The sequence below is a fragment of the Natator depressus genome, chromosome 7 (genome assembly GCF_965152275.1).
Source record: "Natator depressus isolate rNatDep1 chromosome 7, rNatDep2.hap1, whole genome shotgun sequence".
NCBI lineage: Eukaryota > Metazoa > Chordata > Testudines > Cheloniidae > Natator > Natator depressus.
The window spans coordinates 92389362-92658571 of NC_134240.1; the positions used below are offsets into that span (position 1 = coordinate 92389362).

The 269210-nt window shown below is 40.6% G+C and overlaps 2 protein-coding genes across 4 annotated transcripts; one reads left to right on the forward strand and one right to left on the reverse strand.

The window, feature by feature from the left end:
- Positions 1 to 6622: 6622 nt before the first annotated feature.
- On the reverse strand, positions 6623 to 41706 carry CEP55 (centrosomal protein 55). 3 transcript variants are annotated; one of them, XM_074959995.1, is made up of 9 exons: positions 41593 to 41706; positions 39072 to 39266; positions 37023 to 37307; positions 23529 to 23594; positions 20688 to 20829; positions 14382 to 14698; positions 12505 to 12576; positions 9089 to 9214; positions 6623 to 7597 (listed from the first exon to the last, which is right to left on the reverse strand). In XM_074959995.1, the coding sequence occupies exons 2-9, from the start codon at positions 39252 to 39254 to the stop codon at positions 7391 to 7393; spliced, it is 1398 nt and encodes a 465-aa protein (XP_074816096.1). In that variant the 5' UTR covers positions 39255 to 39266; positions 41593 to 41706; the 3' UTR covers positions 6623 to 7390. The 3 variants fall into 3 exon arrangements, with proteins under 3 accessions (XP_074816096.1, XP_074816097.1, XP_074816098.1); XM_074959996.1 differs by lacking the exon at positions 41593 to 41706 and adding an exon at positions 40988 to 41449; XM_074959997.1 differs by lacking the exon at positions 41593 to 41706 and adding an exon at positions 40939 to 40956.
- Positions 41707 to 44428: 2722 nt separating this feature from the next.
- MYOF (myoferlin) lies at positions 44429 to 163572 on the forward strand. Its single transcript, XM_074959078.1, has 54 exons — positions 44429 to 44555; positions 58415 to 58470; positions 60695 to 60786; positions 87020 to 87128; positions 88403 to 88493; positions 93820 to 93980; positions 94572 to 94700; positions 96381 to 96443; positions 96555 to 96605; positions 98624 to 98654; positions 99185 to 99300; positions 100364 to 100490; positions 101980 to 102083; positions 103564 to 103632; positions 103754 to 103797; positions 104737 to 104819; positions 108475 to 108513; positions 113127 to 113251; positions 115083 to 115199; positions 115632 to 115809; positions 117028 to 117152; positions 117699 to 117805; positions 120711 to 120903; positions 122086 to 122241; positions 123639 to 123770; positions 125614 to 125777; positions 128117 to 128231; positions 128588 to 128693; positions 131795 to 131937; positions 132267 to 132440; positions 133886 to 133997; positions 135775 to 135852; positions 138806 to 138987; positions 139085 to 139243; positions 139381 to 139479; positions 139770 to 139931; positions 140464 to 140629; positions 141732 to 141808; positions 147183 to 147194; positions 148453 to 148551; positions 149621 to 149746; positions 152646 to 152801; positions 152934 to 153025; positions 154026 to 154196; positions 154755 to 154903; positions 155174 to 155313; positions 157031 to 157119; positions 157212 to 157307; positions 158472 to 158613; positions 159017 to 159116; positions 160362 to 160555; positions 161755 to 161864; positions 162237 to 162384; positions 162947 to 163572. The coding sequence occupies exons 1-54, from the start codon at positions 44468 to 44470 to the stop codon at positions 162980 to 162982; spliced, it is 6183 nt and encodes a 2060-aa protein (XP_074815179.1). The 5' UTR covers positions 44429 to 44467; the 3' UTR covers positions 162983 to 163572.
- The last annotated feature ends 105638 nt before the right edge of the window (positions 163573 to 269210 follow it).

Genomic DNA, 269210 nt, shown 5'->3' on the forward strand with positions numbered 1-269210 from the left:
AAGATGTATTTGGCATCTTCCAGATGGTGATTCCACAGAGGGCCTCTCAATTGGTGCTCTGGTACTGCAGCTCTGTGCCAGGAAAATGGCCTTATTCTTCCTGAAGTACTGAAGTCACTGCAAGTGACACCAGGTCTGCAACACTACCCTGTCCCACCAATCAGTCCTGGCTGGCTCGGCCCAGAAGCGATGTTCCCCTGAGTGAAAGTGGTCCAGGAAAATGTCAGGCAGCCATAACCACTGGGATTCATCATTCTGCTCCTCTAGCAATGTTTATGCAGTGTCATGGTGGTGATCTTCCATCTCCTCCAAAGCCATTGCCGATGCATCTGGAGCACCCTGTTTGAATTCATGATGGTTAGGATGTCAGGGTTCAGCATGGATCCCAATCTGCTGTCTGACGTCAGTCTGACAATTTATTTGAAACTGAAACAGTTTGAAAATTGTGCTGGCTTGTGAAAACCAGACTAATTATGGGATCCAGTGGCAGGACTCATGGAAGTTTGATACCCTCCCCCAGCCCAAGTCCTAGACATCCACTAGGTAGCCCACAATAAACAACCATACCGCACTGAATCTAGAGGCTGATGAATGCTGTGCACTTATTTTAAAAAAGTGCAGTGCTGTGCATTTGCTATGATTTGTAAGGGAAGTAGCTTAAGCGTCTTTAGACAAAGCAGTGTGGATATTTTTTTCAGTTGAGTTATACCTCTGTACTTATAGCAGGAAAAAATTATGTACCAGGAAAAGACCCACCTTTCCTGTAGGTAAGGCCTCAGACAGCAATGGAGGCTCACAATTTGCTCCCAGTAATTCATTCGTATTGCAGGTGTAAACATTTCCTTTATATCAACTTCTTTTTCTTAGTCTTTATTGTTGGTCAGCCTTGCCTCATCCTCTGCTCGCTTGTATAACACCCAGCCAATTTAGATTGCAAACTATTCAGCACAAGGACGTAACTAAATCATATATTCTATAAAGTTCTGTGCACATATGATGTTCTAAAACTAATAGTAATTAAATATTTATCACCAGCTGGATTTCCTGTCTAGCTAACAGAGCTAAATTTATGTATGTTTAAAGTACTTTGGCTGGAGGTTGTTAGCATTATTGTGCCTCAGTGACTTTACCAGTGGCACAGAAAACACTTTAAAGAATAATGAAATTTTAGTATAGAGTGATGGAAGTGGCTCCATAGCTAAAACTGAAACTACTGTTGTATTATCAATCTGATTTTTTCAAGCTCTCCCATCTCTAAAGTCTCCCAAAAACCTGATCTCACACAGAGCATGATATGTCAGCACAGATCATTACTTGGAAGCTGAGTAAAAAAAAAAACAAAAAAGTTTAAAGTAATAGGTCTCAATCCTGTAACATGGGGGTCAAAGAACAGGAGACACCTGAGGTGAGAACAAGGGCTGGATGTGCAGGTGATAAGTAGAGGTTTAACAGTGTGCATGCTCACATGCTCTCTGTTGCACACACTAGCCTAATGGATCAACTTATGATCTAGGACAGAGGCTCTCAACCTTTCCAGACTACTGTACCCTTGAAGAGTTTGATTTGTCTTGTGTACCTCCAAATTTCATTTCACTTAAAACTTACAAAATCAGACATAAAAATACAAAAGTGTCACAGCACTCTATTACTGAAAAATGGATTACTTTCTCATATTTACCATATCATTATAAAATAAATCAATTAGAATATAAATCTTGTATTTACATTTCAGTGTATAGTATACAAAGCAGTATAAACAAATCATTGTCTAGGAAATTTTAGTTTGTACTGACTTCGTTTGTGCTTTTTATGTAGCCTGTTGTAAAACTAGGCAAATATCTAGATGAGTTGATGTACCCCCCAGGGGTACATGTACCCCTGGTTGAGAACGATTGATCGAGGATACAGCTGCTGTGATTAGGAATGGACCAAAAAAAGGACAGTTTTGCTGCTGGTGTGGTGCATGCTGGCACAGCTGCTTCTTTGCACAGGACTCCATGAGGCAACCCACTGGCCCTGCTCCCTGCCTAAAGCCCCAGCTCCTGGAGTCATGAGAGTACATCAGATTCTAAGCTTTTAGTCCTGATCGTTTATGGGGTCTGGAAGAGCCCCTAGCTCCTGGGAATATGGATTCATGTGCCCTGGAGAGCTGCCATTCAGTTCAGCTGTGTGTACCTGTGCCATTTACTCCATTTTCAAGCAGGGCTAAGCTACACTAGTGGAAATTACTGCTCAAAGTGGCTTTGCCTGTCCAGACTAGGAGTTTGGCATCAGGGTAGCTATGTGAGTTCAGGTCATCACTGGCTGACATCAGCCAGTTTGCAGCTGTAGAGCAAGACAAAATAAACTGTTGTACTGCCTCCAGGTGCTATCACTGCTAATTTTGCATATGGTGAAATGATCACATTCATATATGATTCAAAATAGCCAGGAGGGATGGGATAAATAGTGTAGAATGAGGGGTTTGTTACCTATGGCTAACCCTGGTTTTTGTTGGTAATATTATTTTAGTGAAATATATATGCTGTGTACGGTACACATTTTATATACATATTATTACTCCTGAGGGCATTCTGTGCCAAAAAATGAAAAATTCTGCACACAATAGTTTAAAATTCTGCAAATTTTGTCAAATAAATGTGGAGGCTCCAGCACGGCATTGGGGAGCACAGGCCTCTGGCTGCACAGAGGTAGGCGATCACTGAGCAGCTCCTCCTCCCCCTGGGACACGGATTCAGCAGTGAGGCTGCACCCAACCCTGACACCGCGTAAGGACCGGGCCTGCCCTAGAAACACCCCTGAGCTCTGCCCTTCCGTGCCAGGTGCACTAGGTGTGGGCAAGCAGGCTCAGCAAGGCAGGATTCAAGTGTCGAGGGGCTTAGCATGGGGGGAATCCAGGTGGGGGTTGAGAGGTGAGGGGCAATCTGGGTGCAGGCGAGCAGTGGGGGATCTGGATGCACAGGGGTGTGTTGGGAGGTTCTGGGTGCAACGATAATGGGATTCTGCAGGGGGATCCAGGTGAATATGGTTAGGGCTCAGCAGTGGGGGTCTGAGTGGGGCAGGAACAGAGCTCAGCCAGGGGGAGTCTGGGTGTGGGGGGGCCCAGTGGAGGTGTCCAGATGCTGGAGGACTGGGGCTCAGTGGGGTTGGGATCCAGGTGCAGCTGGTTGGGGCTGGGTAGGGTGGGGATCTGGGTGTAGGTGGCTCATCGGGGTGGTCCAGGTGCACAGGCAATGGAGTTCGTTGGGGGAGGAGATGTTCTCGGTGCAGGGGGTGGGTGAGGCTTGTTGGGAGGGTCTGGACAGATGGGGGAGCAGCTCCCTGTATAGTGACCCCTCCCCCTGCAGCTGAGGAGCGATGGGTGCAGGAAGCGCAGGGGGAGAGGGGTTTGCAAAGCTGGGGGAGAAATCTGGGGGTGGGTCTGACCCGGCCCTGGATGCCATGCAGGGGAAGAGGAATGCCATCCTACCCAGCCCAGCCGGGACTAGCAGCTGAGCCTGGCGCAGGGTAGGAGCCACCAGCCATGTCTTCCCCTGTCCTGCCCCCTCCCCACAGTGATTTTCCTCTCTGCCAGCTGCCCTGGGTACCCAAAACATACTGCTGGGGAGGGTCGCATGACTGCTTTTGTGGCTTCCCTTTGCTTCTACATCAAAGTCATTTTTCTGCAGGGAAACAAAGAAATCTGTGGGGGACATTAGCCTCATTAAAAACTGAGACAAAGTGTTTGTTTAGGTGAATTTTTGAATTCCCTATGAATTTTTTCCCCTTGCTTGGGATACAAGCTTCAGATAGTTTCTGTAACTCTGACAAAGTAATTCTAAGCCTCCTCCACATTCAGATCCTTGAATTCTTCAGTCCAATCCACTTTCCTAACTAATTCCCTTAATTATTTAAAGTTAGCCCTTTTGAAATCAAGGACTCTAGTTAGTGGGTGTGGAACCATAACTCTGAATAAGGTAAAAATCTCAAGTGTAAGAATCTGATCACATAGTAGCTTGTTACCACAGTCTTTAATTTTGTTCAATCCAAACTGGCTGCATAGATTTGAAAGCTCTTTGAGTTGTATCAAAACAGGATGTGACAGTGCAAGCCAGTTTACAGCATGTGACAGGTCAATATTTAAATGCTTTTTATATCAGCTCTGTTGGCATATTTTCATTGTGTAAGCCTCTGTCCCTTCTCTGCTACACTTTAGAGGGAGAATCTGTTCTCCATAGATTCCTTGAAGACATTGTGTTCTTTGTTTCCATGATTCTTTTCAGGTGAACGGTGATGCATGACCAACTCTAAATGTGTGTGTGCTTCAACTTGATAGTCTTCCTCACACGTATAGTTAAACAATGTGCCTTCTTACTGGATTTTAATTGAATAGTTGTGAACAGATTATTTATTGCATTCCTAGCATGAAGACATTTATAAAGGTCTTATTTGCACATGGCAAATAAAACAGGTAGGCAATACACTAAACGAGGTTTTAGCAAAGAAACAGATAAGAACACGGAATTCAAAGATGGACTTGCACAAGCAAACAGATGGTTATGAGTTGAAATGGTGGTTTTTATAGGATGATGATCTTGGTATTTGAAAATAGCTGCAACTGAAGGGTTGCTACGCAACTATTTTATTAAAGAAAAAATATCTGTTCTCACCTATTATGAATGACAATGTAGTCATAGGGACAGGGAACAAGCGCGAGAATGACCCTATAGCCTGGTAGGTACACCACTTACCCAGGATATAACAGATCCAAGTTCAAGTTCCTGCTCCAATGACTAATCAGTTATAAAAAGCGTAACAGCTTCAAGAGGAGAGTGAGGCAAACCCCATGCCAGAATATCCGATAGGCACTCTCCTGCAGTGGGGGAAGACAGTCCCAAATGCAAATTCCTGATACATGGTGGGGAGGGGGAAATGACCAGGATCTTCCACATCCCAGGTGAGTGCTCTAACCATTAGGTTAAAGCTTATAAAGGAAGCACTACCTCCCTCCCCACACCTTCATTTTGTGAATCGTGTTTCCTTTGTTTTTGTGAAAATGCAAAACAAAAATGTTTCATTTCAACACTGTTGAAACAGCTGGATTAGTTTTCACTCAAATTCTGAGCTGATTCACTGAAAAATGTCATTTTCAGTTTGACCCAAAACACTTTTTTTAAAAAATTTTTCAAAATAGCCAGTGAATTGAACACCCCATTATTCACCTACCTCTGCTTCAGAGGGACTTAACCAAAGTAGGTGAATGGGCAGCATGACGACAGATGAAGCTCAATATTGATAGATGAAATATTGACAGAATCGGGGGTGGAGGGAGAAATGAACTGCTCATATGCTTACAGGTTTCTAAATGAACTATCCATTCAGGAAAGGTACCTGGGCCTCAGAACAACTCGATGAAGGCTTCTGCTCAATGATCAGCTGTAGTCAAAAAAGCAAGCTGGATGTTAGGATGCATAAGGAATGGAGTGGAGAATAATATGAAAAATACTATTTATGCTATTATATAAATTGATTGTAAGCACTCACCTGGAATACTGAGTGCAGTTCTGGTCACCCCATTTCAAAAAGGATATTGCAGAAATAAAAGGGGTTCAGAGAAGGGCAATCATTCAATTAGGGGCATGGAAAAACTCATGAAGGAGACTGATTGGGATTGTTTGCCTTAGAAAGGAGACACGATACAAGTATGTAAAATAACAAATGATGGAGAAGGGAGACTGGGAGCTTCTGTTCTCCCTGTCTCATCACACAAACAAGGTGACAATTCAGAGACATTGAAAGTTAACAAATTCAGTACCGATGAGAAAATACTTTTTCACTCAATGTGTAATTGGACTGTAGAACTAAGCCACAGAACATCAAAAAGATCAAGAACTTGGTAAGATTCAAAGGACTGGATAAAGGTATCATCCATCATTATAACAGTAAATGCAAACCAAGTTTTGGAAAGAACAAAACCCGTGAATTGTCAAGATTTAAGACATATCTCTAACCATTAGGATGAGACCATCATTGGGGTAGATTACCCCACATCTTCCTACTATGGGATTCTTGCACCAGCTCCAAAGCATCTGATACTGGCCACTGTCAGAGACAGGCTATTGGACAAGATGGACCATGGCATCTCCTATGTTCCTCGGCACTCATAGGTATGTGGTAAGAAGTTAACCTTTTTATAAAAAACACCCCACTGTTCAAGATAAAAACAATCCTAAGAAAGTTCAAGATGAATCTAGTATTTAAGCACTGTTAGACAGACATTTCTAATTACATATCTAGAAGAATCCATCGCAGGTTCAAATAGAGCAAAACTCTAAAATAGACACAGTTTGGCAAAGGGCAAAATTTGCCACTGTACTGCCTTACCAGCATGCAAGCCTTTATTAGTTCCCCTTATTATTTAAAAAAAAATAAAATAAAGTACAGTGACTTCAGAATGAGAAACCCAACTGCATTTTATTAATATTCCACTTGCAAAATAGGGACTCTTAAAACCCCCCATGGAAGTAAATCAGGTTTCCAGAGAAGTCACATTTCCCAGCTTTAAGCAGTAGGGTATAGCAGTGCAAACAGGAGTGTGCTTCAACATCATAAACTGACATTTCAGCTTCTAAAAAGGTGCCTGGTTGCTCTCTGAAACTGGGGCTTCCTATTTTTCAGTAGACTAATAGTTGCTGGGAAGAAATTTGTTTTCCACATTTAAGATTGGTTTGAGTAGAGTTTGCTCACTGACCACCATTTCCATAACAGCCCTAGCTCAAGCCAGATTGTTTGATACAATGCTGAGTAAGTTGAAAACACCACCCACCAGTAGGAAAAAACATCTTAACGCCTCTTGCAAAACAATTTACAGTATCAAGATGTTGAACCTATTCTCTAGTGGAATGCAATTATTGTATTAGGGCCAAAACTAAATTTATATAGCCAGTCTCAATTATGGTGGTTCTAGCTATGAGGCCCTAGAAGTATGGCACTCTTCATTTTGAGACCTGTTTATTTGGAGCAAGGTAGTTGCGTATGGGAAAACAGAGGAAGACAGTTTATGGGAGTTCGCTGTTATTTCTACTGGCCCCAATACATAGCTTTAATAGTGCAAAAACAAAGTCAGTAGTTTACAATTTTAAAATATTCCTATTTCTGATAAATTCTCGTTCACTGAACTTGTGGTTCCAGATAACTCTTCATAAAAATGCTGAGTGAAATATTTATACAAAGCCAGATAAATTACAATAATTTTCCATTCTTGTTAAATTGGAATATAAAACTGATGTGCTAGTCTTTTATACAACCTTAAAAAAAGGAAAAGGAGTTAAAAAGCCATTATTCCCTTTTGTAGGATAGAATCCTGGCTGCATTTAAAATGCAGTTTACATATGGCAATTCCATTTGGAGCTTAATCTGCACAGAAATCAATATGAGCTAGTAACTCTCTATGCTGGCTTGTTGGATACTGTACTTTACATTTGGGACACTCAAGGAAGCTTTCATCAAGTAGATTTGAACGTTTCAGTGAGGGATTTTTGTCTTTTATTGTCAACATATCTTCGAATGCTGCTTGCAAACCATTTGATGGTTCTGTATGTCCAAATTCTTGGAGTTTCTGAAAAAAAAGTTTTCAATTGAAGCCATTATTGTCACATAAAATTGGCAGCCTAAATTGTACTATACAGGGTGCATTTGACAGCACAGTTGTATCCAATAGGTGAAGTCCTGCACACTCACAGCATTTGGGGAGAGAACATTTAAAAATAGCAATGCAATTAGCTGTACAACCACAAATATTGCTAATGGGCTCTCGGTGCAGTCCTAACATTTCTTTTAACTCTTTTTCAACCTGACTAGGTTTAAAGGTTGTCCCTTTAAATTATTGTGTATATCAATTTTGAAGGGAAACAAGAAAAGTTGAGCACAATCCAAGAGTATACACCAAAGATGGCTGAACTATTAGTAACTTGTTCTGAAGAGCTTCCAGCACATGAATAGCCGCTGGCTTTCAAACTACATTTACATTGAAGTACAAGGCTGCAGGAATATGGCAGCCCAATATTCTGTAATGAGCAAGTTTCAGGCTGGCTAGTAGTCTGCTGCCCTGCATCTAGCAGTACTACTGCTCTAGGTACACAGAACACTAGCTTCCCTGGCAGCAATTCCATTCCCCACAATGTGTATCAGAAGTGACCGCTGCTCCCGTTAAAGCTGAGGGGCACAGGGGTACCAAAGACATGAATAGTGCTTCCCCACCCACCAACCAGTATACAGCTAACTGCTGTTCTTAGGGCACGGCCTATTGCTTTAACTGAGACAACAAGAGGGTGGCCTGTAGGAGCATGGAAGACATACAGCGTTCAGGATAAGATACCGCAGAGTGTAAATATCGTGTTTTTTTACCCTTTCTTGTGAAGTGTTCTGTTCTACCATTTTACAGTGGGGTTGGGAATGAAGGAATGAGCACCTCTGAGGAAAACAAACATTTTTATTCTAGTGCCATTTGCCTGCAGCACCAGTCTTTTGCATGACTGCAGAGGCCATGGTATTAGTCTCTTAAACTGGCTTAAGATAAAACTACTGCAGTGCTAGTGCCATCCTTCCATTCCTCTTACTCAAGTGGCTTTTGGAGCTGGGGTGGCAAAATGAAGAACAGATCAGTCTCTGACAAATGACACAACACGCATTGCTATTTACCTTAGGGTTACACAGCCACCCACCACTGTACTAACTGCATTAGAGGGAGCAGCAGCCAGCTAAGGGAGACAATGTATGTGTAAGTGATCTAAACTAACTGAACAAACCTAATGAAGAGAAGTGTGCACTAAACCATGACCAATAAGCAGCTTCAAAAAAATTCTAGTCTCGGACACACTATCAGGGGAAGGAGCACTTCAGGAGAATCATCTAGCCAGTGGTTTACTAAGTTACTCTCACCTACTCCTCAGTTTTTCTATTGAGCGATCTACAAGCTTTGGGGTTTATTCTCTCACTGATGAGTGCATGCAGCTCCATCACTTATAGGAGTTCCATGCATATGTACACAAATCAGACCCCTGGTAAAGGCAGACTGCTTGAATTCAGTTGTAAGTTATTCAGCACTCACCAAGGGCTCCAGTCGTGTTATTTGCTCCCTTGCCTTGCGTAGCTCCTTAAGAACTTTATTCAACTGATGCTGCAAGTTCTGGCGATCAAGCTTTTCATTCTCAAAATCTGTAGTACACATTTGGATCTGGTGAATCCAATGAGAAAAAATGAGAAGTTACAGAGCTAGAACTACAGAATAAGAATTACTATTGGAGATAAGTTTCAATTTTTGACTGTGGTTGCACATTAATCTATTAAATTTTAAGCTGCAACACTTTGCTCTAAAGAGGCTGAAAATGGCATTAGTCACCTTGTGGCTGCAGACTACAGTGTGACAACATGGCAATGTGGGTGGGAAAGGTATCCCACGTCTCAGGGGCAGCGTCCGGCCATTGGCTTTATGTATTGCACATGTATAACTCCTATTAATACGAATGTCATCTGCGCTTGCATATTGTGAACATGCTTTCCATTAAAATATATAGAATTTTAAGGAGACACAAGACTAAGGAGTTTCACAAGATACTATCTGGTAACAGATGACTTGCTACAAGGCCATTGAAGATTTATAGATGTCAAAAAAATCAAAACACAATATAAATATAGAAAATACAAGAACAATAGGCCATTAGCTGACAAAAAGCATCTTCTACAAACATTAAGGAATGTGGACAGAATTTAATCCAACCACTAGTAAATGGTGTCAATATGCTAAATGATGTTAGAAAGCAGCTGAGTACTAAGATAACAATATTATTCTAACATTCCATCAAAAGGACAGCTGTATCCAGAACGGGCATCCTGACCTTTGATTCTAGTTTCCCATGTTCCACAAACATCAATCATCCTCTTAGTATACCAGTTACTCCCTCAGGCATAACATTCTCAGCAAGCAGCCATGTTTACTCTGCCCCCAATTACTAATTTTTGTGTGGTCATTAGATAGTAAATAGCTGAAAGCTGCTGTTACCCTTTGGGAACGAAACAGTTTTCCATCAGGACATACGACAAGTATGTAAAATAAGTCTTTTAGCATTTTTAAGACTGTAGCGGGGTGATCACCTGCTCTTGCCCTGAAGGGCTTGAAATCAGCCCTGGGAGAGGGCTGTGGCAGGGAAGGAAAAGCAGGGCTGATTGGGAGAAATAGCCTCAGTTGGGGGCCACACCCCAATCAGGCCATGATTGGTTTAATCAGGGCCCAGCTGGCCCTTATAAGAGGGCAGTGGGCCAGGAGCACACAGAGTCTCCTCTAGCTATAGAGGGAGATGGGCCTGGCTGCTGGGGAGTGCACCAGGGTACTTGAGGTGAAGCAGGGCTGGGGAAGGCCAGAGGAGCTGGGAGGCTCCAGACTGGAAAAGCTGCAGGCCTGGCAGATGGCCTAAGACAGGGTACTGGGGTTGCAACAGGGCAGCCCAAGGGTAGGCGGAGGCAGCAGGTCCAAACCCCCCTTGCCTATGATGACTGGCTTATACAGAATGCAGTTGGCTCCAGTGAAAGGGGGCTAGATGGTGACTAGCAGTAACCCATAGGCTGAGGCAAGGTGGGGATAGAGGGTTGGAGGTTCCCCGGGGAGGGGAGACCCAGATCTGTGGGGTATTGCCTGGAGGGGCAGCACCCCAGGTAAAAGGGCACCGGGATCCGGGAGGGACACTGGCAGAGGGCGCTCCGGAGCTGGTAAAAAGAGTTAATTCCCAGACAACCAGCAGGCGGTGCCGCTGGGTGAGTCTGCGCCCCATTGCAAAAAGACATTGTCTCCTTTCAATACCATCATCTAAAACAGGGGTTCTCAAACTGGGGGTTGGGACCCCTCAGGGGGTCACGAGGCTATTACATGGGGGGGTCACGAGCTGTCAGCCTCCACCCCAAACCATGCTTTGCCTCCAGCATTTATAATGGTGTGAAATATATAAAAACGTGTTTTTTAATTTATAAGGGGGGGGTCACACTCAGAGACTTGCTATGTGAAAGGGGTCACCAGTACAAAAGTTTGAGAACCACTGATCTAAAACCTAGGGAGCAAGCCTGTTTCCACTAAATTCAGTGGTAGAAGCACAGACTCCAATGGACCAGGAGTTCACTCCAGGGTTTTTTCCCCACACACATCTGTTTTGATTGGTTGGATGGTTTTCATTTTGTTAAATGTTAGGGGTTGAATACAATTTCATCTATATTTTAGGACTAATGTTTGAGTTGCTGCACAAAATTACAACAGTATAAATGGTGCAGTTTCTCTTTACACAGTGCTATAAATTAATGTGTCTGTAGGAGAGATTTTGAAGTCTTAAGTGTTTGACTATGAACATACTACGGAAAACCATATGGCCCAACCTTTGGTTAGAAAATAGAAACAACTGCCACCTCAACATTTTTCTCTAAGTGAAACAAAGACAATGTTAAAAGACATCCATACTGCAAACTTGACTTTGCTGATCTGTTCAGCTTGGGTCCCAACACTACACTGACCATTTTCTAAACAGTACATGGGTGCACATATTAATTTTATACACACACACACTAGTATCTTTAAAAAGATATGAATTAAAAAAATAAGTTGGTAAGTTTAGACAGCACGAAGACTGCAGGGAAATACAAGGAACAGAACTATTGAGATCAGTGTTTTATTGGGAAAACACATTTTAGTTTGTCTGTTCTTAGAGAGTGTTGAAGTTAATTGAGGTTTTAAAGATAGAATATTAGATTTTCATTTTCATTGGCATATTATAGTTCACATGTTTATATTTGACTATTAATTACATAGGCGTGGTAGCATCTGCTTAAATTACTGTATTAAATTTCTATAGTTCCTTTCCTTGTTACAAATTTGCTCCGACAAAATAATTCAGTGATGCAAACAGTCAGAACAAGAGCTTATTTCTTTAAAGCAGTTGGAAGGAGAGGTTGTCTATAGAAATAGAGTTTATTTATAACACAGCATAGATTTAAGATTGTAAGGAAGTGTCCATATGATTTCAGAATAGCTTTAAAGCAAGTGATTTTATCCAAAGCCTGCATGTAATCAGTAAGCCTGTAATTAGAATGAAATTACCACCAATAATGTACTACAGAGTACAGCAATAATATGAAAGGCAAAGATTACTTTGCTACATGTGGGGAAATCTACCACATCAATACTTTGACAAGGGTTAACTGGGCAACTAAAAATTCATATAGAATTTTTGCAGCCTCCTGTCAGGCAAGTCTCACATTTATATCTGAACTTTGTTCTCACATGCATTATATTGAGAAAGCTCCAACGATTGAATATGAATGAATTGCTGCTTTTATCAGCCATCAACTACCAGTTCTTAACCTACACTTAGAGGATGTCATATTTTAAAAAACCTTATGTGCATAATCAAATTTAAGGATTTTAAGAGTCACATGCATTAATATGACTTATTAAATCAACTAGAACTTTAGAATGTAATTTGGTACCTGTTGTTCCAACAAAGCTATCCTGGTGTGTTGTTCTTGTTGTTTTAACAAAGATTTATGAAGAAATTGGACCTACAATGTGGAAAGAAGGCACTTGTAACCAATAACTTCTACATATAGTAATTATTATATCTCAAAGAATGACTGACTTTTTAAAAAAACAGGATTAGCTAGAAGTTTACATATTCCAGTGCTAAAGGAAATCTCTCATACATAGTATCCAAGCCAACTGAACTTCCCTCCACTCTTCTTCAGTGAAATGAAGTCCCACGGAGGGGAAACATGTTTCCTGAAAGCTTTTCTAGGTGATCAGAATCCAAATCAATATCTACTGAAGTCAATGGAAAGCTTATTGACATCAACAGGCTCTACATCAGGTCCTTGGAATCCAGGAAATTAATTCCATGTTACCACATGCAAATATTCCTTTCCTCCAAGTACCTGAGTCCAGTACCTGGGTAATAGCCACAAGCAGTTTAGCTCCAGTAACTCTTACAGCCTTAGAGAATTAGCTAAGGCTCTACAGATTTCTCTTGGCCCCACAGCATCCAGATGCCACTAGGGCTGCAGTTGCCTACTTCAATACCTCCCCTGCTTGTCCAGGCTCACACCCAGGTTCCTGGTCAATATACAGATTTGCCTCCCTTTGAACCTTATATACAGTTTGCATCAAGTCCATAGTTCCAGCTGACCTAAAGTCCAAAGGGAGTCCAGCTGTGAGCAGTCAGGCAGTACAGACAGTGCTGTGTCCTGTACAAGGAAACCAATGTACAATACCGAAAATCTGATCCTGATGAAAACATTTCAACAGGGCTACCCAAAGGGTAAACTAGTCACAATAAATTGCTTGAATTTAAATTGTGCTTTGCATAATGACTATTACAAAAAGTTTAGTCTTACTTAATTGTTGTTTTATCCATTGTACCCATGAGCTGTTTGGTGTAGGCATATAGCTTTCCATAAAATATATCAGTGGAATCCATAGCAATCACGTTAACTAGTACTTCTGGCAAACGACTGTCCTTTCACAAGCAATGCTCCCACAGAGGGGAAAAAGTGCTAGAACAAAGTAGTGAAGTGCTGTGCCAAAAGGCACTCAGAAACTACAGTGATAGGCACAGTGTAAGAAACGAGATAGGTGCTTTAAGCATTCAATATGCAACAATGGATTTTAGTAAAGTAAACACTGGAGGATATTGAATAACTGAGCTTAGGTAGTGGAACCAGGTTAGCTGCTGTGAAGTATTCTCTCCAAGGGACAGAAATAGCTGGTCTGGCATTTGCTTCCTAAAAGTTTACATTTGTATGTAAATTGTATCTGGTGGATTTTTAAAGATTCTAATAATTGGTGGTGGTAAAGAAAGTGCTAGTTTGAGAAGATTTCATGAGGCCTTTGATGCAAATCCAAAGCAACAAACTGCAGAGCATGGCATCACCTTTAATCATTTTAAAAAAGAGAGCTGTAAGGGCCTGTCTACACTTAAAACACTGCAGTGGCACAGCTGCAGCACTTCAGTGTAGACACTACCAATAAGAGTGCTTCTCCTGTCAGTGTAGGTACTCCACTTTCCTGAGAAGTGGTAGCTAATTTGATGGGAGAATTCTTCTGTCAACCTAGCACTGTCTACACTAGGCGTTAAGCTGGTTTAATGCTTTGCTTAACGGGTGTGGATTTTTCACACCCCTGAGTTATGTAGTTATATTGACCTAAATTCCTAGTGTAGACCAGGCCTAAATGTCTGCAGAAAGCAGATAATGTTTAACAGAGTAAAATAGTTTCGGACCATTATGACCCTCTTTTGTGCTTAAGGAGTTAAAAATATATTTAATTTAACCCTCTGCTAATGTATTTAAACTCACATACTGGATCCACTTACCTGAGATAAGAGATCTTCAGTCTTCTTCTTTTCTTCTTTGAGCTTTTCTCTGGTAATTTCATTCTCTTCCTTTAACCTCTGTATTTTATCTCCTTTGATTTTCTTTTCATCTTCTAGAGTCTGCGTAGCAACATTGTATTGTGACTGCAATACGCTATTTAAACTCATTACTTCTTGTTTTGTTTCTTCATATTTCTTTTTGAATTCATTAAGTTCAGATCTCAGCTGGGTTATAGTTTGTCTTTCAGTGTTAAGATCATTCTTGGCAGTCAGTAAAAGCTGGTCATAATATTTTTGTTTTTCTTCTTGAAGGTAACCTTCACAAGACAGAAATAAAACAGTGGTTTTCTAAAGTATTCTTTTTTTAATGGCACTGGGCTAGATTCTGTGCCATACCTTAGGGTAGCTATATACAACCTATCTGATCTCCAGATTCTAGCATGCTGCAAGGCCCAGATTAACCCCCATGAAAAATCAGAATAGCTTCTGATGATGCTCTAATTTATGATAGCCTCCCCAGATCTGCTTATAGAGCATAGCAACCCAGACTCCCTATAGTGCTCAGTGCTACAGACACATTCCCCATCAACCCTTACATGGCAGGGCTTGTGAGGGAGGACTGCTTTGGATTGCTTATGTTGGCCCCATGCAAGTCCTGTGCTGGAGGAATTCTCCCCCAGCCTCTCGTGGCTCTGGTATAGCTTCTATACACTAACACATCGGTATACGGGGGGTGGAATGGCCCCACCATCAACACAGGATTCTCAGTCCTGGGATTTAGGCTTCCTAATACAGAGGCTGCAAAACTCCCACAGTTCAAGTTTTTGTTAACTACTAGGTTAGCATTAACAGGGCAGTGTGAGACCCATGCCACCTACTGGTTATCACATACCGCCCTCTTCAGATTATACACCCTCAGTTCCTTGACACTAGCTGAAGGATCTTGTGCCTTTGTGTTTCCACTGCTGCGGCACAGAATACATTCTTTGATTGTAAGTACCAGCTTCCTAGCCAATGACTATTGCTTAAATCAGGGCTTGAGAAGCGCACCAGCCACGAGTAGCCCAAGAACAAGGCTTATTAACCAGGGGTGAAAACACCAGTGTGGCCACACTCTTGCCCCTGAAAGCCATATCCCCTGTAACTGAAAAGAAATAAAGAGAGTTGTGTAGTGTCTTGTACATTGTATTAAGCTATATCAGCTTTCTGTTTAATAACTGTTTTAAAATGTAACCTACTATTCAGGCTGATCATACTGTAGAAACAATATGTGTTGATATTTAACAAATCCCACAGCACTAATCTAATCTGTTTACTGAAATGTATTTGACCTTGTGGTTTTTAAAAATGCAAATGCTGCTGTGATGGAGGGGCAGGGGAAAAGGGAGGGGGATTTTTCTGTAGTACCCTAAGCTTCCCTCAGCTTTTTGGCTGCTTCAAGGGAGGAGTTTCTGCAACTGTACCTCTCCCGTTCACAGGCTCCATTTGGAGGCCCCTCCCCAGAGTACTCCCAATGCCATCCTCTGCTGTAGTTTATTGTTGCTGTCAGCAGCCTCTGCAGAATGAAGCTGATCCGACTGTCAATTTCAGTGCTGCCCTCAGGGACCTATAAAACCAGCAATGGAAACTTACACGTATGGAAGCTCAATAACAGCACTAAAGTGGTCTGTCTGCAGCCTGAAGAGTAAAGCATTGAATTGGTTCCAGCTTGGTTTGGCTTTGGAATGCTCTCATCATGCATAGAGACTAGAAAACTCTCTTATTTAAAATTTACTTTCTGCAGCAGATGACTCACCCTGAAAAGTTTCCTATTTGTGTGGAATGAGGATTTTTCAGTTCCTAGCTTAAGTTTGCTTTGGGCAGGACACCTGCTTCAGCAGTACAGAAAGAGGGAGGAATTTTATTTATTTATTTATTTATTTTTTTATAAGGATGATGTTTCTGGATTCTGGTTGGGAGTTCTATCTTATCCACCTCTCACTGGTATAGTAGGAATCTTATAAAAGCAAAACTCCACTCTGTACTAGCTGTTTTTCTCCCCTCATCTAGGGTCTTGTTGTTACTAAAGAGTTGGAGGGTTTGCTACCCTGACTTCTTCAGACTGATTCTCTTCTCCAGTGAATAGCTCCTGTATGCCTCTGTCTAATGCCACTCTTAAGCTTTCTAAGCAGCAGCAGCATGAAATTAACATGACCGATCATTTTACTGCTTCCCACAGGGATCTGAATAGCACCAATGAAATCAATACGTGGCTGATTTCACTACGATCCAATTTAGCAAAGTTATGAAAAGAGTAGCAATGAAGTTGACTGAAGAGTATGTTACATAAATTTACTGTTGGTTCACATCTGTAAGGTTATAGGCACAACCACGTAGGTCCCTCATTCGCCACTGAAGAATGGATTTTTCAATACTTGCCAATCTAGTCCAATATTTTGCTAGTTCTACTCAGTCAAAATTTAGTAGCATGCTTTGTAAATACACCATTCAAATGAAAGGTAGAATTATAGGAAATTATCCATGTAATCTATTATATTGAACAGAAAAACCTGAAACCTGAGAAGTGCCATGTCTGGCTCAGGACAGTGGATACTACAGAAAACCAGTGTAGTATTCATAATACTCAAGTCAGGTTTTCCCAGTAGCAGGTAGTGCTGATAGAATGCTCAACCACTTTTAAGGAGCCAAGTATATTCAGGTAGTCTAACCAAAGTACTTTTCATAAATACTGCAGTCAGCCCTGCATTTAGGGACTCTGCTTGGTCCCTCATATAAAAACCATTTCTTTTTGACAGGCACCATTTGTTCAATCTATAAGCAATCTAAAACCAAATTAAATCTGGATATAACTATGTTGTGAGAAAAATCTGTGTGCAATGTAACTACTTTATACAATGCCAAGAATTCAAGTACAGGTGTACTGTTTTTTAAAACAGATTGTCCCTGTTTACTGGTATCTGAACTATTGATTAATATTTAAGAGACCTGAATCAATATACAAGTTTTTTAAAAAAGCAAAACTGTCTTTGGATTGACCAGGTTATGTAGCAGTACAGGTTAGCGACAGACGCTAATAATATTCCACTGATGACTTGAAGAAGCCATTATGCTTTCATTATAAGAGTTAAAGTTCACATTTCAGTTCTGCTAGGAGAACAGAGTACATGCAAACACACAGGAGGGCCATAACCTCTCTCTAATAGTGGCTTTACTTTTAGAGACCTTGCTTTGTAGCATTAAAGGTCAATGAGAACATCTGTTTGAAGCAATGGTAATGTGGAGCTCTCCTGTGGTGCTGCCTTTAGTCTGGACTCTGTACCACAACACACATGCCACAGGGAGCCTAAACAGTAGTAAAGGAGCAATACTAAACTCACCCATGCAGGTTAACATCCAAGAGGAGGTGGTGGTGTTTTTTAAACCAAGAAAAAGACATCCCTGAATTGCATAGTTAAAGCGAATCATGGTGAAGCAATGTCTTAGTTTTGCTTGGTTATTGGATAAATGGCAAGGGATGGCACATGCAGCTGGTGGAAAGTAGGCAGAGAACATTCTAGTGACCTTTGGTTCCAAATATTTTGACAGTCCCAGTTCCACGTCAAATTGGAGGTAAACTGTAAGCTGCACAACTCCTGACTCTGGGCCATTCTCTTGCATCAGCACCCATTTACCTCTCTAACTGATCAGCCACACAGCAACGGATATCAGTTAACTATTGTTTGAAACAGTGCTGTGCTCTTAACCTCCCTCCTGCCCTTTAGTTTATCAAGTATCTGGTCACTTCCCGCAAGATAGCTAATTTTACAGCTTCCCAACAAAGCAGATCCTAGGGACAATAGGTAAACCAATAAGAAAAGCTATTCATGTGATAGGTTGGATATGGGCATCCTAACAAAATAAAGTTTTTATAGTTATGTCACTTGTAGAATATAATTCCTTAACTTTTATTTCTCCTTGTATTTCCCTCTCCAATATGTTTGTCAGCTGATCTCTTCAGATAATTCTACACCCAAATCTTGACCACATATTTCATCCCATTCATTACTCCTTTTTCATTCAGGTAGAGTACTAGCTCCCTTAGAAACAAGGGCCTTCTCCTCTTGGTGATGGATAGGTTCTTTATCAAGTGCATGTTCACTGATGCCCACACTATTGGTTTCTGTGGCCAACCTGGTTGGAAGCATCCCATGCAGCTTCTCAAAAACAAAGTCAGTTTATCTGTTTACTTGCTGCACCTTCATACATGTTTTCCTGCCACAGAGCAGTAACCCTCTATAGCCTGCTTTATGCAAGGCAGACATGTGGATAATATAAGTCAGACTGAATGAGATCTAGCATGGAAGCCCTGTTCACTTACTTCTCTTTTCCTTTTCCCTCAAAACAGGTGTACTGCTTTGGCTTCTCTAAAAGCTGTAGTAGTTCAATTCTGCAACTCCCAATGTTCAGGTATAGATACTAAGGCAAGTGCTGCTTCCAGCAAAGGATTACAAAATTTATACCAGTCCATGTCCTTTAGCTCATTAGCCAAGACAGCAGCCTGAGATAGCAGTTCTCAAAACACAAGTGTACAGAGTGGAGGTCTCATCAAGTGGCAGTGTGTATCCTGGGATATCTAATTGCAGTAACAGGAAGGAGTATCTTAACCATTACAGGAGTATTGTTAGGGAAAAATGACACGGATTATCAGACTTGTGTGTGGAAGACTAGACTTTGTTTTATGAGATGGTGTGCGGTGGGGGAGGAGGGAGTTGTTTATGACTACACAATCACAGTACATTTCCAAGTGATGTCAGTGGGATGTTTGTTTGCACAAAGATCAATAGGTGAAGTGTGGCATCCTTGATTCAGTACTTTAGCATCATTTACTGGGAAGATTGCTCTCCTTGAGGAACACCATTATTTTTCTTTCTTTCCCTACCCCATGTTTGAGTCTTCACTCCTTTCTTCCCCCCCAGCACTTCCCAATTCCCGGCCCCATGGGTTTTACCCAAACGCTTCCTCATTCCGTCCACAAAAACAATGAAATAACTTTTTAAATGTCAAAAGGCTAATACTTTAGAGTCAACATCTTAGGGAGCTTAATTGGAGAGAAAATAAAGGAAAGTTGACATACCTCCCTTGTTTCAAGGTGCCTGCAAAGTTGGAGAAAGCAGTACAACAGTTCAACTGGGTTCATAGTTTTAGTGTTTTCTTTGCAACAAGCTCTAGGAACTTGCTGCACCCCTGCAGATTCTAAATACACCACACAGGCAAAAAAAAAATCCATTCAGTGGGCTATGTGTTTGGCACAGTTTCATTCCTGTGACAGATTAGGTCAAAAGTGTCTGACTTGGTTGCTAGCAGAAGTGGCATATGATTCGGTGTCACCAATCATCAAGCATCTGGTACATGGGCGCAAACCAAGATTTTAGCCAATGTTTGAGGCATAGTCTGCCCTAGATTTTTTATGGGTCCAGATCGTGCAACTGCCAGTGAATGGGGGATGGTCAACACCATTTTACAGAATTTTTTGTGCTGTAAAAATTGTTAATTCTTAGATCTGCAAACACTTCCTATGAGTCATCTTTTACAATGTGTATTTTGGAAAAATAAATCCATACCTAAGCAATGACTCTTTAATGAATTCTCAACACTGGTTAGGAGTGTAATGTGCAGGATGGGTGGCATAATGATGTTTGCTTAAAAGAGTACTATTTGTGCAAACAAAAAGGATATCAAGTTAACGTCAAGAAAAAGTCCACCTAGAAGTCTGACTGCTGACTTTTTATGGCAAGTTTACCCTTGAACAATAAAAGTGTTTTCTTGGCACACATTGTAGCAGATATGAATAGCAAGAAATTTGGAGGATTCAGTTTTGAGTGTAGCTAGATAGCAATGAACTCTTGTAAGTCTGGCAAGTACAATCTTTTTCCTCATCTTTCCGCATGAAGGAACTGATCTGATTAGGAAATGCTTAAATTCTATCATTAAATTAGGGATTTTCTTTTGTTTTATTTCTCAGACTTATTCCATCAAATGTCATAATATAACTCAAGAGACAAGGCGGGGGAGGTAAAATCTTTTATTGGACCCAGTTCTGTTGGTGAAAGACAAGATTTCAAGCGCAATAGGGCTCTTCTTCAGGTCTGGTAAGAAGAAGAGCTCTGTGGCGCTTGAATCTTGTCTCTTTCACCAACAGAAGTTGGTCCAATAAAAGATATTCCTTCACCCACGTTGTTTCTCTAATATTCTAGGACCAACACTGCTATAGCAACACCACAAACTCAAAATTTGTGTCTACTTCTGAAGGAAAGTTTAAATTAATACCTTCTGCAGTGGCCTCTCTTGCCTGCTGTTGGTTAACTGTTTCTGACTGCTGCTCAAGTTCAAAGATCCTTGCCAACAGTCCCATGACATATGCCTCTCGCTGCTGGTCATATATCAGCCACTGCTCGTTTTTCTCCAGAGCCTTCATGCATGGGGAAAAAACGGTATTAGTCACATTTTTAGAACATCACCATCCCATTTTCTTTCCAATACTCAAAAATACAGCCAAGGAAAGCTAGTTAATTTCTAGTCTGCAAGATCTAGTAACTTTTTTACATTGAGTAATTTCAATTTTATATTTACATCTCTGCTGTCTGTCATATGGAAAAGGTTCAGAGTTTGTTGAAGATCTTAACGTTACAGTTTTCCACTGTTTGAATTTATCTACATCTGTACTGCTAGTACAGATTAGTTTGTCTCTTGGAGTAGAAAAGGCTCCTTAAAACCAGGGACTAAGGAGTTAATTTAAAATGAAAGAATGATTAACTAATACTTTTTGGAAAGACTGATTTAAATAATGGTCTCTGAGGACAGAATAAACCAAAGCTGAAGTTTATCAAGTCATTTTTGAAACAATGTTCCACTTAAAGAAAAAAAAGAAGTTTGCAAAAATGAGAACTCTGGATTTTTCAAGCCGTAATATATAAAATGCACCTTGTCTAATCAGTCCCCAAACATTCAGGAAGTATTTTCCTTGTGGAGGAGGATACAAATGAAAAATTAGTAGTAAATTAAAAGCTGAGCATATTTCAAAACTCTTGCTAACAGCAGAAGGCTACTCACAGATTTAACTATGGAAAGAGTAGTTTTATTTCCATAATGTAAATTGAGATCCCCAAACATTTCATGTTATCAGATCACATCAAATGATCCATATATATCAACATCTCCAATCTTCAAGGTGCCACCTCTCTCCCATAGATTTAACAATACGGATTTAATGAAAATTGTATTTGCTTTTTGATGCACTAAATATTGATATGCAACATCTCCCATTTACTAATTTCTTTAAGTGAAAAGTCTGTACTGTAAATATTGCAATATAGGATGAAGAACAAGAGTACTGAAACTACAGGATGCAAGTTTCCCTATTTGTACATCTCCCCTGCCATAAAGAACATTTTCTCCACTTGCATAAGTATCTCCCATAGAAGCTGGTTTGCCAATACTTAGACCAAAGTTTTCTATGGAATACTCCTGAGGGACTTCTGTGCCAAAAAATTAAAAATTGTGCTAAAAAAATGCACACAATATTTTAAAATTCTGCATATTTTATTTGTTAGATAAATGTGGAGGCTCCAGCACGGCAGTGGGGAGCACAAGCAACTGGCTGCATGAAGGTGGGAGATCACAGAATTTAACTAATATAATATTTAGAAGGGTGTGTTAACACAACTCAGTTGTCTAGGTCCTAAGCTTGTATCGATCACCTGCTTGTTGGCAATATTGTAAAGATACCTATATACAAAATTCTCCAAACGAATTTAAATAGATGATGTAATCTTCCAAGATTAAGCTAGCTAAGGTAAACTGCTATAGCCAGTACAGACGAGTTTCCCTGTCAAGATCAGCCAAGTGTTGCTTATTTTATAGTGCAGTTCACATCAATGCATATTAAATGTTAAAAGGTGAAGTTTAATGTGTGCATGACTTTATTTCAATATGTAAAGATCGTAAAAATAGTTAAAAGGGTGTGCGCACCACTACTGACTCTAAGATCTCAGATAAGACATCCTGGGAAAGGCCAAATGTTTTAACTCCAGTATAGTTTGGAAGTGCCAAATGAAGTCATAACAGACATGGTACTACACCTATTTTACTGTTTTAGAAAGTAGCAATAGCACAGTGCTTTTGGGGGGGTGAGAAGGGTACAAACTTACCTCCATTTTATTCATGGGGAGGGAGTGAAAAAAACCCAACAGATTAAATAATTTGCCTAAGACCATATGAGCCAGTAGCAGAGCCAATTTCTTGCTTCTAACCCAGTACTCAAACTTAGGGACAACATAAGCAATGTGGTCTTGGTTAATGGGTTTTTGCTGCCCTAACCATCTCTGAACAAAAGAACACTTTCAAATACTAGGTTTTGACTCTTATTTAAAGTGCTTCCACTCCTCACCACCCTTCATAACGTGCAACATTCCAGACTGGAATGTTTCCAAGGACCCATCAGAAGGACCCGTCCTATGAATTTCTAGCAAGTTTGTCTTTGCATTGTGAGAAGGCAATGATTTTCTTAGCTCCTTCGTAAAGGATCACTTATAACTTGATTTTTTTTTTTTAAATGCACTCAGAGCTATTTTCTGATGGGTGCTCTTATATGCCTGGATTTCTTTAAATAAAGAGAAATTTTGTAACGGTTTGTTCTGCTCTCCTATTGATGTATTTTGGGCAGGCCTGAAATCAACGCTAAATGTGCTCAGGCTCCCTGTTTTTTCCTTTGTGCTCCTGGTGGCCTACTGCCTCTTTGTTTTCAGGTTTGGTGCAGCTCTTATAGGCAAGTACCCACTGATGAGGCCTGGAAAGAACACATGTGAGCAGTGGCATCCTAACACTACAGGAAACCTGAAATATAATTGCACCACAAAACTAGTGAAACTGACTATACACATAATGTTGTCAAAGGCACAAAGTAAAACTGGAAAAATAGCACACTGTTCTTATGCCTTGCAGTTATAATAGCCTTAAGGGTTACTTTTAACAACTGTGGGTTTGATATTTTCAGATAGAAATAGGTCTCTCAATTTCCCTTTCAAGTATGCTATGTATTGTTTACATTGTCATGCATGGAGACACTTACAATAGTGAATATACATTTAGAATGTTAATAAGGAAACTTACATCTTTCAATTGTTTTTCAACTTCATTAAGGTTACTTGGTGACGCAATGCAGTTCATTACAGCTTTCTGCAGACAAAGAAGAATGCGTTCATCTGTATTTCCTCTAGAAAAGTGTATTCTCAACTAATCTTATAGTCTTGTAAGAAAGAAGCACTTACCGTCAGAGTTAAAAACCAAACACATGTAATTCTGATATCAAGAGTATTTCTTTGGGCATCCTCATATCACCACAAGTTCTTCCAAGTATCAAACATTTTGATTCACCTTCTTGTATTTGGCTGCAAATGGATCTAATTTCTGTGGTGGAACACTAGTTTCAGAGATTTTAAGACCAGAACAGACCATTATCTAGTCTGGTCTCCTACAAAATGCAGGCCATAGAATTTTGCTTCAGTTCCTTCCTCAAGCCCATAACTTCTGGTTGAGCTAGTACATATTTTAGAAAGACATCCAATCTTTGTTTCTGTGGCACTGCTGTATTGTGCTGTAGCTTCTGGTAAGTTAAGAAAATTGAGGGTTTAAGTTTAATATGGAAGTCAATAAGTCAGTAAAGTGTTTCTTGTTATTAAGTTGAATTTTGCTCTGCTGTAAAGTTGTCACTATCTTGCAGACTTTTACTTATAATACCGATCTGTTGGGGGAAGGTGGAGGTTTCAATAGCTATGTAGTGGCTTTTAAAACACATTGGAAGGCACAGGAGCCAGTATGGGATTGTGGGAATGAGAGGGAAGAAAGGCAAGGGAGGATGGACATAATTAGCTAGGTGTTTCTGTAAAAATGTTCAGTTGTCAAATAGCATTGACATTTAAAGTGTCTGAGAGTTTCAGGGCTAAGACCCAACTATAATAACCAGCAGAAGTTTCAGAGTTTATAGGCATCACTGCATTAGTTTACACTGTTCATATTTTGAAGAACCTTCCAATTCATGTGTGCTAGAAGCTATTTTTTTAAAAAAAGGTACAGGGGAGATTGTCAGAGCAAAATATGCAAGGACACCTAAATCCCATTTGTGTCTTTGAAAAGTCTACCTCTAGATTCTGCAGCACATTTCTGCAACAAAGAATACATTTTGGGACAAATTCTGCAGCCATGGAATGTGAGAGTTTGAATGAAAGTATTAGAACTTTTATAAGCTATTCTGTATACATGAAGCATAAACTTTAAATCCTGAATACTTGTTACAGATGTATTTTGATTAAAAACTTCTCATTTCCATAAATATTAGAACTCAGTATCTATGATGTCTAGGAAAAAATTAGGAAACGCTTGTGTCCAATGTTATACATGCTACTCTTACACCACCTAGCATTTGTAAGAGGCATTACAATATACATTTTCAAGCTTGTGAAGACATCCAATCAAAAAGTCTAAGTTTACCTTTTTTGCACTTCATTTATTAATGACAATTTGAAAGAAGACGACTTCTATTAATACAAAGTTATTTTGGTAATCAGCCTGCTCCACAGATAAAACAATCCCGTGTTTTGGCAACAATTGCTTCTGAGATAGTCTGTTTCCATTCAGAATAACCAGCCAAGAACATGTAGGATACTGTTTTACGATTACTGACAGGACACGTCATCTAATGGGTGGGGTATTATTCCACTCTTATCTGCCCCCTCATACTTTATGTTTAAGATTATGTAAGTAGGAATCCTTCTGATAACTGACAGCTAAATCTCTCTCTCAGCTGTGGCTATGCAGGAAAGCTAGCACAGATTAGCAACAGAATAATTCTTGGGGCTCTGGTACACCTTTAAAGACACTAAAGACTGGTTGTTGTGGACCAAAGATTCTTTGCCCTAGCTCTCCAACTGATGTTTACTTTGGATTTACCATCCTCAGCAGGTCAGGTTTGTTATTAAATAGGATAGCTCTTTACAGAGACAAAGTCTATAGCTAGTTATTTCCATTGAAGATTTATGCTGCACTTATTTGTAGCATGAATTCTTTAAACAAGACCAATTGAAAAATAGTATCTTCCCTGCAGGCAGCCAGAAAACTTCACCTTCTTCTTTCTATCCTTCCTATTTTGTTGCTGAAACGCTAACTAGAATTTAACACTGAAACCAGAGATATTTGGATCCATTGTCACATTCTCCAGAAGAAAGGAAGCAGGCTGCTGCATCTAACCAAAAGCATTCAGGCTGTGTACTTACCACTAAGAGTATCAAATTGCAGCAGCCCAGACTAGAGGGCATGAAGATATAGGTCTGTAGCCAGGTTATGTACAAGCTACTGGCCAGCTGTGGATTGAAAGCTGCATTTATGGAAGCAGTGGCCAAGTGTTCAGTGAGGAGTCCATAAAGATCCCAAAACTATGAACTGTGCTAGGGAAGGGCAGGTTTCCTCAATAGACTGTCACACTAAGATAATGATTAGTATTCAAAATACTATTTTCCTTCCCACCTATCTTGCTCTGATTCAGATTAAGCTAGTTACTTTTCATCCAGGAGCTGATCTCAATTAGGCCCAGGGATAGCTGCCAGTGGTATTTTTACTCTGGAAGCAAATGAGACCTGGGCACAGTCAGTGTCTTGCTGGCCCCTTAGAACATGGTGGGTATGTCTGCACTGCAATGTGAGCCCAGGGTTAGTGAGACTCAAGTCAGCAGATGCTGGGTTAGAGAATCCAAGGTTTAAGCATCTACACTGATTGTTAACCCTATGTTAAGAATTTTCTCTCCTGGGCTCGAACCTGGGGCTCTGGTGTCCACACTGCAGCAAGCAAACCCAAGCCAAACCAATCATATCTGACTCCCAAGCACCCTCCCAAAACGAGGCCACTCTAGGCCTTTGACCATGGTTTAATGCAGGAAAACTTGACTCTGCACATTACAGAAAGCTTGAACAGCCTGCCAACACATCCTGCCCAGCAGTCATTTTGGTCTGTGCACTCCCAGCTACCAGAGCCAGCAATGTGGAGGGGAGACCTTTTGAAAACTCCTCTTGTTTGGCTTTCACTCCAGTGTCAGGAAACAAGCAGAGCTTCTGAGAGACACTGATGGACATTTTGGTGGTGTTTTCTGATCCACAAAAGGCATCTGACAGAACTTATCATGGAGGACGACAACACCGCAGACATGGTAGACTTGAACTGGCTGATGCTTCTCATGACAGTCAATACAGCCGCTGACACCTCCGATGTAGGCTGGTGCTTCTGGAGTAGGGCCACAAGCACAGACTGATAGGATCACAGTCATGAATACCTGGGATGACCAGCAATGGGTCCAGAACTTTTGCATGAAGAAAGCTACATTTCTGGAGCTTTGGGAGCAGCTCGCCCCAAACCTCCAGTGTAAAGATATGAATGACGGCAGTGATTAGTCCAGAAGCGACTTACCACAACTGCCTGGAAGCTGGCTACCCCAGACTGCTACAGGTTGTAAAGCAACAGCAGAGGTTTCTAAGGCAATCAAGCATATGGTTTAAGCCAAGGTGGCAGGCATAAAATATATTCCTGGCTTTGAGAGAATGGGGTTTCCGCACTGCATTGGGGCCACTGATGGGACTCACATGCCCATGGTTTGAGGTTTATGTATTTGTGCTCCTTGAGGAGGGCAAAGGCCCAGTGGAAGGAGGAGAATAGTACCTTTATGAATGTGCTTGGGTGTGGATGGGGCTCATTGATTGTGTGTGGGCAGGGGGTGATTGCCTTGCAATGTACTTATGAATAACAGGGACACTTGTCAAATGACGGTGGGAGGATCAATTCACAGTATGGATTGATGTAGACAATTGTATTGAGGAATAGTGTTTGCATACAAATGCTTAATTATCCCATATCACATGTTTACCTGTATTATTTTAAATACACACTGTATAAAGTGATTCAGTGATAATAAAAACTTTGATAAAATAAAAAGCTTATTTATGAATATGTGTTAGAAAAGTACAATGTTAACCCACTGCCAAGCAGGCCAGCTGCCATTATCACACTAAGACACCAGTCTCTCTCACACAAAAAAAGTGCATGAACAAGTTCAAAGAGAAAAGCTATGTATAAGACAGAAACCCCCTACCATAGCATGTCCCCTGCCCCCCGGTTGTCCTTTCCCTTCTATTCCTGTTTGCTGCATGCTTGGTGCCAAGGAGTGGAGGTATCCAGTATAGGGGATCAATCTGGAGGGCTGCATGGGGCAAAGTTGCCCAGTCCAGCTACTCATGAGGCCCAACTGTATGGACCACCCAGCCATGGAGTTTTTCAAGCTGTTTCTGGACTGCATCACAAGATAGCACGCAAGGGACTGAGGCTGTGATGTGGGTGATTCAGCAGGAGTCTGTTCTCTTGCAGCCATTAGCGATATCTGCAGCTCAAACAGTTTTCTGCTGAGCTCTGTCCTCCTCTCTTAGCTGCTGTTCCTGGAACTGTGAAGCAAGTGCCAGCTCCTTCACTGAAGCCCTGTTCTCAAACTGTGCAGCAAGTGTGAGCCTTTCCTCTTGCCTCAAGACTCTCTGCCTTTAGTACTGGACCTGCTTCGCGGCTCTGTCCGGAACTTCAACCATCAGTTCATCACAGAAATGCTTCCTCTTGGAATGATCTGTGTAGTTACACTGGCCCAGACTTCTGCTGCAGTGTTGGTGAGCTGTAGAAGTACTGAAGCCAGTAGACGTCAGGGGGCCTGGAAAAGCACAAGACACAGAGGGTTACTGTCTCAAATAGTTCAGTGCAGGAGCTCAGAAAAAATCCTTGTAGAATTTCAAGGACATAAAATGCTACTTTTTCAAACTGAAACTTCAGTATATTGATAGAGGGATATGCCAGACCACAGAGCTCCCATGGACACAGCCTGGTTAATCTCAGTGAAAAGCAGAGAGACAATGGTAAATTAAAAATCCAAAGCTGTTTTTTGTTTTCTAAAAAAATTGCAGAACTCCTGGGGTGTGGAGAGGGGAGAGAGACAAAAGGTGCCATCAGTGGCCATGCTACAAAAGCTTTTGCTATCATTTCCGACCCTCCACATTTTGGAGGACATAACAGGTTTTGCGGTGCCCAACTGGCAAAGGGAGATGTTATTCCAAGCTGCTGATGGGAAACCTGTATGCAAGCAAAGCATTCCACCATTGATGTGCTGTTCAGTCACTATATGAGTGGAATGGGCAGGTCAGCTACTGAGATGGCCCTGTAAAATATGTCCTTCCCCGCAATACGACTACCTATCTGGAGTTCCTGCATCAGGAAACCTGTGCAGCTATCAGCACCCAGGATTGCGTCAGAATCCATGAGGGAATCAATAGGATGATTCATTAACTTCCACATGGCTGTATGCAAAAACATGCAGAACTCCACAGCCATCGTCCTTGACCATCCTCGCCACATTTCTGGACAAAATTTCAAACACTAGTTGAATTTGGCACAAATGGTTGTGTCACTTGCGGACTGCATGACATGTCCACATACCTACCTTTAACTGAAATGGACTAGACTTGTAAATGGAACACATTTCCACTCACCCACCAGTTCACTGTTTCCCTTGAGTGATTACAGGTGTGGCAATTAAGGCTATTATTTTTAAGAAACAGGAATGCCTTAGGAAAACTGCTTTCAGATAGAGGTTCACTTTGAAGGCATTTTTATTGTTTGCATTTCCCTGTTGCTATTTTGAACTCCACATGGTGGGAGGTGGGGAAGCCCAGCTGCTGGTGGCATACTACCTGCCCTTAGCAGTCGGATTTTATTAACTGGGCCTTCTAATAGCTTTTGCATTGGTTCATAGAACAGAAAACTCTCCCATTACTGTATTAAACATTAAAATGGAACCAGAAACTTACCAGGCTCAGGAGCATCTTCTGTCCCTTCTGTGTCTGATACAGGCTTCCATAGCAGGCTGTCTCTCCGGGGGGGGGAGAAGAAGAAGGAATCAAACAGCTTCTGAGTATGATCCCAGGATGCGCTGTTGCAGCTCAAAGCCTCCTCTGGGATCGGTTTCAGCAACAGAGTCACTTCACTGTCCTCACTTGACACCTGCTGCTGCCCCCCCTCTGTCCCCATGCTGGACTCTGGGGCCAGCAGGGCACCATCCTGGTTGACCAGGTCATCATGCACCACCATTGGCTCGGTGGTCAGCACAGTGCCCACTCAAACTCATCATGAATTGGGCATGATGTTGGCGAGTTGCTCAAGGTGTGGTTCTGGTTCCTGGTTTTCCAATACTCCATTGTGAGCTGCTTAGTCCACTCCCTGCACTGGTCTCCAGTCTGGTAAATTTGCAACTCTGCCAGCTTCTTCGCTATTTGTTGGTATGTGTGGTCACCACCGGTATTTTAAAGTCCACTGTTTTGCTGGTTTCACACCAGAGATTTACCAAAATCTGACTGTGCTCCTGTGATCATGAAGCAGCATGCTTTGCAAAGGACTTGTGTTCAGTCTCCACTGCAAACACAGAAGGCTCTCTGATGGTGACTTTGCAGCTTGGTGTTCAGAAGACAACGGGAAGGTTAAACACTGACTCACTGAGCTGCTGCACCAAACCAAGGGGAGCGGCTTCTGTTTCCCTGGAGTCGACTGGAGATTCTTAGTCAAGAGAGGACAAAGGAAGTTGGCCCCTGGGATTGTGGGATACTTTTGGTGGACTCCAAGAACCCAAGGTGGGGGGCTGCGTCTAAATTGCAAAGCAACAGGGCTCTAACCCTGGGTCCCGGCTTGACTGGGGCTCAAACCCTCCAGCCCTGCAGTGTCCTAGGACCTTAGGCCCAAGCCAGAGAGGTGTGTGTCTAGAACTGAAGGGTGGTTTAGTCTCAAGCCTGGGCTCAGGCTTACACTGCAGTGTAGACATACATTTCCCTCCACCAATAACTTCATGTGGAGGTTAAATAGGATGGGGGTAAAGAGTAGGGCTTTGTGGACCACAAGTGAGTGACCCAGAGGCAGGGAAACTGCACTGTTCTCTTGGGAAACAGTGGAAAGATTCCAAACATTTATCGGTTAACCTGTGCTCTATAGCATGCTCTGACAGACTTATCAAATGAGATCTAGTAACAGCATGACTAGCTTCTGAGAATATTTTTGACTGACCTAACTCAAGGTATTAATTACGGACCTCAGACTGTTCCGAAACATGATTTTGATACCATCACTAAATTTAGAAGACAAGAGATTACTAGAATGGTTATTGAATTTTTAGGCTATTCTGAACTGACTTTTTGTTCAGTTAACTTGGATTTTTCTTGCCTTGGTATAACGCTTTTCCTCCAGCCTACTTAAGAAATGTTGCTTTATAATATTAGGGAGCCCACACTAAGTTCAGGGGCAAAGTCAGAGTGGTACTGTATCAAAAAGACAGGATATTTATGATAGTGTATTATTCAGAACAAAGCTTCCTTCTTTGAAGTAAAGAGTTGGGATTCATATTTGTCTTTTCTTACTTAAGGATCTGGCACAAGCCAAGTTACTGGAAGTTATTCAGCTAAAACCATGCAAATTTAGGGTGATCAGTGCCATCTATTGAACAAGAGTGGGGGCAGGGGGAACTTTCTATCCCCATTCCTACCAAGACTCAGAAAGAGCATGCTAACAATGTTTATAGCTAAGTTTTGCCAACTGAGTGTACATGCACCCCTCTTACTTTGTGTCCATGCTTTTCAGAAAGTGCAGAACTAACAGAAATGGAAACAAATGCCTTTATAAAAGCAGGCAGTCTCCTTGTATCTGGACACACTATAGTTATTAACCATTCTAAAAGTAATAAGCAACTCACCCTTGCATCCTGCTATCTACAACTCTAAAGGGAAGGAGAAAGAACTGGCCCTTAGCATTGTAGCCTATAGGAGTAACCTGTTTGCTTGTACGTATGTGTATAATAGGTTTATAGATTTATATTAAAGTAAGTTTGGCTGTAATGCAAGGGACCTACAGGCCATATCCTGTATGTTGAGCTAAGGCAAAGTTAGCATATCTACACCTGGGACCTTTCACCCAGATAGCAAGTTAACACCCACACACGTCTGAGACCTTTCACCTAGACAGACAGAGAATGGTAAAATGGCATAGGGGATTTCCAAGTCTGTACCCACAAACTTAACAGGTACACCACAAGGAGAACCGGAGAACAAAAACAACATATGTATGTACATGTCATCAATACGTACATACTAGCCTATGGAGTAAGCGTACCCTAACATTTTTATGGGTGAGGAATGAAGTTTGGGCCTAGGAGGAAGAATTTCAGCCACTTGTGCCCTATAAAAGAGGTGACCCACCTTGCTAAAGAAATCTACCTACGACAAGGACTACTATTAGTGGGCTGTACTTGTTTTTCTTAAACCTTCTAAATTCCAAGGGACTAGGCTAAACTTGGTTTCCCTAAGCTTTTGTTCTTAGTTGTGTTTATTAGGTTTTAATTTTAAGTTTAAGTTAATTAAGTAAAGTCTAAGTTAGAAAAAGCTAGAGCTAAGAGCTATCGAAGCTAAGTGCTGCACCTCTCACTCAAAAATTGAGAAACCTGAACTGTTAGAGGCGAGGCTGGTCCTGTGTCTCTCTCCACAAGGTTATCAAGGAAGGGTGTGAGTATATTAACCAAAGCTTTGTAGCATATATTACCATAATACCATATGTATCTTTTAAATAGCAGTAATACAATTGTAACTGACTATTTTACCATTTAATTACTACTTCATTTATTTTAATAAGAAGTCTTTAAGGCTATATCTGTCTCAGTGTGAGCTTCCTGTCATACACCCGAAGGTCCTTTGTAAATTCTGTGGAACCTGATTTGGGACAAGAACTTTTATCTTCTGATCAAACAAATTGGCAAGCCTACAACCCATATTATCCAAATTAATATTAACACCCTAAATCAGGCAACAGCATAAGATTTTCAAAGGTAATTACCAGGCCTAATACAGAGCATTAATCACAACCTGGACCCCGTTTTCAAACTGAATGTGGATATATTAACACAAAAATTCCACTCTTCAAGGTGGAGACAAGAGTTAAATCTCCCAAATCCACGAGAGAGACGACTGCCATGTCACCATAACTCTGACCTGGGGAAGGGGGTACCTTTAAGAAGTCCCCCAGGGACCCAGAAGCACACTGTTTTACTGGAATTGAGGGATCAGTTTTGTTGGTTTGTGAAGGGAATATGGCTAAAGTTGGGAAGAAAAGAAATAATGTTAAGTATTAATACATGAAGTAAGGCTTGAAAACAAGAATTCAGAGCTTGGCTACACTTGCAAGTTAGAGCGCATTAAAGTGGCCCTGGACGCCCAGCTCACTACCTGTCCACGCTGGCAAGGCATGTAGAGCGCTCTGACTCCACGGCTAGAGTGCTCCTGGTACTCCACCTCGGCAAGAAGATTAATGCTTGCTGCGTCTTGGCTGAAACACCCAAGTGTCAGCGTGAATGAGGGGTTGCATTACTGCGCTCTGATCAGCCTCCGGAAATGTCCCATAATCCCCTTAAGTCAAGTGGCCACTCTTGTCATTGTTTTTGAATCGCTGCAGGAATGCGGATATGCCCTTTGAAAGCTCCATTTCTGACAGTCAGCTGCTTATCTGCTCTGAGACAAAGCAACCATTAGTGTGGAATGCTTGGGGGGCGGGGGTGTCTGCTGCTGTCTGAACTTACAAGACAGCATGCTGACATGCTCTCAGCCCCCCCAAAACCCACTTTCTCCCCCCCACATACACACAATACACTCCCTGTCATACTCCACCCCACCGCCCCATTTGAAAAGCACGTTGCAGTCACTTGCATGCTGGGATAACTGCCCATAATGCACCGCTCCCAGTGCCACTGCAAGTGCCACAAATGTGGCTACACCAGTGTGCTTAAAGCTATCAGTGTGGACAGACTGCAGCGCTTTCCCTACTGCACTCTACGAAGGCTAGTTTAACTCAAAGCGCTCTACGTTTGCAAGTGTTGCCATGCCCTAAGTGTTGCTGGGGAGGAGAGAAGGGGAGTTACTTTAGGAGGCTTCATCAGAAGTGCGGATTGCATGCCCCGCATCGGAATGAACACTGCAGGATGGGAGGAAGAGTTAGACATTATCTCCCTTGTGCCAAGGTTAGATTTTCAGCAGAGTGGAGCTTTGCTTGGAGGAGGGGGAAAATGGACCACTTATCCCCACAAGTTACATAGGAAGGAGTGAATAATTTGAAAAACAGAGTGAACCTCAGAGAGTTGACTGGAAGAGGGTAGACTGAGATAGAAGGTGGCACCTTGTGTATGTGAAGCCCATAAAGTCAATGTTTAATTGTGGAAGGTCTAGATTTCTTTCACAACCCTAGTGGAGTGACAGTGGTACAAGAGAGAAGGAGCAATAGCTAGTTTTATGAACAATTGGTTAAGGAGAGGACTTATGTCTCCTGGGAAGGGCGAACAGAATTTTGAATTGAGAGAGGGCCTTGGATTCAGAGAGGGATTGTTATTGAATTTGCTTAAGCATTTCTTGTCTTGGCAAGTCAAAGGATGCAGGACCTTAAGACATAGTTACCACATTTTCCTCCTCTCCCCACCACCTTCATCTCAAATATATTTTTACCAATGGATTGAACTGTTAGAGTGTATAAAGCATGGATGTTTAAGCCCTAGTAGTTCTTACAGTACTGTAGTGACTTGTAAAGCACAGGGGAGGTGATGGCAGACAGAAAGCAAGCAGATAAAACATTTTCAGATCCTATATCAGGCTACCTGAGCGATAAGTGATTTACACTTAGAAAAGGTGGGATTCATTTTCCCCTCCCTAATAATAGGAAGTCAAAGCTCTTAGAGCACTTCATCTCTGAAAAAAATAAACAAACCGATTTCTAGTTTGGTCGTTTGGGAATTGTTCTTTAGATTAAATAGATGCAGCTGTTTAGCTAACCTCATTTAATCATTCAGCTATGTTCACTATAAGTAGTAGTTTTGTTCTTCAGAAATGCATTGCTGTAGCATCCAGATGTAGTACATTTGCTATGCTACCCCACCATGCAGATTGAAGAGGACTGGCCTGTTGTCTTCTGTTAGCACAGAACATTCATGTATGTTTGTGAGGTTTACATCAGATGTCACAGGTGGCCAGTTCTCAGAATTGCATGAGCAGTAAATAAGAATTTGTAAGACCAAAGAGACAGGGGAGCTCAAAGATGCTTTATTTGTGACCACAGCGAGGTCAGGTGGGGAGTTAAATTAGCATTTCTTTAAAAGGTAGTGTGAGGTTGTGCTGCCCCTCTAACAGCTTGGGAGCATGTATAATTCCGTGAGCAAATTAATAATAGAAAGATAAAGAAGGTATCATTTGATTTTTAAAAATCTACAGTATCATTTTACCCTCAGTGGCATGGGGTGGGGGTGTGCGACTTGCCAGACCACCTGCCCCTTTCCCCAGCACCCAGCTCCTCCAGTTTGTGGAAATTTTGATAATACAATGTCATTGGAAATGGGTCAAGTTGGGCATCATTCAAAAGCCCTTTCCCCCACAAATACAATGGTACCAAACATGACAAACCTAGAATAATTATGTAGGTACAGATTCAAGGAAGTGTCTTAAAAAAAGTTTAATTATACTTTAACAGAGGCATGTCAACATGCAGCCCTCACAAACTTAAATCATAGCCCTCGACTGACAGTACTGTTTTATCTGTTAATGCTCAGAACATACCTGATTTTTTTTTTTTTAATGTTACAGATTACTGTAAATGGAAGGGGAGCTTCAGGCTGATTTGCCATCAGCAGCAAAAAAAAGAAGCAGTTCAGTGGTATTGATTATCAACTTTGTTATAAAGAGTTATGAGGCACTGGTTAAGATGTCACGATCCAGCCAGAATTACTGAAATCCATCTGCAAACGGTATGCACATAGTTACAGTACATAACATAATTGATGTATTTTTTGAAAAGTGTATTAAACTGTTTGAAGTCATTTCCCAAAGGGTAGAGAACTTGCAATACCAATTACACACATCCAGTGTGCATTCTACTCTGTGACCTTTTGTGCACAATAGAGAGCTGCAGTATCACAGAATGGATGAAGCAATTTGATGAGGCTGACTCAGCAACAAAGCCAACTTTGGGGATCTCATGTCAATATATGAAGTTGGTTGATTGTTTGAAACTTTTTAAAGTGATCTGTCAGGACTGTTGATTGGAATTTGCACCATGCAGCAATTTGAGCTGGGGTTGCTCAGTCCGGCTGGCCGGCAGGGCTGGGGCCCAGGTCAGTCTCTGCTGCAGGAGAACCAGTTCGAGACCCGCGGGCAGGTGCTTGAAAAGATGAGACAGATACTGGTGAAGTCATAAATGTACTGGAGGCAGTCATATGCTGAGCTTACCATCTGAAAACATTACAACATTTGCAGACCTACGTGAGTGGACATTTCCAAGAAGCAGATAAACAGAAAAATTGCCACCGACAAAGGTTGCATTTATACCGTTTAGCAAGAGGCCAAATCATCAAGCAATGGAAAGGCTCAGAGATGATCAAGCACAACCAAAACTACTGTCCCTTATTGGGCATGGCTAGGTCTTGAAGGATGGCCTTATCACACCAGTTGTGTGTGAAATACCATGCACTTCAAAATCATCTAATGAATGAATGTTTTCAGGCCTACATGTCAAGGACAGCTTCCCAAGGATTACCAAAAAAAGTTGATTTTTAAACATCTCTCTCAAATAAATAAATTGTATATATTGGCAAATGATAGCTATATAATTATTCTAGGGTTGTCACATTTGGTACCATTGTGTTCATGGGAGAAGGATATCATTCAAAAACCCTAACTCGACCCATTTCCGACAGTACTGTGTTATCAACATTTCCACCAACCAGAGGAGCTGGGGAGGATGACAGCAAGTCCTCCTGGCCAGTGTTGCAGAGGGTGACCTCACTGAATGTATGATTCTGTAGATTTTTACAAATCTAAGTACACCTCCCCTACCTTTCTAGCACTAACTTGCCCACTGAATGAAATTTTACTATGTTACTCTCCCAAATTACAGAAGCTCAGTGAGAGGGGAGCCAAGGTGACTGTCACCTTTGTGGCACTGGGATTCCAGCATGTTCAAACACACCCTGATCCATGTCTCAATTATGACAGTCCCCCCCGACTGCCCTATGAATTTCAGCTCCGGCAGTTGCAGCATCCGCGACAGCCACAGCCCCTCACTCTCTCTGATACCTTCAGCCACACACTCTGCACCAGAGCTTGTGGCAAGGATCTTGCAGGTCAGCGTAGGCTGTCTTGCTCAAAGCCAGTGCTGGGGAACAATCCATCTAGATATGGGGTTTATAGGGACCTTTCTAAGCTGCTATGGCAGCACGAAGAACTGCTTGAAAGGGGAGAATCCCTCAGACAGTAACTAGCTGGATTACTCCATTTACTGCTATATACAGTATTCATACTGGCCACTGTCTCTCTTTACATCTTTTGCTGTAGTACTGTCATAAGACCTTTCAGAAAAAGGGAAGTAGTATATCAGTGCATCTTGCTGTAGAATGGATTTCAGTGCTTAACAAAAAAAAGAATTCTAAAGTAAGCTTATAAATGATTAGAGTATTTATTCAACACATACCTGGGATAATTGGAAAGTGCTGGCACGGTTTTCGAGTTCAGAGCATCTTGCAGTAACTGTAGATAAATTATGCTTCAAACGGTCCATCTCCTCTGACAGGGAATTAAGTAGTTGTTCTCTCCTCTCTGCTTCCTTTGTTTTCTCTTCAAGTTGACCAAGTAGCGAGGTGACATCACTACTTTTATTTCTGGTTTTAAGCTTGTCTTTTAGGCTTTGGATTTCTTTTTCCTTCTCCCCAAGTCGACAGATATATTTTTCCTTTTCAGTTTCAAGGGCAAGTATTTTCTACATGGAGCAAAACAAGAGCATAGATAAGCCAATAAAAATCACCGCACAGAAATGTGATGGAAAGTCCACAAGAATCCAAACTGATACTCACTTCTGAATGTTGAAAGACCCACTTTTAGTCAGTTGAGAATATTCGTTTTACTCTAACTAGAGAATGCTACAGAGGTTACCTGAAACATTTATCACATATGCAATAATTTGAGTCTCAAAAATATTAGTGTTACCACTCACGACAAGCTAGAATACAATTACAGAATGTGAACACACACATACTAATTGAGTCTACGGTGGATGTAACCATGGAAATGACATAAGCAACAAAAATCTCATTGGCTTGGTAGGTACCTATACTGCCATTCAAGTTGAAAAAAGTATTCGTCCAGATTTATATAAATTTGGAAACATGTATACCATGAGAACTGCAGGAGTCTTTGGGGATGAAGCATTTTTCTTTGGCACATTTCTTATCACTGCTACTGTATCCAGTATCTTGAGAGACTGAGAAGCTCCTTTTATGTTTAAATTCCACTAGAGCACAGTAAGTAGAGCCTTTTCATGTGGCAATTTAGCTTGCCAAAACCCCAACACAAAAACAAGTAGTACCACGACCACCCCCCCCCCCAAAAAAATGTAAGTGATGTAAGTGAAGAACAGCTGACAGTGTGACCATTAAATCCTGTCTCTATACAATCTGGTCTTTCAGCTTTAAACTGTTCTTCACTCGACTGTATCTTCCATTACTGATTACTGACATTAAATATTAGAACAGCACTGTAATGGGTTCTACCCTGTCCTCTAATATGTACGTGTGCATCATTTCACTTTTGTACAGGTTTCTGTCCACTAGAGGCAGAGATTCAAGCCCAGATACTTGAAACTATGAAGCCACTGGAGGACTGAAGCAGAAGTGGAGAGCGCGTCCAGGAGATGGAATTTAATGTGGCTCACTCAAAGAGTGAAACTAGTGAAGATCACACACAGAGCACCTATTGGGATTGTGTTCTTTCACAACAAAAAGGACACCCATTATATTTCAGTCAGAGACATAGTGCCATTGCAGGAGGGACACAGCTTGCAGCTGGTGGACTGTTTTTCCAGTTCAAGTTAGCAAAGAAGTCTTGAGTGGAGCAGGGAAAGGCTCAATGGAGCCACAAGACTAAAAGGCAAGAAAGAAAAACTTAGCTTAAGTGCTATTTTTGCTACGCACAGCTATTTAAGCTAGTTAATAAAACTGAAATAGAACATCAGGGCAGCAACTGACATCCCCAAATTCCTGCTCTCTGCCTATGGTGGCATAAAGACATTTTATGGTGGTTGAGGCTGCAACCCCTTAGGTGAGTGTGAATGGGAGCACAAGAATACAGACCAGGTGCATGGACATGCTATCCAGTGAGTTCTCATCTCATTCACCAAGGGTGCTTATATAATCCAAAATAAGGATCTCTGCAGGCAATACTCCAATTACTGACATTTTTAGAATACTGAAACAGCATTAAGACATTACAGGACATGTCTTACTGGCTACTAATTGAGGCCCTTGGCCCCAGGCCTCTGTATTTAACCACTTTGTAAAATAACCTGGAATTTATTAGTGCAGGCACAACTGACAAATACCTAAGAATGGGTGCACCATATTAGGACACTACATTTTAAAAATCTGATTTTAAAGTTACAAGGAGAATAGTCGTTTGTTGAGAAATGCTATCTTATGCAATTATGGCACCACAGAAAAAAGCCTGAAAGTCAAAGTGTGCACATTACCTCTAAAAGTCTACTCCTTTCTGTATCTGTCATTTTGCTTTTCCCTTTAATAATTTCCTCCATTGACTTTTTGAGGGCTGCATTCTCGCTTTTATACTTCTCCAACTCAGTCTCAGATTTGGAGTTACTAGACTTGAATCCCCACTTGCCAGAAATTATATCTTTGGTGGCCTTTGATGTCATCCTCCAAGCGTTCTGTGAAAACAAACAAAAGAATCATGTATACAACAGTCCCTTCCTATGTTAAATATTAAAGATTCCAGAGACCTAGCAAAAATATGTCTTTATTCAAGTTTGATAAAGCATGATCTAATGGGTAAAATCCACAACTAAGTCAGATTGTGTTCTATTCCTGCACAGCACAGACTGAATTAATCAGTTTCCCTATTTGCAAAATTGGTTTCCCTATTACCTCCCTTACAAACGTTTGTGCAGTGTCTCAGCATTGGTCTCAAGAGAGGTTCCCAGATACAAGGTACTATAGAATTGCAAAGCATTTTTAATATAAGCTATTTTTAATATGGGTTATCATTGATGGCAGGGCTTGAACACACACACGTTCCTAGTGAGAGAGGAACCAAAACACCAGCTTCTGCAAATTAAGCTTTCATTTAATTATTAAGTTTTTAGTCCTTATGGTTGTAGAGGTAACCTTGCAAATGTGAAATGAATGAGAAGTGAAGTAAAGCTATGGCAGAGACTATCCTTTTGTTCTGTGTTTGTACAGCACCTAGCACAATAGGGTCTTGGTCTCCTAGGTGCTACAGGAATACAAAAATAATACTGCTAATGAGAATAGCTCCAGTACTCTGCACGATTGCTTTGGAAAACTAACCTCAGGAGCAGAGGCTATTTATTCCTTACCCAATCTGATGGGTTTTGGAGTAGCAGAGATCCTCCCTACTCAAAGGAGCCAAGAGTGGGGTGGACAGATAAAAAGTTCCTTCCAGGGATTAGACAGAGGTGGTGCTTCAAGTTTAAGAATAAGTCAGAGACAAATCCCAAAAGAGAAGTATCAGGGAAAAGCATTCTGAAATACCAGCAGGCCCATTATCATTAGGTAAGAGCGGCAGGGGCTTCTTCTCATCAGGAAGGTGTCCCTGGAGCTAACTGATGGAACCAGACCTTTATCTTTCATAGCTACAAGAGCTGGGCACAAAAAGGTAATTCCATTTAACAGACTGGGTTTTTCTATTTTGAAAGCTGATTTTGTTCTGATACTGATGGAAAACGAAGCATTCCAAAGTTCTCTGTGAAAGGGAACAGAGTGCCACTTCCAACAGAACTCATGGAACATTTCACTTTTTGACTAAGCAGCAAATTCCACTGAAAAGGTGTTTTGTCCAGAATGTTTCTGATACATCCGATACATTTTTCGAACCCCGCACCTGAAGACCAAAACGGTAGGCACATTCATCTTCAGTTACTTCTGCCTCTGGACTTGAACATTTACCAAAGATCTAACTGGAAGACAATCTATTAACCAGAAATTACAAAAGAATGAGGGACATGCCAGCAATCTCCTGGTGAAAAGGTCAATCTGCAACCCTAGCCACTAGAAAGGAGCTATAATTCCTATCAGCGTCTTGTCTCTAGACTGGTCAGAAGCTTCATAGTTTCTCTTTGTTTTCAGCTTGTAGTGCCTTGTCTACAAGATGATTTGTCTGTTTTACAAGAATACACTTGGATCAGTAGTTTCAATAAGGTAAGCCCTGGCATCTAGGACACAGGTATTTTTACTACCTTAGACATACAAGGCGGGTGAGATAATAGCTTTTATTGAACCAACTTCTGTTGGCGAGACAAGCTTTTGAGCTTCGCTCTTTGAAAAAACAGAAGTTGGTCTAATATCTTTTATTGAACCAACCTTTTCTCTCCAATACCCTGGGACCAGCACAGCTACAATGCTTTACTACCTTGTCAATTAACCCATGATCAGCAGAGCTGCCTACACCACTTCACCGGTATCAGCTTCAAGACGCACTGCTGAATAAAGGCTAAGATCTTCATGTGGGCGCATCTGGCGTCTAGATACACTCGCAATTTCCCCCTCCGCAGCAGGCTTCCCCAGCTCATCAAGAGGTCCCGCCGCGCCAGTCTGTCTGGGCTGCGCTGGGCACAGCTCCAGCGCTTGCCTCCTCCGATGCGCAGTTTTCGCCACAGGAGAGCGAGTCCGGAGCCGCTGCGCGTGACGCCTAGTGCGGCCGCGGCGAGCCTGACCGGGGGGCGTTAGGTTTGCTCCAGGAGCAGTGGGCAAGGCCGTCACTAGCCACAGGTCCGTACCCAGGAGGTTGGGGGGTTTTACCTCCACGGAAGCTCGGGGCCGGCGGAACACGGGGAAGCCGCCCGCCAGCCCCTCCGGCAGGAGCAGGGCGGTTCGCTGCGAGTCGACCGGCAGCAGTGCTGGGCCGCGCCGGGAGAGCTCCGAGCTCAAACCACTACGAGCAGGCCCGCAGGGTCGCCAATACCACCCCCACCCCGCCGGCTCATCCGACAGTAGCATCAGGACACCCCCACTTACCTGAGCGGCGGCAACGACACCCCTATAACTCCCCTTCCACTCAACCACACCTCCGCTTCCGGGAGTTTGAATCCCGCGGCTCCGTCAACGTCACTTCCGCTCAGGAACCTCACCACCGGAAGCGAGCTACGGGGTCCTGAAGGGGTCAGGCAGTACGGAGGACTGGGGAGGGGCAGTGTTGAGGGGAGGGGGCTTGGGGTGGGCGAGGCTGAGGAGAGGAGGCGGGAGGGAAGCAAGGGACTGAGGCGGAAGGAGAACTGGGGAGGGGCAGGAGCAGCCACGGAAGGGCTGGAAGGAAGAATGGGATGAAGCGATGGGGGAATAAAGGGGAGCAGTGCAGAGAGGGGAGGAAGGGGCTGGGGAACGGAGGGGGGATGCAGGGGAGGGAAGGGAGCGGGGGAGGCAGGGGAGGGAGTAATCTCCCTTTAGCAGCTCCAGAGTGCCCCGTGTGAATAAAAAACCCATATTATCATAGGTTTCCGAGTAACAGCCCTGTTAGTCTGTATTCGCAAAAAGAAAAGGAGTACTTGTGGCACCTTAGAGACTTAGAGACATATTATCATATTTGCTCCTTGGAGGTTTAACAACTGCCTATCACCTGGCATCTGGGCACTATGTCAGTCTGAAAAATGAATAACTGCGATATAGGAAAGTGATCACCCCTAGTCTGGACCTGACACCTGTGTTTATACACCACCAAGCTGTGGGGAGAAATTTCCAAGTCACCTTCAACATTACAATACAAATAGCAGAAACGGGGTGACAAACTAGGTATCCAACATGCTATTTTATGTAAAGGATTTTTAATGCCGTCTTAAATGTCTAGAGTCTGGCTTTGGAGATTTCTCTTTCTAACCCTTAAAACTAGTTTTAAAAATTGCATGTTCCTTTGTACACGGACATTTCAAATTAAATTTTACTCTGGAGTGAATTTCTGTTGTGGAATTAAATAGATTTTGGTTTATAAAAGAAGAGTGTTTGGGCAGCAGCCAAAGTTGGTGCTGTTATGCATAAATATGGCTGGTTTGGGAGAGCCCAATCAAACTTCCGTTGACTTCAGTAGGAATTGAATCAGGCCTGTGATATATAAATTCTGCAATGTGTAAGTGTAATGGGGTGAGGTATAACTCAGAGTTTAATTACTTTTCTAGGAAACTTGGACCATCACAGTTATTTTAAAACTCATGTTTTCTGTAACATTTTTTGTGCTTAGGTATGCTACACACGCCACTCTTACTGCATGCTTTTAAAAATTGTCGCTATAGTTAGTGCTATGATTTTGTCATGGGAAGTTTTAGCTTCAGTCTTTTTTTTTTTTTGAAGCAGAGGTATTTCATCCTGTCAGAGATTTTCTATCTATCCTGTAAATTAAGACCATTTGGGAGAAAGGGTCACTTTCATTGGTTCTTGGAGCTCTGCTACTGGTCTACTCTGGATTAGAATGCTCCACCTTAAATCCCCTTGATCTTGCATTCCAGACAGCTACAGTAAGAAATCTGTATTTGTATCAGTATGTTTCCACATGGATAATATTAAATTTGTCTATGCCCTTGATTATTTTTTTCAGCTTCCACCAGATAGTAACCAAGTGGGCCAACAGACTAAGGAAATGAACAGCCACTCTCCTTGTTAGCCTGTCCCATATTGCAATTACAAGAGGTAACATGATGAATGGCCAGTTCATGTAGACCAAATGAAATAAAATACTACTTCATGCAACATATAGTTAATATACAGAATGAACTACATCTAAAGGTCAGCAAGTACAATATGATGGCTTGGAGAATTTAATGACTATCAATAATATTTGCAGTTAATACAAGCTAAAAATAATAAGATCTGAGGTTCCAGGGCATAATGTGATATTTGCAGAGGTCAGGATAAAATTTATCTCCATGTATGTTTATTGTACAAATAGATATATTGTGTGGTTTTGCTTTGGTTTGTTTTCTTCTGAAACATCAGACAGGAAACAGGACTAAACAGACTAATGGTTTGAACTGGTATAGCCAATTCTTTGTTCTTCTGATTCACCTGGTTTCCTTTCAGTGGATTCCACTCCCTAGTTTTCTCTGGTTAAGAGCAGTCATTTATAGGTCACTGAGCAATAGACAAGGTCTTCTCTCCTTTTAGGGTTAAAAACTTTCAGATTTTTCTTCAGACACCATATTATTACATATTTCTTTTTTATTATTGCTCCTAGAGGGGCTTGTGTTTATATAACAGTGCAATTCTTAAATGCAGAATGTATAGTAGCTACACAGTATAGGAGAGGTTTATTAAAAACGTTGTTCCTGAGCCCTACAGAGTGAGGAGTACTTAAACTGTTTTGAAGAGTAGATATTTTGTGGATTTACAAAATAGGAAAGAAACATGGAAAATATATTAAAACATGATTCATTGAAAGCAAAGATGAGAAACGTGTAGACTGTTATAAAGTTCAATGACATGGTATATTCAGAAGTATAGTTAAAAGAGGGAGCTGTGGTGTGTCTGACTACTAGGGTTGTGTTTAATTTTTGCCAGCTATGTAGTCCTCTTTCCCTAATCACTTATATGAGGTTCATATGCTCAGGCTTTTTTTTATATACTGTTTACATTGTACATTTTTCACATGACCAGACTTCACAGGATGGTGCTTGCTTTGCACAGGAATTATGGTGTCAGTTTACAGGTAGTTTTTTTTCTACAGCCTTTAGTAACTAGCCCGTCATAGTTCCACCCATCAGCCCTTTTTCTCTGTAAGCAAACTTACAGAGTTAACTTGCTGCCTCCTCGTAGCTTTGCAGTCTGGAGGAGGACACAGGGCGTCTGAAGCACAGACTTTCTTAAGTTCCTTTTCTGACAGCAGTGGTTTAACACAAGTTTTGAAACAATGCTTCGGGTGATTGTGGAATCTGCTACCAATATCCCTAAAACTAAATTTGGAAAACCGGATCCTATTGTTTCTGTTATTTTTAAAGGTAAGGAAAACTAACAAATGTACTCAATCAGATTTCTGTTTGCATATTTTTTGTAGCTTTGAGGACAAAGTGTTCTATATTGATATTTTAAAATTATGAAATACTGAAGTTACACAAAATTGAATCTCACCATAATGTTAGCAAAGACGCTTTTTACCAGAAAGACTGAAGTTATCTGCACAGGGCGTGATATGGGTGGAGTATGTTTGTGGGTGTGATTTTCTTTTTCTTGGCCTTTGGGACTGCTTTCCCAAGACTCAGTTTCCAAGCTCCTGTAAGGGTTTAGTCCTCTGCTTTTTACTTATAAATCTATTTTTAGTGGTAGTATTAATTAAAGTCTAAATTGTGCGACTTTGAGTTACAATCCAGCACCTTAACCTGTGATGTTCATGCTAAAAATCTTGCATCTTTAGTTTCTTTTTGATTTGGCACAGCAGCTGCTGCTCACTACCAATTTTGCTTCTGCAGCAGTTCCCTTTTATTGTAATTATTTTACTAAAGTATTTTTAGCATTTCTTTTAATATTATTATTAAACCTCCTAACTTTCCATATCATACCACTTTCAGAGTTACCTACTTGTTGCTTAAGGGAGAAAGAGAAAACACTTATTAACTAACATTTATACGTAAGATTGACTGTTAATTTCATTTTGATATAAGTTTTGTAAAGTTTCTACGGCTTCTTCTTCCTCCAGTACCAAAAGGGGTTTAGCTACAAGTTTAGTGTTGTCACCTTCAAGGTGGAGGACCGAGACAATCTTGTATCAGGCAATCCGTCAAACAATTGTGACCAACAGTTAAATTTACTCTTGAGAGTATTATTGCTTGAATATAAGCTAAACTGGAAACGAAATTTTCAACGGATAAAAACAATTGCTGAGATTTGGTATCTCAGCAGGGTGAGCCCCAAAGGGTGGCTACAGTGTGATGGGGAAGGGTGGTCTATCTGGTGAGAATATCTGAAAAAATTGTTGCAATCTGGAAGCATTTTATTGTCAAAAAGATGTGCACCCTTTCCTCCCCTTTCCCCCTTTGTCTTAGCTTTTCAGGTTTGTTAAAGTGATTAAGCTTTTCCCCCAAAGCCTCTTTACTTCCTAATACCTGAATCAAGTCTTTCTGTGTGGAACTCACAAGCGCTGTTCTAGCAAGGTAGATTTTCTCACTGTTTTCGCTTTGCCTCTTCTCTTTTTATTCCTTTTTCTCTCCTCTCTTTGCTTTCCTCCTTAGTTGTTGTTTCTTCCTATATTGTCTCTGTTCCCTCAGTCCCCATTTTTCATCTCTCAGTAGTTTTGTGTCCCTTCTCCCCTTTTTGCCCCTTGCTGATTGGTTCTGGTATCCTTTGGTCTCTGTGCTTCCCTGATTTGGTGCTACTTTTCATGACCAAGTCTATTCCTCCTTCCTGAGCACACACTATTACCAATGCAAGTTTCAGAGTAGCAGCCATGTTAGTCTGTATCCGCAAAAAGAAAAGGAGGACTTGTGGCACCTTAGAGACTAACCAATTTATTTGAGCATAAGCTTTCGTGAGCTACAGCTCACTTCATCGGATGCATGCAGTGGAAAATACAGTGGGGAGATTTGATATACACAGAGAACATGAAACAATGGGTGTTACCATACACACTAGCTGTAGCTCACGAAAGCTTATGCTCAAATAAATTTGTTAGTCTCTAAGGTGCCACAAGTACTCCTTTTCTTTTTGCGAATACAGACTAACACGGCTGCTACTCTGAAACCATGCTTAACTCTGTGCACCTGAGTACTCCTATTGACACAATTGAGGCCAACATTGTATTGTAAAATGTAATTTTATGATAGACTCATTATGGTATTTCACATTCAATCAACAATATTTTCTAAATTAAATTAGTCATTTAAAACTCATGGACTGGTCCTAAGAAGCATCAAGCACAGGTAACTTCTATTGATTTCAGTATATGGTTTAGAATATGTTAAAACTTCAGTGGGAGTTGTGTGTGCTCAGTACCTGGATTAGGCCCTTAGACACACCAGTTATGAAAGATTTATCAGTTTAGACCCTGGTCCTGCAAACATTTATACACATGAGTATCTTTACAGATAAGCAAACTCTCTGTGACTATTCACATGTGAAAATTTCTCACATTCATAAGCATTTGCAGGATCATAGCTTTAGTTTATTTTCATTAGCTTCTGATGTGTGTATCAGGTATTAAAAATACAATTTTATCTGCACCTTGAATAGAGCTCATTAGTATTTACATAGTAATGTATAGCTGGCAGAATTAACATACACCGCCATATTAAGTAAATGTTATCATAAGATATGCACAAAACCCTATAGTGATAGACTTTATCTGCACTAGTTTTTCTTTTTTTTTTCCCCCAAGAACTTTTATTCTAAGCCCTGTGAGCTTGACCTTTTGTTTTTTATTTACATAAGGAACAGCTCATCATTTAAAGAGAACTACACACCCAAATGTAAACTAATGCTGCAAACACAGTTAGAGGCTGTAATAGCAGAATTCTGAGCTTGTCATAATTTTGTATTAAATGAAAGCATTATTGAAATGGATAAGGAAGAAGTGTGAGAACATGCCAAAATGTCATTAAACACTAAAAGTTAAGGCAATAAAACATTTTTACATGTGAGAGATAGTAAACTAGAAAAAACCCTGAAACTTCCTTTAGATGTAATAGGTGACATGTTTGCTTATATGCATAATCAATAGTATGACATTTTATTGGCTTGCTACTTCCTTTTAACACGTAGCATTCAGTTCTGACTTAAAATTATTTGGAGCTATGACTTCTGTTTTGTTGGGCCAACTGGGCTAATAGTGGGCTGATGCTCTTTTTTTTTTTTTACTCTCCTCTTCTGCGTCTAAGGGCTTGTCTACATGGGAAAATCAATTTGCAGAATTATAGTGGTCTAATTATAAAATTTTAGCTATGCCAGTGTAAATCTCCATGGAGACACTCTGGGAATAAAAGTGATTTTGTTCCGATTTAATTACTCCACAACGTTATATTTACTGGTTTTCAGAGGTTAAAGTTTAGCCACTCTCCACGTTCTGGAAGGACACAAGATACCACTGGGCAACCTTAATTCTGTCTTAATGAAGTTTTTGAGCATGTAATTATATTAAAGTTGGGGATGATGGTTTTTAAAGTATATTTTGGTAAGGAAGTGTGGCGTATTAGCCCTAATGATACCACTGTCAGATGATTTTAAAAAAGGTAGATAAGGGTTTTTTAACACTATATGATGCCTGTTTCTGCTATTGTGCCATCCACTGAAGTCAACAATGATGAATTATAATAATGTGAGTCAATTTGACTTCTGAGGGTGGATTGATAGCAGTATGGTTAGAATTTTTAAGGAAGGAGTACCTTATCCTAAACAAAATTCGTATCTAGTTAGTGAAATTCTTCGGGTTAACATGCACATCTCACCTATCAAGAACATTGACAAAGGTTCACACTAAAAATGAATTACCATTTCCAGTACAGAGTATGAGAAAATTATAGCCAGAAGTAGTTGTCATACTGTTTGGAGTGGCTCACGACCATGAGTGCCTACCTCAGGGCAGACTGTGAAAAACAGCGCAGACACCCCAAACTGATGGTGTGTTCTATAATTAGATTTCATCAAGCCAGTAACAAATGTGAACTCCTGGATCACTATAACAGTCTCACCACCAACTCACCCACAATCCCTTTAAACTCTCCAGTCTATCTTGCCGCCCAGGCAAGCTGGACTTAGTGATAAATGATCACTTACACCAAAAATCACAAAATATTCAGGTTGCTTTCAATACCAAGAGACTAGTCACTTACCCCAGATCCATTTGTATATTAGATCTCACACCAAAGACAATGCCTGTAGCCAATCCCGTAATAAACTAACAAAGGTTTATTAACTAGGAAAACGAAATGAGAGAGTTATTGACAGGTTAAACAAGGAAACATATACACCAATTAGTTGCAATCTAAATCCTAAGAGTGACAGAGTTGTAATGATCTGTCAATTCAAAGTTTTTTTTCAGGGCAGACCAAGGAGTTACCCCTGTGGGATCTCTGGCTTCAGTTTGGTTTCTCTGGCCCTGTGAGAGTTTAGATAGAAAAGAGAGACAATTTTCCTGTGTCTTTGTTTTATTTCTTTCATTCAGTCTCCAAGTCCATAGGACCAGCTCCCTTGTACATAGTGTTTCCAAGGTACAATAGTAGCATTCATGTCTAAACACTAAATACATTCTTATAATACCTATTTTGAGCAACATTAACACATATGTGAACTGGTCCGGTCTCCAGCTATGAGTTTATCAGTTCTTAGCTAATGCATGAAGCCTTGGCACAAGCTGGCAATTGACCTGCCAGCATCACACCCCGAGTGCAAAACAGGTGTAGGAAAGGATGTCACTGACGCTCCTGAATATGCATCAGAATAACCCCATTCTTGATAAGGCATCAGCCACTACATTTTGCTTTCCCTTGGAACACATTATGTCCATATCAAATTCCGGTATGGCTAGACTCCAACAAAGTAGAATTGGTTTCCTTAGCTCAGTGCAACCACATCAAAGCGGTGTGATCTGTCAAAACCTGACTTTTTTTTTTATTACACAAACAAGGTTTACAGCCCAAACGATGGCATAGCATTCCTGCTCAATGACAGCATAGTTCTGTTCAGTATGATTAGTTTTTTTTACTCAAGAAGGCAATGGGATGTTATTTGTCTCTCCCCCACCCCACTCTGCATTAGGACTGAACCTAATCTGATGTTAGAAGCATCAGTGCATGGTATAAATGATTTGCTGAAATCAGCACTGGCCAAAACAGGCTCTTTGGAAAAAGCCTCTTATGTCCTGAAAGCCTTTTTCACAAGCCTCTGTCTATACCATCCAGTCTTGTTTCCCCTTTTTTGTAAGGTCCGTTATGGGGGGGCCACAATGCCATTAAACCTCTTTACAAATCTCTGGTAATAGCTGGCCAGACCAATAAAGGATTAGACCTGCTTCTGGATTCGTGGGGCAGGCAAGTTCCTAATCGCTTCCTACTTTTAAAGGATCACAGCAAACAAAACCACTGCCCACCCTGGGTCCTAGGTAGGATACCTCAGCAGTCCCCATTTTGCATTGGGAGACCTTGACAGTGAGGTTGGTTTCTTTAAGCCTTTGCAACACAGTTTCCATGTGAAGGGGGAGGGACAGCTCAGTGGTTTGAGCATTGGCCTGCTAAACCTGGGGTTGTGAGTTCAATTTAGGGATCTGGGGCAAAAATTGGGGTTTGGTCCTGCTTTGAGCAGGGGGTTGGACTAGATGACCTCCTGAGGTCCCTTCCAACCCTGATATTCTATGATTCAAGTGTCTTGCCAGAAACTACTGAAAATAGCCAAGTCATCTATATAGGGCTTGGCAAATGGTTGTAACCCCTGCAGCACCTCATTGACAAGCCCCTGAAAGTAGCTACTGCACTGATTAATCCGGAAGGCATACCCTTAAACTCATATAACCCATATTCCACTATAAAAGCTTATTTTTCTTGAGCACGAGCATCTAAGGGGATTTGCTAGTACTCATGAGTCATGCTTATGAATTTTGCACTCCCCAACACAGCCAGTAGGTCCTCTATTTGGTGTGTGGGGTATGGGTCAGGTAAGGTGATAGTGTTTAGCTTCCTAAAGTCCACACAAAACTTCATGGCTTTATCCTTTTTAGGTACTGTCACAATGGGAGATACCCAGGGACTTTAGTAATTACTCCTATCTCCAGTATGCTATCTACCTCTTCCTGGATCTGTTTCTGCATTTCCCCTTTAGCACAATATGCCTTGTTAGGAGCAGGGCAGGGCCCTGCTAGTTCAATGAAATGTATAATCCTGTCAATTAAACCTGACCAGTTGGAAAATACCTGTTTGAGGTGCATCAAAAGGGCCAGCCTTACCTGCTTTTGGGTTAGATCCAAACCCTCCCTGAACTCAGTGCTTTTCAGGGGAGTTTCATCCTTGCTCTTCCTGACCAAATCAACCAAAGGAGTATTAAATATTCCTTCATCAACACAACAAATCATATTCACTGCCATCTCCCTTTCATGGTAAGCTTTTCATCAGTTTGCACAGCTCCCCTGCCATAGTGTTTCCTTACATCATAAGTGACCTCATTCACTCTTTCTATCACCTTATAAGGTCCTTCCCAACAATCCTACATTTTGTTTGTCCTCACTGAAATTAGCATTAATACTAAATAACCAATATCAAATGATCTTTTTTCAGTATTCCTGTTATACCAAGCTTTTGCGATTCTTGACTTCTACCAAGGTTCTGCTGCATTAATTTAATCATAGCCTGTAAATTCTTAAAATGAGTGACATACTCCCCTACAGGCTTTCCTGTCCCCTCAGTACTGCCCTCCCAAGAACCTCAAATCTGCCTCCCCTCAACTTGCCTCCCACGCAGGAGATCAAAGGGGGCAAAGGCAGTAGATTCTTAGGGGAAACATCTGTACACATATAACAGATAAGGAAGCAACATGGCCCAGTCATCCTCACACCTGGTGACATACGTTTTCAGCATAGCTTTCAAAGTCCCATTATATCTTAGAAACCATTAGTTTCTGGATGGTAGAGGGCAGTTGTTAGATGCCTCACTCCACATTATAACTCTATATAACTTTTTAAAACTAAAGACATCAAGTTTGCCCCACAATCTGTCAAGATTTCTCTGGGAAAATCTAGTCTGCTAAAAATGGTGAATAAAGCTGTAGCTACAGTCTGAGCTTTGACATTAGATAGTGTTGTGGCTTCAAGGTACATGGTGGCAGAATGCACCACAAGTATATATCTCTTTCCATTCCTGGAAGGTTCAGTGAGGGGGCCCCACAATATCCACAGACAGTCTGGCAAACACCTCTTTAATAATGGCCAAAAGTTGCCATGATGCTTTGCAGGGTTCCTTCAGTCTCTTAGGCCTGGTCTACACTACGAGTTTATGTCAGATTTAGCAGCATTAAATCCGAATTAACCCTGCACCCGTCCACACAACAAAGCCATTTTTTTCGACATAAAGGGCTCTTAAAACCGAATTCTGTACTCCTCCCCAACGAGGGGATTAGCGCTCAAATCGACATCACTGTTTCGAATTAGGGTTAGTTTGGATGCAATTTGAAGGTATTGGCCTCCGGGAGCTATCCCACAGTGTACCATTGTGACCGCTCTGGACAGCACTCTGAACTCGGATGCACTGGCCAGGTGTACAGGAAAAGCCCTGGGAACTTTTGAATCTCATTTGAATCTCATTTCTTGTTTGGCCAGGTGAGCTCATCAGCACAGGTGACCATGCAGTCCCTTGCATCTTTACTGTTTCAAACATGTGAGACCAATAGAAATTCCATTTAAGCCTGTCACAGGTTCCCTCCGCTCCTAAATGTCCTATGAATGGACAATCATAAGCTAATTGGAGCAATTCTCTTTGTATTTCTCAGACGCAACTACCTGCTTGCAAACCTCACCAGGACAACACTTTTTCCCTATGGAAACCTCCCTATATAACAAGTCTCCTTATACAAAAAATCTACCATTTCCTTTCCCAGCTGGGGTATTATATTCTGAGCTGCAACCCCTCTCCTTGTCCAGAGAAGGGTCATCTTGTTAAGCTTTCAAAACTCCTTCTGAGTCTCACCTAAGTTTAGAGCAGACTCCAGCACAGCAGAAGAATCCTCAGATTCCTTCTCAGAAGCTACTACTCTCAATAGACAAAGGACCGAGGGCATTCCTCCCCACCCCCACAACTTTGCCTGCTGTCTACAGACACCAGGTGAGTCAGGGCCATACTCTCTCTGGCTGCATGTTATAACATGAACCTGCTTAGATGTGGCTAAAATGATAGAGGGAAACAAGAACTTATAAAGTTTGCAGATGATACCAAGCTGGGAGGGGTTGCAAGTGCTTTGGAGGATAGGATTAAAATTCAAAATGATCTGGACAAACTGGAGAAATGATCTGAAGTAAATAGGATGAAATTCAATAAGGACAAATGCAAAGTACTCCACTTAGGAAGGAACAATCAGTTGCACACATACAAAATGAGAAATGACTGCCTAGGAAGGAGTACTGTGGAAAAGGATCTAAGGATCATAGTGAATCACAAGCTAAATATGAGTCAACAGTGTAAGGCTGTTGCAAAAAAAGCAAACATCATTCTGGGATGTATTAGCAGGAGTATTGTAAGCAAGACACGAGAAGTCATTCTTGTGCTCTACTCCGTGCTGATTAGGCCTCAACTGGAGTATTGTGTCCAGTTCTGGGTGCCACATTTCAGGAAAGATGTGGACAAATTGGAGAAAGTCCAGAGAAGAGCAACAAAAATGATTAAAGGTCTAGAAAACATGACCTATGAGGGAAGATTGAAAAAATTGGATTTGTTTAGTCTGGAGAAGAGAAGACTGAGAGGGGACGTGGTAACAGTTTTCAAGGACATAAAAGGTTGTTACAAGGAGGAGGGAGAAAAATTGTTCTTCTTAACCTCTGAGGATAGGACAAGAGTCAATGGGCTTAAATTGCAGCAAGGGCGGTTTAGATTGGACGTTAGGAAAAACTTCCTAACTGTCAGAGTGGTTAAGCACGTGAATAAATTGCCTGGGGAGGTTGTGGAATCTCCATCATTGGGGATTTTTAAGAGCAGGTTGGACAAACACCTGTCAGGTATGGTCTAGATAATACTTAGTCCTGCCTTCAATGCAGGGGACTGGATTAGATGACCTCTCAAGGTCCCTTGCAGTTCTATGATTCTATGAAATTTCACCCTTAAAATCCTCCCACATAAGGTGGACTTTAGTCAGGGGCACAATCACAGAAAATTGAGCCAAAACTGAAATATTTAGACTTTTGCCAGGAAGTCTGTCTTCTTCCCTTACCAAGCTTTCCTTAATCAAAGTGACCTGGGATGCCATGTCCCTTCAGCCTGTACATTTAATGCCATTCACTCTAGCAGTTTTAATAAATTCTTTCCTACCTTACCAAGACTCAGTCCTACTATACTTTATGAAGCCATCTGCTCCTATACTGTTTCCTCTGGGATCATGGTGTTAGCATTAGCACTCATGGTGGTAGCACTGGCACTCACTGTGGGGGTTCTGGGTGCAGACTGTGTGGTGACCTTAAGTTTGAGGCAATTTGGTTTTATATGGCCAGGAGTCCCACAGTGATGGCAGACTACCTGCTTTCTCTTAGGGTAAGAGGTTTTAAAATCTGGGCTCCTTTGACATTTTTTAACAAAGTTGGGGTTAGGTTTATTCCTAGACCCCCTCCTCTCTCTTAACTTGGGAAACAGGAGTATTTCCCTTCCACTGTGGTTTGTGCCCCGCACAAGCCCTTGACTCAATATATTTATCTGCAATTTCTGCTGCCTCCAAAACTGTGGAAGGTTTTTTATCACAGATGGCAGCTTTTATCTCATCAGTTACTGTCCACAACCATTGTTCTCGAACCAGTTTTGCTGCAGCGGTTTCTATGGCATCTGGGGCAGTGGGGTGCTAAGACCCTGCTCCTTGCTCAAAGTCTATGAGCAAAGCTCTCAGTTTCTGATCAGAGGCTTTTTATGGGATAATCCCCTATTCTTACATAATTTTTCAAGGTTCTTTGTGTCAAGACCCTCATATGACTGCAATTCACTCATTGTGACTACTCTTTAATACTTAAAAACTTGATATCAAATGTAAACTTTTAACATGATTGGGGTTATGATCTATTAACCCAACTGCCCAGTGGCATGAGAATCCTGCCAAGACTACACCAATTGTCACACTATCTGGAGTGAATCACGACCGTGAGTGCCTACCTCAGAGCAGACTGTCAAAAACAGGGCAGATACCCCAAACTGGGGGCTTGTTCTATAATTAGATTTCATCAAGCCAGTAACAAATGTGAACTCCTGGACCACTATAACAGTCTCACCATGGAGACATACACAGTCCCTCTAAACTCTCCAGTCTATCTTGCCATCCAGGTGAGCTGGACTTAGTGATAAATAATCACTTCACCAAAAATAATCAAATATTCAGGTTGCTTCCAGTCCCAAGAGACTAGTCACTTACCCCAGATCCATTTGTATCTTAGATCACACACCAAACACAATGCCTGTAGCCAATTCTGTAATAAACTAACTTAAAAGTCTAATAACTAAACATATACACAAATGAGTGGCAATCTAAATCCTAAGAGTGACAGAGTTGTAGGGATCTGTTAATTCAAATTGTCTTTCAGGACAGCACCAGTGGTAACCCCTGGTGATCTCTGGCTTCAGTTTGGGATCTCTGACCCTTTGAGAGTTCAAACAGTGAAGCGATGGAAAATTTTCCCATGTCTTTGTTTTATTTCCTTCTTCAGCCTTCAAGTCCATCGGACAAGCTTCCTTACATGTAGCATTTCCAAGGTGTGATACAGCCATTCACCAATCCTTTGTATTGCAATGTTCCTTGATGGCCCATCTGATTTTGATAGTTCTTCTGGACAGATGGGGGGAAACTCTCTCCCCATCTGAGTTCACAAGTTCAGAGCAAACATTTTCTAAGTTATAAAGCAAAACTTACATATTTCCTTATAGCATGGAATTCAGACATTACAAATAAGATTAATAAGATTACAAATAAGATTAATGCATGCAGCAACTTGCAGACATTCTATCGAGTCTAAACACTAAATACATTTTTATGAAACTAATACCTATTTTGAGCAACATTAACACATACATGAACTGGTCTGGTCTCCAGCTATGAGTTTGTCAGTTCTTAGCTAATGCCTGCAGTCTTGGCAAAAGCTGCCATCTGGCCTGCCAGCGTCACAGTAGTACAATAAATCTATTTGTAAACTTAAAATGACAAAGATAAAGCAGGGGAGATATAACCTGCCTTTATTTCTGGTCTCTGTAAGTTAAATGTGCTTTGTTAACAAAGAAAGTAATATAAAAAATATCCTATATTCCTTACCTCAAGGTGAGGCCAAAAGAAAAACAATAGATGGCCCACTGCCGTACTGTGCAATTTACCCAGATTTGATTCTCATCAAATGATATGATTTTGAGTCTTGCTTTTCATGGCTGGGTTCACAGCCAGTGGGGGAGTACCTGATATCAAAGTGACCCCATTTGCTGAAGAATGGGTGATGCTGAAAGGCCCCAAAGGGAATCCTCTTGGCCAAGAAATGTTGCTATAGTATAGTATCTTAAATGAGAAGGGAAAAGTTTTATGCTGCAGGTACAAAAACATAAAGTAAAATAAGTGGCATTAAAAGAATAGTAAAATAGACAAATACGAAGAGGCAACATAAAATTAAGGGAATAAACACTAAAAATCAACCTCAAATGTGTTAACTCCACATATGGACTGACTCAACTTATGTATGTTTTTTTAACAAAATCCTGCTAATTTAACCCAAAATCCTTCTCATTACTTTCAAATATATGACATAACATTTTTTTTCTCAGCATACACTATAGTATGTACAGTATAAATGAAATCATGAACCTTATTTTTATTTTACTATTATTTTTTAGTAATTAGTACTAGGTAGTCAAGAATGAGCTCTCCCCCTTGTCAAGAGGGATCCTGGCCAGTGTTTACACTACACGGACCCTCACATTACTCTACAGGATTGTGACTGAGATGTTAGCTGGCTTGAGTGGGGATTGTAGTGCTTGTATCCATCAGTTCAATCAGGGCTGTCTCTATGGTACAATTTCCCCATTACATGAAACTGCCAGTAGGACAATCCCACCTTCTGTTGACCAAAAGACTGGGAATCTCAAGATCTGTTCTGAACCCCAGATTTTTCAGGTAGCCGTGCTCAAGAGTGCAGCATTATTGATTAGGTGACCTCAGTACATAGGATTGTGAATATAGCTGTGGAAATAATTGATTTTTCAGTTTGCTGGCCTTTCTGAAAAATCAAAAAATAAAATAAAATGAAATAAAAAAATGAAATTTGTTTTGGGTCAAAATGAAACAAATATTTCAAAATTTTTAGAGAATTGAAAAAAAAATTTAATATTGAATAAAAGTTTTATTTTGATTTTGAGCTTTTTAATATTTAAAATTAAGGAAATTCTAAAAAGTCATTTTAAATTAAAAAATCAAAATATTTAATTTCAGAAATGTCAAAACAAAACATCTTGATTAATTTCAGAACATGTGTCTTTGGTTTTCTTTTTTGACTAGCTCTAACTATGTGTGGAACACAGGTTGATATTATGAGAATTAGTTCTTTGTTCCGCAAGATGTGAGCTTACAGCACGATAGATTAAAAATGCTTTTCCTTTGTGGTATGATGTGAGTCAGTATCCTGCATAATTTGTGGCCAATTCCTGTTACAGAAGTGTGTGTCACTTCCTTGCAATGTATAGTATGGGCTAATTTTTCAGTGCCTTCCACTTTCATCCAATAGAAAGAGCCATCCAATCCCACCACCTGAGTAATGTGGAAACTGACTTAATATTGCCTCACTGACCTTCTCAAAGTTTTACTGACAATGTATAGTTGAAACTTGCAAATGACAATGTGAGCTTGTAATATTGATTCACTAAAGGAGTGAAGGTAAGAAAGAGAGCAAGTAAAAAGTCTGTAAATGTCAATCTTTCTAGTGATATCTCTGTATTCAATAACTCAACGATTAGTTCACTTAGAATGACCTTGATAATGAGTATGGCTAATATATTAGTTATTCCTGTGTGGCACACACTTCCCCTTATAAATTTGTATGTGTTCAGTGAGTGTACTGTATTTTATGCAGCCAAGTGTCAAGCAAGAGACAATGTTTTCCTTCCTCCATACATATTTTTATTTTATTTTATTTTCTATATATAAAGAAAAAGTCAAGACACCTAGGATCAAAATGTTAGCTGATGTAGATTTGTTATAATGGGGGAATCCTCTTGGATTCTGTTCTCCTTTCTATGGGTGAAATTCACACAGGTCTGAAGGGTTTTGTAAGAGCCTCTGCACCACTTAGTCCCCATTGTGCCTCTGAAGGGGAGGAGCTTGGGTAGAATGGCCATGCCAGACATAATCTACCCTGGTTGTGCACCATGGCTTACCCCAGGGGACACAGACTGGTTTATATTGAAGTAGAGCCAGTGTCTGGGAGCCTCCACTTAAGGGATGCAGCTATTGCAATTTATATGCTGAAATGGCAGTCAGTGCATTGATGCATTGCAGCATTGCAAGTTGGAGGTGAGAATTCCATCCAACTAATCCCCCTAGAAACCTCTGCACAGAGCCTATTTACTCAAAGGAGTGAATTTCCCCTTATACGCATATGTAATTCTCATTAGTATCAATATCTGTGCATATGAAGCAGAGAACTTTTTAAATTTTAACTCTACATTCCTCTGCCTAGACTTTTTTTTGTTTAAATTGCTGCCATTTTAGATGAAGCTTATAAATATTAACAACAAGAATCCAAGAACACAAACAAGGGATTAAACAAAATGAGAGATATGTTCTTATGAACAAGATCAGTCACACTGGGGCCACTGTCCAAGGCTGTTAGTCTGGCCCCTTTCATCAACACTAAACTCACATCAAAAGAAAAAGGACTAAGACACATAAAGGTTGTTAGGGGAAAGAAGCTGGTCCAGTCTGCATGAAACATTTGTTATGTGTAAACTAAATAAATGCAAACAAATTACTGTGCAAGTAAACCAACTAAAATCTGTCCAAAGGAATTTTCAGCAACAAAAACTACAGATCCTGGATGGGCCAAAATAGTTTGATCACATTAAGCTTTAAAAAAATCTTTTATGAAAGAAAATGGAAAGATTCTATTATTATTTGACTTAATATTCTAAGCCTTTAATAGAAGCAAACAATCACATTTTATTTTTATTTGCAGATGAAAAAAAGAAAACAAAGAAAATTGATAGTGAACTCAACCCTGTTTGGAACGAGGTGACATTCTCATAAAATTTTTGTTTCAGTATACGGTACAGTGCGTTATGGCTACAAAATTAGTATATTAGTCACTGCAGTTATGAATCTGAGATACAGATAGGAGTTAAAGTAAAATACTTTCCTACAAGGTGACAGTAAATGTGTTTTGCAGCTGAGTAAGCAAACACAATGTGGGATGGGTGATCCAGTGGATATAGTGAACTTGGACTTTCAGAAAGCTTTTAACAAGGTCCCTTACCAAAGGCTTGTAAGCAAAGTAAGGAGTCATGGGATAGGAGGGAAGGTCTTCTCATGGATCAGTAACTGGTTAAAAGATAGGAAACAAAGGGTAGGAATAAATGCTCAGTTTTCACAGTGAAGAGAGGTAAATAGCGAGGTCCCCCAATGATCTATACTGGAACCTGTGCTCTTCAATGTAGTCATAAATGATCTGGAAAAAGGGGTAACAGTAAGGTGGCAAAGTTTGCAGATGATGCAAAATTATTCAAGTTAGTTCAATCTAAAGCAGACTGTGAAGTTACAAAGATATCTCACAAAACTGGGTGACTGGGCAACCAAATGGCAGATGAAATTCAGTGCTGATCATTGCAAAATAATGCACATTGGAATACATAATCCCAACTATACATACAAAACAACGGGGTCTAAATTAGCTGTTACCACTTAAGAAAGATATCTTGGAGTCATCATAGATAGTTCTCTGAAAACATCTGCTCAATGTGCAGCAGCAGTCAAATAAGGGAACAGAATGTTCGGAACCACTGGGAAAAGGATAGATAATAAGAGAGAAAATATCATTATGCCATTATTTAAATATATGGTACACCCACACCTTGAATAGTACATGCTGTTCTGGTGGCCCCATTTAAAAAATGATAAATATAAATATAAAGTGGAAAAGGTACAGAGAAGGGCAACAAAAATGATTAGGGGTATGGAACAGCTTCCATATGAGGAGAGATTAAAAATAGTGGGACTACTGAGGTTAGAATAGTGATGTCTAAGGGGGGCTATGATAGAGGTCTATAAAATCACGAATGGTGTTGAGAAAGTGAATATGGGAGTGTTGTTTACACTTTCACATAACACAAGAACCAGGATTCACTCAATGAAATTAGTAAGTAGGAAGTTGCATAAAGAAGTGTTTCATCACACAATGCTCAGTCAACCTGTGGAACTTGTTGCCAGCAGATGTTGTGAAGGAGAAAAGTGTGACTAGGTTCAAAAACCAATTAGATAAGAATAGGTCCATCAAATGGCTATTAGCCAAGATGGTCAGGGATGCAACCAACCCCATACTCCAGATGTCCCTAAACCTCCAGCTACCAGACGCTGGGTCTGAGACTTGATAAATTGCCTTGTACTGTTCTTCCTGTTCTTCTTGTACTGATGCCTCTGAAGCATCTGGCACCAGCCACTGTCAAAAGACAGGATACCAGGCTAGACGGATCATTGGTCTGACCCGGTTTGGCTATTCTTATGTACTTCTCAGCTGTGACAATTGTATCTCATCTCATTTTAAGTACATGTAGATGGATTTCTGGTTTGTTTGGGGCCTGCTTCTCCTGCCATTGAAGTCAAAGGAAGTTTTGGCATTGATATTAATAGTGTCATGACTGGGTCCCTGATATGAGCACTGCCACTTTGATAATTAACTGTACACCAAGTGTAATGAAAAATGGTAATGCAAGTTAGGGCTAGGTGTCTAGAGGGGTGCCACAAAGGTCAGTGTTAGTTTTAGCTATATTTAGCATTCTCTTTAATGAGCTAGATGAGAGGTTAAAGTGCATAGTCATGAAAATCATGGGTCATCATATCTACAAATGAGAGAAGGGTGTAGAAACACAAAGGCCTGAAATCACTGGCAACCCACTTCCCCCCATGACTGAAATGGGAATAGGCCCAGGTCTTATGATGGAAAATAATTTATTCATATTAATACAGGGGAGGAGAACTAGAAGTACTGTAATGGGGCACTATTAAGAAACTCTCCTTTTTAATTGCAATGTGCCAGTAACAAGTCAAAATGTACTACAGACATGTTCTGAAGTTTTTCACTTCATTTTTCAGATATTCAGATGTAAGATCAGAAAGGTTTAACTGTGTTACTAAATGTAATGTTCATTCATGAAATGTTTTATTGTTTGCCTTCATAGTGTTAAGGTACTTTATATTTTAGCTGTATTGATCAGTTGTTTTTGCTCTAATTCTCTTTGTACAGATTCTTGAATTTGATTTGAAAGGGATAGCACTCGATATTTCATCATCCCTGACCATTATTGTGAAAGATTTTGAAACAATTGGACAAAACAAGTATGTACTTTTTTTCATTGTTTAATTAATCTCATTTTCAATGTAACTCAAAAGGCCAAACAAAAACTATGAATCTGATATTTCACTACAAACAAATAATTGCTGCTATTAGATTGGTTGGTTGATTGAATTGGCTGATATTTTATTGTTTTATTGTACTGTATTCTAACGATTCTCTATACATTTTAGGCCTGTGGTCTTCTCTTTGCTCACTGTAGTCTTCTCCCTCACCAGTGTTTCTGTACTGTTGCTCTGGAGGGAGACTTCAGCCTTCTCCGTGCACTTGACCTTGTGCACAAAGTTATTTCCTCTGTTTTCTGCCCCCCTTGAGAGGCCAGAAATTGAACTTCATCCATACAATTGATATTAATGGGTTTTGGATCAAATGCATCAGACAAAAGCTCTTCCAGATAGCAGTCAGAGAACCAGTTCTAGTTAGTTTCAACAAAGTCAGTGTTCACTGGTAATTTTACAGAATTAGAAAAAAAAATGACAGATAGTTAAACCCATTCTTGTCTGGATGAATATTGCAGGAAGCATTGATAGATTGACACTAAACCAAAAATTATAGGCTATTGAAAGATGGTCTTATAGAAAGTATATCTGGTCTCTTCCTCAGTGGAAGATCTGTCAGAACAAGTGTGTCTGTTTTTTTCTTACTGTTAATGCTATTGAAGAAATAGTCATGTTGTATAAAGGAAGCTATTTTTACATGAAAGGGAAAAGACATAACTAAAAGTTCAGGGGTTAATGCAATGTTCTTTGTTTTTAGTGCTGGAAGTTTTGTATCCAAGAGTTTTTATTTTTTATCCTTACATTTTTATAAAATGTTAATTAATAGAATGAGAGAGACAACACTGCAAACAACTAATAGAATAACTATCAAGCATAAACTCATCAGAAGTATTTAGTTCCCTGAATTGTTTAAAAAGGCAAACTATGTATTTTTAATAAATAAATGTTTGAAAGCTAAAATTAAATAGAATATATAAAGTCCTGTAAATTAAGCTGGTCAGTATAACTAAAACAAGTAAAATGCTACTGCATAGAACACTTACTAAAAATCCAGAGAATCATTTTTTTCCAGGGGGATTGTGTAGTTCCTGGAATACAAAACTTTCATGTTTGGGATATATGCTTATAAGCAGTTTCCTATACATGTTAGAAAGATTTGCTATGTTGCAAAATGCATTTTGCATAAAACTATACATTATGCATGGAAAGGTTTCACTGCAATTAAATCATGGCCTACTTATGTACAGTATATAGATAACATTGCAGTATAGATATTCAGTATTTTGTCATAGTTATTATTTGTATTGCCATAGTGCCTATGAGCCCTAGTTGTGGACCCCATTGTGCTAGGCACTGTACAAACACAGAACATGTGCTCCAACATGTTTTTCATGGTTCTGAATGGCATGATAGGGCAATTAGTACAAACAATGCTAGAGGCAAAATACAGATGTGTTTTTTTGTATGCTTTAATTTGTCCTTAATATCAGAACTGAAGGTGTGCAGGATACCTGAAAACAGTGTGTATAGACACACCCCATAAGAGGATGATGTTTAACTTACAGACTGTGAAAGTATTAATGACCGTTTAGTAACCTCTCAAAGTGTACTAATAAGAAGAAAAGATTCTTTGGGGAATTAATGGGAAAGATTTTATTATATTATTATTCGTGCATATATTTTTTTCTTGTTTTATGTATAGAGTAAGGAATCACTTGCATTTTCTGTGCAATCCTGCTCCCATTAAACTCAGTGGTAAAACTTCCAGGCTTCACTGGGGCCAGCGTTTCACCCTGTATAATCATAAAAAGAGGAATATTCATAACAATGTGATATTTCTAGTCCTCTGCATTCACCAATACTCTACTCATATATTTCTCATCTCTAATATGCCAAATACTGCACACACTATAGATTCATTAGGGTAAGAAAATATATTGTATATGTTTTTATTTGAAGCATCTTAACACGTTTTCTGAGCCTCTGAGGCAAATCCTATCCCTTGCACAAACTCTAAATAAATGGGCTTTGTGTAGAGGTGTTCTGTGTATGGGAGGAAGTGGAGAAACCAAAACCTTCCCCCAAATGTTTGCTTCATGGCCCCTGCTGCAGCTTCAGGGCTGCAGTTGACTCTACAGCTGCTGCATCTCTGTGTTACATAACAGGTTTAACCAGTGGATCCATATAGCACAGATCTACTGACCACGTCTCTGCACTCTCCCTGAGCCACCCAATGCTCCCTATGCCAGGGCAGATGGCATCCCTGCAGAGCATAATTGTACCACCTGTGCAGGCTGTCCAGTGCCTTCACATCTGCACTGCACAGTAGAACCACTCAGTTCCCATAGTGTTCAGGACCTTCTGCTGGCTACGACTTGGGCCAAAGGATTTGTCTCTAAATGTGAACTGTGAATTTGAGTGAACTGTCAAAGGGAAAAACGGGGCCAAGTTTACTTCTAATCAACCTACTGAAAACCCTAACATCCTTCAAAAGCTAAAAAAAAAAAAATCCGACAACAAAAAACACCAGAACTTGCCATCTCCCCACCTCTTTCTATAAAGTGATCGAATGTTAACTAAGATCAATGCCACTGTTGTTGCTCTTTCCTCTCCAGCATGGCTGACATTGTGAAGCTGTAACAAGCTGTGTCATAGCTCTATTGATTGCTGGTATTCTGTGGGAAGAGGCAAAGAGCGAACATGTATGAAACATCCCCATAGTGCGAATGCCCAGCAGTGGTATCACATGCATGTAGCACACATCTTCCCCTTTTTTAATAGCAGTGCCGAGTGATGCTATCAAAAGATGTCTATGATTACAGATCCATTTTTATCTTGTTATTTTCAGTTCAAGTATTGAGCTCTTATGATACTGAAAAATGTATAAATTCTGCATTTATTGGTACATTAGTAGTTCCATTTTCGCAATGAACCTTTTTTTGCTTCTTTTTCCTCCTCTGATAGCCAAGTGACTCTCCTGCCTTTGGTGATACTCCATAAATCCCATCATTGAGTCGCTGGTAGGACATTTGTTGTAATCAAATCTCATATCTTCTAGAGGTTCACCAGGGTGAAAGGGGCCCAGAATGCACTGCATGACCCTGATCTCAAGGAAGCTCCAGAAATCATGATATCTGAAGAAAGAAATTGACACAGGAAAGTCTGCCAGCCCTTCTGAGTTCTTGAGATGGATTTTGCATGACATCACCAAAAGATGGGAGAATTCTTATCTGAACCTTTGAATAGGGTCAGCTCAATATCTGGGCTAAGATTCCAGTTGATTCTTATTTTTTCCAAACTAGATAATCTATCCTTAATCCAAAATCATATTTGCAAACATCAGCTATGTCCGTTTGTATTTCTCAAAAGAACGATCAAGGGCTGATCATTACAAATATTGATATTTTTGTTTATGGATAGGAGTTGGCTCACACTTATGTATTCTATGTACACATAAAAACTGAACAAAGACGACCCCCTGGAAAGTGACGTACTATATATGGAGCTACAAAAAGCATATTCATGCAAAGTAAATAGGAGGATGGTGAAATAACTATTTCACAGTCACTAACTGTTTAAGGGTCATGAGCTAATGCTCATTTGATGTGTGCACATAATGTTTCCCATTAACTTAAAAATAGCCACCATCATTTCCAAAGGAAAAAAAAAGCATAAAACAGTAGGATTTAGAAGAAGAGTCACTTGGGTTTCACACGATAGTCATTCTAGTCTTTCACAGCTTGTATTCTTTTAGCACCCCTTCATATTAAATTTTCAATATTTTATGTAAGTAAGTATACTTCTTCGTAAATATGTTCACACACAATCAATAATATGGAACAAATTCATTCCAATTATTCTAACTGTTGCTATAGATTGCATTGTGGGCTTTCATGTTTATTGTCTCTCAATGATTCCAGAGGAAATCCATTCAATTTACAAATAATGAGGTTTTTTTAAATTGCCAGGCCTGCAAGCTCAAGCCAGAATCTGAAAGCCACACTGTGTTCTTTCTGTCTCATGCATTATTGACTTAACTGACATGTATTACAGGTGTAGTTAAAGTGGACAGCTTGAGGTAAAAAATCTGCAGAACATAAAGCATTCTGTTGATGTGTGAAACATAATATTATTATTTATTTGTATTATGCACCTCAGAGCCCCATTCATGGACCAGGACCCCATTGTGGTAGGTGCTATACAAACACAGAACAAAAAGATGGTCCTGCCCCAAAGAGTTAATAAGTAGATGACAGAGTTCGCTCTCTGATAGGCAAGCTGGCTCTATAACATAAAAAAGAGCACAGTTAAGAGGTCTTTCAAAACATAGTTACATATGTGTAGTTCTTCAGTGTTCTAAAGAAATCCAGTGCCTCACATACAGCAGCAACAGAATAGGAGTAGTGAAATGCAGGGTTTTTTTTTCTTGAAACGCTCCACTACTGTATAACTAGACCTGCCTTTTGCAGGCAGTTATTCATGCTAACTCACAGTAAGGAATAGCTGAGGTGTAGGTTTTTTCCTTGGTAAGGTGTTAGTGGTATATTACTAAAACCATGATGGAGACTTCCTCTCCCCCCACGCTCCCCCGCACCGCCCAAAAAGTCCCATTGACATCAGTGGAATGAGGAATTGACCCTATATGCATAAATAACCAGGGAACTATTTACAAATTCTCAAAGGGGTTGCGGCAGTGCTGAATGAACTCCTGGCAAATTACACAATTCTGTTCATTCCACCCTAATTCCTATTTCTTTTTAAAATCTCTTTGTGAATCAGGCCAATTTTTTTTTATTTGTGAATGATTTTGTTTCTCCATAAGGTGAGTAGCCAAAATAATGCACAACATCCTCCTTGCATGTTTCCTCCAATGCACCTCAGTCCTGAACTGCAACGTTGCACAATTCCCAAAAGAGGGAGGAGACTGTAGAACAGGCTGCTTTAGGCTAGCACACATAGCAGTTTTGGGATATGTGCAGTACAGTGGCATGGCAGTACATGGCAGTACAGTGCCTACCACTTGCCTCTGGGCACTACTGTAATACAAACAAATAACAATCACAATGGAGAACAGGAGATCATCACATTCACTTTGACTCGTGAAGCTTGTCATGATTTGGATTCAAGCCTCCAGAGGTGAAAGCCTATTGCACATACCCACTGTGGGCCATATCCTGTTCACATTAGCCTCGGGAGGACTTTGAAATAAATGTGACTAGTCCAAACGAGTAAGGCAAACAGGATTTGTCCCTGTGCCAATATTCCCCCAGGCCTAAGGACTCACAGTGTTATTCACTTTTTATTTTGCTGTCTGAGGGGCAGTTTTTAGGCTTAACTTTGAGTATGGGGGAGTTTCCTCCGACAGGCCTCATTTATCTTGTGCTGCAGTGAGGTAGGGGCAATAATTTATATCACCTGTTTCAGGGTACAGCTTACTCCCTATCTGTCATTCAGCCAGCTCTGCTGACTGGCACACAAGGTAGAAGTGGAACTATAGGTCTCACCTATCCTGCCTTGCCATCCTTCCCTTCCCATACTCACAGGGAATGTATCAGGCACATAGCCCTAACTCTGCTCCTCCATTCCTGGAGCGAAGATCTGGGCAGATGCTATAGAACAAGGGCACAGTCTCCTAAAAACTTATACAGTAATGCACTTAGGCCAGTATTACACAGTGCAGGAGAATCAGTCTAGTAGAAGTTCCCTTGCTTTTACACTCTGCCAAAACACTACTCATTGCTGTGGTATGTTTCTGCAATTAGGCTAATGTGAACATTATGCATATTTTTCTGTTTCTCCTGGAACCAGAATTTACTGCTACCTGCAGAAATTTTAATGTAAGAGCAGACTAATATTGCATCAACATTCATCATGACCCAAAGCCTGACCCACTGGAAAAGAAGTTACATTAAAAAAGCCCAAATCACACTGATATAATGTTCACATAGATCACTCCAGGGATAGACAAAGAGAGCTACCACGTGACAAAGTGCAGAGCTGGCTTTCCCCATATAAAAATGTCTGAGAAGAGAACACATCTGTTTTCCATTATGTTGTTAGTCTAGTCAACGTTTAAAATCTCTCATTCCACTAGGAAAATGAATCTACACAGTGTAAGGAAAACGTAACATTTAGGATCATTGTCAGTAACTGAAGTACAACGGGTAGATTACCAAGTTATAAATACCACAATCTGTACAGGAAGTTACATTGTGGTCTGATTTAAGTGAAGTGATTTTATTCCATGTGTAGGAGGGCAAGTCACTAGTTGTACACATTTTTCCAGACTGAGTAATTAGTAACCTGGCAACACAGAGGAAAATAGGCTAGGCACACCGTTCTGTTTGGTGAAGAATGTAGTCCCAAATCTACAGCAGGGAAGGTTAACTACAGCTCACTGTTGAGACACTGTTAGATTTGTAATTATAACTGTTCAATCAATTTCTTACCCTGCCACCGAAAATATTTAGACCATCCTCTTGCAATTGGATCCGTGTGGGTAGACCTCTGTGCCTGACAATAGGGCGGCAGGCATGTAGGAGTCTGCCTTCATAGATCTGAATGCAGGTTGGGAGCCTTACATATTAAAGTTTCTTCTGGTTTCTCCTGAAGGTTTCACCTTTGTAGATGATGATGTGCATGACATTTTTCTTTTCAGATCTATGCACCTGTAAAAAGCAGTATCAAATAATCAAGGAAGATTAAAATAGTACTATTTCTGTTTAAGCAAATATATTTAGCTGCAACAGTATGTATTAGAAGATTGGGACTGAAGGTCTTGGATGGACTTTACCATGTAACAGATATAGCCAGCAAGATATTTGGATGTAAGCCATTATAATTTATGTAGGAGGAGCAAGGATGATGGTGATGAATCAGTGTGCGTCCACTGAAATCAGTGGTGCTACCTTCGCTCCTTTATGGGGATATTGGGCCAGCCACATCTGTGCCATAATTAATTATTTGCTTCCCAGCCTGAGAAGATGAGACTATGGAGGGGCAGGAGATAGATTAATTGACACCTGGACCTTATCAAAGTACTAAGAGTGAACCCTATCAGGAGTTGGAACCCCAGATGGCCAGTGAGTAGTTTGCCCTGAACCAGGGCATGTAAGGAAAAGGGTATTCCAGAGGGAAACAACATGAGAGCTGGGAAGTATATGAGACACAGAACCCAGAAAGGGCAAGCAGCAGGGCCCAAAGAGTGGGCTGAAGAGAAGACCCAAAGGGCAGAGGGACCTTTATGTGTGGTGGGCACTTTTTAGTTTGGCCTCTTGGTACTCTGGAAGGGATTATGTTTGTTGTGACTTGGCGAGAGGGCTAAGCCATATCTCCAGCACAGATGTGTGTGTGGAGGGCTGAGTAGGCTCACCTTGGGGAGGGAAACTGAGGAAGGGAGTGCTGGCAGAGCTATGCTTGGCCAACAGGGGATGCTATGGAGCAGCCACACCTTTATGATATACCCCAATTTACACTGGTTGAGTATCTCAGGAATGCTATATAGAAAAATAACTTCATACTACAACAGAGAGAAACAAACTTCTTAATTAGTGCTGTGAGTTAGGATTTCCTGATACTAGCACCAATGGATTAATTAGCTATGCCAAAAGTACAATGCTATGTTTAACAATTGCTTACCTGTAGTTTATAGATTCTACTTTTTTGAGATATGGGAAATACTGTAGGCCTAGCACTGATATCAAATACTCTTGAAATTGTGGATTTATCTTTCAAAATCAGCTACTATACATGAGATCCAATTTAGACCTCAAAAGTTAAATCTGATTATACAAGAAAGTGTTTATACTGCTCAAATTGTACTTCTGGAGGTTTCCTACTGTGCTTTTTGAAACTTACAGCATATTCAAATGAGTGCACCACTATAATTTTGTTTAGTCAGGGTAGGTAGGTATGAGGAAATGAAACTTAAATTGGAAAATTTCAAAACCATCATGATTCTTGAACTAGTGTCATGGGATGCAAGGGTGTGGTTGATGAGACTCATCCAGATAATATGTGAGTCCAATCTTCTTATTTGGTTTTGTAAATTCTCTCTGAAGCGTATACACATTTATGCATATTGAATGGTTCAGGTAACCTTTCATTTAAAAAAATCACTGCTAGCTACATTAAATCAAACTAGCAAATTTATGAAATTCTTCAACAAGTAAACAAAAATCAATACTGGGAAAGCCTCTGTCTCTCCCCAGAATCAGAGTTACCTTTACCATTTGTGAACAGGCCTGTTTAAATTATTCCCCCACCTGCAGAAGTGAAACTTGGCTACTTGTTCTTTTCAACCCCCATGATTAGTTTACATCTGTTAATATTGATGTTTATGTTTTCAGGGTTATCTTAATGAGGAAAGAGCTAGCAACCTATGTAAGAAAGAGAGAAGATAAATGAAATTCTATGGATTTTTAGCTCTCTCAAATTAGATGGCTCCAGAGCTTTGGGAATCACAGGCCAAAGGGCAAATCCTCTTCTTCTCTTTTTCTTTCCAACTTTGTCCAACAGTTTCAGTGATTGTCTTCAGTATACCTGATTTTCACATAGAAAAGGTGGCTTGGATCTCTCTAGAGTTCTTGTTTAGTGAAAACAAATCTAATTTAGGCATCCCCACTTGAAACACAGATTGGCCAAGTACACTGGTGAGTGTGGTTTGGACACATTTCAGTAATCAATTTTTCTCCTCATTATGAAATGTCAAGTAAATATGGTCCCCATGTTGCACCAACTTGTGGGACACTGAACCCACAGAAAAACAATTTTTGTCTTTTTCTGTGGAAAACCATCTATTATTGTCTCCTAGGCTGGTCCTACACTAATGTTAAAAGGCAGGATTGATAGCACTTACGATCAACAACCATTACCAAATTTTGGTAACCAAAATGTTACCAAATTGGTAACACAAATTTTAGCATAACTTGGCCCTTTCTCCTTAGTAGCCAAAACATGGTTGAAGGGACAGGTGGTAACCAGCAATACAATAGACCTCCCAATACAAAATATTCTGTGTGTTCATTAAATATCTCATTGTGGCTTTTCCTAATCTTGCTTTACCCAGAAGTGAAAGTCAACATAGTTTATCAGAAGATGGATGCCTTAAATTTCTTACTTTGTTGTGTATGCCTAAAAGAAAGACAAGTGAAAAAGTAAGAGACTTCTGATTTACAGTAACAGTGAACCAGAAGGCACTCAGCAACTACTTGCTGAGCAGTACTGAATGTCCATTTAAATGTCCATTGGTACTGACCATTAACTATGGTGATAGATATTGCCCTGCTACATGTTTCACTTTGGCCCCTCAGCTACTGTTGAATATGTGTGCTGTTCTCTAACAGGTACAGCTAAGAATATAGCATGCTTATTCCTAAATATAGATACCTTCTTCTAGTCCCACCATCAGGCACAATCCAAAATAGCCTGATGAAGACATCTATCTTTTTAAAAAGTTGAAAGTAAACCTATTCCAGTGAGATTTCAGTCCAGTTTTGCAGCCCTCTGAAGTTTAAACAGTGTAGTTCAGATAAAGTCTGGATTAGCATCTGACCTTTTGGGTGTTTGTATAAACTGATCCTCTAATTCTTTGAGGTTTGCCCATCATTTGCTGTTAAATAATACTGCAAAATGAGAAATTAAATAAGAACATTAATGCATGTCCAAAACGTGTCTGTTTGAATTTTTATCATAGGTTAAATACCATTATGATTACAAAACAGCAGAAATGGGTTCAAGCCAGTTTGTATCTGAATTTCCAACACCATCCTGTTCAGGAGTGTGTGTAGTCAGGGATTTGGCTGGAGCGCCTCTCTGCACAACAGGATCATTTTGATGTGAACAGTTTGGGAGTATTTCCATTGACTTCAGAGGGCACTGGATTAGACCAATAGGGGAAGATTCTCTCCTGTACCAAGATCTGCTTTGCATAGAAAAGGGAGGCGTGTTCCTCAGAAAAATGGTATAGCTCTCTGATTCTTTGCCATGTGTAGCTTCAACCCTGGTCCTTGGGCAGGTTAGAACAGCCCCTAGATTGCCCCTGTATTAGCTCCCACACCCCATCCCTGGCGTAAGGGGTGTGTGAGGTGTGGCTGCATTGCTGCTGCACTCTGGTAAATGTCAGCTGTCAGACAGTCTCTTGGGGACCACTGCCAACTGGTATAGGGGCCATCTGCCAGTTGAGAATCCCTATGTGCAGAGACACCCTGGCATAGTCCTTACACCAAGGATGGGAGGAGGAACCATGTAAGCTAGCTTTATGCCAGCTGAGAACTCTGCTGGGGAAATTTTCAGCTGGACAGTATCTGGTTCCTTTGTGCCATTGAGTGCTGCTTAGGGATCAGACTGGGGAGAGAATCTGGCCCATAAATGATATTTCATAATGTAATTTAGATGTACACACCCTGCCCATGTCATGCACCCTATCCGTATTGTTGTTGTTTAACTAGAATTGCCTTTAACATCCATCAAGCAATATCATAGTATATCATCTCCTTCCCTGTAAATCCTTTCTATAACCCAAGAAAGATATTTAAAGTTGATTGTTACATTTTAATTACAGATGAATGTAGTATGTTTTGCTACAACAAATTATTGTACCTTCAAGGCCTTTCTGAGAGTATTGTCCTGATTGCAATTTAGATTACATGCATTTTGTAGTGTTTATGGAGAATCCATTCTATGATCTGTGCTGGTCTTTTAGAGTACTGAGTATAGCAGCTGGGTCGCATGAGTTCATTCCAGGTTTTGGTTTGAACTAGAGAGAGTTTAGTTAGCTGCAAACAGAGCAGGAAACCATCAACTTGAGCTCCACCCTGAGTAAAGGTACATAACAAACGTCACCATCTGTGGGCCTATGTAAATGACTCAGTTTGGGCATTTCTTCAGCCATAGAAATATTTCAAAGCACCATAAGTGAGGTACTAGCTGGAATCCCTGAAGTTCTGAATGTGAGTGATGACATATTAGAATTTGGCACCACATCTGAAGAGCATGACACCGAGTAGCAGCTGTTTTTGAATGAGTGCAGGAGCAGAATCTCATGTTAAACCCAGACAAATGTGAGTATAATAAACCCACATTAGAATTTTTTGGATGCACATTCTCCAAAGATGGCATCTCTGAAGATCCTAAGAAAGTGAAGGACAGTCACAATGCCACTCTGTTCATGAACCCATCTGAAGTTCATAGCTGCTAGGGCTTTCAAATTATTGTGTCAGATTCATTCTGAGATTAGGCACTATCACACAGACTCTGAGATCTCTAACCAGGAAAGATTACATATGGGTGTGGTCAGATGAACATCAAAATGTATTTGACAAATCAAAGAAATCCCTTACCCATGATGTAGTCATGTCATATTTTGACTCCAGTAAGAGAATTTAACTTTTAGTAGATGCTAACCCTGTTGGATTAGAAGCAGTCCTCACACAAGTTGACCAATGTGGTCGAATTTACACCATTGCTTATGGCAGAAAGGCTCTTTCACCCATGGAACAATGATACTCTCAGACAGAAAGAGAAGCTCTTGCTGTAGCCTGGGGCTGTTCCCATTTTCATTTATACATTTACAGATGTCATTTCATGATTCTGACTGATCATAAGTCCCTTGAACCAACCTATGATCAATAATGCCTCTTTTTGCCCACCAACGCTCATTGAGCGGTGGGTGCTCAAACTACAAGATTACAACCACAAAGTTATTTATTGGCCTGGAAAGGATAACTATGCTGACTACTTCTCCAGGCACCCTATTCCTGAAACACTTAATCACAACACTATGGAGAAAGCAGAAGCATTTAATAACTTCCTCTTCTCAGACACCATTCACAAAGCTCTATTGTTACAACAGATAAAGACAGCTGCAGAGTCTGACACGTCTCCAAATCAGAGGTGGGCAAACTGCGGCCCTTGGGCCACATCCTGCCCATGGGACCGTCCTGCCTGCCCCCTGAACTCCCGGCCTGGGAGGTTAGCCCCAGGCCCTTCCCCTGCTGTCCCCCCCAAACCTCATGTCACCATGCCACCAGCGCTCTGCCCCACCGCTCCTGCTGGGCAGCGCAGCATTGTGGCTGGCTCCGGTTGGGCGGCGGGGCTGCGAGCTCCTGCCACTCTGAGCGCTATGGTAAGGGGGCGGGGAGTGGGGGGGTTGGATAAGGGGCAGGGGGTCCTGGGGAGCAGTCAGGGGACAGGGAGCGGGGGCGGGGTTGGATGGGGTGGAGGTTCTGGGGGCGCGGTCAGGGGACAAGGAACGGGGGAGGGGGTTGGATAGGCCTGGGAGTCTCAGGGGGTGGGGGTGTGGATAGGGTTTGGGGCAGTCAGGGGACAGGGAACGGGGGGGGGTTGGATAGTGGGTGGGGTTCTGGGGTGGTGGTGAGATGTGGGGGGTCCTGGGAGGGGGCGGTCAGGGGACAAGGAGCAGAGGGGGTTGGATAGGTCAGGGGTTCTGAGGAGGGCATTTGGGGGTGAGATTGGTGCTGGGGCCAGGCTTCTTTGGGGAGGCTCAGCCTTCCCTACCCGGCCCTCCATACAGTTTTGCAATTGCGATGTGGCCCTCGGGCCAAAAGGTTTGCCCGCCCCTGCTCCAAATGATCATCAAAACCACTTGAAGTGATGACTGGAAAGAACTGCATAGTCTACAACGTTTGACTCCTGAAACACAAGCTGTTCTATGATCATTTGCCCATGTTAAAGGTGAACTTACTGTCATGGACTATGACCTCCTACTCGAAGATACAAGACTTGTTATTCTGCATTTGTTGTGGGATCACACATTTGATTTGTCTCACAAAGGTCACCAGGGACTGGTAAAAACAAAATTCCTGCTCAGAGAAAAAGTCTGGTTCCCGAGAATTGATAGCCTTCCTGAAACTCTCCTTAAGTCCTGCAGACTATACCAGGCAGCAGTTCTGGAAAACCACATTCCTCCTCTATATGTCTCTTCTGCCCACATCCCCAGGGACAGAACTTAGCATGAATTTTTGTGATCTCCCTAATGGAAAACATTTATTGGTTATTAGATACTGCTATTCTCGATACCCTGAAGTTCAAATGATCATCACCACTTCTGCTGATGCTGTTGTACCCAAACTAGACAAGATTTTGTCAGTGTATGGCATACCTGACCATTTCAAGACTTGCAGTTCGCTCAATTTGCAGAGTCTCTTGGTTTCAAACTTACTCTGCAGTGGCTGCAAGCCAACGGAGAAGATGAGAGGTTTATGCGACCAATCAAGAAAGCACTACGAATTGCTGCAGCTGATGGATTGGAGTTATTTAATTTCCTCCTCAATTATCAAACCACTCGCCACTGTTCAACTAGCATGGCACCAACATCTCTTTTGTTCAGCAGACAATTAAGAACAAAACTGCGACAAGTTGAGAGAAGAGCAGATGATGAACCTCTACATCAACTTGACAACAAAGCGAACCTTGTCATGAAAAGATATGCCGACCAGCGCAGGCCAAGACCACTTCTTTCAATGTGGGAGATGTAGTTCTTGCCAGAAACTTTCATCTGAGCAACCAACTCTCTATGCCCTTCTTTCCTGAGCTTTACAAGACCACAGTGGTCAGAGGCACAATGGTCACTGCTCAGAGAGGACCCCATGAAGTCACACAAAATGCATCTCACATCAAACCACTTTGTGGCACTCATATTCTCACGGTACAAGATGATGATGATGACAACCTTACACACTAAACCCCTTGTACTCTCTCCAACGCAAGTGAGCAAGTTAACCCGCTGTGCTCCAGAGGTTGAAAGTCACTCAAAAAGAAGTGGCCGTCAACCTCCAGTGCATTTGAAGGACTACATAACATAAGTAAGGCTATGTTTATGTCACGGAGGTCACAGAATCTGTGACAGACTTCCAGAGATCTCCCTGACATTTTCTGCTTCAGCCCCAGGGGCTGCCAGAGGGGCCCTCCCCAAGGTTCTAGCCACAGGTGACAGCCTTGGGGTGGGAGGGAGGGAGGGCTTGGGCAAGCAGCTGGGGGTGTCCCATTTTCTCTTTGGCAAATATGATCACCCTGCAGCTTCCTGCCACTGTGGGTGGAGCCTCCCCCCCCGCAGCTTCCAGCTGTTGTGAATGGAGGGGGAACCCTGCAGCTCCCAGCTACCATGGTGGCGGGGGAAACCATGGAGCTGCTGCAGAAAACTGTGGGTGTTAGATTCCCCCCATGCCCCCACTTCCCATTTTGTCACAGTCATTTTTAGTAAAAGTCACGGATAGGTCATGGCTTCCATGAACCAGCTGAGCGGTGGCGAACCAGCTGAGCAGCGGGGGACAGCAGAGCAGCACACAGCAGGAGTTTGCCTGGGAGTTCGCCTGGAGTGAGCCCAGTGAGGCTTACATCTTGTCAACTTCTCTGAGGAAGCTCATAGTAGGAAAGTGATATGGAAGGGGGGGGTTCAGCTGTTGTGACCTGCACTGGATGTGCAATGTTTGTCTTTCTTCCACAGGACAGAAGCGACTTTGTCTGTACAAAGTGCAAGCTGGTCTCCATATTGGAAGAGAAGATTGAAGGTCTGGAGCAACAGATAATGACCCTGCGTTGCATACGAGAATCTGAGGATTTTCTGGACAAAAGTCAGGATATGCTTCTACGGGCGCAAAGCTCTAAAGATTTAGAGCAGGTTGCACAGCGGAGCCAAGAGGCCAGTGAAGAAGCTTGGCAACATGTGACCTCCAGAAGAAGACGGGGGAATGTCCGGGTTCCAGCAACGCAGACACAGGTAACTAACCGCTTTCATGTTCTCTCCACAGGTACCATTGCGGAGAGTGGACCAGATGATACGTCTGGGGGGAGAAAGCAGAAGGAGACTCCGCTGGTTGGAAGGCATGAGATGCGATGTCCTGAGGTTGGGGGTTCCATGACCACCACTCCCAAGAGAAGGAGGCGGGTGGTGGTGGTCGGGGACTCTCTCCTCCGGGGGACTGAGTCATCTATCTGCCGCCCTGACCGGGAAAACCGAGAAGTCTGCTGCTTGCCAGGGGCTAAGATTCGCAATGTGACGGAGAGACTGCCGAGACTCATCAAGCCCTCGGATCGCTACCCCTTCCTGCTTCTCCACGTGGGCACCAATGATACTGCCAAGAATGACCTTGAGCGGATCACTGCGGACTACGTGGCCCTGGGAAGAAGGATAAAGGAGTTTGAGGCGCAAGTGGTGTTCTCGTCCATCCTCCCCGTGGAAGGAAAAGGCCTGGGTAGGGACCGTCGAATCGTGGAAGTCAATGAATGGCTACGCAGGTGGTGTCGGAGAGAAGGCTTTGGATTTTTTGACCATGGGATGGTGTTCCATGAAGGAGGAGTGCTGGGCAGAGACGGGCTCCACCTTACGAAGAGAGGGAAGAGCATCTTTGCGAGCAGGCTGGCTAACCTAGTGAGGAGGGCTTTAAACTAGGTTCACCGGGGGAAGGAGACCAAAGCCCTGAGGTAAGTGGGAAAGCGGGATACCGGGAGGAAACACAGGCAGGAACATCTGTGAGGAGAGGGCTCCTGCCTCATACTGAGAATGAGGGGCGATCAGCAGGTTATCTCAAGTGCTTATATACGAATGCACAAAGCCTTGGAAACAAGCAGGGAGAACTGGAGGTCCTGGTGGTGTCAGGGAATTATGACGTGATTGGAATAACAGAGACTTGGTGGGATAACTCACATGACTGGAGTACTGTCATGGATGGTTATAAACTGTTCAGGAAGGACAGGCAGGGCAGAAAAGGTGGGGGAGTAGCACTGTATGTAAGGGAGCAGTATGACTGCTCAGAGCTCCGGTACAAAACTGCAGAAAAACCTGAGTGTCTATGGATTAGGTTTAGAAGTGTGAGCAACAAGAGTGATGTAGTGGTGGGAGTCTGCTATAGACCACCAGACCAGGGGGATGAGGTGGATGAGGCTTTCTTCCAGCAACTCGCAGAAGCTACTAGATCGCACGCCCTGGTTCTCATGGGTGACTTTAATTTTCCTGATATCTGCTGGGAGAGCAATACAGCGGTGCATAGACAATCCAGGAAGTTTTTGGAAAGCGTAGGGGACAATTTCCTGGTGCAAGTGCTAGAGGAGCCAACTAGGCGGGGAGCTTTTCTTGACCTGCTGCTCACAAACCGGGAAGAATTAGTGGGGGAAGCAAAAGTGGATGGGAATCTGGGGGGCAGTGACCATGAGTTGGTCGAGTTCAGGATCCTGACGCAGGGAAGAAAGGTTCGCACCAGGATACGGACCCTGGACTTCAGGAAAGCAGACTTTGACTCCCTCAGGGAACGGATGGGTGGGATCCCCTGGGGGACTAACATGAAGGGGAAAGGAGTCCAGGAGAGCTGGCTGTATTTCAAGGAATCCCTGTTGAGGTTACAGGGACAAACCATCCCAATGAGTCGAAAGAATAGTAAATATGGCAGGCGACCAGCTTGGCTTAACGGTGAAATCCTAGCGGATCTTAAACATAAAAAAGAAGCTTACAAGAAGTGGAAGGTTGGACATATGACCAGGGATGAGTATAAAAATATTGCTCGGGCATGTAGGAATAAAATCAGGAGGGCCAAATCGCACCTGGAGCTGCAGCTAGCAAGAGATGTCAAGAGTAACCAGAAGGGTTTCTTCAGGTATGTTGGCAACAAGAAGAAAGCCAAGGAAAGTGTGGGCCCCTTACTGAATGAGGGAGGCAACCTAGTGACAGAGGATGTGGAAAAAGCTAATGTGCTCAATGCTTTTTTTGCCTCTGTCTTCACGAACAAGGTCAGCTCCCAGACTGCTGTGCTGGGCATCACAACATGGGGAGTAGATGGCCAGCGCTCAGTGGAGAAAGAGGTGGTTAGGGACTATTTAGAAAAGCTGGACGTGCACAAGTCCATGGGGCCGGACGAGTTGCATCCGAGAGTGCTAAAGGAATTGGCGGATGTGATTGCAGAGCCATTGGCCATTATCTTTGAAAACTCGTGGCGAACGGGGGAAGTCCCAGATGACTGGAAAAAGGCTAATGTAGTGCCAATCTTTAAAAAAGGGAAGAAGGAGGATCCTGGGAACTACAGGCCAGTCAGCCTCACCTCAGTCCCCGGAAAAATCATGGAGCAGGTCCTCAAGGAATCAATCCTGAAGCACTTACACGAGAGGAAAGTGATCAGGAACAGTCAGCATGGATTCACCAAGGGAAGGTCATGCCTGACTAATCTAATCGTCTTCTATGATGAGATTACTGGTTCTGTGGATGAAGGGAAAGCAGTGGATGTATTGTTTCTTGACTTTAGCAAAGCTTTTGACACGGTCTCACACAGTATTCTTGTCAGCAAGTTAAAGAAGTATGGGCTGGATGAATGCACTATAAGGTGGGTAGAAAGTTGGCTAGATTGTCGGGCTCAACGGGTAGTGATAAATGGCTCCATGTCTAGTTGGCAGCCGGTGTCAAGTGGAGTGCCCCAGGGGCCGGTCCTGCGGTCGGTTTTGTTCAATATCTTCATAAATGATCTGGAGGATGGTGTGGATTGCACTCTCAGCAAATTTGCGGATGATACTAAACTGGGAGGAATGGTAGATACGCTGGAGGGCAGGGATAGGATACAGAGGGACCTAGACAAATTGGAGGATTGGGCCAAAAGAAACCTGATGAGGTTCAATAAGGATAAGCGCAGGGTCCTGCACTTAGGACGGAAGAACCCAATGCACCGCTACAGACTAGGGACCGAATGGCTAGGCAGCAGTTCTGCGGAAAAGGACCTAGGGGTTACAGTGGACGAGAAGCTGGATATGAGTCATCAGTGTGCCCTTGTTGCCAAGAAGGCCAATGGCATTTTGGGATGTATAAGTAGGGGCATAGCGAGCAGATCGAGGGACGTGATCGTTCCCCTCTATTCGACATTGGTGAGGCCTCATCTGGAGTACTGTGTCCAGTTTTGGGCCCCACACTACAAGAAGGATGTGGATAAATTGGAGAGAGTCCAGCGAAGGGCAACAAAAATGATTAGGGGTCTGGAACACATGACTTATGAGGAGAGGCTGAGGGAACTGGGAATGTTTAGTCTACGGAAGAGAAGAATGAGGGGGGATTTGATAGCTGCTTTCAACTACCTGAGAGGTGGTTCCAGAGAGGATGGTTCTATAGTATTCTCAGTGGTAGAAGAGGACAGGACAAGGAGTAATGGTCTCAAGTTGCAGTGGGGGAGGTTTAGGTTGGATATTAGGAAAAACTTTTTCACTAGGAGGGTGGTGAAACACTGGAATGCGTTATCTAGGTAGGTGGTAGAATCTCCTTCCTTGGAAGTTTTTAAGGTCAGGCTTGACAAAGCCCTGGCTGGGATGATTTGATTGGGGATTGGTCCTGCTTTGAGCAGGGGGTTGGACTAGATGACCTCCTGAGGTCCCTTCCAACCCTGATATTCTATGATTCTATGATTCCATGAATTTTTGTTTATTGCTTGTGACCTGTCCGTGACTTTTACTAAAACAATGACAAAATCTTAGCCTTAAACATAAGTGTTTTTGTGAATGTGTTGAACAATCATCAAACTTTTGACGTTGCTTCATTTATTCTGTGCTGCTTGTATTTTATTCATTAGGTGGATGTATTTCAAAGTGGTGAGCTTAATAATTGTTGTTTAATTTAAAGTTAGTGGGGGGAAAAGGAAGGATGTCATGTTTATGGCGAATCCATTCCATTATCCATGCTGGTCTTTTAGAGTACCGAGAATAGCAGCTGGGTCATGTGAGTCCATTCCAGGTTTTGATTTGGATTAGAGAGTTGACAAGGGGAAGCTGCATGTTGAATTTTTGTTTTGTGAGTTACAGGATTAAACCAGTGGTCTGTGGAATCTTACTTTACTGCATCTGTGTGGTTCATTCCAGAAGCCCCTAATCAGTTAGGACACAACACATTTCTCATGAGTTCTGTTTGAAATGTGTTGGTGAAATGCTACAGCTGCTGGGAAGAGCATGGAGATACTTTTGCAACTAATAAACTATGTTGTGAATCACCTGTTATGCACAGCACAATTCCACAGAACAATACCTCCAATTCTGCAGCTTTTATTAAAATTAGTAAGTTGCAGTCTATTAAACAAATGAAGCAGGTGTTTAGTAATGTTAAACTTGGATTGTAAAAGACTTTTTTATGAACTAGGACTAGGATTTTCAGGGGAACCTAAGGCACCCAGCTGCCACTGAATTTCACCTCCCGCTCCAGACTTGTGAGCCCAGCCCCCAGCCAAGCACCAGTGCCTATACAGCTGTTTTTAGTGCCATAGCACAAGCCGAAGTCTGTAGACCCTGGCTCTGAGACTCTCTGCCACAGTTTTAAAATGTAGAACAGACAAACCTGGGTGTTGAAGCTCTTGGCCCCCCTTGAAAGTCCCAGCCTCGAAGTACTGTTGGAAGTCTGCATTTTTAAGCTCTTAGGGATTGTCACAGAAAAGTGCAAAGTGCAGCTCCTGTTGATTTCAAGGGGAATCGAAGGGACACTGAGCACTCTTCAGGATGTGCTCAGTACCTTGCAGGATGCAGCCCTGATGTTGCATCATCTGTTTTTCTAATAGTGTACAATACTGAGGTGTACTGTTGTATAAATTACAGTGCTCATGTCCATGACACAGACCTAGGTGCGGTGCTCCTGAAGTCCATTCCCAAATCTATGACATCAGTGCTGTCCTGAGAATACAGATTGGCTGCTTGCACTGCCATGAGAGAAACCAGGATTTGGTTCTTGGGCTTGCTGTCTTGCACCCCAGGTTGGACATGACTGAGATAGCAGTACAGGTTGCATGATCAGTTCATGGGAAGATTTAGTGTATGCCTTGTGAAGTTTCCCTTCATCTAACAAGTCATTCAGGCTGAAAGTATTCAGTTAGTCTTTCTGCACAGAAAAACATACATAATGAACATTTTTCTGCACAGAAAAGCATACATAATGAATGGAACAACCTAGAATGTATATTTACATTGAATGGTTCGTACAGCATGAATTCTAAAGCACTTTGAAAACAATAAGCTAGGTGCTTATGACATATTTTATAAGCTACAGAAGATGGCTAGGATATTAGATTTGCCCTTTGAATTTGGAAAATGCTGTGGGATCCTTAGCTTCTGCCTGAAAAGCCACCAATGGCTGTCCGAAGGGACCTCAGTGTAAGCTCTCAAGTAGAGGATTTTTCTTACAATTTGGCAGGAATACTGCAGAGTTCTTTGAAAAGTGTGGTATGTTTAATGTTTGCATAGTAAATTTAGCCAGGGTTATCTCATCTGCAGAGATCTCAGTTATTCTAGGAATCTACTTCATGATTTGAGCAAACCATCAGTACATACCCAGAGTATAATTTCAGTTAGGAAATGACTCATTTTTTACATGTACAGAGAAGTTGAACTACCAAGGCTTGTATATTGTATTATTCATCTGCAAACACCTTATTGTGTTCTTAGGATCACATACAATAAATCTATTAATAAGACTTGATTTAGCCATAGGCTACAACAACTTCTTCCAGCATAACACAAGACTGTGAGCCTCCAGCGGTAGAATTCTGCCTGAAGGGAGGTTTGCACTGGCACAAAGTATTCAGAGCTTCATTCTTCTGAGGGGACTGGAGTTGGCCAGTACAGCCCAAAAGTGAGCAAAGCTGCCTTGGGAGAGGGCATGAGATAGCAAATTTTCTGGAAGCTTCTCCTGGAAGGGCTTGTGTTGAATCAAAGTCTAAGTGTATGTCTACACTACGGAATTAGGTTGAATTTATAGAAGTCGGTTTTTTAGAAATCGGTTTTATATATTCGAGTGTGTGTGTCCCCACAGAAAATGCTCTAAGTGCATTAAGTGCATTAACTCGGCGGAGTGCTTCCACAGTACCGAGGCTAGAGTCGACTTCCGGAGCGTTGCACTGTGGGTGGCTATCCCACAGTTCCCGCAGTCTCCGCTGCCCATTGGAATTCTGGGTTGAGATCCCAATGCCTGATGGGGCTAAAACATTGTCGCGGGTGGTTCTGGGTACATATCATCAGGCCCCCGTTCCCTCCCTCCCTCCTTGAAAGCAAGGGCAGACAATAGTTTCGTGCCTTTTTTCCTGAGTTACCTGTGCAGACGCCATACCACGGCAAGCATGGAGCCCGCTCAGGTAACCGTCACCGTATGTCTCCTGGGTGCTGGCAGACGCGGTACCTCATTGCTACACAGCAGCAGCAACCCATTGCCTTGTGGCAGCAGACAGTGCAATACGACTGGTAGCCATCATCGTCATGTCCGAGGTGCTCCTGGCCACGTCGGCCGGGAGCGCCTGGACAGACATGGGCGCAGGGACTAAATTTGGAGTGACTTGACCAGGTCATTCTCTTTAGTCCTGCAGTCAGTCCTATTGAACCGTCTTATGGTGAGCAGGCAGGCGATACGGATTGCTAGCAGTCCTATTGCATCATCTTCTGCCGGGCAGCCATGAGATGTGGATGGCATGCAGTCCTTCTGCACCGTCTGCTGCCAGCCAAAGATGTAAAAGATAGATGGAGTGGATCAAAACAAGAAATAGACCAGATTTGTTTTGTACTCATTTGCTTTCCCCCCCGCCCCATCTAGGGGACTCATTCCTCTAGGTCACACTGCAGTCACTCACAGAGAAGGTGCAGCGAGGTAAATCTAGCCATGTATCAATCAGAGGCCAGACTAACCTCCTTGTTCCAATAAGAACAATAACTTAGGTGCACCATTTCTTATTGGAACCCTCCGTGAAGTCCTGCCTGAACTACTCCTTGATGTAAAGCCACCCCCTTTGTTGATTTAAGCTCCCTGAAGCCAACCCTGTAAGCCGTGTCGTCAGTTGCCCCTCCCTCCATCAGAGCAACGGCAGACAATCGTTCCGCGCCTTTTTTCTGTGCGGACGCCATACCAAGGCAAGCATGGAGGCCGCTCAGCTCACTTTGGCAATTAGGAGCACATTAAACACCACATGCATCATCCAGCAGTATATGCAGCACCAGAACCTGGCAGAGCGATACTGGGCGAGGAGGCGACGTCAGCGCGGTCACGTGAGTGATCAGGACATGGACACAGATTTCTCTGAAAGCATGGGCCCTGCCAATGCATGCATCATGGTGCTAATGGGGCAGGTTCATGCTGTGGAACGCTGATTCTGGGCTTGGGAAACAAGCACAGACTGGTGGGACCGCATAGTGTTGCAGGTCTGGGACGATTCCCAGTGGCTGCGAAACTTTCGCATGCGTAAGGGCACTTTCATGGAACTTTGTGACTTGCTTTCCCCTGCCCTGAGGCGCAATAATACCAAGATGAGAGCAGCCCTCACAGTTGAGAAGCGAGTGGCGATAGCCCTGTGGAAGCTTGCAACGCCAGACAGCTACCGGTCAGTTGGGAATCAATTTGGAGTGGGCAAATCTACTGTGGGGGCTGCTGTGATGCAAGTAGCCCACGCAATCAAAGATCTGCTGATATCAAGGGTAGTGACCCTGGGAAATGTGCAGGTCATAGTGGATGGCTTTGCTGCAATGGGATTCCGTAAATGTGGTGGGGCCATAGATGGAACCCATATCCCTATCTTGGCACTGGAGCACCAAGCCGGCGAGTACATAAACCGCAAGGGGTACTTTTCAATAGTGCTGCAAGCTCTGGTGGATCACAAGGGACGTTTCACCAACATCAACGTGGGATGGCCGGGAAAGGTACATGACGCTCGCATCTTCAGGAACTCTGGTCTGTTTCAAAAGCTGCAGGAAGGGACTTTATTCCCAGACCAGAAAATAACTGTTGGGGACGTTGAAATGCCTATATGTATCCTTGGGGACCCAGCCTACCCCTTAATGCCATGGCTCATGAAGCCATACACAGGCAACCTGGACAGTAGTCAGGAGCTGTTCAACTATAGGCTGAGCAAGTGCAGAATGGTGGTAGAATGTGCATTTGGACGTTTAAAGGTGCGCTGGCGCAGTTTACTGACTCGCTTAGACCTCAGCGAAACCAATATTCCCACTGTTATTACTGCTTGCTGTGTGCTCCACAATATCTGTGAGAGTAAGGGGGAGACGTTTATGGTGGGGTGGGAGGTTGAGGCAAATCGCCTGGCTGCTGGTTACGCGCAGCCAGACACCAGGGCGGTTAGAAGAGCACAGGAGGGCACAGCACGCATCAGAGAAACTTTGAAAACCAGTTTCATGACTGGCCAGGCTACGGTGTGAAAGTTCTCTTTGTTTCTCCTTGATGAAACCCCCCGCCCCTTGGTTCACTCTACTTCCCTGTAAGCTAACCACCCTCCTTTCCTCCCTTCGATCATTGCTTGCAGAGGCAATAAAGTCATTGTTGCTTCACATTCATGCATTCTTTATTCATTCATCACACAAATAGGGGGATGACTACCAAGGTAGCCCAGGAGGGGTGGTGGAGGAGGGAAGGAAAATGCCACACAGCACTTTAAAAGTTTACAACTTTAAAATTTATTGAATGCCAGCCTTCTTTTTTTGGGGCAATCCTCTGTGGTGGAGTGGCTGGTTGGCCGGTGGCCCCCCCACCGCGTTCTTGGGCGTCTGGGTGTGGAGGCTATGGAACTTGGGGAGGAGGGCGGTTGGTTACACAGGGGCTGTAGTGGCAGTCTGTGCTCCAGCTGCCTTTGCTGCAGCTCATCCATACACTGGAGCATACTGGTTTGATCCTCCAGCAGCCTCAGCATTGAATCCTGCCTCCTCTCATCACGCTGCTGCCACATTTGAGCTTCAGCCCTGTCTTCAGCCCGCCACTTACTCTCTTCAGCCCGCCACCTCTCCTCCCGGTCATTTTGTGCTTTCCTGCACTCTGACATTATTTGCCTCCACGCATTCGTCTGTGCTCTGTCAGTGTGGGAGGACAGCATGAGCTCAGAGAACATTTCATCACGAGTGCGTTTTTTTTTCTTTCTAATCTTCACTAGCCTCTGGGAAGGAGAAGATTCTGTGATCATTGAAACACATGCAGCTGGTGGAGAAAAAAAAGGGACAGCGGTATTTAAAAAGACACATTTTATAAAACAGTGGCTACACTCTTTCAGGGTAAACCTTGCTGTTAACATTACATACATAGCACATGTGCTTTCGTTACAAGGTCGCATTTTGCCTCCTCCCACCGCGTGGCTACCCCCTCAACCCTCCCCCCTCCCCGTGGCTAACAGCGGGGAACATTTCTGTTCAGCCACAGGCAAACAGCCCAGCAGGAATGGGCTCCTCTGAGTGTCCCCTGAAGAAAAGCACCCTATTTCAACTAGGTGACCATGAATGATATCTCACTCTCCTGAGGATAACACAGAGAGATAAAGAATGGATGTTGTTTGAACGCCAGGAAACATACACTGCAATGCTTTGTTGTATAATGATTCCCGAGTACATGTTACTGGCCTGGAGTGGTAAAGTGTCCTATCATGAAGGACGCAATAAGGCTGCCCTCCCCAGAAACCTTTTGCAAAGGCTTTGGGAGTACATCCAGGAGAGCCGCGAATGCCAGGGCAAAGTAATCCTTTCACATGCTTGCTTTTAAACCATGTATAGTATTTTAAAAGGTACACTCACCAGAGGTCCCTTCTCCGCCTGCCGGGTCCAGGAGGCAGCCTTGGGTGGGTTCGGGGGGTACTGGCTCTAGGTCCAGGGTGAGAAACAGTTCCTGGCTCTTGGGAAAAGCGGTTTCTCTGCTTGCTTGCTGTGAGCTATCTACAACTTCATCATCATCATCATCATCTTCTTCCTCCCCAAAACCTGCTTCCGTGTTGCCTCCATCTCCGTTGAAGGAGTCAAACAACACGGCTGGGGCAGTGGTGGCTGAACCCCCTAAAATGGCATGCAGCTCATCATAGAAGCGGCATGTTTGGGGCTCTGACCTGGAGCAGCCATTTGCCTCTCTGGTTTTCTGGTAGGCTTGCCTCAGCTCCTTAAGTTTCATGCAGCACTGGTTCGGGTCCCTGTTATGGCCTCTGTCCTTCATGCCCTGGGAGATTTTGACAAAGGTTTTGGCATTTCAAAAACTGTAACGTAGTTCTGATAGCACAGATTCCTCTCCCCATACAGCGATCAGATCCCGTACCTCCCGTTCAGTCCATGCTGGAGCTCTTTTGCGATTCTGGGACTCCATCATGGTCACCTCTGCTGATGAGCTCTGCATGGTCACCTGCAGCTTGCCACGCTGGCCAAACAGGAAATGAGATTCAAAAGTTCGCAGTTCTTTTCCTGTCTACCTGGCCAGTGCATCTGAGTTGAGAGTGCTGTCCAGAGCGGTCACAATGGAGCACTCTGGGATAGCTCCCGGAGGCCAATACCATCGAATTGTGTCCACAGTACCCCAAATTCGACCCGGCAAGGCCGATTTAAGCGCTAATCCACTTGTCAGGGGTGGAGTAAGGAAATCGATTTTAAGAGCCCTTTAAGTCGAAATAAAGGGCTTCATCGTGTGGACGGGTGCAGGTTTACATCGATTTAACGCTGCTAAATTCGACCTAAAGTCCTAGTGTAGACCAGGGCTATATCTGCACTCTGCTCTCAGAGGGCCCAATCAAGGGCAAAGTCTATGTCGTCAATAGGCCGGTAGATTAATTCTGTGATGCTTACAACAAGGGAATCAGTTATAGCCATCTATTTCTTTATCTTTCTTCTTCATATATACAAAACTTTGATATCTAGCTCTGATGTAGTGCTTTTCATGTGTAGGTCTCAAAATGCTTTACAAAGGAAGGTATCATTATCTTCAGTTAACCAATGGGTATTCTGTGGCTCAGAGAGGTAAATTGATTTATCCTGGACAGATGGATATACGCACAAGCTACATATACACATTATACTCTGCTGTACACTAAAACATTAATTAATAACATTTACAGAACAAAGAAGGGCCTATGCCTACACTGTGAAATGCATTTTCATATAGCTGTAACCCTCATCCTTCTGTAGCCTATTTCCTCCCCGCTGTTTGCAAGCCTCATTCATTGTGCTAAGTCTTAAACTGAGACTATAAATTCTTTCAGATAAGATTTGTGTCTTCAGTGAAACAAATAGCACATTTTGGGGACCAAAATAAAAAATGAATAGTTAATAGTCTACAATTAGAGAATAATCGCAATATTTTAGTTGCTTTTATTTGCTTTGAAGTCTTTATATGCTCTACTCTTTTGGACCCATTTGGTTATGTAAGGGACAGCAAGCATGAACTGGCTACAGATAACAGGATACTTCTGTCTGCATAATTCACAGAGTATATTCTAATGTAATATCTTTTCCACTTTTCTTTCAGATTAATTGGAAATGCATCAGTAGCACTTAAGGAACTTGTAGGCAACCAGAGTAGGTCTCTTCCCTTCAAGCTTATTTCCCTGCTAAATGAAAGGGGAGAGAACATTGGCGTGAGTGATTTCCTTCTTTGTTTTACTGATTTATTGAATCAAATACTCTAACAAAAAGGTTTAATATGAAACATTGCAAAATCATTTCAGTTTACTTTATAGATAAAATTATTAGTGATTTTATAGGCTAAAGCACTGAGTGGAGAGACAACTAATGTATGACTACGTCAACACCATCTAAATGTTGCTCAATATGGACAAATATATTTTAATTACATATGTTGGTTTTCAATAGTATGTAAATGACTTAGAGCATATAGTTAATAAGAATCAACATAGCACTAGATGTTTAGAGAAAAAAATGGAATTTACTTGCTTAATTGCCAGTTTGAATTCCCACATGCAGGTTTTGCTGCATACCTTGTGAAAATCAGCTACCGTGATAGGCCCTGATTCTGGAGAGCACTTAATAAACCTGTTTAAAAGTCCATGCCTCTTCAGAACAGTACTTAAACACTTTGACTTAAGCATGTGCTTAAAGTTAAGCCTGTGATTAATTGCTGTCCTGAACAGGGTTGCTTTCCTGCATCAGGAGCGTAGTACATGATGCACGTAGTTGAGTTAAGATACCTGGCAATACACACTTATGTGCTCAAAGGCAAGAGCAAGACCTTAGTGCCAATTTCAGTTATCTTCTCTGAAGCAATTCAGAGTCATATGTGACAAAATACAGACTTTTTTGTTGACTCTTTGTTATACCCTGTTAATGCTTTAGTGTTGTAAAGTACAACTAAGTGCTGCAGACCACGGTATAACCAGTATTGTAATGAGACTGGAAAAAGACACCGTGCTTATTTGTAGGGTAAAAGCATGGCCTGAGAGTTAGGAGAGCTGTATTCCACCTCCAGCTCAGAGTTGCTGTCACATTGAACAGATAATTTTCTCTTTTTCTGCCTCAATTTTCCCATCTGTAAAATGGGGATCATACTACTCACCTAGCCTGCATGGGTATTATGAGGCTTTAATTAATTAAATGTATAGAGTACTGTTAAATCATTGGAAATCAGTATGATAGGATTTTCTAAATGTCATAAATACAGTACCTCAGTTTCTCAAATACATTTTCAGATTAGTTGCAAAGGGTGTGGCCTGTAGTCTTTGTATGTGTATACTAACATAGCAAGGGATAATGCCCATTTATTTCTTTGTTTTTCAATTTGTCATTGTAAACTGTAGTACAAATACTTGTTTGCTGTTAAAGTTGACTTGTAGGACCACTTGTTTATCCTGCTTTAAGTCAATTATTACATATGTAACTGTAAATTTCTACACAGGCAACGATTGATTTAGTGGTAGGATATGAGCCACCAGCTGGGCCTGCAAATCCAAATGATCCAGGGGGGACCAATGCACAAGGCACTGAAGGTATATCATCTTTCTTCAAAATATTATATTCAGGTCATGCAAGATAGAATTGTTCATCAGAAAGAATGGAAAGTAACTGACAAGCAAGCGTGGCTAAACTGGCTTAGGGAAAGGTAGTCAGACGATAAATGCTTCAGAATTGAAGAACTGGAACTTTTGTTTCCTGTTAACATATGTTCTATCTGCCAGCTTTATTTGACACCATTGTCTTCAATGGCAACAGTATTACTCAGGATAGTTTAGATCAAAAGCAATTTAAAGGCTGATGTGCAATATTTCTTTTAAGGAAGAAACTTTATTCCAACACACAGAAAAACTGCAATAAAGAAATCTGATCCTGTAGGGAAGGCCAGCAAAAACAAGGAAATGCATAGCTGGGGGCATATACTCTAAATCCTTGAATACCAAGACATATTTGAAAAAACATTAATGCCTCATCCACAGTAGACTGTTATTGGAGGACACTGTTATGTGTTATGTTAGGCCCCAGATTTGACTAACTCTGTCATTTTTATGAACTAGTAAGGAAAATTCTTTGGACTTTAAATGTTTATTAAATATATTTTAAATTAATCTCCTACTGAGAATGTTTTTTAAAAAGCCTCCAGTGTTGCAGATCACACATGAAAGATGTGAAATTTGTCACTGCCTTCTCTTGCAACAGCCAGTTAACTAACAATTCCAGTATGCTAACAGGGTCCACATGAGTTATGCTAGTGCACAAGCAAAGAAGTAAATAAAAAAAATAGTTAAATAGTAGAAGGATATTATTAGCAGGTATGATATAATCCACTAAAAGTTATGGCAAGAGTTCCACTTTATTTGAAGGTTTATATTCACTTGCCATCTGTCTTTGGAGGTTTATATTCACTTACAGTCTATCAGGAGAAAGGCCTTTCTATTTTCTGTATCACCAAATATCAGTTAGAATGATGAAATAAAGGCACTGTCAAGTTTTTTCAGTACAACACATTCAACAGTGTGGTACGTCTAAAAGCAATGGAGGCTCTCTTTTATTTAATAAAGGACTAAATGATGATAGAAGGTGGTGCTATAATGATCTTTATTAACTCTAAATCATTAATCTGACATGCTTTGAGTAGTGTTTTGTTTGGCAACAAAGCAATGGGTTATACATGTGCTAATATAGATTTGATGACAGGGTTTGTTTGGTTTTTTGGTTAAATCATTCATACTGGCCATTGACACCTTGTGTGGATATTTGTATTTTGCTTATCTCAAGCAGTTTTATTCAATCATTTATTATGCTTGTTTTAAATTCATCCACCATTCTTGTTAATTTCTGTTGTGTGTCATTGCCAGATTTTATTTATATAAAGGCTGTACAAGCACAGTCTGGCTAAGATTCATTGAAAAATATACAGTATACTTAGTAAATGAAGAAAGCAACATCTATGTTATTTGTGTATGGTCATAATTACTGAGGGAGAGAATGACCTTCATTTCAAAGCATTATATGGGAATTAATCTGTGAGACTGAAGTTTTAGCTACATAAATTAGTATAAATTATGTAGCTAAAACTGAAGGATCGGGGTAAGTGGTCAAAGCAATTATTTAGATAAGTTTTACCAGACACCATGTATAAGCAGTCAGTAATAAGGGATATACACTATAATCAGTTTCCAAAGAAACCAGTTCCCCCGTATATGTGCCAAAGCTGGTACGGAGCAGAACAACAGGGTCCTGGCACTGAATTTGCAGTATTAAATATTTCCATAAGTTGAGATGCTCCCAAGTCACATATAAAGATCCAGACTTATTAGAAATTTCCCCAACCCATGAAATCAGAGGTCTGCAAAAGAAAATTGAACACATCCAACAAGTTAACTGAACCTGTTCTCTGTGGGTGAAATCCTCCCCTTACTTGTGTAGGAGCAGAGGGCCCTTTGAAGGAGAGTCTGTGTGGTTCTGATGGTCAGGTAGACAGCAGGATTTGGGAGAGTCATGTTTTGTGCCCACACACCTACTTCACATACAGCCCAGCATACCCTGTGTGACTGAGCAAGGTGTATTTGGGGGTGGGGCTGTCCCACAGGGCATGGAAAGTTGAAGGATCCACTGCTATGCAGATCTTTTGGTTCTGATCCATTAAATTTATCTTTCATGATTATTAAAAGGACTGTGTGAAAATAGCAAATATTTAAACAAATCAGTTTAATTCTGATCCATTTCATGGCCTCAAAATATTTCTTTGAATGAGCTGATAGTTTCTCAAGTAAATCTGCAACATTTTTAAATAGTGCCTATTTTGATGTTAAAATTGATAGTAATTTAATTTTGATAAATCTCGAAAGTTTTCCCCAGGTTGGTCCTGTTTTCAAAGTAAGTAAAGATGACAGTATATGAAGCTGTTATTGGAGTATTGTTGGACCTCTGGATTGTAGATATTAGTCATCCTGAGTTATCAGTTATGCTCTCTTTTCACTAGTTTTAGTACTGAGTGGTTGTCCTTCAGTTTGGTGGCTCATGAGTCCTTAACCAGCCCTTCCCCTGCTGGACATCTTTCACCTTATGCTGCAGCCCATTCTGAAACTAACTGCTTCACTGTGGTATTCAGCAGATCCTGTGGTTTTGAAGTCTCTGCCAGATTTTGACCTCTTAAGATGACTGAAATTAAGTTGTAATTTCCCGGAAAGCCTGTTGCATAGTCTGCAGTATGCTTATAGGGATTTAGTGTACAGGTGACGGGAGAGTGATCTATGTAAAACATATACTTAGAGGCCAGGGTGTAACCTTTCAGCACAGTTACAGAAACCTGTTCCTCTGGTTTGCCTTTAGGGATGTGTCATCTGCAATCTTTCGATTGCATTGTAAAAAGTGAATCAGTTAGGCCTTTATAACAAAGACAGAAATTAAAATGATAGATTTCTTTGGTGAAGACCTGGCCCTGTTGAAGTCAATGGGAGTTTTGCCTGAGAGGTGGGGAGTAGATACTATAAATCAGTGGTTCCCAAACTTGTTCCGCCACTTGTGCAGGGAAAGCCCCTGGCGCACCGGGCCGGTTTGTTTACCTGCTGTGTCCACAGGTTCGGCCGATCGCGGCTCACAGTGGCCGCGGTTCACTGCTCCAGGCCAATGGGAGCTGCTGGAAGCAGCGGCCAGTATGTCTCTCGGCCTGCACCGCTTCCAGCGGCTCCCATTGGACTGGAGCAGCGAACCGCAGCCACTGGGAGCCGCGATCGGCCGAACCTGCAGACGCGGCAGGTAACAAACCGGCCTGGCCCGCCAGGGGCTTTCCCTGCACAAGCGGCAGAACAAGTTTGGGAACCACTGCTATAAATTAACAAAGACTTTGGTGAAAATTTCTAAAATTCAGAATAGCACTATGCAAACTTTGACTTGAACTACAAAAGTATCAATCAGCATCAGTTAATATCTGGTATGTGTGACTATTTTAGATAGATAAATGCACTTAAATGCAGCCACCTCCGGGGAGAAACAGAAACCCTAACTGTTCAGCAACTCTACATAAAACTTAGTTCAGCAAAACAAGTTACCAAACAAAACTTTGTTAGTTCACTTTTTCATATATTCAGTTCATTTCCCACAGCTCTGTGAAGTCAAACTGCCTGTTAGTCTAGTCTCAGAAATGCAGGTGAAGTCATTAGTAGAGCTTGTAACCAGTCAGTTGCATTGGCAGTGTGGGAGACAGATTACGACACAGATGTCAGTAAAATGGAACTGCAAATTGTTGAAATTTATAGATGAGTTTAGTATATGGTACTTCATCTGTGTATCCAGGGACACATCCCACTAGGGACATTCACAAGACGTGATTAATTTTTTTCATTCACACTCCAGACCGACAAACTACACACAGAAGTTCAGTAGAGGATAATTCACAGTGTCAGCACATATAACATTAGCTTTCATAAAGTTGCCACTCTCCCTAAACTTCAGTCGTTTACCTGGAACAGGGCTTTTCAACATTTGCAGCTAACCCTCTTCTATCCAACACCCCTAACTCTAGGTTCTTGGCAACTGATGGCTCTGTTGATCAAACTTCCATCATTTCACCTAAAATAAATCCCAGGCTCTGCTCAAGACCCTTCCTTTAGCTAAAAAATTTGCAGGCCTCAGCAGCTGAATTATCTTTATTACTCCCAGGGGCAATTCTGTGCCACTGCACAATGCAGAATTCACACAGAATTAATGCTCTGTGCAGAATTTAATTTCCCCCTGCAGAATTGGTGATGCAGAACTGCTGGCCACCACGAGGGGCTGCTGGACTCAGCAAAGCCTAGGTCTCCAGCAGCTGAGCTACTTTTATGCAGGACCTTTGTGCCTCCAAATTCAAATGTCCCTCTCTTTAGGGACACGATATCCAAGTAATTCAATATCACCTCGTGTCCAGTGGGAAAATGGAGGGGGAGTTATGGTACAGCCCTAAGGATTATAGAACATTTTCTTGGCTAGACAATATACTGGTACTTGGTCTAAGGTTTTCCCAAGTTCTCAAATAGTGTTGTTATTCAGGACACTAAAAACCTTAATTACACCCAAACACCTTTACCCTTAGTCTGCAGTTTTGTAACTGTTTAATACCATCTAGACAGTTCCATCACTCCTGTAATACACTATTCCTTAATTAATAAAAGAAGTTAAAAACACCATGGGAAATATCCTTTTGTGGTTTGGTTCTTGTGGAAGTTTTGCAATAGTGGTATATTAATGGATGGACCAATGTTGCAGTGCCAAGTTTAATTCATGTAAAAGGTTGATATTTAATTGATATATACAGAAACCTTCCCAGATTCATAAGTTAAATATTACAGGGGCACCGTCAGAATTTCATTTTAGATACAAAGATGAATGCACTAATCTCCATGGGCAAGTGGGAAAGCCTAAAAACATTCCTATCTATTTAAAACAGGAGCCTGACGTAAAAAGCTGTGCTATGTTAGGGCCCAATCTACTCCCATTAAAATTAACTTCCATTGGACAAGAACTGGTCCCTTACTGTGCAGCTACTAATAATGAAATGGTGCCTTGAGGATACTGCCTGGATTCTGCTTTGCCAACAGCTTCTGGAAGTGGATTTGATAGATTGCAAGGGGACTCCCTTAGATAGTCTTCATCTTGGAAGTGACACGTACATAGTCATTGCATTTAAAATATAGAATTAGCTGCAGGTGGTCCAACTCCACTAGCTTTCAAGAAGGAAGAAGCACGTTGATTAGAATTAATTGTTATGAAGGAGCATTAATACACTTTCTGTGCACATCTTTGACCTCATGCTTTTATTACTGTAATTTTAATATTAAACTATTTGTTTACTAATTGTGCTGCTTTCCCCTGTGTTAGATGGAGAAGAAGATGGAGGTTATGAGGATGGGGCTGATGGTACAGTTGATGGCATTGCACCAGCAGTTCCAAGTGACACAAAGGAAGCCCAGCTTGCTCGGCGCATCTCTAAAGGAAAGAAAATGCGGAGAATCCTTTCTAACAAACCCCAAGACTTCCAGGTAGCTGAGTGTTAAATACTGTACTTTACCTGCACAACCTGAGATACAAGAATGTCAGATACAAGACAAGCTAATGCATTGTAAAAGGATACAGATTATAACAGAATTGACAGCAAGCCCATCTTTCAAGTGTGTTTTTTTTCCCCAAGCACATCTGTTAAAGAGCAAATATTCACAAAATAAAATCTAGGAGTTTTGCACAACTCTTGCTGAAATGTAGGGAGAAATTTACCTGTTGTGTAACTATTGAGTTTAAACTAGAACAATAAAGATTTCAAACATAATTATGGTAAGAGCAAGTGCAAAACTGAAGATGCTATCTGAGAAAGTTGTGTCCCAGAGTTCTCTGGAGAATATTTTTTAAAATTAAGGTACAGGACTAGCGAGGATGTAAAACAAGTGTTGTAATTATTGTAGTTGGAACATCTGAAATCTCTAGCCAGTCTAAATCTGCTAGCTGCTTTGGTGTTATCTTATTTTGGTGGATAATGGAAAAGAGAAATACTGTTGGTTTCAGCATGATCACAGACAGACAGACACGCACTGGTAAGGTATCAGCTACAGCATGCCTTGTGTATTTAATTTTTTCAGATTCGTGTTAGAGTCATTGAAGGTCGTCAGTTGTCTGGAAATAACATAAAACCAGTAGTCAAAGTTCATATTTGTGGGCAGACACACCGAACAAGAATCAAAAGAGGAAACAATCCATATTTTGATGAGGTGAGTATTTAGAAAATACACATTTAATTATATCTGAAAATCAGTTAGATGGCACTGTCAAATCAACAAAAATCTGTTATTTCAGAAGGGATAGAGGGATCCGGTTCATAATGAAGCACCCCCAATCTGCTTAACAAATAAGCATTTTCTAACATTTTTAAGGTAATTCTGGTTAATGTGTAATGTTAATTTATTAAAAAAACCCATTTCTTCACATCATAAAACTCATGCCACAATTGACACCATTTCTGGCAAGAATCAGGGGCCCAATCAACCTCCCATTAAAGTGGATAGAAGCCATCCTTTGATACAGCTGATCATGTGAAATAACAATGACTTGGGTAGACCAATCACATGAATGGTTCTGTTCTTTTCTCTTACGGAGAAAAGACAGAGTGCTGTGCTGAGCAGTTGTTCATCTCTTGAGCTCAAAGTGGTTCTATTCTGTCACCCTTCCTGCTCAATGTGTATGTGAGGTTTTGCAGGAGACTGTGAGACAGTTTGGACTGTGATACAACCATATAGGGATAAGGTGCAGGTCTCTGTCTCTTCTTTAGTCAAACTTAGGTGATGTGGTCTCTTTGCCTGGGCTTGGATGAGAGTGAGTTGGGAGAGGTGTAGCTCAGAATATCTGGAAAGTAATTCAAACCATGGATGCAGGAGAGAATCTGTCCCACAGACTTTATACTGAGGGGGAAAGGCTGAATGTAAGGCTGAGTATATGGAAGTATTTAGCATATGGAATCCACATAATTAGTATTAATGACATGAGTGGCATTCATTTTTGTTACTACATTATAAGAGAATAGGGGCTAAACTCTGGCTTCTTGCACTACTCTGATGCCACAAAGGAGCCAAGTCGATGGATTAACTAACCAGCTGAAAATTCTTCCAGCATGGTGGAATCCCCAGCTTCTTGTTCTACACCACACCTCCCCTACTGCAGCCCCCAGCATAGCTGATACGGCAGCGGTGCACACAGTGTGTCTGGAATACTGGTGCATTCCATCCATCCCTGCCTGATGCACTGGTCACTTGTGAGCCATTACCTGCCAATGCAAATGGCACTGGGGTTTGAACCAACCCATGGCCAGCCTCAGCAGGCTACAGGTGGAGTACAGTCACTTCTTCGCATCATCCCCTGCCACTTGGGTAATATGCTGAGCAGAGCTTGGTTGTGCCTGCAGGTCAAGGCTGGTGTTTTTTGGTTAAGCATATTTTATAAATAAATAAATACAAATACTTCACAAAATCTGTGCTACCAAAATCAGTTTTATTTCCATGCAAATAACCATGAAATTCTTAGTGCATGAATCATCCTAGTTGGCACTAATTGGCATCATTGTTGATAATTGCAGCAGAGAGGCTAAAGATTGATTGAATATGCAGACTGAACCACTCCATCAGCTCTCGAAGAGGTTCCTCCAGGGCAAGGTTAAGACACATTAGCAGGTCAATGCCGGGGAAATGTGCAGTGCAACTGCCCGTGCTATACCTATTCTGTGGATAAACAGTGGATTTCACTTTTCAAGGCAGTGCTAAATTCACATGTAGAACATCCAAACAGGAAGTAGACTAAATATATATCAACAGATATATGCCTGGCAAGCTACTTAAATACTGTATGTAGCTGCAAATCATGATGTTAATGTTCTAAATCAGTTTGTTTCATCTTAACAGATATTCTTCTACAATGTTCACATGACCCCTTTAGAGCTGCTTGATGAAACAATAAGCATTCGGGTAAGGAAAAAAGGCGTACATTTGAAAAACTCACTGGATGCACATGACACTGTCCAACTAGTGCTGTATAAAGATTGGAAAGGGTTTCATTCATTTTTTTTTCCCTTTTAGGTGTATGATTCTTATTCTTTACGAGCGGACTCTCTGATGGGAGAATTTAAGGTGCGTATAAAGTAGACTTCCACATTCTGCATATGTAACCTGCACACCTTCTGGGTGTGGTGTTCTGTCCCATCTAGTGTCACCGAGACCACTTAGAGAGAGAGAGAGTTAAATGAGTCTGCTCTACAGCCTTAGCTAAAAGCAATAAGCTCCAGAGGTCTCTGGTTCGATCCCACCCGCCGATGACTGGTGTCTGTCGGCGTTACAAGTGGGGGCTCACCCAAGATTTCAACTGGGAAGTCTCTGAAGCTCAGGACACACTTCCTCAGCTAGGGGAAGTATGTAACCCACATACTTCCTGGGTGTGGTGTTCTGTCCCATCTAGTGGTACCAAGACCACTTAGAGAGAGAGAATGAGTCTGCTCTACAGCCTTAGCTAACAGCGAGTTGGCTTTTACCTCATGTGGTAGAGGCTCATGCACTGAGGTCCCCGGTTCGATCCCGCCCGCTGACGACCGTGGTCTGTCGGCGTTACACCTACACTTAGGGGCTCAAAGGAAGATTAGAGGAATATGTAAAGCATCAGTTTTAAATGTATTACTAGATACTGTGTTTGAAAAGGGACAAAAACTTACCCTTATAATGTTTTGCTTTTAATGCTGGGAAGCATTTACTCTTACCAGTAGCTTTGGGACAGTCAGTCCTATTGTTTTGTTTGTTGACCATTGTCTGTGCCTGCTAGCACTGCAAAGCCAGGGCAGTTAAGAGAACTAACTCAATAAGGTCAAGGGGAGTTACTCCATATTGACACTGGTGTAATTAAATGCAAAATGCAAGTTAAGTTACCTGGTCTGTATAATAGATGTACCTTTCATGTACAATTAATATTTATAAAATTGTTTTCTACCTAAAGCAATAGGACTATCTGTCCCAAAGCTACTGGTAAGAATCTGTATAGTCCAAGAAAGGAAAAATGAATTTCAGTCTCCAAAGGGTAAAACAACTGCTGTGGAAGGTCACTGTCAGTTGTACTGTATCACCCGGGTCTTGAAGGAGGAATTCAAAAAAATTGCCATTGGTTCACAACATTGTCATATATTGAATCATGAGATACAGAATCTCAAAATTACAGAGAAAGGTGTCCCTTTGTTTAAATAGGCTTGTGTAGTAACAGAGAGGCAGGAGGAATCTCCTCAGTTAGTGTAAATTGTCTTAGCTCTCTTGAAATCAATGAAGCTATGACAATTTACAGTTGCTGAGGATCTGCCCCGGGAAGTGGGGATGCCTACCACAGGTGTCTGTACCCAAAACAAATGTAGAAAAAATGTCAAACAGTTGTAATTCGTACTGGTGAAAATCCACTCCTATAACTTCCACAAGGTCAATATTGGTAAGTACGGTATTTCACCTTTGCCAGTTGCATGCAGTAAATGCTAGTGGGGTAAATTAAATCAGCCTGCAGAACAGTTTAATGTATATGTCTATGTGTATATATATCCAGGTAGATAACTTCCTGGAATATTTTATTTAGGTAGAAAGGAAGGCTTTTCTAAATGAATGAATGTCTCCGTCATCTAGTCCTGCTGAGGTTGCATCTCCTCCCCCCACGCAGTGGCACATTCTCCACCACCTTTCCAGAGGATCACTTAGCAGCATATTGTACAAATGAATCCCCTTCTCTTCCCTCTGTTCCCTTTCTAGCCCTGACAGGAGCATGCCACACAAGGCTTTTATTTTTCATAACACAGAAACAATGTAATAACAGTATGAAAAATTGAAGGGAATTAGGGCCTAGCCCCTTACATAATTTCTAATTATAAGGGTAGGTAAGCACTGGAATGGGTTAGTAAGAAAGGTTGTGGAATCCCCTTCATTGGAGGTTTTAAATAGGTTAGACAAACACCCCTCAGGGATGGTCTAGGTACACTTGGTCCTGCTTCAGTGGGGATGAACTAGATGGCCTCTTGAGATCTCTTCCAGCCCTGTGTTTCTAAGATTCTATGATTAAAGCCAAACACACACATTTGTGACTGTATTCTGCTACTTCTTAGGATATAATATTTTAATCTTTATTTCAGATTGACATTGGGTATGTTTATGATGAACCTGGTAAGTAACAATCTCCTCAAAGCCTGAGTTTCTTCTGCTTTTCCTTTGGCTTGAGATGCCCAGTTAAACAGGCTGTGACTTTTAGCTGTGTTTCTGAAGTAGAAAAATATGCCTAAACACATATGGATGCAAAGTTAGTTGAGACAGAGACAGATGCTTCAGACCTGCAGCATTTTATCAAAACCTGCATTTAGCTCTTCAGTAGTTCCCAAATGCGGTATAAGTAGATTACATTTTTTTCACCCTGAAGATTTTAATTTTGGTATCATTAACTTAAAAACAAGAATTAAGTATCAAAAGTCATGCAAAAACATGGTGAGAGAATGGTTTCCCTTAGTATGCCACTCAACATTTTAACATTGTTGCACAGCTTGTTGGGGGCTGGACTTTTTAAAATCAGAAGGAATTGTTTTTAATAACTATGTTCAGGGTAGATTGTACTTTGGGACAATTGGCCTTGAGTGTATGGCTTACACTTCTACTTCTTCTGTGAAGGAGAAGGCGGATTTATTTATTTTGCTTTATTTCAGGCCATGCAGTCATGAGAAAATGGCTTCTTTTGAGTGACCCTGAAGATACAAATTCAGGAGCTAAAGGCTATCTGAAAGTCAGCATGTTCGTCCTGGGGGCAGGAGATGAGCCACCAGTAGGTTTCCTTTGCAAATGTGTTCATCTTCTAGTCATGTCTCCAGAACCTTCTTTCTTATACGCTACGTGCTTGGTACTGGTTAATTCACTTTGTGAGCATCGCCAGGAACTAAGGCCAAGATTTTCAAAATAACTAGGAATTTTTGAGTGCCTAACTCAAGGCACCTTAAAGGACCCTGATTTCCTGAAAATCAGGCCCCTCTGAGGTGTCTCAGGTTCAGCACCCAACATATTAGTTACTTTTTTAAAATCTTGACCTTAACTACATGGTACTAGCCAGAAACAGCTAAAAATATAGAACCTCCTTACAATCTGTTTCTTTGCCTAACTACCTCTCACTCCACTACTGCCTTCAGTCCGAATACTGCCATACCAGCTTTCACAGTCCGCTGTTAAAGCCTCTCCCTGGTGCTTTCTTGCTCCCATTGCTGCCTTCCCTCCCAGTAACCTGGTGTATCTCCAGTAGTGGCTCCCACTGCTACCTTCCCCTTCTCTATCCTGGTGATTCTTGCAACAAGGATGATTGTGAGAATTTGACAGTTTCCTGTTTGTTTTCAAAGGGGACGTTGTAAATTCTCCCAAATTACTTCAGGAGTTGTACACAGTTTCCAGCCGCAGTAACATGCTTTGTCAGGAGATCTTGTGACTTTTAGTGGATTATACTTTTATAATCCACTAAAGGGTGTGAAAATTCCATAGAGTCACCACTGCCCATGAGTGCAAAAAAGCACCAGAAACCTATAAATATCACATCTTCATGGTTTATGCTTATTATTTTAAAAATAGCTATATGGACTGCCTAGAAAAAAAGAGAGTGGTTGCTCCAATTTAATACTGATGAGGTTGAAACTGAAAATAACACATTTTAAGCAGAACAAATTTTTATGGTTTTATAATTTTATAAACCCTAGTTTGTAATGCAAATGCAGATAGATTTTAACTTGTGGGTGGACTAAAGGATGCTGCTATGACCAATTACCATATTATTATACATGACTGTTTAGCATATGATGCCTTTCTTATATATAGGTTGATAATATATACCAATATATCTCCAACAGATGGAAAAAAGAGAGCGAGATAATGAAAATGATGATGTGGAGAGTAATCTTTTACTGCCGGCTGGAATTGCACTTCGATGGGTCACTTTCCTTCTTAAAATCTACAGAGCCGAGGATATTCCCCAGAGTATATAGCTTCTTATTACTGGATTGTACAAGACTGCAATCGATAACTTGTAGAAATATCTGCTAACTGATTTAAAAAAAATTCCCAGACATAAAACAAGCAACCATGTAGATTACCACATAGTTTGAGCCCATAATTCTGTGATGGTTTAAGCAGCCCATTTCTTTTTTCAATATTCAATCAAATCTATATAACTTTTGCAACGGGTAATACAATGTTATCATCTCAGATTAAGTGAAATTTTATTATAAATGGTGATGGTGTGTTGTTTGATCTACTGGTGTCCCTTTGTCCCTCAAACAGAGATTTGAGATGATAATTCAACTGAGTAGGAAGTCTGTATTTGAAATCCATCCTTTGATTAGGGGTCTGGAACACATGACTTATGAGGAAAGGCTGAGGGAACTGGGATTGTTTAGTCTGCAGAAGAGAAGAATGAGGGGGGATTTGATAGCTGCTTTCAACTACCTGAGAGGTGGTTCCAAAGAGGATGGTTCCAGACTATTCTCAGTGGTAGAAGATGACAGGACAAGGAGTAATGGTCTCAAGTTGCAGTGGGGGAGGTTTAGGTTGGATATTAGGAAAAACTTTTTCACTAGGATGGTGGTGAAACACTGGAATGCGTTACCTAGGGAGGTGGTGGAATCTCCTTCCTTAGAAGTTTTTAAGGTCAGGCTTGACAAAACCCTGGCTGGGATGATTTAATTGGGGATTGGTCCTGCTTTGAGCAGGGGGTTGGACTAGATGACCTCCTGAGGTCCCTTCCAACCCTGATATTCTATGATTCTATGATTCTGAGTTGTCTCTGTTTAATTGCTCTACACTTTCTCCAAACCCCAAGTCAAAGCTTGTTGAGACGAGTTCAAAACTCAACAGGTTAAACAAATTGTTCCTAAACAAAGTTATTAAAGCCCATCATTTTTTTCCAACTTATTCTAAATGCAAATGACACAAAATGAATACTATCAATAGATACTGGCTTCAACATCGGGAGAAGGGAAGCAGCCCCTGTGTGCAATACACAAAGTATTGTGCATCCCTGGAAATTCATTATACCTTAGACATTTTTGGTAACAGAACGTGTCTGGCTTTTCTATTCAGTTCTTTCTCCTTCACTGCGCCCTTTCTATGTCTGGGATGACAAACAGGCCACCTTCAAGACTGCTGATCCACTGCTACTTGCTGGAGGGTATGAAAGGATTGCATAAACTCCTGTTTCCCCAGCTCTAGGCTAACATCAAAATTCACTGTGATCTTCTCAGGACCAAAATTTTAGAAGTTGCTTCTAAATCTCAATTATTTTTTCATTTCTAGCAGCAAATATTTATTTTTGAAAACTGAATACATACGGCAAGATTCTGACCTTAATTATGTCTATGCAACTGCATTGACTTAAGTAAGATTGCTAAGAAGTTACTGAGACCGAATTAGGCCCATAATCTTCAAGAAAAGGGTTAAAGTTAATTTTTGCCTTATAATTTCTCCTTAGTGGATGATGCTTTTGCGCAGACTGTTAAGGAACTATTTGGAGGTGATGCAGACAAGAAAAACCTAGTAGATCCATTTGTGGAAGTTTGTTTTGCTGGAAAAAAGGTATTTGTCTGAGTTAATATTTAAAATCTTGCAAACTAGTCATATACTTGAAAACTGTATTCACACGTCTAAGTGTTTCTTAAGATGATTGAACTGTAGGTCCACAGTACATTGTCAACAAGAGAAAATGACTTTCAGCATATCTAGTTCAACACTTTGTAAAACAGGAAGGAATAGGTGGAGCTAAAATCTAGGAGCGCACATGAAATATTAAAAATAAAGTCATGGGGAACTTCAGTTGATAGAAACTAAAGTTATTCATCTGCATAAGGGTTTACAGTACTGTAAGCATATTCAATAGACTGAGGACATACCATACCATACCATAGAAAGGGTTTTTAAAGGTGTGCTAATGACTCTAAAAGAATGTATGACTAAGATGTAGGGGCTTGACCACTTCAGATTACCTGTTTATTGGGTGTTCCTGGTTGCTTTATATAACTGATTGTACAGTAAATCTAAGGGCATAGTTGCCCGTTGCACATACACTAGTTTTTCATAATGACTTGCTTTCATTGCAAAACCAAACACCGACCCAAACATCAATTCCATGTTATTGTTAGCACTTAGATCACTGCTGGTTTTAGGCACCGGCGGTATAGACAGTTGCACACGATGCCACAGCAATGAGGCCTCTAATAGGCATCAACACAATGGGAACCTGGTTGCCAATACAATACATCTTTCATCCAGTCCAACATGTAGACAAACCAAACATGAATTCACCAGGGCTGATCATCCCTTTTTGTTTATTTTCCTGCTGTCATTCAGTCATATCTGGGTGCCACTATGGTAGCACCTTTTTTGTGCCTGGAGGAGTTGCTGAGCAGTTTTTTCTGTCAGTTAGAAGCTCCTAAGAACCCTGGTTTGGACAACGGTGGAATAGTTTTGCCTCTTGCATTTAGGTTGCATAAGCAGATCAGATCAGTAATAATTACCAACCTAAGCAGGACCAGCTCTAGGCACTAGCAAAGCAAGCATGTGCTTGGGGCGGCACAATTCCAGGGGCGGCATTCCGGCCATTCTTGTTTTTTTTTTTTCTGCTTGGGCAGTTGCGCTCTCGATGCTTGGGGTGGCAAAAAACCTAGAGCCGGCCCTGAACCTAACGCTAATGACTCACTAAATCATGGAAAACTTAATGTTCACCAATTTATTTGAGCATAAGCTTTCGTGAGCTACAGCTCACTTCATCGGATGTAGCTCACGAAAGCTTATGCTCAAATAAATTGGTTAGTCTCTAAGGTGCCACAAGTACTCCTTTTCTTTTTGCAAATACAGACTAACACGGCTGTTACTCTGAAACTTAATATTCACCATTAGCCACTGTAGGACCCTGTGATGGCATACCATTTGACCAGCCTGAATACAATTTATCCTAAATTGTGACTGGTTCCATGCTTTTTTGTCTGATTTTTGAGCTTGAGCTACTATAAAATCTGTTTCATTTGGGGTGTTTTTTGTTTTGTTTTGTTTTTTGCAGGTTTGCACAAATATAATTGAGAAAAATGCTAATCCAGAATGGAATCAAGTTGTTCATCTTCAAATCAAGGTAAGCTTTCGTCTTGCTTCTCTAAATATCCACCATCAGTTTTGATTATTTTATTCAGAACATTTTTTTAAAATGTGAAAGATAAATAATGAATCATTTTATTTTCTCTACTTTTTTCCAGTTTCCCTCAATGTGTGAAAAAATAAGATTAACAGTTTTTGACTGGTGAGTTTTGACTCTTTTGTATAAAGTATTAGATAAAATAAAACTGTGTTGAGTGGAAAAAATCCTATTTCTGTATAATTCACAGGGTTTTGGAACCGTAAGCCCTGATTCTGTAAAGCACTTAAGCAAATGCTTCATTACCCTTCCTGAACAGTGATGCTTTCCTGAATTGGGGCCATAAATAGTATGGCATTGGCACACCATTGATTTCTGTGCATGAGATGGGTTAAATAATACTTACAGAATAACTTTCTAATAAATTATTTTACAATTCTTCCCCATTATTTGACCAACTTGTAGAGATAGGCAAATAATTCACCAATATTTGCAAACATACATTGATTCCATATGTTTGTTTCCAAAATTTATATGACTATTTTTGTAATTATTTGCCTAACTCTAGTCAGCAATGTATATTATATTGATTACCATGACATTGGCTGATATTCAGTGTATCAAGCCTGTGTACAATTTTTGGACAAGTGGGCCAAACATTAATATGCTCAAGTTATAAGTTTTATTGTTCTTATTGTGGGCCTGATTGTGCCTGTTAGGCATAGTTCTAGGCTGGGGATGGAGCCACCCAACCCCCAGGGAGCGGAGCAGAATACCTCTTGGAGTTCCAAGTGTACAGAGATTGCACATCTCTGGTTACTACACACCTTTATGGGTTGCAACTTACTTCCTCTAGCTGGACTGCCAGTTCTGAGACTGAAATTCTGCCTGACCCTTGAACTCTGCAATGCTGGGAGCAGCTTCTTATGCTCTCCCCTCCTACTGCACAGCTATGTAAAAGTCAGACATCATCTGGTGTTTGTTATTAAAACATGCTAGGTGGTCTAAACATATATACCCTGTAAATACATTTAGCCATTTGTAGCTTGCCTCTATTTAGGATGACCATTGTTGCATTTAATTACAATCTTACATTTCATATAGGGATCGTCTTACAAAAAATGATGCAGTAGGAACAACGTATTTAAGTCTCTCCAAAATTGCTGCTTCTGGTGGAGAAGTAGAAGGTGAGTTATTCAGCTTACACATTTCAGCAAGTATTTTCTGTGTATTTAAGAGAAATGATGGGAGAGTGTAGGGAAGTTTGCTTTGCTGGAGTTCCCTGTGTTATACCAGTTCTGTGGCTTAAAGAAGATCTTCTGTTTTCAGTGCTTTCAAATTGGCCACTTTCCAGAACAGTAACTTTACTTTTTGAAAAATCGCATGGTACTGAAGTATTAATAATTAATTCACAAAATCTAAGAAAGTATTCTGTATATACTAGATAATTCAAAACTCAGTTTTCTGGTACATATAGAAAACTTTATTGAATATTTCAAACTCCATATAACTGTTAATTCTTCAGTTGATCTATAATCCAGAGTGCTATAGGATATTTTTAGTGAATTCAGCGTTTATGAAAGGGGCCAATTTGAAGTTCACTGTTTCAGAACCAATATAGAATGGGGAGCCATAGCAAATGTGACCTTGCCCGCCACTTCTTTGCCACGCTGCCCAAACCTTTCTTTTGGAGAAACAGCCTGAAGTCAAGAGACGATTAGCCAGTCTTCCTGATGAGACTGCCTATAAGATGCCAATTGTGATGTGAACACCAGTCTGGTAAGAACTGGTCCAAGACCACCTCTCATTTCCCATATGCCACTGAACAGTGGTCAAATGGCAATGACTCTTGGTTACTACTCAGACCAGTGATCTAGAAGAGAGGGGTTCTATATCTCATTGCCTGAGCCTACCTAAACTGCAAATCACTGGATTCATTCAATAGTTTTCAATTAAATTATTTGTTTAAGTGGATCCAAGCATGTGTCAAAGTTTTTCAGTCAATTGATTCTGCTACTTATTGAGAAAACTAAAAAGCTGAACTGATGATGACTGCAAGAAAACTCTAGGTAGGCAAAGTTTCCATCCTCCTGAGATATTTTCTCTATTAGGGCTTGTGTGATCTGTGAACTTATTGAAATATTGCAAGAAAAATATACTTCAACAACATTTTTCTTCCCATAGATGGTTAAGAAAAGACAAAATTGAGATTTCCTTCCTGTTTCTGTTATGCTATACTTATAACTATTTCAGTGTAGTTTGTTTATTCCCATTAGTTACAATTATGTTGTAATTTATTTTATTAATAATTTCTTTATCTACTCATAACATGTTTCTAACCTAATGATTGATGGATGTGTGTGTGTGTGTATATACATCTTCATCTTCTTATAGAAGGATCCCATTTATTGGTGGGCCAACTCCTTGACAAGCATGGCGTTGTTTTGCCAGAAATACATGTTTAATTTTTGTCATAAAAGTTTTACAGCATATTAACTGTTCCCATAGAAGAGTTCACAGTAAATCATGCTTGATATTTATATAACTGCCTAATATAACAAGTAAGGTGAGTTAGCCTGAAGGAAGCTGGCCCCAAATAATTTCCATCATTTGAATTCTGAATTAGTATTTTTCTCTGATATATGTAATGAAACATCCTTATAGTTGTCTAAGAAAAGCCCTGCTTGTCCATGAGTAAGCTACCAGGTAAGTAGTTTAAAAAACAAAACTACATTGGCCTCAAAGAATCAATCCTGAAGCACTTACATGAGAGGAAAGTGATCAGGAACAGTCAGCATGGATTCACCAAGGGAAGGTCATGCCTGACTAATCTAATCGCCTTTTATGATGAGATTACTGGTTCTGTGGATGAAGGGAAAGCAGTGGATGTATTGTTTCTTGACTTTAGCAAAGCTTTTGACACGGTCTCACACAGTATTCTTGTCAGCAAGTTAAGGAAGTATGGGCTAGATGAATGCACTATAAGGTGGGTAGAAAGCTGGCTAGATTGTCGGGCTCAACGGGTAGTGATAAATGGCTCCATGTCTAGTTGGCAGCCGGTGTCAAGTGGAGTGCCCCAGGGGTCGGTCCTGGGGCCGGTTTTGTTCAATATCTTCATAAATGATCTGGAGGATGGTGTGGATTGCACTCTCAGCAAATTTGCAGATGATACTAAACTGGGAGGAGTGGTAGATACGCTGGAGGGGAGGGATAGGATACAGAAGGACCTAGACAAATTGGAGGATTGGGCCAAAAGAAATCTGATGAGGTTCAATAAGGATAAGTGCAGGGTCCTGCACTTAGGATGGAAGAATCCAATGCACCGCTACAGACTAGGGACCGAATGGCTAGGCAGCAGTTCTGCGGAAAAGGACCTAGGGGTGACAGTGGACGAGAAGCTGGATATGAGTCAACAGTGTGCCCTTGTTGCCAAGAAGGCCAATGGCATTTTGGGATGTATAAGTAGGGGCATAGCGAGCAGATCGAGGGATGTGATCGTTCCCCTCTATTCGACACTGGTGAGGCCTCATCTGGAGTACTGTGTCCAGTTTTGGGCCCCACACTACAAGAAGGATGTGGATAAATTGGAGAGAGTCCAGCGAAGGGCAACAAAAATGATTAGGGGTCTAGAGCACATGACTTATGAGGAGAGGCTGAGGGAGCTGGGATTGTTTAGTCTGCAGAAGAGAAGAATGAGGGGGGATTTGATAGCTGCTTTCAACTACCTGAAAGGGGGTTCCAAAGAGGATGGCTCTAGACTGTTCTCAATGGTAGCAGATGACAGAACGAGGAGTAATGGTCTCAAGTTGCAATGGGGGAGGTTTAGATTGGATATTAGGAAAAACTTTTTCACTAAGAGGGTGGTGAAACACTGGAATGTGTTACCTAGGGAGGTGGTAGAATCTCCTTCCTTAGAGGTTTTTAAGGTCAGGCTTGACAAAGCCCTGGCTGGGATGATTTAACTGGGAATTGGTCCTGCTTCGAGCAGGGGGTTGGACTAGATGACCTTCTGGGGTCCCTTCCAACCCTGATATTCTATGATTCTATGATTCAATCCTGTAAAGACTTGAGCATGTATTTAACTTTATACACATGAGTACACTGGTTTGAGAACTATTCATGTGCATAAAGTTTACATGTGTGCCAATCTTTGCAGCACCAGGGCCTATGAAGATTGTTCTGCCTTCTCCTCTGCGACAAAGTTACTTCATTTCTTCTGTGTTTCTGATTTGAAATCTGGGTGCTTAATTACTGGAAAAGTCTTGCTCAACATCTCTTCTGAAAATTGCTATTCCAGTGTCAGATCTTTAATACAAGATCCCAACTCTCCTCCCCTTGAGGTCAATGGCAACACTCCCACTGATTTCAAGGTGTGCAGAATTGGGTTTCAAGAGATCAACTGATTAGAACTAGAATCAACTAGAACTAGTCTAATCATTCCAATAAATGAAAGTATCCTAACATGTTCTAATCTGCAGCATGATTGTTTCCTTAAGTGAAAAGCTTTATGCAAAAGAAAAAAAATCTATATGTATGATTTTAGTTTTTAAGATAGTAGTTAAAAGTATTTTAAATAAAAAATCTTATATGTGGCACTCAGACAGAGGTGCTTGAACTCACAGACACCAAAATTGTATTGTGCCCTGGGCATGTCTTTCTCTGTTTAGAATTCATAAAACTAGGGAAATACCACACTCCATTTTCTTCAAGCAGCAAAACTCCAGGCCACTCCAGAGTCACTTCAGCTTTGATTTAGTTTTAAAGCAGATTTCACTTTGATATGTTTAATTTTTAAGCTCTATAATTTCTTGTCATGTAACCTGTTGTCTTTTCATAATATAGAATTTTCATCTTCGGGAACTGGGGCTTCATCGTATGAAGGTTTATATCTTGGTCTTTAATTTGATTTTGCTATCCAGTGCCCAATCTGAGTAATACTGTCTCAAAGCAAAACCAAACTATTTTATAAACATTTAAAAATATATTTAAAGGATACAATGCTACATTTGGAGACTATTAAGTATGACGTACTATTTAAATCAGTTTTGGCACTGGAATTGGTTTGAAAATATTCCTGTTTCGCTGATGTGTGGTGCTGCATTTTAGAGCTGAGCATGTAGTTGTTTCAGTTATTATGCACTCTGACAAATGGCTTGCAGTTTTTCAGTTAGTAATGAAAGGCTCAACTGTGTATGCTGCTGTAGAGCTCCCTGTAAATAATGAACTGCCTAAAATTTCACAACTCTTTTGCTTATGCTTAACTGGGTGGATAAATAGATCTGAAAAAGAAACCTGATTTACTCTAACTATGAACAAATTGGTCTTTGCATTGTAACCTAGAGTTGTTTTTGGAAATCATTAAGTTAAAAGTTGCATTTATTTAATAGAAATAAATGCAGATTAAGTTTCAATGCAGTTGAAATGTAACTGAATGTTAATAAGTTTATCCACCCAAATGCTTTGCTTTCTTATCTCAGATCCAAAAGTGCAGCATGGCTTACTGAAAAATAGAATAATAGTGAATAAAAGCTGAAATCATTTTTATGAAGCATTTTCAAGCCTTTCTGATAACCAGCTCTTTAAACATACCGTCTTTAAATGAAACAACATTGATTTCTTCAGAAATGCGCTTCTGTTTGAATTTAGCAGCAACAGTATACAGCAGACTGATTAATTCAACATAGAAATCTATTTTTAGTAAGAAGGGGGTTTTTTTAGTATTATCCCTGTGTTTGCTTCTAATGTCAGAGGCAAGTGTTTCTGGGTCATTTAGCAGTGGAAGATGAGTTCAGTGGTATTCAGATGTAAAGCAGAAGAAACAGAGGAAAATTAAAACATTTAGGGTTGAACGAAAAATTTCTACTCCATTGAAATTGCTCACCAAAAGTCTGGACAATTCTTAGCCCTGCGCACAGAGCTGAATTTTACTTACACTAAAGTTTTACGCTCCTTACATTCAATTTTAAAATATACCACATCCACAATTTTAACCAAAATTATGGTTGTAGAGTCATTCACTTTAGGAAACCAGGTTGCTTCATTTTCCCAAATCTAGATGATTAGTTTGTTGAAGCAAACTCATTTTAGCATGATATAGAATATATATAACTAAGGCCCTACTTGAATTGCAGGATGATTGTCAAAAAATTTCAGCTGAGTTGCAGGCAAGCCATGGAAAATCGCGGAAAGGTAATAATGGACCTTATTATTTCCGGTAATAAAGTCCATTATTACTTTTCTGTGATTTTCTGTTGTCAAGGGACTGGGGCTGAGAGCAGAGGCTCCGGCTGTTGGCCTCCTGAGGCTGAGAGAAAGGGCTCCCATTGTCAGGGGCCCGGGGTAGAGAGCAGGGGCTCAGGGCTCCCACTGTCAAAACTGTGGTGGAAGCCTAATATTGCAGAATCTGCAATTTCCGCTATATTGCAAGTTAAGTAGAGCCTTATATATAAGTAATATACAAATCTCTACTGGACCATGCATTTACCATTAATCTTTCCCAACAACATTATCCCTGTACGTCTGCAACAATCAGGGAAAAGTCAATACTCAAATTAGATTATAGTAGTATTCCATCTTCAGGAAAGATGTAAATGTGGGCCAAATTCTGTCTTCAGATATACCTGTGCAACCTCAATGAACTCTGAGGACTTTATATGTAAGAAGAGCTGGGGCACTTAATACTTACAGACAATAAAAGGTCATCAGGCCAGTTCCAGATATTTTTTTCCATTACTAAAATCATTTCATTTCATATAAAGACCTATGACTGAATCTCTCTGTGGTCCAAACCCAACTAAGAAAGAAAAACAGCTACATAATCTGAGTGTAACATGAGCTGTCCAGATGAATATTAAAATGAAAAAGTATTTAGGAGTCCTGTGGCCCCATCCACGCTCTGTAGTTTAGACATGAAAGAGTGTGAGCCACTCAAAACTTTGACAAAATGAACAAAGTTTACTATCGTGGAAGCAGACAAAGCACAAGGCACAGAACCATTTTACATTCTGCAAAGCTGACACAACTGCATTTGTTTTGCCAGTAAGAAACATTGGGACATTCATATTCCCTTTTACTATCCAGCTAGCTTTACATATTGCTCAGTAGTCAGCAATCAGTGAAAGACTTGTAGGATTTAGCCCTTTATCTTCACATTCTTCTGTCTTTATCCTAATGGTAAAGCCATCATTTTGTGCTTCAGATTGCCCAAAGTAGTTTCTGAAAAAACTGATAGGTGTTGATGAAAGACCTGGAGCCTATCTCCGATCTCATTTACTGCAGTATAGATGAGAAATACCTCCATTAAAGACAATGGAGATACAGCCGGGTAAAGCTGTAGAGAGCTCAGAATCATGCCCCTGATCTCAAGCACCATTCCAAATGTAGAGTATTTCTCTGCATGTATGGCTGATTTATTTCTAATTTTTTGTATTATTTATATGTTCATCTACCAATAACCTAAAAGCACTTTTAGGGGATATATTCAAATGTTGCATAAAGGCACAATTAACTCCTTTAAATCCAGAGCTAGAGAACAAAAGCCTGCTTCCCCTTACAACCATTTCAGTTTCCTCAGTATCCTGTTCTGTTCAATAAACTCGAGCCTGACTATAATACATGGTGCAGTACATATGTACAAAACCAAATGGCAATAGCAATAATATGAGTAATGCTTCTATCTACAAATGACTTCTATACCAAACATAAAAATTAGAGCAGTACTCAAGTTACAGCAGTAGTATTGATATAGCTAAGGGCCTGTAAGCATTAAATTAGAAACACCTTTTCTTGTCTTTGTAGAGTGATGATTTGAAATAGCGCTGGTTTTGGCACAACACATTCTAAACCCAGACATTTAAAAAAAGGATTTAAATTATTTTGGCCATTTTAATTAAGAAAATGACAAATAAATGCTTATGGATTCATTTTTGTTTTTTAGCTCTAGAGCATAATTGGTATGTAAATTCTATTGAACTGTATTCAGAATTATCAAAAATAATTATAGCAAACAAATAGTCATCTATGAAAAATAAGTGAATGTGTAGACTTTCACTCTTGAATGAAATTTTAGGCCAGTCAAAAAGGAGTTTGTAATACACAGGCTGACAATCCCTTCACTAAAGAGGCAGTAATGGGAGTGACTATACATCTAATTTTGAGTCTTATCCTGCATTCCTTTCTCAGGCAAAATTATTGAAATTAAGGCTCTCTGTTATGCTTAAGCATGGCAGAATTCAGCTTTTTATTTTTATAATTTTGATGGATAAAATTGATTATTTTAAGCATTTTGTTTTATTTTCATCCAGTTAAATTTTCACAGTCATAAAAAATTATGTGGAGGGGATCAGATATTTATTTAATGACACATTGTTCAAAAAGTTAAAGCTGTAGAAACAGTTAAAACACAAATTGCCAACATCACATGTCAAAATATACAAAGTAAGTATCCTTAAGTCAACAGATCATATCTGTTTTTACTGTTCATTTACTACTCCATTTGTAACAAGCTTAATTCAAAAGTCTAAATCACTGGATTTTGACTACTGAGTTCTCAAGCAACTGGTTTCTGACTTTGCCTATCTGTACATTTCTATTATACATGGAAATATTTTTTCGTTGGTTTGTATATGTACAGTGAAATCAACATTATTGACATTTACTAATACAAATCTAATACTTCCAAGCCTATTTATGCTCCAATTTCAGTCAATGGGAGTTTCGTCATTGACTTCATTGGGATCAGGATTGAGACCTAAAAATACAGCAGTTCTTTTAATTATTTTGGCATAATGGCAAATCTTTTTTAGATTAGTGCCCCCCCAATCTCTTTTCCCCCCCTATTTTTTTGCACAAAAAATACATACTACTCTACCTCCAGGTATGGTGAATAGGTTACTTAACAGTGTTATATACTGTGGTATACTTTAATAATTTTCATTCTACTAGTCCTTCTACTAACAGACTTGAGTCACTTCAGTAGCACACTAAAAACAGTAGGATTAACTAGGCATATTCTGTGATGCTGAACACTAACCTTCCAGCTACTGTGTACCTCTTTATTGTTAGCTAGAACATAATCCTTGGTACATTTAAGTGAAAGCCAGTGGTATCTGGTATTCAGTTTAATCTATTTCTGAAAATATTTTTTACACTAAAATTTTTACATTGTTTTAAAATTGTATTGGTCTTTCACATAAATGAAATGTTGATGGTGGGGATGTAGCATAAGGTCAATTTATTCTTTGGGATTTTTATTGCATAAAGTATTATCTAACTTAAAAATCTTACAGCCATGTAAACAACTAGGGACAGCTATAGCTATGCAAATAGATACATTAAATTCATATTACTGAGATACACCCATGGAATAAAATGTTCTTACTTTACTAACAACTAATATCTAACATTTATTTTACTGTATGTGAATTTAAATTTTAATGTCCTTGTGGCTCTAAAAGATGGTTAGTTAATTTCTAATGATGATGTTTGCCTATTAGTAAACACAGGGGAAACAGAGGTGGGGTTTTTACCAACATTTGGGCCCTGTTACGTAAACCTTTATGGAAGCCCAAGAGAATACACTGGATTCCCGGACCCCTATGATGAACTAAACTCTGGAAAGGTTAGTTTCACGTTTATAATACAAACAGATCAAAATACTTGTTATCATCAATAAATGTAAACTGAATTGGTTTTAATTATTAAGTTTAAGGCAAATGTAAAGAAAACTTTTTATTTTTGTTTTTGCAAAATAACATACATTTAGCATGATGTCACTACTTAATAAATGGAACAGGAAAATTTTCTGTTTGTGGAAGTTTCAATTTTATATACACTTTTGAATGAGCATTTGGGATCATATAGATTGAGGCCATTGGATTCCCATTCTAGTCCCATTGGCACAGGGGAATGAAATGGGACAGATCTCAGATGAGGGATTTTAAGGGGAGAGCAGCAATTTCATTGTATATTGAACGTTTTCTCCCAGTCCAACAGAAACCTCTCCTCCGTAGGTATTTTGATATGGCTGTTCTCCATGGCAGTGTCCCATCCAATCCCACAGGGATGTTGTAGCAATAAGAGAAAGTTGAACCTACCAACATCATTTTGAACTATCTCCCCTTCTGCATATTTGAACACACACACAAAGGGGAGTGGAGCACTGGCTAAAGAGCATGAGTGAGACGGGCTGATTAGCCATACTGCTGTGAGGAAACCATGCTGTCATGGGAAAGCAAGATGGGGATCAGTTGGGGGAGAGGGCGGGGGACACTGAACCTCCATGAAAATGTCCTGCGCTCCCCAGATGCCCCGAGATCAATGAGAGTTTCCTATAGATCTTGATACATCTGCCCATTCCCAAGAAAGAATGCTCCAAGTGCCATATATCATCCACTAGATTTTCCCCACAGATGGGATGAAAGAAACAGAAAATATCTCCAAAATTTGCCACAGAGATAGGTTTGAGCCAACCTGGTTTCATCCTCCCATCCTGCCTCCTATCCACAGAGCCTGTACACACAAGCTATGCACATTTGGACATGTGGGATTCTGGAAAGGGGTTTATGACTAGGCAGGGCTAGGGATAGCCTCTCTGTGTGGCATTATCCCTTGGCAAACCAATGAGGTTCTCTCATTTAAGTACAAATACTGACACTACGGCCCACCATCAGACACTGTCAAGAATGATTTGAGGCCAGGTCCAATGGGAGGCCCTGGTAGGATAGTTTCTCAGGGAGCGGTGCTGGCATAGAGGTCCTGCCAAGGGCATGGGGTCCCTTGCAGATTCTCCAGACATCTTTTATGCTCCAAGAGGTATGGGATTTCCTTATGCATCTCCAAATATCTGCAGGTGGTGAGGACCATGGCCATTACTTGCTCTGCACAGCAGCCCATATTACTGCTGAAGCTCTGTAGTTGTCTAAAACAGAGGGACACATTATCCTAAGAGCTAATATAGAAAAGCCTCAATAGAAAGCAGCTGATTCTGCAGGTCATTTAAGATTAAAATGCAACTTCAAAAGGATTAATGATTGTATGGAGGCTGAAGGATATAATTTATAGGAAAACCTATCTACTTTGGGCTACAATGTGATCTCCAGTGGGCAGTAACTATCCATTTGATGCTTGTAGATTATATGTCCCATTGTCAGCAACTTCTTCAACCTAAGGGGCAGTAGTTTTCAATTACTCTACAAATCCAGTCTATATATTATATATTTGCTTAATACCAATGGTTTTGGTGCTATCCAGAATAAAGCATACAAAAACATTGCATCTATATTTTACTGTTGCTTATTTCTTAAATATATTTGCTCTTCATTTATAATAGAAATTAAAGTATTGCCATTAACTTCAAGGGAGCCAGGCTTTCAACTCCAATTTTGCTGGCCAGCAAAGGAGTATATTTTTTTTAGCAGTTAGATATAGAATTTTGTGTGATTGTCTTACAGGAGGAAGGAGTTGCTTATAGAGGCAGAATCTTAGTTGAACTATCTACAATACTTGACAGTAAACCTGTGAATAAAAAGATAGAGGCGATCTCCAGTGATGACGCACTGGTTGTTGAGGTAATTCCTGGCGTACTTGTCAATATGTATAGATGCAAAATGCTTGGTTTTACTCTTTTTGGAGAATTACATGACATACTAAAATTGTAATAATTAAATCCTTTGTTTATTCAGGTCATTAATATACAATCAGAAAACCTCCCCACAAAAATAACTGATTATATGGCTGCAAAAATTACTTTCCCTTCCTCCCAGCATAGAAATTGTGATTTAAGAAATCTTTACTATTTCAAATGTATTATTTTATTACACATTCCTATTTTTACCTCTGCTGATTTGGAGTGTGTGTATGTATGTACATATGTGCGTTTCATAGAAATGTGTAAAAGTATTAAGGTAAATGTTGTTTCCATGTAGATACTGCTACTTTTTTCTAATCCTCTACCATTACATACAATTAATTAAAACAAAAACTCTTGTAATACTGTACAGAAATATCAGCGCAGACGAAAATTCAGTCTGTCGGCTGTGTTTCATTCTGCTACCATGCTGCAAGATATTGGTGAGGCTATCCAGTTTGAGGTTAGCATTGGTAATTATGGGAACAAGTTTGACACCACCTGTAAGCCTTTGGCATCAACAACTCAATACAGCCGTGCTGTATTTGATGGTAAGTATGCTACGGAAGTGTGGCTATAAAGATACAGAATTCTCTTTTGGAAAACCAATCTGTTTGTTGATCAAATTTTAGGATAACAACCTTGATTTGTTGAAAGACTATTGAAGATATGACTGAAAGTAATATGTAAATTTATATTTGCTCTTGATATCTTCTATCTTGTAATTAGTTACACATGAAACCTATCCAATTTGGGGTTGATACATCCCATTGAAGTCAATAGGCCCAGGGCACCAATAAAAAAAGTTATAAACACAAGCACAGAAAAACTAGGATATGAAAGAGGAAAATACTGTTTTGAACTTTCTGTGCTTTCTTCATAACTCTTGTTCAGTGCTTAGACAAGTGATTGGCATCTTAAAAGCAGATAGACTAGTCCAGTGGTTCCCAAACTTGTTCCGCCGCTTGTGCAGGGAAAGACCCTGGTGGGCCGGGCCGGTTTGTTTACCTGCCGCATCTGCAGGTTCGGCCGATCGTGGCTCCCAGTGGCCGCGGTTCGCTGCTCCAGGCCAATGGGAGCTGCTGGAAGTGGCGCGGGCCAAGGAACGTACTGGCTGCCACTACCAGCAGCTCCCATTGGCCTGGAGCAGCGAACCACGGCCATTGGGAGCCGCGAGCGGCCGAATGTGCGGACACGGCAGGTAAACAAACCGGCCCGGCCCGCCAGGGGCTTTCCCCACACAAGCAGCGGAACAAGTTTGGGAACCACTGGACTCGATTGATTAGTAACATATACAATACTTTTAATTTTACTTTAGTTATTGCACACTTTAGATTGTTTTCATGTTTTTTTTATTTACTAGACAAACCAAATAATTTTGCCCTCATAAAATTATTTTAAAACATTTTTATTCTAAAGAAAAAAATATATAAAGCTACTTTCACACGTGAATTACTAGAGAGAATATTGTAAATATGTTATCAGACGATTAAAAAAAACACCTTATTGGCTTTCTAAATTATTCATGTCAAATGCTTATTCTCCAAGGGACACTACTTTACCTGAAAAATATAAATTGATTAGATAAATGAGGGCAAGATTCTCACTGAATAATACCTGCCTGCCTGAATAGGCCAACTGAAATCAATGGAACTAATCACAGAATAAGAAATAACTCAACACAACTAAGGATGACAATTTCAAGTCCTTAGTAAGTATGTATTCAGACTCTCAAAAACAGCTCTTAACACACTAATGTTTCACATTAGGTAACTACTATTATTACCTGCCATGGGTGAACACAAAGCCAGTAGTGACACTGACTTCCTTTTGGGAGGACATAAGTCATAGACTAGACCCGGTGAACCTAATCCTAACCATGGTTGAAAGACTGGTAAGTGACTCAGGACTTCTTATTTTATTCTCATGTTTTGCATCTAAATTATTTGTGTGAATTTAAGATTTAGGGATGGGGTGGAAAGAGGGCTTTAAGAGCAAATTTGGGAACCAAATTCTGGCACACATTTTGCTCTCCAGAATAGACATACATTAATGCTGCAAAAGCAGAGTTAATTGTAAGTCTGTGTTCTGGGAAGTGACAACCATCCCTTCTGCAGTGTATTCCGGCCAGAAGAAGGAGTAAACTATACAGGAGGGGATGCATAGGACCATAGGATTGCACTTTAATTGGTACATAGGTGCAATATTATGTACTGTTAAGCATATTGGGCCTAACCCTGCACTTCTTTTTCAGCAGTTTTGCAAAGAATGCAGGATCAGGCCTATTAAATATGAATAATGTCTGAACATGTCTTGGTGGTCTTTGGGTTTTTCTAGCAAAATAAATGTTGTTTTGTTGAATGTAGGAGTGGAACTCACATTAAAACTAACAACAGAATGTAAGTTTATATATTCTGTGCCTTTTCTTTAAACCCTCCAGCAATCCAACATAGCTGCCCTAAAATCAGGAATACAGGCTAAAGTTTCTGAAAACCAGTTGGCAGAGATATGGCTGAAGCTGATAGATGAACTTGTAGAAGATACAAGGTAAAAATTATTGCATAACTCATCATTCAAAGCTCAGGAAGATAAGAACACAATGTGAAAATCACCTTAGAACCCATTTCTTTTGCCCTATCATTCTATTTTATATAAATAATTGACAATAATGAAACAGCATTTAAAAAAAAAAAGAATCTGTTGAGCAGGGCCATTCTTGAAATTGTGGCTATGTAGTGTCCTTTGTCCCCTCCACACATTCACACACACTCAGAGACTCACACTCTGAAAGTGTAATGTGGCTTCTGTGGTGTTATACATTCAGCTGTTGTCTATTGGGGATGTTTTGTTGATATGGAATATCAGCATCTCCTTTATGGGCTCAGACAGTTTGTAAAAAATGTAGTTGAAGGATTTTTTTTTTTTTTTGGTACATACCATTAGGACAAAGTGCAAATCTCAGAGTAATACTGTCTAGTACCAGGTTGCTGGAATTCATCAGTTAGCTGTGTGGCTACCCATGTTTTGACATAACTTCAGAGACTGAGATTTTCAGAAGTGCCTGAAGAAATTAGGTGTTTAAATCCCATTGAAAGATGATGGCATTTGGGTGCCTAACTCCGTTAAACTCCTTTGAAAATTCAAGCCTGGTCTCTCCAAAGGGCTGAGTTTTAGGGGTGCCATCACAACAAATCAGTGTTTACTGAGAAGCGGCCCAGCAGAGCTGATGCTGAACAGATGGTTGGAACTCTGTTCAACCTGGTCAGATGCTACATCAGGCAAAGCCACCTGAGCCCTGATCAATGCACTCAGTCCAGAGGCCCAGCTGTTCAAGGCACGAACGCTTCCCACCATGAGAAGGAAGAAAGGTCTTTCACAGAGGATCTCTTTCTTGGGCAGGAGGGAGAAGAATCTTCTCTAGCAGCCCCACTCATGGGGAGGGGAGAGAGGAGAACTCCCAGTTTCTCCTCGAAGGCCAGGGCACAAAAAAAATGTGTTCAAAAGTTTCTGTGATGGGATGACTTTCCCGGGAGGGAATGAAAGTGAGTCAATAGGTTGTGTGTATTTAGACAGAGCAATAAGTGTCCGAGCTGTGTTGTTTGGAGGAGAATAATTTCTAAACTTGGGGGAAGGGATTGGAGAAGAAAGCAGAAAGATATTAATGGGCAGTATGAGAGAGAAGAGAGACTGAACTGGAGGAGAGAGAGATTGAAAAAATCATGGGTAAAGTTGATGAGAAAACAACATAAAAAACAGGAAAAAGAAAAAAAAGTGGAAAAGAGGGAAGAATTTTACACTAAAAAAATTGGAGAGAAAACAAAAAGAGGGAGGAGGAGATTCAGCAAGATATACAGGAAATGGAGCGAAAAAATAAGGAAGGGAAGGGAAAGAGAAGAACCAACACAATGGAGTTATAGTACATTTTAGTAAGAAATCACTAGTAGGAATTTTAATTCCTAAATGAAATTTAAATGACTTAGTAAAATGTTTAATAAGGGGCAGGACAGAATGGATGGCAGAAAGGGACTGGCATATTGAAATTCATTTAGGACAGCACATTGTCTAGGACCAACCCTAGTCTCATGTCATTACAACCACATGAAAAGTGTGGGTACATCCGCTTTTTATATATATAAAATCTCTCTGTCTCACTCATGCACACACACATTCTCTTTCAAACAATTCCTATGGCTTTATTAAACATATTATTAAACAATTTGATTGTGGTAACACCCAGGGGCATCAAATAAATTAGTGCCCCATTGTGCTAGGCGCTGTACAAACATATAGTAAGTGACAGTCACTAAAGAGTTTACAATAAACTTTTGAATGGCATTAAGAAACATAATTCCATATATTGTATTTGTAAAAGAAGTTTCCTTGTCATGTTATATTTTAAGTGACTAGAAATCTGCCACAAGCTTTAAGGCCCTTTATAAACCTGAAATCTGCAACAGCTTTCAGGAGGTAGCTGGTGTAGCCTGAGTTCTATTATATTTAGGCCCAATCCCACAAACACCCATTACCAAGTGTAGTACTTACATTCAAGGAAATGGGACTACTTATGCTAGTATGCAATACAGCTGGCATTAAGGCTTTGCAGGGTCAGAGCTTTCGTGCACCTGGTTTCTGATTACATGGTTCAGACTCAGTAGTAAGTCTTTTCAATCTCACCAACAGCTCAGGAAAATGCTATGAAAAAGAGCTTCTTCTAATGCCATATTAAATGCACCTTAATGAACTGAGTAGCAAGGAGCTTCTGTAAAATGAATACATTTGAAGACCTCAGGAAAACTCGCTTTAACAAATCAGTACAATCACTTTCTCTCCTGGGGTCTGCTGCTGTACTCTGGAATTTCCTAGTTATGTTCATTGCAACTGTGCACCCTGATGTCTCACCAATTTCTATGCAGTGGACTTTGGTGCAAATTTTCAAACTTGAGTGCCTGAAAGTTAGATAACTTTATAGCTAGATACTTAAATAAGTGATTTATTTGTCAGAACTATTGAGCACTCACAGCTTTCAGTCAATGAAAAGAGTCTGAAAATGTTGATTTCACCTTTGAAATCCATTTCTAGACATGAATCTTCTACATTAATTTGATATGTAGAAAAATTGAAAAGTGTAGCAAAACAAATTACATCTATCTAAGGCTGTTCTACAGTAGTGCTTATTATAAACCGAGGCCTGCGGTCAGTGGGCTTAAACTCTGTAGTAAGCACTAGGCCCAATAGGAGTGTCTGTGGGACTGGACCCTACAGCATTATTCTGATGGATTTCTGTTATTTTTGTCGCCACTGGGAAATACTGGTGATGATACATAATATTATAGAGCTTAGTTACATTTTTTCTTTAAGTATGAACACCTATGCTCCTCCAACATTTGTTTAATGAAATTAGATGCTAAGAGGGAAGATTTATATTATTAAAAGTTTTTGTTTCTCTTTTCAGTAAGCCATTGCCCCTCTTAGAAGGCAAATCCAATGTCACAGTCCTTGACACACAGATACAAAAACTGCGCCTCAAGTCTCTCAACAACATTCTAGAGGCAGCAACAAGGATGAGAAATGACGCTACCGATGTGAAGGCCACTTTGGCAGAAATTGAAGACTGGTTGGATAAATTAATGCAATTGACTGAAGAGGTCAGTACTTCAAAATACATATGATGCAGTTGGTTTAAAAAGACACAGTTTCTACAAGATAACTACAATGCCTGCATATACCGCAGATTCAAGCTGATGTATTGCACAGTACTTAAAAGAAACCTTCATCCATTCTTCTCCACCCAGTAATTTTCAAATTCAGAAAGTGAAAAATACTTCTTTCCAGGAATATGTTTAAAATGTATTTTAATGTCAAGTTTTTAATTGCAGTTGACTTCACTGAGAATTTTTCTTGGATTAGGGTAGCAGGATAAGACCCAGAGACTTGGTTCTAATCTAGATAAAGGGGCAGCACTGTCTGCCTAATGAGTCTGTCTGGAAATTGCAAATTTCCTTAGGGTTTGTGCATCCAGAATTTCCGTGGGTCAGCAGCTATAGAAACCTATTTAAATTGGGCTTAGACCAGTTATTCTAATTTGTTTAAATCCCTTGAGTAACTTTAGAACATAATAAATGTTTTCACATGAGCTAATCTTTTAATTTGTTTTCATCTCATCTATATCGATATTCATCTTCTCTTTGCCATTGCTAATTTTAAAAAATCACTGGTAAAAAGCCATGATAACCAGTTTGAGACTCACAATTAGCACACAGCCAACAGAAGTGTATAAGGGGCAGCACAGCGCTGGCAGGATGTTTACTTAGCTTCTGCTAAATTTCTTGTTACAATGATTTCATCTTTCAGGCCCTGATTTAGGAAAGCACGGAAGCATGTGCATAAGTCCATCCTTATTCAGGAAAGCCTTTAAATGTGTACTTGAGTCCCATTGACTTTAGGCTCCATGCAGGCCAAGAATTCCTCAATAGTGGAGCAGCACAAAAGGGACATAATGGGCCAAAGGATCTAGCCTAGCATATTCATTATAAACCATTTGTGACTGAAAATGTTCATAGAATACCTCCAGCTTCTTTATCAAATCTTTTTATAAGACTTGTTTGGCTTTTTTCTAATCATCTCAGAACAGTATGACATTTAATTATTTGCAAAAGAAATTTTCCTCCCATATATTACTATCATGGATCTGTATTTCTGTTTTGTCTTAAATAAATCCCTGAAAGAGATCTGATTTCTGCTTTTGCTCTCCAAACACTGGATTAGTTTGAAATTCTGCTAATTGCAGAATATAGTTTTGATTCTTTTTTTCTCTTTTAAAAAAACAGCCACAAAACAGTATACCCGATGTGATCATCTGGATGATCCGGGGAGAGAAGAGACTAGCTTATGCCCGCATTCCCGCACACCAGGTTTTGTATTCTACTACAAGTACTGAAGCATCTGGTAAATACTGTGGAAAGACCCAGACCATCTTTCTAAAGGTACTGAGATAATTTTATTGTGCCACTTCAAACGCTACAGCTTGAATTTAAAAACAATGTGCTATTTTTACCATCAGAAGTTTTCCCTTAGCTAATTTTATGAAAAGTTAAACCCATGAAAGGCATGTGTACCTCCATTAAGATGCTTAGGGCCATATTGTACCCTCTGATCCATAGCATAGAGGAGAGACATTTCTAGTGCAACTTGCTACAAAACAAGACAGAAAAACTCGTGAGTGGGTGACAGCAGCCTAAGTAGCTAGCTGCTGGCAGGATTTACAGTATGGCGCAGTCTGACAGCGGCACAGGAGAGGTGTAAGAATTCTGAAGTGGTGGAGTGATAAGACTCAGGGTGCGAGGTGTCAGCCACAAAGAGCCAAATTGCAGATGCTTTTGCCAGAACAGCACACAGCATATGATGGGAAAGCCCATTGTAACAGAGAATCAGAATCAGCTTCTGGTCCATGGCTCAGAACCTCATCCAAGAGCTCGGAAGTATGATCTGGTTATTCTGCCAACGTGGGTGCTGGTGCTGCTAGAAGGCATGTGCATGGATCTGTCATGGCTAGAGACTCTTACTGGGTGGATTTGGATCATTCAGAGAAGCTGCTGATAAATATTCAAACTTTTGGATGTTAGTCTGAACCTAATACCTAAGGCTTGTCTACATGAGAAAATTTCCCCACACAGCTATACCAGTATAATTAGACTGCTACAGTTATACTGGTATAACTTTCTGGTGCACACCCTAAATCCAGAATTAGAGCGACTTTTTCTGGTTAAGTTTGTCTCTTTGAAAATCAGTTAAATGAGAAAAAGGCACTCTTATTCCAGGGTAAGAGTATCCACACAGAGAGTTATAGTCATACTGGTATATCAGTATCGTTATGCCAGGAAATTTCCCAGTGTAGACAATCTCTTACTTTAAAACTGTACTGTGTATAGCACTTGCCTCCTATGTGAGTGAAACATTCTTTCTGAACTCTGCGTTTCAAGCCTCTCGTGACAAAGAAATACTAATACCAACGCTGAACTATGAAGTTATAATTGTTCTCAGTACTGGGCAGAGGAAAACTTATTAGTATGCGAGACTTTGGAAAGGAAACACAGGAAAGGAGTTAAGCAATAATCTTCCTATGTTTAGCTCTTACATGCCAGTAAATCAAGGGTGGGGATCTACTTTTTAGGATGTTTTCTGGTGATATCTGTCAAGCACCAGGGGTTTTGCTGATAAAGACATTTTGAAGTAACCACTGAAGCAGGAAACTGCAGTGCAGGAGTATTTGGATAACTCGTGTATTATTTTCTATATGTCTAAGCTATTATGTACATTTATTCAGAACCTACATTTACTGTCTATGATAACAGAGGATAACTATTCTTTTTACATATTCCAGTACCCACAGGACAAGAACAAAGGTGCCAAAATTCCAGTGCAGTTGCGAGTTAACATTTGGCTTGGGTTGACTGCAGCTGAAAAAAAGTTTAATAGCTTTGCAGAAGGAACATTCAGTGTTTCTGCAGAAATGGTATGCTTGCTAATGTTAAATATATTACTCTTACATGAAACTTTGTCACTTACTCTGGAATGTACTGACATTCTGACATGAATTTCTGGTGTCATTTTACACTCATTTTGCATAGATATAAATGACTAGATTAGGTTGAAGGTAGTGGAGAATCAGACCCAACATCTCTTCCAGATGATGTCTCTGACAAACTCATAAAACTAGATTCTGATCTTGGTTAGACAGGTGTAAATCTGGAGCAACTCCACTGACTTCAGTGCAGTGATTCTAGATTTATATTGGCATAATTAAGATTAAAATCTGTCCCATAGCATGTTGCTATATGAAGAACCTTTTTACTTTAATTGCTTGTTCATATCTGAGCAGAGAATAGATAAACATAGGCTGTATTGATTAGTAATGGTTAATCCACAGGAGCAAAAAGATTCACTGAAACAAACACTACAGAAAAATTGAGGCAAACCCAGCAAATTCCAATTACAAGAGATAATACCATAACATGGCAGTGTTAGGAGTTACCATGGGTAGTGGGATGGTGAAAATTAGGTGGATAATATTTAAAATAGCCTTCTTGGTATGCTGTAATCGAAGAGCCCAAAATATCAGAAGAATCTAGACTAATCCAAGAAACAATTTTATTCTTCTGTTAATGATAAGATTCAGGCACTCTTTCTGTGCACTACCTACTAATTGCTACAGTGTGCTGAAGCAGTAATAGACACCAACATCTGGGATAGCTCAGTGGTTTGAGCAGTGGCCTGCTAAACCCAGGGTTGTGAGTTCAGTTTAGGAATCTGGGGCCATTTAGGGATCTGGGGCAAAAATTGGGGATTGGTCCTGCTTTGAGCAGGGGGTTGGACTAGATGACCTCCTGAGGTCCTTTCCAACCCTGATATTCTATTATTCTATCTATATAGTTGCTGAACCGCTGCTCATATGACAGCAGCCTGTGTAGCCATTACCCCTATAGTTAGCTGAGTTGGCAATACTCGGGCACCTGTAGTGAAAGTAATTTAAAATAGAAAGTGAATGTCAAAATCCATGATTTCTTAAGTATAAAATACAAATGGTTATGGGACAAAGTTTTTTTACTATTGGTACAGTAATCCAAAAATGTTCTAGGAATTTTACAGGAGGAAGGGGTTAAAAAGCCCAAAACCAATCTGGGATCAAATTTTGATTCAACATACAGCAGTATATATCTAGAATAATTCCATTAAAAACAATGGAAGTGTGAAACTAGTGTAAGATCGGAATCAGTCCTATCGTGCCTGCCCTGATCAATTTATAATCCAATTTTACATGTGACTCAACAAAAAGAAGAAGGGAACATGGAGAAGGACAAAGTTTACACTAACGAGATCATGTAGTGATTAATTTATGGTACAACATGTTTTCATTATAATGGAAATTTATTTACCAAAAAGTTAAAGCTGTCTCTTGTAGGCAGCTTGGAAGCAGTAGGTTTGCAGATTTGAATGAAGAGAGGGTGTAGGTTGGGAGGGGATTCACTGCAGACAGGGTAGCATTGAAGAGGCACTGAGATGAGGGTAGGAGGAAGAGATGAAGGGATCACTGAAGTTGTCAGTGGCAGAGTAGGGATGAGGAGGAAATGTGGTAGGAGACGGAGACAGCAGACATAGAGGAGACAGCACCCCTACTTGTTTCTGTTTGGAGTATGAAACAGTATTTTCTATTTAATAGGTTGGTCCTTTGATTTCAGATATGGGCCACATATAGTAGAATGTTTGAATTGTAATGATTACATAAATATACACTTATATTTTCCTAAGAGCTTTTCTTTGGACCCTAAACTGCTCTTTCATTCTTCTCTCTCAAACAGTATGAAAATCAGGCTCTTATGTTTGGAAAGTGGGGCACCTCAGGACTAGTTGGTCGCCACAAGTTTTCTGATGTCACAGGAAAAATTAAATTGAAAAGAGAGTTCTTTTTGCCCCCAAAGGGCTGGGAATGGGAAGGAGAATGGATGGTTGATCCTGAAAGAAGGTCAGATTTCTGATTTCTACACAATCCAGGGGTTTGCGATGTTTCCTAGTTATTTTCAGAATGTGCAGAATAAACTCATCTCTTGGGTTTAAGTGGGTTTGGGCAGGTTTTAAACAGAATTTTTTTAGTAGGAGAGTAAGTTAGCCAATCGGCCAAAGCTATTTAATAACAGTACAATCCGTATTTACATTGTTAGAAGGAAGGATGAGCCTTCTGCTGTGAACATGCAGAAAGGATTTCCAGTGATTAAGGGACTAGCCTGGGACACTGAAGACCTTGGTGCAATTTTTGAATTCCCTGCTCTACAATAGACTTGCTGTGTGACCATGGGCAAGTCACTTAAACTCTCTGTGCCTCAGTTCTCCATCTGTAACATGGAGGTACAACTGAGGTGTTGAGAAGAGAACAATAGACTTGCTGTGTGACCATGGGCAAGTCACTTAAACTCTCTGTGCCTCAGTTCTCCATCTGTAACATGGAGGTACAACTGAGGTGTTGAGAAGAGAACAATAGACTTGCTGTGTGACCATGGGCAAGTCACTTAAACTCTCTGTGCCTCAGTTCTCCATCTGTAACATGGAGGTACAACTGAGGTGTTGAGAAGAGAACACTAAGGATACACTGCAGACTGTGAGGGGCTCAGATTGCTACAGCGATGCGGCCATATAAGTACCTAAGATAGATCAGGTGACTGTCTGTTTAACAAAAGCTTCTTCAGATTTCAGCTTACTGTGGAGTCCATTATAAACCTCCAGTTCACATCATATCCACGCAGTGTACAAATCACCATCTAGATGGGGAGATGATCCAATGAGGCTTTTAATTTTTATTTATTTATTTTGCTTTTTGCAGGGATGCAACCCAATAACAGTGCATGTTCACATACACAGAGAGAGACTGGATTAAACTGTAATAGCTACTAGTGGTGAAATTCTGGCTCCAAAATTCCCATTGATTTCAGTAGGGCCAAGAATTTCATCTCTGTGTTTTCTTCTTGTGTTCTGGCAGTGAACAAGCATAGGAGGACTGCCACTGTACAACAGGAAGAGACCTGCTGTTGGGTCCTTAAAATTTAGCAATTAAATCTTCATGTGAATGGACTGATTTTCAAGATTAATTTTTTCAATTGATGGTCTATGACATGCAGAGAAGCAATAAGTATACATTTGGGAACAGTTCAGCTGACAAAGGAGAAAAGCCTCTTGTGAAAACATGAAGTAAAAACAATTATGCCTGCTTTCTTCCATTAGACAGAAAATAACCCACACAACTTTATTTGACCAGTAGATGGCATTATAAAACAGATTTCAGCTCTTTCTGAAATAAGATCTGACAGGGAATTAAAACTGGAGAAATTTATTTTATCTGAAATAATTAGTCATCTTTTAATAATCATGTTTACACTTCAAAAAATATATCAGTAAAATATTTTACTTTTTTTTAAACTCAGTCACACCTAGGAGGTGGAGAAAAGTCAAAGTTAGTCCAAATTCACAGTACAGCTAACGTTTTTTGAAAAATTGGGAAACTTGAGTACTGTAATGTGGATGAAAAAGTTTGATATTGGATGCATTTCAGCAACATTTTAATGAACAAATAAACTAGCTGTGACAAAAGAATCAACTGGCAGCCCATTTAATTGCTTTTCCCCTCCTTATCCTAAGTTAGCTGCTGTGCAGTCATATGTAGCTCGTAGGTAGTCTTCAGGGAAATGTTGATTTTTTTTTCATGTTATGACTGTCAATCATTCAACCAGAACAGTGATCCAGCACTATTGTACTATTGTGCAGTGTAAGTGGACAAAATAGGCTTGAAAAATGCCCGTGATTTACACGGAATAAGTGATCGAAAGATTTTAAGAAAATGTGAAAGAAAACTCTGATATGAGAATTGTTTATATTTTATACATGTGTACATATGAAATATGTGTGTTTTCATATGATATGCATTAATATTTTATATATTTACATATATACACTTTTTGAGAGCGTTCAAAGCAGGTCTAGATAGCAATCACGGGAAATTCTAGGAAAAGAAGTCTTTATGTGGTCTATACTGCACACTATGGATAGTTGGAACGTCACAGTGACAGTGCAATAAAACTCAAATCTTTGTGCTCCAAAAGCACAGGCCGCTGCCACTGTGGCTGAAGAAAAATCTCCATTAGCTAAAAGCAATAGAGCTTTTGGCACATAGACTCAGACTTACTCAACCGTCCATTGGAGGATGGTGATAATTTTTTGTATGCATGCACATGTGCACACACTCTACAGTAGTTCTATTCAGTAATTGTAGTTTAATGATTTGCTTTGCTAATATATTTGCTTTTGACTTCACAGTTTGCTGACTGAAGCTGATGCAGGTCATAGTGAGTTTACAGATGAAGTGTACCAAAATGAGAGTCGTTATCCTGGAGGAGAATGGAAAGCAGCTGAGGAGCCCTACACAGATGTGGTGAGATTCTTACAAATCAATACTTTTCGTTTTTTAAAATTCTGGTTACAAGAGTTCTGCTTAGCTATGAGCTATTTTGCTCCCTCTTTTCCTAATTTTTCACAGCATGACGGGCTTTTGAAATGTCTAATATTCTATTTTGACATTAGCAAAATATGTGTCCTAAAACAAGTTAGTACAGAAGAATACAGTGATGTTTCACCAGCTATTTATTACAAAAATATTTGCTTCATCCTGAGTTGCAGCTGAGAGTGGTTGATTTGAGCCCATCAAACCAACTTCCTATTCAGCCTTACAATATGGTTATGCTACATGTGCATATTTTACATCTTCCTTTGGTTTTTTCTACTTGAAAGAATGGAGAAAAAACTGCACCACCTGGTGAGATTACCTGTCCCCCTGGATGGATCTGGGAAGATGATGCTTGGATATATGATATAAATCGAGCGGTGGACGAGAAAGGTAAGATTAACTGTTTATAGTATACTTATTAGGACAAACTCTTCACAGTCAATCAGGTAGAAGAATGTATTCCAAAACTTTCAACAGGTTGTTATGTCTCACTACAATATTTTGAAATACAAGTAACCAAGAGCATGTTAGTAACTAGGTAGAGGAACATTAGTGATTTCTGGGAAATTTTTATATTTCAAGGCTGATTTGGTTTTTGCGCATGTAGAACTTAAAGAGGCGGCAAAATGTGGCTTTAAATAGAAACTCGGCTGCAACCTTAACTTATGGAGAATCTAGCAGTTGTTTCATAAATTTAAAAACATGTTATGATTTAGGACCATCAAGTTTTGGATAGCCATGTAAGCACACAGTTATAAAACTGGTTTCAGAGTAACAGCCGTGTTAGTCTGTATTCGCAAAAAGAAAAGGAGTACTTGTGGCACCTTAGAGACTAACCAATTTATTTGAGCATGAGCTTTCGTGAAGTGAGCTGTAGCTCACAAAAGCTCATGCTCAAATAAATTGGTTAGTCTCTAAGGTGCCACAAGTACTCCTTTTTTTTTTGAGTTATAAAACTGTTACTCTCATACTCCAGTTGTTTGTTACACTCTACTTATTGTCTTATATTGGATTGTAATTTTGGGGGGCAGGACACAGCTCTTCCTGGATGTTTGTACAGTGCTTATCCCAATGGAGTTCCCATCCTGATTGGGATCTCTGGACACTTCCATAATGATGATGATGACAGTGGTGTTGAATTAATGATGATGTAGGCTGGTGTTGAATTAAATACGCTGCAGGTGCATGAGAGACTGAGTGTGTGTTATACTTATTTAAGCCAGTAGGACAACAGTCATATTCTCCTTTTCCACCTGGAATCACATGTGCATTTATTTTTAAGTTCTGATGGTTTGCCTGAAAACCGGTGATTCTTCATTTGTGTGTTCCTTTGGATAATGCAGTGCAATAGGCTGAAGGGACAAAATGCCAGATCGCAGTCCAAAGGAATGATACTGCATTCTCTACTCAGGCAAAACTACCATCAGCTTTAAAATATAAAGTAATGGTTGAATATTTCCACCTGGGAAAATCTATGGGCTGAAATAACAGGGTGACGGTTCTACCCTCAAGACTGACGTACTAAGGAGACCCTCCATGTACACTTCTCCTCTTCCTGTGCAGAAAAAGGACTCAGCTACCATTCCCCTGGATCCAACAGAGGGTGCATAGTGGGTCTAGGGATCTACACTGCAGGACCTACATCAACCCCATACTGGCCTTTGGGGGATTTCTCTGAAGAGGGTCAGACGACACTGTGATTAAAATGCCAATGGCCAATCTAGTCTAGGGCTCCCAGCAGTGAAGATGCATTGGTGGTAGCAATATGGGAAATTTTAATGAAGAATCTAGCGTAGACAAAGCCACATGCTTCAAGTAGTTCATTATTATCTATTTCATCTTAATGACAATATTTACACTTGAGGGGCCATGTACCCAGCAAACTGGTACCAGTTACGAAAGGAATCCACAATTAAAAACGCCCACTACCTATATCTGTTCCCATTTTTACCCTACTTTTACTCACCAGACTATTATCAGTCTTAAAAAAATCACTAAATTATGCAGCATTCCATAGTAGGACATAAATTTGCATGACATTAGGCAAAGTACTAGTAACAAAAGAACCTGGCCTCCCTTGGATCATAGGCACCACCATTTTGCACAGTATGTGAAGTTTCATAGGTTGCCTGCTGTGTCTGTAAGCACATTTCATCAAGCAGAATCCAAGGTGGTGTACTTTTTTTGTGTCTTGTTTAAGTTGTTAAGCACTCATTGTCACAAGATACCACTGAGGCCAAAAGCTTAGTAGGATTTTAAAAAGGTCTGATATAGATAATGAGATATTTATATAGGCAATGAGAACATCCACAGTTACGTAAAAGGAAAATAAAACCTCAATCTTCTGGGCATAACCCAACTCTGACTGAAAAGGGTTAGGAAGAAACTTACATCATGAGCTGGTTATAAAGCTGTCAATGATGGGGTTTCCTGTGCCTTTCTATGACGCGCCGGGTACTGGCCATTGTCCGAGACAGAATATTAGATTAGATGGACCACTGGTCTGATGAACTTTAGAAATTCGCAAGCACAGTAAAGAGACACTATTTGTTACTAGAACTGCTCTTATTGCCACCTGCTCATAATTAATCCAAATATAAGATGGACCCATCGATCCAGCAGCAAATAGTTCAAGAGGGTGTGGGTGTGGTGTATACCATGTAATGAGATGACTGTTAGGATACTATGGGATATTTGGGGAAAATATTTGACTTCAAAGCCTGCCAATAAACAAGAAATCTATGGAACATTTCTATAATAGTTCAAGAAACAAGGGACTTGAGAAAGAAGAAGGGACAGTTTTAAGAGAAGAGTATCTGAAGCCCAGAAGTCTGCAGTACTATCATGAATTTGGATGAATTCTAAAGAACCTGAAGACTCTCGGATAGCTGTTTTTTTTGTTTTGTTTTTTTTTAAAGTCCAGTGAAACAACTGGCTGTTTGGCATCACTGGAATCTAAGTTTTCTTACTCCTCTTATGTAGTTTTCCCACCTGTGCTCAGGTTAAGTCATAATACCTTCCACAGCAGAAAGTTACACTACATAAAAATCTGGACCCCAGATTCTGGCTGTTGAATTCCAATTTTGTACAGTGGAAATATAAAAAGCAGTGTTGCCAAATCTTGTGATTTTTGTCATGTTTCTCACAATAATTGGTGTGTTTCTTAAAACCTGAGGTCATGTGATTATGTTTGAATTCCAGCTTTCATTTAAAATAAAAAGTAAGTTTCTAGCCCTCCTGGTTGTAAAGCATGCAAATATGACCTCAATGTGCCCTAAAGTCTCAAAACCCAGTAAGTAAATCTTTTTTGTGACCCGACCCATGACTTTTAAATGTTTAGGGTTGGCAATACTAAAATAGTCCCTTATGGATTTATTTTATTTCCAATGAAACTTTACCATCTGCAGAACTGCTTTAACACTGAACCCAAACTCCTCTTGTTTATAACTTACACTGTTTATCTGAAGGATAACTAACAAATCCTGTTTTAGGGTGGGAATATGGAATTACCATTCCTCCAGACAACAAACCAAAGTCCTGGGTTGCTGCAGAGAAAATGTATCATATACACAGACGGCGAAGACTGGTGCGAAAACGCAAAAAGGATCCAAGCCAAGTAACAACAGGAGTAAAGGTACAAGGAGCATATTAGAACTGTAGTTAAGGGTTTCTATTTCTTACACACAATACATGTTTTTAGAGGTAATTGTGTTTGAAATGAATCTCACAGATAAGTCTGAGTGCAGAATAACATTCTCTTTCTATCCAAAGAAAAATATTTTAAAACAACTTTATTTGACATGCAGTCAGGTTCCCTTTCCTGCTGTAGAATAGTGACTTTGTCTTTCACTTAGAGTTTATTTTGAAAGGGGTTGATTGTTTTTGCTGTAACTATTGCAGACTTTTTATGACATTTATGTAAGTAGAGTGTGGATGGTTTGTATTTCTTCTGATGTCTCCTAGGTAATGGCATCCCATGAAGATAAAGAAGGATGGGAATATGCATCTTTGATTGGCTGGAAGTTTCACTGGAAACAACGCAGTTCTGATACCTTCCGCCGTAGACGCTGGAGGAGAAAAATGTCTCCTTCCGACACACATGGTGCAGCAGCTATCTTTAAACTTGAAGGTGCTCTTGTAAGTAGTAAAATCACAGCAGTAATTGTTTAATTAACAGGAAAATAAGTTTTAAAATTAGTGGTGGAACATTAACATGTTATTAAATACAGGAAGCTACTGCATGAGATGCTTTATAACCATTAAATTGCTGTGTGACTGAGGCATTCATAGGCTTCAAGGCCAGAAGGGACCATTATGATCATATTGTTTGCATAATATGTATACTATTTGACTCCTAGAACTATTTCTCTGTTAGCATGTTATGAGACTTTGCAGCAGAAACTGAACCACTAGGTGACCCACCTGCCTGGAAAAGCAAAGGAGATGGTCCAGCTATAGTAAAGCTGCTCAAGGGTATAAATCAAATGCATAAAGAGTAATTGTGTCAGTAATGGGTATGGACAGGCATTGCCTCTGCTGGATATTTGTAACTTTAGAGGCAAACAAACAACTAAAGGGATGGCACAGTATGAAAGAAGATAGAAAGATATCTATATGGTCACTAATAGATCATCACAATTTAATTATTCCATAGGTTTGTTAAAGGATTCATTGTATATGCTAAGGCATTAACTAGGGAATAGTATAAAGAACATAGCATGAGAAAGGAATATGTTTTACTAGGATATTGGACACAGAAAGGGTGGTGGCATCATATGAGGGAATATCCAATTTGTGGCAGTGGCTCTACATTTTTTTCTTGTTTTGCATCCCCAGCAGCACATAACAGCCGTCTAGTTTATAATATCTATTTTTTTTCTTCCGCCTCCCTGGGTCCTGACTCCCATTTGAACATTCGCTTTTTAGTGTCTGTTTCTTTTAACTCTATAAATATTGGGCTAGACACAGCTCATGGTTGCTGCCAGCTTGTACCAGTGTAACGGAGGGGCTAACGCCCCCGGCAGCAGACTAGCTCTTTAGAGGAGGTTGGTGGCCAGTGTAGAATGCTTGCAGCCTCTCCCGTAACAGGGTGCTTGCAGGCAGGCCCATTGAGAGAAATGGGGGGCTCTGGTACATCATGTTCACTGGTGCCCCAGCTCCCCCCATTTCACTTTATTTACACAGACATTATACATTTTGGGGTGCCCCGAGCTCAGGCCCCCAATACAATTGTTCTCTCTTTCCCTCCTTCTCATCTGCCCAATTTATCCCACAAAGCGGGCAGCATTGGCCAGGAAGTGGACATGACCACCAGACTGATTTCTATAGCGCTCTGACTGCAACTTAAAAAATTGACTTCCCAAAGGAGAGTGGCAGAGCAAACACCTTTGCCTTCAGCCAGGTGTGAACTTCTTCCGCAGTACACGAGGCTTCATTTGTTCAGGGAGGTACAATTTGCATCTCTTCTTGCCCCAACAGGAGCGAATGAAGCCCAGTGTGTACATAGGAAGCCATTTACATGAAGATCATGTTATTTCTGTGTATGTAAATGTCAGTGAACTTGGTTTTGTATATGATTTTAGGGAGCAGACACGAGCCTCGATGATGGAGAGGGGAAGAGCTCAGAAAAAGACAAGGAGTCTGCCACACGTGTATTTGGTGCCAACACTCCAATTGTTTCCTGCAGTTTTGACAGTAGGTTTTTGCCAGATCCCTGCTTAATGACTCACTTCTGTTATTATGCATACCAATCACTGATAATCAGTAGCCAGGTAGTGAACCATATTGTTACCCCATCCTCCTTCCCCCACTCCCCACCAGTGTACTTGTCTCATCCACTTGTTGCATCTTGTTACTAACCAAGATTGTAAATTGTTTGGGACAGTGTCTGTATTTTAACTATATGCTTGTACGTCTCCTAGCACAATGATGGTCAATCCCTGATGGGGCCTAGAGTGGCTACCGGAAGACAAACAATGCATAGTACGACTAACAATGTTCAACTTTGTCTGTTTCCATCATTTGAAGATCTAAATATAAATCCTATCAGCAGAAAAGTTAATAAAAATATTTGAGTGAACAGGATCAAAACCAATAAACTGGATTACAGAATGTGGGTCAAATAATCTCTAGTAGCTCATAATTATATGAAAATTTAGGGATGCTTAGTTCCCATGTTGATAGGTGCCTTACAGATACCTAAAGTAGATTGATAGATAGGACCCTATTAGTAATAGTGCAATATAGACAGTTGTGCTATTGACCCTCCATTCACTGTACTCTTTTGGAGCCACATGCATGTTTCATTGGCTACACAATCAAAGCAACCAACCAGATTTGCCCTGGCCAAATCTGAATAGAAAACTGAGCTGTATTTCAGCCTCAAACCCTAATCTAAACATAATCCAGATCTAGATCCAAACAGTCCTCTCTCAGCTCATCTCTTTCTGTTTGTACAAATGCTCTAATTACAGTCTACTAGTACCCCCGAGTTGTCCCCTCTCCCCTCCTTTTAACCAAATGAGTCTGGGAGCACCTTGCTAAATTCTGCTGTAACCAAGCAATGGTAGAAAAGGAAGAATTACCTGTCCTGAGCATAACATACACTTGGGGGGGGTGGGGGGTGGGGTGAAGGCAGTCAGAGGAAGGAACCAGAGCTTTGGTTTACAAGCCCTTTAACTGATTTTCAGGATTCAAATAGGATTTAACTCTGAAAATAAAAAGCCAAGCAAAAAAAAAAAAAGTTTCCAGTTCAGACTTTTGTTTCTGTTTACCCTCTGATTGTCAGATGTTGAGCTAATGAAACTATTTTATGGAATTTTATTATTTTAAATAAAATGTCTAATATGCTTAAATAAGCTCCGGCTCCCTTTCCAGTCAATGGCAACACTTGTATTGAATTCAGTGGGATCAGGCTTTGGCCCAAAATAAGCCAGTGAACTGTATAGACCAACATTTTGGATTTGGGGGAGACAGAGAGGAATTAAATGATGTTCAAAAATACATGCAGGGCTAGCTTGCTTTGGGGATGAATACTGCAGTTTTCAGTGCTACTTCTACCTTCAGTCTTGAAGAAAGAACCGTTGGTCCTGACCTCTAATCTCATATAATTGCAGACAGGTGCATGAGAAGTTACATCTGATTATCAGACCCTTTTGAATAGAGTAATTTGTTAGGACTTTTTAAAGTCTCCTGCAGAGTCAGAAGTGAAAAAACTGAATGGCATCCATTTTATCCCATTCTAGGGCTCTTCATCTACTTTGTCCTGGGCTGCAGAAGCAGCACCCATACGTTAGCCTGATAGTACCAGTACACTGGTCACAAATAATCAAGTTAATATATGGTGCTAAAATTGCTCGTGCTTTGGTTGAGAAGCTATTGAATGCCTGTTTTATAAATGCAAAATAGCCTAATTAAAGGAACCACACTTGTTTAATTCTAACCACTACATTTGGACTCTCATTTTGTGTAGGAGTGTATAGTTACCACCTTCGCTGCTACCTCTATCAGGCAAGAAATCTTATTGCTTTAGACAAAGACAGCTTTTCAGGTATGGAAAAATCCTATTAAAGTCAACAAACCCGCTCCCTACAATTAATGAATAGCTTATTTCAGCTATAGGATAGCTTGATTCACCTGCTGTAGGCCCCTATGGCAGTAATTACAGCTTTACTGAGTGGGATCTGGAGGTGGCCAGCACATCCCCAAAGTGCACAGTACTGACCAACAAGGAGGGGTGGCTAGTGCATCCGGGAAATGCACTGATTCAGCAGTACCCTCAGGACAACGCTGCCAGCTCCACTCCCCAGCAGATACCTGTAGAGAGAGTGGTGGTGCAAACATTGGCTATACTTCCCCAGGGACAAATTTCCCCTGGGCCCCAGCTTCTCCTTTTTGGCCCAAGACTATGCAGTGTGTAACTCTGCCCCACTCTCCACATGGTAGCAGAGGTGAATCAAGCTATATCTGCTTGTTGTATCAACAAGTTCTTGCCTTATCTAAAGTTTTATATTATGTTAGCGCTAATATTGACTTGTACAGAAATTGCAGATTATATGTACCTTACTGCTAAGCATGGGTCTTGTTTATTTGTACAAAGGTATTCATTAGTGCTTAATTGTACAGGAACTAAAAATGTTTTACCCCTCAAGAGGCAATAGTGCCACATGATCTATTGTAAAGATTTATAAATTGTAGTAATTTATCCATGGTAGCATGATGTTCAGACAAATCGCTTTTACTCCTGGTATTCATTTGTATGACTTTATCATAGCTCCATCCATAAGAAAAGTCTTAGATATTTCTACCTATGTGTATCAGTCTATCTTTGTAAGCTAGAGTAAACTAATGGGTAATCAGGTACTCAAGTATTTAATGTTTGTTAGTTGCAATGAAAAATTCCACTGGGTGGACAGAATGGGATACTGTATAAACATGACTTTGAACTTCTAACAGGGTAGGGTTAGAATGAATACACTGTGGATGTGGGGCTGGGGTTTTCAGGGGTTTTTTGTTTGTTTTTCTACGTTTCCATCTTCTCTCTTCCTCTTCTTTCCTCTTTATTGTTAATTGAGCATATCTAGTGCATTCCATAATTTGTTACAGAAACATAGAATGAAGTATATTGTAGCAGTGATGCTGTTTTCTCATATGTTGTCTGAGTTCAAATTCTATGTACATAGCATATGTCACTGTTTTGGACTTACTTGAATACGCAGCCATTAAAAAGAAATACAAAGAAACTACAACCACCCCCCTAATTGACATATCTCAGATGCAGACACATATAAACCTAAACACCTAAACTTGTACTTTAACAGCAATAATGTTTGAAGGTTTACACAAAAATACATAAAACTTGGATTAGTTACTTAGCTAGAAGCTGTTGAAGCTGACCTAGAAGATAACCTTTAAAATAGCCTCTGGTGCTTGGTAACGGCAATTTGTACAGGAAATGTTAATATCCATCATCAGATACCTTCTTCAGAGATCCCAATGATTTAGAGGTCTATCTAATAGTAGGCCTAGAACACTTTAATCATTTAGTTCTGTTTCACAAGAGGAAGGGGGCTGCCATAAATAAGCATGTTTGAGGCCAAAGCTTGATCTGTGCAATAGCCTGGTAGAATTTATTGTTCGACAACTAGTCAGAACTAGAATGATCTCTTTGTATTATTTATGAGTCCATGGAGTTGTACATCAACAGAGGCATCAAGGAAAAGCTTAGATAGAGGATATATATCAGTAATTGTAAGATGCTAGTATATCAAAACTTCATTTTAGTTTTCAGGCTAATTTTCTGATTCATAGGACATTTTAATTGTTACACAGATTATTGTGGTGTTCAAGATGTGCACAGAGCAAACTCTGCAGTAACCAAACTGAGAATTTAAAAGTTCGTCATCAGTTCTGTGTTAACCGTTCCATTGTGTTTGATGATATATTTGTGTTTCATGAAAGGCTTTGAAGAGGCAACCAGGTGGCTCAGGAAACTGGTAACAAAATATGGAGACTGTCACCTCCAAGTTGTAGTTTCAAATCTAGGCATGCTTGATAATGAAAAATACTAGCAATCTTGTAACAGCCTAGATTCTGCCACTGGATTCACCTGTGTGGACCTCCACTGACTTGATGGCTCTTGAGTGCTTGGGACAGAAAGGATAGGTTTTAATGCTGTGATGCATCATACACAGAGTGAAGAGACTTTTTTAAGGAAAAACAGGGACACCTGTCATCATGGGAAATTCATAGATGAGTTTTTAATAGCTATGGTGGGCAAGTACCCAGGGCTATGGGATTGTGCCTGTTTCTTTTTCCCTCAGGGTTAGCTCCGCTAAGCAATCTTTGGTCCCTAAGACTGGATTAGAAATCTCCCCAGAGATTTCTGGACATTCCTTGTTTATAATCAGGCCAAAATTATTTATTTTATTTTCATGTGATGGTGTTAAGGCACTTGTACTTCTGATTCAAGCTAGAACAGGAAACACAGGCATGTGAAAGTGAAGGAAAAATGGGAAACCTTTCAAGCCTCAAGAAAGGTTCAATGGAGGAATAGGTGAAGGTTCAGGTCAGATTAGTTTTCACAGCTCACATGCAGAGGTTCATAGATAAAACCCTTCCACTCCAGAGGGTTACATATTCATTACAGTGCGTGAGGAGTTATGTATCCAGGTAATTCTACCACACTTTCACTGTGGTGTCTATGATTATTACATTTTAGAGTTACATGCACTGCTTTTAATACTAGCAGGATAAGATTTTTCTAATCAGTAAAATGGGATGTTATACTTTGTAATAGGGTTGCTTGCTGCCTGCAATCACCACCCACAGGTGTTTGTTATAGACTGAGGTATAGAGACTTGAACTGGGAGGAGACAAAGAGGGAAGGAAAACAATGTAGGCCAGACCTTCATCTGGTGTACATTGACCAATTTCCACCAGCTGAGGATCTGGCCATGTTTTTTTAAAAATTAGATTTTCTAAATCTTTGTATGGTCTTTCAGATCCATATGCTCATGTTTCATTCCTCCATCAAAGCAAAACAACTGAGATCATCCATTCAACTCTGAATCCTACATGGGACCAAACGCTTATATTTAATGAACTTGAAATCTATGGAGACCCACAGACAGTAGCAAAAAATCCACCTAATGTGGTTATTGAACTTTTTGACAATGACCAAGTGGTATGTGAATTTTTTTGTCTTGATTCCCCTTTAGTTGTTTACTTGGAGATAGCAGATTAATTAAAGTTTATGATTTCTGATTGGCCAATTTGTCCAGGGCAAAGATGAGTTTCTAGGAAGAAGTGTTTGCTCTCCTATGGTAAAGCTAAACCCAGAAGTGGATATCACACCTAAGCTTCTCTGGTACCCTGTAATGAATGGAGGCAAAGCTTGTGGGGACATCCTTTTCGATGCTGAGCTTATTCTGAGGGACAAGGTAATTTAAATATATATATATTCTTCCAAACTGTATGGCATTTTGAAACGATTACAGTAGTGAATGTTTTACTATATACGATACATTCTGTTTAAGAAAAAGGAAAAAAACTTGTGCTTCTGTGCTTGTATTCATAGGATGGCTCCAACCTTCCAATTCTTCCATCACAAAGAGCACCAAAGCTTTACATGGTACCTCAAGGAATTAGACCTGTTGTTCAGCTCACTGCTATTGAGGTAGTGTATGCTGCTCAAATTAACTGAATATAATGAGAGGAATCTCATCTTGTAGGGTAGAAAATGTCTTTATATATTTGCTTCCATAAATAATGTGGTAATGAAATAAATACAGATGGCTTATTTTCCAGTATAGTGTCATTAACATTTTTGGTAAAACACCTTGCAATATATGTCAGCTATACTTTATAATTGGAAAGACATTGTTTTCCCCTTCCAGTTATTATTTCAGTATCATTTTTAGCACACTGGTTTCCCTTAGTAATGCCTATATTGGATTTTATTTACAGATTCTTGCCTGGGGGTTACGAAACATGAAAAACTACCAAATGGCTTCTATTACTTCTCCAAGTCTCATTGTAGAGTGTGGTGGTGAAATGGTGGAGTCTGTAGTGATCAAAAACCTCAAAAAGACACCAAATTTTCCATATTCTGTTCTCTTCATGAAAGTGGTATGATGTTAAAATTACAGTGCAAAGATCTTCAGTAGTATTTAAATGTTCTACATTCTAGGTTTCGTTTTAGTAGAAAAATCAATAGAAGGAACAAGCAATTCTTCTTTGACTGCATGTAAGACATTCATCTTTGAGTCTGAAAGTTTTCATAATGGTAATTAAACATTTCTACACAAATGCTGACAAAATAATATATTCCCAAATGCTACCAATCAATAGGACTATGTTGATGATCTGTCTATAGATCTGTGTAGGTATTTATACGGCCCTCATCACTGTAATATCTGAGGCTCAGGAAATCTTACTTTGAAGCAATACATGTATTTTTAAAAGATTATTCTACTGACATTTATTTAATTAGTACAGCATAGAGCTGCATGATGTATGCAAATATACATGCACAGATCATGAGTTCAGTATTAAATTACTGAGACTGTGACCCAATCCTGCAGACTTTGCTCAGGCAAAAACTCTTTATTCTCCTTACCGACCATGGTTCTAAACACAGGCAACTCTTTTTAACTTCTAGCTTTTGCCCAAAGAGGAGCTATACACTCCATCACTAGTTATTAAAGTGATAGACCACAGACAGTTCGGACGGAAACCAGTTGTGGGACAGTGTACCATTGATTCCCTGGAAGACTTTCGCTGTGACCCCTACGCTACTAAAGAAGACATTGCACCACAACTAAAAGGTAGGCGGCTAGAAGATGACAACAATTCACCTCCTTTCTTGAGGAAGATTTGAGTAAGCCACCTTGAATGTTCACTATATATACAGAATAGATTTGTAGCAACCTAGTGTTGTATATTAAGTTAGTGACAGTGTGGTCTGAGTGGAAAATCAAACTCTCAGTATTAATCACCAATGCGGTAAGCTATAGAACCTCAGAAGAGAGACAACAACCTACAGGGCGATGTCTGTATTGTTACAACAAACAGTGTCAGACCGTTGGATCAGCTGGTACCTCCGAAAGGCTTCTGTAGCACGTGCATGCAATATAACTACCTTTAAATGACTGTTGTAACTGGTAATACTGATGTAGAGAACGACACTCAAGGAGAAAGATAAAAGACTGAAAGCAAAGAGGGAGTTATTTCAAAGATGGCTTTACATTTTATGGGTAAATTTATTTAGAAAGCCATGGTTTATTTAAACCTCCCATCTTTTACTTAGTTTATCTTCAGTGCTCCTTAAAAAACCATCATCATTATTCCAGAGAATGGATGGAAATACCACAGTAGCTTTTTTAAAAAAAGTAATATGGAAACATAGGACCTAATCTGCTCCATGCATTTGGCCCACATAAGCACTCACATGGATCAACTTGAAGATCAGGCTCCTAATGGACCACATCAGTTCACTGTACTGTACTGTCATATTATGCATATAGGCACCATTTTTTCAATTACAACCCATTATGGGAAGATTTTGAAAACCATAAACAGCAGGTAAGAGTCGAACATCCACTGACTTTCAATAGGCATTAGGTGCCGACCTGCTAGTTGCAGCTTTGAAAATGTCCCATGATTGCTTTTTCTTCAAACTCCATTGCATTTGATATGCGTTTGTGTGTGAGAGAGAAAAGTATGTATGTTACACAGCTAATGCTTGCTAATTTCTTTAAAGAGTTAATCCTGAGTAGCAGTTAACAAAACATTGCAAATAACTGCTTACTTTAAAAAGTCAAACCCATGCCAAATAAATTCTTTTACATCTTCTATAACATTTAAATTTAAATTCTGATAGCAAAATTGACTAGCATATTTCACCTTAAGGAAATGTTTCATTTACAGTTAGCCTCCTGTCTGCTGTGCCTCGTCGGGATGTAGTCATTGAAATGGAAGACACAAAGCCCCTACTAGCAGCTCAGGTAATCTTTGCAATTTGATGCTTGACTTTCATATTTTGGACACATGATTTACTAACAACTACTTAGCATACAACTTTGGATTTCTGTAAGCTTTTCTGCCCAAGTCACAGAAGCAACTGCAAAATTGGTGGAGCCTTTTGGAGTGTCATTTAAAATTAATTTGTATTGTGGCAGGGGAGTGAAGGAAGTATTTTTATTATTATTACCCTATTTCTAATGGGTAACACTGAAATGATGTATTTCGTACAAAGCAGAGTTGAGTAAATAATTAATAATAATGTATTCTCAATCAATTTATTCTATCTGTTCATGTATTGTCTGTGAGCAGTTTATAAATTTTCAAATGGTTTCCTATTCCGAATTATTTACTAAATACTTTTGGTGAATAATTTTTGGTCTTTAGATCATTCATGAGCAGTTTGTTGCAGGTGTTCAGATTTGAAATTCTAGAAGTGTTGATTGGCTTATTGGACTCCTAGGCCATAGGGCACATTTCTGTTTCCTGATTGGATGAGTTGTACTTAAAATCAGGTTTCTGTTGTGAATATTTGCATTTACAAGTTCTAAACCTGTGCTCTGTGAATATTCTTGAATATTTGCTTACAATTCAAAATATTTTTGTGACCACTCCTGCCCATAAACTCATTTTCTAGGTTGTTTGTAGAAAGCAACCACAAAAGCCAAAGTGAATTCAACAACAGACACAACTGGTGTTGAAGTTTTTGAGCAAGCACCTGCTGAACATTTTTGAGCTATTCACCCACAGTTAATGCTTAACACACTAAATCTTAAACATATGCTTCTCTGCTTATTTACCTTTTTTCTTTTGTCATTGGGGTTTGCAGTTATGATGTGCATTATATTTGCTGAAATGCTTCTTTTCTTGCTTTACTGAGGATCCCTCTCTGTGCAATCCCCTTTTGTCTTTCATGTAGCGTAGCTGCTCTGTAATTATGCTCTATAAACAGTGCCAGTGAAAGCAGCAGATGTTTATCACAGGCATACCAGCAGTGCTGCCAGACAATAGATGTATCAATATGTTCAAGGAGCTAAGAGTATACATTCAGTCCATTGTCCAACCTTTCCATTTGGCTAGAAGTAGTGTGAGGCTGAGCCCATTCACTGACACAGTCACCTCTGGAAAGCATTTGTAGTTTGCATATGGCTGACCAGGTAAATCAAAATACCAAAATATTGAGTTTTCTGTGTTGTTTCCATTTTAAAATATTTTACCTAATTTAGCTTGAAGGTTGCACTATGGATGCGAGAAACAGAAAGAGAGAGGAGTCGAAGATGTCCCCAGGTTATTTTCTGAGCAACAGAGAGGATTATGATGTTAGCAGCAGTAAGAGAGAAAGCAGGAAAACGCACAGGTTTGGAGGAAGAAATAAGTGACACAATTTTTAATTTTAGCCACACTAAGCTTAAAGTTTTTGGTGAGACATTCAGGAGATGCCAGATTTGTAGATGCAAGGCAAAAGAAGAAGTAGGGAGAGGCATGCAAAATATAGTACCAATTAACAATTGTAATGCTTTCCAAATATTTTAAAAATAAGTACATTAAACAAAATGCAGGGGGAGGAATTTCTCTGGTCAGCTAAGGTCTTTATGCAGTGCAAAAGGACCTTGAACCAGCCAGAGATAGCCAATGAAACATTCCCCTTACACAAGGGAACTCTGCCTCCTTCTGCACTAACTGCCCCCTCCCCTCCACCCTCAGCTTGGGCATTAGGGGAAGGGAGTGCAGTGTGGTGGTAGTGGTAGTGGGGTGATTTGAGGGGGCATGGTAAAGAATTGCCCAATCCTCCACTGGTGTAAATTTGAGTTGCCACTGGGGTTTGACACCCGTGAATCAGGGAGCCCCAACTGGCTCTCTCCTTCCCCTTTGGAAGTAGTAGAGAATCGAGACCCTGGTATAAAGGATATATTGATGCTGTTTGGAATGGAGGTGTATCTCAGTCATAGCTTTGCCACCCCCTGAGTACTGTGGCCATCCCAAATCCATATTAAGTGAAACATTTCTGCTGCCCAGGGCATCATGTATATTTTTTTCTATTCTGTCTTGTGGATTTCTTCAAAGTACTGTTCTGATTCTTTCAGCAATCCCATCATAAAACCTTATTTTACAGGTATTTATAATTCAATTACAAAAGTTGGGACTTTGTTAAAATCGCCCTGATTTTAGGTTTGCAAAATTTGTCCCTTGGCTTGCAGGTTTTTTCAAAAATTACTGATTGCAGATGCTTTTAATTAACAAATTTCTTTAAAAACCAACAAACCAAACAATATTTTTAAAGGGTGTTGGGGTTTTTTAAGTTGTACAGATGTACAGATGTAAATTAAGATGTAATTCTTCATCCAGAATTTTGATAGTTTTTTTTCTTAAAAAATAAAAGCAGAATGATAAAATTCATATTTGGAAACCAGATGTTTCAAACATACAGGAACTTTTTCTCTTTGTGTTTTTTCTTATGCACATCCATATTAAATTTAGGCATAAGTCAACAGCTTTGGAATTTAATTTGTTTTTGTTGGTTTGTGTGACTCCACCTTTTCCTTTACAGAAGTGAAGATTTTTTTTTAATGTTACAAAGGTCATCAATGAAAACACTCCAGAACTTTGGAAAAGTTCAAACTCAGATCCAAATTTTATGGCTTGGCCGTATTTCTAATGTGTTCATTGAATGTACTGTACAAATCTATCTTCTTTTTTCACTACTCATTCAGGATCTTAATGTCAGAAAGGGTGGACTCATTTAGAGACCTCATAATAATGCATTATCCTATATTCTATTTTCTCACACATAAGGACTTGATGTTTAACATAAAATAGCAGAAACAAAACAGGCCTTCTGTTCTAATCATGTTAATGCTTTCCAAATTCCCAATCCATATTGGAAATTTTTTGTGTCAGTTAATAATTATATACAAAATAGATGCCTAGGGTAAAAGTCCTGTTCCTAGTGAAGTCAATGGCAAAACTCTCATTGACTTCAATAGGGCCAGGATTTCACGCATAGAAGGGAAAACTTATAAATATTATACAGTGTTCTCGACAACTTTTTTTTAGAATTGGACATCAATTTAGTAAATGTAATATTGCATTGCATACACTAATAGCATCCATATGATATAAGGACTCTTTAGAAGAATTAAAAGTACATTTTTGGAAAGCATATATGATGTGCAGATAACACACTAAGGGCACAGATGTAGAAATTTCATCAATTACATTCCAATTTCCAGTGCTTAAGCAGTATGTCAACCGCACTCGGCAAAATGGCTTCTCCAACAGCAGTGCATGTATGTATGAAGCTAATGCATGAAGATAACCAAAGTGGGGATTTAGGTGCCTTGGTCATGTGGCTTTCACTTCTCTTTTGATAATTCTGTAGAGAGATTTTGGAGTGAAGGATGCTTTTATATCACGTATAATAGCATATTTACAATTACTAGGGAGTAACAGTTCCTTTACATGTCATATATCTACACTTCAGAATTTGATTTGTTTAGCCCTACTACCAATATTTGACTTTTGTTTAAAATTAGATTTTCCAGGGGAAAACATACTGATTAAACAGTAAATAAAAACATAATTCTGTTACCTTGCTAAGACTCAACTGTGGCTGATAGTACAGGGTCTCCATAAATTGGAGCAGATAAATAAATAGCAGTTCAATACTTGTTAGGAAAGAACATTTATAACAATATATAATGAGGTCATTGGATAGCTAAAGAAATTGGTAAATTGTTTTACCTGGTCTTTGCCATGTGACTATTTCTCTCCAAAATCTCAATTTATCTTATAATGATTTTAGCCTAAATCACTGGCATTTTATGAATGAGCATTGCTTAATAATTTTACAGCATCCAAAATATAGATCATATTTACAGTTTGTGGTGGGGATTTGTGGGATTAGGATTTTAAACATTTTTCAAAGCTATTAAAAATATTGTTTGAAAAGACATTTCAAGGTATATCAGGAAAAAAAATTAGTCTTAAACCAGTCAGCACCTTGAACATTACGTTCTACTGAAAGATTCAGAGACCATAAATAATTATGTTTTGCGGTAAAACCCCCTAATTCAGTGTTAAGAATGAAGCTTGTTGCACAGCAATGCAAACAAAGTTGTTTCCATGAAAAACTCATTCATCTATCTTCAACATTGTGAACCAGTGGAAAAAAATGTAGATTAAAAAATGCAAGGTCTTTTAAATTTATTACATACCTGTAGGTGAACAGACAGGTAATCAGAGTTTCTGAGGGGAAACTGCTCCTTTAGAAGTTGTCATAAATCCTCATACAAGTATGAAATTATTTGTTGCCATGGGATACTTCTGATTTTATCTTAAAGTTAGCCATGATGACTGAAATACAGTACATTTTAATATCCAAACAGGATAATTACCTTCATGATAGAAATGAGGAATTTTGAGTAGTTCATTTGGTGTGTATACTGACCTACTATTTTCTGGATTTCTTTTGGTTTGCACAACAATCTAATTATAATACCTCTAAATTAGAACACAACGGGTGATATAAACACAGAAAATCACTAGTGGTAATCATTGCTTCCAAATAAGTCTGGTACAGTATTTGCTCTTCATGGAAGATTCTTATTCATAATGTAAATTATATAATTAATTTTGCGATTGTGAAAGTTGTTGCAAGTATTTATAATTCTTCACATTTTTTCAGACTCCGGATTGTCCACAATTTTTAAAGCTGCAAATTGGCAATAAAAAGACAAACAAAAAGACTTGTGAGCATTAGCAACTATTTTATAAGCATGTACGGAGTAAAATATGAGCGTCTTCAAAAAGAGCAAAACAACCCAAATTACTGTGTGTGTGTGTGAAGATCCTTTGGAACAAAATCTCCATGGAATTAAAAATCATTACGTTTGATTTAGATATAGTCCTGGACCCACTTGTAAGTGAACCAACCAAGCAAAGTATGGACCAGATCCTGCACTCCTCCTTGCACACCCAAAACAAATCAGTGAAAGTGGGTGTGAGAGGAATGCTGCGTTGGGTCCCACGAGAGTATAACTACACTCTCACACATTTTTTCTGTTTAGTTTTTTAAATATTGTTACAAGAACCAAAACATAAATTCCCCAATTCTGACAACTTTCAACGTTTCATTGGGTATGTAATAAATACTATAGTTCAACAAATAAAGCAACAAATCATGTCTGAATAATTCCTAAATAAGTAAGTTAAACATGTTGTGAAATATAAAACTTATATATGAAAACTGAATTTTCCTTCTTTATCACCTGCCCCCAATGTAAAACACTATAAACCCTGTTTTTTATTTACCCTCTTTTTTTGTTTTGCTCTTTTTTATGAACGGATCCTTATGAGCAGCTTACAGAAAAGGTAATTACAATGTTCTTTATTTATAATAGCATAGTGCTTTCTTGTAGGTCAAAGCTCCAGGTAGAAACCAGTACGTTAACTTTGTATTCTGGCTGTGGTACTTTTAAGGGAGTGGAGGAGGGATTTGTAACTTTTGAAAAACATCAAAATAAAATGCTGCCTGCACTTTGTGACCAGAATGAAAAATTTAGGAAAATTATGCAAAATGGAAATGTAAGCTTCCACATAGTCCAAAAGTTATTCAAAACAGATTTGTTGATTTGAGTAACACTAATCACTTCTATAAATGCCACAATCCTTTCGTATTTTTCATAGTTTTATTCATTGTAAACATAATACTACCTAGATTTTTTTCTTGAGTGATTATTTTTTAGAAGTAACAGGTGACTTTCACTGTCTAATCCCTATTGAGTTAGATACACAACATATCTATGATAAGATACTGACAAAATAATTGAAAGAAACAGTTAAAATTATTTCCTTGCTCACTATAATGGTGCAGCACTAGGACAATATACATTTTTTTTTTTTGCACACCGTTGTGAAGTATAAGGGGAAAGAAAAGTGAGGTAATAGTTTCCAGAATTCATTGATGGTTTCACTACACCTTCCTAATGGACATATCCTGTAGACTTTACTCTGACAAAACTCCCCTTGAAGTCAATAGGCCAGATCCTCCGCAAGTGTAAAGGCAGCATAGCTATATTGACTTTAGTGGAGTGATACCAATTTACACCAGCTGAGGATCTGGACCAATATAATTCTAACTGTATCAGTATTATTGAAATCAATGGGAGTTTACCAGTCTCCGGACTGATGTATTTAACTCCCATTCAAAAGAATTTTATGACCTGTTTACTCTAGGTATTATGAATAAATTAAATGTATGTAATTTGAAGGAGAGACAGTCACCACAGTATCTAGAATTCATTGCAATAGCCAGAACGCATAGATTGCTGTGGCTAGGTGCATATTCAAGAAGAAGGGCCAGACCAAGTAGTACGTGCTGCTGTAGGCAGGATGCTAGACAAGACAGACCATTGGTAAGATCCGGTATTGTAATTCCTATGCGTTAAGTAAGACAGTTTAGCCCTAACTTTAAATTTCATTGCTCTCTTTTTGATTCAGACCTTTATTATTATTTGAATAATAGTTTTTGTTACACATTTAATTAGTCATTGCATCTGTCTTATAGATGATAGAAAGAGGCTGGAGTTCATTCTTGTCTACTACTAAAATGGATTTTTCTTTTTTTAAGGAAGAAGAAACTGTTGATTGGTGGAGCAAATTTTACGCTTCAACAGGAGAGCATGAAAAATGTGGACAATATATTCAAAAAGGATATGACACTTTAAAGGTACTATATAAAAAAATTAAAGGGACGTGTTTTGGTAGGTCAAAATATTCTTTCTTTTTGACATATAATTATTTTTATGTGATTGTTAGTCTCCAAAACAAGTCTTGTCTTTTCACATTGCCATAATTGTAAGCAATCCAACCTCATCGTAAGTTTCATCTGACTTTTCTCCAAAATATCATGCTGTGCATAACAGAACTTGAACAGTGAAACTGGTGGTTTTTGCACAGCCCCTAAATGGATTGGAGTCAATTTCCCATTTTCACCTGGTCAAAACAAGAGACATATAGATGTCTATCTACCTGATATGTTGGTTCATAAATAGTTAAGTATCTCAATACCAGATGCACCCACAAATAAATGCAAGCACATAACTGCCTGTAATTATTTTGGGCATGCAAACAAGGAAGCCAAGATAAAGATAAGACCCTTAATATCCTTCTGATTTTAATATTAGTAAGGAAAGTTGTGACTCTTCCCAGATCAAATTTGTCACTATTTATGCCAAAGGGCATGTGAGGAGGAGAGGGGAAGGGAGTAAAAGGTGTTCCAGAAAGGTCTTGCAGTTTTTTCCTTTATTGACAAGACACAGATATTAATGGCTTGATCTTGCACCATTGATCTCAATAGGAGTTTTACCATTGATTTCTTTGGAGAAACGCTCAGAAGCACATTGATGGAGTCTGCAGTTCTGTATGTTTAAATTAATATTTTTCTTGGTGCATTGGTGTAAGTTGGAGCCAGAAATATCCTTTCTAAGACCACTCCCACTTTTTCATGTATACACCTATGGGGGCACAAGTGAGTTTGAGGTTGTGGAATGCAGTTGATTCAGGTTTTGATTAAGACACAAGTGGGGATTGGCAGCACGAGAAACAACTCACATTTTCCAAATAGATTCTGTTCTTCTCCCCCTGTAAAGAGGTAAGAGTGCAAATAATACTGAATGGTTTTGTGCCCTAACATCTCCTAAGTGGAGTACAGCTTTGCTACACCAAAACGACGCGAGCTTTTTAATGGACCTGGTGAATGGGTTAAATTTTTAAATGTCACTTCAATTTTACTTTAGGTGTATGATTGTGAATTGGAGAATGTACCTGAGTTTAAGCACCTGACAGACTTCTGTGATACATTTAAGCTGTACAGAGGCAAATCAGAGGACAATGATGACCCTTCAGTGGTAGGAGAATTTAAGGTAAAAAAAAAAAGGGATCCTATTGTTGTACCAGAAATGAAAAAGTAACCAAATGCTGGATGTAGCCCTTTGAATGTATCACTTGCACATACATTGAGACTACTCCTGTGCCAGACACATTCTGTTTGATTCTGAGAGATGCACTGCACCCACCACTCCTACTCAAACTCTGATTCAGCAAGCCACTGAAGCATGTGCTTGAATACATTCCTATTCAGCAAAACACTTTGAGCTTGCTGAAGTCCCACTGACTTCCTTAGGACGTAACCATGTGTATAAGTGCCTTGCTAAATAGGGATGTTTGCCTGAGTGGAAAATGCAGGTGCTCAGAGCCTCTCAGGATCAGGCCTTTTCCTTTCAGTGGCATAGTGGGGGAACAACATAGCATATATCCCCCTCCTCCAGAGATACTTGCATGTTAATTCAGAGGACCAATGCTGCACGGGCATATGTTGAGAAGCATGTTATTTTCCCATGGTGACTGCTTAGACAGGAAGCTGCCCTAATACTGGGGTTTTGAAATAATAGGTTTAAAAGAAAAAGTTCAGCTAACCCCTCCCCCCGCCAAAAACCATTCTGCTGTATCTGTTAAAAATACATTTTACATTATTATATAGTTAAAGGAAATAACAGGCCAGATTGTCAACTAGAGTGAATAAGTTTAGCTCAATTGGAGTTCAATGGAGGAAGGCCATTTCACATCAGCTGAGGACATGGTATGCAGTCTCTATTTTAATATAATGAAGGCATATAAAGTGAAATTCTGGCCTCACTGAAGTTGATAGCAAAACTTCCATTGACTTTCAGAGGGGTCAGGATTTTACCCATAATGTTTCTCAGTCAGGTGTACTTTTGGAATCAAATCCGAGACAGCTTATGTACTCCATTCTGCACTCTTTTTGTGGCTTTGTTCACAAATTATAAAGGTAAACATTAGGGCTGTCAAGTGATTAATCGCACGGTTAAACAATAATAAAATACCATTTATTTAAATATTTTTGGATGTTTTCTACATTTTCAAATATATTGATTTCAATTACAACACAGAATACAAAGTGTACAGTGCTCACTTTATATTTTTGATTACAAGTATTTGCACTGTAAAAAAACAAAAAAATAGTATTTTTCAATTCACCTCATACAAGTACTGTACTGCAATCTCTTTATCATGAAAGTTGAACTTACAAATGTAGAATTATATACAAAAAAACTGCATTCAAAAATAAAACAATGTAAAATTTTAGAGCCTGCAAGTCCACTCAGTCCTACTTCTTATTCAGCCAATTGCTGAGACAAACAAGTTTGTTTACCATTGCAGGAGATAATGCTGCCCACTTCTTGTTTACAATGTCACCTTAAAGTGAGAACAGATGTTCGCATGACACTGTTATAGCCAGTGTCGCAAGATATTTAGGAGCCAGATGTGCTAAAGATTCATGTCCCTTTATACTTCAACCACCATTCTATTGGACATGCGTCCACTCTGATGATAGGTTCTGCTCAATAATAATCCAAAGCTGTGCAGATTGACACATTTTCATTTTCATCATCTGAATCAGATCCCACCAGCAGAAGACTGATTTTCTTTTTTGGTGGTTTAGATTCTGTAGTTTCTGCATTGGAGTGTTGCTCTTTTAAGACTTCTGAAAGCATGCTCCACATTGTGTCCCTCTCAGATTTTGGAAGGCACTTCAGATTCTTAAACCTTGGGTCAGTTAGAAATCGCACACTGATTCCTTCTTTGCATTTTGTGAAAACTACAGTGAAAGTGTTCTTAAAATGAACAGCATGTGCTGGGTCATCATCAGGGACTGCTATACGGGAAATATATGGCAGAATGTGGGTAAAACAGAGCAGGGGACATACAATTCTCCCCCAAGGAGTTCAGTCACAAATGTAATTAACAAATTTTTTTAACGAGCATCATCAGCATGGAAGCATGTCCTCTGATATGATGGCTGAAGCACGAAGGGCCATACGTTTGTTTAGCATATCTGGCATGTAAATACCTTGCAATGCCAGCTACAAAAATGCCATGCAAATGCCTGTTCTCACTTTGTGGTGACACTGTAAATAAGAAGAGGGTGGCATTATCTCCTGTAAATGTAAACAAACTTGTTTGTCTTAGCAATTGGCTGAACAAGAAGTAGGACTTGTAGGCTCTGAAGTTTTGCATTGTTTTGTTTTTGAGTGCAGTTATGTAACAAAAAAGATCTATATTTGTAAGTTGTACTTTCACGACAAAAAAATTGCCCTATGGTACTTGTCTGGGGTGAACTGAAAAATACTATTCCTTTTGTTTATCATTTTTACAGTGCAAATATTTGTAATAAAAAATAATATACACTTTGATTTCAATTACAACACAGAATATAATATATATGAAAATATAGAAAAACATCCAAAATATTTAATAAATGTCAATTGGTATTCTATTGTTTAACAGTGCAATTAAAACTGTGATTAATCACGATTCATTTTTTTGAGTTAATCACGAGTTAACTGCGATTAATTGACAGCCCTAGTAAAAATATTTTCAATGTGATTTATACACAGAAGGAAACCAGCAGAGGTATCTTTGGAATGGTGAAATACACATAAACACACTGGGCTAGATCCTCAACTGGAGTAAATCAGCATAGATCCACTAAAATCAAAAGAGCTACACAGATTTAAACCAGCTGAGGATCTAACCTTCTATACATTATGGGCTTGATCCAAAGCCCACTGACGTCAATGGAAAGACTCCAATTGACTTCAACAGGCAAGATCAGGATCTAATTTTTGTGCGCATATGCAAAGCAGTCCCTCCCTAAAGCAGGAGATGGACAAGATAAACCTAGCAAAAGGTCTCCTCTGTCTCTAACTTGTATGATTCTCTGGTACATATTCTTTTTAGGGTTCCTTTAGAATCTATCCATTATCAGATGATCCTGCTGTACCAGTTCCTCCTCGTCAATTCCGTGAGTTACCAGAGAGCGGATCTCAGGAGTGCATTGTGCGAATTTATATCGTTAGAGCCTTAGCTCTCCAACCCCAGGATAACAATGGGCTGGTGAGACTCTTTACTTTTATGAGGTTCAGGAGCTAACTTTGTGCTTAAGAACTCAGTGATACCAAGAAAAATTGGCACACGAAAAAAAAGTAATTACCTAACAGTATTGTTTCCCATCTTGTTTCCATACAGTGTGATTCTTATATAAAAATAACCTTAAGTAAAAAAGTAATTGAAGACAGGGATCATTATGTTCCCAATACTCTCAACCCAGATTTTGGCAGGTAACTCATTTTCTGATGGTTTTTTATCTGGTGTTTTCTAGAGTGTTTTTATAATCTCTGTCCATGAATAAATCATCACGTCACCATCATACCTTCAGTTCTACACTGCACTCATCTTATTTTTATGTATTTTCTAAACTCCCTGACACCCTGTTCACAATTGGATGCTGGCTCTTTATTAGGGCCCACTTTTATAAAATTCTGAGCATCTCCAGAAATATGCCGATCCCCCTGCTCTTCTTTTGAAGTCAATGGAACCTGCATGTGCTCAGCGCCTCTATGGATTTAGGTGCTTAACTTTAGGCACCCGAGTCTGAACAATTTGGCCATAATTTTTAAGACTTTAAATGTGTTTTCACTGTACATATAAAGAAGTGATCTATATATATTGTGAATTGCTAATAGACATCTACATTGCTTGCGAGTTTTCTTTACTTTATAACAATATGAAATCTGCTAGAAAGTATGTGCGATGGGGACACAGTGTGACTTGTATAAGAGAGTGCATGTCTCAGATGTTTTGATATTTATGCCACCCAAAACCACAAATTAGATGAAGTTTTGCAAAGAGGAAACTGAGAATAATCATCACAATTACGGATTGGCAAGGTGAAACTCTTAACGTTTCTGTGCATAGAAAAAACATGGATTAATAACAGTGAATTCTGCAAAGTAGCTATCAGGCCCCAGACAAGGGTCTTTCAAGGGCATTCCCTAAACTGTTGATAGCTGTTGTCTACGTTCCAACTCTGGCTGCATGTGATTACAATGATTCTAAAAAATCTGCAGGAGGCAGGGGTAGGATCCTTAAAGCCACAGTACCCATATGAACACATACAGATTTAGTAATGTGTGTAGGCACACTGCAAAACAGTAATGGTAACCCTAATTTTAGGTCTATCAGCTCCAATGGTATTTCTTTAAATTTCTTAAAAAATTACTACTTCTCAGAAATGAACTTTCATGACCGTTAATATTTAACTGGACCTTGTACATTTAGAATGTATGAACTCAGCTGCTTCTTGCCTCAAGAGAAGGATCTGAAAATTTCAGTCTATGATTATGATATATTGACTCGTGATGAAAAAGTTGGTGAAACCATCATTGATCTTGAGAACAGGTTCCTTTCTCGCTTTGGAGCTCATTGTGGCATACCACAGCAGTATTGCATGTAAGTCACGCTTTTGTCTCCTCAAACATTGTGCCAGTAAAGTAAGATCTCCAATCATTGAAAAAGCCAGACTTTCTTCACTATCGTTTGGTTGTAATAGAAAATGCTAAGGACTCTCTGCTACCTGTTTTGTGTACCTATAGAATCATTTACATTCTAAAGAAAAACTGCAATTTTTTAGGAAGAGTCTATAAAAACTGTTACTCCATACATTCTTAGGCAGATTCTTTCTTTAGATGCAGCCTTTTGTTAGTGGATACAGAGAGAGAACATGTAATCCAATTATCTGACAAACACAGGGCATTCAGTACAAAAACATGAGTTGCATGAAGATGAATTTGCTGTAACGATTTCTCCTTTCCCAATATACAGAGATGGGTCTTAAATCAACACATATGAGTAACTTTAACTGACCTTGAATGGAATTTTATCTTTATAAAACCCTCACTAATACAGCAAAGTCAAATGGCAAAATTTCGCTATCGCATTTTTTATATTTTTTAGGGGGAAACCAGTATATAGCATACTAATGCCAAGATCTGCTCTATTTCCTAAAAGTTCAGGTGTAAATACCTGGCGAGATCAACTGAAACCAACACACATGTTGCAAAATATAGCCAGGTTTAAAGGCTACTCTCCTCCTATCCTCTCAGAAAATGGAAGCAGGATTAACTATGGAGGACAAGACTATACCTTGGAGGAATTTGGTGAGCTCATTGCTATTTATTGCATGTTTATCTCTTTTGAATACATAGATTTATAGAAATAAAAAACTTTAAATTATAACAATGTGAAGAATAAGAGTAAAAAACAAGTACATTTTGTACTAAAGTTTGCATTCTCTCTCTGCATGGACAGGTAAATACAAGAATGGTTGCAGTTTGTTTGATTTTGAAAAGTATGAATACAGTCAATTACTAAATGCAATTCTGGGGTCATGAATTCAGCCCTATTTCAGTTCTTTCTTTTTATTTCAGAGACTAACAAAAAATTGCATCAGCACCTTGGGCCGAGTGAAGAGCGTCTAGCGCTTCATATCCTTAGAACCCAGGGCTTGGTCCCTGAACATGTGGAGTCAAGGACCTTATACAGCACCTTCCAGCCCAACATCTCACAAGTACTATAAACTGGTTTCACCTTTGATTTCTGCGATGCAGAACACTAGCATGCCTATATTTATAGCACATGGTTATAATTGGGGGGTGGGTGAGGGGAAAAGTATTATTGTGCCCAGATACTAGGGCATGGTCACATTAGGAAGGGATTACATAGAATGGAATTTTATTCTGTTGTGATCACCCCAGATGCACTTATCACACACCAAAGGAGTGGGAGAAGGGAATGAACATCTATTTGCAGGGACCATACTGAGTGCCACTCCAATAGCAAGGGAGTGAGCCTAATCCAGTGGCTCGGAAGACATCCTTTTCCATTGATACCAAACTTGTTACCATTGTGAAGTTCCACCAGGCTGATAAATTTGCAACCATAAAGGCTCTTAGTTTGAACTGCCAGTACCAGACTGCGTTCCCACAACTGGAAAATCTTTTATCTCACAAATAGAGCTCATGACAGTGACAACCAGATTATCCACCACCCAGTCAAGAAACTAACTACAAGACAAGAAAGTAGCTAAGGGGATGGTTTGCAAAGCCTCCAGAGAGGCTGTTTCACCAGGTTTCTGTGTGTGAATTTCATTGGGTAGGAGTGAAAGGAGGGGAGAAGTTTTTGTGCCAGTAACATTTGCAAAATTTCCTCTATTTTCACAGCAAACTATTTAGTCTGAGAAAAAGCTTGAGAGAGATGCGAATCACAGTGTATTAATAAGGACTAACAATGCATTCATTCAGTTCACCTAGGGTGAAACCCCATTCAAGTCAATGGGAATTTTGCCATTGACTTCAATGGAGCCAGGATTCTACCCCAAGTGTCTATGCCAGTTTCATTCAGGGTAGACAGTGCTGGAGGGTCCTCAGATGTAAAGTCCACTAGGACTGCCAGGGAAATGCACTGGTTGATCCCATCCCTGCTGCAGCCTCTGCCCCCTCATGGAGCCCCCAGAGGACATTAAAACTGGCTTGCCCCAGGGGAACCCTCAAGGGGATTATTGGTGCAAATTCACCTGACTTTACTTGACAGTGGATCCTCTTCAGGGTACAGTGACCCGTGTTGGCACAGCAAAGTTTAAATTGCACCTTCTTGTGCCAGCGGGATGAATCAAGCCCTTACTCTCCAGCATTCACTAATTACAAGTAGGTGCTCTATACAGCGTGTCCTACATCCACCAAGAAAGGCGTTCATGAGAGGCATTGGAGAGAATGTATAGCTTCTTGTTATGGTTGAGGGGTTACTGACAATGAAATAGACTTTCAGTGGGAATAGAGCAGAATTCTACTATGGTCACATTTTGGCCTTTTAAAACTAATAAGGAAGATAACCTCGTCTAGCTAAGAAGTGCTTCAAGGGTAGGGACCTGTTACCCATGCAACATAGGCCATCTGCTCTAAAACACGAGGCACATTTGTAGGGCCATATAATGTCATAAAACAAAATAGCAATTGTGAGTCCTATGATTTCAAAGTTTGTACAAACTGAGGGCCCAGCCTTGCTCTGATTAAGGACAGTGGGAACTTTGGCATTGGCGTTAGTAGGAGACAGTCTTGGCCCCAGGACTGCTGCTAAAATTAGTTCTAGAGGCACTTACAGACTTCTGGGCACCATCTCAGGCTCTGCACAGCCCAGTATCCTGGGGTTCAATCAGAATTTTCACACCTGCATGTTTTTTAAACATGTAACCAACAAAAATTCCTTACTTGACTTCTTCACAAATGCAGGGAAAGCTTCAGATGTGGGTGGATGTTTTCCCCAAAAGCTTGGGACCTCCTGGCCCTCCCTTCAACATCAATCCCCGCAAAGCCAAGAAGTGAGTAGCCGTGCATTGATTGTGCACTGTACAGACCTTAGTGCACAGACTTGGCCAATTCACTCTCTTTCCCCAATCATCTTCTCTCTCAGGTACATCATGCGGGTGATTATTTGGAACACAAAGGATGTCATTCTGGACGAAAAAAGTATCACGGGGGAAGAAATGAGTGACATCTATGTGAAAGGGTAAGGGTGCCCTCCCTCTGACCTGCTCATGTGAGGGTATTTAATGAGATCTTTAAAATGTCTAAATCTTACATCCAGTACCTGTAATAAAATCACGAATAAAATAATCACATGCAAAGCCCAGCGCTGGCATGGTCTAAGTATAACTTCCGGGTTGTGAGATAAAGCCTAACTAAATAACCAGTAGTGTGATAAACTGGAAGTTGATTCTAGTTGGAAATATGTCTACAGATGGGAAAGGATTAAAACTGTAACTTGGTGCCTGTATCTTAACACCTGGCAATCCTGGTTATTGAGAGTTTCCTTGACTACCAGCTAATGGAGGAAAGGGTGCTGAAGTGGGTGAGTGTCTCTCTCAAAATTCCATTCTGGACTTGAGAAAGTTTAATCAAAACTGTTATTTCCATGATAAGTTTTGATTTAGACAAATCTGCATTTTCCGACAAAAAAAATTTAGTCAAATTCCTGAGCAGCTCTAGTAATTAATCTGGGGCACTCACTGCCATAAGATCTCCTCAAGGGCTACACGGCAGCCGGGAGGTCTGATTTCCAGATCATGTGGACATACATGGACTAGCTCTGCTCGCATTAGTTTGCTAAAATTAGCAGTGTAGCAGTGGCAACATGGGTAGCGATTCAGGCTAGCTACCGGAGTACAGTCTCACCCAACCCCCTGGGGACATACTTGGGCAGCTAGTCTAAGTTGCCACAGTCACATTACTAACCTTAGGTGCTATCTCTCACAAGTACATCTACCCTAGCTGGGAATCACACCTTCCAGCTGCTGTGTAGACATAGCGTATGGCTAAGTAGGATTCACAAAGGATTAGGCATTTATTAGATATGAAAACAAACACATTAGATAGGAAAAAAACATATTAGGGATAAACAGACTCATCCTCCACAGCTACCACTAAGTACTAACAGGATATTGGAGAGATGGACCAAAGGTTATTTTAGGATGGCAATTCCTAGATGTTCTTATTTACACTGCTGAAATGGGTCCAAACTGAAAGGGCCAAAAATGTTGCATCAGTCTCCAGCGTTTTACAATACAAATCCTATACCTCACGTTTGTAATCACTGCAAAATGTTGTTGCAATATAAACAAGCACTAATAAGGTTAGCTGCATACCGTTAAATACAGTTGCATTTTACTTTCAGCTGGATGCCTGGCAATGAAGAAAATAAGCAGAAAACAGATGTGCACTATAGGTCACTGGATGGTGAAGGGAATTTTAACTGGAGATTTATTTTCCCTTTTGAATATCTTTCAGCTGAGCAACTCTGTAAGGTCTCTAAAAAGGTGCGGTTTCTCTAGATTTCAATACAAAGAATTCATATACTCATTAGTCTGTAATAAAGCATTTTGAGCTAAATTCTGCCCTCAGTTACATTTGTCCATTAAAGAGTTGTATGTGCATAGCTGAGGGCACAATTGGGCCCTGTAAGTTGATTTTGCACAGTAAGGGACCCGGCCAATGGGCCTTACTCAAGCAAACTGCCATTGAGCTCAATGGGTACAAATCGGTCCTTAGTTACAGAGAAGCAACTCCCAACCCAGTAGGAGTTTTCTGTTGGCAACAAGGGCAGGATTGGGTCCTAAAATCCACATGTATGAAATCTGTTGGTAAGATCAGAATGCTACTTTGCATTTTCAATCCATAACACATTAAAGATGTTTTTAACAGAAATTATTTTATTCTTAGGAGCATTTCTGGAGTCTCGACAAAACAGAATTCAGAATCCCACCCAAAGTGATCATTCAGATATGGGATAATGACAAGTTCTCCTTGGATGACTACCTAGGTATGACTTTCACAGCTAAGAATCATCATCATTGGAAAGTGAGAGATCACAAATGAACATTTGCAAGTTGCAGCAGAAGGACCAAATTTTCAAATGGACCACTACCAAGTGTCCATTTGTGCATGTATATTTTTGTATTCTAATACCCCTTGTGCATACAGTTTTTGTACACCATCATTTGTCATCACAAATGATGGTATTTTGACACAAAAATTCTTCAAGCAAATCAAGCTCTGCTGTTTTTCACTCATCTAAAGTTGTATTGTGTGTACAAATGGTAGCGTGCAAAATCTGGATGGGCAGATCATTTGTGCATGAAAAGTTGCATGCACACAAATGGAGGCAGGGTGGAGGCCCTCTTTGAAAATGTAGCCCTTTACATATCTTCAGATTGTTCATTCAGAAGGAGAGGTGATTTGATTAAGACTGCCTTCTTCAGAATCCTCGATCTCAGTGTTGGTATTTCCTGCTGAGTAATGTCAGCATTTCTTCACTATTTAACATACTGAAAAAATCACTCTTTGTGCAGTGCACAGTATACCAGGCTTCCTTACAGAACCACTCCCGACAACACTCTGACATATTTGAATTCTGATCTGAATTTTGCTGCTTGAACCCAAGTGGAATCTTGAGGCCAGATCCTGGAATGCACAGAATACAGATCAGGAGGTGTCATGCAAAGGCATTGTAAAGCTCAGTCTCCAATACTGCTGCTACACTGCACAGGGCTGACCTCCCTGCACCGTGTTAGAGTAGCCCTCAGGATGCTCTGAGTTTATGCTGTGCTGCAAACAGCTACAAGGAGCTGAAAACACAACTGAAAATTGGCTCTCTCATGCTGCTAAAGTACTAAATCATATCATTCAATACCAGAGATGTGTGCGTGATGTTTTCTTTAATTCTGCCCAGTGAGTTTTACTGACAGCACCAGTTTAAGACTAACAGAGTGTGTGTTTAGAAGTCCTTACTGGGCTCTCACTTCCCAGACATACACCTGGATCAATGCACTTTAGTCCTGGACAGCAGCATTCTTGCTATTCTACTTCATGGCTTATTGTAAGGAGAAATCACCATATATAACATATGTTTAATGTTTTAGATGTACAGAACATATGTCCACAAGGGTCAGACTGAAACCAGATAACTCATTTCATGTATGGCCCTAGTAAGATTTGACTGAAACCACTATGCTGTTTGGCCAGCTGTGTTATACAGAATGCTTTTCTCTTTCACTTTCTCGGGTAGGTTTTGTTGAACTTGATTTACACAACACAGTTATTCCAGCAAAAGTTCCTGAAAAATGCAGTATAGACATGATTCCAGAATACAAGGCAAACAACCCTCTCAAGGCTCCCAAGACTGTCTCACTCTTCGAACAGAAATCCATGAAGGGGTGGTGGCCATGTTACAAAGAAAAGGACGGCTTGCGTGTTTTGGCAGTACGATTATTTCCTTGTATAAAGTACCTCACTTGTTATGCTTACTCCCTGTTTTTTCCAATGATACTTGGACTCCCCTGCAGCTGAGCTCCTTTGAAGATCTGAATAGCTTTAGTGGCCATTAAGCTTTCAAGCTTATAGACAGATGGACCATTGGGGGTATTAATACACACAGATCATTTGGAAGATTTGTTGGGTGGGGAAGTTAAGTACTTTAAAAGTACTTTTGAATGGTTTTAGTATTTAATATTAAGTACTACTTAATCTCACATAGAATTCAGAAAAATATTGAACTAGAATCATTCTAGTTATATCCCCATTAAAGCCACTCATAATGAGTTTAGCTCATTATGTCTGACTAGGAGTAGTTGGCTCCTTTGTACATGTGGAGTACAGTAAGGGGGAAAACTTGAAACCAAAGCTTGCAAATATAATTTGTAGTTAATGAAGCCGGACTATTTGCTTGAACATCAGGCCAATAAAACTGTAAAGGTCAGTAACTATACCTGGCTCATGAGGAACTATTTTTATCCTTTAACTGCGTAAAGGTGGCTAAGGGTGTGATTCTTCAAATGCTTATGCACAAGAGCAGCTCTAAACAGTAGTAGTAAAACTGAATTCACAAGATTACTCATATGAGCAAGTGTTTGCAGGCTCAGGCCTTAAGAATGTATGTTTACCACTGGCCTCTACTGATTACAGTATCAGACTTTTTCAAATGTATCCGATTATTTCTTTCTAATGACTTGCTTATAAACCCTAATACTGGGATGAGGTAGATGATGAAAATATAACTATTCACCAATACTGAACTGATTTTTTTAAATGTTTCCAGCAGCCTTATATGGGGTGAGATTTTTATTAATTATGAAGAAACACAGACCCGGGCTTGTCATTGGAAGAAAAGTTGAATTTTTTCTTTCACATTATAAACCAAGCATATAGCTTGGAATCCGCCCTGGGGATGGATTACCAAACACATGCTGTATGTGTCTACATTTTTAACTCCAGATTGGGATGTTGTAACATTGTCATAATCCAGAAACACATTTTGAGGTAGCAATTGGAGGAAAATAAGAAGAGGGAGCTTATCCAAAACTGTACAAGGAGATTTAAAGCCAAACAAACACTTTACATGCTGATTAAGTAAAATGTTTATATGTGATGTCATATGTTTAACATGTCTTGATTTACTGAAGGGTAAAGTTGAGATGACTCTGGAAGTCCTCAACGAAAAAGAGGCTGATGAAAGGCCAGCTGGTAAAGGAAGAGATGAACCCAACATGAACCCCAAGTTAGACCTACCAAAGTGAGATATTTTTTCTTTAGTTACTTTGAAGGATACTGCGAGACCCACATACAAACTAAAAAATATTGTTTACGAATGCCACATTTGACAAATGATGCTTCAGATGTCAGCTGTAATTTGCCAAACTTTATATATAGAAGGCGATTTTGTTTCTATCTTACAGTTCTTTCCATATGCATCCGAATAAAAATGCAACATATTTTCTGTATAGTTGTGCAAATTTAATGAAACTGTCTTTTAGACAAATCAATTATCTATCTTTTTCAACTCTATATAGTTAATTATTAATTGAACTGTGTTTTATTCTCGCACTGAAGTATTTAACTCTCCCTGTTTGTTAACATGATGAATATTGTTCCTTTCAAAATGCAGCCGACCAGAAACTTCCTTCCTTTGGTTCACAAATCCATGCAAGACAATGAAATTTATTGTGTGGCGCAGATTTAAATGGATCTTCATAGGCATTATCATCCTACTGATTGTACTCTTGTTTCTGGCGATACTCTTATATTCACTGCCGGTAGGCATTTTTAAATGTTTCTATGTTGTTGTTCAATTGTGACATAACTCTGGCTTTAAGGTCAAAATGAGGACCTAGTCCTGCACTCGTTATTCAGTCAAGAATAACTATTGACTCTGTTTTAGTGGGGAGTGCAGGATTGGACCCTTACATCTACAACTTCTTAAAATTTAATACACTTTTCAACCTATTGATCAATTATTTATAATGTATGCACTGATGGATAGAGGATTTTGATTGGTTCTAATCAGAAGATTCAGGCAATTAAGAAGTGCCTTAAAAGTGCTTTCTAGATTGCATTGTTGCAGGAATGCAGATAATAGTACATATTTTGGAGACACTGGATTTCGTTCCACTTTCATTTGAAATACAGTACATTATAAACTAGATCAAACAACTATGCAATAACTTACCACAACTGTTTTTTCACCAGAATAGTTATAACATACTCTGATCTGGTTTTAATACTATATTTGCGTTGTATAATATTGTATACGTTTAAATGTCCAGCTTATTTTTTCTGCCTCTGCTTACTGATTTTTTCTTTCTTCCTTTTTTCTAGAATTATATATCAATGAAGATTGTGAACCCAATCTAAAGAAGAGGATTTATTCTTACAGTTTGAATAGCAATAAGGTAGTTTTACCTCAGGCTGTGGACCAAATTCAGCAAGGCTTGCTTCTTCATGGTTTTAACCTTGTTCTCTTATATGTTCAACTAGGAAATAGATAAGGGATAAGAATTTAACCAAGGTTAGCCAAGGTTCATGGGGTCATGACTAGTGTAAAAAGTCATGTTCTATTTATGTTTTTGACTTTGATAACATCTGTATGTGGTAAAATTCTGTCTTCCTTGCTTTTAAACCAGATTTTCCATAACAATTCTCCAGTTGCTCTTATTTTTTTAAATGGATACTTTATTTTGAGAATTATTTTCTACTCTGTCTCGACTTAGTAAAAAAACAAAACAATTACTCCTTATATTTTTGTATACCAAACAAATAAAAAGTGCAATAACGTTCTGCCGTTGTATTTTGAAAAGGTCACAATATTGCTATATTAAAATCATTGTTAGAACACTGTACTTCAAACTGTATGAGCATAGAAATGAAATAAAACAATACTAAATTACTATTTACTTTGAGTGTGTCAATCAGAGTAATTTCATTATAAAAATGGTTAAATACTTTACCAACAAAAGAGAGAAATCTCAAAACTGGCAAGCGTTATTATTTATTGAATGCCAGGGTGCTTGGCACTATACAAACTCACAGGAGGACATAAGTCACAAGGAGCTTACAATCTAGCTATCTTTGTTAATTGGTATAATCCTTCCTGTAACTGATATCTTTATACTCCCTGGTAAAAATAAAACAGAAAACTCTCCTACTTAACATTTCTGTCTAATTCACTCATGTCCATTTCCACTCTTGCAATTCATTTCCTGATGAACTTATTGATGAATATTTTTAGAGATGATCCTGAACTGGCACATCAGAATGGTTTGAAACCCAAACCCAAGTGTGAATCTTGTAATTGCATCTTATGAGTTGAACTAGAAAACAAAATTCTAAATATCCCAGCCTAGCTCTATCTACACCAAAAAATATAACTATTCAGACCTGAACCCAGATCCAGATTGTGATTCAAACCTGTATTTATAGCAGGCCATACTGGAACCATACATCTGAACATGCTCAAATGCTGGGAGGATATGACATCTGCCTCTGAACCTATTTCAAAGTTTTCTAATGCAGTCCCATTTCTAACTGGATCAAGACTTGTGTTGTCATTGCAGAGACGACTATCACAGCTGCTGGAATTAATGCATCAGTATTGAAAACCTCTGCAATGATTATAAGAAATGTCAAGTCTGCCACTGAGTATAGAATCATAGAATATCAGGGTTGGAAGGGACCTCAGGAGGTCATCTAGTCCAACCCCCTGCTCAAAGCAGGACCAATCCCCAACTAAATCATCAACGGCAGTAAAAGATGTTTTGTCAGTTTTCAGCAAAACTGGGCAAATGACATTGACTTAATTCCATTGAACAAAGTGGAGTAAGGTTATTGCATGAAATAATTTCCAGAGTGGGAAGCAATATTGGCTGGGGTGAAACAACCAGCAGTCACCCTGTCAAAAAATAATAGCCCCTTATTTTTGGTTGTTAAGAAACCTCTTGAGAGTCTTGACCTATAAATGATAGCTCAGAGCTGGAACTAATCACCCTCCAGATGGATTGTCATAGACAAAATAACACTTTAGAAATAAGCGGCAATTGCATCAGCTAATGTCTGATCATTCGTTATTAAAATATGTCTCAATCAATGCCAGAAATCTGACAGGATAAAAATCACAGCAGGCTTGTTTTTCATTATAAGGCTAGAAAATATGTTGCTTATAAGTGTTGTAATTAGACAAGCATTTAACTTTAAAGAGGTATTTAAAGGACAGCATTCCTCAGAAACCATTCTGAAATAGGATAAGAGATCTGAACAACCCTGTGCACCTAGAATTTGAAGAGTGTCAGGTATTGCCCTTCTCGGCTCACCCGTCTCCAGTCAAGCTTTGTCCAAGCACGCACAGACCTGGCAGTTTCACTGCTATTAGGCAGATGTAATTAAAAACATAACTAAACAGCTTCAGAAAGCGTCCTGTCTCCCTAACTATGTCACTTAAAAAAACATGTAGAGTAGTCTGCAACTGGGCGATTTGGTCACTAATGCAGTGAGAAGATTTTTAATAGAAATATACACCAGTACTTCAGGCCTGCTAGGGCTGCCATGCATCGCTTCAGCAGCACAAAGCAGCCTTAAACTCAGCAGAAGATTCCTCCCAGGCAGGGGAAATCCCCCTGTGATGTAGCAGTTTCCATGACACTCTCATTCTGCCCCAACAGTAGGGAGTATGTTGGAGAACAGGAGTGTGGTTAGGACATCTCTGCTTCCTCCCTATTCCCAGCGGCTGGAATCATCCTGTGGCGGCCAGAGGCAGCTGGGCAAAACGTAGAGCAACCCTGACATTGTTCTACTTTGGACTAAGGACTACCCTTGACCAGCCCTAAGACTGACAGAATAACGTCAAACACAAAGGCCCACAACCTCTTGTCTATTCTATCAACCGTGGGATTCTCTAACAGGCCCGAACACACAGCCAGACCCACCCTGGTTCTCAGGACAATTTATTTGGTGGCCTCAGAGTGCAGCCACCAACTCTTGCTGGTTGCGCGCTCACATTTTTCCCTAAAATACTTAATTAGCTTTAGGAAAAACAAATAAATATGCACATATACACGTCCAAATCATTGTAATTTACTTATCGCTAGCTAGTAAGTCTGTTGTGAAAAGTGATACTAACAAACATACAAGTATCACTTTTCACAGCAGACTTACTCAGCCCTGGCAATCCTGGACAAATGAAGCCCTGGATGGGGGGTCTGGGGAGGCAGCGGGGACCAGGCGTGATGGGGGTGGGTGGGTGGCTGGGTGAGGCAGCAGGGGCTGGAGCCTGAAGCCCCGTGGCTGGGACAGAGCCCAAAGCCACACAGCCGGAACCCAGGGCTGGGGCACGAAGCCACATGCCAAGAACCTGCCACCCCGCCACCCCCATGCTGAAGCCCAACCCCTGAGCCCCACTGCCCCTGAGAAGGTGGGGAACTCACCAGGTGCCTGCTCCTCCAGTGTTGTGCCCCAGGTATCTCCAGAGGGGGGCAGAGACCAACCCCTGCTGGTGCATCCAGGAGCACCACGGAGGGGGAGGGGCCACTGCTTTCCTCCCCTCCTCCCAGCTCCAATCACAGCCCAGGAGGCTGTGGCCACAAGAAAAACCCATAGTGGCTGCATTTGATAAATGCTGCTCTTCAGTCTCAGTCAAGGTGCTGACGCTTAGGAGCCAAAAATCCCATTTCTACTCAGACCACTTCCTCTTCCAAACTAGTGTCAGAGCTCTTCCACTTAGGGCCTGTAGTAGTTGTCCACTCCCTAAACACTCATGGACCCAACCAGTTCTGAGAACATAATAATAGACCTGCAGCCTAGCTGAGGAGAGCACCAGCCATTGCTGGACCTGCTATCCACAACAATCAATAAACAACCCCCTAACTGCCACTTTCATCCCATCACTCCATAGAGCACCTGCATCAAAAGATGAACGAAAAGACGAGACTAGCGCACTAGAGATGCAAAATGAGAATGGAACCCAGCAGGCTATAGCCAGGGGGAGCGTGAAAGATCTCTCTTCTCCTATAGCAGCTACACAGCGATTGCCTGCAGAAATATTCTGGTCTGTGAACTGACAGCCTTTCTTCCATTTTCTAACTCTCACACTGCAAGGCCTACGTCCCAGATAAAATTATCTGGATCCAAGATGGCCTCTGCATTTCAAGAATTGAAACCGGTGCGTTATCACCCAGTTTTCTCAGGGCCAGGGCTACATTAGGATTTGGAAGAAGAATAGCTGGCTGAAAGTCAGTCTGGGCAAGAACAATGCAGAGGTGAGGCTGGCAGGTGGAGAGTAATATTTTGTAGCAATGGCCAAAACAAAACCTCACCAATCACAGACATCTGCCCCACAAGCATCAAGGTATTACGTAGTCTCAGGACCCTTCTGGGTTATTCACTGATCTTGTGGGCACAAATGGCTGCAGCAGCCAGAAATGCCTTCAACTGATTCCGCTGCCCAGCAGGCAGTGTGATTTCCTGTCAGCTGCCAACCTAGCCACGGGGATCCATGTGTTTGTCACCTTCAAGCCTGACTACTGCAATGTGCTTTACCAGGTTAACAGTCACTACCATGAAGAAACCCCAGCTACTACAACCTGTCTTTCATCCAGCACAGGGAGTTGACAACACATCATCCATGTTCTCTGCATGCTGTGGTGGCTCCTGATCCACATTAATTACCTGATTGGGCCTTCTTGGTAGCTGGCTGATAAGGGTGGAACTCCCTTCTCCAAGAGCTTGACATGACCTTTATTCTTACCATTTTCAGAGAAAAATGCAAGCCTTCTCTCTCTACACCAGCTTTTACACAATAACTTCCCTGAAGATGTCAAATAAAACCTACCCAAAAGCTCAACTTTACTCCACACACTTCTCAGCAGGACATGAGACAAAAGGGAGAAAAACGTCTCCCAGACTGATGGTTTATTCTTTCTAATCTTCTTTGTTCTCCAATACTCTGCCAATGTACATTACAATTAGATCAGTGAGACAGAACATTCAAGGAAGAACCATAATGCAGCTCAAAGGGGGAGAACTGGCACCTAACCTGTGAGTTAAATGAAAAAATGAGATCACCAGCACTCTGATGAACTTGCATTTCTTCAGTCATCCACAAGATGTCATTGTTAGTATCATGTTTTCACACACACATCTTCAGAAAAAAAATCTACTTGTAATCCAACCCAAAATATATGCGCAGCAATGCAGTCCAATTCCTGAGATGTGGAATGAGGTGCATTTAAAATTTAAGCAAATCAGTTCTGGCTTAAGGCACATGCTTTCTAAGGCTTCTAGCAAAGCAGCTGACAGCTAAATGAATCTTTTGTTGTAAAGAGGCAGTTATAAGGATCAGAAAAGAGAAGATTAGGATGAAAGTCTGGCCCCATTGAAGACAGTGGAAGTTTTGCCACTGACATTAATGGAGTCAGGATTTCAACCCCAATGTCATTAGAAGCTTAAATATTTATTAACAACCTGAAAGCAGGGTGAATAATGAAATGGCTGCATTCACTGATGAATGTATGGATGTTTGTGACTCCTTAACAGCTAGGCATGATAATACCACCTAGCTCCTATATACTACTTTTAAGCTGGCGATCCCAGAGCACTTTACACAGGAGCTCAGTATCATTATCCCAATATCACCGACAGGGAAACTGTCTCCAAAGAGGGCCAGTGACATGCTCAAGGTCATGCAGCAGGCCAGTAGCAGAGCTTGAAATGGAACCCAAGTCTCCAGAGTCCCAGCGCAGTGTGCTGTCTTCTGTGCTGACTGCTTCCAAATCCAGAAGGACCTAGCAAAACCATGTAACTGGACAACATGAGAGCAGATTAAATTAACTGGAGACATATGCAAGGTGAAACATATTCTGGGGGGGAAATAAACACTTGAAAATACTAAAGGACTCTGATTTTGTTGTAGCAGCTCAGGAAAGGGCTTTGTGCCATTGAGCACAGCTTAGCATACTTAAGAAAAAGTTAATAAGGTCTTAGACTCCATTAAGTAGGGAAGAGAGATAAAATCAGGAGATATTAGAATGCTATTGTACCAATCATTGGTTTAGCCTCACTGCAAATACTGTAGTCAGTATTGTCACAAGATCACAAAAAAGCCATATTACAAAAGGAGTAAGGGTTCAAAGAAGGGCAACAATAACAATTAGTGGCATGGGGGAATTGGAGAGCTTTAATACAAGGAGAAATTAAGAGATCATGACTATTTTTAGCCTGAGACGTAATAGTGTAAGAGGAGAAAGATAGCCGTATCTAAACTAATGACTGGTAGAAAATATACCTTTTTATTCTTTCCCATTATAAAAAACAAAAACAAACCCACAAGGAACACAAACTAAAAGGAAAAAAAATGTAAAGTAGCTTGAAAGAGACATGCATTATTGCAAACTTTAGTTAACCTGTGGAACTCACTTGCACATGATATTATTGAGACAAATTATTTAGTAAAGTTTTAAAAACAGCACCTGCAATTACACTAGTTAGGCAAATATTACAAGTCTCATCAGTCCTTAGACTTCAAGGAATAAGATGATTATCAGCAGGAATCCCCAGCAGGAAGATATTCTATGAGCAAAAAGGCATTTCCTTCACAATGCATAGTATTGCACAACTAGGAGTATTGGTATTTTTCATCTTCCTTTGAGGGATCATGCATTGACTACTCTCACTATCGGGTACTGGGCTACATAGACCACAGGTGTACTCTTTTGTTTTACAAATCAAGGGCATCAAACTCATTTTTGCAAGGGTCAAATTTCCTTTTTAATGATGGTCCATGAGCAGGGACATGCATTTAGGGAAACACAGCAGCTCTCCCACAAACTTCAATGGGAACACAACATCAAGGGTAGCATACAGCCTGTATGTATTGGCAAATAATGATCCTGAAAAGTTTAGTTAAGTTGCATTCAGCATTGTTCATTACGGAAAATATGCTCATCTTCTTGTTCTGCGTTTGCACAGCACCTAGCATAATGGGGTACTTGTGCATGGTCAGGGCTCCTAAGCAAGACAGTAATACAAGTATTAATAATACCATCACTATCTCCTTTCTGTTTCTTTCCTCCTTCTCTGTCTTTGTCAACAACACCAGTGAGCTTAATTGAGGTAGGGGCTTTTCACCCCAAATCACTGTTTTAGGCTGCATGCAGATTCAGGAAGACAACATTGCATCAGTTACGCTAAGATCACATTCAAAAAAAAAATTTTTTTTTTTGCAACTATGCAGGCTAGTAACTTACTTAAAACATTTTTTTTTTAAAAGCTGGATTCTGCAGCTGCCACCTGGGCCACATAAATAAATACATCATATACTCCAGATCTGTCAGGTGTTTGACATACCTCTCATATATCATCCTAGTAAATAATTTCCTATTACCGAGTGCTGTTGCAAGATCCTACACACCACAAAGACTCTGCTAATAAAACCCTGCTTTAAGGGGTTCACTGAGGTTTATTTGGGTCCTGATGCTGCAAACACTTACGCATGTACCTAACTTCACTCAGATGAGTCTGTAACAATAAGCACATGTGTACGGCTATGTCTACACTACCGCGGTAAGTCAACCTACGCTACGCAACTCCAGCTGCATGAATAACATAGCTGGAGTCAACGTACCTTAGGTCGAGTTACCGCGGGTGGTCGACAGGAGAAAATATCCCATCGACTTACCTTACTCCTCTCGTCAGGGGTAAAGTACAGGGGTTGCCTGCAGAGCATTCTGCAGTCGATTTGGTGGGTCTTTACTAGACGCGCTAAATCGACTGCTGGTGGATCAATCTCAGAGCGTCAATCCCAGCTGTAGTGTAGACCTGCCCTATGTGTTTGCTAGAATCAGGACCTTGGGTTGTTGGGCCTGATGCAGTCAGTCTAGACGGGATGGATTTCAGCCTCCAGCAGTAATTGAAACAGTGTGTTCTAGTACACAGGGTTTACAGTATTCTATTGCTATCTGGTTCTTGATAGACTTTTATCAGAAAAACATTTCCTATCAAGACATCCTCTTTTTGACTGTTATTTAGGTATCTCTTTGCAGGATTAACTAGAGTGGGGGGAATGAAATGGAAATAAAGGTAAAAACTTCAAGTGGTTCAAAATTTATTCTAAAAAAGTGAGAAACAAATGTATTCATGGCAAGATAACTAAAGTTACAATTATTAGCAAGACCCCAGCTTCCATGTGATTCCTCACTAACAGAACTGAACTGCTGTGGCAGAATTCAACACTTTGCATTGCCCTTTTGTGTGACGCCAAGGGGAGTTGCTAGATATTCTTTTACACCTGCATTTGGCTCTCTCTTTACCCCAGGACACGCAAAGTATTTGTTTCAATTAATGTAATTAGAAAATGTTCAGATACCTGGGTCCCAATAACTGAGTATTGGTAGCAAGGCTAATTAGTTCCTTCATTTAAGGTTTTATGTCCTGATTTGTAGAATTCCTGAGCACACTTGGGAGTCCAAAGGGAACTGCAGATACTCTGCACCTTTGGAAAATTTAGCCCTTAGCTCCTACTCTGTGTTCCTGACACCCGGGTCCGTCGACAGCAATTTCAGGCCCCAGGGCAGAGCAGTCAATGGGCCCCCCAGCCCGTGCGGATGCAGTCCGCCTGACATTTGGGCGGTGTTGTGCGTGTGCTGGCTGGTGCCCAGCGAGCTGCTGCCGGCAGCGCTGCTTGGCACGCTCTTCTGGCACGGCCAGGGCTTGCACGTGCCCACCTGGCTGCCTTCGCCACCGCCGGTACCTCTCCGCATTCACCTAGGAGCCCCCTGCGGCCCGCCCTGGTGATTTAAAAGGGCCCGGGGCTCCTGGGCCTTTTTAAAGCGCCCACACACACCCCATCAGCAGGCCTGCTGACACCCCATGGCTCGAGATCATCCACTCCTGAAGAGTTGGTCAGTTTCAGCGCTTTTTTTGTCAGAACTAAAAGTTCCTGTTTGGGAACCAGGAGCAAACTTTCAAAACTAACCACAGCCACATTAGACTCCTGTTGATGGAAATATTTAAATTCACTCCATAAATCTCATGCTCTCACATGAAGGCCTATCTGGCATCTTTGCTCATTTTAATTTCACAGGTTTCAGAGTAACAGCCGTGTTAGTCTGTATTCACAAAAAGAAAAGGAATTAGAAATCAGAATTAGTTAGAATAAGAAAGCTTATGCTCAAATAAATTGGTTAGTCTCTAAGGTGCCACAAGTACTCCTTTTCTTTTTAATTTCACAATCTATTAACAAGGGAAAAGTCTGCAAGGTGAGGAGGAAGATCAAAGGGGATTTCTATGAAACAAAGTTAATTGAAAATAACTTAAAACAGTGGGTCAGACCTTCAGCTAGCGTAAATTTGCATAACTCCTTGGAGCAATCCCAATTTACAACTGCTGAGGACCCAGCCCAGAGTTTTGGGTGTAATTTCTTGCTGCAAAAATCATAAAATAAAATGGTGGTGATGACCCCATTGTCTCATGAAAGTAAAAAAAAGTGAGGTGATTTCCAATTAGAAGTTATCAGCTTTGATAACTGCCTATGTCAATTACTTCACTTGCATAAGTATGTGTTTACAATTAGAAATAAGAGGGCTCCACCTATCCTGCTCTGATCTATCCAATGCCTGAGTGTTACCTGCTTAAACCCTGCTTAAATAGAAGTTGCTCCCCCTCCAATAAAGGATATTACCTCACCCACCTTGACCCTCAAAACCCTGCCAGTGCATTTGAATAGCCAAACAAGCCTCCACTCCTCCTGAAACATCCACTGTTCACTTTAAATAAAACACATTACAATAGAGAGAAAATTGACCTGAAATAGCTTATTTCCAAATGTAAAGGGCTAAACTGAAGACTACTGTTTTCATGCAAATTTGGCTACTCTGGTCCACTTGCATGGCCCGAGAATTATCTATTCACTTAATCCCCCCTCCCCCCAGCTTCTCTCAGATTTGACAGGCAAGGAGGAGCAAATAAAAGTAACAAGGAAATGGAAAGTCCCCAAAGCAGACACATCAGCAGAGCCAGTGCACCTTGCTCTCTGCTTCCTGGGAGCCAGCAGAAGATTCCCAGAAGAAAGTCTGCTCAGTCAAGGTTCTGGGAAGGAGAGGGTCAGGGAGATGGGGTTGGAAGCTACTCTAGATGGCACGGTCCTCCTTACAGAAACACTGTATTGTCTGCAGAACCTGCAGAATGCTGCTAGCATTGGCTCTAACTACTGTACCACTCTGCTTTTTGTCCCTTCATGAATATGTGTGAAAAAATTAGGACTACACCACTTTTATTCATCTCTACAGCTTGACCACTCATTAGCAACGAATTACGTGAAACCATACATTACTGCTGCCTTGCCAACTCTCACAAGTCTCGCAGTATTTGGTGTTTGTCTTAAAGCTCCAACTCCTGCAGCCTGGTGATCACATGAGGATCTCAGCTTTCATTTTAAGATAGCAGTAAGTTTCTAGCCTTCTTTCGTATGGAGAAAAGCTCAAAAACTTGAACACAACAGCTAAAAAATCAGGAGGCAAATTAAAAGAATCTAAAATTTATTATTTTTAAATCTCATTTTTTTAAATCAATCTCACAATTTGGGGGGGGGGGGGGGCTGAGTCATGATTTTGGGATGCCTGGATTGGCAATATTGTTAACACTACTTTCAGAAACTTACATCCTTCCTATTAAAACTGTCCTCAACAGCCGTCAGGTATTCCCTGGTACACCAGCCAGCTATATCCTTTAACAATATACACACACTTTGCTTCTCTACAAAAGAAAAAGGACACTAAACTTTCTAAACTACTACATGCCACAAGGGGCCACAGCAATGGTTCCCTCAACCCACCCAGCAATATTGTTAACCTATCCAACTATACTCTTAGCCCAGCAAAAGCAGCTGTCCTATCTCGGGGCCTCTCCTTCTGCCTTCCACCCCCATGAACATGATACAGTTCTGTGGTGACCTAGAATCCTATTTTCGACGTCTCCGACTCAAGGAATATTTCCAACATACCTCTGAACAACATACTAATCCACAGAGACCTCCCTACCAACATTACAAAAAGAAGGATTCTAGGTGGACTCCTCCTGAAGGTCGAAACAGCAGACTGGACTTCTACATAGAGTGCTTCCACCGACGTGCACGGGCTGAAATTGTGGAAAAGCAGCATCACTTGCCCCATAACCTCAGCCGTGCGGAACACAATGCCATCCACAGCATCAGAAACAACTCTGACATCATAATCAAAAAGGCTGACAAAGGAGGTGCTGTTGTCATCATGAATAGGTCGGAATATGAACAAGAGGCTGCTCGGCAGCTCTCCAACACCACTTTCTACAAGCCATTACCCTCTGATCCCACTGAAGAGTTACCAAAAGAAACTACAGCATTTGCTCAAGAAACTCCCTGAAAAAGCACAAGATCAAATCCGCACAGACACACCCCTGGAACCCCAACCTGGGATATTCTATCTACTACCCAAGATCCATAAACCTGGAAATCCTGGGCGTCCCATCATCTTAGGCATTGGCACCCTGACAGCAGGATTGTCTGGCTATGTAGACTCCCTCCTCAGGCCCTACACTACCAGCACTCCCAGCTACCTTCGAGACACCACTGACTTCCTGAGGAAACTACAATCCATCGGTGATCTTCCTGATAACACCTGGCCACTTCCTGGCCACTATGGATGTAGAAGCCCTCTACACCAACATTCCACACAAAGATGGACTACAAGCCGTCAAGAACCTATTCCCGATAATGTCACGGCTAACCTGGTGGCTGAACTTTGTAACTTTGTCCTTACCCATAACTATTTTACATTTGGGGACAATGTATACCTTCAAATCAGCGGCACTGCTATGGGTACCCGCATGGCCCCACAGTATGCCAACATTTTTATGGCTGACTTAGAACAACGCTTCCTCAGCTCTCGTCCCCTAACGCCCCTATTCTACTTACGCTATATTGATGACATCTTCATCATCTGGACCCATGGAAAAGAAGCCCTTGAGGAATTCCACCATGATTTCAACAATTTCCATCCCATCAACCTCAGCCTGGTCCAGTCCACACAAGAGATCCACTTCCTGGACACTACAGTGCTAATAAACGATGGTCACATAAACACCACCCTATACTGGAAACCTACTGACCGCTATTCCTACCTACATGCCTCCAGCTTTCACCCTGACCACACCACATGATCCATCATCTACAGCCAAGCTCTGCGATACAACCGCATTTGCTCCAACCCCTCAGACAGAGACAAACACCTACAAGATCTCTATCAAGCATTCTTACAACTACAATACCCACCTGCGGAAGTGAAGAAACAGATTGATAGAGCCAGAAGAGTTCCCAGAAGTCACCTACTACAGGACAGGCCTAACAAAGAAAATAACAGAACGCCACTAGCCGTCACCTTCAGCCCCCAACTAAAACCCCTCCAATGCATTATTAAGGATCTACAACCTATCCTGAAGGATGACCCAACTCTCTCACAAATCTTGGGAGACAGGCCAGTCCTTGCCTACAGACAGCCCCCCAACCTGAAGCGAATACTCACCAGCAACCACATACCACACAACAGAACCACTAACCCAGGAACCTATCCTTGCAACAAAGCCCGTTGCCAACTGTGCCCACATATTTATTCAGGGGACACCATCACAGGGCCTAATAACATCAGCCACACTATCAGAGGCTTGTTCACCTGCTCATCTACCAATGTGATATATGCCATCATGTGCCAGCAATGCCCCTCTGCCATGTACATTGGTCAAACTGGACAGTCTCTACGTAAAAGAATAAATGGACACAAATCAGATGTCAAGAATTATAACATTCATAAACCAGTCGGAGAACACTTCAATCTCTCTGGTCACGCGATTACAGACATGAAAGTTGCGATATTACAACAAAAAAACTTCAAATCCAGACTCCAGCGAGAGACTGTTGAATTGGAATTCATTTGCAAATTGGATACAATTAACTTAGGCTTGAATAGAGACTGGGAGTGGCTAAGTCATTATGCAAGGTAACCTATTTCCTCTTGTTTTTTCCTACCCCCCCCCCCCAAGACGTTCTTGTTAAACCCTGCATTTGTGCTGGAAATAGCCCACCTTGATTATCATACACATTGTAAGGAGAGTGATCACTTTAGATAAGCTATTACCGGCAGGAGAGTGAGGCGGGGGGAGGTATTTTTTCATGCTTTTTGTGTATAAAAAGATCTTCTACACTTTCCACAGTATGCATCCGATGAAGTGAGCTGTAGCTCACGAAAGCTTATGCTCAAATAAATTGGTTAGTCTCTAAGGTGCCACAAGTACTCCTTTTCTTTTAACAATATAGAGAAACTCAAAGGGTAGGACTGTTCCTCTTGTCAAATGGATTCCATGGGGAAGGCATTAGAGAACAACGAAATGTGTCGACTGGGTGTGGTTCAGCTTTAGTAGACAGAGTGACCTGTGCATTTTGGACTCGGAGTATAATACGGTTTCAGACAGCTAGTTACTATCTGTATCATTTCAAACATTTACCAATGCAAGAGACGTTTGAACATGCACAATAAAAGTAAATATCGAAGAGCTGTAATCGTAATTCCCTGTGGAAGATCCTTACCCTGTGTTAATTAGAACTGTGCCAGAAACTAATGTGTACACCAGTGAAGCCAGGTAGAAATCAGTGATACTGGATTGTCTGGTGCAAATTAATTGAGACACAAACTGGTTATGGTGGTTTGAATCCCCTTGTAAACTGTGCATAGAAATGTCACTAATTCAGGAGAATTTTAAACACATTTAACTTCTAATACAAACAATATGCTAAGTGGACATAATGCAATTAATGAGATTCTGGTGGCTATTTATCCTGTTGGAGTGGTCATCACTACAACCACCAGTGAAGTGGCATATGGGCATAATCCATTATCCCTATTGTTGTTTGAGGGGAAAATCCTCCACCTTCTTCTTGGCCACAGTGAAACTAGTGTGGTTCTCTTGCATTTGGGGTAAGTTAGGGTGCTGGGAGTTTCCATGGGGTGGGAGGCTTTCCTTCTTCCTTGTGAAGCAAAGCTGGTATTTTGAGTTCCAGCATGTGGGTGGGTTTCGTGGAAGACAGTGGAATGGATCCTGAGGGGCACACAGTATGGAGAGGCCCTACAGAGGAAACGTAATTGGGGGACGGGGCACTAGAAAAACAGTCTCAACAATATAGAAATGACTCAGTGTGCAAAAAATCTCTCCTTTGATATTTGACAAATAAATACTATGCAACACAGTGTCTGTACTGTATACAAACCAGGGCTCCTTGATTTAACCATTCATTTGCACCAAAATCTGTTTGTTTGGAGGTTTTTTCAAATAAATGTTCAGTCAAGGGCTCAATTCCCTAGCTATTTCTTGCAGCACTGCAGTTCCCAGCCATCAGACGTGAACCCTTCCCCAGTGTGAAACCAGCTAGCATGACCATGACATTCATACCCCATAAGGAAAAGTCCAGCAGAAATTAAAAGGGAATGCCAACATTTCTATAGACAGCTATCACGGAAACATAATTTTCTATTCAAATCTATTTTAGAATAATTTCAATATAGCGCTATTTAATGTTGATGGACACCCATTGAGCTATTGAATTATACAAGACTTTTCCAAATGGGAGGTAATATAGTGAAAACAGGAGCACTTCAAAAACTAAACAAGCCACTAGTTGCTAGTAGTCAGCTCTTTTTTCTTGCAGCTTTTATTGGTAAATATTGGCTTTACAGTTAAGTTGGAAGCTCTCATAACACACTGAAAATTACTTAGGACTCATCTGCACATTAATTGGTCCATGCAGATGCTGTTGGTGGGCACTAAAGGCTCTGTAGGGCACTGTAACATAGTCCTGTTTCGAACAGCATTACATTAAAGTGCATAAGTGGGGTTTACACGGACAAATTAATGTGCAACATGTTGGTTCTGTTTAGAAATCACACATTCATACAGCACATTACCCCACCATGTAGACAAACCCTCAGATTGTAAGCTCTTTGGGGCATGGACAGTCTTTTTGTTGTGTTTGTACAGCACAATGGGGTCCTGGTCCATGACAAAGGCCACTAGGTCCTCTTAAAGAAGAAGAAGAATCAAAATAATGTAATGTGAATATTTCAAACCCGAACAATCCAACAATGTAAAAGAGCAGAACAGAATCATCTCCCCTTTCTTCCTCCTCTGCAAGTTGGGAAGACACAAAGTTGGGAGGTATTGCCAATACAGAGGAGGACTGGAATATCATACAAGAAGATCTGGACAACCTTGAAATCTGGAGTAACAGAAATGGGATGAAATTTAATAGTGCAAAGTGCAAGGTCATGCACTGAGGGACTAACAACAAGAACGTTTGCTACAAGCTAGGGACGTATCAGTTGGAAGCGACAGAGGGTGAGAAAGCCTGGGTGTATTGGTTGATCACAGGATGACTATGAGCCGCCAATGTGATGCAGCTGTGAAAAAGACTAATGCAATCCTAGGATGCATCAGGCGAGGTATTTCCAGTAAAGACAGGGAAGTTTTAGTACCATAGTAAAAGGCACTGTTGAGACCTCATCTCGAATACGGTGTACAATTCTCATCTCCCGTATTTAAGAAAAATGAATTCATACTGGAACAGGTGCAGAGAAGGGCTACTAGGATTATCAGAGGAATGGAAAACCTATCTTATGAGAGTAGACTCAAGGAGCTTGGCTTGTTTAGCCTAATCAATGGAAGAGAGGAGATATGATCACCGTCTGAAAATACACCAGAGCAGAGGCACCAACTTCCAGTTCCTGGGGGGTGCTTGAACCCCGCTCCGCCCCAGGTCCTGCCCCCACTCCACCCTTTCCCCCAAGCCCCCATCCTGAGGAGAGATGTATCCTAGGCACTATCTTGGGAGCCAGGAAATTCTGAGTTCAGTGCTGGTTCTGACACCCATTCATAGTTGACCTTGGGCAAGTCACTCCACTTCTCAATCTCCAAGGTTCTCCACATAGGAAACAGGGATAGCAATACTGATTTACTTCCCACACAGTTGTTGGGATTGGCTAACGATTATAAAGTGCTTTCTAAAGCAAAAGAGCTAGATATGGTTAGTATTCGCCATTTGTCACGGTCTTCCCCATCTGGTGTGATCAGATCACACACACACTCCATAGGATCCTACATCTATGGTAAACCTTTAGTCCTCACTTCAAGGCCCCGCACAGCTCTGGCCCAGCTTACTGTACAAGCGATTGGGGGATTTTTGTTTTGCTTGCTATAAAGGTAGCTGAATGCACTGTGATGGTGAATTTTTATATGTGGCAGATTGTATCCATGGTAGACATAGGTAATCAGTCGTCTCTGATAGGTTGCATAGGCCAGGGGAGCTCATGATTTGCCATGGATGTAATATGTAACACCTGTCACTGTTTTCTAATGTGCATCTATGTCCCTGGGGTGAAAGGGCAAATTCAGTTCTTCAGATGTCTAAATAAATGAAATGTAAATTACCAGCTATTAACAGAGTATAGAGGGGGAACTTGCAGTAGCACCGCTGCCTGCTATGACCTGTAGATTCCATTCAAGAAAGTTATAAGAGTCTCAACACGAAGGGGAAAAGGAAGGGCTACTGGAGGGGAAGAATTAAACACAGAGGAGTATGGCCACATAGGCCGCCTTGCCCTACACTAGCAATTTTGCACAAGCATCATTGCAGCACCACTGGTGATAACAATGGATGGAATGTTTCAGAGTAGCAGCCATGTTAGTCTGTATTCGCAAAAAGGAAAGGAGGACTTGTGGCACCTTAGAGACTAACCAATTTATTTGAGCATAAGCTTTCGTGAGCTACAGCTCACAGACTAACCCATTTATCTGAGCATAAGCTTTCATGAGCTGTAGCTCACGAAAGCTTATGCTCAAATAAATTGGTTAGTCTCTAAGGTGCCACAAGTACTCCTTTTCTTTTAATGGATGGAATGTTAATATAGACCAGCCCCTGGCATTGCAACCAGCATTTCATCTAGACTAGTTCTGAAGAGGGTTAGATGACATACTAGTTAAAATATCAGTGGATGGTCTAACTAATGCTCCCTTTGTTGCACCAGGGACAGGGCAATAGTGGAAAACCTTAAGAAAGTTGCTAGAGTAGACACAGCCATAAAGAGAGTATGATGTGAAAGCCAAGTGCTGACATGAAGGCACACTGACCCCAGAGACTTTGCTCATTTGTAGTTTCATCAGGTCAGCATTTTCAGTCTTAAGCGATCTTGCAATTTTCTTGTGTCTTTGTATGTACCAAGTGAGTGACAGAATGAATAATAGGGAAGGAACCAAAAGAGGAGATGACACAAATGAACAGTATATTGAATACTGCCATTGGAGCAATGGAACTCAAGGGTCTGCTAGGGACTTGGTGCCTTTAGGGACTTTTCTCACCTACTGGGACCTGATGCCAGTTAGAAACCGTGCCAGGGAGAAAATAGGGCTATTGATTTATGGCTCTGGCAAAAATATCAGTGTGCAATCATCTGGGGAGAGTAACATTTTTCAGTTGGTGCAATAGCTTCTTCAGCTTTGAATAAAGATTGTTATTAACATGGATTCATTGCCAATACTTTACTTTCCCAAGAATCATGTTACTCTTCATTGCAAAGATCTGACAAGGGACATAAGACAAGGAAGATCACTGTGAACCAACTCCATCCATAGTATAATTCTGCTGACTTCAATGGCGTTACACCAGGGAGGAATCTGTCCCTTCTCACATTTAGATGGAGGATATTTCCCTCTCCTGTCTAACTTTACTTTGACAGTCTCATCTATAATCACTACTGATATCACCTTAGCTGCAGGAGACAAAGGAAAAAATAACAGAAATGAGAATAATAAAATCTACTAAATAAATTCAGCATTGTTTTACTTAACCCACAGAACTGGACAAGCTTCTCTGAAAGTCTAAGCTTTGCGAAAGATTAGTATTTTTCCCCTTTACAGAGCAGAATTGATCTTATCTCTGTAAACCTGATTCTAATCTTGGTTATGCTGGTGTAAATTCAGAGCAACTCCTTTGAACTCAATTAATTGGTATGCGACATAGATCTATTGATGGATGGATTGGGGAAGGCAATGGAGTTTGGGGAGGGATTTGGAGGGACACAGAGTTTACATAATGACCAGAAGTAGTCTGTGAATTGAAAGGAAAAACATTTGAAAATGATGGTGGTTCCTCTATGAAATATGAGAAAAATGGAGTGATGTGTACGTTTCATAAAGTCACCGTTCATTTTCAAAGAGTTTCCCTGACATTTCACAGGGTGATGTTGATAATTATATGCAAAAACTAGAAAAAGTAAGATGTGAGGAGAGCATCATTATTTTGATCAATTGATCTTAAATATTTTGGCTTCCTTTTTACATGTCAGGTGGGCATTTTTTATTTTAGTTTATTGTATTTTGATGGTCCAGGGAAAGGTGCAGCGTTGCCCATTTTCTTTGGTTTGGAAGATTGGGTCATGGAGCCCATTTCCGTTTTAACTAGTTATAGCTTGTGTCACATCCCTGAAAATAAAAACCCCATTCAAGTCCATTGCTGTTTAAGGAGAAATCCTGATCCTGTTTGCCTTACTCGGCAAAATTGCCATTGAAACCAGTGAAAAGTTTACCTGTGTAAGATGAGCAAGACTGCTAAACAGGAATAAAACTGAACAGGGCTTTTACTTGGAGTTGTTACAACATTCTTGAAAATACACATTTAGGGCTTCTATTTTCCAAGGTTTATTAATTTCATTTTTCAGGGTTTATTTTTAGCTATTTTTAATTTTATGTAGCTGTCCAAAAATCAGGCGGATTCAGGGCTTCCTCTTTGTATATACTGTAATGAGTAATGTATATTATATAAAGGAGTAGTATATACTATAAGAAGTAATCTCTTTGTAATGTTTCCTAGTGCTCTTTAATGTAATACTGTTTCAAACAGCACTACATTAAAGCGCACTAGGAAACATTTAGTGCTCACGAGCAGGGTTTACATGAACCAAACATGGACCAATTAATGCATATTACATTACTGCACTTTAGAAATCACATCCCTGTAGTCTGCATTACTGCTCCATGTGGACAACCTCTGAAAGACAAGTAACCATTTCTGGTGTTTTTCCAGTGTTTAGTGGATAAACACCAATTTCTCTCTCTCTCTCTCTCTCTCTCTCTCTTTAATAGGGAGTGTTTTATGAATTAAACCAAAACCCAGAAGTCCTATATACAGTACATTTCCTGGGCATTTTTCAGGAGGAGTGAGGGACATATGGATTGCTATGAGGCTGTGCCACTGGGTCCATTGGCAGGTGATTATGGGCTTGATTCCATTATCACGGAAATCAGTGGGAGCCACGACATTGGCAACAGATCAGGCCTTACTGGAGAGGATCTGGGCTTATGGTATAAGATTTACAGTTATGTTTTGGAATTGTGAAACTTAAATTGATGTGAAAGCTCCAGGCGGTTTGAGAATTTATTGTTGGTTTATCAAATGAGATAAATTAATAAACACATTACGTATATTTCAAATAAAATCAACCTCACTGCAGCACAGTTTCAGCCTCACACTATCTTACCTTTGTAAGACATTCATTAGCCTCAAAAATTTTATTCCCAAAGATGCCTTTCAGAAATTGCAAATGCCTAACTTCGATGCAACTAATTATCCCCTACAAACTCAGTGCTCTAGCCGGTAGTTAATATGATGTTACTAATGCATCTAAAAGCACAAGGCCCCAAACCCAGCACTTCAATTTGGGATATTGGATCACAATTTAGATCTTTCTTATTAAATTCCCTACACTGACTAACATGCTGTCACTGGAGGAGTGTTTGACAGTTTACATTACCTGCAGACACGAGCTTGTGCCAATTCAATTAAGGAAGATTGATTCCAGAACTGACAATGCATAAATATTTTCATATTACACCTGGCCTCATTGGCAGTACTTGCCTATGACTACCTTTAGAGGAGATAACATGTCTTTAGCCTCCTGGGCAGAAAGTGAAATTAAGAAGAAGGTGAAAGAAAAAAACATTGTGAACTGAGCACTCCCCCCCAGTGTCATCCAGTTCTGTCCTTTTTTCCCCCATTTATTTATTCAGACTAAACATCTCTCTCTTTTGCATATCAGAGAAATAAGAGGGAGTAGGAAAGATTTGCTCACCACAGTCACTGTCAGACAATTGTCAGAGATAGCTTGATAAAGGTTTATTGATGGAATGGGACTACATCCTGGCTTAAGTTGTACACACTATTGCTTTGGAAGGCATTAAGATGCCAGGGACACCATAGATGACATTTATTTTCACGAACAAGACTCGGTAACTCACCAGTATCTGCAATCCTAATTAGTAAAGAAAAATGCCACATCAGACTGAGCCATCACATATTCTACTGAAACATTCTTTCTACTGGAGTTAAATTGCTGGCGCTATGTATAACAGCAGCAACACCACCTAGATCTCAAAGCAATTTACAAAGGAGGTCAATATCATCTCCATTTTACAAATGGTGAAACTGAGGCATGGTGCAATGATGTGACTTGTCCAAGGTCACCCAGCAAGTCAGGTCAGTGTTAGGGCTGGGAACAGATCCCCAGTTAAGTGCTCTACCCATTAGGCAACACTACCTCTCCATTTTCAGTGGCTTAACTAAACAATTTCACAGGATTATTTATTTATTCCTGTAAATTTTAAATTTGAGAGATTAAGGGTAACACAGGTATATTGACAGGTTTCAGAGTAACAGCCGCGTTAGTCTGTATTCGCAAAAAGAAAAGGAGTACTTGTGGCACCTTAGAGACTAACCAATTTATTTGAGCATGAGCTTTCGTGAGCTACAGCATCCGATGAAGTGAGCTGTAGCTCACGAAAGCTCATGCTCAAATAAACTGGTTAGTCTCTAAGGTGCCACAAGTACTCCTTTTCTTTTTACACAGGTATATTGGGACTCATCCTCTGCCCTGATCTGCTCCCTCTGAGCCACTCAGCACAAGGAGAGAGGAAATCTCCACTTAGCCCTGGTCTACACTAGGAGTTGAGGTCGAATTTAGCCGCGTTAAATCGATTTAACCCTGCACCCATCCACATGACGAAGCCCTTTTTTTCGACTTAAAGGGCTCTTAAAATCTATTTCCTTACTCCACCCCCGACAAGGGGATTAGCGCTGAAATCAGCCTTGCTGGGTCGAATTTGGGGTACTGTGGACACAATTAGATGGTATTGGCCTCCGGGAGCTATCCCAGAGTGCTCCATTGTGACCGCTCTGAACAGCACTCTCAACTCAGATGCACTGGCCAGGTAGACAGGAAACGAACTGCGAACTTTTGAATTTCAATTTCCTGTTTGGCCAGCGTGGCAAGCTGCAGGTGACCATGCAGAGCTCATCAGCAGAGGTGACCATGATGGAGTCCCAGAATCGCAAAAGAGCTCCAGCATGGACCGAACGGGAGGTACGGGATCTGATCGCTGTATGGGGAGAGGAATCTGTGCTATCAGAACTACGTTCCAGTTTTCAAAATGCCAAAATCTTTGTCAAAATGTCCCAGGGCATGAAGGACAGAGGCCATAACAGGGACCCGAAGCAGTGCCGCGTGAAACTTAAGGAGCTGAGGCAAGCCTACCAGAAAACCAGAGAGGCGAACAGCTGCTCCGGGTCAGAGCCCAAAACATGCTGCTTCTATGATGAGCTGCATGCCATTTTAGGGGGTTCAGCCACCACTACCCCAGCCGTGTTGTTTGACTCCTTCAATGGAGATGGAGGCAACACAGAAGCAGGTTTTGGGGACGAGGAAGATGATGATGATGAGGTTGTAGATCGCTCACAGCAAGCCAACGGAGAAACTGGCTTTCCTGACAGCCAGAAACTGTTTCTCACCCTGGACCTGGAGCCAGTACCCCCCGAACCCACCCAACTCTGCCTCCTGGACCCGCCAGGCGGCGAAGGGACCTCTGGTGAGTGTACCTTTTAAAATACTATACATGGTTTAAAAGCAAGCATGTTTAATGATTAATTTGCCCTGGCATTCGTGGCTCTCCTGGATGTACTCCCAAAGCCTTTGCAAAAGGTTTCTGGGGAGGGCAGCCTTATTCCATCCACCATGGTAGGATACTTTACCACTCCAGGCCAGTAGCACGTACTCGGGAATCATTGTAGAACAAAGCATTGCAGTGTATGTTTGCTGGCTTTCAAACAACATCCGTTCTTTATCTCTCTGTGTTATCCTCAGGAGAGTGATATTCATGGTCACCTGGTTGAAACAGGGTGTTTTTCTTAAGGGGACATTCAGAGGTGCCCGTTCCTGCTGGGCTGTTTGCCTGTGGCTGAACAGAAATGTTCCCCACTGTTAGCCACAGGAAGGGGGGAGGGGCTAGCCACACGCTGGGGGGGAGGCAAAATGCGACCTTGGAATGAAAGCACATGTGCTATGTATGTAATGTTAACAGCAAGGTTTACCATGAAAGAGTGTACCCATTGTTCTATAAAATGTGTCTTTTTAAATACCACTGTCCCCTTTTTTTTCTCCACCAGCTGCATGTGTTTCAAGGATCACAGGATCTTCTCCTTCCCAGAGGCTAGCGAAGATCAGAAGGCAAAAAAAACGCACTCGCGATGAAATGTTCTCTGAGCTCATGCTGTCCTCCCACACTGACAGAGCACAGACGAGTGCGTGGAGGCAGACAATGTCAGAGTGCAGGAAAGCACAAAATGACTGGGAGGAGAGGTGGCGGGCTGAAGAGAGGGCTGAAGCTGAAAGGTGGTGGCAGCATGATGATAGGAGGCAGGATTCAATGCTGAGGCTGCTGGAGGATCAAACTAATATGCTCCAGCGTATAGTTGAGCTGCAGAAAAGGCAGCAGGACCACAGACCACCGCTACAGCCCCTTTGTAACCAACCGCCCTCCTCCCCAAGTTCCATAGCCTCCTCACCCAGACGCCCAAGAACACGGTGGGAGGGCCTCCGGCCACCCAGCCACTCCACCCCAGAGGATTGCCCAAGCAACAGAAGGCTGGCATTCAATAAGTTTTAAACTTTTAAAGTGCTGTGTGGCCTTGTCCTTCCCTCCTCCACTACCCATCCTGGTGCTTCTCTCCTCCATCACCCCTCCTGGGCTACCTTGGCAGTTATCCCCCTATTTGTGTGATGAATTAATAAAGAATGCATGAATGTGAAGCAACAATGACTTTATTACCTCTGCAAGCAGTGATCGAAGGGAGGAGGGGAGGGTGGTTAGCTTACAAGGAAGTAGAGTGAACCAAGAGGCGGGGGGTTTCATCAAGGAGAAACAAACAGAACTTTCACACTGTAGCCTGGCCAGTCATGAAACTGGTTTTCAAAGCCTCTCTGATGCTCACCGCGCCCTCCTGTGCTCTTCTAACCACCCTGGTGTCTGGCTGCGCGTAACCAGCAGCCAGGTGATTTGCCTCAACCTCCCACCCCGCCACAAATGTCTTCCCCTTACTCTCACAGATATTGTAGAGCGCACAGCAAGCAGTAATAACAGTGGGAATATTGGTTTCACTGAGGTCTAACCGAGTCAGTAAACTGCGCCAGCGTGCTTTTAAACATCCAAATGCACATTCTACCACCATTCTGCACTTTCTCAGCGTGTAGCTGAACAGCTCCTGACTACTGTCCAGGCTGCCTGTGTACAGCTTCATGAGCCATGGCATTAAGGGGTAGGCTGGGTCCCCAAGGATAACTATAGGCATTTCAACCTCCCCAGCAGTTATTTTCTGGTCTGGGAATAAAGTCCCTTCCTGCAGCTTTTGAAACAGACCAGAGTTCCTGAAGATGCGAGCGTCATGTACCTTTCCCGGCCATCCCACGTTGATGTTGGTGAAACGTCCCTTGTGATCCACCAGTGCTTGCAGCACTATTGAAAAGTACCCCTTGCGGCTTACGTACTCGCCGGCTTGGTGCTCCGGTGCCAAGATAGGGATAGGGGTTCCGTCTATGGCCCCACCACAGTTAGGGAATCCCATTGCAGCAAAGCCATCCACTATGACCTGCACATTTCCCAGGGTCACTACCCTTGATATCAGCAGATCTTTGATTGCTACTACTTTGATTGGCTACTTGCATCACAGCAACCCCCACAGTAGATTTGCCCACTCCAAATTGATTCCCGACTGACCAGTAGCTGTCTGGCGTTGCAAGCTTCCACAGGGCTATTGCCACTCGCTTCTCAACTGTGAGGGCTGCTCTCATCTTGGTATTATTGCGCCTCAGGGCAGGAGAAAACAAATCACAAAGTTCCATGAAAGTGCCCTTACGCATGAGAAAGTTTTGCAGCCACTGGGACTCGTCCCAAACCTGCAACACTGTGCGGTCCCACCAGTCTGTGCATGTTTCCTGAGCCCAGAATCGGCGTTCCACCGCATGAACCTGCCCCATTAGCACCATGATGCCCACATTGCAGGGCCCATGCTTTGAGAGAAGTCTGTGTCCATGTCCTCATCACTCTCGTCACCACGCTGACGTTGCCTACTCGCCCAGTTTTGCTTTGCCAGGCTCTGGTGCTGCATATACTGCTGGATAATGCGTGTGGTGTTTAATGTGCTCCTAATTGCCAAAGTGATCTAAGTGGGCTCCATGCTTGCTGTGGTATGGCATCTGCACAGAAAAAAAGCGCGGAACGATTGTCTGCCGTTGCCCTGACGGAGGGAGGGGCGACTGACGACGTGGCTTACGGGGTTGGCTTACAGGGAATTAAAATCAACAAAGGGGGTGGCTTTGCGAGAAACTGAATGGCCCCCTCAAGGAGAGAACTCAAAACTGGGTTTAGCAGGCTGTTGATTTCACAGAGGGAGGGAGGGAGGGACGAGAAAATGAATACAAAACAAATTTGGTCTACTTCTTGTTTTGAGCCACTTCATCTATCTTTATACATCTTGCTGGCAGCAGACCGTGCAGTACGACCGCTAGCCAGCGTCATCTCCTGGGTGCTTGGCAGAAGATGGTGCAGTATGACTACTGGCCATCGTCTTCTGCTGGCTGCTGATTAAAAGACAGTGCACTGCCGGCTGGACTCAATCACCATGAGACGAAACTTAAAAGGGAAATGACCTGGCTGAGTCACTCCCATGTTTGCCCAGGCGCCCCTGACCTCATCGAGGTCGGTTTAAAGAGCACCCAGGACTACGTCGATGACGGCTACCAGTCATACTGCACTGTCTGCTGCCAAAAGGCAATAAACTGCTGCTGTGTAGCAATGCAGTACCGCATCTGCCAGCACCCAGGAGACATACGGTGACGGTTACCTGAGCGGGCTCCATGCTTGCTGTGGTATGGCGTCTGCACAGGTAACTCAAGAAAAAAGGCGCAAACAATTGTCTGCCCTTGCTTTCACGGAAGGAAAGAGGGAAGGGGGGCCTGACGATATGTACCCAGAACCACCCACGACAATGTTTTAGCCCCATCAGGCACTGGGATTTCTACCCAGAATTCAAATGGGTGGCAGAGACTGTGGGAACTGTGGGATAGCTACCCACAGTGCAACGCTCCGGAAGTCGACGGTTGCCTCGGTACTGTGGACACACTCCACCGACTACATGCACTTCGAGCATTTGTGTGGGGACACACACAATCGACTGTATAAAAACACTTTCTACAAAACCGACTTCTATAAATTCGACCTAATTTCATAGCATAGACATACCCTAAAATGTGCTGGGAATATTCCTGAGTGTGGGGGAAGCAGCAGCAGGCACAGAGCTGATGGTGTCAGTGGTGGGGAGAGACAATGGGCTTGCGCGCTGCTCCTTGGTATTAAGGCTGGGTGAAAACAAGAAGGGACAGAGATTCAGCTAGGACAAGCATTCAAGAGTACTGATGCTTAGCCAAGGCTTTTCTAAATTTTCTGAATCCTTTTGATCTAGAAATTGGGCTGGGAGGTTTGCAAGGTTTCTTGTGAGATTTCCAGCGCAACTTAGCATCAGCTGAGGCAAGCACTCCCTCACTCCGGAAATCCGATACTTCCGCTGTTAGTACTGGCCAAACCTAGAAATGGTTGGGGTAGCACGAAAAAGAGACAAACACACAAAAGAGTTAACCAATATATTTCAAACCCCAGCTAAAGTACAGTTTGAATTTTGGGTACATGTTGGCACTGGATCTTATGTTTATCTAGATTTCTTCCCGCATGTTTGGTGGGTATCCCTTATTTGTTATTAATTGAATTTTTAATATGTCTATTTAAGTGGTACCACAGAAAGACAAGATCTGATCCAGCACTGAAAGTTAAATATGCAGTGTCCGTAATAATTTATCTATGACCATACTTATAAGGCCTTCACCACCACAGTATCAAAGTGACTCATACTTAATGCAGTAACATATTTATTGTCACAACAGCCCTGGGAAGCAGGGAAATATGTCCATTTTACAGTTGGGGAAGTGAGGCACACAGAATGCAATTCACAAGGGGTATTCAGGTGCTGAAATGCTGAGTGTCGCAATGACTAACTATTAGGCCCTCTTTCTCCAGTTCCATTCATCATACTATCTAGGGGATGGGGAAATCTCCATTTGTGTGAGGTGAACACAGTTGAGGATTTCCGTATCCCCTGGAGCAATATGAGGCTACATTAATGCAATGGTTGATCAGAATATATCTACCAGTATAAAGAAACAACCTGAAACCACAAAGGAAGGCAGCTACATTCCCGGGACTCTGATCTCCCTCTCTAGCAAGCCTCAGATATTTGGCAATCACCACTTTGAGGTGAGGGGTCATAAGAGCCTTGAGGAAAACTGACCCTTTTCTCTCCCCATTGATTGCGTATCCTATCACCATGCTATTTCCCTTTCATATTTCTCAGTTGAAATTTCATTCTCAGGCCCAAGGATAACGCCTAAATGTTAGGAAGATTAATTAGATCTGAGAGAAATTGCTCCAGGAAAGAGAGTGGCACCAGATGATGGTTGATGATTTCATTTCTTAGGTGCATCAGGCGAAGAAATATTTCCTAATAAAAGCCTGAGTACATTACATTGTTGTATGCAGTGGTGTTGTGTTGGTCCCACTAGATACAAGGTGTGTGAGGTAATATATTTTATTGGACCAACTTCTGTGGGTGAGAGAGGCATGCTTTGAGCCACACAGAGCTCTTCTCCAATCTGGGAAAGGTACTCAGAGCTAAACACAAAGTGGAAATGATTATTTAGCATAAGGAGTTAACACATATTTCAAGGGACCATTCAAGGTGAATTGGCCTGTTAACAGCTCTCCAGTCATTGGAGAATGGGGGGAAAAGCTAGAGGGGAAGGTGGTTAGTGGGTTATAGATTGTTGGAATAAGTCATAAATCCAGTGTCTCTATTCAGTCCATGGTTTTTTGGTGTCTAGCAAAGTTATGAATTTAAGCTCCCAGGCTTGTCTTTTGAAAGTGTTCTACAGGTTTCCTTTGAGGATGAGGGCTGAGAGATCAGGTATACAGTGCTCACTTTGTGAAAAGTGTTGCCCCACAGGTCAGATGGTGTTCTTCTCTTTTATCATTTTTCAGTGTGAATTCATTTGAGAGAGTAGTGATTGTCTCGTTTCACCCATGTAGTTGTTATTGGGGAATTTAGTGTACTGGTTGAGATACACACTTTTTGGGAGTTTTATTCAGGAGGTGGTCCCCATTAAGTACAGGATGTAATTGTTTGAAGATACCCATAGGGATTCCAGTGTGGAGTGGTAGGTGACAACTAGGGGTGTGCTGTCAGAGGGGATTTTTGGGTGGCACATTCCATGATGCAATCTACCTATATATAAACCTTAACACACTTAAAACTGCCTTCACCAAACAAGGACATGCCACCAGAGAAGGAGATTGCATCACAGAATGGCCACCCAAATACTCAGGGAACCTGCTTCAAAAAACCCCCAACCTCTCCAAGCTCATCATCAGAAGCAAGCTCCCCCCAGACTAGGATCCACCAACTCAAAATGGCACCAGACCCAGCCAGAACAACAGAAGCAAAACCTGCAGACATATGTCCACTGCTATGATGACCAACATCCCTGTCAACTCATCTTTCAAGCTCCGTGGCTCCTACACATGCCTATCACAACATGTGGCATACCCAAGCCCGAACATCTACACTGCAGTCAAATAGCCCGTTAGCCCGAGCCCCATAAGCCTGCATCAGTTGGCACGGGCTCTCACCAATAGAAGATGTTCCAATAAAAGATATCACCTTGCCCACCTTGTCTCTCTACATTTACATTGGTATTTGCTGTTCTTTGCAAAGAGAAACAGTCCATGTGACCGAAATAGACCAGTGTAAGGTCTCCACCATCCTCTGCAGTAGCCAAGAAGATTCCCCTAGCAGAAAAACCAACGGAACTCTGGGGTGCAAGGTGGAGGCTGAATTTAGGGGACAGTGCTGCCTGGTGGGAGGATTCTTTACTCCTCCCCAACTTCTACCCCAGCTCCCACAGGAATATCCCTCAGACAGTTTACTGCTCACACTGGGCATGACATCATTGAATTTCAATCTTTATTGTTCTACTGGAAAATAGTTCCTGCAGCTGGTGTACCCGTGAAGAGATTAGTTTTATGAATTTCCCAGCAGATTGAAGATGCCTGCCTTTTACATATGAACTAGTCAAGGACTTAATAAAGAGAGACACGCACCTTTTCTTCTGTCAAGGAAATGGTTGTGGATATCAGATATTATTTGTCATTACAGATGGTCAGAACATGTTAAGTCTTTTCCAGGAAGAAGGAATGAAAATTTTGCTTTTTAAAAATGTTTCAGGTTTTTTATTTTAAAAAGAGTTTTCAGTGTAACAATTTTTTAAAGCCACAAATTTATTTTTCATAAAAATAACAAAATTCATAACATTGTCCTATAGAAAAAAGAGCATTTTTAATAAAAAATACTTTCAAGTTAAAAAAATTTCAGCCACCTCTAACTGACCTGTAATTGGATTGGGTGTAATCACTGACTGGGTTTGTCATGATAATTTAGGGGGCAACTCATGGATAAATCAATGAAAATTTGTATTTAAATGACAGATTTTTACCTAAAGCTGTGATGATGTTTCTCTATTTTCACTTGGCTTCCTGCCCCAGCGTAGCTCTTTATAGATAGTTTCATGGCTTGCTTTTGCAGGTCTTCTGATGGAACCTGGAGTTCAGGCAGCCTTGGCAGCACGCCAGCTGCACATCACCATCCTGTTCCAGGGAGGTAAGAGGACCCAGACTACTGCCCGTGCCAAGGCCAGTTCGCCTGTCAAAGGTGATGTCAAAACCAGCAACCTACGGTTTTTAAAAATCAAAAGCCATGTGCTTTTTCACAGAAGTTGTGGCCAACTCCAAACTCTCCCTTCAGTTTTACATTACTTGGTCTATCTTTTTTTTTTTTAATATAAAACTAACCAATTTCATAATCAGGAGTATTTCAGGGCTGTTGGGGTCCATCTACACTACAGAAACATCTGAGTCAGAGTAACAGGCTACAACCTGGTTAAATTTGTAAGGTAGGTGGGATCTTCCATTCATCAGGGTAAATCCTTGCTCTTGTTCAAAATTTCAGCTCAGTTATGTAGCCTGATTACAGCACCGCTAGGGACTGTTCATAGCATATTTTAAATGTGTTATAACCAAGGCAAATAGACTGTCTTTTGGACTAGAGGACCTCAAATACTCGTTTTCCTTAGGCTCTCTTGCCTTCCCTTAGGCAAAATTGAGCTTTTACTGATATAGTTTATTCCAGTCCCAACAAGAAACTAGCTATATTGGCAAAAGTGCAGTTTTACTAGTATATTTGTGCCTAGAGGCACAGCTATGTCAGTCAGGGATCCCACCACTGCATACCCCTGGCTGGCATAGGTTTGTAGGGTAGGACTGGCCTTAATGAGTACTATACCAGACACACTGCTGTGTGCTCCTGAATATACACAGCAGATTGTGAATGAAGATAAAGGGCACAATCATCTACAAATTGCATCCTATTTTACATGTGATGGGGTAAATACTCTCTCTGCAGGCAGAGGAGACCTATGGAATAGATTCACAATTTACATTTCAAGTGTGAAGACCATGAATAAAGAGTTCAGATTCCTGAAAACAAAAGATCACAACCTTTAGTGAAAACAGAGAAATCCAATTACAGAATCTTTGTTTATCAAAATAGGGCAGAACAGTAATCTGGGGTGCGCTCTGGACATGCCTCTTACAGCTTCTCCTCCCCCTCAGCCCATTTTAAAATAATTTTTAAGGCAAGAGAATAAGGTAACACTTAAATAAGAAGTCCTCTCTTCTGAGATCTGTTTGCACAACGGTACAGAGGGGATCTTTATCCCTGCTGCCCCTAGTGCCAACAAGATCAAGTAAAGCAGTTTTACATTACAGTAGCAAGCACCAGTAGTATGGTTGCTAAAACAGATAAATAGGATACAAGGTTGAGGCAATAAAAACACGTCAATGAACTATGATTTACCCTGCTTCTCCTGCTGAACTCCTGCTCGCTGAGTGACCTGATGTTATCTACTGCCTTCCAACACAGTGTAATTTCTGGTTGTGATTATACCATCTAAGGGCCTTAAATATTGGAAATGGTTTTGGTCAGGTGACAATAGGGAAGACACACTTTAAAAGCAAAAAACTTTTGTTCCAGACTGTCAGCAACATAAAGGCATCCTGCATGTTAATTGCATGAAGTGTATTTTCCAGGCCTTGGAAGGACAGCACCTACAGTTCCCGTTCATTCAACTGTTTGGAAGCATGCATTTAGCTGGACTAGAAATGACGCTGCAGCAAACATTAACGCAGCATTATTAATGGTGCTTCCAGATGGAGATGACATTACAGGATAGCAACTGGAGGAGCACCAATGTACTCTGACTGCTGTGTCAGTAATGAACCAATCCCTCAGCATGGGCCCAGGAGCTGCTCTCTTCTGGATGAGATGTAAAACAGAGGTCCTGCCCCTCATGGTCATTAAATATACCATGGCTCTTTTTGCAAGAGTTTTAATTCTGTAGTGTGCTCAGCCTTGAATGAGGCACAAAGACATGGGTCCTGATAAGAATGAATCCACATAACAGTGCACTCGGTGACACAAAGGCTGGCAATAAGCACTAGGCCTTTGAACCCTTCTTCATTTCTTATACAAACCCATTGTGTAGTGTTACCATGCTCTGTTAAACAGATCCATGTTCTGTCTACAAGGTATCATAGAATCATAGAAGATTAGGGTTGGAAGAGACTTCAGGAGGTCATCTAGTCCAACCCCCTGCTCAAAGCAGGACCAACCCCAACTAAATCATCCCAGCCAGGGCTTTGTCAAGCCAGGCCTTAAAAACCTCTAAGGATGGAGATTCCACCATCAGGTAGCTGCATTTTGGTGGGGGAAGGTTGCAGAGCTTTGGAATGAAGGCATTATCTATATGTAAATTGGCATGCTTCCCCTGGTGATGCTAATTGTAATTACTGTACTAGTGTTTCGCCAACATTCTCACTCATTCCATGTGTGATTTCCTCTCATGAATATGAAATACAATTCAGTTTTCTCCAGCACGCTGCCTTTATTCAGTGTCAAGTACTCAGAGAAAAATTAAAATTGTTTCAATATTTTATTCTTGGGGGATTTTCAGCTGCAAAGAAATCTCATTACTTACAGTGGGAGTGAGTGTCTCTTATGATTAATAAAGAGGGCTTGAGAGACAGAGCTATGGATGCCAAATTCAATCCTTGCATAAGTAGTTATAACACCAATGAAGTCAGGGGAGTCACACCTGCTTATAACAGAGCTAAACTTGACATAATTCTATTCATGACTGTCTTACTGTGTGACTTTAGGCAAATCATTTAATCTCCCGTGCCTCACTTTGCCCACCTGTAAAAAAGATACTGAACCACCTCTGAAAAGCACTGCCGGATTACAGCTGTGCAGAAAACAGTGCTCTTGTCCCTTGAAAAATTTTTGCAGTTGAAAAATTTTCTTATCCTAAATTGCGATGAAAAAAATCAAAAATTTTCCTGAGCCAAAAATCTGATCTTTTTTAGTCAATCAAAACCTTGTGTGTCAATTATGACCACCGTGAATTTTTAAAAACATTTGTTTTGACCACAATTAGCTTAAGCTTCAAAATTTAAAAAAGTCGTTTTGAACTGGCATTTGTCATTTTGACAAATGTTGATAATCACAGAACCTGTTTTTCAAAAAAAAAAAAAAAAATTTGAGCAAAAAAATTTGTTGAAACTGACTCTCTCACAAACAGGTTTGGTTCTGATGAAAAGAAAGTGTCATCAAAAATTCCCCACCAGCTCTATTTAGGATCCTTGGGTGAAAGATTTTTTTTTTTAATAAATACAAAATATTATTCTTACTACTGCAATGGAACACAAATATCAGTAGTGATAATGTGCGTGGCAGTTATTGCCAAATCACTAAAGGTTCCAATGAGTTTATTTAAAAGAACAGGAGTACTTGTGGCACCTTAGAGACTAACAAATGTATTGGAGATTAGTTTATGGGATGTCTCGGCATCTTGTATAATCCAAACTTATTTACCTACCCATTGCAATATGAGGACAATCAATGTGCACTTTTTTTCTCGGCTTCTGCAAAACCACTGTTAATGTGAGCTGCCCATTCGCACCATACAAAGCTGACAAACTGGTCTTCCCCAGTGTTTTTCTTATATATTTGTTCCGCAAAGAAGAGTGGAAATTCCATGTTTCTAAATCACCTGCTCCATTCAATCCCTGCTCAAACTGCTCTGCTGCATAGTCTGTTTTCTCATACAGAAAATAAATGATCAAAAGAAAAGTGCAGTAGCAGAAACCTGCTACAGCTTCTGGACTTAAGCTAGCTCCCAGATCTTGCACTTTGAGCTGAAATATCTCTTTGCTGCTACAGCCCTTTGGTTCACTTGGTAGTTGTTCTGGGTGTTAACACATTCTCTTCATTAACAGTTTGGCAATTCTTCAGAATAGGGTGATTTTTCTGAAGTTGGGACATTTAAAAATATATGAAGTTTATTTGCGATGACAAAGGTAGTCCATTTGGTGGGATCGTGTATAACATAGTAAGAAAAAACTGCAGTAGGTGTAAAATTTGGGTCCAGATACCAGCATTTCTTGATATGCCACATTTAAAAAAAAATCAGATTAGACACAATTTCCTATTAAACACGTTAATTAAACTAGCAGGGACAGTAAAATAAATTTTCAAAGTGTTGAATTGGGATTAAAATGTCATTTGTGGCTAAAGCTAATATTGGTTATTCTTCTTCAGCTCCTCAATAACCATATCGGACACAAAAGTAAATCACATTTGGGGCCACTGCTAGGCTGGGAGTCTTACAATTACACCCAGCAGCTGTGTTTTTGGACAGGGATGCACATGTGCAGGCCACACCGTCTGTTTCCTTCGGCGGTGTGCTCTGTTCTTGGGAGCAGGCGGGGAATCTACACTGCAAAGCCCTGCAGGCTCCTAAGTACAGAGAAGACCAGGAGAGGTGAAGGACAGTGCAATTTTCATGGTTTCTTTACACATACCATTCATGATCATTTAGGAACCCAGTGGCCCAGGTACTACAGAATTGCCTAGCAGACTAATTAGCACTTTTATCAAAAGCATGGGTGTTTGCTTAAGGTTCTTAAGAGATAAAGTAATTACACAGGTCATGGTTTAAAATAAAACCAGTAAAAATAGGAAACAGTTGCATTTCACAATTTGAAAAAATATGACATTTTTAAACTAGTCTAAAAATAAGAGAGGATTAAAAGAAAGTAAAACACAGAAGACATGACAAAGTTAATATTAAGGTTATGAAAGGGTTAAACAAAAGTCAACAAGGGCTACAACCAGAAGACAGATATGGACAAGTAAAGAGACTAAAGTAAACAGGAACAAAAGAAAGAAAATATGAGCCGAATAGGCAAGGCTGGCAAAACAAAATCATGGACAAAGATAAAATGAAAATATATTAAAAAATCTTCCTCCCCCCTTTGTATTTTGTCTGTTTACCTTCTGATCTCTTCAGAAAAGGAGCTGACTTCTTAGACGTTTCGAAAAGACACTGCATTGCAGCTTTTGGACACGATGGAAATACATACTGAGAGTGAATCACACTGCAGCATGTTTGGGGCAGATGTTCACAGATTAGAACAAAGACGGCAGTGAAAGTATAATATATTTAAGGTACCTTAGTATTTTGAGTTTGTTCCCATGGAGGGGCAGTTCTGACCCTTTTGGAAAGGGGAGTAAGCAGAATACAAGCTGCATCGCTCCTGAGCAACCTCCAACAGCTAGTTAGTCACAGACCTCCCTCTTAGAGGTTTAGATCCCTGTATGTTTTCCTTGGTCAATCCAATATGACCGTGGGGAAATCTACCATAGCCATGAACGACATCAAACAGCATATTTTACGAGACTGCTTTGAAAGTAGCTATTTAAAGGCTATTTGGACCTTACCCCAAGATTACATTTTGGTAGCAGTTCCTTTATTAAGTATAATGAACAACACTGAATAACTTTGGATTTTCATTCATCATTTTTAAAAAGTTTCAAAATATTAGAAAGTTTAACCCTTTAAATTAACCATTTCCCATGCTTAACATTTTGAACCAGTTCTCTAACCATCTGTATCAGGTCCTGATATCCCAAGCCTGACAACTAAACTATCCCCTTCCAATCACAAAAGTGCAGGGTAATTTTTAAAAGTTCATTCTCAGCTGGATTGCAATAAGCACGATCATTTTAAAGAGCTAAGAGATAAACCAAACAAACTTTGCTCTTTGAACCTTTCCGTTTTGCACCATTTACTTTTTAAACTTGCAGCTGCTTGTGTGTTTTTAAAACATGCCTGAACAAGTGCTGCTTGTCAATAGCCGCATTACAATATCACACTGTGATTAAATAATGTGAAAGACCTGGCTTAAAATGAAAAAGGACAGGAAATTCAGAGTTACAGCTGACACTTCTCTTTAGCTCAAACTGCTGGGGAAAGAAAAGGCATGAGCTAAAACTGCCTCAGCTCTGACATTTATTTGAGAGTTTTAGAAAGGGGAAACACGTTAATGTCTGCAAGCTGTATTACCTCAGACTGTGACCTCATCGGATCTCATGAGCCAAACAGGATGGGGCTGAATTGGAATTTGGATGGGCGACCTCCACATAAAACCCATAGTGGTGTTACTCATTCAGTAGGCAGCGCTCTTCCCTCTGAGTCAGAACTGAATCAATGTCTCAGCGTGGCGTTAGGGCCCACTGAAGTGCGTGGACAGACTCCCACTAACTTCACCAGACTTTGAGTAGGTCTTTTATGGAGCTGCGTGCTATTAGGGCTGCCATCTCTCAGAAGAGATGTACAACCACGCTCCTGACCACTTGGGACCGTAAAAGATTTCTGGGTATTATTGTAAGAGTAAAGACTTTGGTATCAGTGTCCTGGCAAATTCCCATCCCATCCCAGTTAGGTTTCTCATGTCTACGCTGTCCCTGCAGTTTCACTTGGAATGAGAGGACTTTTCATTCCCTTTTCCTAAATACATAGTGATGATGATCACTGTTCAGCTGCCACCCTCCATCCCAGGAATGGCTGCATTTCTGTGGAGTTACCGCCGAGGGGTTGCCAGCTGCAGTATCATCGTTGATCAAAATCATAAGCCTAAAACTGATCTTAAAATAAAATCTGGGCCAGATCCTCGGCTAGCGTAAATAGACATTGCTGTATGAGCCGGGGATCTGGCCCACTAATTCTATGCTGAGATTGTACATGCTAAAATTGCAGCCATGAGGGAATTTTTAATACACTATTTAGATTAAAGGTTTATAATGGAAACATTTTACAGGAATTAATTACAAAGTTACAAATAACACCACTGTCATTAGCTAGTGTATTTCAAATGGATGCATAGATGATGGTTGAATGGTGCCCCTTTTAAAATGGATACGTAAGCATCAACTGCTAGCTAAGTGTAACAATGTAATGTTTATCCACTTAAATTCATGGAATATCATGTTGACAATCAATTGGCCAACTCAAAACACATCTTGAACCTCTTCTCAGCAACACTGGTATGAATCAGGAGTAACTCCACTGAAAGAAGCTAGATTCGAGTAGAATTGACGTACACAAAGATAAAACAAACCTAGCGTAACAGCATGAATTGACCAGTTTAATGCTAACATCATGTGTTCTAACTTTAAGCTGCCATTGCACAGGAGGTGCTTTAAAAATTGGTACTGTTTTCAAAGATTCTACCATTTCTAGTAGAATTCTCTGTTTTATAAATAAGGAATATAATGGAAACTAATCTTCCGAAAACAACAGAACGTGTCAAGTTCACACACTGTATTACGCACCACCATTCTGTCCATGTCAAGTTAAGTTCTTGTTTCTGTATCTCAAAGGTGTGAAAGAGTCAATTTCAAATGAATAAGATAGCAGGGGTTGATGTTCAGTATGGCTTTGAGATTACATCAATACTGAGAATTTAAGCAAATAAATAGCTCTTGTTCTGTACCCATTTTTAATTCTTAAGCAGTTTACTCACTCGGTGTAGTTATGTATTTGCATTTTAAAATTCAATTACATACAAAAAGTTCTTGGTAAATTAGGGATTTTAAGTAGATATTGGGCCTAATCCTGCACATGCTCACTCATCTGAGACCCCACTTCCAAATCTGACTCTGAGTCCCGCGGTAATGGTGGAGCAGAACCCACGTGGACAGGACACAGGTAAACTGAACCAGGGGATGGTGGTACTGAGGATATGAAAAGAATTACTTATTTCCATCTGGTGTTCAGGCATGGGCCCTGTATTCAACAAGATTGTTCCATCTGAAGCAATGCTGAAAACAGACTGAAGGAGCAAATTCTGAGGAATTAATCTAAGACCTGTTTGAACAGATACATTTTGAAATTTCCAGTCAGAATCAACTTGAACTTTTGATACCTGAGTCTCATTTACACTAAGGATGCTTTATACTGCTCCGGTGGTATAAAAGGGGACATACAGTGGAATCAGGCTCAAAATGTTTAAATTCCATTTAGCAATGGTTCCTTGAGACTGGTTGAGGAGGAATTGTGACTATCAACCTGAAGGAGATGGCAGGGAGCCTACAAAGAAGTGAGAGACACAAGAGACACTAACATACAAGTGTTTTTAGGTGACAAAATAGAAAGACAAAGAGGTGACCCATTGGCCCATGATCTGGGATGTAAAAAGAAAGAAAAGGGGGAGATGCAGCTGAGAGAGAGGCCCAGAGGAGGGGGATCCTTTTCCTTTACTCATCCCTCCTGCCATTCCTTTAACTCAAGTTACAGCTGTGGATCTGGGGCCAAACAGCCTAGGTCCTAAGGTATGTCTCTGAGGGGGCAGATGTGTCTAGTTGATGACCATGGTGACCAGTTGCAGGTTCATTAACAAACAGCATCAGAAAAACTAAGAGACTGAATCCTAGAAACGGTCACATACTGAAAAAAAAAAAGTCCTAAATGCACTGAGAGTGTGAAAGACAAGACTCCGGATGCAAAAATAGAGGATCTGTCTCAGAAACACAGAACTCGGAACTCCAGAAGCAGAGAGACTAACAGAAAACACAGAGAGAAAGACACATAGGAACGGAGACAGAAACATGTGAAAGGCTCAGAGGAGAAAGCCTGCCTGCCAAATGAGAAAGAGTGGGTCTAGCAGCGAAAAGGGAGTTAGCTAAGAGGAGAAAGTAGAATGTAGGATGCTGAAAGCAGAAGAGACGTGTGCCTTGAGGGTAAATCTTGAAGTGAAGAAGGAAAAAGGCAAGCTAGATCAGCCCCACAAGGGAAAACCATGAGAGACACAGGCAGTAGGGTAATGGGTCATAAAGATACTGGGAGATTAGGAGGAGTCTAAGTTATCTTTTCTGGCCTCATCAGTGTGTAAGTAACATCAAGTTAGACTCCCTTACACTCCTGCAAGTGGTTGGCACTGGGCAGTAGTGTAAGGGAGCTGAAAAAACCCTTCACATACCAACTCTGAATTTGGCCCAGGGAGCGGTGAAGAGGAGAGTATCATCAATGTGGCCTGCCACCCAGAAGCAGTGTCGGTGTACGATGGGCCTCTAGTAGCAGAGAGGAAGCATAAAATTGACTCTTGGACTCAATGACAATGATAGTAAGTATTGAAAGTAGATAGACCCTAGAGGAGACTGAAGAGTGGGAAGGGGAAGAGAGACAAAGAGGGAGAGCGTGTGCACAAGAGCGAAAGTGAAAAATGAGAAAGGAATTCTATTTTGTAGGGAGGAGGTGTGTGTGGTACATGCATTGCAGGGAAACAGCAGTTGAAGGAGTCCCAGCTCTGTTCCCCAATGGTTTAGAGGTCAGAAATTTTATTTTACTTGTGTTTAGTTTTTCATTATACTATATGCAGCAGAACTAGTTATTTAGTCTTGCTGATATCTAAATATGAATTTCTTAAACAATATTTTGCATGATATAATGATCCCCATCTTTGTGAAGAACACTTTTCCCCATAGAGCTCAAGATAACATGCCCAGAACAGCACATTAACAATTATTGTACATTATTATGACTATATTCATTTGTAAATAGAATCAAACAACACATGCTCTTCGATGGCAGAGGGTATGTGGGCTGAACTATCAATGGAAGAAGATAGCAGCTTTAAATACTTAGGCTATCTCAGCACATAACCAGCCATCCTAACCAGCCAATTTTTGACCAAAATGAACATTTGAGACTACTGAAAAGTGACACTGGCAGTCTAGGAAAAACATGGGTTTTATTGTAATTTTCTGTGACTTTTTAAAAATCGTTTGGTAAAGCACCCAGATGTTTAGAAAGCCTATAGGTTATATACTTCTACAACTGTTTTGGCATCTCCCATAAGAAAACTAGGTCAGGACCTAGAGTTGTTTTAATACAGCTATAATCAGAGCAAGAATCCTTTGTGACATTAGACCAAGAATGATTAACATTGCTGTTATCTGAATTCACAGTTATCAATGCATATGTTTGTGTAGCTAGATCTCAGACATTTTGTTTACTCCAGACTCTGTGAAATAAATTGTAAATAACAAATGAAAAAATCTCATCTACTAGTAGTGTTTGCATAAGATCAGGATGTCTTAAAGACATAAAGCTCCAATAAATTGGACTAGTTCTTATCTTTAAAAGAAGTCTCATTATATGGGTCATGAATAATATTAGAAAGGATCACTGTGCCTCAAAATTAGACATCAACAAACAAGTGAGGCACAGAAGGGAGGGAAACACAATGGACCAAAAGAGGGAAACATACATCCAAGGCACTATGTAACTGGTCTAATTTATTTATATAGAGAGTTTGCCTGCAAAGTGCATGAATTTAGATTACTTTTTTAAATGGTGCAGTATTATATTAGACATATGTCCTTGCTTAAAAGAGAGTTCAGGCAAATTTGTTTATTTTTATTTGTCTTACATCTAGTTTGATTAAAGTGTTGGCTAACAAGAGAAACCACTCAGGAAAGATCCTGTATATAGAAATGGGAGGTATGAGGAAAAACTGTTTTAATCACCTGATTTACCCAAAAGGGAGTGTAAATTAACATAAACTGGCCCGTTTAATCTTGACTCTCTGTAAATGTTTAATGTGAAAAAAATGTGATAATTAATGTTTCTATACTCATATGCTTAAGGAGTCATTACAATCAGCCTTTGTTTGCTTCAGAGTTGGCAGCACCGACCTACTGCATTTGAGAAGGGAATGTTTTAGGGTCATTTAACATTATATCACTCTTGGTGATCCAAGAGCTGCTATAATTCTGCCAAAGAGTATAGAGGGTTTCCCAGTCAAGTTTCATCCTGATTTTGATTATTGTTTATCTCCAGTCCATGTCTGAATAGTTGTAGTAAAATAGAGGAAGTTTTACTCCTGAATTTGAGGTCAGCTTGTAATGAACCATGGTTTCAATCGCATGAACAGCTGCTTCTTTTATAAGCAAAAAGGGTTCACTTACAGTTCAGGGTAACACAGTAATAATTTAAGGAACAAGGAAGCTTCTATTCATTTCTTTATTTTTTTATATGTTTTTTGAAACGTTTTGACATTTGAAAATGTCAAAGTGCCTGCAGCGGACTTGTCTGAGTGGAGTGTAATATTGACACTATTCTACTTCGCAAAAAAAAAAAAGAAATGAACAAAGTGAATTTTTAAAACAAAAATACAGTACATCTAGACCTATCAATCATCATATAAAAGCCTTTTTCATTGAGAGCTTCGTTTTTGTAGTGAGAAAAACTATTATTAAACTTTTTTAAATGTGTAGCTCGATATAAAAGGGACACAAATAAATCAGGCATATTCTCTGAAATGGGGGTCAAAAATATTTTTAAATGGTTGGATAAATGCAAGCAAGAAACTTAATACAGGTTACTAAAAGCAATGGGACAAAAAAAAAATCTTTTCATCATAAGAAGTCTCTCAAAAGACCAAGGTTTAAAAGTCTGGCCAATTTAGTTTGCAAATATATATTTAGTTTGCAAATATATTTTTCTAACCATATAGTTCTACAGTTCATAAAAAATGAGTCTTAAATGAAAGAAGATTAACTAGTAATTTTTCATTTATTTTCTGATGTTCATTTGTCCAATTCAATTTTGTTACCATCCTCTTAAGTCGCGTAGGTTTAAAGGGTGAATTTAACAGCCTTTTGGCATTTGTCATCTCTACATATTAGGATTCCCCTAATTTTGCTAAAATCCATGTAGATGTTTTTTAGTTATCTTGTTTGCTTTTGGCAGTGGATAGGTCACTGTACTGGAAGCCAGGAGACCCAGACTGTTCCTGGCACTGCCACCCATTTGTCATGTGATCGTGGGCTACTTATTTAGGGCCAGGTTATAGAACCTTTACTCACATTGGTGAGCACCTACTCAAGTAATTTCATAGGTTTTGGTGGGACTGTTCTCACAATTTGTTGCTTACCAGTGTGAGTAAGGGCTCCACAGTCTGTCTCAGAACCTCTCTGTGCCTCATTTTCACTATCTGTCAAATGGAGATGATACCTCTCCGCCTTTGTAAAGCTCTTTCAGATCTAGAGATCCAAGACTGTTAAAAGAGTTGGCTGAGGATGCAAATTACCACATTAGGTGATACATAAATGAGCCCCTTTGTAATCAGGAAGACATCATGGTGCCTGATGTTCCCCGCTGCACCCAGAATAGAAAAGTGACAGTATCAAATTGTGAGAAGGTTCTACTCTCAATTTGTTTGATTCTGTAGGGAATGTGTGAAGCATTTTTAACCACTTCCTCAGACAGCTGCCAGTGTTCTTATTAAGTTTCACATTCCTTTTCAGGCCCATTGATTGCTTAGTTTAGGACCATAAAGCTGATTAAATTGCTATCATTCCATTTTAGTTGTGTTTGCCTGCAGGACTCAGGCAGAAAAGTGAGTGTACTATAGTTTCTCCCTTGTGCACAAGGCACCAGGCATATGCCAGACTGACTCATTGCCCTAAGGTAAAATGGGAACAGGCATATACCAAACTGACTCATTGCCCCTTGTAATATCACCAGTTCCGACAGATGAAGAGAGGTATTTTAGCCATTAATGCAACACATGATTTCAGGAGCAAATGGAAACCCAAAAGCATCACAAAAATGTGAACCCCTTGAACAAAGGGAAGATAAATCTTTTCAGTAAAATAGGACCCACCATCACCTAATAATACAGATCCCATACCCCAAACTTCTAACCTCACTTCCATTTGGTTTGAAACGTACCAAGGTATGTTTGCCCTCATCCAATTTCCAATGATAGCCAACTACCAGAAAAGCAAGCCATCTATACTTAACGGAAATGAGACACAAAGCAGCATGCCATTATCATTCTGATAACATCACACTCCAAATTATCTCTCAGTCTCATTTAGTGGCCTTACATACACACATATATATGTATTACAAATCTCTCAGGAAACACAGGACCTGAATCCCAGTGTTTCAATGTAGTTAACTAGAAGCAAGACACAAACAAGTAACTACATCGCTCTCAAAAGAAATATATCTATTAAGCAGTTCCACTTCAGAGGTCGCTGAATATGGGAATGGGGCTGCTGGCAGCCTTCCCAATTATTATTTTCGCTCTTAAGGCAAGATCAGGACCATCATTCATCACTGATGGCTACGTTACCCCAGAAGCCCAGATTGTGAATACATTTTAGAAGTTTAAATAAAAAATACTCTCTAATGAGCCTTCAGTTTACAATATAAGAAGCATGCCTCCCACCTGAGCAAAACTAAAGCTCATCCAATACTAAATATCCCCAGGACAATGAATGAACAGAAAAAACACTCGCCATCAGGCAGAGTGGAACACCATTCAACACTGCAGCTTGTGCTCTTCCCTAACACACAGATGCACAGGGCAGAGAAATCAGCCCCCTCCATCATCTTTCATTAGCATTGTATACCACTGAGGCAAGTAAATTCATGAGGACAAACAAAACTGAAGTCAACCATCAAGGCTGCAACATTTTACAGGATCAAGTGAAACATACAAGGACGATTAAATCTACTATGACTTCCAAAAACACTGTTGGCCAGGTTCGCTGCACCTTGCAACTCCACTCTACGGTTTTGATCTGGTAGCACTTCACACCCGCGTTGCACAGGTTTCCAGGTGAAAGGTATGGGAGCATCAAGGCCCTGATCTCTCCCCCAGATCTGCACAAGATTACTAAAAGAAATCTGTCCTGAATATAATTTCATAATTCTCCCTTCTAAACACCACCTGATATTCTTTTATCCCCTTCACGCTTTTCACTATGAACCTGATTCTCCTCTTATCTAACATCAGTTTTACACCATTTTAACTCCATTGACTTATGTGGAGTCACTGCTCATTTACAACAATGGAAAGGAGAGGAGAATCCAGCTCTGCTACAGTCTTTATGGATTCCTTTTATTATTCACACGCATCCATACATCCTTCCAGTGCTATGTTACTGACACAGCAAGTGCCCTGAGTTACCCTGACCACTATAAACAAGACTTCACTCACCATCAACTGCACCCCTCCCACACAGCAGCATCTGCCACTTCCAGCCATTCATCTAAATGCATCCACTCTCTTTACACTTTACTCTAATTTCCACTTATTTCCTCTTCCTCGTTGGCAAATATTCTAAGTAACCACTTTTTAGTTCTAATTTTGTTAGCAGCATCACAGCCTATCAATCTCCCCACTGTATTTTCTACTGCATGCATCCGATGAAATGAGCTGGAGCTCACAAACGTTTATGCTCAAATAAATGTGTGAGTCTCTAAGGTGCCACAAGTCCTTCTGTTCTTTTTGCGGATACAAACTAACACGGCTGTCACTCTGAAACCAGCCTAACAAGGGTTCACCAGAATTAAGCACTATTTTGTTTGGCTGAAACAGAATTAATCTCTGTAATGTATTTTTAGTTCTGTGATATGAGGGCAAATCTAACTGCAAATACTCTTCCCAGACTGTTGTATCTTGACACATCTTTGTCTGCTGGTCAAATGCAAACCTACCTTAAAGGAAGATTGTGGTGACTAAGGCCCAGATTTTTAAAGGTATTTTAGGCATAGCTGCACTCAGCATCACAATGCCTAACTGATTTAACAGACATAGTCTCATTTTCTGTAGGGATTTGGCTATAGGAGACAAAATCCCATGGGAGTTAAAAATCTGGGCCTAATTCTAATATCTTAGGTCTCATCCTGGGACAGCTCAACAGCCGCCAACCCTGACTTTAAGGAGCATTGAGGGTATTTACTATCTCCAATTCTCACAGGAACTGGCCCTGTGAATGAATAGCCTTCTCCCTTAAGATCTTTCAATGGACTGAGATGGAGAAATAAATAATTTTCAGGCCCCCAAACACAGATGAGGGGCACGAGTCAGCTGCTGAACATAGAGTGCAAAACTGTAAGGTATGCAATAAGAGAAGCCAGGATCCTGTAGATAAGGGTAGGGAGAGGCTAACAGTCAGCACCTTCCTATTGCATGATCCGGGGAAAAGCCAGCTGACCAAAAACACTACTCTGTGCTGTCTTGCAAAGTTATTCATTTTGTCCATCAGTACTCATCACTGAAGCCTTGTCTACACTAAAAAATTACGTCGACCCAACTTACATAGAACCACCATGGTAATTAAATTGCTTGTGTGTGCGCACACTTGGCTTTGTGAGTCGGTGGTGCACATCCCCAGTAGAAGCGCTTGCATTGATTGCATTGTCAGTGTGGGGCATTGTGGGATGCTCCTGAAAGCTAGGACAGTCAACGTAAGCAGTCTACACTGAAACTGCGCTGACCTAATTCCATCAGCCGTAACTCTAGACCGCTCTGAGAGATGGTGTTACTAAATCGGCATACAGAAGCACTGAGGTCAGCGGGAGCCAAATTTAAGTGAAGACACTTCCACTACTAGGTCAATGCAAGGCAGCTTACATCGACCTAGCCCCGTAGTATAGACCAGGCCTAAGATTTTAGGAATGTTGGATGACTAATTTCTGAGATTGCCACACATTCTTTTACTCTTTGCTGCATGTCATGCTGCTGTAGGGACTGTCCTGTAAATGCTTTTACTGTTATGCTTTCAAGCAATGAATACAGCAACAGATATATTCCACCTCTTCTCTCATTCCACCTGGACAGTCCCTCGGAGTTTAATATACCCTAACCAATGGATTATTTAGAGAGGGGAAACTCCAATCTCAGTCCCATTTTTCATTACTGCAGAGATGACAAGCATATCAATGCTAGGGAAGGAGGAAGCGGACATGTGGGGATCAGAAAACCTCTCCAGTTCTCCCTGCCCCAATTCTTACAACACAGTACATTCACTGGAGTGTATGCTCCTGGCCAACGCGTAATTGTGAATTCTCTGTTTGCACCTGTCTCTACCTCCACACCAAAGAAGCCTTGAGGAAACAGTAGTTTTACATATCTCATTTTGTTCTTTGTCCAGGCCAGTCCAGTTTCATTCAATTCCTCCACATGGCATCATGCTTTTCTACTGTTGATCCGTCAAACAACTGGCACTACTTTAGGAGGAGATGCATCACTGATGGTGGGATTGGCAGGGCTTGCTGCTCACAATTGCCTGCTCTGCTATGATACACTAGACTCTAGAACAGATGATAGCCTTCCATTCTAATTAGAGTCACAGGGCCTAATTCTGATCTCCCTCACACTGGATTGACTTTGGTGGAGTTACTCACAGTATAAAGGAGATTTGAATCATGATGCAGGATATTCTGGGAAATGAGATGCCCCTTCTTGCAGGACTGTATTTCTGTCTTGTTATATAAAATGCAGCTTCAGATTTCTTTTAATTTTGAATATAAGGAGCAGTTTTCATCCCATGTGCTAATCTGGGGCTGAAAGTACAGCATCTTGCTATGGAGTGGGGACAGCATAAACTTTCCAAGCTCGGATACCTTTCACCCCAGGCACTGCCTCCTCAGTGCTTGCCATGCCTGCTAGAGACATTACAACCCCAGGGTGTTGCTCTGGCCTTTTATGAGTGATAAGCTATATTTTCACGTTCAGTAAGTATGGTTATCTTATGTAGTTTGCTGAGTCTCAGACATTTTTTCCCAGTCTCAGACCACAAAGTCAATTAGCAAGATCTGAAAGAGAAGTTAGCACTGCTCAGAAGTATTTCTTTTTAATCAATTTTATGTTCTTGTATTATGGGAAAGAGTGAAAAGAAGTTGTTGATCTAACTTTTCCATGCCTTTCATTGTACTGTATAGTTTTACCATGTCCCCTTGTGTTTGTCTTTTGAAGTTGGCAGCCTCAGTCTTTCAGGAATTTGCCGGAGAAGATGCTGGGGGCAGAGATATACCTGTGGGACCTGCCCCAGATCAATTCCTCAGGGCAGGAGGAAAGGGACATGGGGACTTGTAGATCTGCTGTGCCCCCTTTTCCTGTTGCAAAGGTACAAGTGATAAGTGACAGGTAATGTGGCCCGGGTGTGAGTGTGTGTAACATTACAGGGCTCCAGGTGAAAGTGTATCTAGAATATAACCAGAAATTTGCACTGGTGGTAAAAACTTCTGAAGATGGACTTGCCTTCCAGCAGTGCAGGGAGGACTGCACTTAAGTGCCATACAGCCACTGAGGGAAGTTCCCTTTGAGTTTGTTCAGGAAACCCCATTCTCATGTGTTTTTAAAGAGCTTTTTCAAGTGCCCCCCCTGCACCCTCCAGATTTTTGAGTGCTGGCCTTTTATTAGTTCAGAGTCAGGTTTGCAGGGATGAGGTGGTTTTATTAACTCCTCCTGGTTTCATTCAGATAAGACTTCATTGTACCTTACATGCTTGACCACACTACCAATACCAAGACGTTTGGCACAGATGAGGAAGGGAGAGTAATGATGCCCTTTACAGCTCTTGCCATCCCACATCCTGGAGATATGTACCACCAGGCTGGTTTGCCACATAAATTAGAGCAGCTGGAGGTCTGTTCTAATTTACATAGGCCATATGGCAACTATTCTGGCAGTCAGGGATCACCTAAGCTTATGGATGCCTTGGCCTAGGCCTGTTCCCCAGTCGTGGCCTCTCTCTGCTGGTGGCTATGAAGGCAGATGTGTGGCAAGGGTGACACTATGGCAGCTCTATACCACCACAGGCTTCCTCTTCTACTACGGGATGCTCTTGAGGCTGGATAAGTGGCTTTAGTGCAGCTTTGTGCCTCTGAATGGCAGGAGCTAGTCGTATTGGGGAGGAGGTTCAGACCTTAAAAGTCTCCGCACAGACAGATAATAGCTCCTGCAGTTCCCAGGTGCACAAGAGGAGCATGACTGTTACCATGTGCCTTGCAATCACTGGGGTTACTCTGATATAAGTGAGGGGAGAATCGAGTCCTGCATCTGGACATTTGGGAATTTACAAATCGTTTATTTAATAATTCTCATCACAGCCCAGCTGTCGGTGGGACCTTCTAAAGAGCATTTCTTAATAAACCTTTAACACAGAACTAATAGCTCTTTCTTTATTATACGCTGCACTATATTGCACTCAGTACCTAGGAAGATCCTTCCCAGGTTTTAAACACTATTTTATGTCCATTCACTGAAATGAAGTTTTTAGGACTCTTTGGAGCTGTCAAGAAATGAATATAGCTTTTGCAAACTAGTAATCCTAAATGGCTTGTTTTTAATAATAAAAAAAAGCTAGGGTTTTATGTGATCAAATAATACATTTCTTCCATTTTACTAAGTTTTGTTTAACATGAAGCTTATTAAGGCAAGTAAAGAGATTGATAATGAGTAAGTATTAGCTGAAGAAGAAAATGCCCTTGTTCAGTTTTTAGTCTGGATCTTCACATTTAGAAGGGTTCAATTTGATTTGGATAAATATCTAGGACCAGATCCCTGGATTTTTCCAGGACATGCAGCGGTGATGGAAAATGTGGCTTCTGCTAATCAAAGAAGGTATTTATGTATTTGAAAATTAGCAGACTGTCAGAGCTATGACAGTCACCTTTGGATATTTCTCTCTTCAGTGTTCATCAGAAACTTAAAAAAACATTTAGAGCGTGAACAGAACTGGAAATTATGAACTAGAATGGCAAGTAATGAACAAAATTGAGATTGCATTATACCCATATCCATCATTATGTGCATTATTGAAGCCCCAACTAAGATCAGGGCCCTCTTGTACAAGGTACTGCATAGAGCCTGCCCTGAAGAGCTTATAGTCTAAACAGATAACACAGACAAAAGGGTGGGAAAGGAAACAAAAGTATTAAAAACTGAAGTGATTTCCTGATTGACAAAATACCACCACCACTAATTTGTTTGGTGAATATTATAATCACCATCTATAAAGTGAATTATTCACCACCTAAGGGGAAAGTAATATATTGATTGAAGTTTCATGATTATCCAACCAACTCTACTTTGCAACAGACCTTAAGATAATCCGGTTTGTATGTACATGATAGATTAAAGCTAACTTTTTTAATGTTCCTAAACAAAAGACACAAGGGGAAAATTTCAAAGGCAAAGGGCAATTAGAGGCCCAAATCCCACTGAAAGTCAATGGGAAATAGGTTCTTAACTCCCTTACGGCTCCTTGAAAATCTCTCCCACAGCCTCGTCGACAGGCCGTAAGCACATCCTTCCACTTCTGTGCTCCCTCAGGAAATGGATTCAAGCTAAAAGGTGGAGCTTAAGGGTGCCAGGGACCTTGTCCCTCCAGGAATGTAAAGTCATCTAAAAAGACAGGAATTACCATTTTACAGCTTTCCTTTACTCTACATTATTAACATGCTGCCTGTGCCATAGGAGCCCAGTATTTTTAGTCAGAAAGATAAGCAAGACCAGGTAATATAAAACGTCAAAGTCGGTGTAGAGGTCAACTCCCAATAATGCTACAAAAAGGTCTGATACAAAGAAATAAAGTTTTGTCAAGGTTAACAGAATCAGTATACATAACATTTTTAGTTTGATTTTTCAGTTGCCCTGTTCTTTCATCCAAGTCAACTAGGAATAGTACACTACAATAGAAAAACGATTCGTCACGATGCAAACTGCTTCTAAAATATAAAACCAAGGAGCAACATATAGACTAGCTCAGTAACTTGATTGACAGCCTGCATTTCTGAGCTAGGTTAAGTGCTATTATTTACTTTTGCTGATAATTCCTGCTACTAATCAACCAATAATGTGCCTCTACATATATTTATTACACTGACTGTATAAGACAGTTCTAGAATAGTATCAGTGAATCAATTGCTTTACTAGGCAACATTAGTTTGTCATTACAAACATCTCAGTGAAACAAGCCATTAGTTCAGACCATATCCATCACATGTAGGAAAGACAGTGTACTGACTCATCACTCATTTCTCTCTTCTCTTTCAGCTGGTAAGTTTATGATTTCACTGAGCACGCTTTAGGTCGCCTGTTTTTGTTACCGTTTACTTTCCTTTTTAATAGTTCATAGTTTTGACATCCCTTTGACAACTTGTCTTTGACGGGACAGCCCAGAAGCTGATGCTGGATATTTTGAGGCCACAGTATACAAGCAGAATGTGGAGAACCATCGGGGAGGACAAAATGAGCAACACTGAAATAATCAAATGAGAGAACTACATACAGCTACAGAATGCAACATTAGAAAAAGAGGGGGTGCTGGGAGGGACATAAATGAAAAGCAACATGCCCGACGGAGAATACAATCAACAGGCACAGACCACCTGGGAAGGTCAAACCAGTGTGGAAGATATTCTGGATAAAGACTGATGTTACAGATTGGGTAATTGCATGAGCAGTAAGGGTGAAAGGATTAAACCTGTGGCATCTATGATCCGTGTCATCATTTCACAAATGACTAACCTGGAGTAGTTAGAACACTACATGCCATCAAAAGCACTGAGTGAAATTTAGAAGAGAGGGATACCCACGTTCCTGGTTAAAAATAAAATGAGTTCTTCATTTATTTATTTTTAAGGGGGAAATTATCTCTGCCTACAATTCTGGACCCTTAAAATTCCACCTGTTATACAGGAAGGGATGGTCTCTTTTATAGAAAGTCTGTATTATTCAGTGGAATTTACCCAGCATGGAAGAAGGAAATGTAAGGTTCCAAGACAGTATACAGGAACACTGTGAAATGCAAGGGCCCCTGGCCCAGTGCTCCAGCTCAGACCGTGTTTGCATGAACACTATACGTTTACGCCACAGTGGGTTACAGCAGATATATCCAGCAAGCACATGCATTAAACCAAGGTCAGGACAATACATTTCATTTCCAAGCTGAAATCCACATGATACTTAATGTCAATCACTGTGGGCCAGATTCTGCCACCCTTACTTATACTGAGCAGTGCCACTGAAATAAAAAAGGGTAGAATACAGCTTCATGTGAGGGAGGCAAAGAGCTATTAGTGATCAGCTTTCTTTTTTAAAATGGGGACCAACACAAATAGTTAAACTGTTGGTCTAGAATGAATATTCGTCACTGAATCAGAGGGAGATTCAGGGTCTCTGTCTCGGAGACAAGTCTCCCTCACTCAAACAGAGATGAGTGCAGCATGTTCTTTTTTCTCATGCAGTTTCATGTGCCTCAAGATAATGGAAATCAGAAAAGTCTGCAAAGGTTTGCGAATGGATTTCAGAAGGCTCACAGGACACTGCCAATGAAGAATTAGTTTGTAGACTGGGAAGTAACAAGACTTTTTAAAAACATGGGTATCCTTAGCAAGGTACATGAGTGTAAAATTAACTATTCCTTTCATTGTACTCCCCATGGACCCAATTTGAGCAATCAGATCTGCAAGGGCTGACCTTTATGCCTGCTCAGACCCCACTGCAGGCCTGGATTTGTAAAAATCAGAGTCCTGCTACATATAGCAGCAATTTCCAATATGTTTTGTATATTCACTTCAATAAAATAAATGTTTTCTTTTTTTTTTAAATTGCTACCGGGTACCAAACATATTAGTTTCTCACATCACACTGTAAGCTCTTTGGGGCAGGTGCTGTCTTTTTATTGTGTGTGTGCATGTACAGTGCTACCACAATGGGGCCCTGATCCTGGACTGGGGCCCATATGTGCTACTGCAAAACAAATAACTACCACCATTCTGTATCCAAATACAGCCTATCAGCATATTTCAATAGCCACTGTACACATTAAAATTTCACCATGTAACTCCAATCTATTTTGGAAATATACAATTACTAAAACAAAACACTCAGTTATGATTTTTGACTTTCTCTAAGGCAGAAAAGCCAGACACGGGAGAGTAAAGCCACTCTACGAAATGAAAAGTCACCTGGAATGGCTGGCTCTGTCATTTAAACATATAAGGTCAAATCCTGCAGTCAATACTCAGGCAAAATTCCTAATGAAGTCAATGGAACTTTTGCCTGAGTAAGGACTGCAAAATTTGGCTAGTGATGAGATGGCTACTACATATGAATTCCATAATTTCAAAGACTTGAAATAGAGCTTTAAAAAAAAACCAGGTTATATTTCTCATCTTTTTATCTTAACACAATGCTCTTAGATTTTATATAGAAGATGACTGTTCCTTTGAGGCTTTCTCCAGGTTTATTACAAGACATGGTAACATTCACTACTGCTTCAGCCACCAGTCACGCTATTTTATTGTACATTATTTACTGGGCCACAATGATCATATCCTTCTTTTGACCCCAAACCTTGGAAAATTCCACAGACTGTTCAAATTCTTACAGTAAAAGCATCCATTTAATCTTGCTACTAGAGTAAAACAGTGCACTCTATCAGGAATGAAAAACTGGTTCACTGAGACTGACTGAGGCTCACTTGACATAGGAATGAACCCACTGAGTATGGAAGGTAAAGACAAAGGGTGTTAAAATAGGAGTGAAATGTTGCAAGGAGCGTTTCCCCTTAATGAATTACTGGGAGATTTGTAGCAGGCCAGCCGGGGTAAGTCTTTCAGCATGTGTATCCAGAAGTGTCATGGACTTGCTGCACTATATCGTTGCTGCCCTTTCCATGAACTGGGCAGTTTCCTTTCACCAGTTTATTTTCACTTCTATTCTGGCAGCTGTCTACAGCAGTAGACATTTATCTTAAATAATTTGCTACTTGTTTGAGAATTCATGCCAGTGGGGGAAAAAAGGGAAAAAATAGCCATTCTTGGTGCACCATGTCATAACAAACTAAAAAAAAAATTCAATAAGGATAGAAGAGATTTTCCACAGGTTTTTTCTCCACCCACCAAGCCAGGCAAATATATTTTCAGACTGAATCTGATATATACAGGTACCTCATTTTTATCAGAAAATGATGGCAAAATTTGCTAGGGTTTTCTTTGCAGTGATTTTAAAATCAGTGATATTTATTAACATAAATATGGGACGTTGTTTACTTTCACCTAAGCATTCCGAGGGCATTATGGTTTTTTGCAGAAAGAAGCTTAATCCATTATTAGTATCTTCTTTTCTTTATCATCCTACTATTTCATACAATAATAAGCCTTAGACTATGATTCACAGGTGTCTATTGTTACATTCAGAAATCATTCTTGAGATCAAAGACATATTAGAACACAAATATATGACAGTAGAAATAAAAAAGATAAGAGGAAAGTTTAAAGGAGATATTTTTGTTGCATTATCTAGTATTATCTGAAATTATGGAGCTTATATAGTTTGTAAAGTGCTTTGGGAGGGCAGATGCAAGGTGTGTCATGTGTTACTATTCTATCTTACAGTGATCTCAGTATACAAAGCATTGCTGAAGCACTAAAAAGAGAAAAGTAAATATTTCCATTCTCCTCACTGGCCAAAATTACTGAAGCCTGGCCCGAGCCTGTTGGTCCATTGTTGGTCTTGTTAGGTGTTTAAAAAAAGAGTAGAAACTTACCAACCAGAAGCAAAAGAATGGGAAGGAGTGAAAGTAGAATCAAGGTCATGAAACCCAAGGGAGCAACTGGTATTCTAAGCACTGGTTGTTTCAAATGATTTGATTAAAGACAGAAAACTCTGTAACTTAAAGACTCCTGTGGACTTTCATACAAAATCTGTGAAGTTAGAAGTTCATTGCAGCAGGTGACATCAGAGGGGTCTCACTGACCCTCATCTTCTATCATTTGAATGCATTTGTTTACACTGATTTGCATACTGTAGTCCCACAATTAACTGAGCACATGATAACAATTCAGTCATTTGAACAGTTCATCTTTCTAGATTAAACACTAGCACAGCTCACACTCAGTGCTTAAATTACACATGCACTCCATTTACAAAATACATATTATTCCTATTCCATTTTCTCAGAATGAAAGTGACTAACAGTTTCAAATTAATATTGGAAAACAAAATATTTTCTTTTTACCTTAAAGTCTTGTCAACAGCTACTGACCTTCTCCAGACTAGACAAGCTAAACTACAACATTCAATTTGATGTTCTCTAAGCCAGTCATTCAAATTGATAATATTAAAACAAGGAACCTGGAGGAGTACAGAATTTGGCCACAAACGTTGAGGCTCATATAAGAGTTGTGCGTATCATAAGAATGTGCTGAACTAGTTATGGTGCCATGGTAAAATTTTCAAGAGCGCCTATGTCTCATTTTCAAAAGCACCTCAGTCATTTAGGAGTTTTTGAAAATTTTACCCTCAGAATTTAAACCTAAATTTTGGAAAGCAGATTATTGATCCTCCTTCTGTACTCCACATTCCAGCGCAGGCAGGCGGCAAGGCAGGTGTGCACATGATGATGGGCAATTCGTATTAGTGATGGACCAAAACCAGAACCTCAAATCCAAAGTCCTGATCCAGCAAAGTACTTAAGCACGTATTTAATGGTAAGCATGAGAGTTATCCCACTGAAGTCAGTTACCATCTCTACCCACAGATTTGGTATCAGGTCAGAATCAAAACCAGGAGTCTGTTTTCCAGTTCCAGTTCAGATGCACTTAAAATTTCATGAGAACTAGAGTTTTCATAACGCTTCAGCTTTAAAGTGTGGAAATCTTACAGCAACAGCTAATCTTGAGATAATTCCCTTATTTTGGGCCAAAATTTTACAAACTACAGGTGTCATCTAATCTGAAACTTAGCCTCAATTCACCCTTGAACCTGAACCTTATCTAAACATATCCTGGATCTAAACACTGCCTCCTTGGTCCATCTCTATATAGAAAAAAGAGGAGGATTAGGACAGTATCCCATCCCTCCATCTCCACTGTTCCATATCTTAAAGCTCTTGCTTAGCTAAAAACACCCATTGTTAAAGACACTAGGGTGGTGCCTGGAGGCTGCTATTCGTATTCAGTTTGGATTTTGATAAATATTGTGTATTAGATGCCTCCCATTAACTGAAAAGCTATGCAAGGTCCGGCCTACAAAAACCTTATATCTTGGGCATCCAGTAATTGACTGGCATGCAATCAAAGCTCTAGAAGTTTTGATCCACAGAACTTTAGGAAATTTCTGCCCTTCCCAACATCAGTCACTCCCTTCCCCGACTAAAAACAGCCACTAAACGTTTCACTATCCTTCATATTTTTCTACTTGAGGTGAATGCATATTCTGCTTGCAGGTCCTGGCCCTGATGATCTGGGTTTGGATGGGTATTGATAAAAATTATGTGGATTACCATAGTTCCTAGCAACCCCCAGTCAAGGATCAGGTCTCTTTGTGCTAGGTGTTGTACAAATATGTAGTAAATCAAATAATCCCTGACTCAGAGGGTTTACAGTCTTGGGCCTTGTGGTGGAATGAGTGGGGCATGGGAGGGAGCAAGGTCACAGAGGGTTTTGTCTTGCTTGTTTTCCTGAAAGTCTGTGCTTGGATACAAGGAAGTTCAGAGAACTCTGGAGCTCTAGTTATTGGGTCTTTTAACTCATTCCTAAGGCCTCTAGGGACCCATTAAAGGTTTTAAATATATTTTTGTGGAAGTGAAACATTGATTGTGAAAGGGGACAGCCTGACACCCCTGGAGATATTTGTCTTATCATCCACAGCACATGTAGCAGCAGTGGGAACATGCCTGCAGTCCTTGGCCAACACATCTCAGTCCTGCCCCAGTGTCAGAAGCACCAGGGAGCTGGCTGAGGCAGGAGCAGATGTAGGCTGGAAAAGGGACTGTCTAGCATAGATACAGGTGCATGGGTAGGAGCAGGGGCAGTCTCTCAGAATTACTAGGCAAAATGGGAGGATTCCCAACTAGGCAGTGACTTTGAGCAGACTGGAGACACTACTTCCCTTAGGAGCTGTGAGGACGGGAAAAATCCAGTAGGCCTAAACTTCCCAAGTAGGCCTAAAACTTTGCTCAAGCTAACTGTGTGTGTAAAAGCATAAGCAGAGGCTGAGGAAAATTCCACTGTGGGGCAGTTGCAACAGAACAGCTTAGGAAATGTAACCCTAACCACAAGGAACAACCTGTCAATAACAGGAAAAGCTTGTTTTGCTATATTCCAAATAAGGAAAACTACTGTTGGACCCTGTACTATACGCCAAATAAGGAAAAATGCTGTTAAAGGAAGTGTGTTTAACAAATTGTGGTTTTCAGCTATATAAACTCCTGTATTTTCTGCTTACGCAGAGCAGCTATGGCTGACTATCCCTGTATACGTATACTTGAATAAAGATATGAGCCTCAGGTGTTTCTGATTTCAAACAATGCATGCTTAATTTTCCACCACAGAGCCTAGATACCTGCCTTTGGATTACCTGGATGGGTCCTCACCTGTGGATTGGCTGAACCCTAATTGAATGTCATGGTGCCTCTGCTGATTCATCACACCCTCTCGCTCAGGGACGACTCATCAGGCTTAAGCAGGCTCAGGCTCAGAGGTAACAAAGGGATGGCTCATCTCACCCAGAGAAACCACCTCTGCAGTTGAGATGGTATATCAGTCTTTGTTCCTATTCAGTCCTTGGCCTCTTGGCTTATGCAACGGCGCCAACTAGTGCTAAATGTGGCCACAGTTTTTGTAGTATGGACTTGACCACTAAGAATTATGCTAAAACAACCACAGTTGTTTTGTGAGAGCTGTACCTATTTTGTAAGTGAGGTGAAAATTGCCTATGGAACCTTTTATCTAGTCGACAGACTTTTGCTTTTTTCACTGTATCAATGTCTGTGACTGCCCTGTATGGAAAAGCATCACTTAATTTTGTTAGAATAAGATTACAATTTTGTTAAAGAATGAAGCTTACAGTCACCAAAATGGTGCTATGGCAATGCAATAATTGATAATAGTGCATTACTCAGACCATAGGCTTATTCTGAGTTTTAAAAAATGCTTTCAAATATATAAAACCAATAATTATTGATAACATTACCCAGTAACAGATTTCAACACTTGAAGACAATAAATCTTAATAAAGTGGAAAGGGATAAATTGTCATTTACTCTAAATTCCAGGGATATAAATTCACACCTTAACATTGCATTTCACATGTATACTTTACCCAGATGAAAGGTAACTGGATAATCTGAAATAGCAGTCCTTAACTGTGCAACTGATAAGCTTTTATTTAAACAAAAAGCTAAACATATAGTACAGACAAAAATAATACATATACTTGGGCAGCAACTACCATTACATGTCATTACGAAGTGATAAACTACTGTTACAAAAGCAAAACACAAGACAACATAGTGAACATATATGAAATACTATTTCCAGAAGCTAACCAGGTGCACCATATTTGTTCATAGACATGAGGCCACACCTAGAATGAAAACTGGAAAGCTCTCCATCATTGCAGTGTGCTATATTTAGTGAGTGCAATCTCTCTCTTCTCAGCTACCAGAAAAAAATATCCAGGGTATGCCCACACCTTCAATACTGCATGTAGCTCTGGGTTGCCCCATATCAAAGAGATGAATTAGAACCGGAAAAGGTACAGAGACAGGCAATAAAAATGATTAGGGGTTTGGAACAGCTTCCATAAGAGGAGAAATTAAAAAGACTTGGACTCTTCAGCTTAGAAAAGAGATGACTAAAGAGGGATATGACCGAGGTCATAAAATCATGAAAGGTGTTTAGAAAGTAAATAGGGAAGTGTTAATTTACCCCTCACATTACACAAGAAACAGAGGTCACCCAATGAAATTAATAGGAAGCAGGTTTAAAATAAACATAAGAAAGTACTTCTCCCCACAATACACAGTCAACCAGTGAAACTCATTACCAGGGGATGTTGTGAAGGCCAAAAGTATAACTGGGTTTAAAAAGAGTTAGATAAAGTTTATGGAGAATAGGTCCATCAATGGCTATTAGCCAAGATGGTCAGGGTTACAACCACATGCTCTGGGTGTCCCTAAACCTCTCTAATTCCTAGAAGCTGGGACTGGTTGAAAGGGGATTGATCAGTTGAAATTGCCCTGTTCTGTTCATTCCCTGTGAAGCATCGGTCACTGGCTGCTGTCAGAGGACAGAATACCGGGCTAGATGGACCACTGGCCTGACCACTGGCTAGTCTTGTGTCCTAAAAATAACCAGCTGGCAAGACCACCACATGTAGCATAATGCTGACTCCTCTCATGTCATGGCACCCCCAACATTTAGCATTTGCTAACTTTTTTCAGCTGTTGAAATATGTTCATGTAAGTTCTTATTTAAATGTCATTTACATAGTGTTGTTACGCAAAGCACCTCATAACTCTATAATGAAATTTAAAACCCACCATAATAAATAGAAAAGGAGTACTTGTGGCACCTTAGAGACTAACATAGCTCACGAACGCTTATGCTCAAATAAATTGGTTAGTCTCTAAGGTGCCACAAGTACTCCTTTTCTTTTTGCGAATACAGACTAACGTGGCTGCTACTCTGAAACTCATAATAAATAGGATGCCAAGTCTTATTAAACAACAGTTCAGAAATACATTATTCAGATTTAAACCCTTGAAAATTGGCTCAATTTCCATGTTCAGTGGAAAGCCTCCAACCTGCTAAAACAATGGCCGCCTAGGAAGGACAATCTAAATTGTATAGCCTCAAAGGTTAACTCTTTTAAGATGAACAAAGAGCACTGTAGAACATATATCTTCAAGAGCGCTCTTGAATAGAGGGTGCCTGCCAGTTCAATGCTTTAAAGGTTAGCAACAAAATTTTACTTTGAACATGGTATTTCACAGATAATCTGTTTCGCCAGACCAAAAGTGGTGTGACATGGTCACACTTATGTGCTTTCAAAACTAGATGAGTATCTGCATTTTAAATAACTGCAAAGGACCAGATAACGTTCCATCAGGAAGTCCTATTAGCATTGCAACATGTAAAGGCAAAAGCGAGGATGAGAATTTTGTCAATATTGTTGTAGGCATAAAAATGAATTCACTCTAATGACGTGTGAGGTGACCAACAAAAAAAGGCTGTTGTCAAAGCACTTGCATATTGTGCAAGAGAAAATGAGAAAGAAAGTGAAACCTGACTATCTAACGAAATTTGTGGAGACTGACTCCATGGCTCAAATGCTGGTCTCTTCCATCTGAATTCAGCTTTAGAGCCATCCTGATAAGATGACATATTGTTCTTTGCAAAGCAAACACTCTGTGATCAGGTTCATTTTAGGCATAGCTGGTAGTGACACCGACAGTTGAGGTTGTTCAGCATTTCCCATTATAAGACCCTGTTTTCAGCAGCTTGTAACTTTGCCAAACTATCTGTTCAGACATTTTCCATCTCGGGTGTCTGCCTCAGGCTACATTTTGTGAAAGTTTCAGCGGAAACGATACAGCCAATTTCCAGAACAAGTTTAGGGGGGAAATACACTGATCTGGCAATGTTACAACATTATAACAGCTTTGTTGAGAAGCTCCGGTGCTCCCATGCTTTGGAAAAAGGGCTTGACATTTGGAGGGGAGGGCTGTCTTTGTGTCAGAGAGGTACCTTTTGCTGATCCCATGAGAAACTGCCCAGATTTGGCCAACATAGAATCCTTTGAAAAATCTCAGTTTGCACATGCTCAATAGAAATTTGTTAGATCGAAGGTGAGAGTTTCAGGGGCAAAACAGGACTTTCCCTGCCATTGTGCCGTGCCTCCTCATGTGGTAAAAGTGAGAAAGTAAGCAATTTTTCAGTAATAGTGTGCTGATACTTTTGTATTTTATGTCTGACTTTGTAAGCAAGTAGTTATTAAGTGAGGTGAAACTTGGGGGGGACGCAAGACAAATCAGATGCCTGAAAAGATAGGCACCAACTCTGTGGGTGCTCCGGGGCTGGAGCATCCACGGGGAAAAATTAGCAGCAGCCAAGCTCCCCCGTCCTCCCCTCCTCCTCCCCCCACCCCGAGCGCATAGCGCCCTGCTCCTCCTCCTCCCTCCCAGTGCTTCCTGCCCACCCCCGCCGCCTAACAGCTGTTTGGTGGTGCTTAGGACTTTCTGGGAGGGAGGGGGAGGAGCAGGGATGCGGCGTGCTCAGGGGAGGAGGCGGAAAAGAAGCAGGTCAGGGGCGGGGACTTGGGGGAAGGGGATGGAGTGGGGGCAGGAAGGGGGCGGGGCTGGGGACTTTGGGGAAGGGCTGGAATGGGGGTGCGGCGAGGGCAGTGCAGGGGCAGGAAAAGGTGGGGCAGGGGTGGGGGGGGCGTCGAGCACCCACCGGGCAGAGGGGAAGTCGGCGCCTATGGGTACAGTAGTCTGGAAAGGTTGAGAGCCACTGATCTGGTGGATCTGCTCTAAGCTATATAATGCTATACAGCTATACAGTGCTATACAATGCTAAGTTTTCTGAAAGCTCATGGCCTAGCCTTCTCAGACTGGGTACCCCAAATTAGTGGGTTCTTTTGAGCCTAATCACTCTGTGCCTCAGTTCTGCATTTATGAAATGGAGATAATACCCCTCATCTCACCTGGGTGTTGGGAAGATTAATTCATGTTTGTAAAACACAAATATTCTAGTGATGAGTGCCATACAAAAGCTCATAGGAAATTAATACTTCTGCCTTCAGAGCAGGATTTGAATAGTGTGTGTCAATAAAAGTAGGGCCACATATTGAACAAAGACAAACAAAATATGGAACAGCTGCTCATTCAGTGAGCACTGTCCATCTTGTTCACTGAGCAAGACAGGGGTCCTATGGGGAAAAAATAGCATGTGATTATATAACTCTAGACAGTATCATAATGAATACACACAAAGGGGCTGAATTAATGCTTTGCAGGCAACCTTATTTCTGGTATTTTTCTAATTTTTGCATGCTTGATTTTGCAACTTTAATGTTCTTTTCACTTAATTTTTGGGGTGTGATCTATATTTCGTTTAAGGAGGTTACAGTCACCCAGGCTCTCAGGATGGAGAGAGAGTTAACCAGAGATGCAAAAGATGTATTATGATAGGATCCAGACTTAGGAACTGTGTGTTATATGCATACAGTATGAATCAAAGATGGAGTGGTGACTTTGAATCTCAGAATCCAAAAGCAATATGTCCAAATTAAACAAAACAGGCACCAAAACTACACAATGTGACAACAATATGAGTCTATCCTCTCCATTGAGCCCAAAACATCCATGGAGTGACTGGCTCTGCTGCAGCCATTACTTCTGCATTTCTTTCCCATCATGTTTTCCCTCCCATATCAGAACCTTTGCAAACAGATTGTGCTACCACCATCGACTGAGCAGGCAGAGAGGGACGACAGCCAAAACCCCAAAAGCTGTTACATAGTTTATTTACTTAGAAAAACATGTTTTCACTGTAATCTTAGCAAGGCTGGATAACTACATTCTGGGAATTAAGAACTCAAATTCGGTGTTGTTCATTTTTTGAACAGAACTAAACCTTTGAAAGATGCTGTTTGGTTTAGTCATAGTTAGAGGAAAGAACTGGGAGCTATTGAGAGCCTGCGTTCTCATACAAGTTCATAGCAGTGACTCGCTGTCTGATTTTGGCCAAGTCACTTGGCCTCCTTATGCCTCAATCAGTCCAGATGGAAAACTGGGTAAGAAATAAGAAACCATCACTGAAAATTTAGATTTTTTTTTTAAATCTAAAAGGAGCTCCTTGATAAAGCACATACCACATAAATGTGTTTTCCATATGGGAGTTGCCTTCTTAAAGTAGTCTGACCTAGAATAAAATGTAAAAGTCTGTCACTTGCAATGTTCTGGTGCAAGTGGTGCAGGAAAAAAGGAAGATCTGTGGTAAGCCAGCATGCAGAAAGCAGAGAGGAGTTGAAGGATATTTCAAATGAGCAAGGAAATGAGAAAAAGGAACACCGTTAGTAGCTGGGGGTAGCACAGGTGACAAGTGAAGTTGGGAAGTAAGGGAGAGTGGGTCTAAGTTGGGGAAGGTGACTTACACAAGTCTTCCAGTGGAAGGGAGTGCAGATTTTTCCAACTAAAGATCACAGATAAAAGAACCTCAAAAGGTTTGGTTGGGTTAGGTTAGCTTAGAAAAGCCCACCAACAGCTGGAATGCATCCATCCTCCTTGTCAAGCCAATCATCTGGGTAACTCTCACTTAGTCAATTCCCTGACATTGCAGGGGCCTCGGCCATTGGTGCACTGCCGTTCCTCCCATTTTCTGTCTGTGGAATACAATAGCTAGGTCTCATGTGGGCAGAGTAATACTGTGGTCTCAGTTCCATTGATGGGTTTGGTGTGCAGGTGGCTAGGTGGTGATGATGGCCTGTGATATACAGGAAGTCAGACTAGATGATCTGCAGGTCCCTTCTGCCCTTAAACTCTGATTCCATGAACCAGATTCTTTTCCGATTCTTGACCCCATTCTTCCCTTCTTCCCATTCTACTTGCCTTACCCAAGTATAATCATCTCTGTTTTCCCCACACTTCTTTCCTCTCCAATACCTAGCTCCTTTTCTTGAAACTTCCATAGACTAGCCCAAGCTTTAATGATATTTGCATAAGGATGTATGTTGGGGTCTCACTAATGGCCCGGTCTTGCAAGGTCCTGTGAAAACCCTCAACTCCCAGGGAAGCTAACAAGAGTTAAGGGTGTTCAGTACCTCTAAGCAGGCACTCAGGGTCAGAGCCTGAGTTTGTATATTCTCTGCTAAGTCCAAGCAAACAGGTTCTGTTCAGCAGGTAATGATAATGATCCAGATTCTGGCCCCCCACTGTGACTCAGATCCCTTAAAGGGGTCAGAATGACCTCTTGGGAAATCCAGCACAGGGCTGATGTAGGCAGTTGTATGCCACCTTCCTGCACAGCCCTCCGTATAGGGGTAAGGGAGAGTGTGCTGAGGGCAAGACCTGGAGTGGCAGGAGCACTCTGTGCTCCAGCTATCCTGGACTACAGAGCATCCATCGCTTAGGCAACCAGGCAAGACTGCTCCAAATTCTGTCAACTACACACAACCTACAAGTTAAGGAGGTACAAAAGGTGACATATAGCCACTCTTCCCCCTCCCCCCCAACCTGGGCTGTGCCATCTGCACCTCTGGCACATTAAGTAAATAATAAGTCATTCCCTAGAGATATGGTGCCTTTAATACAGACATGGCCCCTATATTACAGTGTTTCTGAAGTAGCACTGGGATTTTTAAATGGTATTTAGGTAATGCTAAAGCAGCACCAAATCTGAGGAGCTAGCAAAAATATCTGAACTTAGAGAAAAATCAATGCCTTCTGTGAGTACATAGCCCCTAAATGGTAACAACAACAAAAACAAAGCAAGGTATTCTCTATGTGATTTAGGAAGAAATGGGGATAGTTAGTAATGCTGGGTTTTTGTTGGTGGTTTTTTGTTCTGAAAGAGCTTCATTTAGATTCACCAGCCATACTTCATGATAAAAACACCGCTGCAAAAAGTCAGAAGCAAATGAGGCAAAACATGGACTGAACAAGAAGTCAGCGACAGAAGGAAAATGTGAACTATGTGGGAGTCTGAGAGAGGCATCGATCCACAGACTGCACCGCAAGTAATTTAAAGAAGGGGAAGAGATTGGACAGACATAACAGAGCCAAAATAAATTGAGGAACACAGTACTACACAAATAGAGCTATCCAGGTTATGACTGAAACATAACATTGAAAAAGGGAGAACACTAATGCAATTGACCAGAAGAGCAGCTGTCAGAGGACTAGCAGAGCTTATTCAAAACATTGAAAAGCAAACCCAAGTAAAACTTGAATTTAAAGAATGTGTACCCAAATCCCAGTGCTTAAGTGGCAACATGGCAGCTCTTTTGTTTTTTAATATCCTTAGCAATGCATCTGACCAACAATAATAAAACATGTTCATGGTCACGAGATGGTTATTTAAGATAGCTTAATAAGGTGTCATTACACTGCTTTTTCTACAATCAGAGAAAGACAAGACATTTTTAACACTGGTCTCAATAAGTCACCTTTTATACGGCTTTAAGTAAAACCTTTGAAAGAAAATTCAAGTAAAAAACCAGGTAAGTCTGAGATCTGTGTTTGAAGGTTAACACTAAAGAAAAATCATCCACCAAAAGGCATTTGATCTTCATTGTCAACATCCTGATACTAAGCATTTTCAGCAAAATTTATATTCCCAATCTCTACAATAAGATCCTTAAGGTAGCTTACTGAAACAAAGTATTCCTGCAGAAAAACCAAGTGAAACACTGGGAAGTGCCTCTAATAATGGTGTAGGTCACCATTTCCAGGGAACGTGGTCTCCCATGGAATATAGCTCAGTCAACTACAGCAGATAGCACCCACTGACAGAGTGAAAAATGCAAATGCAACACACACCATTAGCAATACATTTCTTGACAAGAACAACTGTTAAACAATCCTGGCTATGACGAAAGTCTACCCTAGTGTGTGCTTGGACAGTGCCCCTTGCATTACAGAGGTAAAGCGCCCAGAGTTTTTACCTTAGGAGATTCAGCGTCCTAGGGTTCTAGGTTTTGTTTGACTCAAGGAGAAGTCAGCAAAACTGAAGGATGCCATCTTGGAACCATGTGAATGAGGTTGGGTGTGTCCCTGATTTATAACCTCACAAATCTCCACCTGGTGGCAGAAATGCAGCACTGCAATTTCCTAGGAAGCTGATTGTGGAAACTGCAAAAATACTGTTTTGTTGATTAATTACTTTCCCACACGATCATTTGCCTGTAGTTTTGCATTTTAATATGGGGCTGGTGTTGGTAGTTCCTGATTTCCTGCTGGCCAGAGGAAGCTAAAGTGGTAGATTATTTTAATGGCTAAAACCAAAAAAAATTTAAGAAAGTAAATCAGTAAAATATGGGGTACAACCAGCATGGAATGGAGGAGGAGGCAGCTAGTTGGCTGAAGGAAAAGAGTGGTGGAGCACAAATCCTAAGCAATATACAGTAGTTGGGTCCATGATTCTATTCAAGCTTGCACTCCTCAGGCAAAGCTAGACCTACTGAAGAAAATTTGGTCCTTGGTAGTCATTACTTTATGTCCTGCAACTTGAATTTATTCAAGGTAATTCTATTTAGCTTGCTAGGGAATTTTAAATTAAAAACATATGATTTTTCCTTCTTGCCCTTGCTGCACTGAAGTCTACAACCTACTGTTCCCTTGCTACAGCCCCAGTGTGGCACAAAAATCATCAACTAGGCAATTCAGTTTCATACTTCTGTCTGAAAGGAAATTAAGGTCATTTGCCATATTTGGATGAAGCCATTGTCAACAACTTCTATAGGATAGGAAGAAGGTCAGGTCTTAGAGGCTCTATAATGCCTTCAGAAATGTGAACGTGAAAGCCAGGCCTTATCCCTAATGTAAATGCCTTCACTGGAGCCCTCTGCTAACAATACTCTGTATTATATTGTTCAAATTAACTGAAAATATGTATATATATTATGTAGGTTTAGTCTGTTGTCTATATATTTGCACGGAATTAATCCTTCCTTATCTATATACATATAGCTATAATCCTCCATCGTCCAGAATATACCATCTTGATTTTAGCAGCAACAGAGCTATTGTCTTCTCCTGCCTCCCATATTGCCAGCTATTTGAAATGTGGAATGATGCTAATTTACAATTAACCTGCTGTAAGTGGCCCTTCCTTTAATAGGAATTTATGACTTGCGAGTCTGGGTCAGACCCAAGGGCTATCAGTCCAATATCCTTTCTCTGTCAGTGGCTGGAACCAGATAGAGAGACAAGGTAGACCAGCCTCTGTTGGTGAGAGAGACAAACTTTTCAGCCACGGGACTCACACAGCTACAACTACACTGCATGGAACCAAATATGCAGAGGAAGATGTGAGAACCGCATATTAGGCCGACGCGGGATAATCTGTCCCCAACTCTAATCTCTAACAGAGATTGGTTTAAGTATGAGGCATGAGATTTAATTACCCTTCTAACATTAACATTAGAATTAACTATTATAACTAAATACTCCTCTCACCCTTTTTTCATTGTGTTTATCATTAGTCTACTTACAGTCACCCTTTCAAACAATGCTGCAAGACCAGATGCCTTAATATTTAACCGCGTCTGTTTGGCAGTAATGCAACTTAAAATGCAAACACTTGGCAGGTGTCATCTAGTGGAAAAAATACCACAGTGCTGGTGATGTGGGTTCCCCTGGAGCCATGAAGAAATAGAAATGATCTCTATGGTTAGTTTTTACACAAGCTGGCAGAGCACTGCCACTCCCTGGCTTTATTGCCTCTTGGTAGGATGTGATTTATCTTGCTCACTGCTGGCTTCTGGAAGCACTCTCTGTTTCTAGTAGTACTATGTTAGTCAAACTCCTCAATGGTCAGAGGACCATGACATCCTTGTACTTGCCATCTATTTCAGAGACTATAGTACACGTGGTCTCTTTGGTAGGCATCTATTGCAGTTTTAGCTCCTCAAATTGACTTCAGTTTTGATTCTGTGTCAGTCTCCAGATTAATTATTTTATTTAATTTTCATCAAAAAGAGAGAATGGGGGACCTTTCCTTTAAGTTAATAAACTGCATTTTACAAGCAGAAAGACCTAACAACCTGTTTCAGAGTAACAGCCGTGTTAGTCTGTATTCGTAAAAAGAAAAAAGAAAAGGAGTACTTGTGGCACCTTAGAGACTAACCAGTTTATTTGAGCATGAGCTTTCGTGAGCTACAGCTCACTTCATCGGATGCTGTGTGGCTGTGTAAAGACTGTTTGGGTGCTGGGAACAGACCCTGAATTAGTAATGGGTGAATTGGTTTGGAAAAAAATGTGCAAATTTTCCAGCCTTCCCCCTCCATAAAATTGTTTTTAAACATTTTTATTAGGGCTGTTGATTAATCGCAGTTAACTCATGCGATTAACTCAAAAAAATTAACTGTGATTAATCACACTGTTAAACAATAGAATACCAATTGACATTTATTAAATATTTTTGGATGTTTTTCTACATTTTCAAATACATTGATTTCTATTAGAAGACAGAATACAAAGTGTACAGTGCTCACTTTATATTATTATTTTTGATTACTAATATTTGCACTCTAAAAACGATAAACAAAAGAAATTATATTTTTCAATTCACCTCCTACAAGTACTGTAGTGCAATCTCTTTATCATGAAAGTGCAACTTACAAATGTAGATTTTTTTTGTTACATAACTGCACTCAAAAACAAAACAATGTAAAACGTTAGAGCCTACAAGACCACTCAGTCCTTCTTGTTCAGCCAATCGCTCAGTCAAACGAGTTTGGTTACAATTTGCAGGAGATAATGCTGCCCACGTCTTGTTTACAATGTCACCTGAAAGTGAGAACAGGCGTTTGCATGGCATTGTTGTAGCCGGCCTCGCAAGATATTTACGTGCCAGATGCACTAAAGGTTCATATGTCCCTTCATGTTTCAAGAAGACCATTCCAGAAGACATGCGTCCATGCTGATGACAGATTCTGCTCGATAACAATCCAAAGCAGAGTGGACCAACACATGTTCATTTACATGATCTGAGTCAGATGCCACCAGCAGAAGGTTGATTTTCTTTTTTGGTGATTCAGGTTCTGTAGTTTCCACATCGGAGTGTTGCTCTTTTAAGACATCTGAAAGCATTCTCCACACCTCATCCCTCTCAGATTTTGGAAGGCATTTCAGATTCTTAAACCTTGGGTCGAGTGCTATGTCTATCCTTAGAAATCTTATATTGGTACTTTCTTTGCATTTTGTCAAATCTGCTGTGAAAGTGTTCTTAAAATGAATATTGCTGGGTCATCACCCGAGACTGCTATAACATGAAATATATGGCAGAATGTGAGTAAAACAGAACAGGAGACATACAATTCTCCCCCAAGGAGTTCAGTCACAAATTTAATTAATGCATTATTTTTTTAACGAGCATCATCAGCACGGAAGCATGTCCTCTGGAATGGTGGCCAAAGCATGAAGGGACATATGAATGTTTAGCATATCTGGCAAGTAAATACCTTGCAACACCAGCTACAAAAGTGCCATGCAAATGCCTGTTCTCACTTTCAGGTGACATTGTAAATAAGAAGCAGTCAGCATTATCTCCCGTAAATGTAAACAAACTTGTTTGTCTTAGCAATTGGCTGAACAAGAAGTAGAACTGAGTCAACTTGTAGGCGCTAAAGTTTTACATTGTTTTATTTTTTGATGCAGTTATTTTTTGTACATAATTCTACATTTGTAAGTTCAACTTTCATTATAAAGAGATTGCACTACAGTACTTGTATTAGGTGAATTGAAATATACTATTTCTTTTGTTTTTTACAGTGCAAATATTTGTAATAAAAAATAAATATAAAGTGAGCCCTGTACACTTTGTATTCTGTGTTGTAATTAAAATTAATATATTTGAAAATGTAGAAAACATCCAAAAATTAAATAAATGGCATTCTGTTATTGTTTAACAGTGAGATTAATCACGCGATTAATGGTTTTAATCACTTGACAGCCCTAATTTTTTTAAATTTTTTAAATTTTTTTAAATCTAAAAGGATCCTTTCTGAAAGATTGGAAATAGTTCTCATTATTTTTTGTTCTTACATCCCTAGGGAGCAGAGCCAAAAAGACTAAAATACCATTGGAAAGGCTGTTCTCTGGCTATGTCGAAGAGTGCCAGTAACAAAAAATACCGGAAATCTCCTAAGGAAGCTTCTGCTTGCATGGTTTCCAGGCAAAGCTTGCAGACTCAAGAGGTTTGAGTACATTTGCAGCCTTTCAGGTGTCTAACTGAACAAAATCCATGGGGCAGGCAATGGGCTTTTGTGCCTGATACATTGTCGGCATTAGGAAAGACATATAATAACAATAATATAATGATAAGATCTAATTTTCTTGTGATTCTAATATTCATATAAAATATAAGAAACACTATTGTGATGGGTTTGTGCCCTTTGGGGTGTAACCTGATGTGCTGGGGTTTAACTGAGCCTCCGCTGCTCAATCAGCCTTTTACTGCTTTGCTGGATTAGGCTCTCTGGCCTCTTGCAGCACACACACACACACACAGGTAGGGCCTCATCCCGCTGCAGACACAGACTGAAGTCAGCTCTGTGTGAGAGGGCTCCCCCAGCACTCACGTGCCCACTCCCTTTAAGGGGTACAAACCCAAACGTCTTACGAAATTCTCTCCCTCCCTCAATGTGGAGGGAGATATGCACAACTTTTTACCCCCGCCCAGTTAGAAATTACATAAACTGGGTTATAATATAAACAAGCAATATGTTTATTAACTACAAAAGGTGAATTTTAAGTGAATATAAGAGATAACAGTTAGAACACAGCAGATTACTGAGCAAATAAAACAAAGTATGCAAGCTAAGCTCAACATACTTAAGAAACACCTTACAAAATATAAGTTCTTACCCTAAATATTATTTTAGCCAGGTTACAAAGTTTCTGTGATTCAGAGTTCCCGTGATATTTCTTTTCGGACTGGACCCCTGTATCAGTCTGGACAGCCCCCCTTGCCTTCACTTCAGGTGGCTTTAGCAGTCTTTCTTCTTGGGCAGACAGGCCATGGAGAGGAGGAGTCCCTTTTGCCTTCCTCCCCCCCCTTAAATAGGATTTACATAAGGTGGGAATCCTTTGTTTCCCAGACTTGACCCCCCCACCTTCCAGTGGAAAGTTACAAGAAGGGGGCCTGTCTAAATTACAGGAGGCAGCCTGGAATCTCTGTAGCACTGCAACTGCAATCCCACCCCAAGCATTCTCCCTGCTCAAGGACTTGCCAGGGTCTTCAGAAGATAGCCTCCCCTAGCCAGATCCAGAGCTTTTAGAGCCTTTTTGTGCTGTTCTGGCCCCCACATCCCAGCAATGTACAAGCATTGGCTGTAAATGAACCATCATATCTTGGGTCAGGTCTTTCACTCAAGTCTTTCTGGCTGAACCAGTGCAATATACAATGCTTTCTACCCAGTGCTGGCAGGAAGCCACAAGCATTGCAATGTATGAGCTGTACTCTACAGGCTCAATTTCTCCTCCCAGATCCATAATCCCACAGTATAGTGCTTTGCATTTAGAAATTAGCTAAAAGCTCCTGCTTGAGTAACAGAGCTGGGTACCAAGCGTTGTCTCTTTCAGGAGTACATAATGGTTGTAAATGGTGCTGTGGGCGGAGGTACCATAATAGTCCACAGCATGACTATGTGGAGGTGCTAAATAGCAGGCAAGCCATGCAACAAACTATTACATGTAATGAGTATTTCTTCACTTAGGGTACTTCACTTAACCTTTGAGAGACCCTCCTTGAAAAAATTACATCTGGGTGTTAGTAAACCTATAAAACTACTGAGGACCTCCACCATACTTGGCATTCCCTCCTTTCCTTTTCATTGGTGTCCACAGAAAACAGGACTCCTCTCTTCTCGTCTAATCTGTGGATTTTATTTACATCTGGCCCTTATCACTTAATATAGCAAAACGGCTTTGAGCAATTCCATTTCTAAAATGGACTGTTTATAGAAGTGATAAACAACATGTACTTTGTACACAGTGTTGCTAATTCTTGCAATTTTATCACAAGTCTCATGTTATTGGTATTTTTCTTAAAGACCCTGCTCCTGGAGTCCTGTGATTATGTGAGAATCTCAAAAAATGAATTTCTAGCCTTCATGATTGTGGAGAAAAGTTTGAAAACATGAACCCTAAGGGCTCAAAAACTATAAAGCAAATAAAACCCCCTAAAATGTATTATTTAAAAATATATATATCCTGATTTTTAGGCCTATCTTATGTTTTTTGAGGACTAACCCAAGATTTTGAATGCTTGGGGTTGACAATCCTGTCATGTACATGTGCTGTCTCAGATTCAAGATGTAAATGAGGGAGCAGATACTACTTGTTCCTGATACTAAGAATTGACAATACTGCTGGGAGGAGTTTATGGATGGCAAAAAGTAGTCGCATTGTACCTAACAAAATCTATTTTGCCTGTTTGCTTTTGAGGCTGGTAAATTTCCACATTTTAAAAACAGCATTTTATTATTTACTTATTATCCAGTTAGTAGATGAAAACTGCATCAATATATTTTCATTCCTAATCATCGTATGCTCCACATACGCTTGTATAACCTACTCAACTCAAGACTGTATCATGAGAGCACATTAATTCAAACTTTAAACAAATATATAAAGCCATGGCCCATTTGTTTTGATATTCTGCACTGTTCCAGACAGAGAGAAAAGCCATCACTGAAACCATGAGACAGAAGACTTCACAATTTATTAAAAAGATTAGCTGGGTTTAACTTGTGCACTAATGATTAGTCACTGAATATGTGTTGGTTTGAAAGCCAAAAAGGTCAGGGATCAAGGAATTATTTGGTTTAATTGTGTTTGTTCTCCCCCCCCCCCCCGCCATCTTTTGATATGTTAAAGTTTTTTTGAAAATTAAATAAAAACTTTATGAAAACAGAGCTCCAAGTATATTCCATACAAAACAAGAAGTGCACCTTAAATATTGTATGTTATTTCACTTTGGGGTTATATTTGTAGAACTGCCTGCTGTGAAATGACAAAGTTCATGGTTCAACTGAACTTTTGAACTCAAGTGAGTATTTGACACAGCAAAACAATCTAAATGAACCTAACACAAAGTTTTCATAGTTTAAACCTAGCTTTCAGGCCTTTGTCTAGGGCAATTGGGTAGGAAAGTTCTTTATTGATGTTGTAAAAACTACCAGTTTAATCACAGGCAGAGAGAGTGGGGAAATCAGTGGAAAGAGCACCTTAGCATTTCTGAAATAGTGCTGGTATGGTAGTTCATTGAACTTTACCTGACCCCATTATGAAGGCTTCCCCAGGACAAGTTGTAGCAGGATTTGTGACAAGACTGAAGCTTCCTATCTTATTTCAAATGCTTCAGGGCTGGGAATTCACAGATAGTGACTTTTTTACCAGTGCACACAGAATTCACTGAGCTGCCTTCATTGCAATTCTATTTTCTTATGTTGCTGTGGGATTCTTCTTATCACGTGAGGAGGAGGGAAATTTTTACATAGGGTTGGGTTGTTTATTGTCCAAAAAAAATGCATTGTCATCTGCATTCCTGACCTATGTTAGAAAGGGATTTCTTTAATAACACCACGTTTAAGATTCTTGTTGCAGTCTCTTTCCTTTCCCCAAAGCTCAGCCTGTTTGTATGTGAATGTTCACCATAACCACGCAGCATGACAAACCAGGACTGTGGTCACTGCTCTCCTCCCTACGGTGATTAAAGATTCAGTAGCAAAAGTGACACATTTGTTAGTTTCTCCACTTCTTCCTTATTGTATCTCTTCCTGCTCAACTCTATAAAACTACTGCAGCATTACAACGGTTTTTTACGTTGTTATTATGACCTTATTAGATGTACTTCAATTCAAGTTCATGACCTGTTTCTTAACTCACTAGCAAGTATAGGCGATAAGAATCTTTGATGAGATAAGAAGTGTTTGTCACTTGACATGCAGTGATTCAAATGTCTTAAGTGATCACTCTCCTTACAGTGTGTATGATAACACCCATTTTTTCATGTTCTGTGTGTACATAAATCTCCTCACTGTATTTTCCACTGAATGCATCCGATGAAGTGAGCTGTAGCTCACGAAAGCTCATGCTCAAATAAATTGGTTAGTCTCTAAGGTGCCACAAGTCCTCCTTTTCTTTTTGCGAATACAGACTAACACGGCTGCTCCTCTGAAACCTAAAAAAAAAAGTGGACTTTAAAGTATTGCTGATGAAGCACTAAAATAGCTTTTATTTCTAGGGAAGGGTCATTTGAGAAGTCAATCATATAGCATACAAATCAGTACCCCAACTAAGAATGGAATAGTTCAGTTTCCCTCCACACACACAAAAGTTTTAAAAATAATCTAATAATCATTCTTAGATAGTAAAATAACTGGACTAGAGCTAGGATTAGATTAATCACATTCAGCAGTGATAGTCACTAGTAAAATTAGCATAGTAGCACCATCCCCAGACTATTACATAAACTAATGAGGATTGTAGGTTATTTTTTGCTTTTATTTAGCTGGAGTGTGATGTCAAGATAGTTTGTGGATTCCAGAAAATGCTTAAGCAGTTTAAGGACATAAGCCAGGCTTTCCCCCTTCTTAGTAAAGCCGTCATCTTGCTAATACCAAAGAGCATTTCTATGTTTGCATTTTTTAAAACCTACTTATTTTTTTTTTACTAGATTTTGTTTCTAAAATCCTCTCTCCCTTCATCCATTCCCAAGAGATTAGAGCTTCTTGCAGTTGCAGGGTTAGAGAAAGGAATTTCTCCCTCTGGTGCCTCTTAAATTTCAGCGTAACAGGACCCATTGGAGCTATGTTAATGAGATGTTTTGCTCTAGAATGATGGAGCCAGCCACTCATCCTGAGATGATTCTCCCTCAATGGGTCAGAGTAGCAGGCTCATTGGACAGCCCTGAAAGACACAAAAAAAGACAGAAAGCAAGTCAGTTGTCCTCTGTAAATTTGGGTATGGAGAATGGGTTTGCAAGGCCACCACTTATAGACAAAGCATGGAAAGTATAGGAGCTCACATGGTTGTTCTCAAGAAAGAGACCTTGAGTTTGGAATATGATCATCCTTCCAGGCCTCCTCCTTTCCCCCATCAAAGATCTGCAACCACATGTAAAAAAAACCAAAAAGGTAGAGAAGAGGATTATGGGATGGTGTAGAGGCCTTGTTAGGCCCTATTCCATTTCCCTCTATGGTGATGTAAGGAGGAGGAGGAGATGGCACATCCTTAACCAGACATTTATAATCAATTATAAAGGAAAGGGTTTGATCCAACTTGTCTACTTTACACTGCATTTACTGAAACACGCTTTGACCCTCAGATGTGCACAGACAAAGCATTAACAGGTCTGACCCACTAGGAAATTCCTCGCACTACATTAACTAGGCTTTACACTTTCTGGGGCTGCTGCCAAAGACTGTCACTCCATTCCTTATCATGTGCATTAACAGGTTTTACAGATACAGAGAGTGTTACAAGCCTTGATTTTTAGGCAGGAACTCTAATTTTGAACCTACAGTCAGTTGCAGACCCAGCTAATGTGAGGTGCAAATCAAGTAGTCAGACAACTAAATGCTTTATACCTGCAATTAAGAGTCACAAAGTCTTCTAATATTGTCTTCAGTGGCAATTGAGGGCACTCTGCACTTCACAAAAGGTACTCAAATGATAGGGCAGTTAGTTTATGAAATATGGTGCTTTAGGGGCTGGGTAGCTGACTTCCTATTTAGATACTTAACGAAGCAGGCAGGCAGCAGCCTGCTGGTGGGAGCTGCTGTATTTGTGCAACATTATAGCGTAGAGAGGCCCACAGCAAGATGTACCACAGAAATGGACTCTGGCTCCTCCTCCCTAATTACCTCTAACTCTAACAGAGAAGCGATACTAGGCCTGAGAAGCTCTAAACATCTTATAGATACCCTTAAGAAGCCAACCTAGATAATACCCCTGCTATTGTTAAATGTAACTATGTAAGGCCTTGAGTCTAGGATATCTGCAACCTTTACTGCCAGCCACAGTGAACGATCATCTTGTTTGAGCCATGAGTCTGAATCCATATTGGGGCCAACTGGGTGCTACAGCCTATAGAGTGTAGCAACTGAACCAGCTTCAACACTTTCCTCTGAGTCACGGTACCCTTGACATGCTACTAAATACCTGAGGAGAGCAGGTGTCCCACAGCACTCAGGGACCCCTCTTAGAGGAGATAACTCCACTTGTTTCTTTGTCTGGGCGCAGGAGCTTCAGACCCTTTCCTTACTTGGCTGGAGGTGGAAGGTGGAGCAACAGCTTCCTCTTCCTCTGAGGTGTCCTCTTCTAACCTTCCAATACAAACTATTTATATCTTTGCTCTAACAAGCACTCAGTTAATACCTTTCTCACATCTTCGTTTGGGATACATACACCACTTCACAAACCTTTTAGTAAGTATACAGTATCTTCGTAATTTGCTTCTACAGCCCTTCCACGCCCATCCCTAAATAAACAAGTAAATAAATGGACTATCTCAGCAAGACCAATAAAACAAAGTTGGAGCTTATAAGTCAAGCCATTTAGGAGTCACGAGAACCCCCTTTTGTCTCCCCCCCACCCCAAAAAAAACAACAACCCAGGGCATTTTTGAACAAGTTAACAGAGAAATTTAAATACTATAAGACTCCTTTATGAGTCACTTCATTAGCAATTAGTGATGCAGCATGCAAGCAGAATTGTAGAAAAGAGGTATTTATCTGACATGCTGTGTGTACGGTGTTACATGCTGGGGCTCGAGTTTATGTGCAAGCAGCTTTCCACTAGCATGTATTCCTGGGTCCCTGGTGCTACACCTAGTTAGGTGTCTTCTACCTCCCCCCCCCCCCCAGTCTATCCCTCTTTCCCCACTTCCACCCATCATACTGCACTAATTTTAGGCAAACTCCAAGAAAAAATCTGTTAGGATGAGATATGGCTGGTGGAATTTCAGGAAGGTGAAAAGGAGAAGATAAGCTATTACCAGCAGGAGAGTGGGTTTGTGTGTGGGGGGAAGGGGGGGGTTGAGAAAACCTGGATTTGTGCTGGAAATGGCCCAACTTGATTATCATACACATTGTAAGGAGAGTGATCACTTTAGATAAGCTATTATCAGCAGGAGAGTGGGGTGGGAGGAGGTATTGTTTCATGGTGTCTGTGTATATAAAAAGATCTTCTACACTTTCCACAGTATGCATCCGATGAAGTGAGCTGTAGCTCACGAAAGCTTATGCTCAAATAAATTGGTTAGTCTCTAAGGTGCCACAAGTACTCCTTTTCTTTTTGCGAATACAGACTAACACGGCTGTTACTCTGAAACCTTTCAGGAAGGTGGTTTTCTTTGAGGGAAGTTGGCCTGAAAATAATCAAACGTATAATGGGGAACCTAGCTTCATCTTAAATGTACACTAGCTACTGCTGCTCCATAATATGGTAAAATACTAGAAAAAAAATGGTGACGAATGGCTTCCCAATCACCTGAAGGACAAGGGCCTGTTGTACATTTCCCTTTAGGGGCATATGCTAAAGCAAGATACATTTTGTATACTCAGATATTTATATTTTTGTTATCAGAGATCTGCAAACATCTGGATAATTTATTGCAGTCTCCTATATCCTCATGAGACAGTTGAATTCATGCCTCAGGAGCTGCATGATAAATCTCCTTACCTTCACTGGGGAAAACAGTTAGATCCCTTCCATCTGCTTATGTAATGCTAGACATTCCTGGCCATTTGCATTTGTATGAGGCATATCATATTTTTCCAGAAAGTCTTTGTTTTTCTCCAGGAAGGTGAAGATGAGGGCTCATTTATTTCATGGGGGGTAGGGGAGTGAATCACCCAGGACTTGAGACTGACATCAGAACATGGAAATAAACAAATAGAGCTGGACGAAATATTTGTGTAGAACCACATATCCACTCCAACAGAGCCAGGATTTGAAGTTTAACAGGTTTTTCAAAGTTGAGGGAAAAGGTCATTTGCACAGTGGGGACATCCTCCCTGCAGCCAGCCTTTATCCCTTCTGGCCTCCTTCCCTGTTTCTCTCAATAAGCTCAGCCATGTTACTGGTATTCTCTCTCTGGGCCCTAAGGTGAATTTTTCTTGCTGCTCCTTCAACTTCTGTGTTTGAGAAATGGCTAAGCAAGACCACTGCCACTGTGCTGCTCCCCACACATATTCGAAGGGTGATCTGGGAGTTCCAGCAAGTGACCTGACTCACTTTTCGTAGTGCACCTAACTTCCTAGTGTATGATTTCTAAGAAGTCCTCGAGGGTGGCCTAGCTATTGTGCTAGGCCTTCATGAACATCACTTTCACTTTTAAACCAAGACTGCTGCAGTGCAAGAGAGAGGCTTCCCTTTTCCTTCTACAGAGTCGGAGCAATTAGGCAGCTTCTTTGGGTTGAGGGCTGGGAGGTCTTGTCCTAGCTGAAGACAGAGAAAGCAACCTCTGGCACCCATCTCAAGATCAGGGAGAGATACCTGGGCTTGAATGGTGGCTTGGAGGGATTTTGTTGCCAGGAACCCTAAGGTGGCTGATGCCTTATCACTCACAGGTAATGGATGACAATGATGTGTTTGATTCTCCAGATCTTCTTGTAATTCCTCTCAGAGGTTTAGAACAGTATGTTAAAGCCATTCCCAGATTGAAACACTGAATCCTCTGTGAGGTTTAGGAAGTTGACCCTTGACTTTTAGGCCCTGCTCTCCCATCTCTCTCTAACGTATTGTAGGATTAGTATTGGCAACGTATTACATAAGAATCAATTAAATCAAGACCTAAGATGGCTGGTTAGCTTGCTGTGTTGATCCATGTATCTTTCACGCAGGGGTTGTATGAGGGGAAACTTAGAAACTGACAGGGGAATAGGGGTGGTTTGCCACTTACTTGATTAATTCTGTAGTGAGGAGTCAGCAGTCAAACAATAAAGCCTAAGAAACAAACACAGATTGTGGTATATGTAGCTATGTAAATGTTCCTGACCTGTTATGATTATGTGTTTGATGTACTGCACCTTTTACTGTAAGAAAATGCTGGTTCACCGAAATAAATGGTTGATGGGGAAGGGTTGGTTTCAACAAACCCCCTAGTTTGAAAAAAAATTGAAAAAAGTTCTGGAAATGAAACAATAAATGTTTTGTTTTTCCCATTTGAAATATTTCACAAATGTAGTTAGCTTATTTTTTAAATGATTTTAAAAAGTCAAAATCAAAACAAAAATCATTTTGAAACTCTGCAAACAAACATTGTGATAGATCCACTTCAAAACATTTTTTGTAGTCTCGGTTCATGCAAATTTGAGATTGAGTTTTCAACTTGATTCGGGATGGGGAAAAAATGTTGAAACCTTGAAAACATTTGCCAGATGGGGAAACTGGTCTACACAACCCACTGGGCTCTCTCTTTCTCAGGCACTCATGGATACTTATTGTTTTCTGCCTTTGAGTATGGAAGACACACCATTTCCCTTTATTGTCTGCAGCTTCCGACATTATAGAAACCTCAAGAGTAGTTGTAAGGGCAAAGTACTTTTTTCCTTTGGGAGACATCATTTAGGATTATATTAAATTATTCATAGGTTTAGGATACCAGTGTCCAAAGTTAACATCCACTTGAGCATATGGTGTCATTAATTCAGTCAGTCGAAATTTCCATAGTGCATCATGACCTCTTTGATTCTGTGACTCTTGTTCTGTAGTATTTCAGTGGTGTGCCTGTTTCATGTCCTCCAGTTCCTTAGGGCCATCTAGGTTACCATCAGACTCTGGCTGTACCCATGCCATCTTCTACAGTCACCTGCAATTGGCTGTTGCCCCTCTTAGGTTTTGAGAAGATGCATGCTATTCCTCTGTGGGTTCTTACCAAACTCTGACAGTATTATGTAGGACTGAGGGTCAACACATGCAGAAATTTAGACATGCCATTCTACTCATAATATGATTATAAACTCAAGGACAAAGGCTGTTTTAGTACGTGACCAGAGTACTGGGTTTTTCCGTTTGGCAATTGATAGCGTGTTTGTTAGAATTGTACTCAGAGGTGTTTGAATAGTCTATCAATGATTGAATAATAGTTTCTCAGCAATAAATAGTTCTTCCCATTACAGAGAGGCTATTCATTCTCTGTTTCTTCCCCTTTGACTTCACCCCCAATGGAACTTACTGTATTTCTGTAGTCATTAAAGATGCCTTTTTAAAAAAAAATTAAACTTTTGTTGCATCTGGCTCATGCCTTAAGCACATATATATTTAAAAGCACAGGAATCAATAATTTAAAAAAATTAAAGAAACCACCACCTTCAGTAGCTGTCAACTTCCATACAAGCATGTCGATGTATTTTATCATACTGAAAGCAAAGGATATTTTTTTAATCATCTCATTTTGGCATTTCCTGTTCCGCTTTTATATAGTGAAGCCCAGCTGTATGAATACAACAGTTAATATAGCTGCAAAGAAGGTACGTTTTTGCTCAGCAAACTGGCAGCTTTCTCCTCTGACTTCAGCCCATATTGATGCTTTGTCTCCAAAGCATTCTCTTTATTTACACGCTGGAATCATGCTTTTTGGAGGTCTTGCCCCAACTAACCATATTATCAATGTTGATTTGGGCCCTACCCACCCCTCTGAATATATATATATCCAGTGATGGAAAATATCTGGAGATGAATTTAGCACTGTTGAAAGTTGCCAAAGGATGTGTGAAATATATGTATCTTAGCAGTTTTGTCATCTAATTGCAGCTGCTACAATCCATGTGATGCATACAGTTCTGTAAAATACTTATCCTGGTCCTCTCACCAGTTGTTTCTTCCATTGTCAGTATCTGATGTTGCTCCTGCATTAGAATCTCATTGAGAACTTTGTGATCCATGCATATTCTGAGTTTCCCCTGAGGGTCTTGGTTACACACCCCATTGAGTTTATCTAGTCTTTGAGCTCTTCTATTGGTTTTAGTTTGTTTACTCTTCCTTTAAATAACCCTCTGGGTATTGCTACTTGCATCCGATGGAGTGAGCTGTAGCTCACGAAAGCTCATGCTCAAATAAATCTGTTAGTCTCTAAGGTGCCACAAGTACTCCTTTTCTTTTTGTTTCAGGGCATATACTATTGAATAAATTGGGTCTTTCAAGTGAACGCTATATGTAAAGAGTAACATTTCACTCTCCTCAAACCTAAATGGAAAGCTGTGTCCAGGCCAGTACCACTGCTGCTTCTGCAGCCTGGTTTGCCTACAGATCATGTCACTCTTGCATGATACGGCAAATCCATGGCAGCTTCTTCCTTTTGCCGTCCACAGCGGCAGTTTTTTTCACTGCTTGGGGCGGCCAAACCTGTAGAGCCGGCCCTGAGTATTTCACAGACCAGGATTGCGCCCAACAGAGATTCTTTCCCATGAAGTGATTTCACAAAGAGCCGTGTCTACACAGTACTATACCTGTGTCTCAGCTTCCTAAACAAGCTTGCAGTAATTCCTGTTTCTTTAAGACCTTTGGTTTACCCATTTTAGCTCTTTCACATCTCCCCATCTGATTGTGTTTGTTTTCAGTTCTGCATCCAGTTTGTTAGAAGTACCATGTCCTTAAAAACAGCCAGTACCAATCACTGTTAACTGCTGACTCCTTTTGCAATGAAGCATGCTGTGCTGTCTCTGGATCTATTGCCCCAATAAACAGCACATCTGTGACCCCAGCGTTCCTCTCCTGGGAAGCACATTTCTGCAAATTTTCATTTACCTTTTGAACGTATTTTACCATGTGGTGGGTTTTTTTTTTAAATGGGATGTTCCATGCCACACCATTTGCAATCGTTCCCAGCTCCAGTCTCTGTCTGCCTCAGCTCTGTGTGCAGCATGTTGTCTGTCTTTCCCCTCCTAAAAAACATTTTCCTTATTCTACCTCATTTATGGGTGAGACTTTTGCATAATCTGCCTCAAAGGTTGCACAATGCTTTTCTCTGAGGCAGGATCCAAAACCCATTAAAGTCATTAGAAAGGCTGCTTTTGCTTTCAGCAGGCTTTGGATCAGGCCCTTAATGTGCTAGCCTAACAGATTTTAATTGTATCTTGCAAAGTAGACACTGACTAAGTAAAAGCTCTCCACCTTTTTTCTGTTTACAGCATAGACTTCCTGATCTCTTATCAAAAGGACCTTGTTTGACCCCACAATTGCAGGACTAATCATTTAATCTCATGTCTGTAAAGAAACCATCAAAGGTTTCCATCGGCTGCTGTATGAAATCCATAGCATTCATATATATCATTCCTTTTCAGGGAATAGTATGCATTTTTATACATTATGTCTAAGCTGTCTGACCCAACCAAAGCAAGAAGCTTTGTGTACACAAAATGCAGCTCAATTTACAAACTAAGGTCCAATTCGGCCTTCCTTTATGACTCATGCAGTCTCATTAAAGACAATAGGATTGGATGGGGTATAATTGAGGATAGAATTTTGCCCAAAGGGGCAAATCTTCCTTGCTTTATTCTTGTGAGCTGCCCCTCTAAAGACAGTAGGCCTACTCATACGAGTAAGATGGGCAGGATTCAGCCCTAAATAAAGCCTTCTACAAAAGACTTCTCAATTGCTACCGTTTTCAATCACTGCAAATGCTTTTTCTAACAAATGCTCATTTATTGTATTTACATACTTTGCTGTTGGAATGTCTCTTTGATTTACAAAGTTATGTTCAACGTTTGAATATTTTTAAGCTACCCCAAAAATGTAAACAAAGCCAAAGGTGAAGGTGTTCCACAGACACAACTGCCTACGGCAACTGTCAAATGTAAAATTCAGTGGAAAGTTTCAGCATGTCTCCAGTTTAACGGAGTTGAGGAATGCAGCAAAAACAGGTGTTGTCTGACACAAGCAATAATTATCTTTCACCTTGATGGATGTTAATTTAATCTGTTTTTTACATGGTAGCTAGGTCTCAGCTGAGTTAGTGCCAGAAAGCAGATGAGATGTTTAGAGTAGTTTGTATGTGACAATTCCCCGAACAGTTTCTACTCCCCTTTTTTATTTATTACACAGAGCAGTTTTAATGTTCTTTGCTGTTTACCCATTAAATAGCTCTAGATGCATTGTATATTAGACTATTAATATATGTATAGTCTCATTAATAGGTTTTAAATGAGCTCATGATGGAAGTGACAGCTTTTGAGGACTCTACCAGAAAAAAAAGTTAATTAGAACAATATCCTTGTAAAATATAGATAGACCTTATACAATATTCACAAAGAAAAATTGCTTGAAGTATAAAGTCACAGGACAAAGTGAAACCATCGCTGTTGTCCTGCCATGGCCTGTACTTAAATGAAGTCAAAATGTGGAAGGAGCGGCTCTTATCCAAAATGATTAGATACTTTCTAGCATCCAGTGTTTTACAGTACATCCTTCATTTGCATTAAGCAATTCCATCAGACAACACCCTACCTAGGCCCCTGGGCAAGTTTTCTTGCACTACTGGCATTGAAATGTCAAAAAGCCATACAAACACTGACCTTGGCAGTGTTTCAGGGCCAATTACATAAACAGCTCTTTAATCCTGTCTCCAATGCTGTTAGGCATAAAAACAGTAAGTTCATCATAAATGTATATGTTGCTCCCTGGCCTGGCAATGTTTTCTATTGAATTAAAGTTGATAAGTGTATGATAGAATATCTGTCATGCAAGGTGCTTGCTGGTATTCCCCAGATGCCCCACTTACCTGTAGAGAGATCTGTTGCCTTTCAGACATATTGTACATCCAGAAGATACCACTAATAGGGATGACTTCATACTATCACTCACTAGTGATGGATGAACTTCCTCAGCTACCCACCATTACTGTCATGATATAAAACACCGTTCAAGAAGACAGTGCAGACCAGGACGTGTGGGAATGACTGAGCAAAAACACATGTTAAAAGTAGAGTACAACAAGAATGCATACTGGTACACAGGTAAGATCACACAAAACTCCTACATTCAAAACAGACAAGAAAGAGGATTGCTAAGAGGGCAAGAAATTTTCCCGTGAGGATGCAGAACTTAGTGGAGCCAAATCAGAATGATCTCTAAGGAACCAAAGTGAAATCAGGAAGGCCAAATCACGCTTGGAGTTGCAGCTAGCAAGAGATGTTAAGAGTAACAAGAAGGGTTTCTTCAGGTATATTAGCAACAAGAAAGTCAAGGAAAGTGTGGGCCCCTTACTGAATGAGGGAGGCAACCTAGTGGTCTTCACGAACAAGGTCAGCTCCCAGACTACTGCACTGGGCAGCACAGCATGGAGAGGAGGTGGTGACCAGCCCTCTGTGGAGAAAGAAGTGGTTCAGGACTATTTAGAAAAGCTGAACGAGCACAAGTCCAGGGGGCCGGATGCTCTGCATCCGAGGGTGCTAAAGGAGTTGGCGGATGTGATTGCAGAGCCATTGGCCATTATCTTTGAAAACTCATGGCAATCGGGGGAGGTCCCAGATGGCTGGAAAAAGGCCAATGTAGTACCCATCTTTAAAAATGGGAAGGAGGAGGATCCGGGGATCTACAGGCCAGTCAGCCTCACCTCAGTCATGGAGCAGGTCCTCAAAGAATCAATTCTGAAGCACTTAGAGGAGAGGAAAGTGATCAGGAACAGTCAGCATGGATTCACCAAGGGCAAGTCATGCCTAACTAATCTAATTGTCTTCTATGACGAGATAACTGGCTCCGTGGATGAGGGGAAAGCAGTGGACATGTTATTCCTTGACTTTAGCAAAGCTTTTGGTATGGTCTCCCACTGTATTCTTGGCAGGAAGTTAAAGAAGTATGGGCTGGATGAATGGACTATAAGGTGGATAGAAAGCTGACTAGATTGTCAGGCTCAATGGGTAGTGATCAATGGCTCCATGTCTAGTTGGCAGCCAGTATCAAGCGGAGTGCCCCAAGGATCAGTCCTGAGGCCGGTTTTGTTCAATATCTTCATTAGTGATCTGGAGGATGGCGTGAACTGCACCCTCAACAAGTTTGCAGATGACAGTAAACTGGGTGGAGTGGTAGATACGCTGGAGGATAGGGATAGGATACAGAGGGACCTAGACAAATTAGAGGATTGGGCCAAAAGAAATCTGATGAGGTTCAACAAAGACAAGTGCAGAGTCCTGCACTTAGGATGGAAGAACCCAATGCACCGCTACAGACTAGGGACCGAATGGCTAGGCAGCAGTTCTGCAGAAAAGGACCTGTGGATTACAGTGGACTAGAAGCTGGATATGAGTCAACAGTGTGACCTTGTTGCCAAGAAAGCTAACGGCATTTTGGGCTGTATAAGCAGGGGCATTGCCAGCAGATCGAGGGACATGATCATTCCCCTCTATTCGACATTGGTGAGGCCTCATCTGGAGTACTGTGTCCAGTTTTGGGCCCCACACTACAAGAAGGATGTGGAAAAACTGGAAAGCGTGCAGTGGAGGGCAACAAAAATGATTAAGGGACTGGAACACATGACTTATGAGGAGAGGCTGAGGGAACTGGGATCGTTTAGTCTGCAGAAGAGAGGAGTGAGGGGGGATTTGATAGCTGCTTTCAACTACCTGAAAGGGGGTTCCAAAGAGGATGGATCTAGACTGTTCTCAGTGGTACCAGATGACAGAATAAGGAGCAATGGTCTCAAGTTGCAGTGGGGGATGTTTAGGTTGGATGTTAGGAAAAACTTTTTCACTAGGAGGGTGGTGAAGCACTGGAATGCGTTACCTAGGGAGGTGGTGGAATCTCCTTCTTTTGAGGTTTTTAAGATCAGGCTTGATAAAGCCCTGGCTGGGATGATTTAGTTGGGGATTGGTCCTGCTTTGAGCAGGGGGTTGGACTAGATGACCTCCTGAAGTCCCTTCCAACCCTGATATTCTATGATTCTATGAAAGACATCCATGAAACCAAGTTCTCAATTCTGCATATAACTTTTGTAACTTTGAAATCTGCATAAAACAAAATGAAAGATCTGTAGTCAAAAGGGGGTGCGGGGAATGGGAGCAATCACAAACACTTAGATCCTGCAGTAAGGTGTAGAGCAGAAATCTGCCCACTGGTAATAGAACAGGAAGGAGATAATTAATGGATGAACTTCAAAATGGTAAGTGTTTGGTTTTAGTTTGGACAAGCTTACAAAAAAGTCTGGGAACTTATCTGAATTATCTAAACATCTTGGGTAAAATCCTGGCTCTGTTGACGTCAACTGGCATTTTGTCATTAACGTCAATGGAGCCCCCAATCCACTCCCCAAACCAAATTGACATCGAGGACTAAGTTTTCAGTGGATTTCTGGTTCATGCTCAAAAAAATCGAGTGCCTACCTTTGCATGCACAATTATAGTCAATTTGTCTGCAATTTGTCTGCAGTCCCACAACTGGGCATACATCTTCCCCATGCTTCTTCTTGAAAATCTGGCCTTAAAAAACCAACATCTCAGTGTAGGAGATGAGTGTGTGCCCATCATACTAATTTTTCCTTCCTACAGAAAGAATAGAAATAGTGATATACATTGTATCAAGTTCACAGGCATTTAATTAAGATGCTTAGGCCGAAATCCCATTTAGGTACTACTCTGATCCACAAACTCCCACTTGGCTGCTGCCTAATACTCAAGGCACCTAAACTCATTGGTGCCTTAGTTTTTGCGGTAGAAGTTCCCTTAGCACCTATGTTCTTGCCTGTTGCCTCACTGAATGCCCCTGACTGCTTATCTCCTGCTTAAGCCCCAGAGCAATCCGCACACCAGGAGTAGATGGGTGTTTCTTCATCTAAGTCACATGCAAGGCCCAATTCAGTAGCCAGACTCAGAGGCCACCTAAATCCACACAAAACAGCAGAGGGCTGGGGGGGGAGGGGGGGGAAGAAAGTAAGAGACTTAGCCCAGCGGCTAGGGTACTCACCTAGAATGTGGGAGACCACCAGCTGAAATATCCCCTCTGCCTGATGAGCAAGGAGTTGAACAAGGATCTGACACATTTCACGTGAGTGCCCAGGCTACAGGGTGATTCTCACTGGTCCAATTAATATTTAATTTTTCATGTAATTTAAAGGGGAACAAATTTCAAAAGAAGAGACTGAGGGACACCCACATCAGAATATCCCAGAGCTCAGTTGTTAGAGCACTCACCTGAGAGATTCTTCCCCTCAGATAGTGTGGGGACTTGAACCAGTGATCTCCAATGTCCCAGAGGAATGCCCTAACCCTAACAGGGATAAAGGTTATATTGGAGGCCCTTTCCCCCTGCTGTTTTGTGTGGAGTTACGCAGTCTCTGAGCAGGTTTACTGGATTATGCCCTGCACCCAGTTTAGCTAGGGGAGCACCTGTCTTCCCCTGGTTTTTGGATTGCTAGCAGAGATAGGCACCTCCCTGCAATCCCAGACTAGGGCACTATCTAAGAGAGAGGAGCGGCACTTAGAACACATGGCTCTCATCTGTGTCTCCCATAGGCTTGCTTGGCTGGCTCCCCACCTAGCATGCTGACTTTGCAGACTGTTCTTCTATGGCACCTATCTCTCCCCATTCACTGCACAGGGAACCTAGGTGTTCAACTCAGGCTTTGTGGATCACAGTGTTATTCCTGTGATTTTTTTTAGGCCCCTAAAAGTTAGGTGTTGTGATGCTCAGTGTCCCTTTGTGATGCTCAAGTCCCTTTGTGGATCCGGGCCCTACTGACAATGAGGAGTAGGTTTGAAGATTACGGAGAATGGGCAGAGAGATACTCACACAAAAAACGACAGGCCAAAGAAGTGGGTGCAGCAGTTGCCAGTGCAGATGGTGCATTTAGTGTGAATTATTTCCAGAACAATGTTGAAGGTATTTGCAATCAAAACTGAGGAGAAGTCTTAAAATAGGAAACCAGAAACGTCTGAGAAAGAAAAAGAAGAGCACCTTTCATATCACTCAGGCTAGAGGGGATGAGGAATCTGGTTCCATTTTCTAAACCAGGATCATGATTTATTTACAGTGGCAGGTGGGAGACATCATTCCTATTGTTCAGATCCAAGATTTTCTAAAAGAGTTTTCCATTGCTCGGGCATGTAGGAATGAAATCAGGAGGGCCAAATCGCACCTGGAGCTGCAGCTAGCAAGAGATGTCAAGAGTAACAAGAAGGGTTTCTTCAGGTATGTTGGCAACAAGAAGAAAGCCAAGGAAAGTGTGGGCCCCTTACTGAATGAGGGAGGCAACCTAGTGACAGAGGATGTGGAAAAAGCGAATGTACTCAATGCTTTTTTTGCCTCGGTCTTCACGAACAAGGTCAGCTCCCAGACTGCTGCACTGGGCAGCACAGCATGGGGAGTAGATGGCCAGCGCTCAGCGGAGAAAGAGGTGGTTAGGGACTATTTAGAAAAGCTGGACGTGCACAAGTCCATGGGGCCGGACGAGTTGCATCCGAGAGTGCTAAAGGAATTGGCGGATGTGATTGCAGAGCCATTGGCCATTATCTTTGAAAACTCGTGGCAAACGGGGGAAGTCCCAGATGACTGGAAAAAGGCTAATGTAGTGCCAATCTTTAAAAAAGGGAAGAAGGAGGATCCTGGGAACTACAGGCCAGTCAGCCTCACCTCAGTCCCCGGAAAAATCATGGAGCAGGTCCTCAAGGAATCAATCCTGAAGCACTTACACGAGAGGAAAGTGATCAGGAACAGTCAGCATGGATTCACCAAGGGAAGGTCATGCCTGACTAATCTAATCGTCTTCTATGATGAGATTACTGGTTCTGTGGATGAAGGGAAAGCAGTGGATGTATTGTTTCTTGACTTTAGCAAAGCTTTTGACACGGTCTCCCACAGTATTCTTGTCAGCAAGTTAAAGAACTATGGACTGGATGAATGCACTATAACGTGGGTAGAAAGTTGGCTAGATTGTCGGGCTCAACGGGTGGTGATCAATGGCTCCATGTCTAGTTGGCAGCCGGTGTCAAGTGGAGTGCCCCAGGGGTCGGTCCTGAGGCCGGTTTTGTTCAATATCTTCATAAATGATCTAGAGGATGGTGTGGATTGCACTCTCAGCAAATTTGTGGATGATACTAAACTAGGAGGAGTGGTAGATACGCTGGAGGGCAGGGATAGGATACAGAGGGACCTAGACAAATTGGAGGATTGGGCCAAAAGAAATCTGATGAGGTTCAATAAGGATAAGTGCAGGGTCCTGCACTTAGGACGGAAGAACCCAATGCACCGCTACAGACTAGGGACCGAATGGCTAGGCAGCAGTTCTGCGGAAAAGGACCTAGGGGTGACAGTGGACGAGAAGCTGGATATGAGTCATCAGTGTGCCCTTGTTGCCAAGAAGGCCAATGGCATTTTGGGATGTATAAGTAGGGACATAGCGAGCAGATTGAGGGACGTGATCGTCCCCCTCTATTCGACATTGGTGAGGCCTCATCTGGAGTACTGTGTCCAGTTTTGGGCCCCACACTACAAGAAGGATGTGGATAAATTGGAGAGAGTCCAGCGAAGGGCAACAAAAATGATTAAGGGTCTGGAACACATGACTTATGAGGAGAGGCTGAGGGAACTGGGATTGTTTAGTCTGCAGAAGAGAAGAATGAGGGGGGATTTGATAGCTGCTTTCAACTACCTGAGAGGTGGTTCCGGAGAGGATGGTTCTAGACTATTCTCAGTGGTAGAAGATGACAGGACAAGGAGTAATGGTCTCAAGTTGCAGTGGGGGAGGTTTAGGTTGGATATTAGGAAAAACTTTTTCACTAGGAGGGTGGTGAAACACTGGAATGCGTTACCTAGGGAGGTGGTAGAATCTCCTTCCTTAGAAGTTTTTAAGGTCAGGCTTGACAAAGCCCTGGCTGGGATGACTTAGTTGGGGATTGGTCCTGCTTTGAGCAGGGGGTTGGACTAATGACCTCCTGAGGTCCCTTCCAACCCTGATATTCTATGATTCTATGATTCATTGTGTCTGAATATTGCTGTAGTAGGTAGAGGAAGAGCATGAGGTTAAAGCAAGAGCAGGAACTGCACTCATGCAGACTGAAAATTAAACAAATTAAAGGTCCTCAAATCTATGCACCAAAGTTGCAAGACTTTCTGTGAGCACGATTTTTGGGTACCCAAACACCTGGGCAGCCAAAATTGCATGTGCAGAACTCTAGGTGTTCAAATGCTGCTTTTGAAAGTTATATATGGTATGCCTTTGTACAGTTTCTAATTATACAAAGAAGGATGGTCCAGTAATTTGCATAGTATCCTAGGAAGTACCTGCTTCATCACACACTTCTGGGTGACCTTGGACAAGTCACTTAGCTTCTGTGTGCCTCATTTCCCTATCTATAAAATTTGGATAACATAAGAACTGCAGTACTGGGTTGGACAATGGGTCCATCTAGCCCAGTATCCTGTCTCTGACAGCAGCCAGTACCAGAGCTTCTGGGAGAGTGTATAGAACAGGGCAATTCTGGAATGATCCACCCTTGTCTTCCACTCCCAGCTTCTGAGAATCACAGATGTCAGTGTCCCCAAATATGAGGTTGCATCCCTGACCATCTTGACTAATAGCCATTGATAGACCTATCATCCATGAAATATCTAGGTTTTTTCATACTCAGTTATACTTTAATAACAACAATTCCATGCCTCACAGGGGCCTTATGAGGGTAAATACATTAAAGGTTGAAAAGTGCTCTAATGCTAGGTGATGGGGGTCACAACCTGGGAACACCTTCAATGTGCCTGATGTAGAGGGATCTCAGAAGCTGCTGCTTGGGAGGAGTTGGGTGGTGAACAGTGCACAAAGAATGACTGATTTATGTGTACTCATGCTGGAGACATAGTTCAGCCTGTCTTGCTGTAATATATCCATCTCTGGGTACAGTGAATTACCGAGAACTTCAAAACATCTCAGAAGCCTATACCAATATTTAACTTTAGTGCTAAGAGTTACAAAAAAATTATTTACACCTTGGAAAGATGCCATCCCTTGGACTAAAATGAAGTGGATATAGGAGTTAATGGAAATATCCAACTCTAAGAAAAAAACATTTTAAGGATAAAAAATAACTCAAAGATAGCTTACATAGGAAAACATGGCACCAGTTTGATTTTATTAATAAAAATTAAGGAGCCAAGAAAAAAAGAAAAACAAAAAGACACCACTTAAGAAATTTAGCTCAGAGACCTCACTTGACACACAGTAGAAAGACCCAAATATTAAACTTATTAAAGTTAATGAAGAGTGGAGGAAAAGACCAACCAAGGGCAGATAATCTTTCACACATGCTAAAATACAGGCCCATTAGAACATAATTCCACACCCAACATTAAGCTGTACATCATTTGTAATGAACTTGAAGAAATCCATTATCCAAAATCGGTACAAGTAGATTCTAACTGAACAACTGATACCATGATTTCGAACTTGTTATTCTATGTAAACTATAGAACAAAAATCCTAATTTTTAAAAAAATTAATTCAAAAGTAGAATCCCGGGGTAAATTTTGGTTCACGCCACAAAACTAAAGGAACCAGACTGTGAGAGAGGGCATTTTAATTTGGGGCAAGAGATTTGAGGCCAAGTAAAGCTGAACTTGAATGCTAGATCTACTGCTCCCCTCCCGTGGCCTTTGAGGAGTTTGTGAGCACTATTTATATCTGAACTTGACAGTGGGCTACTATTTCTGCAGTGAGGAGAACCAATACCCCTGATTTTGGGTGTGGGCGGAGGGAGGGAGAGAAGGTCTAGAGTGGGTTCCAGACTCTGCAGCTCATCTGAATTTGTATGTATATCCTTTATAAAGTACTTTGGGATAGTTTAAGATAGAGATAACTAAGGTATTATTGTTGGCAAGCTCACTCTTTTTTGGTTGGGGAAAGGGGAGCTGGTGTATACGAATGTATTGTGGCCAGGGAAATGGTGTCCTTGCCCATAAGTTGGCGGGAATCTCTGGTAGGTACTTTTCACACATGATTGTACTGTTTATTCCCTTAAACAGTGAATAAATATGAAATTTTCCAATACATGTTGTACTTCTCAGATGCCCAAATTCAGCACAAAAAATTCCATTTCTATGGACATTACTGAGTCTCCTACAAACTCCATGGATGTCATAGATGGAGGAGAGGAGAGGAGAAGGATGGAGAGTGAACCTTTACACTGTGATCTGGTGAGCTCTGGCAGTCTCCAAAGCATCATATATCTTTTTTTAATTCTACCCCCACAAGGCCACAGACTGGAACATGTAAAAATAACTGGAAGAGACTGACAGCTGGAAGAAATCTCTCCAGTTTTATAAAGTGATCTGGTCTGCGGCTTTGGAAAGGTCTTTCCCTTTTCTTTCTTTTTTCTTTTCTTTTTTTTTTTACTTACTAGTCAGTCTAAAAAAAGGAATAATTTTCATTTCTCCAGATCAGGTCTGAATTAGATGGGTTTTTAAAATGTGATTATTTCTGCAGAAAGTCAGTTCCCATTAATTAAAAGGTTGTGTGTGGATTTAAAAAAAATCAGATGCAGGGCTTCTTATGTATCATGCTTCTATGGCAGCTACCTTTAAAACAGAGCTCATTTCATATTACATCTCTTCCATATTACAGATAAATTCTATAAACTGCAATATTCCATATAGTTATAATATCAATATCACTTTTCTATTTTTAACAATCATAAATTGATCTCCCAGACTTCTGATGCCCAGACACAATACTTCCACTGTAAACAAATATTTTGCTCATGTATGATCATGATAACATAAATTGTATTGTAGTGGTGAATCAGACATAAAAAGTAAAGGGCAAGACATTTTCACTGAAATGCAAAACTTCAAGTGGGAATGTACTTCTCATCCTTTAAAAAGAAGATGCTAGAGCGTTGCAAAGAAAACACATGTGTGTGAACTTTTTTCCTCTTGTCTTACAGCTGATCTATTTAGATGGGTCATTTTGACATCCCCTTGAAAGGTATGAAACTCCTGCATCAAGGAAATTGCCTATGATTAAGCGATAATATGAAAGGATGTTTAAATCTCTTTTCTGGGGCACCTAACACATGTTAATGGCCATCATGTAGATGACAACATTTTGACCCTCTCTTGCTAAATGAAACACGAGAACTTACATTCTCTTCTTTTTTAAAAAATAATGTATTATTCCTTATATTACATATTTCACAAAAAATACAAACACGTACACAGACAATAGAACAAATCATACAGTGTATATCTTATACCCCATGGACTTATTAACTGAGCATGAAGTATCATGTGGCTAAATTATTTAAGTACATAATAATTTTGCAGAAAAAATAATGTTATTGTGCAAGATTAAATTTTATATATAGCATAATATAGCAAAGTTACCCATTTAATATATCTGTATGCCATATGCAACAAATAATTTTAAATTTAACTTAGTTTTGATTACGTTTAATTTTTTAAGTCAACAAAAAATTCATGGAAGCCTTTTGTCTATTAGAAGGCAATAAGAAAAGACAGTATGTTGCATTTTTTCTCGGTTTTGCAAGGATCCTCATTGTCAACTAACAACTATATTAAATCACTAAAAAAAGAAAAAAAAAAGAATTAAACCGACATTGAAACCAATTAAAGTAAGAACATAGAGTTAAAATAGATAACAAAAGAGAGCATACCATATCATGTTTAATTCACCCCCTTATGCAGTATATGATATGTAGGGTCACCTACTGGTACTTTGTACAGTGCCCAAGCATAAGCACTTACTAGTATCTAAATTTCATTCTTGTGGTTTACTTACATATGCTTGTTTATATTAGCATTTTCAAAAAAATGACTGACAGGAAAATAAATCTTTGAAGGGTCTGAGAGATGACAAAAAATTGTATCTGCTCAAGAGGAGATAATTTTTTACAATCTCTAATTATCTAACTAACAAACCATGATGGCTCATTTAAATTCTTATATTTTCAAGCATTATCATCATAGCCAGTTGAAGCTAGTGACATTTGAAAGTGGCTAGGCAAATCTGATACATAATGTGCTCTGAACCAGTTTACAACTGTGAATATAGCCTTTACATTATCAGACTCCAAATAGGAAGGCGCAATCTACCCTGCCCTAAGGAGCTTCCAGTAATCCTGGGGGTGCATTAAACTTAAAAAACCCCAAGGGGATACAGTCTACATTAAAGTTTGGTATTCAACAGCCTTTTGTTATACAAATGTACTATTTTCTCAGACATTTAATTATGTCCAATAATAATCCTAATGTATAATAAGACATTGGTATGCTTCATGATTTCTTGCCTCTATTTCTATAGACAGGTTTCAGAGTAGCAGCCGTGTTAGTCTGTATTTGCAAAAAGAAAAGGAGTACTTGTGGCACCTTAGAGACTAACAAGCTACAGCTTCATCGGATGTAGCTCATGAAAGCTTATGCTCAAATAAATTTGTTAGTCTCTAAGGTGCCACAAGTACTCCTTTTCTTATTTATATAGAGATAGTCCAAATTTAATATTCAGTTGAAACACCTAGAATGGAAATAAAGAAGGCCCTTAGAATATGAAGAGATATGAAGATATAGTAAATGACAGTGTCCAAAACCCAACCATTTATGGTTTGCCTGTGTAACCTCAGCTGCACTATTAAAGGTATTTACATTCCGATTGGCAACACTGCTATTTATATGGGCATTGCCTTCTGGAGTTAGCAAAGCGAGTTACTAGTTGGTATAAAATAGGATGGTTGCTCTACTTCATATTGTTTGTTTCTCTAGTAAGAAGTGCATTTCAAAATCAGGATATTTTGAAGAGAACCACTCATTCAATTCCACAGTGAAGGCCTAAGACTAATATTTTGAAAACCTCTAATTCAAAGACCTGTTATCTTTACTTGACCTTATTTCCTGTCATTGGCAAGAATTGAGTTGCTTCTATTCACTCTAATAGCCATATAGTATAACCCTTGCTGTGAACAACTGCTATTTATGCATCCCTTTGTAGAATGCTACAATCTTGGGAAGTCATATGTCTGCCTCGGAAAGGGTCATTTACAAACAGCCTCTTGTTTGACCTAAGGGACACATCACATTACTTCACCCTGTACTTTTTACCTTATATACTGTACTTCCTTCCTCTCATGTTTAACACAGCACAGGTGGTTCTGTGCTTCAAAACCAGGTGTCTGTGGCTAAATTCATTTGCTGAAATATTCACCTTATTATTATTTTTAGTTTGGAATTCAGATCCCCTAGTACTACAAAAAAAATTCCTTTTTGGAGAGCAAACTATTGTTTATGGCATCTTTTCACTGCTAACGGGTAAAATTTGCTGCTTCTCTGTAAATGTTGAAAAACATGACTGGAGTTCATGTAGTCATCCAAAAATAATTAAAGATATTTTGATCATATTGCACCATGTCTGAAGGCATTGTTTGAAGTGGAAAGTAAATTTATACGTACAACTATAATGAGGCTGTACCTGAGGAAGCGAGGAATTCTCCACTGTTAATAGAAAATGGCTAATACATTGAACATATTCTATAAAGGAGTCTAAATGTGTAAGCATTTGTGATTTTTTATTAATGTAGCACACAAGTAGCACTGAAAAGGTAAATTAGATATGCATGGAGATTGTCCATAGTAGACTTAAAAGAGAATTCCTCTCTTCACCCTGCACAGTTTATCTGAAATTCTGATCTCAGAATGTGTCTGTCTCATATATGTAACTCAGAGACATGCACATCATAAATAATACTATGGTGATGGGGGTTAAATATATTTAGATAGATTAAATCAGATATAAAAAATACATAGAAAAAAATGGTTCATTTCTTCATGCTCAGTACAATTTTGACCTTTGTTGATTAGTTATCTATAGCAAGGACAAATGAATTGCACCAACTATCCACTATGTTAATCCAGACTGCCATTAGGGAAAAAATATAAACACAGAAACTTAGGGTGAAATCCTGAATCCCCTGAACTCAATGGGAGATTGTCCCTTGATTTCTGTGGGGCCAGAATTTCACCCTTAGTGAAGAATGTAGTGTTTAATTCCAATTCCCAACTAAGCAGGTCAGACTGTTGTTTCCAATAGTTTCTCCTATTATTGCATTATATCCAGACTGGGAGGGAGAACGGTCAATTTGTGGAGCATTAGCAAAATCTAGAATAATCAATCTATGCCCTTAAACAGTCCCACCATTAATACCATTAATATTTGAAATGTACACGTGTGTCTCATTGTATTGATTTAAACGGTAGCTTTGCCCAAACAAGGACCGCAGGACTTCTATTTGAAAATAATGAGAAAGTGGAATATCTATGGATTTTTTTTTAATAACGTGAGCAGAGCTCCATCTCATTACCGGACTGAAATGAGCTATGCTGTTCACTGATTACCTTTCAGATCACCTACTATTTCCTGGGCAAACTAAGGATTGTTTTGTATGGAAGAGTGAATATTTGATTTGTGGCTCATGCTTCCCTAGCATTTCTATTTTCTATTAAAGCAATTGTTTACCTCTTTAGAAGATAAGAGTGTTAAATATCTGGAAATAGACTTAATGCCTTAATCCAAGGTAATTGATATTGCTTGGCTAATTGCACTAATACTAAAATAACCACATCACTTCCAAAATAAACATAGTTGTAAAGCAACAAGGCTGAGTTAGTAAGCTGGCAATATTGTGCCTCTCACAATTATACCTAGAAACAACTGGTCCTTTCCCCCACTTGATACTGAAGATAATAAACTTGGCAATCTAATACATTTCACAAAGCAATAGTAAAAATAGAAATACATTATGCAAAAATCTTGGCATTTTGAATGCATTAAGCAGGTACATCCAAAGGAAAACATACTATAGTATGTGGAAAGTGTAGACAGAGCTTTTTTTTCCCAGTCATCGTGAATACTTTAGTTCCTGTTTTCTGTGGCATATAACAAGAATATGCCAGTTATTAATCTTTGGTGATTTAGAGCCCAGTCCTGCAGCCTTTACTCAACCCATGAATGCTCCTTACTCATGCAAGTAAGTTACAGTTACATCAGCCGTGTGAGTCAGTACTGCAAGATTGGACTCTTATTTATGATATAGAAATGAAATGAGCATACTAAGCAGAACCTGAGAGAATTGAGAACTTACATTTTCCACAGATCTGATTAACAATAAGGCAATAATTTTTCCAGATTTAAAAATTATTGCTTAAGTCCTCCTATCCCATGGGAAACTACTGTGAAAACCCCAAGTCTGTGGACACCTGGAATTGCTACTGTAGTCACCTTTTCAGGTGAATTTTCACAGGGATGAAGGGGGTAAGGGGAACATTTAGGCATGTAAAGTCTGATGATTTCTAGGGAAATCTGGTTCCTTCCAATTAGATTTCAGGGCATTTCCGCCATGAGCCAGCCCCCCATTACTGCTCCCTTGCCTCCCTTTTAGTGTTCCTCATGATCATCAATACTGTGGTGCTCAAACATCCCTCCCATTTCACTGTTCTAGAAAGTCATCACCTGGAACACTTACGCTAAATGCCTTCAAGGGTAAGGCCTGAGGGTTTTCAAATCAAGCTCTTCTTGGTGCTAGGCATTCACCCTTTGAAACGTGCTTCTGTCAGAAACTCATCTCAGCCTGATCTTGGCCACTCTCAGAAAGCTCAGATGGCAGATACTTTGGTTGTTGCAGCAGAACACCCGTAGATAGATAAACCTGATCCTCTCCATGTTATAGATGCTTCTCACAACCTACTAGCAGCTCACTAGTCTTATGCAACCTGAGCTTCAAGGCAACTCACTCCTATCCATACCTAAACATTAGGAGAAGTTCTCAGTAACATGGTCTGGGTGAGATAGAAATATTGGTCTTGGCATTAGAAGTCTGCTGAACACAGTTTAACACATGAGTCTCATCTACATGCATTTCCAACACCCCATACATGCATTTTACAGAAGGGAAGAGGAGATGGAACCATGTGCAACCCCATCTGTGAGCACCATAAGAGATTATGAGTACTGCCAAACACCATGCACTCATCAGTGAAGGAATTCAGTTGCCTAAGAACAGCCTCTTGACACCTGCCACAGTCCATAGACAAGTCAATAACATCTTGTGATCAAGGGAATTGAAGGTAGCTGACAGGCCTCAGTTCCCACTAGCTCAAGAGCACTTCAGACAATGATGGTCATCTTGCAAGCATAAATATGTTAGTTTGAGCTATTATTTATAGATAAAGATATTTATGCCTAACATGGCTGGTTTTACCCAAGGAAGAAATCTTTTATTTTCAATCCATTTATTAAAGTTACTTAATATTTACAAATTCTTTTCTATAGACTTAATATTTCCCTCTCTAATGTGTTGAGACTCATGACATATGTTTCTACTTACCTGAAATACGTAGGCAGGTAAAGCATAACACACATATTCGCCATAGGTATCATTTCATCTAAAAAAGTAACTATAACACAAACTTCATGATGAAAAACAAAAGATATACTGGCATTAAATATGGAAACAGCAACAAGTTCAAGAGGGGAAGGAGCTGCCTTCATTCTTTATTTTCCAAATAAGATGGGAAAGAAGCTCTCCAGGAAAATCACCTTGGCTGAATTAATCTACTTGGATGGTAGGTTCTTTGGGTCAGAGAACCTGTTGTTTGTTCTGTGTTTGTACAGCACCAAGCATAGTGGGGTTCTGGTCCATGACAGGAGCTGTCAGATGCTACCACAATACAATACTACTATATGTAAATAAAGATGGCCATTCTAACTGACAGTAAGCAATGGGTATATTGTGGGTTCACGGATGAGTCCTGTGTGAGATCCTAACCCTATTGAACTCAGTTGGGTTTTTTTGCCACTGGCTTAAACAGGTCTGGAATTTTGCCCCTTATATGTCATAGTTTGCCTTACAGGTAATACATAAAGCAACCTCTTACATCAATTGGCTTAAACAATGCCACCTTGACAACATCTATTTTTGTTATCTGTGAACTTGATTTGACTGGCTTAGCAAATTTTTGGAAAGCTAAAGTCCATAAGCACTGACTTCCCCTCTTTCTCATGGGTGCTCAACCCCCCCCACCTCCAGTCCCGCCCCCACTCCACCCCTTCCACAAGGCCCTGCCCCTACCCTGCCCCCATTCCAACCCCTTCCCCAAATCCCCGCCCCAGCCCCACCTCTTCCCCTGAGCAAGCCATGTTCCCGCTCCTCCCCGTCTCTCCTGGAGCGTGCTAATGCTGCCAAACAGCTGTTTGGTGGTGGCCAGGCGGGAAGCACTGGGAGGTATGCAGAGGAGCAGGGACACGGCACACTCAGGGAAGGAGGAGGTGGGTTAGGGGGTGAGGGGAGCTTGGCTGCGGGTGAGTGCAGAGCACTCACTAATTTTTGAAGGTGTCGGCGCCTATGTTAAAGTAAATTCTAAATCACTGCAAGCACATAGAATAAAATACGCAATCTGGATGGGGTTTTAAACAGATTTGGTACGGCAAAAATGATGCAGCAGACTACCAATAGTGACAAGAGCACAGCTAGGATTCTCTTCCAATTGTCCTCCTAAAATTGCTTCCTGTCAGAAAAAAAAAATCCCTCTTCTACAACACGGAGTGTACAGGTATGCTCAATAGCTGCGTAGGGTTTGGTAATTCTAGCAGACTATATAAACATCCATTTTCCCCTGTTTACGGGTCCTATTTTGGCATCCTTTTCATATGGCACAGAATGGGATGATTTTGTGGGTGAGATCCATGACTTTAAGCAGCTTGTCAGTCTGTTGTGGAAGTTACACACACAAGTTACTCTATCCATTCCAAAATGCCAGCTAGCCTTAAGGGTCTGTCAATGACACAAGAGGGGGCAGGTTTTTTCAGCAATACTCAACAGGCTTTTGGTCTTATCCTGAGTAAGTCAGAATTTGGTAATCCTTCCTTCAGCCCTCACTCCCCAAAATGCAACTGGGGAGAGTCACGATGCCTTCAGCCTGCTCTTCCCTCTTGATCTACAACCATGCTTTCCTAGGGAGAGCAGCAGTAGTATCCCTGTTTTACAGAAGAGCAAGGCAAGGGTAGGACACATCAAGTCACCAGGAGTACCAGGGAGGGAACCCAGGTCCCCTAACTCCCAGGCTGTGCCCTGTCCAGAATGGTGCTCCATCTCTTTCATGGAGAAAAGAATGGTAAAAAAAAAAAAAGACGTACATGTGTTCTTCATGTGTATTGATTAACTCCATCTCCAAGTTATGCCATAATTTCACACACGGGATGCCCAGCAGTCTCTGCATGAGATTGCCTGGTTAGAAGAAACTGCTGAACTATTTTACTTGTAAACCCCAGTTTGAAATGCTAACTGCTGTGGAGTGTTTATGTGAGTGATAAACTGTTTAAGAAGAAACCTTTGATCTCCAATCAAGTAACTACTTGGAGACCTTCTGGAGTCTGGGGAGCCTCCCTAAAGACCTTTGTTTCCAACCATCTCTGGAGGAGGGGCAGGGGAGAAGCATGTTGCTCAGTTATTGTCCAGGAGTTTGGATCAGCTCATAAAGCTGAAAGATGAAAGGCCAACTCTCCCTCCCCTCCCCGCCCAGCCCAAAGTTACCCAGTCCTATGGTATAAGGCAGTTCTTAACTTTAAACTAGTTACTTGGCCTTAGTTAAGAAGGTTGTTATCAGTTAAAAGGACAGCTTAAGGTGATTGATGGTATGGTGGTTAAAGAAGGTTTATAAGAGAAAAATTTAATGAGGTAAAATTAAAAATGGCCTGTGGTATCTCTTGTGCAGGATTCAGTATGATATTGTCTTATAGTCCTGTTTGATTTTAGCATTGGAATGGAAGAACTTTGATTTGCATTCTGGTAGTGATAGAAACATGTTAACTTTATCATTCAATATCTGATCAATTGTTCCAATGTTTGCTCATGTGCTAGATGAAGTTACTCCTTCAGTACCACTCATCTTAAATCACACAATCTGCAAAAGACAGAGTGAAAGATGCAGAACATTCTGTTCTCACAATATAGGGGATATGGTAGGAAGGGTCTTTACCCTGTCAAATGACAGAGTTGGGTTATAAAAAGGCTATAACCATGATCAGCTTTGAAATTCTTTGTCTGTTGCAATGCCACTACTTATCTCACCTACGTGAAGGCAGATGCCAGTGCAATTCCAAATTCTGAAGGGTAAATTGCAGTGTATCTCCTCAACTGGAGAGATAAACTATGTTTATAGAAAATGTCCAGATGTTTCCAAGTGCCAGAGACTTGCCCTAGAGTAGAGAGAACAGCTGGGAATCAGAAGAAGGTTTTAGGGAAAGGGAAGAGTACTAGAGAAGATAGTTTTCTTGTATGGTATTTTGCTTTAAAAACAACACTAGGTTTGGGCCTAGTGACATGACAATTTCTGATCTACACTGTACCAGTTGGAATGAAGGGGGTTTTTTTTAGCATATTTAATGTTTGTGAAATATATTAGCAACAACAATACAAGTTTCTCTCATCCTTTCTCCCCAAATTCTTCAAATCTGACCAGGAATTGACTCTCTAAAGGGCAGACAGTAGTTCATTTTCTGTCCAATTTATTTTCTGAGACTGCCAGTTGAGGGGGAGTGTCACCTGTTTAATGTGGACTCGACTGAGACCAGTAACTTGTTTTCCATAGTCCACTTAAAACCCATCAAATGGTAACAACTTTCAGCCACTGCTCAGCTGGGCTGGATATGGAACAGGGACCAGTGAATGAAAGAGGCCATGTGCCAGTCTCTTAAGTAAAATAAGTCTCCCTCTTTATCTTCTCTGCACCTTCTGGAAATATGTGGACAGACATACTGCAATGACATTCTGGTTACAGAATATGCACATAGTGAATCATGCATGAAAAGCAGCCTATCAGTTCAATACAAGCAAGTTTAAGACATCCCATCATGTAGTTGAGTTTATTTTAATGAATCAGTAATGTTCAACTCCTCCATATGGAAAGTTTAGCACACCTTCTATAGGGGTGGTCAGAAGGAGAGAACCTTTAACCTATCTGATGGAGATGCTTGGGGAACTCAAAATATCAGAGTCTTAATTAAGTTCAGTGGATACATATGACCCACACATTGGTGGAGGCAGGGGGAGCAGTGAGACAAGACGAGCTAAATAATAGACTTTTGAGTCAGCTAGGAGTTTCTGGCCATTAGTTCTGCACAATTAGAACAGCCATACTGGGTCAGAACAAAGGTCCATCTAGTGGACAGTGGCTAATGCCAGCTGCCCCAGAGGGAATGAACAGAACAGGTAATCATCAAGTGATCCATCCCCTGTCACCCATTCGCAGCTTCTGGCAAACAGAGGTTAGGAACACCATCCCTGCCCATCCTGGCTAATAGCCTTTGATGGACCTATCCTCCAATAGTTTATCTAGTTCTTTTTTGAACCCTGTTACAGTCTAAGAATTCGGATAGCTTTCTATATGTAACCCCATAAGGTGAAAGTGTGTATAAACATTGTAGGTGAGAAAGGCTTAGTTAAGTGATTACTAGATTGTCCTTTAGCTCAGTGCTACTCAAAGTGGTGGTCCGCAGACCGGTGCCGGTCCACGAGCCATTGGCTGCCGGTCTGCGCACATTGGAAAAACATTGCCGGTCCCCCACATCAGATAGCTTGAGAAGCATGGCTTTAGCTGACTTCATGGAGCTTCTGCCTCTTGGCTACACAGGCCCGGTTCAAATCCAGATTTAGATCATGAGCATGTCCAAAACAGTCCAGTGATAGGAAGGAAGACTACATTAATTAAGTAAGTGTGCTTACTGTGTATGGCTACTGACTACTAGTGCATCTGCTAAAGGGCCAAGCACTTGACAGCACAGAAGCAGCTCTCAACCAGTTTTTCTCTGGAAAAAAATATTTCCCCAGGATTTTCATTTATCGAGTCTTTAGCCACTCAAAGAAGAATGAGTGACCCAAGTCACTGAACCATGCTTCTTCCTGAATGACCAACAAGTACACAACAGACTCGGACAAAACAATGAACCAATTCAATGGAGATGCAAGTCAGCACCTCCTGAGCACACAGTTTCCCCTTCAGCCCCTCCTAGCCCTCTCTGCAGAGCAAAAGCCCCACCTGTTAGATCCCCTGGTTATGGGACTGAGCATCACCTGTTCCCACTTACTGGTTCAAGGGCACAGCTGCTTCTCCTCAACTCAGACAAACTGAGAATGGAGGAAAGCAGCTGCAACTGCCTGCCTGGTGGCCTGAGCCCTTTTCTCAAGCTGCTTTGGTTTCCAGCTCAAGAGGCCAGAACCTCTTCCTTAACCCCGGTGCACTTTATCTAGATGGCATTCAAGAAATAGATGGAAAAAATGCTTTTCTTTAACTATATAAAAGAATCAACATTTTGTTATAACCAAAGTCGGGGCCTTTACTCATTAATAAAAATTTCACTCTCATATATTTGCTCTCTCTACTGGTCAACTGTGAGCTTAGATGGCCAATACAGTGTATCATTCTGAATATGTTACCATGGTAAGATTCCAGAGTGGAAGAGCATCTACTTGTCCAATGTAAGTAATGCAGTGCTAAGAGCATGTATCTTCTATCAGCATATACATTTACATAGTGTCAGTAAACATTCTTACTAAACAATTAGTCTACTATGATCAGAATTTTCAGATATGTTCCTAGAATTAGGCAAAAAGAGACCTTACTTCTATAGGTTCCAGAAATACAAGTCAGGCCCTCGATAGCATTCTTATGTTTTGGTCATTTGTGTACCATGTGTCATTTTAAATATTTTCCATCTGCTAAAACTATGTGTAGGTTACCCCCCGCAAAAAACCCCTAACTGCAGCTAAACACCGAGTCCCAGATCCTGAAGGTATTTAGACTCCTAACTTCCACTGAAATCACTGGCAGTTAGGAGCCTAAATACCTTTGAGAGCAGGGCACCAGGGTGGGACTATCCATGTGTATGAAGCTGAGCAACAGCAGATTAGTTTGCAAGATGAGAGCCTGAGTTAAGATTTCTGAATTTTATCAAGAGACTGTAGTGTGAGCCAAATCTCTCTCAGTTACAGGGATATAAATTCAGAGCCCCTCCAAAAAGTCAGCTACTCTGGATTTGCACCACAGTAAGCAAGAGCAGAATCTGGCCTTTCACCTTTCCCAGGTACGATGGTTTACATAGCTAAAGCCTGTGGGGTTATATTTACTGGTGTGCTCTTGCTGATTCATGCTGCTACAGCCTGTTAAGCCATGTTGTTTCACCAAAGCAGCAAGAATGCACCAGTGAATCTAGCCCACTGTTTATTGCTGTAAAACTTTTGCTTAAAAAACCCCCTTTGGGATAAGAAACAAGTATTTACCTTCCTGCCAGGTGTGAGGCTGCAGTCCTCTTGGAACAAGTGTAACCGACCCTAGCAGCCAGCTACTGCTTTCATGGTGTCAGGAAGTAAGGATAAAAAAACCTTCAGTGCACACCTGCCTTCTCTACCAAACTAGCTTTATTAGTGTTAAATCTAATAGAGGATACTGCCAAGGAAATACTCTTAAAAGCAGGGAGTGGGTATTGGAAAGTAGATGTTTGTTTTCAAAGAGAACACTGCAGTAATGAGGCCACATATAACAAGCTGTGCCACTTAAGGTCAGGCTGGGATGACTAGTGCTGTTCTTTGTAGCCAGTGAAGCCCACTGCTGTGAGCCTCCCTGATTTTGTGGAACAAGGGATATAAAGCTATGTCTTGCCCAATTCTACTCAACCACTCATACCAAGCTCCCTGTGTCCCAGCTGGACGCCAACAGACACACAGCTGGAATGTGTCTGGCTCACCTGGGGTTTAATATTGATAAAATAGGTATTAGAATGATAAGAAAGTGTTTAAACTCTGATGGATGCTTGTAAATTGCTGCATGCATTAATATTACTTGCAATATCTCTGTACCTTATTGTACTGTAATATTTGAACAGTTGTATTGTGAGCCTCTGTGGGTCTATGGATAAATGTAGGAGAAGGATGTTAATTTATGAGAAGAGCTGCTCTTCTACAGAAATTGTTACTCATCCCAAAAAAGGAGACCCATCCATACCAGACAGGCTATGGTTAGAGCTTACAGCTGGAAACTCCCCACATTTGGCTTGAGATACAGTCAACAAAAGGATTTGTTTTGATTGAGAGCCCTTATTGTTGTTCTGCTCTCCTCCTCATGAAGATGAGTCATGCGAGTAGACTTCTCCCATCAGCTGAGTATGCAGCTCGGAGCACATGGCAGGAGGGGGTTGAAAACCCCAAATCAAAGGAACTTTGGGTCTCTATGCTGCTTGGATTCTGGAGGGGGGCAAGTTATTTCTAGGCATAAGCAAGCAATCCCCAGCTGCTTAGCTTGGGTTAGTCCTAAAAGACAAATAGAGCTGCTGATTATTACCTTTTGAAACCTAAGACCGTAAATCATTTGTGTGCATATGTTTTCTTGCATTAACCTTGTAAATAACTCTCTAATTTCCTTTTCCTATTCAATAAATCTTCATACACTTTACTATAGGATTGGCTATAGGCATTGTCTTTGATGTGAGCTTAAAGCACAATTGACCTAGGGTAAGTGCGTTTTGAACTAACCTGAATATTGCTGTGATTCTTGGTATAAGGGGCCATATGCTCACCTGGGTGGCAAAACAGACCAGAGTACCTAAGGTGACTGTCTGATACTCCGTGTTAAAGCTGTTAATGTGCCGGAGGAGTTTGCACTTGGTGCAGATAGTTGGTGAAATCTAAATGCACAGCCCGTTTGGGTTGTGCCGTGTTTTTTAACAGTCTGCCCTGAGGTTGGTACTCACAGTCTTGCTTTGCTGTTAGGAGCATCACTGCTATGTCCTGCCCCAATTCTTCTCAACCAGAGCTTGCCTTCTTGGTCCTTTCCACAGGTCCCCACTGTCACGACTGCCTATTCAAAATAAACCTACTCAGAGAATGATGACACAAAGTGGAACCCATATAAGAGGAAGATATTCTAGTAGTAAAAATATTACTAATGTCATTCAAGGCACAATAAACTGAGAAGTCAGTCGTGGCAAAAATTGTCCATTACTCTGCATATACTAGGAGCATATACTCCTTCTGCTAAAGGCAAGCCAGGTATGTGTGTCTCCCTTTTTATAAAGATAAATTCGGAAAATTTTACAGAGTGTAGATTTCCTCTAATCTATCTTGCAGCTCAGAGGCTGAAGCTGGTCAGAGCAGCAGTGAAGAGCACATTTATTTCTTCATAATGGGTGATCACCCATCTTTATGCAACCGCTCCCCAAACTGGCTGCTAGCTAATTCACCACCATGTACAAGCTGATGTGTCTGTGTGCCAGATATGGTTGTTTGTATGTTTATCACTGCTGATCCCATCCACAGACTGCAGCAGCATAGCAATTAATTGATGCGGGATAAGCTAAGAGGAAGCAACTTTGAGAGAGAGAGAGAGAGACCTTTTTTTTTTTTTTTTCCCTTCCAAGTACATTCTCTTTATTATGTTCTCTCCTAATGTTTTGATGACTTTCTTTTCCCCTTCATGCTATGGTAATGGTGATGAATGCTGATGAGAGAAAAACAGGTGGAATCCATGGCAGTTATTATTTTGGTACCAAACCCTGTATTTTTCAGGAATCAGCTGGGTATTTTGGAGGTACTGGTGGAAACACCAGGTCAGCTCTTTAATACCTGCTCCCCTCAATCAAGAATAGGATCTTGTATTTGCATGTTGTCAATAAGAGGAAATACTCCTCCTCTTGCTTCCACAGCTGTATTTTTTTTCTTTTAGGTATTTCATCCTTGTTAAGGCTTATGTTAATGTTAGGTTTTTATAACATCTTAACTGTAGCTTTACTCTTTTTATCTTTGCAATTTCAATTAACTGTTCTAAATAACTGACAACATGGAATATAAAGCATTCCTGCAACAATGTAAGACTAACAGCAATTACGTTGATTTACTCTGGACCATGTTAAGTTCAGGGAGTGGGATAAAGAGACAAGAGTTTAAAACTTCTTTCACACTGCTGTAATAAATTCAGTACATTGCTTTAAAGTTAGGGCAAAATAGCTGGTAAGTGAAAGTAAAGAAAAACCTTGTTTTGTTTTCCACTGTGATGGAAAACAATAGATTATGGGAAAGTTCTTCAGAAGGTGATCAGAGGAAAAGTTCACCAGCATCTATCATGAACTGTGTCTCTGTGGCCTGCTGGGATAGGAGGGAGGGACATAAAGGTGTCAGCAGTAGAGCTGATACAGTAAATCACAGTAGCGCTAGTAAAGTGTAATGGTAACCTAGTGTAACTGCCTTCAGAGTTCTATGTCTTTTTTGGGGTTGTACTCAGGACATGTCCCCTTTTTGTGACCTCATTCCTGGGGAAGTATGTTGTGCATTGGTCTTTCCTATTTAGTTTGCAAGGACTAATCTCTTAGCAGGTTAATAAAAGGTGAAAAGAGCAATGGCCTAGGGATCACCAAAATAAATTGATGGTACCTCGTAATCTGCATTTTACTTTGCAAGGATTTTCATGTCTCCCCATCTGCCTGCTCTGCTTTTTTCTTTCTCCCTCTAAATGTACTGATAATAAACACATGCCAGCCACTGCTAAAAAAGAGAAACATATACATCACTAAGCAAAACAATACGACAACAAAATAAAACGTTACCTTAGAATGTAATTTTTTTAGGAGATTGTAGTTTCATGCTGTAAAAAATACATTTCCCTGTGTTTCTACATGGCTGACGTTTGAAATCTTTTCAGAAATAGATGTCTAATGAGTTAATCTGAATGATCAATACCATCCCAGCTCCAACCACAGTAAAGGTTCCCGTAGAAATATCACAAATCTGATCCATTTAATTTCATACAATGAGCAAAAAGGTCATGAGATGCTATTAATTCAAACTATTTGGTGATAGACTAAAACTTTTTCCTTTAACTACTAGATTTATAAAGCATGCACTATCTTGTCTACTGTGCTGGAGGCAGCATCGTTATCATCAGTAACATATATTTAATCTGATGACATTGTGTAGTGAGGGAAGTCCGTTAAACAATCTATACATTATATGGCCAATTCTGGCAAGTGCCTGGGACCTGGGGTAACATAAAGGACTAAAACGTCTGAATTCTAGCTGGAATCAGGTCTAAGACATACATACTTCTCCCCACTTTCCTCCCAACTCCTTGAAATCTATTCTTATGAGATGTAGGAATAATCCACAGAAGGGAGCAAGTAGGGTACAAAGTGGCTATTGCCAGATCAGGTATGTATGCCCATTATTATGTGGAGGGTAGGCCTGCATGCTATGCCTCTCATAAAATCATGTTTTAAAACTGGATACAGTATTTTTACATAAGAGAAAAAAAACTTGCATTAATATCTTCAGCCCATTGTAGAATCTAGCCTATAATGCATTAAACCACCTCCTTCCTTTCTGATAGAATACAGTCCAGAGTGTGCACTGTATAACCACAAACATTAGTATGAAAAACATACCTTATCCTTCAGCTTTCTGTCACCCAACAGGATCAGCAAACCAAGTAAATGGGGGAAATATTTTAAAACCAATGAAACCACAAGTCCACAAAAGGATTTTTGCTCTGCTGATAATTTATGGATAATAAGAAATACAGTGTACTTCTGAGATACATATATATTGAAACACATCAAAATAGACTATAACCCTCTTTACAGTATAGAAGAAATAGTACTAAAAAAATTTTTTTTGGTACTAAAAAAAATTCTGCTCAAATAAATTTTTTAGTCTCTAAGCCACAAGTACTCCTGTTGTTTCTGCGGATTGTGATTCGCTGTGCAGACTGCTTTAAATCAGGCCAGAGCAAGCTTCAGAATCAGAGAACACAAAGGTGTCTTAAAACTATCTTTGCACATATAAACACCCTTGCCTTTCCTAAAGAGCACGAAGCTTTCCTAGGCCATAGTTTAGGATCTGGGCTCAAGAACAGATACTGATCTTGTTATCCATCTGCTTCCATTGATCATGAGATTGTTGACTTGCCTGCTACCCTAATGGGTACAAAGGGGGATGCCTTTAGATGGCTTTGTTGTTCTCTCTTGAGGGACCTCAGTTTTGGAATTTTATTCCCCCCTTTGATCCAAAATATTTGACCCTTTAGCAAGAATCTGTGGTGGGAGGAATAAAATAAGGGATGGTATTTGTGGGTCAGGTGGGATAGCACATTGTCTAGACATGATTTCATCTCTGGTTAGTTGTTTTCTAACGCTGGGGCAAGAGGAAGCTGCCGATGTTATCTTTTATGTCATTGTAATTTTAAGTGCATCAAAGGTGGTTAGAACACAAGAGAGACACTTTTGTTTTTAAA

Bases quoted from the DNA above. Each gene is read 5' to 3' on its own strand.
- CEP55 (XM_074959995.1), bottom strand. From the start codon at position 39,254: ATGACATCAAAGGCCACCAAAGATATAATTTCTGGCAAGTGGGGATTC. The intron at 37,308-39,071 runs GTAATGTGCACA...TGCTCCATGTAG, and splicing joins AAAGGAGTAGACTTTTAGAG to AAAATACTTGCCCTTGAAAC. The intron at 7,598-9,088 runs GTGAGTGCTGAA...CTTTTTTTTCAG, and splicing joins TAACACGACTGGAGCCCTTG to AAACTCCAAGAATTTGGACA.
- MYOF (XM_074959078.1), top strand. From the start codon at position 44,468: ATGCTTCGGGTGATTGTGGAATCTGCTACCAATATCCCTAAAACTAAA. The intron at 99,301-100,363 runs GTAGGTTTCCTT...TATCTCCAACAG, and splicing joins GGGCAGGAGATGAGCCACCA to ATGGAAAAAAGAGAGCGAGA. The intron at 154,904-155,173 runs GTGAGCTCATTG...TTTTTATTTCAG, and splicing joins CTATACCTTGGAGGAATTTG to AGACTAACAAAAAATTGCAT.